The sequence below is a fragment of the Neolamprologus multifasciatus genome, chromosome 2, assembly GCF_963576455.1.
Source record: "Neolamprologus multifasciatus chromosome 2, fNeoMul1.2, whole genome shotgun sequence".
Lineage (NCBI taxonomy): Eukaryota > Metazoa > Chordata > Actinopteri > Cichliformes > Cichlidae > Neolamprologus > Neolamprologus multifasciatus.
This window is the reverse complement of record NC_140440.1, coordinates 29,168,334-29,450,967: the sequence shown is the minus strand read 5'-3', so window position 1 is coordinate 29,450,967 and position 282,634 is coordinate 29,168,334. Positions and strand designations below refer to the sequence as shown.

The following is a 282,634-nucleotide window of genomic DNA, read 5'->3' as shown; positions in this document are numbered from 1 at the left end:
AGAAGTGTTGTTAATTATCTTTATGAATCATAATCAGGTTACCACAAATTGTTTTTTAATTTGGTAGAACTTGAAATGTTTGTCAGTGGGTAAACAATTCTTGTAACTGCAAGGTTGCTGGTTCGATCCCCAGCTCTGTCTGTCTTGGTCGTTGTGTCCTTGGGCAAGACTCTTCACCTACCGCCTACTGATGATGGCGCGATATAGCAGCCTCGCTTCTCTCAGGCTGTCCCAGGTCAGTTGTAGCAACAACTGTGGCTTGCCTCCACCAGTGTGTGAATGTGAGACTGAAGGAATAGTGGAATTGTAAATTGCGTTGGGCAGCTGTCTTTTTAGTTTTAATTGTATCTATTTTTATTTTATACTATTATAATATGAATATCATTACAACATGAACATGATTTTAATCACGTTTTCAAAGGAAAAGAAAAGAGATTGCAGGTCATAACTTCTTACCTGACGATCACTTCACCTGACACTCGGTGGCCGTCTCGGGTCTCTCCTCCTCACCCACCTGCTCTCACCCACCTGCTCTCTGAGGAAGCTCCGCCATAGCTCACAGAAGAGCCAGAGAATATAAGAAACAGCTGTGCTTCACTACCACACGGAGGCATTTGGCAGTCTTTTCCCATCTAAGGGGGCTGAGAGCATTATAGGCAGCTAAGCACTGCAGAGCTCCTCAGGAAAGCTACTCATTTTAGTATTGCCCTTTAGAGAGTGGATTGTGCCATGCTGCTGCTGTCTTGTCTTATGCTGTTTGTTTATGTGATGCTTTTATAAAGAACAGTAACTTGGAGTGTATTTGTTTTATGTAGATCTCTTTTACTAATTTGTTTAACGTTTTATGCTTTGTTTTATTGCTTTAGTGCAGGTGCGGCCGCTTGGGCTAGGCACGTGAGGTGGGCATAGGTAGATTGCACCATTTAGAGTTCAGTGTGGCTGTATCCCAATTCAGGGTCTGCAGCCTTAAAGTACGCAGCCTCAACGGTCCTCAAGGGCCGCGTACTCAAAGACCGCTAAGGCAGGAAGTGAGAGGCTTGTGAAATGGGACGGTCTAGCCTCCGTCGCGCTGCCCAGGTTGCCTAGCAACCACGATAGCTGGAAACGTGTGGTTGACAGAAATGAAGGAGAACATATTTTGTTCATTTGTTTGTTTCTACATAAGCTTTGTTTGATTTAATAAGTATCTGAGGCTGAGACCACAGGACTGTAAAACATGATTGTTGGGCTTCATTTCTGTACTGAACAGTCATATAAGAATAGCTAGTAAATACCAATTAGCTAATGTTGTTCATGAGACTAAAGTCAGTGTAAATATGAAATGGCCAATATTATAGTTATTATACTAATCATTATTAGTTATTACAGCAGTGAGTTTGAATCTCAAATCAAATCACTTCTATTGTCACATCACATGTGCAGGTACACTGGTACAGCACATGTGAGTGAACTCTGTGTCAAATACTGAGCTTCAGTAAAGATTCAAGTTGCAGCTATTTATGTCCCATCACCTTAAATCTTCACTCAAAGACATTCAAGTATCTTTGACAGTATATATATAGATGTATTATATATGAGACAAATGTTCCTTCAGTATGTTGGCATTACTAAATTTGCCTCAGTGCTTACATATGTGTAAAAAGCAAATGTACGAGCTGTGATAACTGTGTCTGATAGAATGAAGAGTAGACTGATATATTAAATATTCCTTTATTGGGTGAGAAAATCACACCATGTCATAACTGCTTTAAGTCATACAGAATAGATATCAGAGCCTTAAACAGGCTGACTTCTGCTAAATGGGTCAAACTGGGCAGAAAGTAACAAACACATAACATCCTTATAGAATATGATGTAACACTATAGATCAACTTACCTCAGAATATATAAAGCATATAAACAATTACAGCAATATGATGCAACAAACACAGCAGTGTTACTAATCCAAAATACTCAAAGCTTCATGAAACTGAAACAAACATTTATTTTTAGCTCCATTCTGCTGCTGATACATTAAGTTTCTGAATATTAAACTTGTTGCTGCCTTTCATAGTGTGTAACTTGAAGGCCCTGAGTACTTTCTCCCACACTGAAAACACTGGGATGATAACATTATTTGAACATTACCTAATAAGACTGATTCAGGACAGACAATTAGTTATTCTAAACTTTTCTAGCAGTCCTTCACAAAACAGGGAACAGTCTGTCTATTCTCTCCATCTGTCAGCTGCTGCTGGCTCTTCCTCCTCCTCTTCCTCACACACTGCTGAGTTTGTCCTGGTGGACCATCAGGGGTGCAAAGCCTCACAGATGATGTGCAGCAGTGGGTCCCTCAGTCTGTCCTCACTCTGGACACTTGCAGTTGTCACACATGGAAATCAAATGTGTAATAAGCTGCAGGATTCAAACACAAGTGTAACTTATAAATACATGTTCATACTTTTATTCCACAATCAGAGAGAAAATAAGAGAGAGAGTGCAGGACAGACAGACAGGTGACAGTCTCAGGTGTATACACTGCTACAAACAGGAGGATTTAGTGTTTGTGTTATTACGAGTGCTAAACAAGAAGAGTTCCCAGATGGTACAGTGGACACATGTGTGACTCCTGTGATTAAAGCATCTTTCTTTCAGCTTAACGAGTGAACCGTCAGCTCGTTCAAACACACGTTAAAGTCCGTTTGGCTCGACACTACCGAACAGAGGCAGCAATATAACATAGCTAACATTAACAGTGCAGTGAATCCTGCTTGTGCCATGATATTCAGGACTGCAAACTGTTACGGATTCAAATATTGAGGATGGATACAAGAGGAAAACCAAAAATAACCACACTGGTCCGGCCGGGTCAAGTCAAACGATGATTTAATGAACACACGCGTGGGAGATGGACACCATACAGCAGACAGCATCAGATCTCAAAATGGTGGAGCCTTGATCAAACTCTTATAGCCTCTAGTGGCCCCCACCTAATCATAAAGCCTAAACATTCACATTCTTTCTCACACACAGCGCCTAAGCTACGACCTTGGCTCCCTGTGTTGTAACTTTATTGCAGTTTATTGTTTGATAACAGCATTTTGGTTATTTTGTAAGTGACTTAAGTGTTAGTCACATGTTTAGTGAGAGCTGTTAATTATAGATTTAAATTTCTGCTAAAGGGGAGCATTTACAGGTATTTTTATTAGAAAACTGCGTTTCCCAGAATCCTTTGCAGTAGACAAAAGTTACTCTGGGTTTTTATTTAGCAAGAAAGTTTTCGGGAAGCCATTATATGTTGCTCCGAATGCCGAGAAGTTTGTTGTACATTTCCCTTTTTGAAGTCTTATATAAAGACTATCATTTCTACAACTGATGTCCGATCCATTTTTTTGCTAAGTGGATTCGCCACAACATTTTTTGGTGCCGAAACCCGGGAGAGATGAGCGAACAGGATTTACGCGGAGCCGCCGCCGAAGCTGCGGGAGTGGCGGATGACGAGCATCAGAGAGAAATGGAAAGAACAAAACGGAAACGTGGGACGATAAGAGGTGCTACCACACGACTTGTACATCAAATTGACTCCGAAATGGCTAAACCAGATCCGGACACTGACCATCTGAGCACATTACCGGAAATGCTGTCGGCGAAGGAGCTCAGCTTGTATGCCTTAGATAGTGAAATAGAACGTAAAACAGCTCTGGATGACCTGGAAATGGAGATCGAAAGCGCAGAGGAATATAAGGAGCGCATCATCCTGTCCAAGAGCCGTGCACGGCGCATAATTAAAAGAAATGAGGATTGCCGCGAACGAGCCGCGCATCAAAGGGTGAGTGACGCTAGCTCTGCTCATTCATTGGCACAGAGAGCATCGGTAAAGCTTCCTAAGCTGATTATTCACAAATATGATGGAGATGCCAGTTTGTGGCAGGAGTTTTGGAGTCAATATGAAGCTGTTATTCACCACAATGATGCACTATGCAAAAGAGAGAAGTTTACCTATTTGAAAACCTATCTCACTGGCCAAGCAGCAAAAGCAGTTGCAGGACTGATGTTGACAGATGAAAATTATGACAACGCAATTGAGTTACTGCAAAACCGATTTGGAAGAAAGGATGTAGTAATTAGTGCGCACATGTCAAAACTGCTGAACCTCACCCCTGTTAAAAAATCCTCTGATGTGCATGCTTTGAGGCAGCTGTATGATGAATGTGAAATTCAGATCAGAAGTTTAGAGTCATTGGGTGTAGTGTCAGAAAGCTACGGAAGCTTGTTATGCTCAATATTGCTAAAGATGATTCCAGATGATATAGCTCTTGAATACAGCCGTCAGAGAAATGGAGATGAAGAGTGGAAAGTGTCAGAAATGGTCACATTCCTACAGAAGGAGGTTCTGAGCAGGGAAAGAGCTCTGCAAATGACAAAGTCGTACAACCCACAGAAAACTGAAAATAAACTGTACAGGCCACCGTTCAGTGATGTGAGGTTTAAAAGGCCTAGCATACAATCTACTGCTGCACTGTACACAGCCAGCCAGAAACAAAACACCTGTATATTCTGTGAGTGTGCCGATCACAAATCGGAAAACTGCCCAAATAATGACACGCTTCAAAGAAAGGACAAGTTAAAGAGAATGGGGAGATGTTTTGTGTGTTTGGGACAGAAACACATTGCAAGATTCTGTAAGACCAAGAATGTGTCCTGTGAGAAATGTGGACGGAGACATCACGTTGCTGTGTGCGGTGGTGAAAGGGTGGATGTACAGGCCCCATCCCAACCAGAAGAAGCAGTGGTCTCCTCCGTGCTCCCTCATTCAGTAAGGGTGAAACCAGGTGAACAGAACACTGTGTTGCTACAGACTGCAAAGGTGTGGATTGAAGGCCCGTCAGGCAGAAGGGTAGCTCGTTGCTTATTAGATGGAGGCAGCCAAAGAAGCTTCATACATGAAACGTTGGTGAAGAGCCTAAATTTACCAGTAATAAGGCAAGAGACATTGACACTACACACATTTGGGTCCTCCTTTCCCACAAGATCACAGCGCAGCATAGTGAAGGTTATGCTACAAAATATCTGGGATCCTAGCCAGAGTATTGTAATAGAAGCTGTGGAGACCCCACAAGTGTGCTCGGCAATAATGAAGGTTCCTGGTGAACAGATCCAGCATGAGCTTAAGAAAAGAGGACTACAACTGGCTGACTTCCCAGGATCCAATGAGGAACCAGAGCTTGCTGTCCTCATAGGAGCTGACTACTATTGGCAGATTGTGACAGGAAGGGTGGAGAGACTTACAGAAACATTGGTGGCACTGGAGAGCACCTTCGGATGGTCTGTTCAGGGTCCAGTCTCTGCATCAACTGTTACAGAGCCAACCTGCATGTTCATTCCGTGTGAGGAAGAGAAACTCCTCTCCAAGCAACTGAAAGCATTCTGGGAAATAGAATCTCTGGGTATTACAACTGAGACAACGAAGAACCCAGAAGATGATGAGGCTCTGCAGATGTTTGAGAGAACGACTATGTTTAAAGATGGACGATATCAGGTGGAGTTGCCATGGAAGCCAGAAAAAGTAGAGCTCTCAGACAACTACAGAGTTGCCAAAAAACGGCTGGAAGGTCTGAGTAAAAGATTTAAGAAGGATGTCACACTCTTCAGCAGGTATAATCAAGTGGTGGAGGACTACTTGGACCAGAACATTGCAGAGGAAGTGACACCAAACTGCAGCACAGACTCTGTAATGTATTATATGCCTCACCATGCAGTGCTGAGAGAGGACAAAGCAACTACAAAATTAAGAGTGGTCTTTGATGCATTGTCCCATGAAGAAGGCTGTCTGTCGCTGAATGACTGCTTATTTACGGGGCCAAATTTGAATCCAGATCTGCTCAGTGTTCTCCTTAGATTTAGGGAACATGAAGTCGCCTTTCTGGCAGACATAAAACAAGCATTCCTGCAAATACGTCTTGCAGAAAGGGACAGAGATGCAGTCAGGTTCCTGTGGTTCTCAGGTGCACCGAATGGAGAAGTGAATGATCACCTGCGCATTCTGAGGATGACGAGAGTGGTGTTTGGAATTACGCCAAGCCCGTTTCTGCTTGCAGCGACAATTCAAAGACATCTAAAACAATATGAAACAAGCCAATCACAAGTGGTGAATACAATAAGGAAGTCACTTTACGTAGATGACTTCATTTCAAGTACACGCTCAGTGGAAGAGGCATATCACATAACGACGAATGCCAAAGAAATACTGGCGGCTGCTGGTATGGAGCTTTGCAAATAGGATGACAAACTCAGCTGAACTGAGGCAGAAATGGGAGAAGAGCTCCACAAACTACATGATGGCACCTGAGACGAATGGAGTAGCATTAAAGGTGCTTGGATTAGTGTGGAGGCCAGAGCCTGATGATTTCACCTTTGACCTTAGTTCACTAGTGAGGCTTCTAACAGAGAAGAAAGGAACCAAACGAAGCGTGCTGCAGTCCTCAGCACGAATTTATGACCCACTTGGGTTTCTGAACCCCTTCACCATTAGGGTCAAGTGCATGTTCCAAGAAATGTGGGAGAGGGGGCTCTCCTGGGATGAAGAATTGCCACCAGATCTGGCACAAGAATGGCAACAGTGGTGTTCAGAGCTTACTCAGTTACACCAGCTCGCCATACCAAGGTGGTACCAAATCAATATGCAACATGAAAGCAAAGATGGCTTGGAATTACATGTGTTTTGTGATGCCAGTGAAAGGGCATACAGTGCTGTGGCCCATCTTCAAGGCAAAACACGAGAAGGAGAAACGACAATGAGCTTGGTCGCATCTAAAGCCAGGGTGGCTCCCCTAAAGAAAATGACGTTGCCACGCCTGGAACTCATGGGAGCCGTGATTGGGGCCAGATTGGCCAACAACTTGATCATCTCGCTGAAGATGGAGCAAGCCCAAATAAAAATGTGGACTGACTCCATGATCACTTTGCAATGGATTTGCAGTTCGGCACAAAGGTGGAAACCGTTTGTTGCAAACCGAGTGACTGAGATCCAGACTCTTACGAGTCCATCTTCATGGTCACACATCCCAGGGAAGGCTAATCCTGCTGACCTGCCCACAAGAGGACAATCAGTGGAGGCCCTACTACAAAACCAGCTATGGTGGAATGGTCCCAGTTTTCTTGTATCAGAAGATCGGATACATGAGTCTGAAGATGAAAACATTTCAGACAAAATGAATGTAGAACTTAAATCCAGTTATCAAATAGCCATGCAGTTTGCTGCTAATGCCACTGACATCTGTGAACCAATACTGAAGCTTGAGAGTTACAGCAAACTGAAGAGAGTGCTCAGAGTGACAGCATGGATTAGGAGATTCATAGCTAATGCAAAAACAACGATGCAACCAAAGATGCAAGGTGAGCTGACAGCAAATGAGCTTCTTGATGCTGAGAAGTACTGGATTAAGGTTGCACAACATCACAGTTTTCACCAGGAGGTCCAGAGACTGAAGGTAGGAAAACCTATGATGAATGACAGTAAGATTCAGGAACTGAAACCATTCCTTGATGAAGATGAGCTGCTTAGTGTTGGAGGCAGGCTGCAGCAGTCGGACTTCACGTTCAGAGAGCAGCATCCTTGGATTCTGCCAAACAAACACAGATTTTCAGAACTGCTGATACAGGACTGTCACAAAAGGGTGATGCATTCAGGAGTGAGGGACACTCTTGTACAAATAAGAGAGAGATATTGGATCATCCGGGCTCGGCAGCTGGTTAAGAGCATTGTGACCAGATGCACTGTGTGTAAGAGGTTTAAGGCAAAGGCTGGGCATCAGCTAACTGCACCTTTGCCTAGAGACAGAATATCCGAGTCACCACCATTTGAAGTTACAGGTGTGGATTTTGCTGGGCCGCTCTATGTGAAAACAGAGGATTCTGTGAAAAGATCCTACATTGCCCTATTTACCTGTGCTGTGACACGAGCGGTCCATTTAGAGCTTGTGTCAGATCAGTCAACTGAGACATTTTTGCTAGCGTTGAAGAGATTCATTGCCAGGAGAGGGCTATGCAGAGTTATCTATTCTGACAATGCCAGAACATTTAAGAGAGCAGACCAAGATTTGAAGGAGCTGTGGAAGACAATTAAAGACCCACATTTGCTGGAGTTTTTCTCGGAAAGAGGAATTACTTGGAAGTTCATTGCAGAAAGAGCAGCCTGGTGGGGTGGATTCTGGGAACGTCTTGTCAGATCAGTGAAAATCTGCCTCAAGAAGGTGTTAGGTAGAGCTTCACTCCACTTTGAAGAAATGTGTACTGTGTTGGCGGAAGTCGAAGCGACTCTGAACTCTAGGCCTCTCACCTTTGTGCACAACGAGGTAAATGAACCGCAACCATTTACTCCAGCCCACTTTTTGGTGGGCAAAAGACTGACATCTCTACCACCCAAGTCAATCCCGAAGGACACACACCATCCAACACCTAAGAAAGAGGACATTACTCGGAGATGGAGATACCGGCAGAAACTCATGACCAACTTCTGGAACACCTGGAGAAGGGACTATCTGTTGGAGCTGAAGTCAGCTCATTGCTGTGACGCTTCAAAGCCTACACCCCTAAAACTAGGGGATGTCGTGCTCATTGGGCATGACAACCTCCCCAGACAAGTGTGGAAACTTGGAAAAATTGAAGAAATGTTTCCTGGTCGAGACGGTCTTGTTAGATCTTGCTTAGTTCGCACGACAACGGGGACTCTGTTAAGAAGACCAATTCAGTTGTTGTATAACCTGGAGCTTTAGATGAACAGATTGTTCATCGGGGGGGAGGATGTTGTAACTTTATTGCAGTTTATTGTTTGATAACAGCATTTTGGTTATTTTGTAAGTGATTTAAGTGTTAGTCACATGTTTAGTGAGAGCTGTTAATTATAGATTTAAATTTCTGCTAAAGGGGAGCATTTACAGGTATTTTTATTAGAAAACTGCGTTTCCCAGAATCCTTTGCAGTAGACAAAAGTTACTCTGGGTTTTTAGTTAGCAAGAAAGTTTTCGGGAAGCCATTATATGTTGCTCCGAATGCCGAGAAGTTTGTTGTACATTTCCCTTTTTGAAGTCTTATATAAAGACTATCATTTCTACAACTGATGTCCGATCCATTTTTTTGCTAAGTGGATTCGCCACAACACCCTGTTTATCTGCTCCTGCTGAGATGGGGCCGTATGCTCTGTTCTCTTCTAACCAGACAAATAAGGCGATGACTTTCTGCGAACAGTATTTTCTTATAACTCAGCAGTATAATGCATCATAAAACAATATCATTCATTCACAATAAATCAGCAGTCTAATATAATGCAAATCAGTTTACCAAATGTAATAGTTATCACCTTCTAATTCAGGAGAATAATGCAAACTAAAACTACATAATAATTCAATCTTTAATTAGGGGTCTAACATGGCATAAAATAATATTATAATCCGACAATGGTACTTGTATCTTTTGAGAACGGTCAACTCAAATATTTGCAGTTAATATGACTTAAAGTTTCAAGTTTACAAATTCAAAGGAATAAGTTCACAGAACTTATAAAAATAAGTACACAATCACAACATTTTTATGTTAACAAAACTCAAATGTTTATTAGTTTGTGTTGTCATTATTTTAAGTACACGTTAGTCAAATATGTTGATTACTTGATACTTAAAAACATGTGACCCAAAACTTAAAATTTTTGAGGCAATTGATTGCCTCAATTACACTGAGTATCGGTAACTTAATATGCAAAAGTCATAAACATCTGCCATTGAACAGTATCTTGCCTGCTCCCTTTTAGCACATTATGTTGAAATTAAATACATTTTTTTTAAAAAAAAATTAAATTAAAAATAATTAACAAAAACATTTATAAATTAAAATAAGTAGACCAAAAATTGTTTAGTCAGGAAAACTGTCAGAGTAATAAAAAATAATGCCAAATAATAATAAACAATATCAAAATGTGCTTTTGGCTCTCTGGCTAATATCTGAATAAGGCAACAGGGCAGCAATTTGAGTGAATTACAATGCTATTTGTTTTACATTAACCAGTATCAAACAGTGAAATTTAGGTCATCTTGCGCAGCCCACAATGTTTTAGAAATAGTATTACGAAAAACATTAAAACATACAAATACAAAACATTAGTGTTGCTTTGCATTATGTTAATGAGAACAAAGGCACGTTGTATAGTTTGGACCTATTGGCTGAACACCTGTAGAGTAATGCAATAATGTTTTGAGGCATTATTTAGATAAAAGGAGAGAACTTTGAACTAGCCTTTTATAATGCTTCACCCTGCATCCTTCTTTCAGATGAGTTCCTACATAACCAAGTCATTCTTGAGGGTCTGTAACCTGGGTGACAGTTTACCACTTTCTAGACCAAGTAAAATCTTTTGAGTAAATTCAAAGTGTTGGTCAGGGCTTTGAGGTAGCTGAGGTGAAGTGCATAGATCAGTCCAAACATTACCAGGAAGGCTTCACCAAATCTGGGGAGGCTGACCACGGCATCACTTTCAATGACGACAGAGATTTTCACAGGTTGGTAGTGAACTGGACTTGTTGTGTCATGGTCACTGATGACAGTGAAGAGGGCCACTTCAACACCATCAAGCTCCAACTCATCAGATTCGTCCTGAATGAATGAAAAAGAGATACTAATCACAATCTAACCCAAGAAATACAACAGACGACATATAATTTCTCATTTTACCAACTCCCGTTGAGATCCAATACCTCTTTTACAAGGGAGACCTGTGTCTCACTGTAAGAGGTGAAAAACAGAAGATCCATGTTCTGCACACATAAATCAGCTAATTTACCAGAGAATCAAGTGGTGTGAGATAGACTGAAACTAAGCTAAAGGAAATACACAGGAAAATGTTTTACTAAACATCTTATCACTTTCAACAAAACACCAATTCAGTTCATTTGTAGTGAGGAGACAGAAAAGACCATACATGGAAACCGTATGGGTAGACTAAATGAAGGTAAGTCCAAACAGTACATCAAAATACATGTTTGTACTTTGATGCACTGTTTATATACACAGTAGTATCTGTTAGATACTTAAGGACACTCACAGTGCAGGTTCTGAAAAATCCAGAGACATCCTCACGCAGATAGACAGGAAGGGCATGGAGAACGGTAGTGCACTTTTGTGGATATCATGGATTTCCTATTGCCAGATAAAAACAGAATTGTATATACTGGTGAGTTTACTGAACAACAACAACAACAGTCAAATCAGAACACATGTCCACAAATAACCTGTTCACATCTTTAATACAGTCAGACAAATAGCAAACACAAAGTGGACTAATAGCAAAATTCAAAAAGCTCATTTAAATCATTGAACCTGTCCAATGTTCCACTGGTTCAACCTATGAAATGTGTAACAATCTATTATTACCTGTTCATCGTGAATTCTTAGAATTTCAGCCAGGGCATCTGCTGTCTTCCCAGTTTTTGATGCCTTCTGTCTGAATAAGGTCATCAGTCGAGGAAGATGGCGGTCAAGTTCAGCGTAGAATGTATTGGGCAGGTTCTGATTTGTAATGAAACTCTGAATACAACTACAGCAGAAGGACAATACAGTTCAATTTGAAGAATCTCGCACACCTTTATAAAGCAGCAAAAAGCTGCCACATGAGTAAGAATTACAATTTTCATTTTAAAGAGCTGATCCATATTACCTCAGACTCCATTTTTAGAGCAGGCCAGAGGTCCAAGAGCTCCTTCACTGGTGGGCAGGACATCACTATGGTTTGTCTGCGCAGGGGAAATGTGGTCTCCATCACCTTTCTAATGAGGGGCAGGTTCTTCTCAGCCTTCTTGACTTCTTCAACAATTGCTTGCCTCAACTGGTCAAGGCTTGATCACATCCCCAGTTCTCTTCCTTGACTCTGTCTTAATTCTTGAAGCTGGAACAGAGAGATCCAAAGGCATAAACTGATGAACAATTAAAAAGCATCCAAACGGTGACAAATTATAAATACTTCCATTTATAATTTTTCCCTGTTAATGATTTTTTTCATTTAATCCCCAAAGTGTGAATGCATCTCTAGTCAAGATACTAAAGCCATCGAGCAAATATTACAATACTGAAGACAAGCAGCAGCACTTGAACTTTAACGGCATGGTTAAATCAACAACAACGCCATTTCTACAAACTAAAGCCTTACTGATGAGAGGTTCCCCCAAACATATGTTATTTGAAATTATTTAATGTGCATACACAGTTAATGTCAAAAATGTCAGGCTCCTCATCACTGCTTCTCTCTCCAAACGATTCTGGTTGTTTTGATTGACAGGTTTGTTTTTTAGGACCTTAGTGATCCAAGAGTGCCAATTGGTTGGCAGAAGTTGATTGACAAGTGATTCCACTAATTAGGCAAAGTGAGAGGAGACGATGCGTGTGCACGTGCTCTTTCATTGGCCCTCTAACTCTGGCTTGTGAACAATGTGTGCTCGTCAGAGCAGGTGTATTAGAAGGATGATTTCCGATCATTCTACTGCGTAAGTGACTGATATATATGTAAAAAAACACCTATCGAGACAGTCGCTCAAACGCCTAATACACCTGCACCACTTATTCGCACATATAGTTTAAAATAGCTATAGTGGCTTGAAAGCACTCTCACTGCAGACAGGTATCTCTGCTGTGTAACTGCAGGGACAACGGGCTTGTTTGGACCCAACTATTCTGAGTCATGAGAGGGGTTTCAAAATTTAGAGAGATTAAAACACTTTGCTTTCATACTAGGCCACCGGGCGCCACCTCTAGAACAAGTAGTATCTAACTTTTTAAACAGCCTGCGACCCTCATTACAACAACTTAATGCTAGCTCTGCAAGCACAAAGTTTCCTTCGGGGAGAGCAGCAAAGCACATAAAAAACACCGACCGGACATTTCTGCTATTCTTTTCGACACGCACCCAAAATACAACTAAATATTTGTATTTTAACAATAAACTAATATCAACATTGAAAACTTACTGTAAGTCCAGTGATGCTAGTTGCTGCCGTTAGGTCCAACTTTCTCCAGTCGTCCGTGTTGCCTCTTTGGTGCTGTTTCCCGCCCATATACCTTTACTACTTCTGTGTTTCGTATTTTTTTCCAAATAGCGGTAAACGATCAGTGTATAATGCTCATTAGCGCCGCCTTCCGCTTCGGAGGGTGAATCAGAGATTAACTCGGAATAAAAATTGATTCCTGCAGCTGCTCAACACTTACGGAAAAAATTAAAAAATATATATAGGATACATTGATAAGACAATGAATATTAAAATAAATACATTTTGTCTTCCACTAATGCATTTAAGACTATTTGATTTTACTTATTTGGTGAAACACTTTGAGATTTTATTGTATTTTAGCATGTGCTACATAAATTAACTTTATTATTAAAATCCTACCTACTTGAAACAACAAAAATAACAGAACTTTACCATTCTTATATGTCCTAACTTAACTGTGTTACATTGTGCTTAAGTTATGATTTTAAGTGATGCTTACTTAATATAGAAATAAGTTCAATTCAATCAAAAATTATTAGTTTCATTTACTCAAAAAGAAGAACATGTTACACGAACTTGACATATTTAAGTTAACAGAACTTTTTAAAGACTTTGAGTATACACTACTTAATCTATTTAATTACTTTGAACATTCGGGTTTACAGTGTACGCACGCACAATTAATTCTGAACCAAGCCAGTTATTCATTAAATGACTGTTCAGTACAGAAGTGAAGCCCAATAATCATGATTTCACAGTCACAAATGAACAAAAGATTTTGTCCTTCATTTCTGTCAAACAAAGCTGTATGGATTGTTGCCTAGCAACCGGGTTGCCTAGCGACCGGGTTGCCTAGCGACCAGGGTTGCCTAGCAACCGGGTTGCCTAGAAACCGGGTTGCCTAGAAACCGGTTGCCTAGAAACGGAGGCTAGACGTCCCATTTCACAAGGCCTCTCACTTCCGGCCCTTAGTGGTCTTTGAGTACGCGGCACTTGTGGACCGTTAAGGCTGCGTACTTTAAGGCTGCAGACCCTGAATTGGGATACAGCCAACATGTCTTGAAGTTCTCCAGAAGCCTGATAATGAACTAATCATTTGTTTCAGGTGTGTTGACCTTGGGTGATATTTAAAACTTGCAGGACACCGGCCCTCAAGGTCTGGAGTTCGACACTCCTGCTCTAGTGTATACTCCTCTCTGTGGTTTAGATATTATTTATTACTATTATTTGTTGTTTAAGGCTGTAGAGATTGGATTTTACTGTTCCCTAATTGTTGTTGTTTTTTTTGTTTGCTTTTCATTTTGTTTTTTTTCACCAGGGGGAATCTTGTCTTCACATACTTTTAAGTGAGTTTCAAGGGGTTCTGCCTAATTATTACCTCTTTTCTAGTTAACATTTAGAGCTGGAAATGTTAGATGCAAAAAAAATTAAAAAAACAAAAAACAAAAAGGAGATTTTAATGACTGCAAACAGGCATCAAAATTAAAACAGGGAGATGAAGATACAGCCACAAGTGACACAAGCTAAAGGGGGAAAAAAAAGCAGAACAAACAACCATCTGAAAGTGACACGTTGAAGGCTGCAATAACGCCACTACAAGATGGTCTACTGGATTAAATGGTTCATAGTTTTAAATAAAAGAAGGAAGGCTGAATGATTCTGGTCAAAGCATGGTTGAGACGTACAACAAGCAAGATGTGCAGAAGACATAACAAGGACATCTGCTGGACAAGTGGGTCTAATGCAAGATTAAAAAGGAAATTCAGCTGTGACTGATGTCTTAATACTGATTATCTTCTGTATGGACGACCATGTCCATCATTGTAAAACACAATAAATTAGAGAGATTAGAAGGCTGAATAATCCTTTAATGTTTGGTTAGATTCTGTATATGCTGCACAAATTATGTCTCTAAAAACAGGAAACATGTGTTTGGACTTTTGGGACTCTGTTAGAGAGTCTTCCCTCACACACACATAAACACAGAGATAATTCAGACAAGAGTACTGTTAACCTTACAGTTATTATAGATGAAGCTCTGGACAAATATTAAAAATCAAAGAAATCATCAGAAGCTGCAATGATGGTAAATGCAATGGTAAAAGTTAATAACTAGCAAGAAATCAACAATCACAATCATTTATTTTTTTGTTACAGAATCCGACTTTTAATGCTTCAAATTATGAACTCCAGTCAGTGCTATATGTCTAGAAATAAAGATTTTTAATGTATTGTAATGTAATGTATTGTACAGTCCAAGTACATATACTGAGTAAGTGACCTGGAAACCTGGAAGGTGACTCTAACGCTTGATAGGAGGAGCAACATGTGAAACGACAGCCCCTAAATGTTTGCTTACAATGTCTTCTTGAAATATACTTGTGTAATTGTGTCTTAAATTATCTGTGTCTTTAAAACAGATAAACCTATGCTTTTATATTAACATTTTTTTAGACGACTAAAAAGGAACAATAACTAAAAGGTGTTTCTCGTAGTCCTGTCAGTCTATAGTCTGTGATAAATGTCTTATAAAAATAATTTATGTGCCACAGCTGTGACTGTCAAAAATTATCTTAAATAAATACAATGAACTTTGCAAATTCTTCTTTAAGCTGACTGTCCACAGATACGCTATCAAACCTGAGATCAATATGCCAGATCTGCAAGTTTTTTTAAGTGAAGTGAAAAAAGTGGGTAACTGAGGAAAACTCACAGTTTTGCAAAAACACCCCAAAAACATGTTTTCAAGAAAATTATAAAAGGAAACTTGAGTCTATTTAACCTGTTTAGAGCAGATGATTTACTTTATTTTTTACAAACATATAAACTTCATAGAAAAAGTAAGATAACTTATATTTGAGCAATCATTTCTTTGCTGTCACACACCTCTCCCCTACTCTGGCTCTAGCCCCTTGCTGCCAGAGCAAAGGTAGCTTAGACGCAGCGGAGCGGAGGTGTAAGTGCCTGGCTTAAAACAGGACATGTTAACTGCATTTAACCTTCAGTTGCTCTTTATATATTTAGTAGGAGTCAGACCATGTTTCCTTTTAGCTGAGAAACATTACACCCAGGTAACCTGCAGTGTTGAAAACCGTGTTTTCCGACGATGTTTGCTACCCTACAATCCGTCCTGCTCTGTAGTAAAATCAGCAACATTTGACCGTCCTGTTGCTCCCATTGAAATTTATGCAGCCTATTTAAAATCTAAAACTTAAAATTGTCCGTAGCCATACTGTTGTTGCCACTGTCCTGTTTGAAATGGAATGAGAGAAGTTGGTTATTTTGTCATATGTGCATGTGCCGATATTAAACCCAGGAACAACATTCAGGTAAAAGTGTAAGAACAAATGATCCGTCAATAAAGGATAATGTTGGATCAGTGTTTCAATATTTATATCTTTTATTAGATGTTCATGTGGTTTGGTTATTTGCCTTTTGGTTGAAAGTAAACTGTAAGAGGACTTTTTTTTATTAGTGATCTTAATAATATATTTTTTTCATATTAATGTAATTTTTTCATCTAATTGAATACAATCTATTTGTGTATGATTGTCAGTCCAAAGAGGGAGAGAGGAGGAAAGAGGGGAACGTGAGGAGAAAGTACAAGGTCAGGAAGAACCAGGTAAGAAACAGACAGGGAATAGTGACAGGCACAACAGAAACTGTTAAAATGCTTGAGATAGTTCACCAAACTGATTTGCCAACCTCAAGGTGAGGCAACATAGGTTAAAATAAAAGAAAAAAATCTGCAGAGCCATAGTAGTATCTGCAGTAAAGATCTTTCATACACTGTGTACATTGTACCATAGTGTCACAATACGGCTGTGTGCAGGCAAGAGTAGGACCCAAACGCAAACTCGCAGAGACAAAAAGTAAACTCCGCTTTATTGCTGGCGTGGAGTGGGGACACGAAAAACAATACAAAACTAAACCAGGAAAACTAAAGCACAAGGCGCCAGAGGGAAAAATCACACAGCTATGAGGGAGGACGCAACACTGACAAAGAGAAACATGGGGCTTAAATACACTGAGGGATAACGAGGGGGAATGAGCCACAGGAGGAGAGCACAGCTGGGAGTAATTAGGCAGGACGAGACAAGGGAAGCAAAACTAGAAACATTAACATAGGACAGACTGTGAAAGTAAAACAGGAAACACACTGACGGAACTCAAGACATGTAAACTTAACAGACTGGGAGACAGAACATAGGGACCTGAAACATGGAACAGAAAGGCACAGTAGACACAACATGACATAACAACGCCACAGGGGAAGAGTAAAAAAAAAATGCAGGAACACATGACCTCTTTCAAAATAAAATGGGAAACATAATGAAACGCAAACATGACAACATAAGAAACACAGACATGAAGCACATGAAGGACAAGGGAGACTTAACAGGGGTTGGACACACAAGGGCAATCTAATAACAAATGAACTTAGATAACCTAATGAACAAAATAAACTCAAACTTAAAACGCTGGGTCAAAAGACCCAGAATCATGACACATAGGCAAAGTTGCCTCCATTTTTATAATTTTTTATCAATATTTTCTAGATTTGTACATTTCAAGGACTCTATTTTTGGAGTGTATTTTTATATATCTGTATTGTATTATACATACACATTAAAAGTGAATCTCTGTCCAAGAAATGCGCTCAGTTTACTTCTTACTCATTTAGCAAGATGGCGGCGCGCTCGGGTGCAGCGGCTCTTAGCTCTCCAGTTTGGTCCTTGTTTTTACTTTTACTGTGTATATTTTGAATGTTTGCAACGCCGCCATCTCTTACAGTCGCCAGAACCTAATTGACCTAGGTTTCAAATATAGTTTGTCTGTCTCTGGCGACTATCAACGAACACACAACATCCTGGGGGAGATAGCGAGACCGCCAGGGTCACCGTGGATGGTCTGCCCGCCCAGCAAGCGTAGGAGGCGACGAAGGGAGAGAAAGCAAAAGAGAGGATGCCGGTCAGGCCCAGATGCTAGGCTACGTAAACAACCATACCGGCCAGCACTTCCGAGCCTCTTCCTATCGAACGCCAGATCCATCACCCACAAATTGGACGAACTGGAGCTACAGATAGCCACCACGAGCTTTGCACGTAACTTGCAGCATTATTCTTATCACGGAGTCGTGGCTTCACGCCGCTGATTCCCGACGCTGCAGTTGAGTTAGCAGGCCGCACGCTACACCGGCATGACAGAAACAGCAACTCAGGTAAAAGCAGAGGAGGGGGGCTATGTGTTTATGTGCATAACGAATGGTGTTGTAATAGCAGGATCATTTACACACACTGTTCTCCTGACTTGGAGGTTCTGGCAGTGTCGTGCAGACCTTTTTATATCCCGAGGGAGTTTTATAGTAGTTATTGTGATAGCTGTTTTATATACCGCCGGATGCTAACGTGGGCACGGCTCTCAGCCTCTTGCTCAACACCATAAATAAACAACAGCTTGCCCACCCCCGATGGGGTTTTTATTGTCGCCGGCGACTTCAACAAAGCGTGCCTAAAGACTGTGCTTCCCAAATTTGTCCAGTTTGTGGACTTTGCTACGAGAGGAGAAAACACTTTGGACCATGTCTATTCAAACATCAGGCACGCCTTCAGAGCGACACCCCTCCCCCATCTGGCTGGATCTGACCACCTCTGCATGTCCCTCACCCCCACCTACACCCCCCTGCTGAGAAAAACAAAGCCCCAGACAAAGATAATAAAAACCTGGCCTGAAGGAGCCCTCTCTCAACTACAGGACTGCTTCTCAACAACTGTATGGGATTTATTCTCCAGCCTCAACCTACAGGAGTACCACGGACACTGTTACTCTCGTACATCAGGAACTGTGTTGACAATGTCACCGTCAACAAAAGGGTCAGGGTGTTTCCAAATCAAAAACCCTGGATGAATAGCGAAGTGCAATCCCTCCTAAAAAGCCGTAACACTGCCTTCAAGTCAGGGGACAGGGCTGCGTATAGGGCGGCCAGGGCAGACCTGAGTAGAGGCATCAAGAAAGCCAAGGCTGCCTATAGGAGGAGGATTGAAGATCACTTTGCTGCCGACAACGACCCCAGAAAAATGTGGCAGGGGATCAATCACATTACCAACTACAGAAGCAATAACCAGGCGATATCTAGGACTGATGCCTTGCTGGCTGAGGATCTAAACCGTTTCTTCGGCCGCTTTGAGACGACCAGGCCCTCAGGTGTTACACCACTTCCACCCGCCTCCAGCACCGGCACACTAACATTTGGAGAGCATCAAGTGAGGTGTGTTCTAAGGTCAGTGAATCCCAGGAAGGCGGCAGGTCCTGATGGAATACATGGAAAGGTTCTCAGAGCATGTGCTGACGAACTGACCGGAGTCTTCACTAAAATCTTCAACCTTTCCTTGTCATTAAACACCGTCCCACCCTGCCTCAAAACCTCAATCATCATCCCCATCGCTAAGAAGACGGCTGTGGACAGCCCAAATGACTACAGGCCTGTTGCACTTACGCCTGTAGTGATGAAGTGCTTTGAGAGACTGGTCTGTCAGCACATCAGGGCCGGTCTGCCTTCCACTCTGGACCCCCACCAATTTGCCTACAGGACAAATCGATCCACCGAGGACGCCATCACCATAGCGCTCCACACTGCGCTGAGTCACCTGGAGCACCGAGGAAACTATGTGAGAATGCTCTTCCTGGACTTCAGCTCAGCATTCAATCACATCATCCCGGAGATCCTGGTCCAGAAACTGTCTCACCTGGGACTCTCCACCTCCATCTGTCTCTGGATCAAAGACTTCCTGACAAATAGACCACAGTCTGTCAGACTCGGCCCCCACCTGTCCAGCACCATCACACTCAGTACCGGGTCTCCACAAGGATGTGTTCTGAGTCCCCTCTTGTTTACGCTCTACACATCCGACTGCTCCCCTACCCATCTCTCAAACACCATCATAAAGTTCGCGGATGACACCACAGTGGTTGGACTCATCTCAAGGGGGGATGAGTCGGACTACAGAGATGAGGTTAACAGACTGACTGAGTGGTGTTCAGTTAATAACCTCCAACTGAACACCACGAAAACTAAAAAACTTATTTTGGACTTCAGGAAGGGCAGAGCAGACCCGGCCCCACTCTACATTCACGGGAACTGTGTGGAGAGGGTACACTCCATGAGGTTTCTGGGCGTGCAGATCTCTGATGAATCTCTCCTGGACTGCAAATACCACGGCGGTGGTAAAAAAGGCCCAGCAGCGTCTCCATTTTTTGAGAGTGCTCAGGAGGAACAACCTGGAGAGAGGCTGCTGGTGACATTCTATAGAGCCACCATAGAGAGCATCCTAACGTACGGCATAACAACATGGTATGCAGGGTGCTCAGTTGCAGACAGGAAAGGACTGCAGAGGGTCATCAACACAGCCCAGAAGATCACTGGCTGCTCTCTGCCCAGTCTGGAGGCCATTGCAAACTCCCGATACCTCAGCAGAGCTGGCAACATCATTAAGGACTACTCTCACCCCAGTAATCAACTGTTTGAACTATTACCGTCAGGCCGACGGTACAGGTCACATAAACCAGGACAAACAGATTCAGGGATAGCTTCTTTCCCAGAGCTATCACCGTAGTAAATGAGCACAAAACAATTAAACCTGCTTAACTGTAATTTCCATTGTCACTATATTATGCTGCTATTCATACTATCATTACATTATGCTGCTATTCATACTATCATACATTATGCTGCTATCCTGTATATATTGTACTTATTATTGTCTGAATACTATGGTTGTTTTATTGTACTTTTTATATTTTACATTTTATATTTATTTGGCATTTTGCCCAAGGGAGTGGCACTCCAATTTCGTTGTACTTTGTACAATGACAATAAAGGCTATTCTATTCTATTCTATTCTATTACTCACTATGATCATCATTCATCATAAATGCACCAAGGAGACAGTCAGAGGGAACTAGGGACAACTGGAGACATTTAAGGATGCAGGGACTGACAGAGACAGGGAAGAAGTCTCATCGTGACGAGTAAAGCCATCTTGCCTGGCTGAGCAGCTCTCTGGGTGCTCAGCCCCCCCAAAGCTCTGATCCTAGAATTGCCCCTGGTACAACACATTATGGAGTATGCTTCTGTTGTGAGGTCCCGCCTCCATGTACTTCAGTTAATCGCCAGAGGGGTATATTTATAAATAATATTATATTAGGGAAATTTTCCTATACATATTTTTGACCTGGGGGTAGAATTGATTGTGAACTGGAAAGGGAAAATGAGATGATGAGATAGCCTTTATTTGTCAGTTGGAGGTCTTTTGCCCACAACCGAGATGACAGACCTTGCCGACTGTACATACAATACACAAACATCCCATTGGGGAGACAGGTCAGGCCTATGCTTGAAAATGCTTATGAACTTGCAAATTACAACATGATGCATTTAAGGTAACCCTTTTAAACCTTTATTTAAGAAGAAAATTTGTTCCACTGTGCGATGGCCGAACCTGTTTCTTTTCATGGAGATAATTTCTCCTGCCTTAAGGAAAATCCCCTCACATGGAACAGAAGAGCCTGGAGTGCAGAAAAACTGGTAGAGATGCAATTATACAGTCTACCTTTGCCTCACAAACTATCAGCTAAAGAGGATGAATAAATTAAATTGCTGCACATTTTGCAGACTAACAGTTTAAGATTATTTAAAAAATAAAAAATATTTTTTTATAACATTAAATGTAAAGAGTCAAATGGGAGTCTTTCTAAAGTTATTTAATTATATTTATATTTTAAAAAGCAGGTTTTTGACATTTTAAGTTTTTCCCATTTTCAGATAAATTAAACACGCACAATACAAAGGCAAACAACAAGAACACAAAGCTGGAAAACCTACCCGATTGACCAAAATCAACTCAAAATACTCCCACATGACAGAAACTCTTCTATTCCTCGCTCGCTCCAAATCTCTCAGTATAAATATCAGTGGTTTGCTATCTGTCACCATCAAAACACTCCACAAATCCCGCAAATGATTCACTTCCTTATAAACCAGTGAATCAGACAACGAAGCAGTTAGGTTCTAAATGAAGCTTCGGACGTCACTGATCACGTGACTCTGGCCAAACGAATCAAGCTTCGACACAGTGCTTCTGAAGCGGTGTGTTGATTTTTTTTGACACACGCACAATTAATTCTGAACCAAGCCAGTTATTCATTAAATGACTGTTCAATACAGAAGTGAAGCCCAATAATCATGATTTCACAGTCACAAATGAACAAAAGATTTTGTCATTCATTTCTGTCAAACAAAGCTGTATGAAACGTTGCCTAGCAACCGGGTTGCCTGGCAACCGCCTAGCCTAGCAACCGCCTAGCAACCAGGTTGCCTAGCAACCGCATAGCAACCAGGTTGCCTAGCAACCGCATAGCAACCGGGTTGCCTAGCAATCGGGTTGCCTAGCAACGGAGGCTAGACGTCCCATTTCACAAGCCTCTCACTTCCGGCCTTAGTGGTCTTTGAGTAATTAAATAGATTAAGTAGTGTATACTCAAAGTCTTTAAAAAGTTCTGTTAACTTAAATATGTCAAGTTCGTGTAACATGTTCTTCTTTTTGAGTAAATGAAACTAATAATTTTTGATTGAATTGAACTATTTCTATATTAAGTAAGCATCACTTAAAATCATAACTTAAGCACAACGTAACATAGTTAAGTTAGGACATAAGAATGGTAAAGTTCTGTTATTTTTGTTGTTTCAAGTAGGTAAGATTTAATAATAAACTTAATTTATGTAGCACATGCTAAAATACAATAAAATCTCAAAGTGTTTCACCAAATAAGTAAAATCAAATTGTCTTAAATGCATTAGTGGAAGACAAAATGTATTTATTTTAATATTCATTGTCTTATCAATGTATCCTATATATATATTTTTTTTAATTTTCCGTAAGTGTTGAGCAGCTGCAGGAATCAATTTTTATTCCGAGTTAATCTCTGATTGACCCTCCGAAGCGGAAGGCGGCGCTAATGAGCATTATACACTGATCGTTTACCGCTATTTGGAAAAAAATACGAAACACAGAAGTAGTAAAGGTATATGGGCGGGAAACAGCACCAAAGAGGCAACACGGACGACTGGAGAAAGTTGGACCTAACGGCAGCAACTAGCATCACTGGACTTACAGTAAGTTTTCAATGTTGATATTAGTTTATTGTTAAAATACGAATATTTAGTTGTATTTTGGGTGCGTGTCGAAAAGAATAGCAGAAATGTCCGGTCGGTGTTTTTTATGTGCTTTGCTGCTCTCCCCGAAGGAAACTTTGCGCTTGCAGAGCTAGCATTAAGTTGTTGTAATGAGGGTCGCAGGCTGTTTAAAAAGTTAGATACTACTTGTTCTAGAGGTGGCGCCCGGTGGCCTAGTATGAAACAAAGTGTTTTAATCTCTCTAAATTTTTAAACCCCCTCTCATGACTCAGAATAGTTGGGTCCAAACAAGCCCGCAGTTACACAGCGGAGATACCTGTCTGCAGTGAGAGTGCTTTCAAGCCACTATATTTTAAACTATATGTGCCACTAATAAGTGGTGCAGGTGTATTAGGCGTTTGAGCGACGGTCTCGATAGGTGTTTTTTTTACATATATATCAGTCACTTTACGCAGTAGAATGATCGGGAAACTCATCCTTCTAATACACCTGCTCTGACGAGCCACATTGTTCACAAGCCAGAGTTAGAGGGCCAATGAAAGAGCACTGCACACGCATTGTCTCCTCTCACTTTGCCTAATTAGTGGAATCACTTGTCAATCAACTTCTGCCAACCAATTGGCACTCTTGGATCACTAAGGTCCTAAAAAACAAACCTGTCAATCAAAACAACCAGAATCGTTTGGAGAGAGAAGCAGTGATGAGGAGCCTGACATTTTTGACATTAACTGTGTATGCACATTAAATAATTTCAAATAACATATGTTTGGGGGAACCTCTCATCAGTAAGGCTTTAGTTTGTAGAAATGGCGTTGTTGTTGATTTAACCATGCCGTTAAAGTTCAAGTGCTGCTGCTTGTCTTCAGTATTGTAATATTTGCTCGATGGCTTTAGTATCGTGACTAGAGATGCATTCACACTTTGGGGATTAAATGAAAAAATCATTAACAGGGAAAAATTATAAATGGAAGTATTTATAATTTGTCACCATTTGGATGCTTTTTAATTGTTCATCAGTTTATGCCTTTGGATCTCTCTGTTCCAGCTTCAAGAATTAAGACAGAGTCAAGGAAGAGAACTGGGGATGTGATCAAGCCTTGACCAGTTGAAGCAAGCAATTGTTGAAGAAGTCAAGAAGGCTGAGAAGAACCTGCCCCTCATTAGAAAGGTGATGGAGACCACATTTCCCCTGCGCAGACAAACCATAGTGATGTCCTGTCCGCCACTGAAGGAGCTCTTTGACCTCTGGCCTGCTCTAAAAATGGAGTCTGAGGTAATATGGATCAGCTCTCTTTAAAATGAAAATTGTAATTCTTACTCATGTGGCAGCTTTTTGCTGCTTTATAAAGGTGTGCGAGATTCTTCAAATTGAACTGTATTGTCCTTCTGCTGTAGTTGTATTCAGAGTTTCATTACAAATCAGAACCTGCCCAATACATTCTACGCTGAACTTGACCGCCATCTTCCTCGACTGATGACCTTATTCAGACAGAATGCATCAAAAACTGGGAAGACAGCAGATGCCCTGGCTGAAATTCTAAGAATTCACGATGAACAGGTAATAATAGATTGTTACACATTTCATAGGTTGAACCAGTGGAACATTGGACAGGTTCAATGATTTAAATGAGCTTTTTGAATTTTGCTATTAGTCCACTTTGTGTTTGCTATTTGTCTGACTGTATTAAAGGTGTGAACAGGTTATTTGTGGACATGTGTTCTGATTTGACTGTTGTTGTTGTTGTTGAGTAAACTCACCAGTATATACAATTCTGTTTTTATCTGGCAATAGGAAATCCATGATATCCACACCAAGCGCACTACCGTTCTCCACGCCCTTCCTGTCTATCTGCGTGAGGATGTCTCTGGATTTTTCAGAACCTGCACTGTGAGTGTCCTTAAGTATCTAACAGATACTACTGTGTATATAAACAGTGCATCAAAGTACAAACATGTATTTGGATGCACTGTTTGGACTTACCTTTGTTTAGTCTACCCATACGGTTTCCATGTATGGTCTTTTCTGTCTCCTCACTACGAATGAACTGAATTGGTGTTTTGTTGAAAGTGCTAAGATGTTTAGTAAAACATTTTCCTGTGTATTTCCTTTAGCTTAGTTTCAGTCTATCTCACACCACTTGATTCTCTGGTGAATTCGCTGATTTATGTGTGCAGAACATGGATCTTCTGTTTTTCACCTCTTACAGTGAGACACAGGTCTCCCTTGTAGAAGAGGTATTGGATCTCAACGGGAGTTGGTAAAATGAGAAATTATATGTCGTTTGTTGTATTTCTTGGGTTAGATTGTGATTAGTATCTCTTTTTCATTCATTCAGGACGAATCTGATGAGTTGGAGCTTGATGGTGTTGAAGTGGCCCTCTTCACTGTCATCAGTGACCATGACACGACAAGTCCAGTTCACTACCAACCTGTGAAAATCTCTGTCGTCATTGAAAGTGATGCCGTGGTCAGTCTCCCCAGATTTGGTGAAGCCTTCCTGGTAATGTTTGGACTGATCTATGCACTTCACCTCAGCTACCTCAAAGCCCTGACCAACACTTTAGAATTTACTCAAAAGATTTTACTTGGTCTAGAAAGTGGTAAACTGTCACCCAGGTTACAGAACCTCAAGAATGACTTGGTTATGTAGGAACTCATCTGAAAGAAGGATGCAGGGTGAAGCATTATAAAAGGCTAGTTCAAAGTTCTCTCCTTTTATCTAAATAATGCCTCAAAACGTTATTGCATTACTCTACAGGTGTTCAGCCAATAGGTCCAAACTATACAACGTGCCTTTGTTCTCATTAACATAATGCAAAGCAACACTAATGTTTTGTATTTGTATTTTTTAATGTTTTTCGTAATACTATTTCTAAAACATTGTGGGCTGCGCAAGATGACCTAAATTTCACTGTTTGATACTGGTTAATGTAAAACAAATAACATTGTAATTCACTCAAATTGCTGCCCTGTTGCCTTATTCAGTTATTAGCCAGAGAGCCAAAAGCACATTTTGATATTATTTATTATTATTTGGCATTATTTTTTATTACTCTGACAGTTTTCCTGACTAAACAATTTTTGGTCTACTTATTTTAATTTATAAATGTTTTTGTTAATTATTTTTAATTTATTTAATATTTTTAAAAAAAATGTATTTAATTTCAACATAATGTGCTAAAAGGGAGCAGGCAAGATACTGTTCAATGGCAGATGTTTATGACTTTTGCATATTAAGTTACCGATACTCAGTGTAATTGAGGCAATCAATTGCCTCAAAAATTTTAAGTTTTGGGTCACATGTTTTTAAGTATCAAGTAATCAACATATTTGACTAACGTGTACTTAAAATAATGACAACACAAACTAATAAACATTTGAGTGTTGTTAACATAAAAAATGTTGTGGTTGTGTACTTATTTTTTATAAGTTCTGTGAACTTATTCCTTTGAATTTGTAAACTTGAAACTTTCAGTCATATTAACTGCAAATATTTGAGTTGACCATTCTCAAAAGATACAAGTACCATGTAATCCAAACTTTTGTGTTCTGGAAAAATTTGACTTTTGAGTTGATCAACTTTAAAAAATTGAGGTAATCGATTGCCTCAATTTTTTTGAGTTCTGGTAACTTATTCGGGTTTACAGTGTACTCAAAGACCACTAAGGCTGAAGTGAGAGGCTTGTGAAATGGGACGTCTAGCCTCCATTGCTAGGCAACCCGGTTGCTAGGCAACCCGGTTGCTATGCGGTTGCTAGGCAACCTGGTTGCTATGCGGTTGCTAGGCAACCTGGTTGCTATGCGGTTGCTAGGCAACCTGGTTGCTAGGCGGTCGCTAGGCAACCCGGTCGCTAGGCAACCCGGTCGCTAGGCAACGTTTCATACAGCTTTGTTTGACAGAAATGAAGGACAAAATCTTTTGTTCATTTGTGACTGTGAAATCATGATTATTGGGCTTCACTTCTGTACTGAACAGTCATTTAATGAATAACTGGCTTGGTTTAGAATTAATTGTGCGTGTGTCAAAAAAAATCAACACACTGCTTCAGAAGCACTGTGTCGAAGCTTGATTCGTTTGGCCAGAGTCACGTGATCAGTGACGTCCGAAGCTTCATTTAGAACCTAACTGCTTCGGTGTCTGATTCACTGGTTTATAAGGAAGTGAATCATTTGCGGGATTTGTGGAGTGTTTTGATGGTGACAGATAGCAAACCACTGATATTTATACTGAGAGATTTGGAGCGAGCGAGGAATAGAAGAGTTTCTGTCATGTGGGAGTATTTTGAGTTGATTTTGGTCAATCGGGTAGGTTTTCCAGCTTTGTGTTCTTGTTGTTTGCCTTTGTATTGTGCGTGTTTAATTTATCTGAAAATGGGAAAAACTTAAAATGTCAAAAATCTGCTTTTTAAAATATAAATATAATTAAATAACTTTAGAAAGACTCCCATTTGACTCTTTACATTTAATGTTATAAAAAATATTTTTTATTTTTTAAATAATCTTAAACTGTTAGTCTGCAAAATGTGCAGCAATTTAATTTATTTATCCTCTTTAGCTGATAGTTTGTGAGGCCCAGGTAGACTGTATAACTGCATCTCTACCAGTTTTTCTGCACTCCAGGCTCTTCTGTTCCATGTGAGGGGATTTTCCTTAAGGCAGGAGAAATTATCTCCATGAAAAGAAACAGGTTCGGCCATCGCACAGTGGAACAAATTTTCTTCTTAAATAAAGGTTTAAAAGGGTTACCTTAAATGCATCATGTTGTAATTTGCAAGTTCATAAGCATTTTCAAGCATAGGCCTGACCTGTCTCCCCAATGGGATGTTTGTGTATTGTATGTACAGTCGGCAAGGTCTGTCATCTCGGTTGTGGGCAAAAGACCTGCAACTGACAAATAAAGGCTATCTCATCATCTCATTTTCCCTTTCCAGTTCACAATCAATTCTACCCCCAGGTCAAAAATATGTATAGGAAAATTTCCCTAATATAATATTATTTATAAATATACCCCTCCGGCGATTAACTGAAGTACATGGAGGCGGGACCTCACAGCAGAAGCATACTCCATAATGTGTTGTACCAGGGGCGATTCTAGGATCAGAGCTTTGGGGGGGCTGAGCACCCAGGGAGCTGCCCAGCCAGGCAAGATGGCTTTACTCGTCACGATGAGACTTCTTCCCTGTCTCTGTCAGTCCCTGCATCCTTAAATGTCTCCAGTTGTCCCTAGTTCCCTCTGACTGTCTCCTTGGTGCATTTATGATGAATGATGATCATAGTGAGTAAGAAGTAAACTGAGCGCATTTCTTGGACAGAGATTCACTTTTAATGTGTATGTATAATACAATACAGATATATAAAAATACACTCCAAAAATAGAGTCCTTGAAATGTACAAATCTAGAAAATATTGATAAAAAATTATAAAAATGGAGGCAACTTTGCCTATGTGTCATGATTCTGGGTCTTTTGACCCAGCGTTTTAAGTTTGAGTTTATTTTGTTCATTAGGTTATCTAAGTTAATTTGTTTATTAGATTGCCCTTGTGTGTCCAACCCCTGTTAAGTCTCCCTTGTCCTTCATGTGCTTCATGTCTGTGTTTCTTATGTTGTCATGTTTGCGTTTCATTATGTTTCCCATTTTATTTTGAAAGAGGTCCTGTGTTCCTGCATTTTTTTTTTTACTCTTCCCCTGTGGCGTTGTTATGTTCATGTTGTGTCTACTGTGCCTTTCTGTTCCATGTTTCAGGTCCCTATGTTCTGTCTCCCCAGTCTGTTAAGTTTACATGTCTTGAGTTCCGTCAGTGTGTTTCCTGTTTTACTTTCACAGTCTGTCCTATGTTAATGTTTCTAGTTTTGCTTCCCTTGTCTCGTCCTGCGTAATTACTCCCAGCTGTGCTCTCCTCCTGTGGCTCATTCCCCCTCGTTATCCCTCAGTGTATTTAAGCCCCGTGTTTCTCTTTGTCAGTGTTGCGTCCTCCCTCATAGCTGTGTGATTTTTCCCTCTGACGCCTTGTGCTTTAGTTTTCCTGGTTTCGTTTTGTATTGTTTTTCGTGTCCCACTCCACGCCAGCAATAAAGCTGAGTTTACTTTTTGTCTCTGCGAGTTTGCGTTTGGGTCCTACTCTTGCCTGCACACAGCCGTATTGTGACACTATGTTACAATGTACACAATGTATGAAAAGATCTTTACTGCAGATACTACTATGGCTCTGCAGATTTTTTTCTTTTATTTTAACCTATGTTGCCTCACCTTGAGGTTGGCAAATCAGTTTTGGTGAACTATCTCAAGCATTTTAACAGTTTCTGTTGTGCCTGTCACTATTCCCTGTCTGTTTTCTTACCTGGTTCTTCCTGACCTTGTACTTTCTCCTCACGTTCCCCTCTTTCCTCCTCTCTCCCTCTTTGGACTGACAATCATACACAAATAGATTGTATTCAATTAGATGAAAAAATTACATTAATATGAAAAAAATATATTATTAAGATCACTAATAAAAAAAAAAAAGTCCTCTTACAGTTTACTTTCAACCAAAAGGCAAATAACCAAACCACATGAACATCTAATAAAAGATATAAACACTGATCCAACATTATCCTTTATTGACGGATCATTTGTTCTTACACTTTTACCTGAATGTTGTTCCTGGGTTTAATATCGGCACATGCACATATGACAAAATAACCAACTTCTCTCATTCCATTTCAAACAGGACAGTGGCAACAACAGTAGGCTACGGACAATTTTAAGTTTTAGATTTTAAATAGGCTGCATAAATTTCAATGGGAGCAACAGGACGGTCAAATGTTGCTGATTTTACTACAGAGCAGGACGGATTGTAGGGTAGCAAACATCGTCGGAAAACACGTTTTCAACACTGCAGGTTACCTGGGTGTAATGTTTCTCAGCTAAAAGGAAACATGGTCTGACTCCTACCTAAATATATAAAGAGCAACTGAAGGTTAAATGCAGTTAACATGTCCTGTTTTAAGCCAGGCACTTACACCTCTGCTCCGCTGCGTCTAAGCTACCTTCGCTCTGGCAGCAAGGGGCTAGAGCCAGAGTAGGGGAGAGGCGTGTGACAGCAAAGAAATGATTGCTCAAATATAAGTTACCTTACTTTTTCTATGAAGTTTATATGTTTGTAAAAAATAAAGTAAATCATCTGCTCTAAACAGGTTTAAATAGACTCAAGTTTCCTTTTATAATTTTCTTGAAAACATGTTTTTGGGGTGTTTTGCAAAACTGTGAGTTTCCTCAGTTACCCACTTTTTCACTTCACTTAAAAAAACTTGCAGATCTGGCATATTGATCTCAGGTTTGATAGCGTATCTGTGGACAGTCAGCTTAAAGAAGAATTTGCAAAGTTCATTGTATTTATTTAAGATAATTTTTGACAGTCACAGCTGTGGCACATAAATTATTTTTATAAGACATTTATCACAGACTATAGACTGACAGGACTACGAGAAACACCTTTTAGTTATTGTTCCTTTTTAGTCATCTAAAAAAATGTTAATATAAAAGCATAGGTTTATCTGTTTTAAAGACACAGATAATTTAAGACACAATTACACAAGTATATTTCAAGAAGACATTGTAAGCAAACATTTAGGGGCTGTTGTTTCACATGTTGCTCCTCCTATCAAGCGTTAGAGTCACCTTCCAGGTTTCCAGGTCACTTACTCAGTATATGTACTTGGACTGTACAATACATTACATTACAATACATTAAAAATCTTTATTTCTAGACATATAGCACTGACTGGAGTTCATAATTTGAAGCATTAAAAGTCGGATTCTGTAACAAAAAAATAAATGATTGTGATTGTTGATTTCTTGCTAGTTATTAACTTTTACCATTGCATTTACCATCATTGCAGCTTCTGATGATTTCTTTGATTTTAATATTTGTCCAGAGCTTCATCTATAATAACTGTAAGGTTAACAGTACTCTTGTCTGAATTATCTCTGTGTTTATGTGTGTGTGAGGGAAGACTCTCTAACAGAGTCCCAAAAGTCCAACACATGTTTCCTGTTTTTAGAGACATAATTTGTGCAGCATATACAGAATCTAACCAAACATTAAAGGATTATTCAGGCTTCTAATCTCTCTAATTTATTGTGTTTTACAATGATGGACATGGTCGTCCATACAGAAGATAATCAGTATTAAGACATCAGTCACAGCTGAATTTCTTTTTAGTCTTGCATTAGTCCCACTTGTCCAGCAGATGTCCTTGTTATGTCTTCTGCACATCTTGCTTGTTTGTACGTCTCAACCATGCTTTGACCAGATCATTCAGCCTTCCTTCTTTTATTTAAAACTATGAACCATTTAATCCAGTAGACCATCTTGTAGTGGCGTTATTGCAGCCTTCAACGTGTCATTTTCAGATGGTTGTTTGTTCTGCTTTTTTTCCCCCTTTAGCTTGTGTCACTTTGTGGCTGTATCTTCATCTCCCTGTTTTAATTTTGATGCTGTTTGCAGTCATTAAAATCTCCTTTTTGTGTTTTTTTTTTTTGTTTTTTGTTTTTTTGCGTCTAACATTTCCAGCTCTAAATGTTAACTAGAAAAGAGTAATAATTAGGCAGAACCCCTTGAAACTCAAAAGTATGTGAAGACAAGATTCCCCCTGGTGAAAAAAAACAAAACAAAAAAACAAACAAAAAAAACAACAACAATTAGGGAACAGTAAAATCCAATCTCTACAGCCTTAAACAACAAATAATAGTAATAAAATAATATCTAAACCACAGAGAGGAGTATACACTAGAGCAGGAGTGTCGAACTCCAGACCTTGAGGGCCGGTGTCCTGCAAGTTTTAAATATCACCCTGGGTCAACACACCTGAAACAAATGATTAGTTCATTATCAGGCTTCTGGAGAACTTCAAGACATGTTGGCTGTATCCCAATTCAGGGTCTGCAGCCTTAAAGTACGCAGCCTTAACGGTCCACAAGTGCCGCGTACTCAAAGACCACTAAGGCCGGAAGTGAGAGGCTTGTGAAATGGGACGTCTAGCCTCCGTTTGCTAGGCAACCCGGTTGCTAGGCAACCTGGTTGCTAGGCGGTTGCTAGGCTAGGCGGTTGCCAGGCAACCCGGTTGCTAGGCAACCCGGTTGCTAGGCAACGTTTCATACAGCTTTGTTTGACAGAAATGAAGGACAAAATCTTTTGTTCATTTGTGACTGTGAAATCATGATTATTGGGCTTCACTTCTGTACTGAACAGTCATTTAATGAATAACTGGCTTGGTTCAGAATTAATTGTGCGCACGCACAATCAGCGTCACCAATATTATACAGAAAGCTCCCGTTTGCAAAAAAAACGAAGTGCAATACAAATAATATGTACAGAACTGAGAGAATGTCCGCGATGTGTCACATGAGCAATATTAGGCCTGAGGATGTTATTCAGATAAATTATAGATTGTGCTGAAAAACGATAACGTTCACACAGAAAATCAACAGGAAATGATAAAATGTCCAAACGTGCTCTAATCACTCTCTCCCGGCGGAGAGCTCTGCGGAGAATTTGGGCTTCAACATCTACTGGCATGTCTGACACTTCCTACAGTCAGGTTTCCGACAAAGAGGCGGAGAAAGTCAGGGTTAGTTGAAGTAAACCTGCTAGGGTGCAGGTTAGCTTCACGGAGTGTGTCGTCATAGTAACTCACTCAGAATTAATCTAAACTTGCTTTGTGAAACCGAAAACCCAGAGTTTTCGTTAACTCAGGGTATACTTACTCAGAGTTTGCACTAAACCGGCTTTCTGAAACAGGGCCCTGGTGGCACTAGTGATGGCCAAATGAAGCTTACTGAAGCTTGTATTGAAAAACGGTTCATTAATTGAAGCTTTTCAACACAGTCCTCTCTGGTGACATCTGGTGGCCAAAAATATGAAGAGCAGCTTGAATCCACAAAATAAAACCAACTGCTTCGTAATGATTGCCCACTCTACAGAGTGGAATTTTGTCTGATATTGGGCCACCGTTGTGTTGCTTTAAACATGTATTTTTTGGGGTGACAGAAATGTTGTTTATTTCTTTAATAAATAATTTTGTCTAGTAAACTTTCCTTGTTTAAACATGCACCATTGTGTGGTCTTTTTTTGCTTGTGACGTCTTGATGTTGGTAAATACAGTAATTGAAAAATACCACGTTACATATAATATACATATGATAATGTACAACACATTATGGAGTATGCTTCTGCTGTGAGGTCCCGCCTCCATGTACCTATGCAGTTAATCGCTAGACGGGTATTTTTATAAATAATATTACATTAAGGAAATTTTCCTATACATATTTTTGACCTGGGGGTAGATTTGATTGTGAACTGGAAAGGGAAAATGATTAGGAACTTGCAAATTAAAAACATGATGCATTTAAGGTAACCCTTTTTCATTTTTATTTAAGAAGAAAATTTGTTCCACTGTGTGATGACCGAACCTGTTCCTTTTATATTTAGATAATTTCTCCTGCCTTAAGGAAAATCCCTTCACATGGCACAGAAGAGGCTGGAGTGCAGAGAAACTGGTAGAGATGCAGTTATACAGTCTACCTGGGCCCCACAAACTATCAGCTAAAGAGAATAAATAAATTAAATTGCTGCACATTTTGCAGACTAACAGTTTAAGATTATTTAAAACATAAAATGTATTTTTTTATAACATTAAATGTAAAGAGTCAAATAGAAGTCTTTCTAAAGTTATTTAATGATATTTATATTATGAAAAGCAGATTTTTGACATTTTCAGTTTTTCCCGTTGTCAGATAAAATAAACATGCACAAAACAAAAGCAAACAACAAGAACACAAAGCTGGAAAACCCACCCGATTGACAAAAATCAACTCAAAATCCTCCCACACAACAGAACCTCCTCTATTGCTCACTGGCTCCAAATCTCTCAGTGGAATGATCAGTGGTTCGCTATCTGTCACCATCAAAACACTCCACAAATCCCGCGAATGATTCACTTCCTTATAAACCATTGAATCAGATACCGAATCAGTTAGGTTCTAAATGAAGCTTCGGACGTCACTGATCACGTGACTCTGGCTAAACGAATCAAGCTTCGACACAGTGCTTTTGAAGCAGTGTGTTGGTTTTTTTGACACACGCACCTGAGCGTCAGCTTCAAGTGGGCCATCACTAGGTGGCACCCTTGGGCACTCCTTCCTGTAGGTTGCCTCCTCAAGTGGCCGGTCTCCACTATTTTGTTTAGTTATTTATTTTTTATCAATCTGTGATTGTTTTAGGGCATCTTGGGAGGGAGTCTGGTCATTTTAATCATCAGTTGTTAGTAAAGTGTTTTAATTAACTATTCTGCCGTCTCAACCCTGCTACCTTAGGTACCTTTCTGATTTTACAATTCTATGCTTTTAGTAGTTCTTCTTAGTAAATTTTGATTTGTAAAATTCCTCTGTCTCACCTCTGCTGTTAATAACGAGTCTGTGGGCTGTGGTAGCCAGTGTAACACTTACATTGGCTAGAGGAATCTTTCCTGGGGTGTAACTTCCTCCCCCAGGTGGCGTTGTCAACATTTTAGTTACGGTTATCCCTCATTCGCGCCACCACACTACCACACAGGCCTAATTGGCAGAGAGCTGCAGAAGTCATTGTCCTTCTTAAAGGTTCTCCATACTCCACACAGCAATGCTGGAGCTTTGTCAGAGTGACCATTGGGTTATTGGTCACCTCCATGACGGATGAAGCTCTTCAGCATCCACACTGTTTATGTGTTAAAATAGAAATGATTTCATTTGTTGAGAAAATGAAGAGGCACATGAGAGTACATGGTCCCGCAATAAATTCTCCAGCTTTTGTGAAGTTGTTGGGCAAATATATGAGAAATGAATTGCTGGGAGACTGGTGACCTTATGATATGAAATTGTGGGTCTTTCTGTGTGGAGTTTGCATGTTCTCCTGTGATTGCGTGGAAACTCTAAATTGTCCATAGGTATGAATGTGAGTGCAACTGGTTGTCTGTGTGTTAGCTGACACCCTGGTGACAGCTGGGATAGACTCCAGCTGATTTTCTTTTATTGTTTATTTATTTGTATACAGTTTTTTATTTATCCTTCATTTCTGTGGTTTTTCTTTCTATTTGTTTTTATGTATTTAATCTTCTGTACAACACATTGTAGATTTATTTATTTATTTATTTTTTAACTTTCAGTACTGTACAGCACTTTGGTCCATTGTGGTTGTTTTGTGATTCAGAGGCTGCCGTTAATAGTTGATCACATCACAGCCAGGCGACAAAGGCTGCTCCAAATGTGACCCACAAATGCCTCCTCCTTTTACCTGGATTTGGAGGATGGTTCGGGTGTATCCTTCATGGCCCACCCTATCCCAGGATTCGTAGCAGTGGATAATTTTTTGATTTAAGCTTGTTCTGCAGCTACAAGAGATAGGCACCTTGCAGTCGACGAAATCCTCTGTATGCCAGAGTTTTCTAGAGTCAAATGTGAGGCCACCTGTCCGACAGCTAAAGCTTCTCCTAAATTAGGCCATGCAACAGGATAATGACCCCAAGCACAGCAGCAAATCTACAGCATGGAAGTCCAGACCTCAACCTGACTGAAATGCTGTGTATAAAGGAATGCTTGCAAATGTCAATGAATTGAAGTTGTAGTGGCAATTCCTTTTGTTTGACAAACCAAACATCCCACAATTAAAAGTCCACAAGCCACTGCTGCACTGAGATAATATTTCGTACGCAGGCAAAAGAAGTCCACTGTCCAAACTTTAAAGTCGCGTTTTTATGGTTTATTTTATCCAGTTTGGCAAGCAATAACAAGATCCATTTTTTTGTTACTTCCTGCTGCTTCTCCTGCTCTGCTAAAAAACCATAGGCCCACCCCAGTGCATGCTGGTCCTATACCAGTCTCTTTATTTATAGAAACAAAATGGCCCTACAGTTTTTACTGACTAATTTAACAAGGCAACATCAAAGAAACAAAACATTGAAACAAATATTAACCTACAAATAAGCTTCTAAATAAACCCCAAAATATAAGTAAACTAACAACAAACTTTAACTAATTTCAAAATAAGAAAAAATAAGAACAAATAGCTCCAACAGAAGTTATTGCTGCTGACTGAAGGTTCTGTAAACTACTCAGTCATAGAATGATTACGATATTGAACTAAAACAAATGCCTGAATCCTAAATTATGGATATCCTATTGTGGTGATCTGAAATCTAACACTAAATGTGATTAAAACACTAAAACTCTGGACTCCGGGGCTGAACGACCGCGGGGATCACCAGCCCGAGGAAAACACAAAATACACATGACTCCATGAGAAAGACAATTCATTCTTGAATGAAGACGTTGATCAGACACATTTAAAATGTTGCCAATTGTGTTTATTATTAAATTATTAAGAAAATAGAAAAGGGGGGAAATAGAAAAGGGGGAGAATAGAAAAGGGGGGGGATAGAAGAGGGGTGGGGAAGAAGAGGGTAAAGGAAAGGGATAGAAAAAGGGAGAAAGGGAGAACCCCAACAATGCCCTCTGAGCAAGCACTGGGTGTGACAGTGGATAGCAAAAACTCCCTTTAAAGGAAGAAACCTATGACAGAATCAGGCTCTAGAGGGCGCAGTCAACTGTCGGGACTGGTTGGGGGGTGAGGGTGAAGGGGAGAGAGGGGGGAGAACCCCAACAATGCCCTCTGAGCAAGCACTGGGTGCGACAGTGGATAGGAAAAACTCCCTTTAAAGGAAGAAACCTATGACAGAACCAGGCTCTAGAGGGCGCAGTCATCTGTCGGGACTGGTTGGGGGGTGAGGGTGAAGGGGAGAGGGGGGGGGGGGGAGAGAACCCCAACAATGCCCTCTGAGCAAGCACTGGGTGCGACAGTGGATAGGAAAAACTCCCTTTAAAGGAAGAAACCTATGACAGAACCAGGCTCTAGAGGGCGCAGTCATCTGTCGGGACTGGTTGGGGGGGTGAGGGTGAAGGGGAGAGGTGGGGGGGGGGAGGGGGGGGAAGAGAACCCCAACAATGCCCTCTGAGCAAGCACTGGGTGCGACAGTGGATAGGAAAAACTCCCTTAAAGGAAGAAACCTATGACAGAACCAGGCTCTAGAGGGCGCAGTCAACTGCCGGGACTGGTTGGGGGGTGAGGGTGAAAGAGGGGGCGGGGGGAGAGAGAGATGGGACGGGTGTTAGGAGTTAAAGGGAAATAGAGGAGGGAGAGGTGTCAGGAGAGAAAGGGAGAGGTGAGGACAGGAGAGGTGAAAATTACGATGCAGCGGTGGAGGAGGAAGACGGGGTCACATCAGAAGAAGAAAAAGTAGAAAAAGTAGAAAAAGCAGGAGTGCTCTTTCTCCAGAAGAAGCGGAAGCGTTTTTTCTTCTTTTCCATGATCTTTTCCACGAGCACTTTTTTCTCTAGGATGAGCGTCCTTAACTCATCAATTGTTTGTGTATTTTCCTTCTCAAGTTTCCTGCATGTTGTCTCCACTTCTTCTAATTTGGCTTGTTTTTCTTCGAGCCTTTCTTTCAGTTCTTTACATTTGGCCTCCTGCATAAGCTTTGCCTCGTGCATCTCTGTATAACTCTGTCGTAATTTGTTGTGTGTGTCTTGTAGCTGCTGACTTCTCTCGACTTCTTGAAGTGTACACTGCAGGTCTTTGTTTGTTTTCTCTAGTTGCTGCTTTAACATCTGCACCTCAGTGTTTTTGCACTTCAACTTGTTGGAAAGTTTCTCCAGTTCTGTGTTTTTTCTCAGCATGTCACTGAGCTTACTCTGCATCTCTGAGCATTGTTTTTGCACTTTTTTCTTTTCCCCCTCCAGCTCAGTTGTTTTGGAGTTCAGTTTGTTATAACGATCTTGCAGCTGTTGGTGTTTCCTCTCAAAGTCCTGGAGAATTTGTTTTTCTTCTTTCTGCTTTATTTCCCGTTGTTCTTTGTCTTGAAGCAGCTCTTGATATTTGTGCAGCGTTTCATCAAGCTTTACCTGCTGCGCTCCGTATTTTTCCTGCATGCCTCTCTGGTTTATGTCCAGTTTTTCTTTCTCTTCAAGGATTTCTTTATTTTTTGCAGAGCTTCATCAAGCATTACTTGCAAACCTTGGTTGTGTTTCTTGATGTTCTGAAGCTCGCAATCCAGATCTTTCTGTTTCGTGTCATGCTGTTCTTTGTCTTGTCGGAAATCCTTATTTCTTTGCACTGTTTTATCAAGCTTTATTTTCAGCGCGGTGTATTTTTCCTCCACGCCTTCAAGCTTGGAGTCCATTTCTTTCTGTTTCATTTCTAGTTGCTTTTTTTCTTGAAGCAACTCTTTATTTTTGTTCAGTGTTTTATCAAGCTTTGCCTGAAGTCCTTTGTATTTTTCCTCCATGCCTTGCTGTTTGCGCTGCTTTATGTCCATTTGTTCTTTTCTTGGAGGAGTTCTTGATTTTTTTGCAGCGCTTCATCAAGCTTTATTTGCAAGGCTTCCTTGTGTTTCTCGCTGTCCTGAAGCTTGCAATCCGTATCTTCCTTTTCATGGTCTTTTGCGCTTTCTTTTGAAGAAACTCAACCCTTCCTTTCAGCACTTTTTCATTTATCTCAGTGCCTTGGAGTTTTATGACCAGTTGTTTCTTCTCTTGGAGGAGTTCTTGATTTTTTTGCAGAGCTTCATCAAGCTTTACACTCAGCTCCTGAATCTTTTTTTCCTTGTCTTTCTCGTTTTTCTTCTGTTGGAGGATTTCTTCTGTTGGTTTTTCTTGTACTTTATTAAGCTTTGCTTGGAGCTCAAAGTTCCTTCCCCGCATGTCTAGGAGTTCCATTTCTTTCTCCTTTTGAATATCTTCCTTTTCAAGAAGCTGGCTGAACAGTCTATCTACTTCAGCGGTCCTTCTCTCATATTGCTCTGTCAGGGAGATAATCTGCGCTCGTTGTTTAAAAAAACTTTCCCAGACGTAACTGGTGTACTCTGGTTGGAGCGGGTGTCGCGTATTGTGATTGTTCATGAGATTTTCCTCACGCATTTCTTCCGAGCACATCTTCTGCAGTTGAGTATCGTCTTCTCGATTGCAAAGAGGAGCGCTGGGCTTTACGTTTTCTCTTTTTTTCTGTTTTCTTGGAGACATGTTTCTAATCTGTTAACAGTGACTCTGAAAAGGATTCAAAAAAGGCTTCTCTGGCGAACGTTCGTTTGAATGCTGCAAACATAAATGCTGCGAATAACGGACTAAAAGTTGTTGCGTCTCACGCCTATTTAAGGGTTTTAGGATCAAAGGATCAAAGGATCGAAGTGGTGGTAAGATTCTAAATGTGTGTGACATCACAATTCTGTAAGCCAATGAGGTTGTCACATGACATTTGTGAGAGGGCATTCTTTACTTGTGTAATTGGGGAGGCTTTAGGACCCAGGGGACACAATGGAGGGTATAAAAGAGGAAGTAGCAGCAGGTGCTCTTCATTCCCACTGACGAGCTGCTGTGAACAATGTTTGTGTGAGTAGGTGAGGAGCCTGAGAAGTTTTAATTCTCTGCCACACAAACGGTTGTTTTAAACCTCTACAGCAGAGGTTCGAGATGCAGGCTGTTTTTCTTTTAGTGCTTTTTAAAAATTTGTTGAAATGTATTTGATGTTTATTGTATTTTATGTTTTTAGTAGTGATTTTAGACGCTAAGCCAAGATAAGCCGGGTGTGCAGCAAACACAGTTGTCTGCTGGAGGTATGTTAACTTAATATATTTGACATTAAAAAAAAAGTATATTTATGCACTGTAATCTAATTTATATTGTATTGCCTCCTGCAGGGCAGGCTGCACATGTGAACTTGTCACTGTTTTTTCCTCCTCCTGTTTTGTTGCGTTTTTGGTTTTAGCAGGGTCACATTTTAAAACTGTTTTTTTTTTTTTTTTTTTATGCTGGGTTTGTTTTTATTTTTATTGGGCTGGTGCAATATTAGTCGGGCAATGTGCAATCCCTGAGCTGGGCTCTTACCTTAGGGGACGTAGGTCTTTTAGAGGTGCTCTGTGTGGATTTGCAGTGAATAAGTTTTATTAAGAGTGATTTTAGTGCCACCGATTATTGCCTGAACTAAAACACTTAGTGCATGCGATAAGTGTTCTGTTGGGCTCGTATTTCTTTGGGGTGGATTTGTTTCTTTTAAAGCAACGAGCATCTGGGACCACCGGGGTGGAGCAAGCCCTCAGGTGATAGTTGCATTGCTGGCAGGTTGCACCAATAACACTATCTTGTGGTCGTTAGTGACCTTTTCCATTTTGATGTTTTAGGCTTTTTTTGCAAACCCTTTGTGTTCTTTTAAAATAATTTAAACATATCTGACTGATATTGACCCTCTTGTCCCGTTTATTCTGGGCTCTTAGCGGTTACTCGGTGGCTTTTACTCGCTACATTTGGACAAATTATCAGTAAGCTTTATATCAGTAACAATGGTGACAGTATATTTGTTTGTGTTGAACAATAAACAATTATGCCAACAATTATGTGTCCAGTATGTTGGCTGATTTTCTTTACTTTTTGCATTTGAAAATAAAAGCTGGGTTGATTTTAACACCATTACAAGAAGTGTTGTTAATTCTTTATGAATCATAATCAGGTTACCACAAATTGTTTTTTAATTTGGTAGAACTTGAAATGTTTGTCAGTGGGTAAACAATTCTTGTAACTGGGAGGTTGCTGGTTCGATCCCCAGCTCTGTCTGTCTTGGTCGTTGTGTCCTTGGGCAAGACTCTTCACCTACCGCCTACTGATGATGGCGCGATATAGCAGCCTCGCTTCTGTCAGTCTGTCCCAGGTCAGTTGTGGCAACAACTGTGGCTTGCCTCCACCAGTGTGTGAATGTGAGACTGAAGGAATAGTGAAATTGTAAATTTGAGCGTTGGGCAGCTGTCTTTTTATTGTTTGAAAATGCATAGTTTAAATTGTATCTATTTTTATTTTATACTATTATAATATGAATATCATTACAACATGAACATGATTTTAATCACGTTTTCAAAGGAAAAGAAAAGATCGATTGCAGGTCATAACTTCTTACCTGACGATCACTTCACCTGACACTCGGTGGCCGTCTCGGGTCTCTCCTCCTCACCCACCCGCTCTCTGAGGAAGCTCCGCCATAGCTCACAGAAGAGCCAGAGAATATAAGAAACAGCTGTGCTTCACTACCACACGGAGGCATTTGGCAGTCTTTTCCCATCTAAGGGGGCTGAGAGCATTATAGGCAGCTAAGCACTGCAGAGCTCCTCAGGAAAGCTACTCATTTTAGTATTGCCCTTTAGAGAGTGGATTGTGCCATGCTGCTGCTGTCTTGTCTTATGCTGTTTGTTTGTTATGTGATGCTTTTATAAAGAACAGTAACTTGGAGTGTATTTGTTTTATGTAGATCTCTTTTACTAATTTGTTTAACGTTTTATTCTTTGTTTTATTGCTTTAGTGCAGGTGCGGCCGCTTGGGCTAGGCACGTGAGGTGGGCATAGGTAGATTGCACCATTTAGAGTTCAGTGTGCCTGTATCCCAATTCAGGGTCTGAAGCCTTAAAGTACGCAGCCTCAACGGTCCTCAAGGGCCGCGTACTCAAAGACCGCTAAGGCCGGAAGTGAGAGGCTTGTGAAATGGGACGGTCTAGCCTCCGTCGCGCTGCCCAGGTTGCCTAGCAACCACGATAGCTGGAAACGTGTGGTTGACAGAAATGAAGGAGAACATATTTTGTTCATTTGTTTGTTTCTACATAAGCTTTGTTTGATTTAATAAGTATCTGAGGCTGAGACCACAGGACTGTAAAACATGATTGTTGGGCTTCATTTCTGTACTGAACAGTCATATAAGAATAGCTAGTAAATACCAATTAGCTAATGTTGTTCATGAGACTAAAGTCAGTGTAAATATGATATGGCCAATATTATAGTTATTATACTAATCATTATTAGTTATTACAGCAGTGAGTTTGAACTCTCAAATCAAATCACTTCTATTGTCACATCACATGTGCAGGTACACTGGTACAGCACATGTGAGTGAACTCTGTGTCAAATACTGAGCTTCAGTAAAGATTCAAGTTGCAGCTATTTATGTCCCATCACCTTAAATCTTCACTCAAAGACATTCAAGTATCTTTGACAGTATATATAGATGTATTATATATGAGACAAATGTTCCTTCAGTATGTTGGCATTACTAAATTTGCCTCAGTGCTTACATATGTGTAAAAAGCAAATGTACGAGCTGTGATAACTGTGTCTGATAGAATGAAGAGTAGACTGATATATTAAATATTCCTTTATTGGGTGAGAAAATCACACCATGTCATAACTGCTTTAAGTCATAAAGAATAGATATCAGAGCCTTAAACAGGCTGACCTCTGCTAAATGGGTCAAACTGGGCAGAAAGTAAACAAACACATAACATCCTTATAGAATATGATGTAACACTATAGATCAACTTACCTCAGAATATATAAAGCATATAAACAATTACAGCAATATCATGCAACAAACACAGCAGTGCTACTAATCCAAAATACTCAAAGCTTCATAAAACTGAAACAAACATTTATTTTTAGCTCCATTCTGCTGCTGATACATTAAGTTTCTGAATATTAAACTTGTTGCTGCCTTTCATAGTGTGTAACTTGAAGGCCCTGAGTACTTTCTCCCACACTGAAAACACTGGGATGATAACATTATTTGAACATTACCTAATAAGACTGATTCAGGACAGACAATTAGTTATTCTAAACTTTTCTAGCAGTCCTTCACAAACAGGGAACAGTCTGTCTATTCTCTCCATCTGTCAGCTGCTGCTGGCTCTTCCTCCTCCTCTTCCTCACACACTGCTGAGTTTGTCCTGGTGGACCATCAGGGGTGCAAAGCCTCACAGATGATGTGCAGCAGTGGGTCCCTCAGTCTGTCCTCACTCTGGACACTTGCAGTTGTCACACATGGAAATCAAATGTGTAATAAGCTGCAGGATTCAAACACAAGTGTAACTTATAAATACATGTTCATACTTTTATTCCACAATCAGAGAGAAAATAAGAGAGAGAGTGCAGGACAGACAGACAGGTGACAGTCTCAGGTGTATACACTGCTACAAACAGGAGGATTTAGTGTTTGTGTTATTACGAGTGCTAAACAAGAAGAGTTCCCAGATGGTACAGTGGACACATGTGTGACTCCTGTGATTAAAGCATCTTTCTTTCAGCTTAACGAGTGAACCGTCAGCTCGTTCAAACACACGTTAAAGTCCGTTTGGCTCGACACTACCGAACAGAGGCAGCAATATAACATAGCTAACATTAACAGTGCAGTGAATCCTGCTTGTGCCGTGATATTCAGGACTGCAAACTGTTACGGATTCAAATATTGAGGATGGATACAAGAGGAAAACCAAAAATAACCACACTGGTCCGGCCGGGTCAAGTCAAACGATGATTTAATGAACACACGCGTGGGAGATGGACACCATACAGCAGACAGCATCAGATCACACCACACCTGTGTTGTAACTTTATTGCAGTTTATTGTTTGATAACAGCATTTTGGTTATTTTGTAAGTGATTTAAGTGTTAGTCACATGTTTAGTGAGAGCTGTTAATTATAGATTTAAATTTCTGCTAAAAGGGAGCATTTACAGGTATTTTTATTAGAAAACTGCATTTCCCAGAATCCTTTGCAGTAGACAAAAGTTACTCTGGGTTTTTAGTTAGCAAGAAAGTTTTCGGGAAGCCATTATATGTTGCTCCGAATGCCGAGAAGTTTGTTGTACATTTCCCTTTTTGAAGTCTTATATAAAGACTATCATTTCTACAACTGATGTCCGATCCATTTTTTTGCTAATTGGATTCGCCACAACATTTTTTGGTGCCGAAACCCGGGAGAGATGAGCAAACAGGATTTACGCCGAGCCGCTGCGGGAGTGGCGGATGACGAGCATCAGAGAGAAATGGAAAGAACAAAACGGAAACGTGGGACGATAACAGGTGCTACCACACGACTTGTACATCAAATTGACTCCGAAATGGCTAAACCAGATCCGGACACTGACCATCTGAGCACATTACTGGAAATGCTGTCGGCGAAGGAGCTCAGCTTGTATGCCTTAGATAGTGAAATAGAACGTAAAACAGCTCTGGATGACCTGGAAATGGAGATCGAAAGCGCAGAGGAATATAAGGAGCGCATCATCCTGTCCAAGAGCCGTGCACGGCGCATAATTAAAAGAAATGAGGATTGCCGCGAACGAGCCGCGCATCAAAGGGTGAGTGACGCTAGCTCTGCTCATTCATTGGCACAGAGAGCATCGGTAAAGCTTCCTAAGCTGATTATTCACAAATATGATGGAGATGCCAGTTTGTGGCAGGAGTTTTGGAGTCAATATGAAGCTGTTATTCACCACAATGATGCACTATGCAAAAGAGAGAAGTTTACCTATTTGAAAACCTATCTCACTGGCCAAGCAGCAAAAGCAGTTGCAGGACTGATGTTGACAGATGAAAATTATGACAACGCAATTGAGTTACTGCAAAACCGATTTGGAAGAAAGGATGTAGTAATTAGTGCGCACATGTCAAAACTGCTGAACCTCACCCCTGTTAAAAAATCCTCTGATGTGCATGCTTTGAGGCAGCTGTATGATGAATGTGAAATTCAGATCAGAAGTTTAGAGTCATTGGGTGTAGTGTCAGAAAGCTACGGAAGCTTGTTATGCCCAATATTGCTAAAGATGATTCCAGATGATATAGCTCTTGAATACAGCCGTCAGAGAAATGGAGATGAAGAGTGGAAAGTGTCAGAAATGGTCACATTCCTACAGAAGGAGGTTCAGAGCAGGGAAAGAGCTCTGCAAATGACAAAGTCGTACAACCCACAGAAAACTGAAAATAAACTGTACAGGCCACCGTTCAGTGATGTGAGGTTTAAAAGGCCTAGCATACAATCTACTGCTGCACTGTACACAGCCAGCCAGAAACAAAACACCTGTATATTCTGTGAGTGTGCCGATCACAAATCGGAAAACTGCCCAAATAATGACACGCTTCAAAGAAAGGACAAGTTAAAGAGAATGGGGAGATGTTTTGTGTGTTTGGGACAGAAACACATTGCAAGATTCTGTAAGACCAAGAATGTGTCCTGTGAGAAATTTTCAATTCAATTCAATTTTATTTATATAGCGCCAAATCACAACAAATGTCGCCTCAAGGCGCTTCATAGATACAGAGAAAAGCCCAACAATCATATGACCCCCTATGAGCAAGCACTTTGGCGACAGTGGGAAGGAAAAACTCCCTTTTAACAGGAAGAAACCTCCGGCAGAACCAGGCTCAGGGAGGGGCGGCCATCTGCTGCGACCGGTTGGGGTGAGAGAAGGAAGACAGGATAAAGACATGCTGTGGAAGAGAGACAGAGATTAATAACAGATACGATTCACGATGTGGACGGAGACATCACGTTGCTGTGTGCGGTGGTGAAAGGGTGGATGTACAGGTCCCATCCCAACCAGAAGAAGCAGTGGTCTCCTCCGTGCTCCCTCATTCAGTAAGGGTGAAACCAGGTGAACAGAACACTGTGTTGCTACAGACTGCAAAGGTGTGGATTGAAGGCCCGTCAGGCAGAAGGGTAGCTCGTTGCTTATTAGATGGAGGCAGCCAAAGAAGCTTCATACATGAAACGTTGGTGAAGAGCCTAAATTTACCAGTAATAAGGCAAGAGACATTGACACTACACACATTTGGGTCCTCCTTTCCCACAAGATCACAGCGCAGCATAGTGAAGGTTATGCTACAAAATATCTGGGATCCTAGCCAGAGTATTGTAATAGAAGCTGTGGAGACCCCACAAGTGTGCTCGGCAATAATGAAGGTTCCTGGTGAACAGATCCAGCATGAGCTTAAGAAAAGAGGACTACAACTGGCTGACTTCCCAGGATCCAATGAGGAACCAGAGCTTGCTGTCCTCATAGGAGCTGACTACTATTGGCAGATTGTGACAGGAAGGGTGGAGAGACTTACAGAAACATTGGTGGCACTGGAGAGCACCTTCGGATGGTCTGTTCAGGGTCCAGTCTCTGCATCAACTGTTACAGAGCCAACCTGCATGTTCATTCCGTGTGAGGAAGAGAAACTCCTCTCCAAGAAACTGAAAGCATTCTGGGAAATAGAGTCTCTGGGTATTACAACTGAGACAACGAAGAACCCAGAAGATGATGAGGCTCTGCAGATGTTTGAGAGAACGACTATGTTTAAAGATGGACGATATCAGGTGGAGTTGCCATGGAAGCCAGAAAAGTAGAGCTCTCAGACAACTACAGAGTTGCCAAAAAAACGGCTGGAAGGTCTGAGTAAAAGATTTAAGAAGGATGTCACACTCTTCAGCAGGTATAATCAAGTGGTGGAGGACTACTTGGACCAGAACATTGCAGAGGAAGTGACACCAAACTGCAGCACAGACTCTGTAATGTATTATATGCCTCACCATGCAGTGCTGAGAGAGGACAAAGCAACTACAAAATTAAGAGTGGTCTTTGATGCATCGTCCCATGAAGAAGGCTGTCTGTCGCTGAATGACTGCTTATTTACGGGGCCAAATTTGAATCCAGATCTGCTCAGTGTTCTCCTTAGATTTAGGGAACACGAAGTCGCCTTTCTGGCAGACATAAAATAAGCATTCCTGCAAATACGTCTTGCAGAAAGGGACAGAGATGCAGTCAGGTTCCTGTGGTTCTCAGGTGCACCGAATGGAGAAGTGAATGATCACCTGCGCATTCTGAGGATGACGAGAGTGGTGTTTGGAATTACGCCAAGCCCGTTTCTGCTTGCAGCGACAATTCAAAGACATCTAAAACAATATGAAACAAGCCAATCACAAGTGGTGAATACAATAAGGAAGTCACTTTACGTAGATGACTTCATTTCAAGTACACGCTCAGTGGAAGAGGCATATCACATAACGACGAATGCCAAAGAAATACTGGCGGCTGCTGGTATGGAGCTTTGCAAATGGATGACAAACTCAGCTGAACTGAGGCAGAAATGGGAGAAGAGCTCCACAAACTACATGATGGCACCTGAGACGAATGGAGTAGCATTAAAGGTGCTTGGATTAGTGTGGAGGCCAGAGCCTGATGATTTCACCTTTGACCTTAGTTCACTAGTGAGGCTTCTAACAGAGAAGAAAGGAACCAAACGAAGCGTGCTGCAGTCCTCAGCACGAATTTATGACCCACTTGGGTTTCTGAACCCCTTCACCATTAGGGTCAAGTGCATGTTCCAAGAAATGTGGGAGAGGGGGCTCTCCTGGGATGAAGAATTGCCACCAGATCTGGCACAAGAATGGCAACAGTGGTGTTCAGAGCTTACTCAGTTACACCAGCTCGCCATACCAAGGTGGTACCAAATCAATATGCAACATGAAAGCAAAGATGGCTTGGAATTACATGTGTTTTGTGATGCCAGTGAAAGGGCATACAGTGCTGTGGCCCATCTTCAAGGCAAAACACGAGAAGGAGAAACGACAATGAGCTTGGTCGCATCTAAAGCCAGGGTGGCTCCCCTAAAGAAAATGACGTTGCCACGCCTGGAACTCATGGGAGCCGTGATTGGGGCCAGATTGGCCAACAACTTGATCATCTCGCTGAAGATGGAGCAAGCCCAAATAAAAATGTGGACTGACTCCATGATCACTTTGCAATGGATTTGCAGTTCAGCACAAAGGTGGAAACCGTTTGTTGCAAACCGAGTGACTGAGATCCAGACTCTTACGAGTCCATCTTCATGGTCACACATCCCAGGGAAGGCTAATCCTGCTGACCTGCCCACAAGAGGACAATCAGTGGAGGCCCTACTACAAAACCAGCTATGGTGGAATGGTCCCAGTTTTCTTGTATCAGAAGATCGGATACATGAGTCTGAAGATGAAAACATTTCAGACAAAATGAATGTAGAACTTAAATCCAGTTATCAAATAGCCATGCAGTTTGCTGCTAATGACACTGACATCTGTGAACCAATACTGAAGCTTGAGAGTTACAGCAAACTGAAGAGAGTGCTCAGAGTGACAGCATGGATTAGGAGATTCATAGCTAATGCAAAAACAACGATGCAACCAAAGATGCAAGGTGAGCTGACAGCAAATGAGCTTCTTGATGCTGAGAAGTACTGGATTAAGGTTGCACAACATCACAGTTTTCACCAGGAGGTCCAAAGACTGAAGGTAGGAAAACCTATGATGAATGACAGTAAGATTCAGGAACTGAAACCATTCCTTGATGAAGATGAGCTGCTTAGTGTTGGAGGCAGGCTGCAGCAGTCGGACTTCACGTTCAGAGAGCAGCATCCTTGGATTCTGCCAAACAAACACAGATTTTCAGAACTGCTGATACAGGACTGTCACAAAAGGGTGATGCATTCAGGAGTGAGGGACACTCTTGTACAAATAAGAGAGAGATATTGGATCATCCGGGCTCGGCAGCTGGTTAAGAGCATTGTGACCAGATGCACTGTGTGTAAGAGGTTTAAGGCAAAGGCTGGGCATCAGCTAACTGCACCTTTGCCTAGAGACAGAATATCCGAGTCACCACCATTTGAAGTTACAGGTGTGGATTTTGCTGGGCCGCTCTATGTGAAAACAGAGGATTCTGTGAAAAGATCCTACATTGCCCTATTTACCTGTGCTGTGACACGAGCGGTCCATTTAGAGCTTGTGTCAGATCAGTCAACTGAGACATTTTTGCTAGCGTTGAAGAGATTCATTGCCAGGAGAGGGCTATGCAGAGTTATCTATTCTGACAATGCCAGAACATTTAAGAGAGCAGACCAAGATTTGAAGGAGCTGTGGAAGACAATTAAAGACCCACATTTGCTGGAGTTTTTCTCGGAAAGAGGAATTACTTGGAAGTTCATTGCAGAAAGAGCAGCCTGGTGGGGTGGATTCTGGGAACGTCTTGTCAGATCAGTGAAAATCTGCCTCAAGAAGGTGTTAGGTAGAGCTTCACTCCACTTTGAAGAAATGTGTACTGTGTTGGCGGAAGTCGAAGCGACTCTGAACTCTAGGCCTCTCACCTTTGTGCACAACGAGGTAAATGAACCGCAACCACTTACTCCAGCCCACTTTTTGGTGGGCAAAAGACTGACATCTCTACCACCCAAGTCAATCCCGAAGGACACACACCATCCAACACCTAAGAAAGAGGACATTACTCGGAGATGGAGATACCGGCAGAAACTCATGACCAACTTCTGGAACACCTGGAGAAGGGACTATCTGTTGGAGCTGAAGTCAGCTCATTGCTGTGACGCTTCAAAGCCTACACCCCTAAAACTAGGGGATGTCGTGCTCATTGGGCATGACAACCTCCCCAGACAAGTGTGGAAACTTGGAAAAATTGAAGAAATGTTTCCTGGTCGAGACGGTCTTGTTAGATCTTGCTTAGTTCGCACGACAACGGGGACTCTGTTAAGAAGACCGATTCAGTTGTTGTATAACCTGGAGCTTTAGATGAACAGATTGTTCATCGGGGGGGAGGATGTTGTAACTTTATTGCAGTTTATTGTTTGATAACAGCATTTTGGTTATTTTGTAAGTGATTTAAGTGTTAGTCACATGTTTAGTGAGAGCTGTTAATTATAGATTTAAATTTCTGCTAAAGGGGAGCATTTACAGGTATTTTTATTAGAAAACTGCGTTTTCCAGAATCCTTTGCAGTAGACAAAAGTTACTCTGGGTTTTTAGTTAGCAAGAAAGTTTTCGGGAAGCCATTATATGTTGCTCCGAATGCCGAGAAGTTTGTTGTACATTTCCCTTTTTGAAGTCTTATATAAAGACTATCATTTCTACAACTGATGTCCGATCCATTTTTTTGCTAAGTGGATTCGCCACAACACCCTGTTTATCTGCTCCTGCTGAGATGGGGCCGTATGCTCTGTTCTCTTCTAACCAGACAAATAAGGCGATGACTTTCTGCGAACAGTATTTTCTTATAACTCAGCAGTATAATGCATCATAAAACAATATCATTCATTCACAATAAATCAGCAGTCTAATATAATGCAAATCAGTTTACCAAATGTAATAGTTATCACCTTCTAATTCAGGAGAATAATGCAAACTAAAACTACATAATAATTCAATCTTTAATTAGGGGTCTAACATGGCATAAAATAATATTATAATCCGACAATGGTACTTGTATCTTTTGAGAACGGTCAACTCAAATATTTGCAGTTAATATGACTTAAAGTTTCAAGTTTACAAATTCAAAGGAATAAGTTCACAGAACTTATAAAAAATAAGTACACAATCACAACATTTTTATGTTAACAAAACTCAAATGTTTATTAGTTTGTGTTGTCATTATTTTAAGTACACGTTAGTCAAATATGTTGATTACTTGATACTTTAAAACATGTGACCCAAAACTTAAAATTTTTGAGGCAATTGATTGCCTCAATTACACTGAGTATCGGTAACTTAATATGCAAAAGTCATAAACATCTGCCATTGAACAGTATCTTGCCTGCTCCCTTTTAGCACATTATGTTGAAATTAAATACTTTTTTTTTTTTAAATTAAATTAAAAATAATTAACAAAAACATAAAATAAGTAGACCAAAAATTGTTTAGTCAGGAAAACTGTCAGAGTAATAAAAAATAATGCCAAATAATAATAAATAATATCAAAATGTGCTTTTGGCTCTCTGGCTAATATCTGAATAAGGCAACAGGGCAGCAATTTGAGTGAATTACAATGCTATTTGTTTTACATTAACCAGTATCAAACAGTGAAATTTAGGTCATCTTGCGCAGCCCACAATGTTTTAGAAATAGTGTTACGAAAAACATTAAAACATACAAATACAAAACATTAGTGTTGCTTTGTATTATGTTAATGAGAACAAAGGCACGTTGTATAGTTTGGACCTATTGGCTGAACACCTGTAGAGTAATGCAATAACGTTTTGAGGCATTATTTAGATAAAAGGAGAGAACTTTGAACTAGCCTTTTATAATGCTTCACCCTGCATCCTTCTTTCAGATGAGTTCCTACATAACCAAGTCATTCTTGAGGGTCTGTAACCTGGGTGACAGTTTACCACTTTCTAGACCAAGTAAAATCTTTTGAGTAAATTCAAAGTGTTGGTCAGGGCTTTGAGGTAGCTGAGGTGAAGTGCATAGATCAGTCCAAACATTACCAGGAAGGCTTCACCAAATCTGGGGAGACTGACCACGGCATCACTTTCAATGACGACAGAGATTTTCACAGGTTGGTAGTGAACTGGACTTGTTGTGTCATGGTCACTGATGACAGTGAAGAGGGCCACTTCAACACCATCAAGCTCCAACTCATCAGATTCGTCCTGAATGAATGAAAAAGAGATACTAATCACAATCTAACCCAAGAAATACAACAGACGACATATAATTTCTCATTTTACCAACTCCCGTTGAGATCCAATACCTATTTTACAAGGGAGACCTGTGTCTCACTGTAAGAGGTGAAAAACAGAAGATCCATGTTCTGCACACATAAATCAGCTAATTTATCAGAGAATCAAGTGGTGTGAGATAGACTGAAACTAAGCTAAAGGAAATACACAGGAAAATGTTTTACTAAACATCTTATCACTTTCAACAAAACACCAATTCAGTTCATTCGTAGTGAGGAGACAGAAAAGACCATACATGGAAACCGTATGGGTAGACTAAATGAAGGTAAGTCCAAACAGTACATCAAAATACATGTTTGTACTTTGATGCACTGTTTATATACACAGTAGTATCTGTTAGATACTTAAGGACACTCACAGTGCAGGTTCTGAAAAATCCAGAGACATCCTCACGCAGATAGACAGGAAGGGCATGGAGAACGGTAGTGCGCTTTTGTGGATATCATGGATTTCCTATTGCCAGATAAAAACAGAATTGTATATACTGGTGAGTTTACTGAACAACAACAACAACAGTCAAATCAGAACACATGTCCACAAATAACCTGTTCACATCTTTAATACAGTCAGACAAATAGCAAACACAAAGTGGACTAATAGCAAAATTCAAAAAGCTCATTTAAATCATTGAACCTGTCCAATGTTCCACTGGTTCAACCTATGAAATGTGTAACAATCTATTATTACCTGTTCATCGTGAATTCTTAGAATTTCAGCCAGGGCATCTGCTGTCTTCCCAGTTTTTGATGCCTTCTGTCTGAATAAGGTCATCAGTCGAGGAAGATGGCGGTCAAGTTCAGCATAGAATGTATTGGGCAGGTTCTGATTTGTAATGAAACTCTGAATACAACTACAGCAGAAGGACAATACAGTTCAATTTGAAGAATCTCGCACACCTTTATAAAGCAGCAAAAAGCTGCCACATGAGTAAGAATTACAATTTTCATTTTAAAGAGCTGATCCATATTACCTCAGACTCCATTTTTAGAGCAGGCCAGAGGTCCAAGAGCTCCTTCACTGGTGGGCAGGACATCACTATGGTTTGTCTGCGCAGGGGAAATGTGGTCTCCATCACCTTTCTAATGAGGGGCAGGTTCTTCTCAGCCTTCTTGACTTCTTCAACAATTGCTTGCCTCAACTGGTCAAGGCTTGATCACATCCCCAGTTCTCTTCCTTGACTCTGTCTTAATTCTTGAAGCTGGAACAGAGAGATCCAAAGGCATAAACTGATGAACAATTAAAAAGCATCCAAACGGTGACAAATTATAAATACTTCCATTTATAATTTTTCCCTGTTAATGATCTTTTCATTTAATCCCCAAAGTGTGAATGCATCTCTAGTCAAGATACTAAAGCCATCGAGCAAATATTACAATACTGAAGACAAGCAGCAGCACTTTGAACTTTAACGGCATGGTTAAATTAACAACAACGCCATTTCTACAAACTAAAGCCTTACTGATGAGAGGTTCCCCCAAACATATGTTATTTGAAATTATTTAATGTGCATACACAGTTAATGTCAAAAATGTCAGGCTCTTCATCACTGCTTCTCTCTGCAAACGATTCTGGTTGTTTTGATTGACAGGTTTGTTTTTTAGGACCTTAGTGATCCAAGAGTGCCAATTGGTTGGCAGAAGTTGATTGACAAGTGATTCCACTAATTAGGCAAAGTGAGAGGAGACGATGCGTGTGCAGTGCTCTTTCATTGGCCCTCTAACTCTGGCTTGTGAACAATGTGGCTCGTCAGAGCAGGTGTATTAGAAGGATGAGTTTCCCGATCATTCTACTGCGTAAAGTGACTGATATATATGTAAAAAAACACCTATCGAGACCGTCGCTCAAACGCCTAATACACCTGCACCACTTATTCGCACATATAGTTTAAAATATAGTGGCTTGAAAGCACTCTCACTGCAGACAGGTATCTCCGCTGTGTAACTGCAGGGACAACGGGCTTGTTTGGACCCAACTATTCTGAGTCATGAGAGGGGGTTTAAAAATTTAGAGAAATTAAAACACTTTGTTTCATACTAGGCCACCGGGCGCCACCTCTAGAACAAGTAGTATCTAACTTTTTAAACAGCCTGCGACCCTCATTACAACAACTTAATGCTAGCTCTGCAAGCGCAAAGTTTCCTTCGGGGAGAGCAGCAAAGCACATAAAAAACACCGACCGGACATTTCTGCTATTCTTTTCGACACGCACCCAAAATACAACTAAATATTCGTATTTTAACAATAAACTAATATCAACATTGAAAACTTACTGTAAGTCCAGTGATGCTAGTTGCTGCCGTTAGGTCCAACTTTCTCCAGTCGTCCGTGTTGCCTCTTTGGTGCTGTTTCCCGCCCATATACCTTTACTACTTCTGTGTTTCGTATTTTTTTCCAAATAGCGGTAAACGATCAGTGTATAATGCTCATTAGCGCCGCCTTCCGCTTCGGAGGGTGAATCAGAGATTAACTCGGAATAAAAATTGATTCCTGCAGCTGCTCAACACTTACGGAAAAAATTAAAAAATTATATATAGGATACATTGATAAGACAATGAATATTAAAATAAATACATTTTGTCTTCCACTAATGCATTTAAGACTATTTGATTTTACTTATTTGGTGAAACACTTTGAGATTTTATTGTATTTTAGCATGTGCTACATAAATTAACTTTATTATTAAATCCTACCTACTTGAAACAACAAAAATAACAGAACTTTACCATTCTTATATGTCCTAACTTAACTGTGTTACGTTGTGCTTAAGTTATGATTTTAAGTGATGCTTACTTAATATAGAAATAGTTCAATTCAATCAAAAATTATTCGTTTCATTTACTCAAAAAGAAGAACATGTTACACGAACTTGACATATTTAAGTTAACAGAACTTTTTAAAGACTTTGAGTATACACTACTTAATCTATTTAATTACTCAAAGACCACTAAGGCCGGAAGTGAGAGGCTTGTGAAATGGGACGTCTAGCCTCCGTTGCTAGGCAACCCGATTGCTAGGCAACCCGGTTGCTATGCGGTTGCTAGGCAACCTGGTTGCTAGGCGGTTGCCAGGCAACCCGGTCGCTAGGCAACCCGGTTGCTAGGCAACGTTTCATACAGCTTTGTTTGACAGAAATGAAGGACAAAATCTTATGTTCATTTGTGACTGTGAAATCATGATTATTGGGCTTCACTTCTGTACTGAACAGTCATTTAATGAATAACTGGCTTGGTTCAGAATTAATTGTGCGTGTGTCAAAAAAAATCAACACACTGCTTCAGAAGCACTGTGTCAAAGCTTGATTCGTTTGGCCAGAGTCACGTGATCAGTGACGTCCGAAGCTTTATTTAGAACCTAACTGCTTCGGTGTCTGATTCACTGGTTTATAAGGAAGTGAATCATTTGCGGGATTTGTGGAGTGTTTTGATGGTGACAGATAGCAAACCACTGATATTTATACTGAGAGATTTGGAGCGAGCGAGGAATAGAAGAGTTTCTGTCATGTGGGAGTATTTTGAGTTGATTTTGGTCAATCGGGTAGGTTTTCCAGCTTTGTGTTCTTGTTGTTTGCCTTTGTATTGTGCGTGTTTAATTTATCTGAAAATGGGAAAAACTTAAAATGTCAAAAATCTGCTTTTTAAAATATAAATATAATTAAATAACTTTAGAAAGACTCCCATTTGACTCTTTACATTTAATGTTATAAAAAAATATTTTTTATTTTTTAAATAAGCTTAAACTGTTAGTCTGCAAAATGTGCAGCAATTTAATTCATTTATCCTCTTTAGCTGATAGTTTGTGAGGACCAGGTAGACTGTATAACTGCATCTCTACCAGTTTTTCTGCACTCCAGGCTCTTCTGTTCCATGTGAGGGGATTTTCCTTAAGGCAGGAGAAATTATCTCCATGAAAAGAAACAGGTTCGGGCATCGCACAGTGGAACAAAATTTCTTCTTAAATAAAGGTTTAAAAGGGTTACCTTAAATGCATCATGTTGTAATTTGCAAGTTCATAAGCATTTTCAAGCATAGGCCTGACCTGTCTCCCCAATGGGATGTTTGTGTATTGTATGTACAGTCGGCAAGGTCTGTCATCTCGGTTGTGGGCAAAAGACCTGCAACTGACAAATAAAGGCTATCTCATCATCTCATTTTCCCTTTCCAGTTCACAATCAATTCTACCCCCAGGTCAAAAATATGTATAGGAAAATTTCCCTAATATAATATTATTTATAAATATACCCCTCCGGCGATTAACTGAAGTACATGGAGGCGGGACCTCACAGCAGAAGCATACTCCATAATGTGTTGTACCAGGGGCAATTTTAGGATCAGAGCTTTGGGGGGGCTGAGCACCCAGAGAGCTGCCCAGTCAGGCAAGATGGCTTTACTCGTCACGATGAGACTTCTTCCCTGTCTCTGTCAGTCCCTGCATCCTTAAATGTCTCCAGTTGTCCCTAGTTCCCTCTGACTGTCTCCTTGGTGCATTTATGATGAATGATGATCATAGTGAGTAAGAAGTAAACTGAGCGCATTTCTTGGACAGAGATTCACTTTTAATGTGTATGTATAATACAATACAGATATATAAAAATACACTCCAAAAATAGAGTCCTTGAAATGTACAAATCTAGAAAATATTGATAAAAAATTATAAAAATGGAGGCAACTTTGCCTATGTGTCATGATTCTGGGTCTTTTGACCCAGCGTTTTAAGTTTGAGTTTATTTTGTTCATTAGGTTATCTAAGTTCATTTGTTTATTAGATTGCCCTTGTGTGTCCAACCCCTGTTAAGTCTCCCTTGTCCTTCATGTGCTTCATGTCTGTGTTTCTTATGTTGTCATGTTTGCGTTTCATTATGTTTCCCATTTTATTTTGAAAGAGGTCCTGTGTTCCTGCATTTTTTTTTTACTCTTCCCCTGTGGCGTTGTTATGTTCATGTTGTGTCTACTGTGCCTTTCTGTTCCATGTTTCAGGTCCCTATGTTCTGTCTCCCCAGTCTGTTAAGTTTACATGTCTTGAGTTCCGTCAGTGTGTTTCCTGTTTTACTTTCACAGTCTGTCCTATGTTAATGTTTCTAGTTTTGCTTCCCTTGTCTCGTCCTGCCTAATTACTCCCAGCTGTGCTCTCCTCCTGTGGCTCATTCCCCCTCATTATCCCTCAGTGTATTTAAGCCCTATGTTTCTCTTTGTCAGTGTTGCGTCCTCCCTCATAGCTGTGTGATTTTTCCCTCTGGCGCCCTGTGCTTTAGTTTTCCTGGTTTAGTTTTGTATTGTTTTTCGTGTCCCACTCCACGCCAGCAATAAAGCTGAGTTTACTTTTTGTCTCTGCGAGTTTGCGTTTGGGTCCTACTCTTGCCTGCACACAGCCGTATTGTGACACTATGGTACAATGTACACAATGTATGAAAAGATCTTTACTGCAGATACTACTATGGCTCTGCAGATTTTTTTCTTTTATTTTAACCTATGTTGCCTCACCTTGAGGTTGGCAAATCAGTTTTGGTGAACTATCTCAAGCATTTTAACAGTTTCTGTTGTGCCTGTCACTATTCCCTGTCTGTTTTCTTACCTGGTTCTTCCTGACCTTGTACTTTCTCCTCACGTTCCCCTCTTTCCTTCTCTCTCCCTCTTTGGACTGACAATCATACACAAATAGATTGTATTCAATTAGATGAAAAAATTACATTAATATGAAAAAAATATATTATTAAGATCACTAATAAAAAAAAGTCCTCTTACAGTTTACTTTCAACCAAAAGGCAAATAACCAAACCACATGAACATCTAATAAAAGATATAAATATTGAAACACTGATCCAACATTATCCTTTATTGACGGAACATTTGTTCTTACACTTTTACCTGAATGTTGTTTCTGGGTTTAATATCGGCACATGCACATATGACAAAATAACCAACTTCTCTCATTCCATTTCAAACAGGACAGTGGCAACAACAGTAGGCTACGGACAATTTTAAGTTTTAGATTTTAAATAGGCTGCATAAATTTCAATGGGAGCAACAGGACGGTCAAATGTTGCTGATTTTACTACAGAGCAGGACGGATTGTAGGGTAGCAAACATCGTCGGAAAACACGTTTTCAACACTGCAGGTTACCTGGGTGTAATGTTTCTCAGCTAAAAGGAAACATGGTCTGACTCCTACCTAAATATATAAAGAGCAACTGAAGGTTAAATGCAGTTAACATGTCCTGTTTTAAGCCAGGCACTTACACCTCCGCTCCGCTGCGTCTAAGCTACCTTCGCTCTGGCAGCAAGGGGCTAGAGCCAGAGTAGGGGAGAGGCGTGTGACAGCAAAGAAATGATTGCTCAAATATAAGTTACCTTACTTTTTCTATGAAGTTTATATGTTTGTAAAAAATAAAGTAAATCATCTGCTCTAAACAGGTTTAAATAGACTCAAGTTTCCTTTTATAATTTTCTTGAAAACATGTTTTTGGGGTGTTTTGCAAAACTGAGTTTCCTCAGTTACCCACTTTTTCACTTCACTTAAAAAAACTTGCAGATCTGGCATATTGATCTCAGGTTTGATAGCGTATCTGTGGACAGTCAGCTTAAAGAAGAATTTGCAAAGTTCATTGTATTTATTTAAGATAATTTTTGACAGTCACAGCTGTGGCACATAAATTATTTTTATAAGACATTTATCACAGACTATAGACTGACAGGACTACGAGAAACACCTTTTAGTTATTGTTCCTTTTTAGTCGTCTAAAAAAATGTTAATATAAAAGCATAGGTTTATCTGTTTTAAAGACACAGATAATTTAAGACACAATTACACAAGTATATTTCAAGAAGACATTGTAAGCAACCATTTAGGGGCTGTCGTTTCACATGTTGCTCCTCCTATCAAGCGTTAGAGTCACCTTCCAGGTTTCCAGGTCACTTACTCAGTATATGTACTTGGACTGTACAATACATTACATTACAATGCATTAAAAATCTTTATTTCTAGACATATAGCACTGACTGGAGTTCATAATTTGAAGCATTAAAAGTCGGATTCTGTAACAAAAAAATAAATGATTGTGATTGTTGATTTCTTGCTAGTTATTAACTTTTACCATTGCATTTACCATCATTGCAGCTTCTGATGATTTCTTTGATTTTAATATTTGTCCAGAGCTTCATCTATAATAACTGTAAGGTTAACAGTACTCTTGTCTGAATTATCTCTGTGTTTATGTGTGTGTGAGGGAAGACTCTCTAACAGAGTCCCAAAAGTCCAACACATGTTATCCTGTTTTTAGAGACATAATTTGTGCAGCATATACAGAATCTAACCAAACATTAAAGGATTATTCAGCCTTCTAATCTCTCTAATTTATTGTGTTTTACAATGATGTACATGGTCGTCCATACAGAAGATAATCAGTATTAAGACATCAGTCACAGCTGAATTTCTTTTTAATCTTGCATTAGTCCCACTTGTCCAGCAGATGTCCTTGTTATGTCTTCTGCACATCTTGCTTGTTTGTACGTCTCAACCATGCTTTGACCAGATCATTCAGCCTTCCTTCTTTTATTTAAAACTATGAACCATTTAATCCAGTAGACCATGTAGTGGCGTTATTGCAGCCTTCAACTTGTCATTTTCAGATGGTTGTTTGTTCTGCTTTTTTTCCCCCTTTAGCTTGTGTCACTTTGTGGCTGTATCTTCATCTCCCTGTTTTAATTTTGATGCTGTTTGCAGTCATTAAAATCTCCTTTTTGTTTTTTTGTTTTTTTTAATTTTTTTTTGAATCTAACATTTCCAGCTCTAAATGTTAACTAGAAAAGATTAATAATTAGGCAGAACCCCTTGAAACTCACTTAAAAGTATGTGAAGACAAGATTCCCCCTGGTGAAAAAAAAAACAAAACGAAAAAACAAACAAAAAACAACAACAATTAGGGAACAGTAAAATCCAATCTCTACAGCCTTAAACAACAAATAATAGTAATAAAATAATATCTAAACCACAGAGAGGAGTATACACTAGAGCAGGAGTGTCGAACTCCAGACCTTGAGGGCCGGTGTCCTCCAAGTTTTAAATATCACCCTGGGTCAACACACCTGAAACAAATGATTAGTTCATTATCAGGCTTCTGGAGAACTTCAAGACATGTTGGCTGTATCCCAATTCAGGGTCTGCAGCCTTAAAGTACGCAGCCTTAACGGTCCACAAGTGCTGCGTACTCAAAGACCACTAAGGCCGGAAGTGAGAGGCTTGTGAAATGGGACGTCTAGCCTCCGTTGCTAGGCAACCCGATTGCTAGGCAACCCGGTTGCTAGGCGGTTGCTAGGCAACCTGGTTGCTAGGCGGTTGCTAGGCTAGGCGGTTGCTAGGCAACCCGGTTGCTAGGCAACGTTTCATACAGCTTTGTTTGACAGAAATGAAGGACAAAATCTTTTGTTCATTTGTGACTGTGAAATCATGATTATTGGGCTTCACTTCTGTACTGAACAGTCATTTAATGAATAACTGGCTTGGTTCAGAATTAATTGTGCGTGCGTACACTGTAAACCCGAATGTTCAAAGTAATTAAATAGATTAAGTAGTGTATACTCAAAGTCTTTAAAAAGTTCTGGTAACTTAAATATGTCAAGTTCGTGTAACATGTTCTTCTTTTTGAGTAAATGAAACGAATAATTTTTGATTGAATTGAACTATTTCTATATTAAGTAAGCATCACTTAAAATCATAACTTAAGCACAACGTAACACAGTTAAGTTAGGACATATAAGAATGGTAAAGTTCTGTTATTTTTGTTGTTTCAAGTAGGTAGGATTTAATAATAAAGTTAATTTATGTAGCACATGCTAAAATACAATAAAATCTCAAAGTGTTTCACCAAATAAGTAAAATCAAATAGTCTTAAATGCATTAGTGGAAGACAAAATGTATTTATTTTAATATTCATTGTCTTATCAATGTATCCTATATATATTTTTTAATTTTTTCCGTAAGTGTTGAGCAGCTGCAGGAATCAATTTTTATTCCGAGTTAATCTCTGATTCACCCTCCGAAGCGGAAGGCGGCGCTAATGAGCATTATACACTGATCGTTTACCGCTATTTGGAAAAAAATACGAAACACAGAAGTAGTAAAGGTATATGGGCGGGAAACAGCACCAAAGAGGCAACACGGACGACTGGAGAAAGTTGGACCTAACGGCAGCAACTAGCATCACTGGACTTACAGTAAGTTTTCAATGTTGATATTAGTTTATTGTTAAAATACAAATATTTAGTTGTATTTTGGGTGCGTGTCGAAAAGAATAGCAGAAATGTCCGGTCGGTGTTTTTTATGTGCTTTGCTGCTCTCCCCGAAGGAAACTTTGCGCTTGCAGAGCTAGCATTAAGTTGTTGTAATGAGGGTCGCAGGCTGTTTAAAAAGTTAGATACTACTTGTTCTAGAGGTGGCGCCCGGTGGCCTAGTATGAAACAAAGTGTTTTAATCTCTCTAAATTTTGAAACCCCCTCTCATGACTCAGAATAGTTGGGTCCAAACAAGCCCGTTGTCCCTGCAGTTACACAGCAGAGATACCTGTCTGCAGTGAGAGTGCTTTCAAGCCACTATATTTTAAACTATATGTGCGAATAAGTGGTGCAGGTGTATTAGGGGTTTGAGCGACGGTCTCGATAGGTGTTTTTTTACATATATATCAGTCACTTTACGCAGTAGAATGATCGGGAAACTCATCCTTCTAATACACCTGCTCTGACGAGCCACATTGTTCACAAGCCAGAGTTAGAGGGCCAATGAAAGAGCACTGCACACGCATCGTCTCCTCTCACTTTGCCTAATTAGTGGAATCACTTGTCAATCAACTTCTGCCAACCAATTGGCACTCTTGGATCACTAAGGTCCTAAAAAACAAACCTGTCAATCAAAACAACCAGAATCGTTTGGAGAGAGAAGCAGTGATGAGGAGCCTGACATTTTTGACATTAACTGTGTATGCACATTAAATAATTTCAAATAACATATGTTTGGGGGAACCTCTCATCAGTAAGGCTTTAGTTTGTAGAAATGGCGTTGTTGTTGATTTAACCATGCCGTTAAAGTTCAAGTGCTGCTGCTTGTCTTCAGTATTGTAATATTTGCTCGATGGCTTTAGTATCTTGACTAGAGATGCATTCACACTTTGGGGATTAAATGAAAAAATCATTAACAGGGAAAAATTATAAATGGAAGTATTTATAATTTGTCACCGTTTGGATGCTTTTTAATTGTTCATCAGTTTATGCCTTTGGATCTCTCTGTTCCAGCTTCAAGAATTAAGACAGAGTCAAGGAAGAGAACTGGGGATGTGATCAAGCCTTGACCAGTTGAGGCAAGCAATTGTTGAAGAAGTCAAGAAGGCTGAGAAGAACCTGCCCCTCATTAGAAAGGTGATGGAGACCACATTTCCCCTGCGCAGACAAACCATAGTGATGTCCTGCCCACCAGTGAAGGAGCTCTTGGACCTCTGGCCTGCTCTAAAAATGGAGTCTGAGGTAATATGGATCAGCTCTTTAAAATGAAAATTGTAATTCTTACTCATGTGGCAGCTTTTTGCTGCTTTATAAAGGTGTGCGAGATTCTTCAAATTGAACTGTATTGTCCTTCTGCTGTAGTTGTATTCAGAGTTTCATTACAAATCAGAACCTGCCCAATACATTCTACGCTGAACTTGACCGCCATCTTCCTCGACTGATGACCTTATTCAGACAGAAGGCATCAAAAACTGGGAAGACAGCAGATGCCCTGGCTGAAATTCTAAGAATTCACGATGAACAGGTAATAATAGATTGTTACACATTTCATAGGTTGAACCAGTGGAACATTGGACAGGTTCAATGATTTAAATGAGCTTTTTGAATTTTGCTATTAGTCCACTTTGTGTTTGCTATTTGTCTGACTGTATTAAAGATGTGAACAGGTTATTTGTGGACATGTGTTCTGATTTGACTGTTGTTGTTGTTGTTCAGTAAACTCACCAGTATATACAATTCTGTTTTTATCTGGCAATAGGAAATCCATGATATCCACAAAAGCGCACTACCGTTCTCCATGCCCTTCCTGTCTATCTGCGTGAGGATGTCTCTGTATTTTTCAGAACCTGCACTGTGAGTGTCCTTAAGTATCTAACAGATACTACTGTGTATATAAACAGTGCATCAAAGTACAAACATGTATTTTGATGTACTGTTTGGACTTACCTTGATTTAGTCTACCCATACGGTTTCCATGTATGGTCTTTTCTGTCTCCTCACTACGAATGAACTGAATTGGTGTTTTGTTGAAAGTGATAAGATGTTTAGTAAAACATTTTCCTGTGTATTTCCTTTAGCTTAGTTTCAGTCTATCTCACACCACTTGATTCTCTGGTGAATTAGCTGATTTATGTGTGCAGAACATGGATCTTCTGTTTTTCACCTCTTACAGTGAGACACAGGTCTCCCTTGTAAAAGAGGTATTGGATCTCAACGGGAGTTGGTAAAATGAGAAATTATATGTCGTCTGTTGTATTTCTTGGGTTAGATTGTGATTAGTATCTCTTTTTCATTCATTCAGGACGAATCTGATGAGTTGGAGCTTGATGGTGTTGAAGTGGCCCTCTTCACTGTCATCAGTGACCATGACACAACAAGTCCAGTTCACTACCAACCTGTGAAAATCTCTGTCGTCATTGAAAGTGATGCCGTGGTCAGCCTCCCCAGATTTGGTGAAGCCTTCCTGGTAATGTTTGGACTGATCTATGCACTTCACCTCAGCTACCTCAAAGCCCTGACCAACACTTTGAATTTACTCAAAAGATTTTACTTGGTCTAGAAAGTGGTAAACTGTCACCCAGGTTACAGACCCTCAAGAATGACTTGGTTATGTAGGAACTCATCTGAAAGAAGGATGCAGGGTGAAGCATTATAAAAGGCTAGTTCAAAGTTCTCTCCTTTTATCTAAATAATGCCTCAAAACGTTATTGCATTACTCTACAGGTGTTCAGCCAATAGGTCCAAACTATACAACGTGCCTTTGTTCTCATTAACATAATGCAAAGCAACACTAATGTTTTGTATTTGTATGTTTTAATGTTTTTCGTAATACTATTTCTAAAACATTGTGGGCTTCGCAAGATGACCTAAATTTCACTGTTTGATACTGGTTAATGTAAAACAAATAGCATTGTAATTCACTCAAATTGCTGCCCTGTTGCCTTATTCAGATATTAGCCAGAGAGCCAAAAGCGCATTTTGATATTATTTATTATTATTTGGCATTATTTTTTATTACTCTGACAGTTTTCCTGACTAAACAATTTTTGGTCTACTTATTTTAATTTATAAATGTTTTTGTTAATTATTTTTAATTTAATTTTTAACAAAAAAAATGTATTTAATTTCAACATAATGTGCTAAAAGGGAGCAGGCAAGATACTGTTCAATGGCAGATGTTTATGACTTTTGCATATTAAGTTACCGATACTCAGTGTAATTGAGGCAATCAATTGCCTCAAAAATTTTAAGTTTTGGGTCACATGTTTTTAAGTATCAAGTAATCAACATATTTGACTAACGTGTACTTAAAATAATGACAACACAAACTAATAAACATTTGAGTTTTGTTAACATAAAAATGTTGTGATTGTGTACTTATTTTTTATAAGTTCTGTGAACTTATTCCTTTGAATTTGTAAACTTGAAACTTTAAGTCATATTAACTGCAAATATTTGAGTTGACCGTTCTCAAAAGATACAAGTACCATTGTTGGATTATAATATTATTTTATGCCATGTTAGACCCCTAATTAAAGATTGAATTATTATGTAGTTTTAGTTTGCATTATTCTCCTGAATTAGAAGGTGATAACTATTACATTTGGTAAACTGATTTGCATTATATTAGACTGCTGATTTATTGTGAATGAATGATATTGTTTTATGATGCATTATACTGCTGAGTTATAAGAAAATACTGTTCGCAGAAAGTCATCGCCTTATTTGTCTGGTTAGAAGAGAACAGAGCATACGGCCCCATCTCAGCAGGAGCAGATAAACAGGGTGTTGTGGCGAATCCACTTAGCAAAAAAATGGATCGGACATCAGTTGTAGAAATGATAGTCTTTATATAAGACTTCAAAAAGGGAAATGTACAACAAACTTCTCGGCATTCGGAGCAACATATAATGGCTTCCCGAAAACTTTCTTGCTAACTAAAAACCCAGAGTAACTTTTGTCTACTGCAAAGGATTCTGGGAAACGCAGTTTTCTAATAAAAATACCTGTAAATGCTCCCCTTTAGCAGAAATTTAAATCTATAATTAACAGCTCTCACTAAACATGTGACTAACACTTAAATCACTTACAAAATAACCAAAATGCTGTTATCAAACAATAAACTGCAATAAAGTTACAACATCCTCCCCCCCGATGAACAATCTGTTCATCTAAAGCTCCAGGTTATACAACAACTGAATCGGTCTTCTTAACAGAGTCCCCGTTGTCGTGCGAACTAAGCAAGATCTAACAAGACCGTCTCGACCAGGAAACATTTCTTCAATTTTTCCAAGTTTCCACACTTGTCTGGGGAGGTTGTCATGCCCAATGAGCACGACATCCCCTAGTTTTAGGGGTGTAGGCTTTGAAGCGTCACAGCAATGAGCTGACTTCAGCTCCAACAGATAGTCCCTTCTCCAGGTGTTCCAGAAGTTGGTCATGAGTTTCTGCCGGTATCTCCATCTCCGAGTAATGTCCTCTTTCTTAGGTGTTGGATGGTGTGTGTCCTTCGGGATTGACTTGGGTGGTAGAGATGTCAGTCTTTTGCCCACCAAAAAGTGGGCTGGAGTAAGTGGTTGCGGTTCATTTACCTCGTTGTGCACAAAGGTGAGAGGCCTAGAGTTCAGAGTCGCTTCGACTTCCGCCAACACAGTACACATTTCTTCAAAGTGGAGTGAAGCTCTACCTAACACCTTCTTGAGGCAGATTTTCACTGATCTGACAAGACGTTCCCAGAATCCACCCCACCAGGCTGCTCTTTCTGCAATGAACTTCCAAGTAATTCCTCTTTCCGAGAAAAACTCCAGCAAATGTGGGTCTTTAATTGTCTTCCACAGCTCCTTCAAATCTTGGTCTGCTCTCTTAAATGTTCTGGCATTGTCAGAATAGATAACTCTGCATAGCCCTCTCCTGGCAATGAATCTCTTCAACGCTAGCAAAAATGTCTCAGTTGACTGATCTGACACAAGCTCTAAATGGACCGCTCGTGTCACAGCACAGGTAAATAGGGCAATGTAGGATCTTTTCACAGAATCCTCTGTTTTCACATAGAGCGGCCCAGCAAAATCCACACCTGTAACTTCAAATGGTGGTGACTCGGATATTCTGTCTCTAGGCAAAGGTGCAGTTAGCTGATGCCCAGCCTTTGCCTTAAACCTCTTACACACAGTGCATCTGGTCACAATGCTCTTAACCAGCTGCCGAGCCCGGATGATCCAATATCTCTCTCTTATTTGTACAAGAGTGTCCCTCACTCCTGAATGCATCACCCTTTTGTGACAGTCCTGTATCAGCAGTTCTGAAAATCTGTGTTTGTTTGGCAGAATCCAAGGATGCTGCTCTCTGAACGTGAAGTCCGACTGCTGCAGCCTGCCTCCAACACTAAGCAGCTCATCTTCATCAAGGAATGGTTTCAGTTCCTGAATCTTACTGTCATTCATCATAGGTTTTCCTACCTTCAGTCTTTGGACCTCCTGGTGAAAACTGTGATGTTGTGCAACCTTAATCCAGTACTTCTCAGCATCAAGAAGCTCATTTGCTGTCAGCTCACCTTGCATCTTTGGTTGCATCGTTGTTTTTGCATTAGCTATGAATCTCCTAATCCATGCTGTCACTCTGAGCACTCTCTTCAGTTTGCTGTAACTCTCAAGCTTCAGTATTGGTTCACAGATGTCAGTGTCATTAGCAGCAAACTGCATGGCTATTTGATAACTGGATTTAAGTTCTACATTCATTTTGTCTGAAATGTTTTCATCTTCAGACTCATGTATCCGATCTTCTGATACAAGAAAACTGGGACCATTCCACCATAGCTGGTTTTGTAGTAGGGCCTCCACTGATTGTCCTCTTGTGGGCAGGTCAGCAGGATTAGCCTTCCCTGGGATGTGTGACCATGAAGATGGACTCGTAAGAGTCTGGATCTCAGTCACTCGGTTTGCAACAAACGGTTTCCACCTTTGTGCCGAACTGCAAATCCATTGCAAAGTGATCATGGAGTCAGTCCACATTTTTATTTGGGCTTGCTCCATCTTCAGCGAGATGATCAAGTTGTTGGCCAATCTGGCCCCAATCACGGCTCCCATGAGTTCCAGGCGTGGCAACGTCATTTTCTTTAGGGGAGCCACCCTGGCTTTAGATGCGACCAAGCTCATTGTCGTTTCTCCTTCTCGTGTTTTGCCTTGAAGATGGGCCACAGCACTGTATGCCCTTTCACTGGCATCACAAAACACATTTGACATGCACTTGACCCTAATGGTGAAGGGGTTCAGAAACCCAAGTGGGTCATAAATTCGTGCTGAGGACTGCAGCACGCTTCGTTTGGTTCCTTTCTTCTCTGTTAGAAGCCTCACTAGTGAACTAAGGTCAAAGGTGAAATCATCAGGCTCTGGCCTCCACACTAATCCAAGCATCTTTAATGCTACTCCATTCGTCTCAGGTGCCATCATGTAGTTTGTGGAGCTCTTCTCCCATTTCTGCCTCAGTTCAGCTGAGTTTGTCATCCATTTGCAAAGCTCCATACCAGCAGCCGCCAGTATTTCTTTGGCATTCGTCGTTATGTGATATGCCTCTTCCACTGAGCGTGTACTTGAAATGAAGTCATCTACGTAAAGTGACTTCCTTATTGTATTCACCACTTGTGATTGGCTTGTTTCATATTGTTTTAGATGTCTTTGAATTGTCGCTGCAAGCAGAAACGGGCTTGGCGTAATTCCAAACACCACTCTCGTCATCCTCAGAATGCGCAGGTGATCATTCACTTCTCCATTCGGTGCACCTGAGAACCACAGGAACCTGACTGCATCTCTGTCCCTTTCTGCAAGACGTATTTGCAGGAATGCTTATTTTATGTCTGCCAGAAAGGCGACTTCGTGTTCCCTAAATCTAAGGAGAACACTGAGCAGATCTGGATTCAAATTTGGCCCCGTAAATAAGCAGTCATTCAGCGACAGACAGCCTTCTTCATGGGACGATGCATCAAAGACCACTCTTAATTTTGTAGTTGCTTTGTCCTCTCTCAGCACTGCATGGTGAGGCATATAATACATTACAGAGTCTGTGCTGCAGTTTGGTGTCACTTCCTCTGCAATGTTCTGGTCCAAGTAGTCCTCCACCACTTGATTATACCTGCTGAAGAGTGTGACATCCTTCTTAAATCTTTTACTCAGACCTTCCAGCCGTTTTTTGGCAACTCTGTAGTTGTCTGAGAGCTCTACTTTTCTGGCTTCCATGGCAACTCCACCTGATATCGTCCATCTTTAAACATAGTCGTTCTCTCAAACATCTGCAGAGCCTCATCATCTTCTGGGTTCTTCGTTGTCTCAGTTGTAATACCCAGAGACTCTATTTCCCAGAATGCTTTCAGTTGCTTGGAGAGGAGTTTCTCTTCCTCACACGGAATGAACATGCAGGTTGGCTCTGTAACAGTTGATGCAGAGACTGGACCCTGAACAGACCATCCGAAGGTGCTCTCCAGTGCCACCAATGTTTCTGTAAGTCTCTCCACCCTTCCTGTCACAATCTGCCAATAGTAGTCAGCTCCTATGAGGACAGCAAGCTCTGGTTCCTCATTGGATCCTGGGAAGTCAGCCAGTTGTAGTCCTCTTTTCTTAAGCTCATGCTGGATCTGTTCACCAGGAACCTTCATTATTGCCGAGCACACTTGTGGGGTCTCCACAGCTTCTATTACAATACTCTGGCTAGGATCCCAGATATTTTGTAGCATAACCTTCACTATGCTGCGCTGTGATCTTGTGGGAAAGGAGGACCCAAATGTGTGTAGTGTCAATGTCTCTTGCCTTATTACTGGTAAATTTAGGCTCTTCACCAACGTTTCATGTATGAAGCTTCTTTGGCTGCCTCCATCTAATAAGCAACGAGCTACCCTTCTGCCTGACGGGCCTTCAATCCACACCTTTGCAGTCTGTAGCAACACAGTGTTCTGTTCACCTGGTTTCACCCTTACTGAATGAGGGAGCACGGAGGAGACCACTGCTTCTTCTGGTTGGGATGGGACCTGTACATCCACCCTTTCACCACCGCACACAGCAACGTGATGTCTCCGTCCACATTTCTCACAGGACACATTCTTGGTCTTACAGAATCTTGCAATGTGTTTCTGTCCCAAACACACAAAACATCTCCCCATTCTCTTTAACTTGTCCTTTCTTTGAAGCGTGTCATTATTTGGGCAGTTTTCCGATTTGTGATCGGCACACTCACAGAATATACAGGTGTTTTGTTTCTGGCTGGCTGTGTACAGTGCAGCAGTAGATTGTATGCTAGGCCTTTTAAACCTCACATCACTGAACGGTGGCCTGTACAGTTTATTTTCAGTTTTCTGTGGGTTGTACGACTTTGTCATTTGCAGAGCTCTTTCCCTGCTCTGAACCTCCTTCTGTAGGAATGTGACCATTTCTGACACTTTCCACTCTTCATCTCCATTTCTCTGACGGCTGTATTCAAGAGCTATATCATCTGGAATCATCTTTAGCAATATTGGGCATAACAAGCTTCCGTAGCTTTCTGACACTACACCCAATGACTCTAAACTTCTGATCTGAATTTCACATTCATCATACAGCTGCCTCAAAGCATGCACATCAGAGGATTTTTTAACAGGGGTGAGGTTCAGCAGTTTTGACATGTGCGCACTAATTACTACATCCTTTCTTCCAAATCGGTTTTGCAGTAACTCAATTGCGTTGTCATAATTTTCATCTGTCAACATCAGTCCTGCAACTGCTTTTGCTGCTTGGCCAGTGAGATAGGTTTTCAAATAGGTAAACTTCTCTCTTTTGCATAGTGCATCATTGTGGTGAATAACAGCTTCATATTGACTCCAAAACTCCTGCCACAAACTGGCATCTCCATCATATTTGTGAATAATCAGCTTAGGAAGCTTTACCGATGCTCTCTGTGCCAATGAATGAGCAGAGCTAGCGTCACTCACCCTTTGATGCGCGGCTCGTTCGCGGCAATCCTCATTTCTTTTAATTATGCGCCGTGCACGGCTCTTGGACAGGATGATGCGCTCCTTATATTCCTCTGCGCTTTCGATCTCCATTTCCAGGTCATCCAGAGCTGTTTTACGTTCTATTTCACTATCTAAGGCATACAAGCTGAGCTCCTTCGCCGACAGCATTTCCAGTAATGTGCTCAGATGGTCAGTGTCCGGATCTGGTTTAGCCATTTCGGAGTCAATTTGATGTACAAGTCGTGTGGTAGCACCTGTTATCGTCCCACGTTTCCGTTTTGTTCTTTCCATTTCTCTCTGATGCTCGTCATCCGCCACTTCCGCAGCTTCGGCGGCGGCTCGGCGTAAATCCTGTTTGCTCATCTCTCCCGGGTTTCGGCACCAAAAAATGTTGTGGCGAATCCAATTAGCAAAAAAATGGATCGGACATCAGTTGTAGAAATGATAGTCTTTATATAAGACTTCAAAAAGGGAAATGTACAACAAACTTCTCGGCATTCGGAGCAACATATAATGGCTTCCCGAAAACTTTCTTGCTAACTAAAAACCCAGAGTAACTTTTGTCTACTGCAAAGGATTCTGGGAAATGCAGTTTTCTAATAAAAATACCTGTAAATGCTCCCCTTTAGCAGAAATTTAAATCTATAATTAACAGCTCTCACTAAACATGTGACTAACACTTAAATCACTTACAAAATAACCAAAATGCTGTTATCAAACAATAAACTGCAATAAAGTTACAACACAGGTGTGGTGTGATCTGATGCTGTCTGCTGTATGGTGTCCATCTCCCACGCGTGTGTTCATTAAATCATCGTTTGACTTGACCCAGCCGGACCAGTGTGGTTATTTTTGGTTTTCCTCTTGTATCCATCCTCAATATTTGAATCCGTAACAGTTTGCAGTCCTGAATATCATGGCACAAGCAGGATTCACTGCACTGTTAATGTTAGCTATGTTATATTGCTGCCTCTGTTCGGTAGTGTCGAGCCAAACGGACTTTAACGTGTGTTTGAACGAGCTGACGGTTCACTCGTTAAGCTGAAAGAAAGATGCTTTAATCACAGGAGTCACACATGTGTCCACTGTACCATCTGGGAACTCTTCTTGTTTAGCACTCGTAATAACACAAACACTAAATCCTCCTGTTTGTAGCAGTGTATACACCTGAGACTGTCACCTGTCTGTCTGTCCTGCACTCTCTCTCTTATTTTCTCTCTGATTGTGGAATAAAAGTATGAACATGTATTTATAAGTTACACTTGTGTTTGAATCCTGCAGCTTATTACACATTTGATTTCCATGTGTGACAACTGCAAGTGTCCAGAGTGAGGACAGACTGAGGGACCCACTGCTGCACATCATCTGTGAGGCTTTGCACCCCTGATGGTCCACCAGGACAAACTCAGCAGTGTGTGAGGAAGAGGAGGAGGAAGAGCCAGCAGCAGCTGACAGATGGAGAGAATAGACAGACTGTTCCCTGTTTGTGAAGGACTGCTAGAAAAGTTTAGAATAACTAATTGTCTGTCCTGAATCAGTCTTATTAGGTAATGTTCAAATAATGTTATCATCCCAGTGTTTTCAGTGTGGGAGAAAGTACTCAGGGCCTTCAAGTTACACACTATGAAAGGCAGCAACAAGTTTAATATTCAGAAACTTAATGTATCAGCAGCAGAATGGAGCTAAAAATAAATGTTTGTTTCAGTTTTATGAAGCTTTGAGTATTTTGGATTAGTAGCACTGCTGTGTTTGTTGCATGATATTGCTGTAATTGTTTATATGCTTTATATATTCTGAGGTAAGTTGATCTATAGTGTTACATCATATTCTATAAGGATGTTATGTGTTTGTTTACTTTCTGCCCAGTTTGACCCATTTAGCAGAGGTCAGCCTGTTTAAGGCTCTGATATCTATTCTGTATGACTTAAAGCAGTTATGACATGGTGTGATTTTCTCACCCAATAAAGGAATATTTAATATATCAGTCTACTCTTCATTCTATCAGACACAGTTATCACAGCTCGTACATTTGCTTTTTACACATATGTAAGCACTGAGGCAAATTTAGTAATGCCAACATACTGAAGGAACATTTGTCTCATATATAATACATCTATATATATACTGTCAAAGATACTTGAATGTCTTTGAGTGAAGATTTAAGGTGATGGGACATAAATAGCTGCAACTTGAATCTTTACTGAAGCTCAGTATTTGACACAGAGTTCACTCACATGTGCTGTACCAGTGTACCTGCACATGTGATGTGACAATAGAAGTGATTTGATTTGAGAGTTCAAACTCACTGCTGTAATAACTAATAATGATTAGTATAATAACTATAATATTGGCCATATCATATTTACACTGACTTTAGTCTCATGAACAACATTAGCTAATTGGTATTTACTAGCTATTCTTATATGACTGTTCAGTACAGAAATGAAGCCCAACAATCATGTTTTACAGTCCTGTGGTCTCAGCCTCAGATACTTATTAAATCAAACAAAGCTTATGTAGAAACAAACAAATGAACAAAATATGTTCTCCTTCATTTCTGTCAACCACACGTTTCCAGCTATCGTGGTTGCTAGGCAACCTGGGCAGCGCGACGGAGGCTAGACCGTCCCATTTCACAAGCCTCTCACTTCCTGCCTTAGCGGTCTTTGAGTACGCGGCCCTTGAGGACCGTTGAGGCTGCGTACTTTAAGGCTGCAGACCCTGAATTGGGATACAGCCACACTGAACTCTAAATGGTGCAATCTACCTATGCCCACCTCACGTGCCTAGCCCAAGCGGCCGCACCTGCACTAAAGCAATAAAACAAAGCATAAAACGTTAAACAAATTAGTAAAAGAGATCTACATAAAACAAATACACTCCAAGTTACTGTTCTTTATAAAAGCATCACATAACAAACAAACAGCATAAGACAAGACAGCAGCAGCATGGCACAATCCACTCTCTAAAGGGCAATACTAAAATGAGTAGCTTTCCTGAGGAGCTCTGCAGTGCTTAGCTGCCTATAATGCTCTCAGCCCCCTTAGATGGGAAAAGACTGCCAAATGCCTCCGTGTGGTAGTGAAGCACAGCTTTTTCTTATATTCTCTGGCTCTTCTGTGAGCTATGGCGGAGCTTCCTCAGAGAGCAGGTGGGTGAGGAGGAGAGACCCGAGACGGCCACCGAGTGTCAGGTGAAGTGATCGTCAGGTAAGAAGTTATGACCTGCAATCGATCTTTTCTTTTCCTTTGAAAACGTGATTAAAATCATGTTCATGTTGTAATGATATTCATATTATAATAGTATAAAATAAAAATAGATACAATTTAAACTATGCATTTTCAAACAATAAAAAGACAGCTGCCCAACGCTCAAATTTACAATTTCACTATTCCTTCAGTCTCACATTCACACACTGGTGGAGGCAAGCCACAGTTGTTGCCACAACTGACCTGGGACAGACTGACAGAAGCGAGGCTGCTATATCGCGCCATCATCAGTAGGCGGTAGGTGAAGAGTCTTGCCCAAGGACACAACGACCAAGACAGACAGAGCTGGGGATCGAACCAGCAACCTCCCAGTTACAAGAATTTTTTACCCACTGACAAACATTTCAAGTTCTACCAAATTAAAAAACAATTTGTGGTAACCTGATTATGATTCATAAAGAATTAACAACACTTCTTGTAATGGTGTTAAAATCAACCCAGCTTTTATTTTCAAATGCAAAAAGTAAAAGAAAATCAGCCAACATACTGGACACATAATTGTTGGCATAATTGTTTATTGTTCAACACAAACAAATATACTGTCACCATTGTTACTGATATAAAGCTTACTGATAATTTGTCCAAATGTAGCGAGTAAAAGCCACCGAGTAACCGCTAAGAGCCCAGAATAAACGGGACAAGAGGGTCAATATCAGTCAGATATGTTTAAATTATTTTAAAAGAACACAAAGGGTTTGCAAAAAAAGCCTAAAACATCAAAATGGAAAAGGTCACTAACGACCACAAGATAGTGTTATTGGTGCAACCTGCCAGCAATGCAACTATCACCTGAGGGCTTGCTCCACCCCGGTGGTCCCAGATGCTCGTTGCTTTAAAAGAAACAAATCCACCCCAAAGAAATACGAGCCCAACAGAACACTTATCGCATGCACTAAGTGTTTTAGTTCAGGCAATAATCGGTGGCACTAAAATCACTCTTAATAAAACGTACTCACTGCAAATCCACACAGAGCACCTCTAAAAGACCTACGTCCCCTAAGGTAAGAGCCCAGCTCACGGATTGCACATTGCCCGACTAATATTGCACCAGCCCAATAAAAATAAGAACAAACCCAGCATAAAAAAAAAAAAAAAAGAGTTTTAAAAGGTGACCCTACTAAAACCAAAAACGCAACAAAACAGGAGGAGAAAAAAACAGTGACAAGTTCACATGTGCAGGAGGCAATACAATATAAATTAGATTATAGTGCATAAATATACTTTTTTTAATGTCAAATATATTAAGTTAACATACCTCCAGCAGACAACTGTGTTTGCTGCACACCCGGCTTATCTTGGCTTAGCGTCTAAAATCACTACTAAAAACATAAAATACAATAAACATCAAATACATTTCAACAAATTTTTAAAAAGCACTAAAAGAAAAACAGCCTGCATCTCGAACCTCTGCTGTAGAGGTTTAAAACAACCGTTTGTGTGGCAGACAATTAAAACTTCTCAGGCTCCTCACCTACTCACACAAACATTGTTCACAGCAGCTCGTCAGTGGGAATGAAGAGCACCTGCTGCTACTTCCTCTTTTATACCCTCCATTGTGTCCCCTGGGTCCTAAAGCCTCCCCAATTACACAAGTAAAGAATGCCCTCTCACAAATGTCATGTGACAACCTCATTGGCTTACAGAATTGTGATGTCACACACATTTAGAATCTTACCACCACTTTGATCCTTTGATCCTAAAACCCTTAAATAGGCGTGAGACGCAACAACTTTTAGTCCGTTATTCGCAGCATTTATGTTTGCAGCATTCAAACGAACGTTCGCCAGAGAAGCCTTTTTTGAATCCTTTTCAGAGTCACTGTTAACAGATTAGAAACATGTCTCCAAGAAAACAGAAAAAAAGAGAAAACGTAAAGCCCAGCGCTCCTCTTTGCAATCGAGAAGACGATACTCAACTGCAGAAGATGTGCTCGGAAGAAATGCGTGAGGAAAATCTCATGAACAATCACAATACGCGACACCCGCTCCAGCCAGAGTACACCAGTTACGTCTGGGAAAGTTTTTTTAAACAACGAGCGCAGATTATCTTCCTGACAGAGCAATATGAGAGAAGGACCGCTGAAGTAGATAGACTGTTCAGCCAGCTTCTTGAAAAGGAAGATATTCAAAAGGAGAAAGAAATGGAACTCCTAGACATGCGGGGAAGGAACTTTGAGCTCCAAGCAAAGCTTAATAAAGTACAAGAAAAACCAACAGAAGAAATCCTCCAACAGAAGAAAAACGAGAAAGACAAGGAAAAAAAGATTCAGGAGCTGAGTGTAAAGCTTGATGAAGCTCTGCAAAAAAATCAAGAACTCCTCCAAGAGAAGAAACAACTGGTCATAAAACTCCAAGGCACTGAGATAAATGAAAAAGTGCTGAAAGGAAGGGTTGAGTTTCTTCAAAAGAAAGCGCAAAAGACCATGAAAAAGGAAGATACGGATTGCAAGCTTCAGGACAGCGGGAAACACAAGGAAGCCTTGCAAATAAAGCTTGATGAAGCGCTGCAAAAAAATCAAGAACTCCTCCAAGAAAAAGAACAAATGGACATAAAGCAGCGCAAACAGCAAGGCATGGAGGAAAAGTACAAAGGACTTCAGGCAAAGCTTGATAAAACACTGAACAAAAATAAAGAGTTGCTTCAAGAAAAAAAGCAACTAGAAATGAAACAGAAAGAAATGGACTCCAAGCTTGAAGGCGTGGAGGAAAAATACACCGCGCTGAAAATAAAGCTTGATAAAACAGTGCAAAGAAATAAGGATTTCCGACAAGACAAAGAACAGCATGACACGAAACAGAAAGATCTGGATTGCGAGCTTCAGAACATCAAGAAACACAACCAAGGTTTGCAAGTAATGCTTGATGAAGCTCTGCAAAAAAATAAAGAGATCCTTGAAGAGAAAGAAAAACTGGACATAAACCAGAGAGGCATGCAGGAAAAATACGGAGCGCAGCAGGTAAAGCTTGATGAAACGCTGCACAAATATCAAGAGCTGCTTCAAGACAAAGAACAACGGGAAATAAAGCAGAAAGAAGAAAAACAAATTCTCCAGGACTTTGAGAGGAAACACCAACAGCTGCAAGACCGTTATAACAAACTGAACTCCAAAACAACTGAGCTGGAGGGGGAAAAGAAAAAAGTGCAAAAACAATGCTCAGAGATGCAGAGTAAGCTCAGTGACATGCTGAGAAAAAACACAGAACTGGAGAAACTTTCCAACAAGTTGAAGTGCAAAAACACTGAGGTGCCGATGTTAAAGCAGCAACTAGAGAAAACAAACAAAGACCTGCAGTGTACACTTCAAGAAGTCGAGAGAAGTCAGCAGCTACAAGACACACACAACAAATTACGACAGAGTTATACAGAGATGCACGAGGCAAAGCTTATGCAGGAGGCCAAATGTAAAGAACTGAAAGAAAGGCTCGAAGAAAAACAAGCCAAATTAGAAGAAGTGGAGACAACATGCAGGAAACTTGAGAAGGAAAATACACAAACAATTGATGAGTTAAGAACGCTCATTCCTAGAGAAAAAAGTGCTCGTGGAAAAGATCATGGAAAAGAAGAAAAAACGCTTCCGCTTCTTCTGGAGAAAGAGCACTCCTGCTTTTTCTACTTTTTCTACTTTTTCTTCTTCTGATGTGACCCCGTCTTCCTCCTCCACCGTTGCATCGTAATTTTCACCTCTCCTGTCCTCACCTCTCCCTTCCTCTCCTGACACCTCTCCCTCCCCTATTTCCCTTTAACTCCTAACACCCGTCCCATCTCTCCCCCCCCCCCCCTCTCTCTCTTTCACCCTCACCCCCAACCAGTCCCGACAGTTGACTGCGCCCTCTAGAGCCTGGTTCTGTCATAGGTTTCTTCCTTTAAAGGGAGTTTTTCCTATCCACTGTCGCACCCAGTGCTTGCTCAGAGGGCATTGTTGGGGTTCTCCCCCCTCTCTCCCCTTCACCCTCACCCCCCAACCAGTCCCGACAGTTGACTGCGCCCTCTAGAGCCTGGTTCTGTCATAGGTTTCTTCCTTTAAAGGGAGTTTTTCCTATCCACTGTCGCACCCAGTGCTTGCTCAGAGGGCATTGTTGGGGTTCTCCCTTTCTCCCTTTTTCTTTCCCTTTCCTTTACCCTCTTCTTCCCCCCCTTTTCTATTCCCCCCTTTTCTATTCCCCCCTTTTCTATTTTCCCCCCTTTTCTATTTCCTTAATAATTTAATAATAAACACAATTGGCTACATTTTAAATGTGTCTGATCAATGTCTTCATTCAAGAATGAATTGTCTTTCTCATGGAGTCATGTGTATTTTGTGTTTTCCTCGGGCTGGTGATCCCCGCGGTCGTTCAGCCCGGAGTCCAGAGTTTTTGTGTTTTAATCACATTTAGTGTTAGATTTCAGATCACCACAATAGGATATCCATAATTTAGGATTCAGGCATTTGTTTTAGTTCAATATCGTAATCATTCTATGACTGAGTAGTTTACAGAACCTTCAGTCAGCAGCAATAACTTCTGTTGGAGCTATTTGTTCTTATTTTTTATTATTTTGAAATTAGTTAAAGTTTGTTGTTAGTTTACTTATATTTTGGGGTTTATTTACAAGTTTATTTGTAGGTTAATATTTGTTTCAATGTTTTGTTTGTTTGATGTTGCCTTGTTAAATTAGTCAGTAAAAGCTGTAGGGCCATTTTGTTTCTATAAATAAAGAGACTGGTATAGGACCAGCATGCACTGGGGTGGGCCTATGGTTTTTTAGCAGAGCAGGAGAAGCAGCAGGAAGTAACAAAAAAATGGATCTTGTTATTGCTTGCCAAACTGGATAAAATAAACCATAAAAACGCAACGTTAAAGTTTGGACAGTGGACTTCTTTTGCCTGCGTACGAAATATTATCTCAGTGCAGCAGTGGCTTGTGGACTTTTAATTGTGGGATGTTTGGTTTGTCAAACAAAAGGAATTGCCACTACAACTTCAATTCATTGACATTTGCAAGCATTTATACACAGCATTTCAGTCAGGTTGAGGTCTGGACTTCCATGCTGTAGATTTGCTGCTGTGCTTGGGGTCATTATCCTGTTGCATGGCCTAATTTAGGAGAAGCTTTAGCTGTCGGACAGGTGGCCTCACATTTGACTCTAGAAAACTCTGGTATACAGAGGATTTCGTCGACTGCAAGGTGCCTATCTCTTGTAGCTGCAGAACAAGCTTAAATCAAAAAATTATCCACTGCTACGAATCCTGGGATAGGGTGGGCCATGAAGGATACACCCGAACCATCCTTCAAATCCAGGTAAAAGGAGGAGGCATTTGTGGGTCACATTTGGAGCAGCCTTTGTCGCCTGGCTGTGATGTAATCGGCTATTAAAGGCAGCCTCTGAATCACAAAACAACCACAATGGACCAAAGTGCTGTACAGTACTGAAAGTTAAAAAAAAAAAATCTACAAAGTGCTGTACAGAAGATTAAATACATAAAAACAAATAGAAAGAAAAACCACAGAAAAGGAAAAATAAAATAAAAAACTGTATACAAATAAATAAACAATAAAAGAAAATCAGCTGGAGTCTATCCCAGCTGTCACCAGGGTGTCAGCTAACACACAGACAACCAGTTGCACTCACATTCATACCTATGGACAATTTAGAGTTTCCACGCAATCACAGGAGAACATGCAAACTCCACACAGAAAGACCCACAATTTCATACCATAAGGTCACCAGTCTCCCAGCAATTCATTTCTCATATATTTGCCCAACAACTTCACAAAAGCTGGAGAATTTATTGCGGGACCATGTACTGTCATGTGCCTCTTCATTTTCTCAACAAATGAAATCATTTCTCTTTTAACACATAAACAGTGTGGATGCTGAAGAGCTTCATCTGTCATGGAGGTGACCAATAACCCAATGGTCACTCTGACAAAGCTCCAGCATTGCTGTGTGGAGTACGGAGAACCTTTAAGAAGGACAATGACTTCTGCAGCTCTCTGCCAATTAGGCTTGTATGGTAGTGTGGTGGCACGAATGAGGGATAACCGGGGACGGTAACTAAGATGTTGACAACGCCACCTGGGGGAGGAAGTTACACCCCAGGAAAGATTCCTCTAGCCAATGTAAGTGTTACTCTGGCTACCAAAGCCCACAGACTCGTTATTAACAGCAGAGGTGAGACAGATGAATTTTACAAATCAAAATTTACTAAGAAGAACTACTAAAAGCATAGAATTGTAAAATCAGAAAGGTACCTAAGGTAGCAGGGTTGAGACGGCAGGATAGTTAATTAAAACACTTTATTAACAACTGATGATTAAAATGACCAAACTCCCTCCCAAGATGCCCTAAAACAATCACAGATTGATAAAAAATAAATAACTGAACAAAATTGTGGCGATCGGCCACTTGAGGAGGCAACCTACAGAGAGGAGTGCCCAAGGGTGCCACCTAGTGATGGCCCGCTTGAAGCTGACCCTCAGGTGCGTGTGTCAAAAAAAAAAAAAACAACACACTGCTTTAGAAGCACTGCGTCGAAGCTTGATTCGTTTAGCCAGAGTCACGTGATCAGTGACGTCCGAAGCTTCATTTAGAACCTAACTGATTCGGTATCTGATTCAATGGTTTATAAGGAAGTGAATCATTCGCGGGATTTGTGGAGTGTTTTGATGGTGACAGATAGCGAACCACTGATCATTCCACTGAGAGATTTGGAGCCAGCGAGGAATAGAGGAGGTTCTGTTGTGTGGGAGAAGTTTGAGTTGATTTTTGTCAATCGGGTGGGTTTTTCAGCTTTGTGTTCTTGTTGTTTGCTTTTGTTTTGTGCATGTTTATTTTATCGGACAAAGGGAAAAACTGAAAACGTCAAAAATCTGCTTTTCATAATATAAATATCATTAAATAACTTTAGAAAGACTTCTATTTGACTCTTTACATTTAATGTTATAAAAAGATACATTTTGTTTTAAATAATCTTAAACTGTTAGTCTGCAAAATGTGCAGCATTTTAATTTATTTATTCTCTTTAGCTGATAGTTTGTGGGGCCCAGGTAGACTGTATAACTGCATCTCTACCATTTTCTCTGCACTCCAGCCTCTTCTGTGCCATGTGAAGGGATTTTCCTTAAGGCAGGAGAAATTATCTAAATATAAAAGGAACAGGTTCGGCCATCACACAGTGGAACAAATTTTCTTCTTAAATAAAAATGAAAAAGGGTTACCTTAAATAAAAATGAAAAAGGGTTACCTTAAATAAAAATGAAAAAGGGTTACCTTAAATGCATCATGTTTTTAATTTGCAAGTTCATAAGCATTTTCCCTTTCCAGTTCACAATCAAATCTACCCCCACGTTAAAAATATGTATAGGAAAATTTCCTTAATGTAATATTATTTATAAAAATACCCGTCTAGCGATTAACTGCATAAGTACATGGAGGCGGGACCTCACAGCAGAAGCATACTTCATAATGTGTTGTATATTATATGTAACGTGTTTTTGTTTTTTTTTCCAATTATTGTATTTACCAACATCAAGACGTCACAAGCAAAGAAAGACCACACAATGGTGCATGTTTAAACAAGGAAAGTTTACTGGTCAAAATTATATTAAAGATATAAACAACATTTTTCTCACCCCAAAAAATACACGTTTAAAGCAACACAACGGTGGCCCAATATCAGACAAAATTCCACTCTGTAGAGTGGGCAATCATTACGAAGCAGTTGGTTTTATTTTGTGGATTCAAGCTGCTCTTCATATTTTTGGCCCCCAGATGTCACCAGAGAGGACTGTGTTGAAAAGCTTCGAGTAATGAACCGTTTTTCAATACAAGCTTCAATGCTTCAGAAAGCTTTATTTGGCCATCACTAGTGCCACCAGTTACTCACCCGTGTAACTCCAATGCAGACCTCACTGTCACTCACACTGAACTCTAAATGGTGCAATCTACCTATGCCCACCTCACGTGCCTAGCCCCTCAACAAGCGGCCGCACCTCCACTAAAGCAATAAAACGTTAAACAAATTAGTAAAAGAGATCTACATAAAACAAATACACCCCAAGTTACTGTTCTTTATAAAAGCATCACATAACAAACAGCATAAGACAAGACAGCAGCAGCATGGCACAATCCACTCTCTAAAGGGCAATACTAAAATGAGTAACTTTCCTGAGGAGCTCTGCAGTGCTTAGCTGCCTAATGCTCTCAGCCCCTTTGGATGGGAAAAGACTGCCAAATGCCTCCGTGTGGTAGTGAAGCACAGCTGTTTCTTATAAGGCCGCTAATTATCAGCTGGGAAGGTGTGGATGGTAGTGCTGCATTTGTGGACATCACGTAAAATCCTACCCCAGAATCTACTTCACTACAGTAGAGTGTCCAGATGGAAGCCACTCTTCATTAAAAGGCACATAACAGTTAACTTGGAGTTTCACAGAATGCACCTGAAAGACTTTCACACCATAAGAAACAAAATTCTCTGGCTCTTCTGTGAGCTATGGCGGAGCTTCCTCAGAGAGCAGGTGGGTGAGGAGGAGAGACCCGAGACGGCCACCGAGTGTCAGGTGAAGTGATCGTCAGGTAAGAAGTTATGACCTGCAATCTCTTTTCCTTTGAAAACGTGATTAAAATCATGTTCATGTTGTAATGATATTCATATTATATTAGTATAAAATAAAAATAGATACAATTAAAACTATGCCTTTTCAAACAAAAAGACAGCTGCCCAACGCTCAAAGCAATTTACAATTCCACTATTCCTTCAGTCTCACATTCACACACTGGAGGCAAGCCACAGTTGTTGCTACAACTGACCTGGGACAGACTGACAGAAGCGAGGCTGCTATATCGCGCCATCATCAGTAGGCGGTAGGTGAAGAGTCTTGCCCAAGGACACAACGACCAAGACAGACAGAGCTGGGGATCGAACCAGCAACCTCCCAGTTACAAGAATTGTTTACCCACTGACAAACATTTCAAGTTCTACCAAATTAAAAAACAATTTGTGGTAACCTTATGATTCAAAAAGAATTAACACTTCTTGTAATGGTGTTAAAATCAACCCAGCTTTTATTTTCAAATGCAAAAAGTAAAAGAAAATCAGCCAACATACTGGACACATAATTGTCAGCATAATTGTTTGTTCAACACAAACAAATATACTGTCACCATTGTTACTGATATTGAAAGCTTATTGATAATTTGTCCAAATGTAGCGAGTAAAAGCCACCGAGTAACCGCTAAGAGCCCAGAATAAACGGGACAAGAGGGTCAATATCAGTCAGATGTGTTTAAATTATTTTAAAAGAACACAAAGGGTTTGCAAAAAAAAGCCTAAAACATCAAAATGGAAAAGGTCACTAACGACCACAAGATAGTGTTATTGGTGCAACCTGCCAGCAATGCAACTATCACCTGAGGGCTTGCTCCACCCCGGTGGTCCCAGATGCTCGTTGCTTTAAAAGAAACAAATCCACCCCAAAGAAATACGGGCCCAACAGAACACTTATCGCATGCACTAAGTGTTTTAGTTCAGGCAATAATCGGTGGCACTAAAATCACTCTTAATAAAACTTACTCACTGCAAATCCACACAGAGCACCTCTAAAAGACCTACGTCCCCTAAGGTAAGAGCCCAGCTCACGGATTGCACATTGCCCGACTAATATTGCACCAGCCCAATAAAAATAAAAACAAACCCAGCATAAAAAAAAAAAAAAAAAAAAAAAAAAGTTTTAAAAGGTGACCCTACTAAAACCAAAAACGCAACAAAACAGGAGGAGGAAAAAACAGTGACAAGTTCACATGTGCAGCCTGCCCTGCAGGAGGCAATACAATATAAATTAGATTATAGTGCATAAATATACTTTTTTTAATGTCAAATATATTAAGTTAACATACCTCCAGCAGACAACTGTGTTTGCTGCACACCTGGCTTATCGTCTAAAATCACTACTAAAAACAAAATACAATAAACATCAAATACATTTCAACAAAATTTTAAAAAGCACTAAAAGAAAAATTGCCTGCACCTCGAACCTCTGCTGTAGAGGTTTAAAACAACCATTTGTGTGGCAGACAACTAAAACTTCTCAGGCTCCTCACCTACTCACACAACCATTGTTCACATCCGCTCGTCAGTGGAAATGAAGAGCACCTGCTGCTACTTCCTCTTTTATACCCTCCATTGTGTCCCCTGGGTCCTAAAGCCTCCCCAATTACACAAGTAAAGAATGCCCTCTCACAAATGTCATGTGACAACCTTGGCAAAATTATTTACACCCACCGCCGCGCTATGAATTGTGGGATATATGGGACCACGAAGCGTGCACCGGACCACGCTTGATATTTGGGGAAATCGATGGCGCATTTGGAGTATGCGTTTGAAGTATACTTCGAATTGGGACAGCCGTCGTCGCGTGGCGGTGACGTAATCGCACTTAAAATGCGTACTTCAAGCGTGCAGACCCTGAAATGGGACACAGCATTCGACTTAAGCTTGAGTCACCTTTCCAGCAGGTGTATTCCATTACTTCTTTAAGCTCTGATTGGTTAAGACTGCTTTCTCGCAGCATTTTTAACCCTTCACCTTTGGCAATTGTTCTACTGGCTGCCTTCAGAATGATGACTGCAAGCCTCTCACTTGGGTATGTGGCAGGTGTAGTTGGCTTTTTTTTTTTACTTTTTACAACTGATTACTTTTTGTAGGCACGTGATTCATATTTTCAAATGGTTTCAGGGGTTCCCTTTTTGTCTTGCTGGTTGTGGATATATGCAGCCTTCCCCTTGAGAAAGGTAGGTGAAACATTCCTAAACATACAAAACTTTGTGATAAATCTTCATTAATTTCAGTTCTTTCTCACCCAGGCTCCAATCCCAGCACTCAATACAGGATAACTAATGTGAAAACTGCAGATAATCTTGCCTCAAACCCAAAGGGAACTTTAGCCAACTTAACTCCTGGACTTGTTCCCTACAGCCCTCAATACAGAGGGGTTCTAGTCCCAGCATATGTCAGCTCCAGTGTTTCTCAACCTACTCAGGCTGGTGGATACACCGCTGGCTCTACATTAACTGGGGGTACTGGTCAGCCTGCAGCTTATAACCAGTGAAATATTTCATGAGTTTAAATGTGCATTGCTCCCATTACAAAAAGGCATTCTGCTTTCTCCTAGGTTCAAATGTTGGTGCTTCCCCCGGTAGCAGTAACACAAACACTGCAGGTAATGTTGCCTTGACTCGGGGAGGACCTTATGCATACCCATCCTCTGTGGTTGTACCTTATAATGCTCAATATGGAGGGGTTGCAGTGCAGCAGCCTGGTGTCTCTCAATATGCTGGTGCTAATGTTGCCCTAAGCCAGGGAGGACCTTATCCATACCCCTCCTCTGTAGCTGTGCCTTATAGTGCTCCCAGTGGAGGTGTGGCAGTGCAGCAGCCTGGTTTCTCACATGCTGCTCAAAGTGTGGCAGCACCGTACACCAGCTCCAGTTACTCCGCTCCTGCTCAGTCAGGAGGAAGCACAGCTGGCTCTGCACAAACTGGGGCAACTTCTAAACCTGCAGCTGGTACCTACTGTGATGATGCAGTATAAATGCAATCATTAGGATCTCCTGACCCGAATCCTTGGTAACCTTGGCTTAAATTTTGCTGTTCTTAGAAATCAACTGGGCTGTCCCACCTCCCAAGCTCGGTGAGGAATCATCACCCAACCCTCAAAGCCTTGCCTCTGGCACAGCTGATGAGCCTGGTGCTCTTCTACCACCAGTACCTGCATACCAACCAGGAGAGTTGTCCCACTATGAGAAGGCTGCTGAGGCTGGGGACTACCAGTCGGAGACAGAAGAACTAGGTCGCAGGACTGTCCCAGCTACGATGGAGGCTTTTGCTGCTGCGGGTGGACTGGCATCCCCAGGCTTTGCCACGGGACAGTTTGGAATGGGTGGACTGTGGGGTAGTCCGTATCCATCTTTTGACTTCTTGTTCCTGACTGGCCAGTACCCTGTGGGCACAGTCAGTCATTTCAGCCAGGACTACGAGCAGGGACGAGACTACGCTCACAGCACTCACTACCTGAAAGACCACTACTACCCCTACCCCGGCTTTGCATGGGGCACTGTTGGAGCAGCTCAGAGCCTTCAGACTCCCAGCTTGTATGTGAGCAGTCCAGTGGTGGGAGGTTATTACCAGGTTGGAGCACAAACAGTACCTGCTCCTTCCTACACAGGTGTTAAGCAGGTATGTTTTCTAAAATTCCTACATGTGACAATCTGCATATTGTAACTGTACTAACTCTTTCCCTCTTTCCTTTCAGATAAAATACTAGCTGAATCTCAAAGGCATGAGCACAAGACTTTAATCAATAAAGTCTTATGAAATACTCCTGGTCACTTTTCTTATTAGTGGTGGTGTGGGAACGACTAAGGTTGGAGAAATTACATGTAATGTAACTACTGGGCTCAATTTATGATCTGTTAAAAGACCGAATGAGCGCCTGAATTTAGACCTGCCCATGTGGGGTTTATGACCTTAAGGGAACTACTTAGGTTTTCTGTTGGCAACCTGTAGTGGGCCAAAAGTGGACACTCCCACTTATGGCCTGGTATAAGCAAGTTTACCCTGCTCAGGCTGTCAAGAAGGACATCCAGTGTGCTAAGTTGTAGGTCTATATGTTAAGGTGGCTCTTACACTGGCAGTAACTTATATAAGCTTTCAAGTATTTAACATAAAAATACTGGAAGGGTTTACAATCCCCAGTGGGGACTGCAAAAAATGTCGACACAAGAGCAGTACAAGGGAACTCACTGGGAAACCTTTCACCTATGCTACAGACAATAATTTGAATCCTCCACATACGTACACATTCTGTAATCTACTAGATTATAGGAGGCTAACTATAAATAGCTGAACTCCCCCCTCCCTTTGCCACATGGCTCCTTTTTTCACAAACATCCAGGTTACATTAGATGAAGAGCTGTGATTTGAGTCATGATGTACAAGAAGGTGTTGACAGGAGAACTGCAGTGAGTTTAGAGCAAAATGATACATGGACCATTTGAGTCCACTCAAGAAAGAAAGCCTACTGTAAAGGAAATGATGTACATTCACTAAGAAAAGACCTTCAAAATTCACATTTGGGTTTCAGGGCTGAAAAATTTATTGTCAAGTACATGTTTTTTAAAAAATAATAATAATAATAAAAGTGTGTAATTTTTAAAAAAAATATTTAGGTGGTTTTTATTGCTTTGAACAGAGCTGAGATAGCCCACTCATGCTGATTTGTTTCATGTTTCCTTTTCTTGACCTTTTGCTATAAGTACATTTCCCAAATGTTGAACTGTTGCATTTAATTTTATTAATTTAAGCATCCCAACAGTACAGTACTCTAAATCACCACACTTTACAGTAAGAGCTTATAAACGGGACAGGTGGTAGCTAAATTGTGTCTATATTTTGCTAAAAGAGAGAAAGCATATTTAATGGTTTCAGTGCTTATGTATATGTGTGTGTGTGTACACAACCATGGTCTCCACAGCAGACGCAGCTGTCCGGCCTGAAGGACTGAGCCTATGTCACTGTAACTCTATTTCGGGAACCTGTGTTGTCCAAAAGGTCAGATAAAGAAGCACAGGAATCCTTACAAAGCAGAGGGCGGGGGTGTCGGGTGAAGGCGGATATTCACAAACCAACACACACACACACACACACACGTGTTAAAACTCAGGGCAGTGTTGCTGAGAAGGGGAGAAAGGCAGACAGGAGTAGTGGGACACAGAGACATTAAGAGGGGCTCCTGTGAAAAGGATTCACCTTTGACTGAATTAAAACGTTAGTGTACCAAAGTCTGATCTGACCCCTAATCCAGCTGATACACACACATTTATGGACACCATGGATGGAGAATCACCCAAACAGGACACATCCGGTTCCACGGAATCAACCAATCACACTGACACCAACAACAACAGCAACCAGGTCTGTATCATTTATTTATTTATTTATTTATTTAACATGTTCATTAACATTTTCACATTCACCCACAATGACTGTCCATCATGTTCTGTACTGGTAAAAAGCAGTGAGAGTGTTCATGGCTGTAGCAGGTGCTGTGTTGGGACAGCAGAGCATGAGAAGGGGTTGTTGGCTGCATTTGCTACACCTGTTCTTACTACTGGCTGAAGAATGACACATACACACGTACATACACACTCACACAAGTTATGCAAAGTAGTGCACATGACACACACTAAGCCACACATACAACGTTGGAGTTTCCTATTCCCACTGATGAGTCACTGCTGTGATGCCTGACCTGGTGTGACTGTTCCTGCAGGAGGTCATTAATCAACAGGGTACATGGGCCTATTTAATCATGATGATAGGAAATAATAATGTACGCATTACATTTTTTTTAATATGAGGATTTTTAACATATGATGTGAGATCATTGGTTTTAAAACTGTAAAAGGCCAATTTTCCCCTTGAAAGTTCCAACTCTGAGGTGTATATTTATAATACTCAACAAATCCCAGAGCTCCAGGTCTCACATTACAAGGACTGTGTTATCCCTCGAGTAACTTGTGGAAAGTCCACTTTATTTATACAGCAGCTTTCATGTAAACAGCTCAAACGTTTCACATAGCAAGACCAAGAACTGAAGAACACAGAAAAATCACAAAGAATAATTTTAAAAATACAAATCAGAGTTAATGAAAGATATACCTAAAAAAAAAAATACAACACACAGCAAATGAACTAATGGCTCGCATTACAAATCTGAAATAAATAAAATAAAAAACACTATAAACTTTTGTTCATTCTTCATACATTTTTTCATGAAAGAAACAGAAATAATCCTCTTTACAAGACTGAAAAGAAGAAGATAGTTATCAGAAATGTAAATAACTGAAAGGAGGAAGACTATCCTCTGAGTCATGCTGAAGAGAAAACATGTGATGTAGTGCCCCCACAGAGAAAGGACTATGAAGAAGCTTCTCCCTTCTTCACAAGGGGTCACCACAGCGGGTAAATCTGGATCTCTGATCTGGCAAAATTCTACATGGGATACCCTTCTTCACCCAAACCCAGGGAAAGGAAATAGCAAAGAAAATTACTGTGTAACCTACACTGTTACTTACACTGAATACTCCACCTTAAACTCCACCTTGTCTTGATGCCTTGGTATAAGGCTAGAATTAAGAAGTGATAGAACTATTGTCACAGACATGTATTACAAGTGTTGGTCACATGTTTATTTTTGCACAGGCCGGCGAGCCAGAGGTGGTGGAGAATAAAGACTTGGGGGAAGGAGCAGAAGGTCAGAGGGTAATGGAGACTGAGGATAAGGCTGAGGAAGATACTGTATCAGAAGAGGCAGAAAAGGAGACGTCAGGAGACACAAAGAAACCTCAGACTGTGTCACAGTCTGGTGAAGGTGATACTGAAGCAGCTGCACAAGATAAGGAGAAAGCATCTACTGGTGATGAGGTGAAGGATTCTGAACGTGAAGGAAAAGATAAAGAGGAGGAGGCAGAAGAAACCGAGAAAGGAGGGCAAGTGGCAGAGATCCAGAGTAGTGAGACTGGAAAAGATGGAGAGGACATGAAAGAGAAAGAGAAAAAGGAAGAAGGTAAAGATGTGAAAGAACAAAAGGCAGAGAAGAAAAAACAAGTGACGGAGGTAGATGCAGAGCCAAAGGACAAAGGAAAGACAAAAGAAGCAGAAAAGCAGGCAAAGCCCAAAAGAAAGAGTGGTCCACCCTCCTCTTCTCTCTCTCGACCAAGACCCTCTGCACGCTCCATAAGAGCGTCTGCTAAAAACGACATCATCGCCAAGTTCCAGAAGGGCGCACCAGAGTGAGTAACTACATGATGCTTAGTACCTCAAATTAGAGTGTGACAGTTAAAAATGTTCCTCAAGAGGTTAAATCAGAAACTGTGTTGCAACACTGCTAGGACACCAATGCCTCGCAACTTCAAGATTCAGAAGTCATCTGCTGCCGTGGCTACAGGAGCTTCAATCAAACAGAAGATACTTCAGTGGTGTCGCAACAAGACACGGAACTACGAGGTGAGCTCAACGTTAAATCTTTATCTAATGCGACACATCCGCATTCTAGATCCAGAGGTAAAAGAAGACCTAATTTAAGATGCTCTTTCCATGTGTCTGTCTCTTGATCTTTTTAGGGCATCAACATAGAAAACTTCTCGTCATCCTGGTGCAATGGGATGGCATTCTGCGCTCTGATTCATCGTTTCTTTCCAGATGCTTTTGAATACAGCTCACTGAAGCCAGAGGAGAGGGAGAAAAACTTCACTTTGGCCTTCAAAACTGCAGAGTATGGATTTCTTCGTTCTTTCTTCTCTCAGTTCAGTTCAGCACATTATCACACATGAAAGATAAAAATGGCTAAGACTGAATAACACAATTACAATATTTAAGAGTCGGAACTTTACATGCAGCACATAATATAACAAGGTCATGGTGAAAAATACAAAAGGAGAACTGCTGTGAAAAGAATGTAACTAAAATAAAATTCTGCATGTTGGCTGTCCAAAAAATAAAGTTTCAGGAAAACAATGTATGGAATAACACTGTTAATGTAAATGCACCTGGTTAGAAATCTCTTATTCATATTACTATGAATGACTGCCACCTTGTCACCTCAACTTTATCCTTTCCCCTCCTTTGTGTATCCCTGACAGGTCCTTGGCTGACTGCTGCCCTCTGCTGGAAGTGAGTGACATGCTCATGATGGGTAACAACCCAGACCCAATGTGTGTGTTCACATATGTCCAGTCCCTGTGCCACAGCCTCTCCAAAATAGAGAAAGAGAGGAAGGACAAAGAGAAGGAGGAGAAGGAGAAGGCTGGTAACGAGGAAGAAGAGAAGGACAAAGGAGACGATGCAGCAGGAGAGGTGTTGCCAGAGAAAGATGAGGAAGAGTCTGCTGAGAACGAGACAATGAGCAGTCAGGAGGATAAACCAGTAGACGGTACAGAGATGGAGGGCACTAATGAGGAGGGGAGTCCATCAAAGAGCTGCGAGGTGGAGGAAGGTCAGAGTTCATCAGTCGAGGCAGAGTCTTAGACAGACACTGGCAAACACAAAGACTGAAAAGACCAAAAAGATTGTTTATGGTACTACAAGGAGCAAGTCTTAGTCTGGCATTGTTGGACTGACTACTGTCGGAGTAATGAGGTACAACAAAAAATCACTCAAAACTAAAATACTGGTGATGATGATGTCTCGTAGTTACAGCGTGTTTGAAAATGTACTTCTGTGTGTGTTTTTTCCATTTACGGATATGCTGTTTTTTATGTTGTTCTGAGCACGAAAAGCAAGAAATTGCTGTGTATCTATGAAAAAATAATAATGAAACAAAGATCGTGAATTAAAAAGCTGCTTGTGAAATAAGAAAACCTTGAGAGAGTGTGTGACGGATTTACTTTCTTCATAATACACATGAAAAGGTTAAACTATTTCTGGCCTCCATTAAATTGAATGTAAACAACACCCCAAAGCAGGTTTCTCTGGGCCAGAGCTTATTTAAGAGGGACTGAGACCAAGTGTAGGTCTATCCAATTGAAATTTAATATTGATTTTGTTAATCGTACATCCCCCACATCCCCCAAACTAAAGCGGAAAGCGAACAGCTATCATTACTCCTGTGATGGTACTGGGGAAATATTAATCTATATAGATGAGGCAACTCCCCCTCACATGTGAAGTCATCATTATGTTTAAATATGTGGAGAGATTCTGGAGGATCATATGCTACCATCCAGATAACATGTTCTTTCCTGGAAGGCCTTTTTAAAATGTAAACCTATTGAAAAAATTCGCTGTATCAAAACAAACTAATACCACAAAGCTAACTGTTGAGCAACTAAAACTATATCAACCAAGAATTGCCTTCAAAACTACAGAAATTGTTTTCTTCAAACAAACATCATCACCAGCCAAGCATCACCCCCCACCTCCCAGTGTCCCTGCTTTCTGGGTATTACGGTAATCAGCATCATGCTACCAGGAAGGCCATTGTGTTGTCTCTTTTGTTAAGCTAACCTACTGACCGTGTTGCGCCCTTTTTTCAACACAAATCTCGGTGGCAGCAAAGTGAAACATGTCCACAAACATGCCACCGGGGAGCCTGAATCTGGAGTCACAGCTTTTGTCCATTATGGACGTGCTGGTGAAAGCGGCGGTGGCAGAAATCAGCCAGCTGTTCTCGGAGAGCTCGGCGTCTCTCCGTCTGCATTTAACCCAGAGCTTGAAGGAAAACGAAAACCTGAGGACGAGGATGAAGGTTATGAGGAGTGAGCTCTTCTCCCTCAGGCTACAAACCAGAACTAATCGACCAGCGAGCCGCTTTTCTCCCATCAGAGGAAACATAACCAAACCACGAGCTAAGCCACAAGGTAACGATACTTTCACTTTAAAAGTACTTCATACTCGAGTAACAAATAACACTCCGCCCCGCCATTTATATAACTACCTATTAAATACCCACCGCTAGTTACTTCAAACTAATAACGTATAAAACAGCTGTTCTAGCTAGTTTAACGAGTTGATTATGAAAATGCAGATGTGCCGAGTAGTATCGCGCATCAGACACGGCTGGCCCTGGTCATGTGACACAGATAACAGAACCAGCGGGTTTTTTTATTGTGATAAAAGTTTATTCGGCTTATTAAATGTGAATTCACTCACTTACTTAAACTTAATAATGGTCAGCTAAACCGAAACATAAATAAATAAACAAATACACAAATAAACAAAGACACATTTCGATAGGCTTATTCAAAGCCTCAGTCTAAAATAATTGTTAAGTGGAATTTCCGCTTAAAGTATGTGATGCTGAATTATAACAAGTCCAACCTCAACTCAGAACATGTGTCTGTCCCTTTAAATACATTTAGTCTTCACCACAATCAAATCAACCCATAAAGAATCAAAGACTCTTACTAGTTCTCTGTGTACACAGGTTATTTATGGACATATTCTATGTTATCATAAATCACTAATATGATTAATTAAAAATCAATGTCTTACATGATCTTTCATATTATATTTTCTTTATAGACATTTTTTTAAAGGAAAAGTAACGTATTGTCACTTCTATTGTGTTCACTGTCAGGTAATTGAGTGGCGTAAACCACAGAGACCGTAAAGAAGTGCCATTAATTCCCCGAGTTTTAAGTTCCATATCATATTTGGTGTCGACATGTCAACTTGTTTTTTTTGCAGAGACAGAACATAAACAGATTTCCCTAACATTTGTTATGTGTTATTAATTGACTGTTTTACACTCTGCATGAATCTGAGGGTTGATTAATAGCATACCAACTTTATATCAAGCTTAAAGTCAGAGCTGTCTGTGTCTCAAAAGTGTCTGGATTGCTTAATTAATAATTTTCTGCAGCATTAATCCCTTTTCTTAGTTTACAGTTTTATCTTTTATGCAATTCAATTCAATTTTGAATTCAGTCTTATTTGCATAGCTCCAAATCACAACAACTGTCAGCTCAAGGGCACTTAATTAATGTCTTTTTTATCACCAGTTTATCATCATCATCTAACATCCTTTGACTGGAGTAGGCGACACTCACATCATCATTTTGATCAGGATCATTTTGTGCGAAGAGGAATCATATGACATGTGAAACACTCGTTTTTCTGTGAGCGCACACAGAGCCCGCTTTTGTGGTGCTTGTTATCTCCGCTGGGGGTATTGGGTGTTATTGAGCCAGCTAATGCAAAGAAAACCTGGCTGTGTTGAACTTCCTTCATTTTATTCCTGTCAGCTCATTTCAGCAAACACATGTGACACCAACAGGGAAGTTGCCTCCCCCCGTCTGTTCTTGATTCTTAAAATCTTTCGTTTTCAGCTCGTATAAATACTGATACCAACAGATGAACAAATAGCTAACTGAAAGTAAATCAGATATTTAATAAAAAATATAGAGGACCTGTCCATATTTGGTATTACAAACTGTGCAGTAAGGCTTTGGTGCAAATATTTGTTGAGACCAGGATGTCTAAATGACTGTGACTCAACTCTTCAAAAGTGCTGTGTTTACATAGCAATAAAAGTTCAGGTTTTGATCAATCTTGAGGTAAAAGTAACACGGAAACTAGTTATAAAAACTAACCATTTTCTGGCCACGCCAGAAATCAAACCAAACTGAACTGAGGGTATAAACTCAAAAAAGAAATAATATTAGAAATATTAAAAAATGATCAGCTGTAATAACTTTGGCCTGCACAATATGAGGAACCTGCATAGTGCTGCAAAATTATTCTGTATTTCAAACACTTTATAAGCTTACAGTTTCTTCTGCTTATCTAGTTCAGGGTTGCAGGGAAAACTTTCACATTTAGACTGTAGGTGTGACAATGAATCTAATCTCTGGACTGTGGGTGAAAGCTAGAGTACCTGTAAAGAACCCACGCAGAAAGAACACACAAACTCCACATAGTCTGAATTCAAAGCAGGATCGTCTTGTTGTGAGATGACAATGCTGACCACTGCACCACCAGGCCTGTCACACTCTATAAGTGTCAGCGAATAAAAATGCTTTGAAGCGTGCATATTCAGTGTGGCTCTGTAGTTTAGTGATTTATACATTTACTAGCATTGCAGGTAACATTGCTTTAAATAAAACTAACCACCACAAGTCTTTCCTGGGTGGTGCAACAGTACAGCTAATAAAACAGTTGTGGGTTTGAGGACAGTAAAAGTATGATTGTTGCTCTTCTGTGACTACATCAACACCATCTGTGGTCACAGTTATTTAAGTTACCCTCAAAGTAGTAGGGTCCTGGGTTCAAATCTGTGGTTTCTCATGCTAATAAAAAGGTTGCTGCTGCTTATCTGGGGACAGGACACTCTCGCAAAAGACATTCTTAATCTAAGGAGTTTCACTTCCTGGTTAAATAAAGATTAATGAATAATAAAAATGTATTTTCCTTTCCTTTCCTTCTTCAGTTCTCATCAAATCACAAGTGGCTCAAAAGGCGGGTGGGGAAGCTGCTTCTATCGTCCTGCAGTCGGAGAAAAAGACCACCTCCTCAGCAGCTCAAGTGCAGGTACATGCAGTCCATAAATGAATAGCAGTAGCTCTGTTTGAAATCTAGTTTGCTCATGCATAGCTGTCCTTAATGTGCTAGTGTGCAGATGTGGAGAGTCCAGATGTCATTCTAATCAAAGATGAGGATGATGTGGGTGGATGTGGGCCAGATGTTGGTGGTGAGTAGGATTTTTAAGTGAGCTTAAAGGGCTGATTAATTATTATTTTTATTTGTGTTTTATGTCTTTACTTGTCGTCACTACAGCACACAGATTCTAAAAGCCTAGATTGTCTATCTTCTATCTTAGGGCTGAAAAACAATTAAACCAGGCAAGCCGAGAATAGGAGGAAGAAAGTAGATCAGACGTCAAGCATCTGATAGAAAGTCTCTCTTTCTAAATTACACACAAGCAGTTCCTCATTGATGAGTGCTGAGTAAGACTGGCCTAAGCGCTTCTGTTTCATAGTGGCCTTTAAAGATGCTATTCTCTGTCTTTTCAGATCAGGTTGACTTTAGAAACCACAGTCTGCAGGGCAGTGTTGCAACAGGAGCTCAGAATTTGGAGCCAGCTGGTTCCTCTTGCTCGACAGGTGATAACGAGGAGCTGAGAATCGTGTGCGTTCACGGCCGAGGCGAAGGGCCTCTACAGGATGAAAGTGACACCCTCTTCTCTGCGTCTGAGCTTCAGGCTTTTAGCTCTCTGTCCGACCACAACGTCGGCCACGACAACCTCCTGAATTTCACCAGCAGCGCAAGTGACAGAGCTCCAATGAGAATCACACAGGATAACAGTGCCGGACTGGTGAGAAACAACCAACTTGAAAGAAATAATTCCACACAAATGGCTCCGACAGCATTGAACCCTGGATTGAAATCGCCACTAGTAGTAACTGAGGGTCAAGTGGGGCACCCCAGCCACATGAGCCAGTTCCCACAGCAGCAGAACGTCTTCCCTCACACCGCCAACAAATCCCTGGACTGCAACTTCTGTGGCGAGCGCTTCCACAGCCGCGAAGACCTCATCGTACATCGCGCGAGTCACACCGGGGAGTCTCCGGTCCCTTGCTCTCTGTGCGGCAAGTCGTTTGTCAACAAGACCACACTTAGCATCCACATGCGCATTCACACGGGCGAGAAGCCGTACGCATGTGCGCAGTGTGGAAAACGCTTCACGCAGAACGGCAGTCTGAAGATCCACCTGCGGACACACTCCGGAGAGAAGCCGTACACCTGCAGTCAGTGCACAGCCAGTTTCAACAACCCCAGCAACCTTCGCAGACACATGATCACACACACCAACGGGGTGCTCTGACCCCAATGGACTAGAAAGACTTGATAGACTTGCAGTTTAGAAGCACTTTTACTGTCATTTGTGCCACAGTGTAAAACTGTTTTGGATCACGCGCACTTGTCAATTCCAGGTACGCTGACACAAACAAGCATGATCACTGTTCAGATTTTTTAACTATAGGAAAACCGGCTTTCTATTCTCGAGCGTGCACAACAGATCCTCAAATCAAGACACTGAAATAAAGAACCACGTCACAGTTAGCAGTGGGTGACTGTGGATTACTTCTGTTTTGGTCTATGTTATTTCAAAATGGGATATCAATTATCATTTAAAGCCTGGACCACAAAATAATTGCCAGAAAATGTTTAATGAAATTATTAAACACTCGGACAAGTTTTTAAAAATAATATTTGAATACTAATTAGCATATATGAGTTTAACTTTGTTTCATATTTGCTCATTTTTTGTGTTAATACCTTAAAAATGTCATGTGTAATTTATTTAGGTTTGTCAGGGGGAAGATTACACTAGAAATCTCAGAAATTGCTCTCAAATATGATACGCTACGCATTAAGGGGTTAAAGTCTATTTTATAGCAGACTTCTGTATTGATAAAGCACCATGACAAGACTGTTTGTGGCCAGATTTGAGCATTTCTGAATTTTAGTTATGCACCACTTAATACAGTGTTATAAAGCATTCCAGCTCAATGGTTTGCCCACTGCAGCAAACTGATATTTATTAAATTTCTGTTTTCTGACCCCAGACTCTGTTCTAGGAAGCACGTTGAGCATACTCAGGTTATTCCCTTTATCTGGATTCACTTATTCTAACACTAGTAATCAGGATAAGCAGTCACATGAAGCTGGCTATCAGCTGGCTAACTTAGGGTTTCCTCTCTGTGTTCATATCAAAGAGGTGGCGTTAGCAGAATCTGACCAATCACAAAGATGGGTAAGTGACAGCAGAGTGGCTGATTTTACACAAGAAGATCAAACTGTAGCATTAGAAAACTATGAAGCAGTTACACACACAATACAAACTGAAAGTAACACAGATTCTGCAGACAAAGCAGCAGTAGGACTGTGTGTATGCTTCAAGTGTTTTTGTTAGTAAGACTGGACTGGACTGTTTTTAATAATATAGCAAGTTGAAGCCAGGAAAGAAAGCTGGCCAAAAATGCAGACTGTAAGTTAACAGATGCATCAATATCACAATTCTGTTTAAAGATCTGATAGCTGATAAGTGGTGATTTTATACCTGTTGATCTCTAATCTCAAATATAACCCTCACTGGTCTGCAGCATGAGTTACCATGGCGATGTCCAACCTGCAAGAAGTGAATAAAGGTTAACCCTGAAGTTACTGGGCTTAGTTCAAATCCACTGATGTAAAGCTGCTTTTAGATACTATAGGGATACTTTTAAGTAACTGCCGAGCTTCCTCAAATAATAAGATTTAATTCAGTCTGAACTTCAAACAAATTGAGAACGAAAAACATGAATCATTACTTATAACAGTTGTTTTTACATGTGTATTATTTCCTTTAAAAACGCACTACCTCTACTGTTGTCATTTTTTGCAGCTTTTTTCCTCTTTTTTGTACTTCCTGGATAGATAGGGCAATAATATGCTAGTCAGTGTGGATATTCTGAATAAATATAGTTGCTTTTTTACTCGATGCCTGAAGAGTTTCATTTCGCACCTCTAGAGTGCAGTGTTGTGCCCCCCCCCCCCCCCCCCCCCCCCCCCCCCACACACACACACCAGCACTTACAATGTCTTAAGGCCTGGTCACACTGAATCACTGTGGGTGGGGGGACTCTCAAGGAAACTGGGGGAAATTCCTCACATTGTTCCTCTTTCCACCCTACCCACACTTAAGTATTGCTTAAGAGTTTTAAGTTTGTTTATTTTTTTTTCTTTGATTTTACCGAAAGCTCTGGAAAGTCAGGCTGTATTAAAAAAGAGACTTGACTCAAAGTGTTAAAAAAGACACTAAAATTCAAAATAGTAAAAATAAAAATTAAAAACAAACCCTTAGAGGTATAGTCATGCATTGAGCCTTAAATCCTTTAAATAGCTGTGGTCAAGCATGATTCATGTAAAGAAGCATGTTTACCAGCAGACCAAGCGCATGCGTAACATGTGCACGATGGCCGTTGTTAGCGGTTTTTAATACCAGTAGTTTTGGCGACTTGGTGAGGAATGCTGTTGTTGTACTTCCCCATGAAAGTGGTGCTTCCTCCCAGACTATTGTTCTTGGGCAATCAATGAAATGACATCAGTGTGTGTGTGTGTGTGTGTGTGTGTGTGTGGCCACTGAGGGGAATGAATGGGAGGAGATAGGAGGCGGTGGGAGGTAGCTTCTATATTCCACAACACAATTTAAATCCCTCACTTCCGTTTTGTTGTAATAGTCTTTCTCATACCAGCCAGTGTTTCATCTGGGAGGGGATACTTTAAATTTTGTCCCTTTTGTAATAGCAGACTACTGAGCGACTGCGCCTACCTCGTAAAAAACACCTGTATGAGAGGAGGAATTTTGTGTGCGCCTGCGTCTTTACGGTAGCCGTTGATCCCGCCCTCTCTTTTGATAGAAAACTCGGTGATGTCGCTCGGTCTTTAACGAGCTTGACCCAGAAGCCGGAGAAGGAGGGGGAAAAAGAGGCCAGAAAACAGTAAAAAAACAAAAAAAACAACCGACCGTCTGGAAGGGGCAGGCTTTTCAAGAGCAGGTGAGTAAATTCGTAAACGTTACCATATGGCTGCGTGTGCTGGGGGTCGCGTTTTTCCCCCCTCCATCAAATTATGGGTGCACTGCAGCGCTGGCAAGGAGTGGTCACAGCATCGACTCTCCACGGCTAGCTAACGATGCTAACTTAAAGTTCAAATCGAGACCCTCTATTGCTCGCCGTGCAGGACTCAAACAAGCCTTAGGTGCCAGGAGATAAAACAAAGAAAGCCATCAGACCTGACTGTGAAGGACGCTTTAACCGAATATTCCCGTGCCTAATCTGTTTTTGCTACCCTAACGCTACCCTGGCTATTTTTTGGCAGCGATCTGGGACGGCTATGTGGGTTATTGTGATGCTAACGCTGCAAGACAGCCAAACGAGGTCATGCGGGTGCTGAGCGAGCATTCACGCCAACTTGGGCTGATTTGATCTCCGGCGTTGTCATTTATTTGTGTTGTAGCGCTAGCGCAACTACAGAGTAAGTCAAATGCGTGGTCTTTGTTCGCCTTTTATTTATGTCTCCTTGTGCCAGCTCACCGCGTCGCTTCTGCCCCACGCTGCTATCTTAACGCTAGCAAATCAATTCCCAACATTGCGTGGGATTTCAGAAGGGGTGCTAGCAGTTAGCTGATCTTGCAAGTGATAGGTTTTGGGGTGTTCAAGCAGATATGGCAGTGTGATGCTCGAGCGTTTTTTTTTTTTTTCTTTTTTGCCTATCTGCACTTAACTGTGGTTTGACCTACTTATCGTTGCAGCTGATGCCTCCTTTCTGCGGGTAGCATACATATTTTTCAGCTGGAGAAGGGAGCAGATTGCACAGGCTTGACGGTAATTACGATTAGAAGCTCTCCCGTGTCCCGGAGCATAATTGGAAACCTGTTTGGTTAGACGTGTATGTATATGTTGCAGAACTCTCTGAGGTTAATGGTCTTCCATTTGCAGCCTGCCACACATCCTGGGATTATTAGCTTGTCAGCTTGTGAACCTGTTGTGTGAGTCCTGTGTGGACTTGTTTTTGTTAGGAAAGTGCCTGGGTGGGGATAACTGTCAGCCTGTTTGTGTGCCTGAACTCACAAACACTGGTTTCATTAAGGCACAAATGCACACAATGTGTTTTACACGGGCTTTCTGTACCTATCACTTTACCTGTAGCTGACTCATGTGCTCCAGGTGCCACCACTAATAAGTCTGTCTGCAAGTCCTTGTTTGATTGTTGATGCGTGCTGCCGACACCGACTACAATTGTGTCTGCTCTCTTGAGGTGTACAGGTTAATCCCCGAAGGGCCTTGTGTGTGTGTGTGTCCATCTACGTGCGTGCATGTTAACTGTGTGTGTGTTAGGATGTAAGTGGATTAGGAGGCTAAAGCTTCAATCCCATTACAAGCCATGCTCATCTTAAACTACCACCAGTGGCATCAAACTGACTTGGGAGCAAATTGCAGTTAGTTACTTTGAGATGTGTGAACAGATGTGCGTTTCAGCAGTGAATATCTTGTTTCAGTGGGAGCTGGTGCAGGTGCCTCTGTTACTGACTAGATTTTAATTAAGTGGACAGAGGCTATATTGTTGCTTACACGTGAGTATGATCAGATATCCCCTGACAGGAGTGAGTGAGTCACGTTGACTGATGGGTGCAGAATCAGATGGAGCTGTCTGACTCGTGGTGTGTCAGTGTTCGATCAGATGTTGTAGTTGACCTCAAGGCACAGTACTTGACATGCTGAACCTCTTTTACTTCTCCTTGTCATGGTCGACTTGGAACAGTGTGGCTCTTTTAAAGACCAAAATAGGAAAACTTGTTTTTGTAGTTACATAGACTTTTTAAAAATGTGTTTAAGTCCATGTTGTGACTCCATACCTGAAGTCCACATGCAGGGTTGCTCCATTTGTTTCCTCTGCCACTTTACCTTTTTTCTTAGGTTGGTCTTTCTGGGCATATGTTTTTGACATCAAACTCCTGGGTTTATTTTTTTTATATATATATTAAATGTCAGACCACAATGTCTGAAACCCAAGAGAAGATTGTGATCTGATTCAGTGGTTAGACCACTCTGCTTCTTGAATCAACAGCCCAAAAATAGACTGATTTTAGATGGAGCCTGCAAACAGTCACCGCAAACATTTAATTTGGTTGCATCAGACATGAACTAGTCTTTTAACCAGTCTGAAGTGCTCAGTTATAAAGTTACGTCTGCTTACTCAGATTTTGGTTAGTGGATTTATTAAACTTTTAAAAAGTAGAAACTTTGAGTTTTCAAGTAATTGCAGGGGGTACTTTTGGGACCAAATAAAGGAAAATGTGCTGAAAGCAAAACAATAATTTTCTTGTTTTAGTATTATTTAAAAGCATAACTGTGATTAAAATGAATGACTTTGTACTTGTAATCTCTAGGAGATTCGAGTGAAAGTAATGTTTGATGTACCTCATGTGAGAACAGAGCACGTAACCGTCCAAAGTTTACGATGTGCGGACACACCACGTGTTTGCTGCCCTGTGCATGATCTGGCCTTACACCTAATGACAGCTAACTCATAAGATCATTTCCAGTAGCTAGAGCAGCCGTGATGCTGATTTCTCACTTTCTTTCTCACATTTAGCATTAGAAAAGGGAACTTGTGATAATGTCAGTGTGTCAGAGTTTTTCTGATGTTATCCCAGATTTCTATTGAAAAAAAAATGCTCTAGTAACTTCTTATTTTAAAATAAATTGCGATGACTTAGCTATGCAGGTTCATAAAAATTGGTTCCCAAAGTTAACAAAAGAAGAACAGAAACCAGTAAATGGAGAACAATATTGGCAGGGTGGGAAGTGCCTTGTGGTCGTGTGATCAACATATTGACCATGGGGGATTTTCGCCGCAGCAAAACACTCTGTTGATGGAAGAAGACAACCATCAGCTGGTGGTTTATGAAAGTGTACTTTAGGTAGGTTTTCAAGGTTTGTGTACAACTGGTTCTATTGCATTAGAGGATTTATAGTGAGCCAAAGATGCCATTGCGGACCTCTCCTCAGCTCTGATGTCGAATTCATAACATCCTGTTTCTCAGGAAGTGGCTATGAGGGGAAAGGGCAGTGGGACGACATTGATTGTTTTCATTGTTCAGCGAAACTGCGCTGACTTTCAAGGCCAAAACTAACAGCTGTGAGAGAGAGAGTCGGATGGAGGACAGAAGCCATGCGCATGTAAAGAGTGACATTATAAACACAGATGCGTGCAGAGTCAAATGTGTCCAATGATCTTTTTCTTGCTCCCAAACCCTTTTCACACTTGCGCCCGTGCTCTCAGTTGCACAAACTTCTCATTGTTCCTCCAGCCTCCCAGGCTGACAGCTGCAAATTCCCTCCTGGCTGTGGTTAAACCACAATAACACACTTGCTCACACACGAGATATATATATATATATATATATATATATATATATATATATATATATATATATATATATATATATATATATATATATATATATATATATATATATATATATATATATATATATATATATATATATATATTACAATTACATATACACACACACATTCTCGCCTGCCAAGAAATATCCATCATGGTTTATAATTCATCTTGTGCAAATGGCATTAGTGCTCATTAGTTCAATGAGATGGCCTACAGACGGGTAATGATAATATTAATGATTTTAACAAGCCAAGAATTGAGACTATGCGGGTTTATCACAAAACTATGGAAACAGAGCAGCTTTAGAGACTTGGTTAGTTTACTTTGCTGTGTTTGGGTCACAGTGACCAGTAAACCTGCCTTGAAGTGCCACAAAAGCACAGTAAACTCTGATCTGAGTGATTATTAGCTAGTGTCCTGCTTAGCCCGTTCCACACTGGATGAGTGGGTGGGCTGCTGTGCTGAATTGGCAGGAGACAATGCTAGGAATGCAAGATTAGCTTTTATCTTTGATTCAGCACTCCTTTCCTTATCACCCCCAACCCCCCCCCAAGCTTCACCCTCTCATTCCCTCATCTTTCCTACAAGTCCATCTGTTTTATTTGTTTCCAGCTCTTAAAAGTCTTTCCATCTCAATCTCTAAAGGATGAAATCAGCCCTGTCTGGGCTGTGACCATATAAAGGCATGTGGGTAACAGGACAGCAGTTTGTGATTTGCTCAGGTAGGAGGTTATGACTCTCTGTGAGTCAATGAGGTGACATCATATCGCTTCCTGGCAGCCAGCCTTATCCCACATGCAAATGCTGGTTTTGGTTCTCGTGGATTCCTTTGTCTTAGGAAACACTTAAGCCACGCCTGGTTTCCTCATCAGGTCATCCCACTTTCCCTCCCTCTTTTCCCATACCGAACACACCCCATTCTGGGATTTTATTTTGTTTGTTTTTTTAAATGTCGTGTGCTTTGTTATTCATTATTTTGAAATTTGTACAGGAACAGACAGGCACTGCAGCCGTCATTTTACTAGGTAAACTGAGAAAATGATCTTACTGTGTGGTAATAGTGTGTGATAATAGTTTTGTTTTTAATAATTTTCTTTATAAACTCATGCTGGGTCATGAAAGTCAAACGATGAGTCATTCATCATCACATCTTGAGCCCCAATGCTTGCTTTGTGCTTTGCTCTACACCTGCTATCTGAAGTGTAAATGCAGGGCCCTGTTTCTTGTTCAAACTTTCAGCTGTGTTGGTGCATGTGCGCTAGACAGTGTGACTGAAATTTAGTCACCCCCCACCTCGTCCAACCGGTCATGCAGGTGTGTAGCAATAGCGGGTTTATTCACCTCATGAAGAGCTGTGCCGCTGCAGAACAGGGTGTATCACCAGATAAGAGGATCTGAGTCTCCACTATCCAGTTGCTTGCCTCTGGTATAACAATGTCTTTTTTATTTTTAAGGTACAATAACAAAGGATATGGAGGGAGGAGATATAAGGCAGTTAGGAGATTTGTGGATTAATGCTCAGAGCTACAGGTAGGGTGAAAACTGATTAGAGAGAAAAGCTTGGATGAAAAAAGGGCAAAAAGAAGAGGTGGTAAGAAGAACACATGTTAAATCTCTAAAACCTGCTTTTGCTTAAGCTCTTTATGCCGAAAATTGATGTTATCCAATCTAGAAATAGCTGCAGGTTGTTCAACTTTCCCCAGCTAGCCTCCGTACTCTGGCCAAATGTTGAGTAAATACAGGGTGTGTCCAAAGGCTGAAACTACTGTATATCTGTCTCCCTGCTGTGCCTTCCTCCTCACAGAGCGAGCAAACAACCCCCGTTGACACGCTTGTACGGTATTCTCACTGCGTTGCTGATTTTCAAGCCAATGCGTCTTCACTAAAACAGTTCTCGCCCTCTTCCCTCCACCTCTTTTCTTTCTCTGCAGTCCATTTCTACCTGGTTCTGGGGCTCGGTGGTTGGGTCACTTTCCACACATGAACAACTAAAGCGCCACTTCTGACCTTGGTGTGATCTCTCACCTCTTCTACCAAAACCCTGCCCACAGGTTAAGGTGTGTATTTTGGATTTTCTGTAAACCCAGCTTAAAGGCAGATGGTGCATTTTTAGTGGTCAACCCATAAGGAGAAGTGTGCAGTTCTCTTTGGGGTTAAAGGTTGTAAGTTGTGGTGTTCAGCTTCCTGTTTTAGTAAAAAAAGCTTCATTCTCTAAGGGTAAAGGCTGTTTATATAAAGGATTTTCTATTTATCACCAGAAATTATTCTACTTGAATATGGGGGGGGGGAGTGACTTATCCAAGGACAGCATTTAGCTTCTCTCTGCTCTTATCTGAAACTTTATCCATGAAATGTCTTGTGATACAAAGATACTACTACATGTATTAAAAACTTTTCTTGGCGTCTTATTTCTGTGTGGTATCGGACAGTGTCAAAATTTAGAGGATATCTTAGTTTATTGAATGATGGTGTATTAAACTGCATGCAGTCATTGATGTAATGTTGTGATAAAATACTACACATCCACATTTTATGATTGAACAAACTTTTATGGTTAAGTGCTATAAACCTCTGCTACCACTTCCTCTCTGCTGCAGTTTACCAGTGAAGTTGGGATTTCAGTTTTTTTTTTTTTTTTTTTTTTTTTTTTTCTTGTTTTAATCCTTTGAACATGGTAAATTTTCCCACGAAGAATTTAAATTGGTTGGCCACGCAAATATGTTTATTTTAGCCAAAAAATACATTTTTTTTTTTTTTTTAAATCAGTTTTCCTCAACTCATCTTTTTGCTTTTTTTTTTTTTTTGTATTTTGCAAAAGTTCTCTGTTACAAAGTTTTCTGCCTGTAGGCTGACCAGTTGCTGGTACTGGTTTTCTAAACAGTCTCTCATTCAGTTGAGCCCCATAGGATGTGACTGACAAGGAAAATGAATCAACTGCTCTGTCTTGTATTTGTCACAAAGTGCTTGGAAATGTGACCGAGTGCAAGAGGAACACCTTATTTTTATTTTTTGCCTGTGTGTGTAGAATCCTTGTCTGTTGCTGTTGATGACGTGTGAATATGTGGGAAATATTGCTTATAGTTGTGACATTGGGGGGGGGGGGGGGGGGTGGATGAATGAAATGGACATGACAGGAAGTCTCCCAATACACTAGAATTTTACAGGAGGAAAGTTCTCTGGTTGACGTTCAGTTGGAGGCGTGTCTTTACGCTAACCGTTGTAATTTCATCACTGAAGCCAAATCATGAAGCGAACTCTTGTGAAATCCCTTAGCTCTCTGAGAAACCTCTGTCTTAGTTACCAAACAAGATCTGAGGATAACCATCTCCCCATTCAAATCATGCATCAGCTGGATCTCGCTGTACTCTGTTTGGAGAGTGTGTTTTTGTTATACACCCTCACCCACTGCTGTAGCCTGTTTTAGGGCTGTATGCATGTGTGTAACGCCCCCTTCTCTCCCCTTGGGGCTGTGTAGTGTGTATGGAGCAGTGCGAGAGCGCAGCGGCTCTGCTGGAGTCGGTCAGGGAGCAGGAGGTGCAGTTTGAACAGCTGACCAGGGCGCTGGAGGAGGAGAGGAGGAGAGTGGGCCTCCCCGCCACTAGCCCCTCAACCTTGGGTCGTCCCCTCCCTCACACACAGGTAACTCCCCAAAGAACCCAAATATTCCCATCTTGAGTCATTTCAACACCTCTACATCTTTGATTGTATGGATCATTATTCCCTCCTTCCAACCCTTGGAGTGAGTTTATGCATCGTTTGTCTTGACATTCATCAGTCCATCACTCATCCCCTATCTCCTTGGAACCACCTCCTCCCATCCACTGCTCAGCAAGGGCGTTTCTGTGCGTCATTCTTGTAACTTTTTTTTTTTTTAGATCTTTCTTTACGGACTCTGATAACATATGTCTGACTCGTTAACTCTCATCTGCAAATTTATCATTACATGCCTTCAAAACCTATCAGCATGCCTACAGTGTCACTCACCGGTCGCACTCTGACTCACATTCATTTTTCATTCTCCCCTGCTGTGGAATTTCAGTCATTTTCTTATCCCTTCACAGCATTGTGCATGTGTTGCATAGTCCTCTAAAAAGGTTTTCTTCCCCAAGTTTTTGTTTTGTTTTTTAAGATCACGAATTCTTTTCTTTTATGATCATGTCGCATCCTCAGCATTCATTTGTTTTAAACTCTACTAGATGAACGACTGTTTAAAAGTCGATATTCATTTCTGCTGTATGCATCAGTCTTAACTGTCTGTGTGTTGGTGCTGCATGTTGTATCTATTAGACTTGCAAATTTGTGTGTTGTACGTTAGAAATTGTTATGGCTACTCCACAGAGCTTCCAGGTTTGGCAGGAAGCTGACAGGTTGGCTTAGGATGGCTTTTCAAAATGACAGTGGATACATTTTGACCATTTGGCCATTAACTGACACATTTTAGCTCTGATGCTGTCAATATGTCATTATATCTGACAACTGAGAGCACTTATGGAGGCAGAATTGCTAAATGACAATAATGGATTTTGTGCAGATGTTATAAGACGTTACATTTTCTTTTTCAAATAAATTAAAAAACAGGGATCATTATGAGTAGGTATATTTATTTTCTTACATTTATTTAAAGCTTTTTAGAGGTTTAGCTGTGACTCCCCCTTGTTTTGTTTTCCAGACTAATAATTTATGTGGTCCCACTGTTATCTTGTGCCATTTTTCTTTACCATAGCGCTTAACTATCACAGTAGCAAGTTTGAGCAGTTAGAAAATAATGGACCTGTTTTTGTTTGTTTGATCAAGTCACACTTTTACATTAGAGGAGAAATGTTGGCACACTCCTGTAAGCAGTTCTTAAATGTTTTCCTTCCTTTTTCAGGGCGTGCTGACATTGATTAGATCTCATGTTTTGTCTTATGAAAATCCTTGAAAGCCTGAAGGCTACAAAAACTTTATCATAAAGCATTGACAGCTATCACAAAGGCACACAGTATCTGTTCTGCCATTATGGGTTCAAATGCATACCAGAGTTGTTTGTAAATCAGATGGTATTAAAGGAAGGACCAGCTCTAGAGGAAGTTTGTGCTTCCTTTACGGTGTATGCACAGTCTGCTCTTCCAATCTTCATATCGCTTCTTAAAAAAACAAAAACACTGCTCTGCTTCCTTGTGGGCACACAATAAAACGCAGTAGCATTGCAACAAAGTGGAAGAATTTGTTAAAGGTCTTTAAATATTTTTCTGGTCAGCAGTATCAGTAATACTGAAACTGAGTGTTGAAACGCTAAACAGCTGCTGAGAAACTCTTCCAAAATAGCTCAGTTGTGCTGCGCTTGCATGTGATTGCCACTAACCGAGGTAGTTGCATTGCTAGAGTGTTACTGTGGTTTAGAAAGAAAGTGTCCCAAGTCGTACACTGTGACAGCCTTTGATTATATAAGAGTTTAGTGCAGGAGGAAACGAGGTGTGAGGATGACTGGCTGCATTCCAAAATGTCCTCCTTCGTGTCTGGCAGTGATTCACAGACCATAAACATGCAGGGACGGTTTGGTCAGCACTGAATGTGCTTCAGCAGCAGTAATATCATCTGAGTGGTTAAAAGCAGACAGCACAGACTACTGGGAACTGTGCCTTTACCCTCAATCTTGTATATTGTTTCAGTGTAATAGTATATTTAATTTTTTTTCCTGTGTATTTCACAGTCATGTTTTCCTCTTTCATCCCAGAACGGGCGTTTAGGGGATGCAGACATAGAACGACTGAAGCTGACAGACACGTATATAAACGGCACACAGGTATGTGATTGTACAAAGTTAAGCACATTTAAAAATGATGTTCTTTTATCTATGCTTAAATATTTACACGTGTGGTGTCTTTGCTACAGTACAGGATGGTGGACCCTGCACATGGCGCTCTAGATGAGAGCTACACGCCAGAGGATGAATCTCAGGAAGTGCATTCAGTCTTTTCCGAAGAAGGAACCACGCGGCGGATGGACAATGGGGTATGTTAATCTAGCGTGTGCTTCATTTTCACCGATGATATCAGACGTTATTAAATTTTAATTTAGCCATGAACATTTTAAAACACTGGACTGATCTCACTATGCCACAGATGAAGAAACCGATATCGCGCACAGTCCTTCCTACTGAGTCATTGTCCATCGATGGGGGCTTGTCAGTGCCTGGTATGGGCATCTACAGCGCCACATTGGACCGTCCTTACAGGCAGCCTGGTGGAATGGACTACCCCACTGCTACAGTACCCAGAAACTACCACTATGGTCCTGTGGGTGGTTACGATGACTATCGCGGAGGTCCACCATCAGAGGCCTACGCTAGTCTGAGCAGGGGTTCACACATGGATGATCGCTACAGGTGATTGATGCTTCTGGACAGTGTCTTGACGTTTAATGGTGACTGCTTTGCCCTACATTCAAGCATACACGTCTTTACAAGCCACAGTGTAACGGAGGTTTCCATCATTGCATACAGGGGAATAACTTCCTGTTTTGCCTCATTAATTTAACTTTTTAGCCCTTGTTAATACTAATAGACATGTTTTTCCACACTCAATAATTCAAAGCTAAATATAATCCCCCCCCCTTTTTTTTTTTTTTTTTTTTTTTAAGCATGCTTTTTGTAGTGCATGTTCTAAATAATCATTCAGTTATGTGTGAAACTGACATGAGCAGAATTTATAGTTGACAGGCCTTGAACTTGACACCATAATAACATGATGGTAACGTATAGCCAGTCTATAAACATCTGTTCCGCATTTGTCCTCAGACCATGAGGTGTCAGGCAGAAGCTGAGATGTGACATCAGATAACACGTGTCGATCTGTTCCACATTATTAGCACCTATCCTGCTATCTCTGCTAATCTAACACTGTCTTTTCTTTGGAAAAGAAAGGATTAAGCTAACCCGACTCATCACTTTCATAATTGCCATCTTTACTCAGGCCAATGGATGGCTACAGGACTCTGGACTCTGGCTACCGGGCTCCGAGCCGCCAGCAGCTCGACCCGTACGCAGCACAGCCCCAGGTGGGTCGGGGAATTAGGGCCATGGGCTCTGCGATGGAGATGCGGTATGGGCACGGTCACTATGGTTTGGAGGATGATCAACGTAGCATGGGATATGATGAATATGGAATGGGGCCTCCACCCATGCACCCTGGAGGCTATGGTACCATGCCACGCCTGGGACCGGGGCCTGGGGGTATTGATAGACGAAGACTGAGGTAAAATAAAAACGTACTGTTCTGCACTAAGTCAATTCACAACATTACATAGTTTATTTGATAAATAAACACTGTTGATAAATGCTTCCGTCCACTTTTACAGGAGCTGCGAGGACACTTTGGACAGTGACATAGGCAGCGTTGAGCCATACGCCTGGGCCGTCCCGATGACGATGGAGAGAGGAAGCATGGCTTCTCTGGACAGCACATTGAGAAAACCTCCTACTTCGTGGAGACAGCCAGAGCTTCCGGAGGTTATCGCCATGTTGAATTACCGCCTGGACCCTGTCAAGACCAACGCTGCTGCCTTTCTCCAGCACCTCACATTCAAAAACGACAAGGTAAAGCAAACTCTGCAATTGTGTGTCTGGTAGTTCTCTCTTTCTTTGTATGCTGAGTTGTAGTGTTTCTTCTGCTAATTTCTTTTTTTAAAGGAAGTATCTAATTATGTTTGTAGGTTAAATCAGAGGTGCGCCGCCTAAAGGGCATCCCAGCTTTGGTGTCGATGCTGGACCATCCTAGTAAGGATGTGCACCACTCAGCCTGCGGGGCTCTGAAGAATATTTCATATGGACGAGACCAAGACAACAAAATCGCCATCAAGAACTGCGATGGCGTACCTGCTCTGGTCAGATTACTGAGGAAAACGCACAACCAGGATCTCACAGACACTATCACAGGTATCACTGTTATTTAAAATACTTGTGGTTTTTGTTCTTTTTAATATATGTAGCTCTTAAATGTTACTACTATTTGGAAGATTTGTGTGGTGGTTATATTTTCTTATTTTAAAGGCTCAACTGTCTCTTTATTTCATTCTAATATTCATTCTAAATTATCCCAGGCACCTTGTGGAACCTTTCATCCCACGATTCGGTTAAGATGGAGATTGTGGACCACGCCCTGCATGCTCTAGTTGACGAGGTGATTGTTCCACACTCAGGCTGGGAGAGAGGGAACAGCGGAGGAGGAGAAGAAAGCTGCAAACCACGCCATATGGAGTGGCAGACCGCCTTGACCAACACTGCTGGCTGCCTTAGGTATGCAAGAGATCAATGGATGCAAAGCAGAGGAAGTTGAAGAAGGAGAAAAGGAAGCTTATTTTAAGGAGAAAACATGCAATTATGTGCTTAACGTCTCTCCCTTTACTTCAGGAATGTGAGTTCAGAACGCAGCGAGGCCAGGCGAAAGCTGAGGGAATGCACGGGGCTGGTGGATTCACTTATGTACATGGTCCAGTCACAGATCAACTGCAAAGACGTGGACAATAAGGTTAAAAATTCACTTATAACTGTCCCTTTTTTCGCAAGACAGTTGTGCGATTTAAAAAAAAAAAAAATTAATAAATAAAAATTGGAGTTTGAGCCTTTTGTCCCCATTCACCCCTTCTTCCTATAGCTGGTGGAGAACTGCGTCTGCCTTCTCAGGAATCTGTCCTATCAGGTTCACCGTGAAATCCCCGGCTCTGAACAATACGCAGAGGCCATACCTGTCAACCAGGGCCCAGCTCCAGCCAGTAAGGGCGGCTGCTTTGGCTCTAGAAAAGGCAAAGGTTGGTGTTTTACAGCTACTCCATTGTGTCAGATTTGTGGTTGAGTGCGTGGCAGTTACTGGTGGGGTTGAGCTTTTTGGTGGCAGAAAGACCCTTTCCCTGTTTTTCACACTCTACTACTGTTTCCCCCTTTCCTTTTCTCCCTCCTTATTTCTTCCCACCCTATTTCACTTCTTCCTTTCTCTGTGCTCTGTTTAGATGAGTGGTTTTCCAAAGGTAAGAGTTTGTGTTTGGTGTTCTCACGAACCTGCGAAGCTGTCCATTCCTCTCATCACATTATTTTACTAATGCATATTGAAACACCTGGAGAAATAACGTTGAATTTACACGCATTCCACAGGCATGATCACACATAGCATTGCATGCTGATGGTGCTTGTTCCACTGGTTGCATGTTGGACCAGATAACAAGACTGAGAATATGAAAATGGTTATACCCCCCCCCCCCCCCCCCCCCCAACATCACTATATCTGTCTTATCTGCTGTTTCTTTTTCTTTTTTTCTGCAGGAAAGAAGGATGTAGATGATGGAAGTGCAGATATGGTTGATATTCCAAAGAGAACGACACCTGCCAGAGGTACTGTTTGTGTGTCTGCTTCTCTTTCAGATTTGATTTATAGTTGATCAGGGAGCTTGTGTTCATATAAAAGCACACAACTCTCTCTCTCTGTGCCAACTTTAGGTTATGAGCTTTTGTTCCAGCCTGAAGTGGTTCGTGTTTACACGTCACTGCTCAAAGAGAGCCAGAACCCATCAGTGCTCGAGGCTGCTGCCGGCGCCATCCAGAACCTGTGTGCTGGCCGGTGGACTGTTAGTATCATTTCTTTTCAGTGATTCAGAGCTGGCTCTCTGCTATAAAAGGCTAATGTTTAATTTAGAACTTTAAAAGTGCATGAACCCTGAATAGTTGGGTCTGTCTTTGTTTTTATGTTATTAGATGACAACTAAAGTTGATCTATTCTTTGTGCTTTTCATACAGTATGGTCGGTATATCAGGGCCAAGGTGCGTCATGAGCAGGGACTCCCCATGATGGCAGAACTGCTGGCTCATGGCAATGATCGTGTGGTTCGTGCAATGTCTGGAGCTTTGAGGAATCTTGCTATTGACAACCGTAACTGTGAACTGCTAGGTAAGATTGTTTCTTCTTAGCTGTTATCTATTATCTTAGCATCTGTGTCATTTTTTTCTAAACATTCATTGCACTTGGGTTAAGAGTAAGAGTTTCTCTTGCAGGTTTGCATGCAGTGCCTCACCTTGTGGCCAACCTGCCTGGAGCCCAGAATCAATCTGGGCGTAATCTATCTGAGGAGACAGTTGTGTCTGTACTGAGCACGCTCAGTGAGGTGCTAGGCAACAGATTGGAGCCAGCAAAGGTCCTTCGAGAGAAACGAGGCATCGAGAGCCTGGTGCTAATCAACAAAGATGGGTAAGTGTTTTCTGAGTGTAGAAAAGGTGCTTTGCGTATGTTTTGGTTTTTTTTTTGTTTTTTTTTTTGTTTTTTTTGTCGTATAAAAGTAGCTGTTTTCTAACCGGTGTAAGCCGTGTGTGTTATATAACAGAAAACTCATCAGAGATGATAACAGCTCCAACCCTTATCTCTGGTTATCTTGCAGCAAGCGCTCTGATCGTGAAGTGCGGGGGGCGAGCCAGGTCCTGCAGCTCGTCTGGGCTCACAAGGAACTGCGCCGACCTCTTGAGAAAGACGGCTGGAAGAAGACGGACTTCATGGTTAACATTAACCCAGGCACCACTACCACAAACGGCCCGAGCACTCGAGCTAACGGCACCTATGAAGACAGCACTACACCCCTCCTGGACAGAGGTGAGCAGAGAAAGTATTTACATTAAATTTCGTAGGAGGGTTATTTATGAAGCGTTTTACAGCTTGACTCATGAATTGTTTTTCTTTGTGTCAGGGGAAAAGAGGGACATGATTCCTCTGAATGACATTGGCCCTGGTTAGTAGATTTCTTTTACATTTCTTTTGTTTTTGGGGGGTTTTGTTCCGCCTCAAGATTAAATCTTTAGCAAATTTTAACCTGTTTTCATCTTCCTTCAGAGGCCTACTCTACACTGGACCAGAAAGAAAGGAGACACACTCTGGATGAGACCACAGACACTTTACCGGTACTTCAAGTCACTGTTAACATGTTGGATTGCTGGCTTAATGACACTAATCCCTAACCCCCTGCACAGCTCTGAATATTTCCTGATTGTAACCTTTTAAAACCTCACGATTACTGACACATATTTTCTCACACTCACTTCCTGTCCGCCTTCTTTCTTTCTCTGTCTTTCTCGGCTCCTCTCTCAGCGAGGGGTGTATGGGGGCAGAAAGGGCTCCCTGCCTCTATTGGACTCCTACGATGGTTAGCCCTCCCCCATCCCCTCTACCCCCCTCTGCATGTAACAGCATGGTATGTCCAACTGACCTCTATTCCTGCATGAACTTTATGAACTCCTTTTTGTCTCTAATAACTGAAAACCTGAGTGAAACCTGGTCCAAGTCTGATTGTGAACTAAAACAGGCAGAGGTGTCGTTGTACTGATGCTTAAATATGAGATACCCTGATGTGTTGTGTATTCATGCTGGTATAGTATGCTGCTAGGTGCTCCTTGTGCATTGTCCTCTGTCATTGTAAATCTGAACCCTGGGCTGATCATTAAATAATAACATTTAGATCCTCAGAATAATAACTGTTTATGCATTAGTGTTGTCACAATACCACAGTTTTAAAAGTTACTCACAGTCCTTTTAATACAAAACCAAAGTTCGGTGTCAGTTTTCTACCCTTTTGCTCTACATGATCTCATGGGACTGGGTACAAATGGCATGAAACTTCAGGCCCATTTCGTGCATTTATGGTGTTAAATGCCATGCAAAAAAGTTACTGGTCACATTTGTTGTTCTTGGCAAGAAATGGCACATGAAAATCAAAACAATTCTGATGAAATTGATGATTCCCAAAGCAGTTTTCCTGTGACAGCTACTCTAATCTTTGTCCCCCTCAAAGTCCTTTACAATCAGCTGCTGGAGTGGATTTAAGAATGTTGGGAAGCGTTAATGCTTTTGTCATGTTGTAAAATATTTGCCTGGTTTTTTGGAGATCCATTCCACCTTTTGTGGGTTGTTATTTGTGTGTGAGAGCACACTCTTGTGGTTGTGTCAGCTACTACAATAACAGACACCCAAGAATAGAAATGGGTTTCATTGATTTCTTTGAGTTTGTGAGGAAAGCAGTGGCAAAAAGTGCTATTTCTTAATGGCTTTGTTTGGATTATTTTGTAAATGTTCCTGACTGCATGACCGGAATGGTGAGGGTTTTAAATAAACATGTTTGACAGTTCAGACACGTAACAAATCAAACACAGAGCAGCCCAGTCACTTGTTTAGTCGTTAATGGATGATTGACTTCAGCACAGACTTCAGTTTATTATGGAATAGTTTTATGTGCAGGGCAGCAGGCCAGGAACTAGAATCTAATTTAACTAAACTAAAACAGTAATGTGATTATAGTAGCCTCCTGTTGAAAGGTCGTTTACTGTGACAACACTAGTGTGTAGATTGCCATACTTATACCACACAAGTCTTTGTGTTGCCTCCTTGTTTGATGTCTAAATCAGCCACACATCTTTTGTACTTATGGTTGTTGGTTTTTTTGGTTTTTTTGTTGTTGTTTTTTTAAATCATTGTATTTTCATCTCTTCCTCCAGAAAAACTGATAGTTTGCATCACCCAGACTGGGCCGTCCCTGCCCTACCACTGCTACTGAGGAGAGAAGATCCAGACTCTCCCTCTCCTCACCCCTTCCTTTCCCCATTTCTCTCTCTTATCACCACACAGATGGGATCAAAACATGGGGGCGGGGGGGTTGGCATCCAAAGAAAGTGGTTGTGTTGCAGGCAAAGACTTTCAAGCAACACACACACGTGCAAATTCAGTTGTAGCAGCAGAAATGTATTCCGTTTATAACTTATAATTATTCTGTAAAGGCAATCACCTTTGTTGACAATCATTTGATTCTGGTGTTGTCCTCTGGCTTGCTTTTTTTTTTCTTTTTTCATGCTGTTAACTTTTTTTTTTTCCTCTTGGCAATTTTATTGTCATGTTACAGCCACCTGACATTGGCCCTGATAAGTTTGTATTTAGACATTTAAGTAGGGTATATACTGTATATAAAAAGAAAAGGGGGGTGACTGCAGTAGTTTTGGCTCATTAATTTAATTAATGGGAGGTTGGGACACACCGACAGCCCGCCCTGTAGATTGAGAATGTTTATATAGGAGTTATTTTCCTGTCTAGAGTTATTTTCTCTCAGTTGGGATGACAAGAAAGGGCAGGTGTGTGTATATTTATCATACAGTAAACCTGTGGGCGTGTGTGCACGTGGAAAATGAATATGGACCTTTTGAATGATTGTGTGTTGATCCAGATGACACCACATTTTTCCATCAGTCATGCTGTCTTTTTTTTTTTTTTTTTTTTTTAAATTGTGTGCTCCTCTTCCTGTGAGGAAGCTGTTCTTGTTTTATTCCCTTTTGTCCCTCCCCACATGGAACATTTAGGAGAATTTCAGCTGCTTTATTTTGGATTTTCCTGTTTGGGTTTAGCCAACTAAACCAGCCAATACTTCAGACCTGGTACTGAGATGAAGCTGTGAACAAACACTACTAAGCCACTAAAATATTTCGACATACAGCTTCAGAAGGCCCTTAACCATTCCTGTACACCTGCCTGTTCAGCTTTTCTTTTTCTTTTTTTCTTCTGGACCAGTTGGAGTGACTTTTTGGAAGAAATTTAAATATAAAATTCTGTAGCTGTTTTTTTTTTTATACATACTTGTCTGTATTAAAACATTTGGGAGGCTTCTGTACTCAGAGGAGACTCGAGTTTTAACAGGTTGGGAGAGATACAGGTGTAATTTAAACTGGGAGGCTGGCAGAAGGCACATTTTGTTTTTGGGTTTGTTTTATTTTTTTGTTGGTTTTTTTGTATTTCTTTGTGCGTCTGTTTCTTTTTATTTTCTGGAGGTTTATATGGATGGTGGTGGATGAGAGCATTATGCAATTTGTTCTACTTTATAATTCCACTTTTACATCAGTTGTTTTAAAGGCAAAAGAGACCAATCATCGTTTGTTTTGTTGTTTTTGTTTGTTTTTTACTCTTCACACACATAGTATATTTGTACTGTTGCCTATCCATGTAAAATTATGATGTACCATTCATTACCTGCCTTGGCTCTGAGAAGTTGCTTTCGTTTTTTCTTTTTTCAGTGACGTATGTAACTGGTTGTTTTTATAAATAAAGATCTTTTCCTAGACAAGCTTTGGTAACGTGTGATTGATGTGTCTGTGTGCGGATGTGAGGAAGGACTCCTGTATCGTGTGGATAAACATCTAATTAAAGAGGGGAAATTCATCTGTGTAATTTCATCCCCTCACTCTTGGCGAATGCTAATAGTTGGTGTGTTTGATATTCACTCCCTCACATCTTTAGCTCGAATTAGTTGTGCTTTCAGTTGGGAAATGCTTTTTATTTAGGAGATTAACGTGTTTGTCTCTTAACTTAAGGCGCGAGCAGTTTGAGGTCTTGTGCTCAAGCCTTATTAAAGCCAGCTAACTTTCAAGCGCCACAGTAAAGCTGAAGGCCGGGCGAGCGTTGACGTTCTCGGCTTTGCTGTTTGTCTCTGGTTACACACAGAGCAGCATGTTGACAGGAGGGTAGTGTCCTGAAGCTTCCAAACATGTCAAAGATACACAGTTGCTTGTCTGTGGATATGAAAGTGCTTAGGTGTTTCAAGTATGCAGCGCATCTGAAATGCATCATGGGCTGGCTGAGAAGCAGCTGCTGGATCACGAGGGCTATGAGCAGATGTCGGTGTGAAAGTTTGATATTAGTTAAGCTATGATGTGCATGCGTCTGCTTGGAATATAAAATTAACCTTAAATTGAATACACAAGGTGCAGGAAGACAGCCAGTGAGGGCATGTTAGTGGTGTTTTAGCACCGTGAGGGAGTTTATTCTATAGTGTGGAGGTTCACATGCTTTTTGTAGTAGCTACTAAACAATTTATTCATTCTTGAATCTCTTTACTTTTAGTTGTAACAGTTTGAAGCACACCAGCATACACATAATACTCCTGCTTTCATCTCTCAATCTTAAGCAGTCATTTTCACTTTTAAAAGCCACAGAGTCCTGTTTACAAGGGAAGCTACAGGTTAATGATTTATGAGAGATGTGCCAAAAACGCCTACATGTATTTTAAGTTTTGAGAACTGGGCCTGATTTGAGTTTTTAAGCGTGTAAAAGGTATAAAGCCCCACAATAGACTGGCAACCTGTTCAGAGTGCATCCTGCCTATTAGCCAAGGGCAGCTGAGCTAGACTCCAATGCCCCCTTATCCTGAAATGTATGAGACAGATTGATGTGCAATTTGAGAATTTTGGTTTAAAAAAAAAAATAAAGCAAAACCTCTTTCACTTCTACTTATCTTCTTTAACAGGTCTTGACATAAGCTAGAAACAGCCATCACTGCTGAAATTGAACAAAAATGAAGCTAAACTGCAGAAGCAGTGTGTGAAAACCTAAGCATGCTCCATGATTCAGTAGCTTGTAGAACCACCTTTAGCAGCAGTAAGTAGTTTTCTGTATGACTTCATCTGTCTCTCACGTCACTGTAACAGAATTTTGGCCCGCTCTTCTTTACAGCATTGCTTCACTTCATTGAGGTTTGCAGGCGTTCGTTTATACGCGGCTCTTTTAAGGTCCCACCACAGCACTTCAGTCATGCTGAGGTTTGGACTTTTACTTTTTTTTTTTCGCAACAACTCGATTCTTTACTTTTCAGCCATTCTGTTGTAGATTTGCTGCTGTGTTTAGTCAACCTGTGCCAAGCTATAGTTGCTGCACAGGCAGACTCACATTTGACTCTAGAATACTTTGGATTGCTTTAACATTTAAAATGCTGAGACCTGTGAAGTTTAAGATGTAGCTCTTGATGAGCTTTATTGCAGTTTCTCAGAGCACTGCAAGGTCTGATCTTGAGTTAAGTCTCGTGGGACGTCCGCTCCTGGGAGGATTGGCAGCTTTCTTTAATGTTTCTCACTTGTGAATAAATTATTAAATTGTTTGGAAATTACCTGATGAGCCTTCCCAGATTGATGGGCAGCAACAGTCATTTCTCTTCAATTATTATATACATATTGATTTATTCTTTTTATTTACTCAAGGAAAGGAGGAATCATGAAAGAAATCTTCTGCTACAAAGGTCTTAGACTTTGTTCACAGCTATAAAGCTACAAGGAAAGAATCACAGTGACAAATGAGTCCTGAAATGTATATGTGGACATGTGAGTGCTGCTTTAAGACATACTTTCGACACGGAGCCCTGTGAAGTTCCCTTGCCAAAATTAGCAGGCTCCTCATTCATGATAGGAAAGGCAATATAACCGGACAGTTTCATGTAAATATCTCAAAGAATTTCCAGTTTATGAAGGTAATCTTATAGCAACATTTATAGCTGAACTCCCTGCTTACAGCTTTAATATTAGAGCTGTAATTAACTGCAGAGCTGTTGCAAGCAGCTATCTGACTCAGATGTGCGCCTGTCTGGGTTACTCACTGCGTGTGTGTAATGCTTGCAACCTGTGCAGCTGGTGCACACACACACACCGCTCTTTAAACCTGAGACCACCAAACGCAGCAGATTCTCCCCCTCTCCTTCATGGTGTCCTATCATTCGGTGTCATTTCTATTTAGGGCTCCTCCGCTGTTCCTCGTTTCCTCTCTAACGCTCAGATAGAAGCACCGGCATTTAACTCCTGCACACCATATCGGAGGGGGAAAAAAACCCGCTGGGAGGACCAAGGGAATACAGTACGTGATCGAGAGAGGAATGTAGAGCTGGATTCATCACAGGGACACAGCACCACTGGGATTTTATGTGTGGCTTTACGCTTCCTTATACTCCCTAGAGGTGATCTGTGGAGGACTATGCGTGACCATACAAACAGATAGAGCAACGGACCGGCTTTGATTTGGCTCATGGATACACTCAGCGTCCCTGGTCCATCCACTTCGAACTCGGATAACGAGTCCCCTGAACATACTCCAGACCCAGATTCCTCCCGCCACACCACCCACACTGGTGGGCAGAGCGGGCTCGGTGGCCTGGGATATGGGATCAGGGTAGCGTGGCACCACCTGAGGCCCTTCATCCCCTTCTTTCTCATCAGTTTCATGGTGGTAGCTCTCGTCTACCTGATGCAAGCCATCATCTACGGGGGGCCCTTCAAAGACCCGCTCTTCTTTGTCAAGTTTAATGAGCGCTGGCCGCGACCGACTCCACCACGAGTGGACACAACGTCCTCTACCGAGCTTTTTGGTATGATCACCCCCTCGTCATTTGAGGATGTCCATGTTGACGTGCACAGAGATAACAGCACAACGTGAACTGGAATGTAGAAAAGAAGGACACCAGGGGGACCACACGCTGCTTTTGGATTAAAAGAGCACATACTAATATTTGAGTGGGAGACATTTCTCTGCCGGTCCTCTGTCCCTCTTAAAATAAAATATAATGGATGAAATTTTTATTTCAGCAACTGAATCAGGTTTCTTTAAAATCCATTTAAATATTCAGTGTGCTCCAGCTTTTGTTTCTCTTATGAAACAAATAAAAGTGAAAAAAATATAACATTTTTAAACTGCAATTATTTTTTACAACTTTTGGAAGATTTTGTTATTTGCACTGAAGGTTCTTGCATGGCGCTCAAAATGTATAAATCACTACCAGTTTTATACATTTTTTTTAAAGCAGAAAATGTGTCTGTGCGATCTGTAGAGTGAAGCTCTTATGATTTTAAATGCTTGGCCTGGTTTTCTCTCTGCACTGAACAGCACATGTGCTTTTCCTGTACGTTAAATAAAGTGTCAGTCGTCCGAGGTGGAAAAGTCAAACAGTGATGTTCCAGCATCGGAGTCCTGTAGTCTCCTTTTTCCTGATTTGTGTTACTATCCCAGCTCTATGCAAACACTGTCCAGGAAGCACTTAGAGGGAATTTATTACTCTAAAGAATGTAACGTTTGAACAAAACCAGCTTGAATTGTCTAACTCAGGCTTCTGAAGCCTCATTTTGACCTCATCTTAACGGCAGAGTTTATTTTTTTAGACAAAGTAAAAGGTGTAAATTTTGTCCCCCGTCACCTTCAGTCTTTCACAGCTGAAAATGCTTTGTAGACTTGAAAAAATATTAATCTATCCTTTAACCTTCCAGTGGAGTTAATGTACTTTTCTACCTCTCACCACTAAAATCCAGCTACTCTGTTCATAAGTAGAAAATATTCATGATTCCCTCCCTGAGTGTTTCCCCTATAAATGCATATCTTGTGCTCATTACTCATTGCTATCACTATATATAAATATATGCTTAGAGAGCAAGAGATGTAGGATTACATCCTACTCCAAAACCTACTGGTGGATAAAAATAATTTTATATTGATATGCATACTAGTCAAGGTCCCTCATAAAAATTGTTTATCTCACATTAGATGGTGAAAAAGTTGAGTGGTAACTTTTAACTGTTATTTATTGTGTGTCTGTGCCATTTTAAAATGTCATGTAATGTAATAACAACTGAACAAATCCATGTTTTAAAGAGTGTAATCAGCTGTGGTTGAACTGTATTATTATTATTATTATTATTATTATTATTATTATTATTATTATTATTATTATTACTGCAAAGAAGTGTGCCAAAAACACAAACAGAATATTACAAAACGCATATTAATATAATAATAATAATAATAATAATAATAATAATAAAGCAGTTAACTCAACGAATTAAACTATAATACAATCTAATTTAACTGTAAAATGAAAAGAAAATACTACCAATACTACTTTCAATTCCTATCCCATCTATCTATCTATCTATCTATCTATCTATCTATCTATCTATCTATCTATCTATCTATCTATCTATCTATCTATCTATCTATCTATCTATCTATCTATCTATCTATCTATCTATCTATCTATCGCTTACTCTTCCACTAGTTTCTGGTGCCATTTGACGAAGACGGAGGTGCCAGCAGTGAATGCTCTCTCTTTGTAATGTGTTTGTGTATCTTTGGCCGGCTCTTTTTTTTTTTTTTTTTCCCTTGGGGGGTGGCCGTGGCGTCTGTGCGGTGACGCTGCCGCCCCCTAGCGGCGAAGCGGAAGACTGCACCGTTTCCTCTGATGACAACGTTGACCTGCGGCTGACCCCACTAAAATCGGACAAAAAAAACAGCCAAATAAAATGCTGTCCGTTAAATATATTTTGTGAAGTATATTTATTTTTTAAAAGAGAAACGCTTTTATTTTGTGCCTCGATAGTGGATCTGTAGAGAGTTTTGAGGCCCGCAGACGGTGAGTAAACCAGGTGTCTGTCACATGCCCGACTTTAACAGCAGCTTTAATTAGCAAGCCGGGAGAGCGTGGTTAAAACAGGCCAGATATGCTGGAAGGTGATGTTAGAACAGACGTTTAGCGGTCTGTACATATTAACTAAGCTAGTACAACCCTTTTCTCTGTCTGTTTGGAGTTCATTGCTAGCTAGTCCTCTGATACTAACCAGCGCGCGGGCTTTGAGCTGGCCCCACATGACTCGAGTTTAAATGTGCCCAAAGACTATTTATTGCTGCAAGAAATATTTAAGATTGCCCATTAATCCACACTATACATAATAATAAACTATAAAGCTGCTGATAAAGGAGAAAGAAAGCTCGACCTCAAAAATCTCTGTTTTAATGTGCAAAAATTTCAAACTCAAAAAGTGTGTTTTTGTCCACAATATCGAAGCATTTATTGTGCTAATGTCCAGGTGAGCAGGGATATTTGCTTCACACTCCACACACATGTCACCTTCAGTTTCCACTCCTCTCTGCTCCCCTTCTGAAGTGGATGGGGAAATGTGGTGCTACCAAAAACCAGGGTTTGATACCCTCCTCCTCACTGAGCTGCAGCGACAACAACAGTGCAGCCAGTTCTGTGACACTCTGCTTAAGGCAGAAGGTATGAGACACACATACACAAAAACCCAAAACAAAATTTTGCATGTGTTAGTTTTGCTTTTAAAGTTTTTGTTTTTGTCATTTCTCCCCGTCTTGCAGGGGTGTCTATACCCGCACACAGCTGTATTCTGTCAGCTATCAGCCCCCACATCTCCTCCGCTCTGTCCTCCACACCGACTCCCGCTGCGGGGCAGAGTCGCCTCTTGGAGTTTCGGGCTCTGGGTGCCTGCACCTTGCTCCACTTGGTCAGGCTTCTATACTCTGGAGAGATGGCTGGGGAGGGTGAGAGGGAGAAGCAACAGGCTATTTCTGCTGCGGCCAACCTGGGCATCCACGGGCTGGTGGAGGTGACGAAAAGGGAGTGTAAAAGCAGGGATGGGGTCGGGCAGTGCGCCGAGATAGGAGTGCAGACGGAGCCTCTGATGTTTGAGAGTGAGGAGAGACCGGGCAGGTGGAGGAGAGAGGTGAGGGATGGGAGCATTTTTTTGTGGAAAGAGATGATGTCAAATGGCGGGAAGGATGTGTGCACTCAAACAGACGAGCTGCAGATAAACACAGCTCCACCTGCTCACCCAGCAGTATCGTTTGAGACCATCGATATGAGTGCTCTCCAGAGTATACAGCACTCAGACCCCCTACTTGTTCCCCCTCAAATTTGCCCTGTGTCTGTCCTCTACCCTCCAAATGAACTAACACCTCAGATATCCTCTGCTCCCTTAGGTTCTATACCTGAAGCTGAAAACACACCTGTTGCTGTTGCGACCCAGCCGTACACATCTGTCCCCCCATCCCTCCCTCATTTTATGAGCCAGGCAACCATCTGTAATGCCGACCCCCAGAGCGGATGGGCTGACCAAGATGTCACAGTGGCGGAAGAATGGGAGGAAGAGCAGTTTCAACAGTTTCAAGGCAACATCCCAGGATTCATCAGCTACTTTCTGAACCCTGACAATGAGGAGGAGCCCCGCGGGGGGAGAGCAGGCCGCAGGCGAAGGTCCGGGGTTGGAGGTGCCAGGAGGGGCGAGGAGAAGCGTGGGAGACCACGAGCAGGAGGGAGAGGGCGCGGTCGGGGAGGATTAACTCAAATGGTGCAGGAGGTGGGGGTGAGCAGGTTGCAGAAGTTGTTCTTGCTCAGGTGGGGCATGAGGACGCCCAGGACGGGTCAGGGAGGCGGAGCTGCTGGGAGGAAGCTGTGCCTGCAGACCAGAGAGGTTGTGAAAAAGGGTGCACGCTGTGAGAGGAGAAGAGGGTGGGGCATAGCGTGGGCATTAAGCCAAGTTGGAGATGTGCTGCGGTCTGGTGAGGTCGGAGGAAGCACCACTCAGCGTGGAAGGAAAAATACGGGGCAACAGTTTGAACAGGTAAGCGAATAAGTGTCCCGTTTGTGGCATCTATAAAGTGTCAAAAGCTGTAATTAAATATTAAATGAAAATAGGGTCTGGGAGCTCAAAACTAAACCTTTGAGGGTTTTTACACCCAAAAATGAGGATTCAGATTTAAAACAGGATGTTACATTTGTTGCTTCTTTCAAACATCGTGACTTGTCCTTGTTTGCAGGGCAGTCTTCCTGTGCGGAGGCCACGAAGGTCCAGAGCCAAAACAGCAATATCGGCTTCCTTTTTTCCCACACCTATGCAGTTTACCAATGCACATACTCTATCTACCTCCAGCCACTCTTTCCAGGCTTCTCCATCTCCCCACCTGCCATCACTTGCAGCCTCCTCTCCACCATCCTGTCTTCCTGTCCCAGCCCCACCACCTCACGAGGAGCAGCCTGAGCAGATCGATCGTCTTCTGGAGGAAGTGATGATGGGACTCGATATTTTACCAAACAACAAAGGCAGCGCTTCACGTGCTCAGCATCCCCTTCCAGCAGGTAGCAACACTGGCGCCTCTGTCTCTTCTGAAATCACCTCATCCCAAAACAAACCGCAGAGCCTTTCTTCTGAGCTCCATGAATCCACTGAGGTTGCAGCTGTTGCAGGAGCAGCTGGTCGCTCCAGTTCTACAAATGGTGTGGTGCCAGTTCTAGAGCAGCCGTGCGAGGGAGAGCTGGGTGACATGCTGGACCACTTCCTGCAGTCGTTTGAGCAGCATGTTGGAAGCTGTCGTGCAAGAGAGGAGATGGAGACGAGTGGTGTGAGCTCCACGGAGTCCTGCCAACCTCACACTCTCATGAACACTTACAAAAAAAACAAAGATCACACTACAACCCCCTACATGCCTCAACTACAAAGGAGCACCCACAGAATTGAGTGCTCTCAAGCACCTGAGCTGCACATTGATGAAAATGAGTCTCAAGAGAGCCGCTCACAGTCACGCAAGGCCCACGCTGGCCGCACCGTTTCCCCCAAACACATAGAGGAAACCAGACCGACTTCAAAACGACAGAACAAAAGAAGGCAAAAGCCTTATCTGTTCTCACTAGAGAAGGTGAAGGTGAGGAAGCCAGACGATGCGGTGAACAGAAACCCTCATGCCAGAAAAGAGAAGCAGCTAAAGCAGATTCCTGTGGTGAACCTGGAGAGGAGAGAACTGCTGCCGGTCAAAGTGACAACGTCGCGACACATCTGTCAGAATCTGAAAGGCAAGGTGGGAAATATTTCAAATAACTAACTGGCAGATCGTTTAATTTTGCCGTCTGTCACCTGCTAAGTAAGTAAATAATAACAGTAATTAAATATGTAAGTAAACTGTATTTTTATAGCACATTTAAAACCAAAAAGGTTGCATTAATATTTCCATTGTCTATATCAGGGAGATTATCCAAATTATTAATCAATGATTATTATTTGGGAGGTTTTTAACCTGTGTTTTAATAAAAGGAGTTAATGAGCCCAGATTATCCTTCAAACTGTCAGTTTATAATGGATGGCCAAATAATATTTCCCCTGGTTTGGATTTGTTTAACTCTAAGAAACTGTGGGACGTGCAAAATGTACTCACCGAGCCTTCTTATTTATTTATTTATTTATTTAGGACAGTGCATGTTAATGAACATAAATGTAAAAAAAAAAATTACATGAATGTAAACATACCAGATTATAGCCAAGGGCTAATTTCCATCTGTTGTCCTTAAGCATAAAAAATAGACATAATAATTCATAAAAATTCATCATTCATTCATAATAAAAACTCCATCACCAAACTTACACATACTTATACTTATTATGTCTTGCTGACCCATACTTATGGGTCAGCAATCTTCCTGATTCCAAGGTAAATCTGCATAGCGATGAAAAGAAATGTGCGGGTGAGTAATATGACCTACACAGAGCATAATAAAGAAAACAAATAGGCCCTTTGATAGATTCCTGTGGAACTCCAAATGTCAAAGCTGCCGATGCAGAGGATTATTTTCCGGTGTAAATCAAAACTATCCTAAATTTAATAGAAGATTCAAACCAGTTAAGACCCAAAGCCTCAACTCCTGCATGATGCTTTGCTTGTTTAAGAATGGCTATACTACTGCATGCTTAAAAAACACAGTACCTTTAGCAGAAGCTAGGTTTGCATTTATAATGAACTAGTAAGTTTAAACTTTAATTGTATACTATTAGGACATAGACCTTAAAAACGCTGTAAAAATCCCCACAGATTCTACCAGATACAACCAAATTGCATCTTTCTTTTTTTTTTCATAGCTTTGCGTTACGTGTAACGTGTTTTTTTTTGTGTGTGTGTTTGTGTGTCACTCTCATGTCTGTAGGTGGGTAGTGATATAATAACAACTAATTCTGAGCCCCTTTCTTTCCCTGAAGTGTTACATATGAAAGTTGCCCCCGTGTAGTCTGTTCTTTTTAACTAATGATGAGCAATGTTTGAAAATTTTATGTTGATCTTTTGAACAAGACGCCAGCACACCGATGACTTTAACATCATATCGATTGACTGAAACTGTAAAAGTTCTGTAAGCATAAATATCCCTTACAGTCTTAATTGAGCTCAAAGTTATCACCCAACCGGTTTTCCACAGGTAATCTCTCTCTTAGTTAAAAATTATATACTAATGTTGATAGAGGCTATTAATGGAGTGCTTTACTGCTAGTGAAAGTATCACCAGGACTTATCTTACCTGTGAGAATCTTCTTGGAGACCACACCGCCAAGTTTTCTGTTAAATCCACGGGATACTTTCTCTCAGCAAAACATGATTAAATCTTTGTGTTAAGATCAGTCAAACCATTTATTCTGTTTGTACTGTATGTTTGTATATAATTTATGTGCATATATTTTTTTCAGGTCCTGAAGAAACAAAAACCTATCATCTACAGGGAAAAATCCCATGGTGGCTTCTTGAAGATCTACCCGATCAGGAGCCGGGTAAGGGAACTACAAATCCCGGTGAGAATGAGGCTTCTTTCTTTCTTTCTTTCTTTCTTTCTTTCTTCTTTCTTTCTTTCTTTTCTTTCTTTCTTCTTTCTTTCTTTCTTTCTTTCTTTCTTTCTTTCTTTCTTTCTTTCTTTCTTTCTTTCTTTCTTTCTTTCTTTCTTTCTTTCTTTCTTTCTTTCTTTCTTCTTTCTTTCTTTCTTTCTTTCTTTCTTTTCTTTCTTTCTTTCTTTCTTCTTTCTTCTTTCTTTCTTTTCTTTCTTTCTTCTTTTTTTCTTTCTTTCTTTCTTTCTTTCTTTCTTTTTTCTTTCTTTCTTTCTTTCTTTCTTTCTTTCTTTCTTTCTTTCTTTCTCTTCTTTCTTTCTTTCTTTCTTTCTTCTTTCTTTCTTCTTTTACTAGATTAAAGAGCTCATCTGTCTTTAGATTTAAAGGAATCAGTGAGGCTCTATGGATGAACCATCAAATGATCAACTTATCCAGAGCGTGTGAGACTCTGTGATTACCAGAGGGTGCATCCCAAATACTGCTACTTTTAGCCAGTTTGTGACAACTGCTACCGTTTGAATGCTGACAGATATTTAAAGTTACCACACGTGGATTTTTTCCCCCACTCAGTCATAAAAGGCTCAGTGGTGTATCTACTAAAAGTCTCGGACGAGTACGGATTTCGTAACCTCGACCTCACAGTCAAGGTCATGGGTCAAGTTTTCTGAAAATCTTGTGAATGCAGTCAGTTAAGAAGGAAAGCTTTATACCATAGGTTGCACGTAATAGGAGGCTGAGGGGTAGCACTGCTTTCAGTGTTTTCCATGTTTAGACTATTGTTTTGTACTTTTATAGTTCATTAAGGTGAATCTGTTTTACAGGATGCTTTACCCTTCCTTGAGGAGCCACTTACAACCAAACGTCTACCCTCAGCAGTTCAATCAGGGCGCAGACGTAGGGGCAGACCCAGGAAAAATGACCCTCTCAGTTCATCTAACAGAGAGTGTTCAAAACCACCCATTCTGGCACAGCCTGCAGATTTCTGTGTTGCGGATGAACAACTTGAGAAAAACCAGGAGAGACGTGAGGAGGAGTTGGCTGCACAGTCACACGAAGAGGTGGGGGGGGCTACGAGGAGGGGACAGAAGAGGGGAGCAGAGTCAGACGAGGATACGAGTGATAACGCCACCGTGGCCAAGAGGGCTTGCTTTGAGACACCGACACAGCCACCCACCTCTGAACCTGCAGACTTTACCTCTAAACTAGTAGCCACAGATCCTGAGGAGACAATCGATGTAGAGACCGTTTCTCTGACCGGAGCCTGTTTACAAGAAGAAAAAGAAAATCTCCCGTGGAGTGAACTCAGACTAGCTGAGGGAAGTCTGACAGATGAGGAAGTACAGAGCAGCGCTGATGAGATCATCGATGTGGATGGAGACGACGAAAACGTTGAGATAAAAGAAGAGATTCAGACTCAGAGCAGAACAGCGCCGACTGTGTTTGCTGACCTGCAGCCTTCTGTTTCACCCTCACAGTCTGCAAATGGAAGCTGGGACGTTGTCAAAGATGAGGTCATCGATGTGATTGGAGGCTCCAGTCCCGTCCCTGAACCGGTGACCATCACGTGGACAGAGTCTTCAGAAGGTGAGGAAGAAGAAGGAGGAGAGCTGGACGTTGATGTAGTCGGAGAACACAAAGACAGCGCTTCATCAGTGATTTTCACCGCTGTGATTAAAGACCTTGTCAAGGGAAACATTCAGACTGAGGTGCACTTTCATTAACACCTCTAATGCCCCGTTCTTTTCTGTTCGTGTGATTGCTTACATTGGTTCATTTAACTGCGTCTATTTCAGGGCTGGTGACAAATGGTCGACGTAGATGTTCATGAATGTTTGTCTTCTCTCTGTATTGTGCTCACGTCCACGTGCAAACATGCTGACAATCACATCGAGGATGTTTGTTTTGCTATTCCACCGGGGTTTAGGATAAACGGAGCAATATGTGTCATTTGTTTCAAGCAGCGAGGAAAGACCTGCATCCTAATGCGTAACATTGTGAGCTTAATCAGAACAAAAGGACGTGTGTTTGTGTGAAGACGTTTAGTTTTAAGCTCTTCAGCTGAGTATATAGAGACAGCTGGGATTGTTCATAATTGAAGAATTTTATGTGTTACAAGTTTAATATTACTCATTTAAGCAGTTAAGCAAAGTTTTTTTTTAAACTGAAGTATTGGAAATACATTTAAAAAATCAGGTTTTTGTATGTAAAGAAAGCGTGTTTTATTAGTTGTACATATGACATTAACCGTGCATTACGCCTTAATCATGCTTCAGCTGAAAATCGACATCACAACTTGATTCCACGGCGATCAGAGTCGACCTGACCTGTAGTTGCATTTTTCCAGAGCTGCACGTCAGGTTACGTTGTAAGTTACGACGTAGATTTCCCGCTGAAGCGTAACTCAGTTAGTTGTAAATATGATTGGTCATAAATATATACATGTATGTCAGCTTCTGTTCTGCCAAAAATTTCCAGAAAACTTTCAGCACTCCTTGTTTTTATGTTTGTTTTCGTTTGCTAATGTTCCCCGTGGCACTTTTGGTTCAAGGATCTGTTTCCTGTAATAAAGATTTTTCTGTGATGCTTGTGACCTTATTACTGCGCAAGTGGATCTGAAACAACAAACAACAACAAAAGCCTCAAAAGTCCAATCCTATTTTTTTAGCTTCCGATCAGCCAGACCTTCTTGTCATTTTTTTTACGTGCTCTTGAGCAATAGTTCTTCAGTCTTTCTGAAGGTCAGGGTTTTTTTTGGATACTTCTTTAGTTAAATCCATTAAAAAATGCCACAAATTGCTAATCCATAAAAAACACAGTTTGACAGACATAAAGTGTTTCCTAGGTTAAAGCTCTTATAATGAAAGCTGTTCTAAGGTCGGTCAACTCTACACTATTTTTTTTAAAACATGCCTCATCCAAGAGAGGAAAAGGAACATACAGCTTGTTATCAGCTCTCAGTTTAAGAGCCTGTGTCATCAGTGCCTATGGAATTGGCAGCTTTGCACATCTGGAAAGGCACCGTCAGTGGTGGAGGGTATATAAAAGTTTTAAAGTAACATATACTCCCATCTGAACATCTTTTCCAAAAAAAAGGAGCTGCATGTTTGAGCAAATCAATGCTAAATCACATACTGCATATATTAAAGCAGCATGGCTTCACAGTCTGGAGCTGAACAGTCCTGCCTGCAGTCACCATCTGAACACATTTGGCATACGATGAAGAAGACGAAGGACTGTCGAGCTGCTAGAGTCCAACAACTGCTCTCCTCAGTTCCCAGATGTTTACAGGTTGTTAAAATATATGTTTTCCATATTCTATTGTGAATAAAATATAGGTTTATGTGATTTTCAAATAATAGCATTCTGGTTTTAGTTATATTTTACATAGTTTCCCAACTTTTTAAAAAAAGATTGGAAAACATAATCTTTTTGTTTTCATTTAGTTTGTTTATTTTCTTAAGATGTACTGTGTTTGACTCTCAGTCACTGAGAGCTTCCACAAATTAAAAAACCCTCAGTATTCATCATTCTCTCCACTTGCCTCTGCTGTGTGTTTTTTAATTAGTCTGGCAGAAACACTTATAAATGCAGCGCAGTATGACTAGCATAAAAAACTTCTAGGAGAACTCCTGTTGCATGTTTTTGTGTCCTATCAAGGTATATGTTATATTTGAACATGATTACTGCTGAGAGAAACTTCAGCCCTGCAGGTGATGTGTTTCATACTAGAAGAGAAGGAAGGGAAGGAAGTGGGCAGCCCACTTTATTCACATATTTTTTTTCTTTAGGCTCAAATTTAATTACATACAGAATTTGAAATAATGAAAAAAAAAAGAATACATGAAGTGAAAATGAGTTTATTAGTTATCAACCTGTGGACCAACCTCCTACACACAACTGCAACAAAACACATCTGAGCTGCACCATATCACAGTCTGCTGCACTCAGTGAGGGACTGCAGCCTGGGAGATTTTCCTGGACATGGCACCATGTTGGAGCTTCGTCTCCCCTCGGTTTGAACTCCTACGCTCATCGCCGAGCTCAGGCGGGAGTACAGCGCAGGTGTGTGCTTGTGTGCGGGTGTGTAGCGACCTCTAAACCAAAGTAAAAAGACACAGTGTGTGTGTCAGTTATGTCGGTGTGTGTATGCGTGTGGAGCATGTGTTTCCCTGTGCTTTTAACAGTGCGATATTGTCTCTTATCACACTCTGGCTGTAAATCAGTAGTAGTGGTGATGTCGGGTTGGGGCAGCTGTCGCGGCTCAAGTCAAGATGAAGGAAAGGATTGAAGAGAGGAAGATAGAGAGGAGGGGGGTATGGGTAAAAGGAGGCGGGAGTTGAGGGAGCTGCTGTCCGTGGGCCGTTGGCCTCAGTCTCAGCCTGTCCTCCTCTCAGTGCTGGATGCGCCTGATGGACTGGATCTGGGGGGTCTGACAGTGGGAGCCCCAGTTCCTCCAGTGCTGGTAGTCTCCACTGTGTCTCTCACACTCCATGATGTACTGCTGGCCTCTGTAGCCAGGGTACTGGTAGCAGACAAAGCTGTGGGACAGATGGAGAGGGCAACAGAGTCAGTTTTCATTAGTTGCTGTCAGAATTAGGATTTAGTAATGGGAATAATGTGTGCTGATTATGGATTTTAATTATTTAAAGAGTACAGTTTTATAGGAAGATGATGTTTAATGGTCACAAAATAGGGACTGCGATGAATATTTGGCTAGGTGTACCATCCCCATGTCAATTTTTAGGGTGAAACTTACGCGCCACACTGCACGTGCATGGAGCCGACTTCAGGCATCATCCATCCCATGGCCTGCAGAGAAGGGTAGTCATCACAGATCTCCACGCTGCGGCTCAAGAAGTTCTCCTTCTCAAAATGAGCATGCGACTGCTCTGGTGGGACTGAACAGGACAGAGAAATCCAAGAGTTAGGTTTGAGATTTCAGGGTTCAAAAGGAGGATGTGGTTGGACCCTGAGAGAGTCGGGGTGTACTCACGGCGCAATAGATGGGGCGCAGAGACATGAGACGCTCCACGTGGTAGGAAATGGAGCCGCTGTAAGCGTCCCAGTGGGGGTACTCTCCTCTCTCCAGGATGAACTGCTGGCCCTGGAAATCATGGTGCTCGAAACCCACCCAGCTTCACAGAAGAGACACAGAGAGGCTGGTTTACATGATGCTCCCTTTAAGATTTGGTCTGTAATGTAGGTTTTTGTACCGCTGATAAAATCTCGGCTCTTCTTTTTGTCTCCAAAGTGAGATTTACAGTAAAGAAACAACTTTGTTTTCAACTGCAGGTGAGCTACAATAAAAAAAAAAAAACCCACATCTTTGTATTCTTTTTACAAGAATGTTTAGTGTTTTTTAGTGTTTGGAATAGATGTGATCAGAAGAGGATTAAGCCTATATATATTTCTTTAACTCTGTGCCGGTCCACTGGGTTTTGTTTTCATCTATTTATTATTAGTAACAAAGAGAGTTTTGAGACTTACGCTCCGCTCTCAACCCTGATGGAGCGGATGTTGTCCAGTCCGCACTCCTGGATGTTGCAGCACTCGGAGGTGAACTCCAGGCACTTGCCCTGGAAGTGCTCCTGCTCAAACACGGTCACCTGTGGAGACAGATCAAAGTGGAGAGGAGTTTAGATACTGCTGCTCCAAAGGCTATAATAAAACATTTCATATACACCTCCTTACGAGCATTTGTTTACCTTGAAGAAAGGAGCCATGCCCATTCCTGAGGTAACCAGCGGCTGGATCATTGGGGACCTTGTAGTTCTGTACATCTTTACTCCTGGATGTGTGGATGTAAAGTAAAGAACAGGAAGTTTTTGGTGAAACAGTGTCAGAGATAGTAATAATTAAAAATAATCATTTAGCTAAAATAATCAGACAAAAACACGCTGGTGTTCGCGCTCACAGTAACTCCACCTCAAACTCCACCTTCTGCATCGTTTATGCTGCACAGCTACGACATTTGAAGGGTGATCTGGCCATGAACAGCTAATTCACACTTTTAAAGCAAATATATATATATATATTTTTTTTTACAATCTGACTGACAGCAACAGAAGTGTTTCACAGGTGTCACAAAGTGCTTTTGGATTTCAGTTTCTGTGTGAAAGCACCGCCTGTCTGTCGGACCCTGAGCTGAGCTGAAAGCAGAGATGCAGCCTTACCTAGAATGGCACTTTATTGGAAGAGCTCGGGAGTGGTACGCGCCTACCGCCTGCCTCGCGTAGAGCTTTCAGAGAACCTGGCGCTTCAGTTTTATATCGACGGTCGGGGAGCGCGCCTACTTCTGCGCGTTCGCGCGTACGCTTCGGACCATGCAAGCTCTCCGTTTTGACACAGTAACCATGCGCGCGCCCCCGGCACTGCTGTGTGGCCTCTGGACGCTGTTGTCCCCCTCCAGCGTCTAGCTCAGCAGATCCTAAACTGCTGCCGAGGCTCGGAAACAAAAGGCTCTCCAGTATGTTCGGACCCCGGTCAGCAGTCCAGCGCGTGCCCCGCGCACAAAGGGTCTGGATCGGGGCGGAAAATGTGGGGATTAACGGCGCGGCAGATAGCCACGCATAAAGTTTTAACTGGGACGGTGTGAACGAGTGTACAGAAATGGAAGTGGAAAAGGTTTACGTTTTCTCTTGTTTAATTAGTGGCATCTAATCTAAGCTGCTTAACCCTAATGATCAGGAAGTTTGACCTAAATTACCAGTCAACAGTGTAACTGGTACCTTCCAGTTACATCCCAGTTTAAACACCTATTCATTCAAAGTCAGGTTAGATTGTGCAGCCTGTTGTTATGTTGCCAGTTGTTGTCTGTGGGACATGAAAAGGTCGCATACATCATACAGTAATGAACCTTTAAAAAAACATAAATACACATCTGACACTTTATTTAAAGGGCTGCTCTGTTTTATAGTTTTCAGTCAGGGTTATAAAACAGCTTACACATTTTTACTCTTCATACATTCTGTTCCTACAGTCTGGGGAACTTGGTTTTATTTTAATTCACGCATTCAAGGGGAGACAGAAGACTAAACTGTCTGAAATCTAAACCTGACTACTTTTTAATTGGCCAGTCTGTGCTCCAGCTGGTGTCTGTCCTCCTCTGTCTCTGCCCATCCCCATCACCCTTGGTCCGTCCCTCTCTGATGATGTGGGGTTTCTTTTGTCTCTTGTCTCTGACCTCAGCGAGTTTGTTTCTCTTCCCATAATCCCTCTCCTATGTGCGCCAGCGTATAAAAGCGAGGGGCGCACTCCGAGCCACACACACTCTGAGTGAGGCTCGGCACAGGCATCGCACACACAGGTAAGGTACACGCTCACACGCCAGCAGGAGGTCCAGCGGCAAGCGGAAAGGGCATAGATTAGGTTTAAGCTTTCCTTTACCTTTAATTTATTTGAGTTCCTCAACAATCTCGTGGCAATACGAAAGGCTGCACTTATCACACGAATAAACAATCTCTCCCTATTTCTCCCGTTTCTCTTTCCACTCAGTAATCATGTCCAGTGGAGATAAATCCAAGACTTCCTCCCAGACTGACGGAAAGGCTGCCCAGAGCAAGAAGTCAGAGATGGGAATGATGTCCTACAAGGTGGGTGGTTCTCTCCTGTTTCAGATACAGATAACAGTGGCTACGCTGAAAAAATTCACATCACAGACCCTTACTGATGTTGTTCTAACGTATTACTTTCCTCCAGATGTACGTGTTCGACCAGGAGAACTTCCAGGGTCGCATGATCGAAATCAGCAATGAGTGCATGAATGTGTGTGAGATGGGCATGGACCGCGTGCGCTCCCTGCGTGTTGAATGTGGACCGTAAGTGTCAAATGAAATACACTTGTGTTTGTGCATCTAAGATTGAGATTGGATGCTTCATGACGCTTCCTCGTCCGCAGCTTCGTGGGCTTTGAGCAGATGAACTTCTGCGGTGAGATGTACATCCTGGAGAAGGGAGAGTATCCTCGCTGGGACTCCTGGAGCAACTGCCAGAAGAACGACTACCTGCTGTCCTTCAGGCCCGTCAGAATGGTAAAAATCTTCTATTTCTTTAAAACGTCACTTTTTTTCCTCTTTAGACTCCCCTCTAAATAAAACCTCTGTCTCCCTCTATTTTCCCGTGTGCCAGGACCCCGAGAAGCACAAGATCTGCCTGTATGAGGTTGGAGAGTACAAGGGCCGCAAGATGGAGATCATGGACGATGACGTCCCCAGCCTGTTCTCCTATGGCTTCACCGACAGAGTGGGCAGCATCATTGTCAGCTGTGGAACGTGAGTGTCAAGCATCAGTGGAGCTTAAACACCAAATTTAAAGGCCATAAAAAACAAATAAATTGACATGTTTCATCTTTTTTTCCCAGCTTTGTGGGATACCAGTTCCCTGGATACCGTGGCAGCCAGTACCTGCTGGAGAAGGGCGAATACAGGCACTTCAATGAATATGGCGCCCGCCATCCTCAGTTCCAGTCTGTGAGGCGTATCCGTGACATGCAGTGGCACCAACAGGGCTGCTACACCATGGCCAGCAAGTGAGGCTCAGGGAAGGAGAGAAAGAGAAAGAGCGGAGGTGAGGGAGAGGGGCGGAGGAAGCGGGAAAGGGGGAGAGACGTCTGAGGCCTTTACCTTAGTGCCTTAAAAAGGTCTTTGATCTAATGCAGTGAGGGGAAGGGTGAGGATCTATGTCTGCCCCTGACTGGAGAAAACACCTCAGTGGAAGGGCCAGCTGGACCACAAAACCATCAGACCACCCTCCACTCCTCTCTGTTTCTACTCTTCTCTTTCTCCCCTATGGGCTGAGCTTTGCTTTCCTCCCTTTTCTTCTTTTATTTTTATTTTTAGTCCCTCGCTTCATTCCCCTCCACAGACCTCTGAGACACAGTAGAGGGAACAGAGTGTCTTTTACTGTTTTACACACACGATTCTCAGCTCAGGGTATGATGCACCATGGGAAACTGAGTCCTTAGAGCCCCCTGCTCCCTCGTCTTCCTGCCCCTGTGCATTGCACACCCTCTCTGCTGTACAGAATCCTGGCCAAGTTTTCAATAAAAAGGAAAATCTTGATTTCAAAGATGTCGTTGTTGTTACTTATTACATAGAAATCACTTAAATTAATATAAATCAATAACACATTATTTTAAAAAATGGATAAAAATGTGGACAGCCGGACACTAAAAATATATATTTTTCTTTATTTTAATAATGCGAGCCAGTGTTTCTTCTGTGCGATCACAGTTTTCAGTGTCAACATATGGTTGTTAAAAATTCATTGAATAAACACTCATGTTGTTTCTGGTTTGGGTTTGTTAAACTTTTGCATACTCAGCTTTAAAAACCTCCCAGTGGCACAATGCTTTGTGTTGCATAGAAAAAGAGTCAGTTGGGCAGCAGAGCAGTTTCAGACATGTGATCATGTGACTGCTGCATTGTGCACAGGCTCTGCATAACAAGAGGTCCCATCGAAATTTCTGTTTTGAACTGAACATAAAACACAAACTTATTTCCTTTAAACTGCTTTTATATATGGTAAACCCCCCCAAACCAAAACATCTTAATAGCGATGAATCTACCAGAGTTATCACAGTTTTTTATTTTCTAGTTTTGTATTTTCTACTTAGTTATTCATTTTATTTCATTTTGAGTTTTTGTTTTTAATTCAGTTTCTAGAGTGGATTTTCTTGTTTTGGTTTAGTTTTTATTGAAAATGCTTAGTTTTATTTGTTTTTTTATTTGTTTATTTAGTATTTTCAGCATTAATTTTAGTCTTTTTAGTTGCAGGGCATGTCAGAGGCAGGATTCAGGAAAATGACCAAAGGTATTACAATAAAAATGCAGAACTTTTTGAAAGCAGTCTCAATAAATGCATCCATCAGTGACTAAGAAATACTGAAACTAAGGATCGTTTCTCTATTTTAACTCAATTTTAGCTTTTCAAGTTAACAAAAATGTTTTAGTTAGTTTTAATTTTTCCCCAAATTTTTATATTTATTCATATTTTAATTTTAAAAAAAGTTTTTTCTACATCTAGTTTTAGTTTTTAGTTAATTCTAACCTCGCCAAGCATAAAATTCAATTAAAAATTTAAATGTTGAAATTAAAATATAATGTTCAACTGCTTTTAGTTCAAATTTCTAACCAGCCAATCACATGGCAGCAACTTAATGTATTTATGCCTGTAGACATGGTCAGGACGATGTGCTGAAGTTTAAATCGAGCATCAGAATGAGGATAAAAGCTGATTTAAGTGACTTTAAATGTGGCACGGTTGTTGGTTGTTGGTGCCAGACGGCTGATCTGAGTGTTTCAGAAACTGCTGATCTGCTGGGATTTTCCCACACAACCGTCTCTAGGGTTTACAGAAAATGCTTCAAAGAACAGGAAAGATTCAGGGAGCAGCAGTTCATTGGGAAAAAATATCTCTTGTTGATGCCAGAGGTCAGAGGAGACTGACCAGAGTGCTTCGGGTTAGAAGGAAAGGCAACAGTAACTCGCTTAACCCTTGTGTTGTCCTCGGGATTCCCATATACTTGTTTGCCATTCGCCTATGGGTCATTTTTGACCTGAGGACAACAGAAGGGCTGTTGTCCTCAGGCTCACATCACAGAATATCTGGGCAATCAGCCATCAGCAACAGAAGACCACACCAGGTGCCACACCTGTCAGCTGTGTGATGAGTCTACTGAAACATTTGAATGATCAGAATTTGGCATAAACAACATGTAATAGCTGCCATCAGCCACAATCCAAATGCTTTACAGCACGGCAGATTTTAGAGCTCAGTGTATCTTTGTTTAATACCTTAATTTCCTTAAAGATTGGTTATGTAGATTACTAATGAATACAAATATAGAAAAGTTGATCATTTTAAAAATATATTATATCCATGTCATCCTCCTTATGTGTAGCAGTTGGTCCTTCTAGTACTTCATTGTCCATCAAACTAGTCTGGGTCTTTAATTATGTATCAGGTCATAATAATTGAACAATTTGTCCATTTTATATATGTTTTATTAATTAAAAACAGGTCTATGATTTTACAAACAAGCGTTTACACTCGAAGAACAAACACTCATATAAAAATACATCTAAAAAACTGAAAATCGTAAATGTGAAGCTGCTGATATGTTTGACATATTTATCTACTGTGCATATTACACCTTTAAATTCGTACATGTGCAGTCTTTGTTAGCTACAACCGTTTTTTTGTTTCATTACTTTTTAATACAAAAATATAATTTGAGATGCACGCTCTTAAGAGCAAATGAAGGATGTCCACTACAGAGTAGTGTGATGCTTAGCCAGCAGTTGCATAATGTCTGTCTGACACGTGGACTGGTCAGCGGGACATCATTCGCACAAACTCTGAAAGAGACGAGAAAAGAAGTGAGAGGGAAACAGAGGACGATAAACACGATCAGTCATCAAGGCCTTCCCACACCTTCAAAGTCCACCAGGCCATCTCCGTTCAGGTCAGCGTCTTTGAGGATCTCGTTGATCTCTCTGTTAGTCACTTGTTCTCCCATCAGCTTCTTCATGGCCTCACGCAGCTCCGTTAAACTGATCTGGCCATCACCATTAGAGTCAAACTGGATACAGACAGAAAGAAACAGTCCTTTTAAGCACAATTATGAATATTCTTCAATTATTTACTTATTATATTTATTGTGTTTTGCTCATGCATTTGTGACTTTAATAACAGAAAATATAAAGGTATTATAATCTGGGAAATCTTCATTTTTAACAGAAATATTCATCATGCATTGTTGTAGGTTTGTCAGCCACTAACATGGTGAGAAAACTGCCCCGAAGGTCAAATGACAACTAAAAACAGTGAAGGTTTCTTTCCTCTCAGACATTTGTTTTGCACTTACTGTGTTTCTTTTTGGATTCATTTGTTGTAACCTAACCTTCATAGCTCTCGTTTCTTTATATGTGAATATATTTTAGTCTTTCGCACCTGTTTGGCCTGCTATAGCAGGAAAAATGAAGGTGTCATTAAACACTGATGTGTATGTTTTTGCTTATTGTTTTATGTTTTATGTGACCTGCCCTGGGACATAAGGTGAAGTTTAATATTTTTGCTATGAACTGACATGCTGACATCTAATGTATCTGGTAAATTGATGCACATTAACATACAGTATACTATTCAAAGGTAAAAAAAAAAAAAAAGTGGCTCTGTTTGCTATTCCACTGTGTGAGCATGCACAATGCCAGGATCCTGAAACAGTCTAACCTGAGTGAATCCAGCCATCATTAAACTATGCATACCTGTGATTTTTCTGCTATGAAATGTCACAATATCTGCTGTGGAAAAAAGCCTACCTCCCACTTATGGTTACAAAGATCGGCCTGCTTACTTGAACCCATAATGAAGGTCTGCAAAGGAGAAATGAGCTTGACTTGTTCCATAAACAAGCTGCACAGTAATAAATTATTATTTTTATCCAAGTTTCATTCCAGAAACTCCCTGCGCGCTTCTATTTCTTCTTTTATATTTGAAGGGTTATGCTTAGTCTTATTTGTTTATCGTTCCCAATGGATTCAGATTTACAGGCCTCCCCCACAACTGATATTTTCATAGCAGCAAAGTCACATGCTACAATCCAATGCTGCTGTTAATAAAGTCAGTACAATTAAATTTATGTTTAGGTCTTTATGTTGTAAATGACAGCACGTGTCTCTTGACCTCTTTGAATGCGTCTCGCAATTCTTTGACTCCGATCATGTCGGCTGTCTCTGCCAGCATCTTGGGTCCCATCAGCTCTACAAAGTCCTCAAAGTCCACTTTACCTCCACCTGAAACACACACACACACACACACACACACACACACACACACACACACACACACACACACACACACACAACACACACACACACAGTTGCCATCTATTTCCACTCTGTTCTGCAGACTCGTGTATTTTAGGCTGTTGCTGCACTCACAGATCTGCTGGCTCAGTTCAATGAGCTCCATCTCTGTGGGCATGTATCCCATAGTCCTCATACACTCGCCCAGGTCTTTGTGACTGATGTAGCCATCTTTATTCTTATCAAACTCCACAAATGCCTCACGGAGCTCTGGTAAGACACACACACACACACACGCAAAACACGTGTTATTACTGGTAAGGCGGGTATCATATCAAATGCATGTACAGCTAAAAAAAGCGGATAAATCACCTCACCTTCAATCTCCTCTGGTCGCAGCTCTCTGTCCTGCCGTGGGGGAAAGTTTTCACATATTAGCTTCATGTTTCACACAGTTATAGATTTCCCCTCACCTTGCAAACATTCATACTAAAAATATTCACAACGTTTGTTTGGAAATAAGACAATAAAAAGTAGACGCAGGCATTAAGAAGCACAATCTAAGCACACAGACATACAGCTTGTGTCACTTAACACGTGATGCTAGACAGAGCACAGATGAAAAACAGAAGCACCAAGCGAAACAAAACAGAAAAGATGAATAATGAGAGGAAATGTTAAATATTTTTTGTTATGTATAATCAGTGTCTTGACGTCTGGCCAATGTTTTTGGACAAAGATTAATTTTTTGAGAACTATGCATCACAATGATATTTATGTTCTTTTAACTCCAGGGTGTTGCACATCAATGAAATGCTGAAAATGATCCCTAAGCTGCATTAGATAGAAAGCTCCAGGGCATCTACATGGATTAAACTGTATATCTGATTATTGTATGCAGGGATTCCTGCACCATAGATTACAGTGAGTACCCAGATTACTTTTTGGAGGATGCCAGGCTGCAAATATCTAGAGACTAGGAGATGTCAGAGGTTTAGTTTTAGGAAGATGTCCACTGGATGTATGTGTCCGTACACTAAATATATGCATACTCAGGCTTGTGTGTGTAACCCGAATTATTATTTGATTGTATTTGTTTTGATCAAATTCTCATTTTCACGCAGTAAAAGAAATCCTGACAATAAAAGTAGAGCAAAGCAACGTTGTGGCTAGCATTCCTTCCAGCAAGAATTCCCAAACGTTCCCAGAAGTGTTGCACTTCCACTTTAATGTGAAGTTTTCTATTCCAGTCTATTATTTCTCCTAATCCAATTAAAAAAAACATCCACTAAAAAGGTTGAGACCATTATTTTATTTTATTTTTGTCTTCACCTATATGAAGTGAAGCAAAGGCCACAGGTCATCAGTGTGATTGTTTCACAGTTCACACAAAGGCCTGCATCCTTTCTTTACCAAGGGCACGAATAAGCTCCACAAGGCCAGTCAATGATTTTCCAATGATCTCTCAGTGATTGACCCCTTTAAGCTTGCCCGTTGCCTGGGGATTTTAACTGTCTGACCCGAGCCACTAATGCAGGGGGGGGGGGGGGATGACACAGCTGGTAAAGAGCAGGAGGGTCAGCCACGATGTGGGGATGAAGATGAATCGACACGAGTGGAAAAAGTTGCACTTTGGCCGTGTTAGGACACAGTGTGCACACTTCTGTGACTTCCTGTTACATACGAGCGTCCTAGCAAAGCCCTGTTTAAGGAAGATGCAGGCCGGGCCGACGATGTTGTGCAGCATGTTGCAGTTCTTCACCAGCGCACCGAGGGACTCCTTGAACGGTTTATCCTCTACATCCAAATCCTCATCTCCCTCCAGCTGCTGGCTCATTGCCCTCACCTTACGATGGAAGCGCCAGTGTATCACCCGCTTTGGAAGCAGATGGTTAAAGCAGGTGTTAAACCACCAAACTTACTGTCCGTCACACCAAATGTGCGACTGATCAAGCAAGTCAATATCTTTTCAGAGGCAAAGTAAGACCCCTGCTTTTCTACAGTCATGCAAACGTTGGAAAGGCAATAAGATAGAACTGTAGGATAGATACAGCTGCTCATTATTGCAGGAGGCACTCATCAGCCTCAGTCCTCACTGTGAGAAACCAGTTTGACTTGAAAATAATCTATAAGTCTCAATCCTGCTGCTGCAGCTTCAAGTTGCTGACACTAGCTGATGTGAGTTTGCTAATTCTCCAGTGTAAAGACTGACAGCTTAACCACACGTCAGTAAGTAACACGGCTACAATAGTAGGAAGCAGTGAGCATTACAAGTAACAGTAAAAAAAAGCTAAATAAATAAATATGGCAATCATGCATCTAAAATCACTATTAAAATAAATGCAAGCATTGATAAGCTCATATATATATATATATTAAAATCCATATATATATATATATATATGGATTTTAATAGATATAAGTTATGTATTTATTTATCCTTTAAAATGCATGAATAATCTCGAAAAAAAGATGATTAAATGGGGGATAATTTAAAAAATAAGGAATAAATGAACAAAAACTTATTTGTTTTTGTTCATAAAGTGTGGACAGTAAATAAAAAGGACAAATAAATACAGATCCAAATACAAAGAATATACATTTTTGTAAAACTAATTTATATGATTTTAAATTTTAATCTACTCTTACTTTAATCTATTATTTTGATCTCTTTAATTACATATTTTTTGCATGTTTCGATTTTCTGCACACAAACAGTGTGTCCTTAAATAGCACTTTAAGTGATGCAGTCTGTATACTAAGCTTTCCTGTAATTACCATAAAAGGAAACAGTTTCACTGGTGGGGGAAAAAAGGAAAGCGTTAGAGTTTCAACAATATATTTTTTTCCTGTTTTCTTTATTTACATGCAATCATTAAAATGATACAGTGAGACAAAATCCAAAGAAAGCTGCGGTTGTCACGGAGGCAAAAAGCTTTAGTCAGCGAGTGCAAGCAAGAGGATTAAGCTGCAGTGAGTTTGAATCTAACAAAGAGGAGATAAAGTACACTTACCTTCTTCATTTTATCATTCAGAGATGGTTTGTTCCCCATTACCAGACCTCCCCTGTCACTTTTCTATGTTCCTATTTCCCTGCGCTCTTCTTCTGTGGACTTCTAAAGTCAAGTTCAAGCTCACAAGCTAAAAAATCCCTCTGAGTTTCCCATTCTGGTTAATAGTCGTCACATTGGATAAAACAGAGATGGAAAAAGAGGAACGGCCCTCATCCATTCATGGTCATCTCCACTGACCCCAACCAAACTGAACACGTTACCAAATGATCTTCCCAAAACAAAAACAAACTGGATGACTGAGCAGAAGTGGAGCGCACTGGACACAGCTCGCTTATGTGTCACTCCACAGAAACAGCATCACTCTCGGCTCTTCACGCGGTGCTTTTAATCCCCCCCTCATTCCTCTCTGTCACTCGGTCTTCCCTCCCCCCTTTCTCTCTCTCTGTCTCATGTCAACATGTTGCACGAGCATTCAAATGACTTCATCTACAGTGTGAAGAGTTTTAAAGGGAGAATTAAGAGGACACGAACGGAGCGGGATTAATCCATGCCCTTTCAGATTAAAGAGGACAGGGTGATAGAGAGAGAAAAAAAGGGAAGAGAATACATCAAAGACATTCAAAGGAAGAAACAGAAACAGACATACCTTTCTCATGTGGATAAACAAGAATCTAAATATTTGATCTTGGCCTGGAAATAGAGCATGCACTATTTGAAACCATAAATATTAAAAACAAGATATAAAACAAATTATTGGCTAAAGATGAATATCAGAGGTGAAGAACACCAGAGGGTTTTATTACTTTAGATGTCTTAAGGCTTGGACTTTTTGTGTATTACATATCACTGCATGTGTGCACTATGTGGTATTAAAGAACACATTATGTAAAATGAATGTAAATATGATGAGGTTTGTCACATCAGGTTGACCTCTTGTTGCCAGTAGGAGCGCTATAGCGGTTACCTAATATCAACAGTGTACGCTCACTGGCCTCTTTATTAGGCACACTGTTTCAGCTTCTCATTAACACAATATCTAATCAGCCAATCACATGGCATCAACTCTAAGGCATGTAGAGATGGTCGAGGCGACCTGATGAAATTCAAACTGAGCATTGGAACGAGGAAGAAAGGTGATGTTAGTGACTTGGAATGCGCATATGGTATTCAACACATGCAATAAATGCAAAAGGTGCTTCTATATGATGTTCTTCTTTTGGCTTCTCCCTTTAGGCATCACCACAGTGGATCATCTGCCTCCATCTCACTCTGTCCCTAGCATCCTCCTCTATCTCACCAACCCTCTGCAAGTCCTCTGCATTTTATTGACAACAATAAAATAATCTTTATTTATTACATTTGTTGTTATTTATTATTATTTTATATTTATGATTTATTTATGATGTTTTAGAGTGTGATCCCCTGCTATCAGTGGTAATTTGTACATGTAGCATGAGGGCTAATGCAAAACATAACATGTACGTTTTCATTGCTTTGTCATATATGTGTAAAACATGTTCAAGCTATTAAGGGTCCCTGTGACACTCAGTTCATGGGCCCAATAAGAGCACGAAAATGGGTACAAAGTGTACAAAGTGTACAAAGTGTACCAAATGTAAAACGTGAAAGTGAAAAAATGAAACCTGCTAAAGTAACAAAAGAAAAATTGAGTGTTTGCGTTTTTGAAAAATATAAGAAGTTGACCCAGCTGTGACTTGTGAAGCATTTTCCAACAAGTATTAGATGTGTTTTTCAATTATGTGGTAATTAAATTAGAAACCAATGGAAAAATACAACAAGTGAGCTGTAATGCTTCACAAAATGACAGCTTATGCAACTCACAGTGAGACCCTGGTGGCGTTCAAGTGCGTCAGCTCACGTCGAACTGAAAAAGCACAATGAACTTCAATTGAACTTCAGCTCTTACATCCATGGACTACTTTGGCTGAGCTGTCAGTTATAATGGCATAAAGTTAAAATCTCAAGTGGAGGTTATGAGAGCAATGCTAAGTGGTCATCTGAGCTTTTACAAAGCATCTGCCGGCAAATCTCTCCAAAAGCAGATTTGGCATGCTGCTTACTACAGTGCATCCATACGGACGGCACAGCTCGTGTGTGTGTGCTTCTGTGTGTGTCACTCATCTTTCTGTTTAGTCACATTGTGGGGACTCTTTTAATTTTAGATTTTAGGGCAAAGACTAAGGATCAGGAAAAAGAGCTTCATAGGGTGTGTGTGTGTGTGTGTGTGTGTGTGTGTGTGTGTGTGTAAAACACTGCGGGAGGTAGATTTGTCAGTTTTGGCTCTTGCTGTTCATTCTCCAAATTTGTCTCTCTTGTACTTTTCCATACTAAATCATACACCCAGTTAGCAGTTTATTATTAGCTATTAGTTACCCTAATTGATACATACAATGTGGGGTGGAGAAAATTATAGAAACAGCAGTGGATACATGTACAAGCGTACAGTTGAATGAACACTACTCTCAGTAAGCTACGGGAAAGCATGAACATAGAGCACTAGAGCACAATGAGTGTGTGCTCATTGTGTTCCTGAACTCACTAGCTAAAACTAATGACAACTCTGCATGCATGCGTTGTCTATTGCAATAAGCTCCAGTGACCACTAGAGGCCACCTTAGGACCGGTCTGACATCAGTATCACCTGCCAGCTGCAGCAGTGGATGTCTGGGAGAGTACCAACTTTTTATTTGTTTATTTATTTTTTAGGAGATACTTTAGGCAGATTGAGCAGCCATACATTAGAAATGAAAATGAAAAGATTTCTAGTTTTTCCTTTTTTTCTGCAATAAGACTCTTATTGTGATTGATAAACACGGAAGGCCACACTGGAATTAACAAGTTTGCAGCTTAAGAAACGCTTTTGTGGCATGAAGATAGATCACTTCTCTCAAAGAGCTTTCATGTGATTTGATAGAAACAGATTATTTTATTTTACAAAGGTACATGCGTGAGTCACTACAGGAGATGTTTGGGATGTAAAGCTTTTCATCAAAGTGGTGGTCACATGAAAACTGTTTAACACAGTTGTGGGTTTTGTACACATTTCTGTGCAGTGGTTCTTATAATATATAATATATCTTAAAAAAACACACCAGTTGTTCTGGGTTCTACAGGGAGAAAACAATAAAAAGTTTTTTTTTTTATAGGTCTTTTCCTTTATAATATAATGCACCTTTAGGTGGTTGTTGTTATGATTTGGCTCCTTAATAAGTCAATATAATAAAATGTGACAAAAATATTAGACGTTGTTTATTTTTAATTGAAAGATCCAGTTTTACACATCTGTGAGGACATGTGGACAGTCGGTATCAGAAGTCTGATAACACATATCATGTTCTTCATTTACTTCATTCAACTGTGCAAAGATCTACTGAGTTTTAATTAAATAAATTATGCAGAAATATTCAACTTTTAAAGGGTTCACTAACTTTCAAGCACTGCTGCAACTCCTCTAACTGGAGCCCAAGCATCACTTTATAGTGCAGATGTGCTGTGATTTTGCTTGCAAAGCTTTCAGTGCAAGACTTTCTGTATTTTTGATTTGTACTTCAGAATTAAATCAAATGAATTTGCAATGAACGACTCAATTAATAATTAACTGTCATTTCTAAGTTTTACATTTTTAGCTGTCTGAGATGGAAAACATATTTCAGAAAGTACCAACCTTGTACAGACTATTAGTATTAGTACAAATTAGTACAAACCTTGAATAGAGTATAAACAATTCAACCTTCAAACTTACATACATACATTTAATAGATAAATATGAGTATTAGCTTTTCAGCACATAATATTAGCAGATTAATCACTTCTTTCTGTGAGCTCCAGCATGATTCACTCTGTTGGCTGCGCATTGAAACAAAACTTAACACCAGTAATTGCAACTGAAGACACCATTAAATCTGATTAACTACCAGGTTGGGTCTCTCTTACTGATGGTTTTAATTAATCACGTAAATGAGATGGTCTTGAGAAGTGGGCGCACACACACACACACACACACACACACACACACACACACACACACACACACACACACACACACACACACACACACACTGTTCCTGGGTCCTGAATACTCTTTAGTTGCTCTTCTCAGGACATCAGCGCTCAGCGACTGTCATGCTTGCAGTCTGTGGTTAATTTGAATGCACACACACTTTTAACTTAACACGCCGTGCATGTGTGCGTGTATGCTGTGTGTGTGATAGAGATGTGCCATACTCAGGTAACGTGACTCTGTCTTTTGTTTTGGACTCAACATACTCTTGATCTCTGATGTGAGTGTGATCTGGTGTCAGGTGTACATCAGCAGGTTTCCAGAAATGAGAGCTGTCGAGACACTGGGAAACACTAGAAGAGACAGAACAGACAGAAAGTGAAGAAAGGAGGGAAGGAAGAATGGATAGAAGGAAGGAAGGGATGAAAAAAGGAAGGAAGGAAGTATATTTGCAGAGCTCCCTTAAGACTTAAGACTGTCTAAAATAGAGGCCAGTGCAGAAGTCTATTAAGCCTGCCTCATTTCTAATGGCCAGCAGAGGGCGACTGCTTTGGTTCCAAAATGAAGTCAACAGTATTGTAAGTCTAGACGATAAAACCTGCAGCTCGCTTGGTCTGTGACCTCAGTGAAAACTTTCTGATGAGTTTATCATTTCACTTGGAAAGTTCAAGTGCATGATGTTTATTATTAGAGCCAAAACATCAATGTCAATAAAGTGGTGTGTGCTCGTTGTCACAGAATGCCGTGTCCCTTCGTTTGTGATTCACCCTTCCCATGTGGCGGCTAGTTTTAAAAAAAGCTGACAGGACGATAATGATGAAGTCAAAGTTTCAAAAAATGTGACTTCACTAACTATTACTATGGTGTAACCATCTTTTATATACAATTCATGCTTCAGAAACATTCGTAGTGCAGGAAATGTTTGGTTTAAAGTGAGGATGCTGCACCGTGTGCACATGGTGCCCACTCGCGCACATGAAATCATTGGACTGTCACCTGCTTTGTTCTCACATGGGCTGGATTACATCACATGAACTTCATACTAGAACGCCGGCAGGTTCAACGTCAGTTAACGTTCAATTTGTGCTGCGGTGCATGCAGAACAAACTTTCTGCAACCATTTGCATATTTTAGGCATGCTTTTATAAGCAGATGCTTTCATGTATTGTTATCAAATTCATGTTGAGCATATCGTCTTGTTGATGGATAGTTGTTATTCGGTTAGTGAGGGGGAAATTACTCTTACTTGGGGTTTGTTCACATAAATCATCTGCTCAGATTCATTTAGAAATTCAGTTTTTGACCAAGATCACATTCATGTGACCAAGGGCCCGAGGGTGCACTCACTCACAGCTCTTAAAGTCGCTCCTTCAACACTGGTGTTAAAATTTCAGGTTATTTTATGTAAGCAAGTGTGATCTGAGGCTATATTACATATTGTTGCACTTGAGTACTCAAGCTTCTCTTCTCTCCGACTTTGCTGGCTGCTTTCTCCCACTCACTTGCTGCTCTCTCTTAATTTGGATCACTTGCATCACCACTGACATCACTTTTTTTTTTTATTTTTACATTGCTTTCCTGTTTCTAACCTCAGCCCCACTCATCCTCGCCCTCCTCAGAGTTTGCTGACGCGATGAGGTGGACATGACTCTTTCTTCATGTCAAGAAAAAAGAAAATACTGACTGACTCACAAGCCATGCTTGAAGTCGGCAGCAGGAAGCGGGTAGGGATTTAACTTCTGTGTAATCCCTTCTGATTTTATTTTCACACACAAACCGCTGTCTCACACCGCGAGCCCACTCGTCTGGCCCTCGGGTTACAGCGCTGTAATGGTGTGGTCTACCGTGCCGTGTCATGTGTCACCTCTTAGCATGTGATTGATGGGATGTGATGCGATATGGAGCTGATAGAATGGCTGCAGCGATAGGGTGTCCATCAGATCTCTGGCTGACTTTACTGGTATCTATTACGGATTACACTTTGGTAATGTTTCCCAAAGTAAAGGAGCTTAAATCCTCTCAAACTCACGCTATCATCCTTCTACTCATTGCGCTTTGCAGCTCTGGCTTTTTCCACCAGGGTTAAACTACAAGGCAAAATGGTTAATGTTCACCTTGCCATTGTGAATTTAGCTTTGTGTCTGTCTGAACTGCCAGATCAAAGAGAGCAGGGCTGCGAGAGAGACCGCTACTTTACAAAAGCTGGACCACAGCCACCCTTTAAATTTGAAGTGAAGGCTTAGGCTTAGGCTTTCTGTGAAGCCAGACATTCAATCAGCCAGAGAACTTGATGCACATGCACACACATTTATTCCCTCACACACACTTTAACACACACACTTTAACACACACACACACACACACACACAGAGTAACAAAAGTGTCAGACATACCCACAAGAACGCACACATACACGTCCACTGCAGAGTATGAAACAGATGAGCTTCACACACACACACTCCTACCTGTCCAAACACCGAGTCCACTATGGGCAGCAGGTCGACGGGCTCCTCTTCCTTCTCCTTCTCCTTCTCTCTCCTCCGCGGTCCCTCCATCAACTCCTCCAGCTGTTCCTCCAGCGCTTCGCTGTCCTCACCCGCCTCTGCTGCCGTCATCGGGGGTAATTTGGATTTTTGATTGCGAGCAGCAGCTTGAGCGTCTCCGCCACCCCCGCCACCCCCGCCACCCCCGCCCTGGTCGTTGGTTCGCTTCTTTTGCTTCTCCACCTTCTTCTTGATAGCAGCCTGCACCTGTGGGAAGGCAGGGGTGGAGGAGAGTAGAACAGTGCACTCAAACTTATATCAATATAAAGCATGACCGATACTACTGAGACTGTAGATGAAATACAGCGCCACAGCGCTCACTGTCTGAAACGTGAGATGTTTAGTTTATAACATTTGCTCTAGGAAGATGTGACATGAACATACTTTGTAAGGGAGATGCCAAAATAAGAACAATACACAACTTGCAGAAGTCAAAATGTTATTGTAATGCATGCATTATAAAATATTTTTAAAATTATTTTTAACCTATTACATAGAAATCCTTTAACCCATTTACAGTAATCCAGTTTGTTTTAAAACTTTAATAAGTTGTCACATATGGGTAACATGTGTTTTCCACAAGAAATCAACAGTTCATCTTTTGTATCAATGACTCTTATCATTCTCTCGGCAAAACAAAACTTCAGCATGCACAATATAAAATGTGATATAGGCACACAGCATGTAAGGACGCACACACACACACAGACAATTATATATATCTATCTGCACCCACTCCCACTCACCTGTTTCGCGCTCCTCTCCGGTGGCACGCTCATCGCTCCAGCGGCTGCCCCGGGTGCCGGCTCTCGAATGATCATGAACATCTCGGTGTCACGGGCTAACACACACACTCTCTCTCTTCGTCGCTCGCCCTCCCCCTCCCTCACCCTCTCGCTTCCCTCTCCCCTGCTCTCCTCTCCTCTCCTCTGCTCTAGCTCTTTATGTCTTAAGTGTAATAAAACTCCCCCTCAAAAAAAAAAGTCAGCTCGGACCGATTTCTTTTCTTAAACTCTGAAAAATGTGTTAAAAATTCAGTCCCATTCACGCAGTGATTGCAGCTGTCTCTTTGTCCCGGGAAACACAAAAGGAGTTAAAATGCTACGGCTCAAATGTTCTCCTGCTTCCTCCTTTCCTTCCAAGTATTTCCTCCAGTTGTTTTCCTCAGAGTTTCATCAAGCTTCTGTCCATCTCTCTCAGGCGAGGAGGTTTTTATCATCAGCTGATGTCTTGGCTCCGGGATTGAGTTCCAGCACCTCTGCCCCCACTTGCTATCTCCAGATAATTTAGGTGACACTCTATACCTCCAGAACTTTAGCTCCCTCGCGTTTTCTACCTGTAGCGCGTTGACGTCTCTCTCTCCTTCTCTTCCTCCCCTTTTTCCACCTTTTCCCCTTCATCACAGGTAGACTTCCCTCCTCTCTGCCGGGTTCTCTACCTCAAACACAGGCTTTATAAAAACCTGCCTTTCCTTCCCCGTAATCTCGTTATTCTCTCGTGTTTTCCTGGTCGTTTACACTCATCTTTTCCCATCTTATCTCAATCTTTTTCCCAGAATCCTTCTTCCCCCCATCTTTTTCTCTTTCTTATCACCATCATTTCCCCCTGACAATAATCCTCATCGCTCACTGTGCTTCTCCTTCTTCTCGTCTCTTTCTCCCAATCTATCTGCCCTCAATCCCCTTGTCACATTTGAAGCCTTTGTTGTAAAACAAATTGGATGTTTTTCTGCAGTGCCCAGGTCAGCTATTCATTTAGAGACAGTGAGAGATAGAAAGAGATGAAGAGCTGCAAAAAAACAAACAAAAAAAACCAACCTCAGCAGCCATACGATGATGAAAGGCTTTCAGTGAGCAATAACACATCACCTCAGGGAAACCTGCACGCATAATCTCATCCACCAAGCATGGCTGAGCCCACACACATGCATGCACAGGTGAACATGTAACCACTGACCCCTATTTTTAGACACGAATGTTCTCATAAGCATGTAATTTTGTGCTTTTCAGCTCGCTAGAAACAACTCCATAGCCTTTTGGTTTTCTAAAGCAACTAATTCCACTAAAAGCATCAGCTTTCTATAAATAAAACCCATCAATCAACCCCGTCCATTTCACTAGCAGCTTTGAGCTGATGATGCATCTCACTCTCCCCCCCCCCCCCCCATTTTGTTCCTAACTGCCTCCCCTGAAAGCTCCCTCCATCGCCGCTCTGCCCCTCGCATCTCCAGTTAACCTCCAATAGTGTGCGTTCTCCAGACGCGCTGATAATGTATAGCTTCACTTCTCTCCAGTTCCTAATGAGGTTTCCATTAATCATCTTAACCCTGTCTTTCGGCTGTCTTTCTTTAGCCCCTCTCCTCATTGATTATTGATAAGATGGAGAGACAAATTCTTGAGTGGAGGCAGAAAAGAGATCCATTACAGAAAAGCCAAGTTACACGACTGAGGGTTAAAAATAGCGGCTCATATTTTGGGAACAGATACGTCATCTGATCGAGGAAAGATGAAGAATGAATGGACGAGATGGAAAGAGAAATTAGAGGTTAGGGAAAAAATGTGTGTGTGTGTCTTTGTTCATTTTCTTTCATCTCAGGCTTATCTGACCTTAAAGAAACTCAAAGATGTGATGAATGGCAGTGGGAGGGTCAGCTGAGCAGTAATGTAGAAGTGAAGGCTTGTGTTACTGCGTGTCGATCAGCCTGTAATAATATCTAATTACAGATCAGAACAGTTAGAGAAGAGAAGGGTTCGACTGAAGGCTGTACGTAGCCCTGACAGGTCAGTCCCGCAGTCTGTGGGTAATGTATGCAGATGACACACAGAGATTAAACAGGCAGAACAGGTACGTTTTATTCAGGCCAGACTAATTCTCATTACTTATTTGGTCGTAATGGTAGTCACAGATTACCGAATTGCTCAACTGGCAGGAGAGGACTCATTAACCTTGCTTAACTGCAGAGTGAAAGAAGAACACAGAGCGTATCTGTGACAGGTAAACACCAAACTCAACCACGGGTAGGATACAGGTAATCAACTGATTAACACAATGTTGTGACTCAAATGTTCAGCTTTTGTTGAGTTTGTGTCAAAAATGACGTTTGAGGGTTGTTGTGTTATATTGTGATACATCAGCAACAAAGAAATAATCACAATAAAGTCCACAAAGGTTTTTATACCAGAAACTATTGTTTGTCTTTTTATTCATTCACTTTTATTTCATTTAGCTTTCTTCTCCAGTGAGTTTTCATCCTTGCTTTAATGTTTTGAAGTTTCAGTGTTCGTTTTTGATCATAATGTAATACTGAAGAATGTAACACTGTGTAAAAGCTTGAATCACTCCCTTAATTTCTTTTTATTTTGGTTCCAAGGAGCCACACCATCTTGTTTAAGCAATAGTCTTAGTCTTACTGATAGTTCTCCAAGCTTTCTGAAGGTCTTTCAATGATCCGTTTTAGCCCAGTCCTTAAAGGCACTTGGTTACAAGCAGATTGTCACAAAAACACACCATGTTGTTCTTGAATTTGCAAAAGAAATCACAGTTTGGCAGGCATAAAATAGTATGATGGCACCAAACTTGCTGCATGCTGTACAGTGTGTCCTTAAATACATTGAGAAAATTGGGCCAAAAAACCATCTACAGCAGTTGAAATGTAGATGCAGATGACACAGGACCAGAGAGATGCTTCTGGACCTTCAAATGATTGTTATCAATATGTACGCAGGAGATCAGGAGAGCAGGGTAACAGTAAATATCTATAGCAGATGTGAACACTTCATTTTACCAAGTGGGTCACATGAGAAACTGTACATAAAGCACATCGTTGGCTCTGTCATGGTTTTCAGGTTTCAGAGATCTTGTGAAAATTGATGGAACGATAAACATGGAAAAGTCAGAAGACGTCAGATTTTGTTCCACCATGCAGTCCCATCTTGACCTGCATATAACTGAAGCAGTGTGGGATCATCCCAACAGAGAACAACACAAAAATCCAGTCAACATCCAAAGAAGAGCTCTGAATGTCCTTCACGAAGCCTGGAGAACTGTTCCTGAATACTACTTAAAGAAATTACAACAAGGCTGGCCTACTACAGTTCAGGCTGTGTTAGAAAATAAAGATTTTTATGACATAAGTTGACTTTCAATCTTGTTAGAACTGTATAAACTTGGTTTTTCCTTCCTTCTTCTTCATTAAATCCCCAAATTCCTAGAAAAATATAAACAATCAAGGGGTGGCTCAAGACTTTTGCACAGCACTGTATTTCAGAGGCAGTGTTTAAAATTACACATTATAATACATCACTTCTTAAAAGCAACGGACTCACATTCATACCGGCACCTTCAGATGACAACCATCTTTCCTATACAGTCTGTGGATAGTTCTTGATATTTAAGTTTATGTTTTACCACTTGAAGCATATTTCTGATTTGTCTGAGCTGACCATTTTTAAAATCTTCATCTAACAGCTTCCAGTGGGTCGCATTTTCATGAGGGTGGCATTCATATGTTGCACAAATGCTTTAAAGTTGCTTCATTCGAAGTTAGCTTTGGCTGCCCTCTGCTGGTACTACATGTGCAATCAAAGTTAATTATACCCTAAAACTCTCATGTCAGCTATCTAGACCAGGGGTCAGCAACCTTTAACACCGAAAGAGCCATTTGGACTCGGTTTCCACGCAAAAGAAAACACTGGGAGCCGCAAATACTTTTTGACATCGAAAATGAAGATAACACTGTATATATTGTTTTTTACCTTTATGCCTTGTTTGAACAACTATGGTGTGTTGCTTATGAAATCCTTGAAGTGCTACATTGTGTTACATTTTATTTATGTAATTAACACATTTTGAACTCTTAAAGAAATAGAACAAAAATTAAAGACGCCCAGCTGAACTAAAATGATCCATGTAGCAAACAAAAACTGTTGTGAGCCGCCACCCTTATATCGCGTTTGTGCTTTTGGAGCCTTGACCTGACTTTTAAAAAGTAATTGGAAAAAAGCACTACGCTGCTAAAAAATGAAAAATAGATATTTGCAAAATTCTCCCTAAATATGTATTTTACCTGGTTAATGTGTGTGGCGGGGCGTGGTCTGCAGCGCCGCTGCAGGGGCGGGGGACGCACCTGAGCGGCACCCGCAATCACGCCTCGCCGCCTTTACGTCTGTGCTGTTGTGTTGGTATGTGTTGGGCTGTGAGCTGAAAAGCTACAGCCGGCTGTATGCGTCAGCAACCGTGTCTGAAAAGTGGTCAATAAAGAGATGCAGAAAAGCATGTTCATGGAAACATCATCGGGTCTGCCGTGATATGTTTACAATGGGACTTCTTCTCCCGAACCTCTGCGCACAGCATCTGCAAATCGGGGCTTTCATCTTTACGCAGGACTGTAAGCTGTCATCTGTGAGGCGTGAGCGGCGTTTGTTTTTAACATAGTTCACGGTGGAGAACAGCTGCTGACATAATCTGGATCCGAAGATCCATAATTGGCCTACCTGGGGTCGAAAGTCTCGATAAATGCACGGCGTTTCGGCGGGTATACCGGCTTCCGTGAGTGTGATGCTTATTTTGAGCGATGAAAAAATAATAGAATATAATTTTATTTTTATATTTTAATATCACAATAATTTTCCAATTTAGAACTACAAGTTAAAAAATTACTAACATAAATAAAATACACTTCAGCTAAATACTTCTAATTTATTTTCCCAAACCATGCGGAGCCGCAGTATAAGGACAAAAGAGCTGCATGCGGCTCCGGAGCCGCAGGTTGCCGACCCCTGATCTAGACATTGGTGACTATCACTTCACATTACATTTGCTTTACAACATTAAACTCTGAGGATACAAACAGACGATTAGTAAACTACATTTCAGATTAGTGTTAGACAAATATGAAGGTGGTGGACGAATCATACTGCAGAACTCATACTGTCATAACATACTACACCCATTATGTTTTCAATGGCACAGAGATAAAACAACTACCTAAAAAAAAAAAATGGTATTGCATTGTTAGATGAAACACAAACAACGTGCTGAATGATAGCAGTAGATGTGCTTTCTGTAAAGTACTTTAAAAAAATACAAAAAGCATTAAAAACTTTGCTAGAAAATCCAGTTAAAAAGCCAAAACAAACCATGTTTTGATATCATAGTTATAAAAACTCGTGTTAAAATACAAAATTTTAAAAATGTTTTCTTTAAATGTCTGTGTTTCAGCAAAAATTACTCAAAAAGAAGACACAGTCATCTGTTTGGAACTAGTTTAGGTGCAGATTAATATGCATTTGGTGCACTGCTGAATATATCCATCAGCAGGAAGATGTGCATTTGACTGACTGAGAATAAAACCAGTGTGTGTGCTCACCATAATAAAAGACTGTGTCAGGTTGTGTTTATAACAGTATTTGTCAAACAGCAACGGAGCTCGGTGGCACACAGAGGAATAATGGATCAAACAGATTAGGTTTTAGCTAAACAGTTCATTGATTATCTTTTCATGTACTTTCTTTGCAGCTAGATTGATTGAAGTGTCGCCTTTCTGGTCCGTCTGATGTTTCATCCACAGCTTGACAACCTTACAAGACCATCGTCATACCCCTAAAAAGTCCTTGTAATAAGACAGATGTGTGAATGCTAATGAGACAAGTCCCTTAAAGTTATTAGCAGCCGAGTCTGCAGTTTGATCCTGAATCCGTTTGATGCGCAGTGTCGGTACTCTGATGGAAAAAAAAAAAAGGCCATCTATCCCCAGTGTGGCGTTACTATGGTGAGCGGCTCCCGGTTGTGTCCGTTGATGATCGGCCAGGGATTGAAGTAGGGGAAAACAGGCTCTTTGAATTTTGCATCATTGAATGTGAAGAGGTGGCTCATGTCTCCAGCATCATAAAACGACACTAGGCCACGACCGTAGTCCAGGTATATCCCCACTCTCTTCGGAGGTTTGGAGGGATATAATAAATTCTCCTCTATGTCAGTGCAAGCTTCATACTCGCTGTTGCCGTTTCCGCTGTCCCTCAGCACCAGCGTCCAGAAACCATCATCCGGGCAAAGGCTGATCTCATCTTTCCTGTTGACGGAAACTGTGGCCACGCCCAGTCCCCACGCCGTCTTAGAGCCTACCTCCACCTCCCAGTAGTGTCTGCCTGAAGAGAAGGCTTCAGAGCCCAGGACAATGTTGTAGCGGGTGAAGCGCTCGGGGTTGTTGGGCAGGTTCGCTTGTAGTTTTCCCACCTGGACGCTGGTGCGACACGGGGAAACCCACAGACAAGGGTAGGCTGTGTCTGGGTCAAGGGTCACAGGTGTCACAGCTGGGAGGACATGAAAAACAGAGACAAACCAATGAAGGTGAAACATGTTTACAAGAACTGACACCACCCGAACTCCTCTGGAGTGACCTTCAGCAAGATACTGAATACCAGCCTGCGCAATTAGTGTAAGACGAGCATCAGCTACATGGACGCATATTAAATATAAATAACGTGGCTCCGATGTATCCAGAGATTAAATAAATTTCTGGAGAGCAGCCTGGTTTTACAGCAGTGATGTTTGAGGTCATCACGGACCCAAGGTAAGCATGTGTACGCTCGACCTGTATCGGTAACAAAGAGGTTAAGTTCAGACAACAAATGGCGTCACGCTTGAAACTCACTGCCAGTCAGAGCAGGCTGAAACGAGACTGAACAATGAGTTGAACCACAAATATGTCTTTTCTAGACGCAGCCAAATCTTTTTAAAGGAGTATTCCAACAAATTTTGATGTCACACCACTGTTTGTCATAAAAAGCATTAGTGAGTCTGTGAAATCAGTTGTATAAGGCCTTCTGTTGGTCTTCGGGGGCTTTGAAGTTGGATTTGTTGTATTGAGGCCTGTGGTTTTGGTTTTTGAAGGATACTAGAGGCCACGAGCGCTGTGTCAGTGTTTTTTCCAGACTAGACAGTTAATGACTAATGAGCACTATTGTTCTCTTGACCTTGGTTTGCATGACGTGTGTTATCTTTATACCTGGCTGAAGAATTGAGCTCATTTTCCTCCAAATCCTGTACTGGAGAGGCCCCAGAAAGTCTCCAGATTGCAGGTCCACAGCCATCTCTGCAGGGCGCTCAAACAAGCTCTCTGCCCTGAGAGGGAGAGGGAAAGAGAGTCGTTTTAAAGATTATGAAACATCCAAAACTATATGGTTGTGAACTTGTGTTTTATAGCATATTCGAAGTATTTAAGTACAAGTAACCTTCATTTAAGAAGAAACTAACAAAACCTTTACTCTCCACATTTAAAATGAAATTTGAACCAGTAATGTGTTTCTAGCTGGAACAATCACCACCTCTCATTCTGTTCGAAAACAACTCAAAACGGACATGATTGCCTTGTGACTTTTGGACAAAACTCATGATGAGATAAATGAGATTTGATTAGCTCTGACAGAACTTCTTGGATAAGATTACAGTAGTACTCACCCTCCAATAAAATCTTTAATCCCCTGAAACAGATAGAAACAGGCCTGTGATTACAAACATGTGACTTTCATTCATTCTTTATTCAGTATTATTTTATATGTGCTCCAGTTATTAGCAAAGTATACTGAAAGATTATGAAAAATATGTGGCTTGTCCATAAATCCTTCTCCTCTGCCCCGCCTCTTCTTCTCTCACCTTGAGTTGCTCAGGATTTTCTTCTTCTCTAAGTTTGAGCCGAAGTTTATCGGCTGTAATCTCCAGTTGGCTGATCTGCTCCGTGGACTGAGTGAGCGCCTCCTCTAGCTGCTGAAGCTTCTCCTCCTTCTGCTTCTGCAGTTTTTCCTTTATGCACTCCTCCTCCTCAACGAGGAACTCCCTCATACGGCTAAACTCTGCAGAGACCAGCTCCTCCAAATCTCCCACTCGCTCCTGAAATGCAGCGAGGAATTTGGTCACAGAGAGCAAGAACTCAGATAACTTTGCCAGTCAGTAGGTAAAGCACAGCTGATTTGTACAACTTTTTTTCTTTTTTAACCTCCTCGGACCTGGCGTCCACATATGTGGACATCCAATTTTGGGTTGTCTAGACCACAATACTATATTTTGCTCTACAAGGGGCTGATGTCTCTTACGAGGACATTATACTACCACTGTTCTATCGAAATTTAAAACAAATGTCCTCATATGTGGATCTCTGGCCCTTGTAGAGCAAAATCAGATAAAAAGATAACTTGTTTTTAAATCACGTCCCCCAAATAACAAAAAATAAAAAAAGCATGCCATGAAAGAGTTCGGGTCTTAGGAGGTTAAAGCAATAGCACAACTCAAAAATGCCCCTTAAAGTTGACAGAAACCAAGTCTGTCTTCAAAATGCTTAACTGCTTTAGAGTTTGTATGATAACGATCTCTGAGTCTTTTTAAGCTCTTCCTGGGGTGGAAAAATACCGAGCTATGCTGTGACAAACGGTGGGGTTCAGTTTTATTTTGTCACATTTGAAATTTCTGTTACATACTGTTGTTTTAATAGGGTTTATTATTAGAGAGTTATTATTATTTAACAAGTAGATTATTATTTTTGTTGCGTGTCAGTGAAAATGAGGACACACTTACTTCTCATTGACTGTAATGGTGTGACACTAAAACCGGAAGTGTCCTATTTTACTGTTATTATTGAATAAAAATACAGGGTTTTTTTCCTTCTCTGAAAATATGACTACAACCTTATGTTCAACAGATTAAATCAACAACTTTACACTGTGGCCATTCAGACCAGAAGTGGTTCATCAAATAGGAAAAATCAGTATTTGTTATGAGGAGACGATACATTTTATGTCATATGTGGCACAAATTATTATATCTTATATCTTACTGAGATATAAAAGTTTTTACTAGATCGATCGATTGATAGATAGATAGATAGAGGTATGTCTGTATTTTTAACACAGAGAAGAAAAATTGACAAACTTCCTCTGCTCAACCACATCCTGTCATACTGACAGAGAAAGGGAGAAGTGAAGAAAAAAAATCTGTGAATCTGCATGTAAACTGGGTCAAACAGACAGACAGGAAAATACACCCGCTGACACATTTAAACACACAGATAGGAAAGGAAACGGTCTGCGATAACCTGGAGCAGAGCTAGACGAAGTTATCTGCCACGGCAGAAATGCTCCGGTGCATTCTCTAACACTGCCCTCATATGTTTGTTTAACACACACAGCGTGCGTTTCAGTGAACTTCTTCCTGTGCCTGTCGAAACTCTATCAGCTGAGTTCCCTCGCAAGCTGTGTGACATGAAGCAGTTAGGGCACATGCACAGCCTGTGAAAGAAGAGCGCATGACGAAGATAAACACAAAATAATGTGTATGAATGTTCATGAACCTCCCTTTTTAGTCCAGGATGAGCTCCTGATCATCATCACGTCTAAAGAAAAGATGAGTAAGAACATGGTGTGTCAGCACCAGTCGTTAGTACCGCCAGTCATCCCTCTGTCTTGACAGGTAAAGGTGGAGGAATGCGTCAGAATGTTGCCTGGCTGCTAGAATTTCTGGTTATATTTAGAGGACAAACACACTGGCGTGTTTTTCTTTCACAGTGCTTCACAAAGAAACAGCCAGCGCACACAGAGACGTGATACCTTAATGAGAAGGATCTTTTCATTGGTCTGTTTTTGGAAGAGTGTGGCCTCCTCTGTCTGCACCTGAACCCTCTCCAGAGCCACAGACAGCTTACCCTGCAGGACAAACAGATAATCACATAAAAACGTTTGTTGAGAAGAGGTTATATAAACCAGATTACGCTTCAATCAACAGTTAATTTGATTCGTGCGTCAGTCCGAACAACGTCCCGTCTTTAATGGGAGTCATACATCCGGCAATCCTCAACTGAGCGCCCTGACCCCAAAAATCTAACAAAGCTGGAATTTAGCACTGCTTAAACATGTTAAGACACACAGAGAGGCCTCTCAGAGCGGGTCGCCAAACAACATGATGAAGGTCAGCTGCCAGGTTTGAAAGGTAGTGAAGCTCACAGAGGCCTGCTGAATTCCTGTAACGCACAAAAATTCCCAAAGGCTCCTGGGGCAGACAGGGAGTGTGCTCTTTAAAGCACAACTGCTACATCTATGAAAAGCCTGCTTGCTACATTAGAGCAGTTGAGTTTTTTAGTAAAAAAGTAGTTTTGACTTGACTTATAGGAATACTTGTGAAACTTACAGTACTATAGTACAATAAGAGGAGTGTCCAATAAGCATTGTAAAGTATGCCACTCCTTGAAACTCTGATTGCTTGTTTTATCTAGAAGCTCCAGCTGTTACACTATAGAGCAAAAAAATACAGTAGAAAAATAAATCAAATTTGGTGATTATGTTGGTCAAATCTCAATACAATGTCTGTATATGCCTGATTTAAGTTTTTGGAAGACCGGGAGCCTTAAAAACAAGCCAATAACAAAACAGTACCCTGTAGCTTTCAAACGCCTCTGTAATGGGGATGACATTGTGGTTCTTGTGGTCTCGAGACATCCCGCACACTAGGCAGATGGGAAGCTGGTCGTCCTCACAGTAGAGCTTCAGCTTCTCCTCGTGCTCCTCGCACATATCCAAACCCATTCCCAGGCGTGGCCAGTGCCCGATGGACGAGGCCACGCTGCTCATGCTGGAACCCCGCTCGCGGTCCTCGGGCATCTCCAGCGTACCTTCGTGGTCCCACACGCACATCCCCGCGGCCGCGTCCATGGCGCGGGCTCTGCGCACACTATCCACGACGTTGCACAGGAGCGAGTTGGGTCGCAGTTTCCGGGCGCACGACTTTCTACACTTCGGGCAACTCGAGAGCTCGTCCGCCTTAGCTTCCCAGCACTGGATGATGCACACCTGGCAGAAGTGGTGCCCGCACTCAAGGATCACGGGATCATGGAAGAGTTCCAAACACACCGGGCAGGTGAGCTCCGACTGTAGCTCTTCAAGCGCGTTGGCCTCCGCCATCGTCTACTGCGCTCATACTTCTCAGAAGACACGTCTGTGGGAAACACTGTGACGGGGAAACAAGACTAAACTGCTCTTCCGTTCACATTCAGAGAGGGAGTGGTCTGACGCTGACAGCAGTACGACTTTTTTCACGGAAGCGACCAAAGGCGTGTAGAAACAGGGTCGGCTGGGCGTGATGAAGGGCTCCGTTAAAGGGCGCAGTGTGTTTACGATTGCCCTGAGCGAAAGAGGGTTTCTTAGAAGGAAGAGAACAGTAACAAGAAAGGTCACGTTATTGGTGCGAGGATTTTTTAAAAGGGGCTTGTACCAGGAACAAATTGGCTGACTTGTTGGTTTTATAAGTTTTTCAATTATTAAACACTTACAGTAAATAAATCAGAAACGTGTGAGCGGAAACTTCTGTGTTGTAGGGTAAAAGACACAAACCAAAAAGTGATTTCCCGTATTTTCCAAAAAACGATTACCCGTATATAAACAGCTCTGAATAAGTTGTTGGCCTATAAACTCATACAAATATATGGCAAACCTATCTCTCTTTGAGCATATCGAGTCATTTTGAGACAGAAACATCATTCCTGTCATAAAGTAAGATCTGCAATTAGTTTTTGCCATAGTTGCTTTTATTTATCCTTTATTTATCCAGCGCAAAAGTTTTATTGACATTAAAAATGTAGGGTTTTTTAAAGATCTCGCCAAGAAGGCAGCATAAATTGCAACAATTATGACATCACAGCTCTATAAAGATGTTTTAAGTGGCCAAAAGGGGCTGGATTCATTACAATGTAGCTACAATAACGCAGAAATACTTTTACTAATTTCTATATTTTATGTATAATCTCTTCTTAAATCCTATTGATCACAGTCTATTTACAAATATAAGTAGAGACATTAAACATGGAAACATACAGAAACATTAGAAATCAGATGATCGCCTTTTGGAACAACACCCATCTCAGACAGAATCAAAAGCATTTAAAGGCTTTTGAAGATTGAAACTAAGTTTTGAAGCGCTGAAATGCATTTGAGTTTCCTTCTTCACATATACATCACAGGTTTTACCCTACATGTTTTCACAGTGTCGGTGTAATCAAGTCCCATTCATGGCATTTATGGATTTGACTGCATTACACTGTAGAGGCGCAGCTACTTAATATAGACAACACTGAATAAATTTGTGTTAATACTCATGTAAGAGAGCATTAGTGTACATGTATAAGGGCTCTTTAATTAGGCCTTTAATTGGGCTTTAAATTAAACTTGCCTCTCCAGGTTATCCCCAAGAACACACACACACACACACACACACACACACACACACACACACACACACACACACACACACACAGCCTTCCAGTCAGCAAAGCATGACTCAGAGCAAGGAAGAAGGGAAGAGAAAGTAGCTGACACCAAGAAAAAAAAACACTCTTGCCAGCATTCTTCAATTAAAATTATATCTCTGCCTGTCCACGGATTACACGCTAATACAAATAAAGCCTTATTAGTCTCAGTCAATTTTATACACTTTGCATGATTAATGTCAGGGTCATGTAGGTCATCCTGCCACTTGCTGTTGTTCCTCTGAGTGCTCAGTAGATGGCCCTGATGATCAGTCTACCAGGTGCATTTTTAAGATAAGGACTGATGCAGTATTTGCTCCTTTTCTCCTGGATTTTTTCCTCCAGACGCTAAATTTGAGACCAGCTTGTTGTAAACTGTATCCATTTCACAAATTAACTATCAGAATATTTTGGGAGGGAGGCGATATATTAAATATTATAACAAGTTTTCCATTCTGGTGGTTTTCTCATGAATATTAAAAACATTTTCTCAACAAATGGTCTCATTCCTAAGATTATTTAGGGGTTTCTCAGAGAGGTGAGATTACGTCTAAACTTTTGTGTGCCCAAAAACTCAAACAGCTTGTGAGTCTTCTTCTTCTTTCCACTTCTCCCTTTAGGGGTCGCTACAGTAGATTATCTCACCCTGTCACTAGCATCCCCATCTGCTACAACAGTCCTCTGCATGCCCTCCTTTCTAATCCAGAGAAAATCTTAACATCTTTAAATCTGCCACCTGTCTTTTTGTTAGTGCCACAGTCTCCAAAGCATACATCATAGCACGTCTTCCTACCTTCTTGTAAATCCTCTCTTTCATTCTTTCTTCTATCATGCCACAAATCACACCTGAAGCCCACTCCACCCCGCCTGCACTCCTTTCTTCACCTCTCTTGTGCACTGTCCACAGCTTTGGATCACTTATCTTTTTTTATCTATGTTTTTGCTGCTTCCCCATTACACCTGTCTCCTTATACACACACCTATTCTGTCTCGCTTTTACTGACTTTCATTCATCTCCTCTCCAGAGCATACCTCCACCTAGGCTCTCTTCCACCTGCTCCCTACACCTGTTGTCAAAGCAGACTCCAGACTTCATCTGTCAGCCTGTCCATCACCATCTTAAGTAGGAAGGTCAGTTCCCTGATGTAATGCCATCCCCACATTTCACTCCTACCTCACACCTCACCGCTGTCTCGCTGTCCTCAGACATGTCCTACACCAGCCTCGCATACTTCTCTGCCACTCCTGACTTCCTCCTGCAGTCCCACATTTCCGCTCTAAGCTCCCTGTCATGTGCTTTCTTTAGATCCACAAAGACACCGGTCCTTGTACTTGTATACTTCTCCATAAACACTGTGAAAGTAAATATGGCATTTATAGTTTTTGTTCTGCATTTGTGTGGGCTCTGTGTAAATTTTTCACTACACCGTAACATCCTGCATTTCTGTAGAAACAGATCAATCATGGCTAGATGTAGAGGCAGTGTGTTTCAACCATTTGAAAAACCTAAATTATAGAAAACTGAAACCAGTAAATATGACATTTTCCTAATGCCCACAAATGCTGTAGATAGTGAGAGAGTAATTCCATGAGGTTTGATGGCTGAATAATACCAAGTAATATGCGGTCAGGCTTACTAAAACCAGAGGTAATATGTATTCAATATGTATAATCTTAAATATGTATACATTTAGTCAGTTTAAGTTATTATGTAAATATATTTTCACCTGTGCAGTACTGTGAAAAATTAAATACGTCCTTACTACTGGAATTAAGTGGGTAAGAAGTAATTTAATTGTTTCAATTTATTTATATAGCACCAAATCACACAAACAGTTGGCGACAGTGGGAAGAATCTATGTATCTTTTCAAAAAGAAAAGTTTTAAGACTAATCTTAAACGTAGAGATGGGTTCTGCCTCCTAAATACAAACTGGGAGCTGGCTCCACAGAAGAGGGCCAGGAAGCTGAAAGTTTTGCCTCCCATTCTACTTTTGAAGTGAAGTTGTCAGGCACTGCTAATCAAATGCAAGTATGACCGGCTCTATAAAAGCAGAGGTTTAGAGCATTCAGATGTTGGTTAACACAATGCCATAATCTTCCCAAGATTGGAAATTCCAGCAAATTCACTCCAAAAATTTGCAACAATGCGAAACTGCTGAAAACCCAAAAGCTCTCAGACTCTACAGGCCTCCGTTAGCATGTTAAATTTTAAAGGTCATGACCATTAGAAGAAGAATAAACAAGTTTGTCTTGTTTGGAAGGACTATCAGGAGAAAGCTTCTTTCCTCTAAAAGAACATGGAAGCACCCATTTTTGTGATGAGTGGGCCGTGCAATAAAACAATGATCCCAAGCACAGCAGCAAATCTACAACAGAATGGCAGAAAAACAAAAGCATCAAGATATTGCAATGTCCCAGACCTTAAATTGATGTCCATGATTAAACAGATGGACACAAGCCGTCTTCTTTGCAACCAACGCTGTAAAGAAGAGTGAACCACAATTCCTCCACAGTGATGTGAGATACTGATAAAGTCATACAGAAAACCATTACTACAACACAGAACCAGTAGCTTGTAGTAAACAAACTTTCCTTTCACACGTAAGTATCAGGATATGTTTCATTTAGATGTGTGAAAAATATCTAATCTGTAGTTTTCTGCTGTGATCGTGGTTTCTTTCATATTTTTTGCTTTTTCTGCATTCTGACAATCCCTAAATGTAGCGAATCATAATTTGTTTGATTAAAAACGGACTAAAATGGAGAATTTCCCCACAAATTGAGCACATAACAAAATAAAGAAGCCACATACTGGTAGTAAACATTTGCTATTTTGGCAATTGAGAAATCGGGGAAGCTCTGCGAGGAGCTTTTTTTGTCTTTCAGAATCCTACTGGTTCTGACATCGAGCGGAGTTTTGATGACAGAAGGAAAAACTGCATTACACCGAAACCAATGAGACAGAAAGAGAAACAGAAACATTTGACAGCATGTGATTACATAAATACATAATTTGTCAAATGACTGTCAATAAACACCTGATGCTGCATTAAACATGTGCTGGAGCTGGTTTAGGACAGTGGTGACAGAAACGAGTGTTTGATTTTCATTATGGAAAGCATCGCATGTCACACCGCTCTGCCTCAAACGAGATACACGTCTCAAAGTTTTCCATGATGCTTCTTTTTTTTAGGTACAAAGTGTAATAAGGGAGATTCTCCTGGCCATTAAAAATTCTGGACTAAGTGTACTCAAGATAAAAAATCAGCTTGTACGAGACAACAAACAGGAAAGGCAATGTCAGTTCCTGTGACTTTACCACACGTTTTTTGCTCTTTTTAAAACTAATATCATCAGTGCATGTTGTGTGTCATCAGACTGACATAGTGTGACAAATAAAATCCCAGGATTTGTAGAACTCAAGGTGTTCCTACGAGTGTGTAGGTCCAAATTTATCCATTTACCTTGACAAAATTTCCAAATGATTAAAATTTGAAAAGAATCCAAGATTTTTTTTAAAATCTGTGACGCAAACTTGATTCTCAGAAGGGAGCCTGACTGGTCATTAGCAGGGGAAGTTTGATTGTAAACGTTGATGTGGGTGGGTAAGAACTGTTACCGCGCTCTTGGTATAAATGAGGAAACCTCAGCGTTAGATTGCAGATGCAGAACTAACAAACAACAACTGTGGATTATTTTACTCCGGGGATTCGTCTGCTTACTAGAATCTGTTTCTGATCTACAGCTGACCTGCTCATCTGTTACAGAAGATGTCTCAAAGGAATTTGCTCAAACCCTCCATCAGAGCTCTGTTTCTACTTCTTCTTTGTAGCCTGGTTGTTGGCGAGATCGGCAACGACTTCTCCCACTGCCCTAATTTCTTCTATAATCAAACTCCCCCACAGGGTGTCAGGGCACAAGGATATCAGCCAATATGCCAGCGCTATAGAAACCAGTACCACTTTGCCAGCCTGTATGATCGTCAGCGTCGAGTGCCTTTGTTCTCTGCGTACAGACTGAGTCCTGCTGATGGCAAACGACCCAAATCCGTTTGGATGTATGAACCGCAGGTAAGAAGGAGCAGACACTTATTTTATAGTGTTGTGTTCATTGTTTTTTTTCCGGTGGAAAATAGAGATTATACGTAAAAAACACATGTATGAAAAACACAGTCACATATATGTTTTCTTTTGTGGACCCATGAAGAAAGAGACATTTGCATTTTCAAATGAGGTCATGTTTAAAGCTATGTGACTGTTTAACTCAAACAGAAGCAGCAAACTCTTTTATAGTTTCTAAACATGGTCATGTCCTTTTTCCTCCGTCTGTCAGTTGGCATTTTCCGGTGCCAGCCCAGAGATGAAGCATTTCGACACCCCTGTCGACCAGAATGTGATTGAAAGCCAGGCGGTGCTTGATGACTACAGGAACTCCAACTTTACCAAGGGTCATCTCAATCCCAGCTTGCACCAGAAGACGCTCGACAACCGGAAAGCCACCTTTACCCTGACAAACATTGTCCCCCAAAAACAGGGCTCCAACTCTGGACCCTGGAGCAAACTCGAGAATGACGTGTTGAGAGATTTCAATATGTCCTGCAACGGGACCATGTACGTGATCACCGGGGCCATGCCATACAAATCTGGGGACCACTGGATTAATAACAGGGTGTCTGTTCCTGAATACATGTGGTCTGCCTACTGCTGCCCATCATTCAAATCTGATCTCCCTAATAATGTGAAGCAGTTTTTCCCCACGTATGCTGCAGTTGGAAGAAACGACCCGAACAGCGGCGAGGAGATTGTGCCAGTTAATAAGAATGCCAAGCCCAGCGTGCGGGGCTATGATGTGAGGAGGATGCCGTTAGAGAACCTGGAGGTTATCCTGGCAGAAAGACTGGCCATGCCCATCAGTCTGTTTGATAACCGCTGTCAGGCATAAAAGCCTTTAGCTTGACCGGACTCTGATAAACTCGCTGCAGTTTTAATTATCGAGCTTCTGCTTGATTATCGAGGACATGATGGACTGAAATAGTTTTTTTCCACCTGATTGACTTTGTAAAAATGTCATTTCCCCCCCCTGCTAATGTCATTTCGCTCACATTTAATAGCATTATCATTTTCCAATTAATCAAGACTGAAGTGTGTGATTTTAATGTTTATTCTCCAATAGATTCAAAAGCCAAACACAGAGAGTAGCAAGCGCTCAGTTCTTTTAAATAAAACTGCACTGGTTTTAACATGAGTCAGTTATTGATTACATATTACAAATGTACATTTGAGCTGGAACACCATCAATAAATACTAAGTCTATACAAATGTCTGATTTCATTTTTTCGTCTTTACAAAAATGACTTAGTGAATTTCAGCATTAAATCATAGAAAACATTTTAGGGGCAGACAAGCTTTCTGGGTCACTTTTTTTCAGAAGTTTGCCACTGACGTTACCCAGTTCAACATTTAAGGATGATTGTGTCAAACTAAAGAAAAATAGTTGAAATGAGAAACTTTCTCATGAATTATTTGACCACATAAAGAAAATAAATAAACCGCAGACTTGCTGTGAACTGACAGTTGCTAAATAAAGGTCGAACTATGGTAAGGTGAGTTTTTATATGTTCAGAAAATTTGGTTCCCACGAGAGAGCGAGTTTCAGTGACACAAAGAACACGGATCTCAGGAAAACCAGTGTTTACTGAGACAAGAAGAAAAACAAAGATCAAAGCAAATGGATATGATTTAAATAGTGGTTACCCATAGATAGCATCACAGCATTTGTGCTTGGTGTGTTATTTCCAATCTTTCACATCTCTCAAGAAGCCCAAATTTTTATAGAAAACTTGATATAAAGCTGGAGACAGACTCTCTGAAGGAAAATGCTGCAACACCACAAGCGCCCCTTGTTTCTTCTGGCAAGCAGGAACTATACTGTCACTTGGTAAAAAGCTACAGGAAGTGAATTTATTATCTAACAACATTTATTTTCTAATAAACGAGGTTGTACTCTGGTTTTGGTCACATAGCAATGGTGAAACTTAAATGTCTGAACCGCAAATAAGATGTGAGACACAACACATCTCACAGCTGTAGGTCTGGGTTCTTTTTTACTTGTTGTCTTTCCTGCTCCTGCAGAAAAGGGCTCGCTGGAGCTGATCTGGTAGTCGTTCCACATTCATGCACCACTCACCCTTACTCTGCAAACAAACTGACCTTCTGACAGATGGACAGCTTTTTTATGTCTTCTTTTTAAAAAAAAAAAAAGACTTTAGATTTTTAATATTAATAGAGACAGTGAAAACATATTTGGATACAGACTCTTTGTAGGAAAATGCTACAACACCGCAACTCCTGCATGGCTCTTCCAGCCATTGAAAACATGGTGCTAAATGGGATGCAAACAAAACAACATCAGCTTCTAGCTATCAGCTATCAGACACCATTCAGTTACTTCCTATAGCATTTTACCAAATGCTAATAATGCAACACATTTCACGTGTTGCATTGTGAACTGTTGCATTGTGCATCACATCTGATAGATGTGGTGCACAGCTATACTCGATGTGCACAATCACGTGGCAAACAGCCAAATGATGAACCACTATTTAAATCATATCCATTTGCTTTGAGCTTTGTTTTTTTTCTTGTCTCAGTAAACACTGGTTTGCCTGAGATCCGTGCAACACATTTCACAGCCTCAACCCTGACTTTTGGGGGTTTCTTTCTTTATCTTTTCCTGATGTTGCAAAAAATGTACTAATGGAGCCGTCCTGGTTAGAGCTGCAGCACAACTGAGCTGTTCTGGGTCAGGAGGCCAGAAATGAATCTTTCCAGGGTTCTCCCTCGTCCAACCTGACTGGCCGAGCTAACAAACACGGCTTGTTAGCTTAGTTTGTAGTTGTTCTACATTCACGCACCGCTCACCCAGAACCTGCAAACAAACCAAACTGCTGAGTGTCATACTGTTTTATGTCTTTTTTAAGTTACTCTAGACTTTAGCCGCTATTTAAAAACTACGAAGACACAGTATCTTATGTCAAATACACAGCGTGCCAGGATATGTCAAAGTGCTGTTTTCATTGCATAGTGCAAGAAAGCCCATCAGTCAATCACAAATATCAGTAAGTGAGACTTATATCTGTATAACTAGTGCACAAAAGAAACTCTCAACAACAGCCCAACACTTGAATATGTCTAATATGGCAATATTTTTTATAATTATAATATGATCATGACTCAGACAACATAAAATAGGTTGACTTTTGTATGAAAGCACTTCTATTCACCAGCCTAATCTATTTTATTACAGTTTAGCTCAGTAAAGTCTCGCCAGTGCACTGTGAATTAGTTTAACCTTAACAGATCTAGTTTTGACTTTTCCTTAAGGTCTGAAAATAGATAAATTCAATAAGACTTCAGATAAAGAGCCGTTTCTTTCTACTTCCGTAAAACGTTTAACTTTCTATTTACTCATAATAACCACAAAGAAGCGATGTAGATAAAAACAGAACAACTCTGGCCATGTAACATGCAACCCTTTCCTTGCATGACTGCAGCCTGCACACAGGCTGTAATAAACAGCTTTATCATGATGAAACTTTTTTTTTTCAGCCAGACTGAATGTGAAGCTCTTCCCAACACACATTTTCTAAAATGTGACAGAAAGCAAAGCAGCGTTTGAGGATAAAAGCAGGTCTATTTAAACTGAGGGCCCTCTCACTCCCATGCTGCACTAGAAAAGCTGCGAGTCCATCGACACCCCGAGAAACATGATTACACTGTGGGTAGAACTCCAGCACTCGGCCCTTGAGTCATCTGGTACGAGGTAAGTTGAAGATCCCGTCAGAACCAGCCTGAAGTGGGCTGGATAGATGACAAGCAGGGCTGTCGTTAGTGAGCACAGATGGTCTACTTTGCTCTTTCTTCAAATATGAACTTCCTGACTTGGATATCTTTTCCCCTCGACACACATCATGCTGCTGTGGGAAGAACAGAAATAATCCTGAGTGGAGAGGACTTTGCGAATTAGGTTCACCACCTTTCTAATATCAGGACTTAGCTGTAGAGTGGGCGATCATGAGAGAAAACATCAATCTACCCTCACCTACCACTTCACCTTGCTAATAGATTGCCTTTTGCCTTAACTCTTCCAGTCATAGAGTCAACAAGGTGCTGGAAAGTGTTGATGCAGGCTCAATCATCTGGGTAAGGAAATCCCAGAAAGTTGATTCTGTTTCTATTCCATGGGAGAAACGCTTCCTCACTTATTCAAGTGGCTTTTTCAGTCTCAGTTGACTAAATAGAAATCATCAGAAACAGAAGTCAGCTGAGACCAAAGATATCTCTTGGATGAGTGATGAAATGTTTCTCTCACAGAAAACGCTACGTCCAGATGAACAGAATCAACTTTGTGGGGAGATGCTGGAAACACTCCTCAGAGGGTTTGGTCCATATTGACAAGATAGTTTGAGATGGTTGTGTGTGGGAAAATCCAAGTAGATAAGCAGCTTCTGAAATACTCAAACAAGCCCACGTGACAACAACAACAACCACCACGCCACGTTCAAAGTCACTTAAATCTTTCTTCCCATTTCTGATGCTTGGTTCAAATTTGTTGTCTTGACATGCATGAATGCAGTGAACGCATGCATCCAGTCAGCTGACTAGACACATGCATTAACAAGTAGCTGAACAGGTGTACCTAATAAAGTGGCTGGCGAGCATCTCCATTTGATAGCCATCATTAACAAGAAGTTCTGAAAAAGCAGCAGCTCTTTGAACAGCAATTTTTTTAGTCTTTGAATGAATGTTTAATGAAAATGTTGCCTAGTGATGGCTGAAAATTCAAATTTATGATGAAGGTAGTCACACAAAAAAGCTTTATAGCGTATTATTCACTAACCCGAAACTTTTCCTCATGAATTAAGATGTTTATTTTCTAGCAATGTGACGAAAACACAAACATACAAAATACCAAACTGTCAATTATGTCATCCAAAAAAGAAAACAAGGCCATCAGCTTTAACGTACTGATAAAGAGGTATAAATGAACGATGTATTCATCATTATAAATAAGTCCTGGCTGTGCACGTACATACAAATAATAATACTTCCAGTTAAAATGGCTAGATGGCAGAGACTGACTTTATTTCTCTTTCAACACAAAAACACCGACCAGTCCTTCCTGCCAGCTTTTTAAAATGTGCCTTCATTGTTTACTCGACCAAAGTCTGCCATGTATGTGCTTTGTTATCTTAAAGATAATCACAGGGAAAGACATGAGATTGTAACAGTCACATTCATCAGCTAAATTCTACCACAACCATAAAAAAAACACTGTTCTTTCCCTAAACTGAGTTTATTGTGAAGCCTCTAAAAACACTGATGGTTCTTCAGTTGCTCCACATCACTAAAGCCCCTTCCACAGTTGGAGCACTGGAGTGTTGCCTTTTCGCTGTTGTGTATGAGTTGGTGTCTCTTTAGGTACTCCACACGGCTGAAGCGCTTGCCGCATGCTTCACAGCCGTATGGACGTTCACCTGTATGAATCCGCTGGTGCCGTTCCAAATTACCAAGGCGACTAAAGCTGCGTCCGCAGTGCTGGCAACGGTGCGGCCTCTCACCCGTGTGCACCAGATGATGGCGCTCCAGCGACCGTGAGTGTGTAAAACGCTTCCCACAGATCTCGCAGCAGTGCGGCCGCTCGGCGGCGCAGGCGCACTCGTGGTTCTTCAGAGCCCAAGCGTGGCTGAACGTGTTGCCGCAGTGAGCGCAAGGGAAAAGACTGTCCTCTGCTCCGCTGCTCTGTAAATGGGCGCCACCTAGTGGACACGGGTGCTCCTCCAGCTCGGCTTCCGAAGTGAAGCCTCCTCCACATTGTGGGCAGAAGTGGAGCAGGTCCCCGCCGCCCTCCTCTTCCCCGGCGCTCTCCCAGACGCTCCCCGGAGCAGATAGGTGGGGCGGAGGCTCCGACTCTCCGTGCTCCACCACATCCTCTACAGGCATGACCGCAGCTGAGTCGCTCTCTCTTAACTTCTTTGACCAGCCTAACCTCAGCTCCACATCCCCAGCCACTCCCAACCTCTCGCCCTCCTTCACCCTGCCTTGTCCTATCTGGTCCTCTTTGTGCAGAGTGGGTGGCTGAGGCTCCAGCTCTCCATCCTGCTCCATTCCATCGAGACCAATGTACTTAGGGGCCAAGCTGATCTCGGACCCACACACCACTTCTGAGTCACGTTGAGAAGCCTGCTCGCGGCCTCTTTCGGCCCTTAACGCAGACTCCAGGCCCCTCAGCTCATCCACGGTCATTCCCCCCTCTGATGGTTCTGCAGAGCCCACCTTCCAGTTCTCCTCTTCACTCTCCCCTGGATGAAGAGTCGGGGGACGGTCTGACAGATCTCCTGAGCAGAAACAGAAGGAGGAGGAGAGAGTGAACGAGCTGGTGTGGGCAATCATTTCCGTTTTCCTTCAACTACTGGTCTCTGAACATTTTCTCTAACTTGCCCTCCCTCACTCAGTGAGTCCTGGGCTCATTACCTTCACTCGGGGTTCTGGAGCCAGCGTGGAGGTTCTGGTTGGGCGGATGCATCTTCAAAGCCTCCTTGATTAGTCGGAGAGAGGCAGGCTGATAACCCTCTGTTTGGGCCGACTGCATAGAGAAGCAGAAAGAGAGCTACTGTACTGGGTAATCGACTGAGTCCAGGTACAATGAGACATTCACTATTAAATTTACTCTTGTTCTAAAAAAGCTTGTTAAATTTCCACATGATATGTTTACAATGCACCTGAAATAAAGATATACAGCTAGGCGAAGGACTCCTTTCAAGCGGTGAAAGACTTCACAGAGCAGGGAGGCAAATTTATGCACATTATGCATGGTTTGAATATTCAAATCCAGAAGAGAAATGAAGAGTGGATCAGCGTCCTGCCACTTGGTGATGTGGTGGAAAGCTTTTCTAACAGTAGTGTTTCTCCCTAAAAGCTTGCTGTGCTTGAGATATGAAGAGCCCCACTCCTGGCTCCTCTGGAAGCTAAATATCAAATCAATAAGCTTCACTTTATCCACTATATCTCTGCAGTGATCTGATAGAAGAATTTGAGCAAAACTCTTTCTGTATTATTATCGTCTGTCTGTGTCTACATGCTCTCTCAGTGTTTATGAAGCTGCAGAGCAGAGCAGAGATGCTGTGCCACTTTCTCCTCCTACTCCTCCTCTGAGAAAGCCTGTCTCCCTCACCTCCTCTTTGATGTTGGCCTTCTCCTCCCCCTCACCGCTGAGGCTGCCCTCCCTTTCCTCTTCCTCCACCATCCCTCCCTCGTCTTCTTCATCCCGGGGGAACTGGATGAGGTACATATCTTTGGCCTCCTTCCCCCCTCTTCCTCCCGCTCCTGCTACCATGCCCACAGTTGCTCCACTTCCTCCTCCTCCTCCTCCTCCACCACCACCAGCACCGCCACCACCTCCTCCTCCTTCCTCCCACACACCTCCAGGCCACGCTTTGCCATAGGCTGCTGCTGGGCCTTTTTTTGACTTGCCTCCTGTGGAGAAGGGAGGGTGGTGAAGGAGGTGAGAGGAAGGAGAAAGTGAAGGGGAGGGGGAGAAGCAGGAAGAACGGCAAATGAAATATGAGGGGGAGAGAGATAGGTGGGAGGATGTGATTGGAAGGCCAGGGGAGGGAGAGATGAAGGAGAGAAGGGAGTGGAGAAGTGGGAGACGAGGAAGAGGAGGAGGATGAGGGGATTGGAGATGCAGACGGGAACAGGAGTGAGAGCAATGGGAGCAGGCGGCGGAGGAGGAGTGAGCATGATGAACGAGTTGAGGAGAGGGGGCGTGGAAGGACAGACAAGAGAGCGGAAAGGAGAGAAAAACATGTGACAGCGAGGAGTGAGAGAGAGGCGGAGAGGAGAGGAAGAAGTGGAGTTGGTGGGGGTCAAAAGAGGGGCAGGAGGAAGAGGAGGAAAGAAGGAGGGCACGGTGAAGGAGAAAAAGATAAAAGTAGGATGGAGAGTTGAAAAAGATGAGATAGGAAGAGAGAGAGAGGAGAAGTGGAGAGGGAGTGTGTAATTATGGAGGGTGGTGGAGGTGGTGAGAAGCAGGAGAGGAGAGGGGGAGTGTGTGTGTGTTCAACGTGATGAAGTAGAGAGAGAGCAGAGCAGAAGGAGGTGGGGGCAGGGAGAATAGGAAAAGGAGGAGAGGGCGTGAGGAGAAGAGGAGCGGGAAGGGGAAGAGGTAGAGTTGGAGGGAGAGGGAGAGAAGTGAAGGAGGTGGGGGGGAGTGGAACCAGGCAGGAAGAGAGGAAAGGAGGGAGTGAGCAAACGCACAGAAAGAGCGAAAGGAGTAGGAGGGACAGAATGCAGCGGAGAGAGGAGAGGGGGAGGTGAAGGACAGAGGGAGAGTAATCATGAAGAGGAGGCGGAGGAGGAAGGGGGGGTGAGGAAGGAGGAGGGAGGGAGAGATCAGCTCTTGCCAGATGGTTTTCCAACAAAACAAGTGCGTCTTCACATAAACTGCACATAGACTGCATAGCATTCACATTGTTATTCACGTTAAAGCCACAATCATAGGGAAATACTGCAGGATGTGCTGATAAGCTGCCATTGAACTGTATACATCATGCAAACTAAAGGTAAACGGGAAGAAAAGCTCCAAGTCACCACACACAGCAAATACTTACGAGTCACGTCAAGTTTTCTCTTCTGCCGGCCTCCAGCTTCCTCCTCCGGTGCTGCTGCCGCCACCAGCCCGGCGTTGCGGCGGTTGGCAGCCCAGCCCATGCCGTACTTGCGCTCGGTTCTCAGTTTGCTCTCGGTGAGCCTCAGCCGCAGTTTGAGAGCCTCGTTCTCCTTCCTGTTGAGGGACAGCTCCACCAGGTAGTCGTTCACCGTCTCCTGGAAGAGTTTGGTGATCTCGCACACCGAGGCACGGATCAGGCTGTCCATGACGGCGGTCAGATGCGTCTCAAATGTGGTCACCGATTCTTCCATCATCCTGTCCGCGGGGCTGCAGATCTGATGACGGTTTCACACACAGTTCGTGATCAGTTGTAACACAGCTTTCCTGCTATTATCGCAAAAGTTTTCAATCGTGTGATCAACTCTGCCCCATAGCCGCTGTTGGTTAACTTTACTGGCTAACCTGCCGCTAAAAAATAAACCTAAATGATTACGGCAGTGAAATGAGACAGGGCTCCGTGAATAACATCACGGTCATTCCGCCTCTATTACAACTTAATTAAAGACTATACCTGCCCGGTTAATCTGTGCAGTGCCAGCGGCGATGCTGGTTAATCGACACCAAAAGCACAACCCCCGTCAGCCCGGCTTGTTAGTAAACTTATAATGCTTCTCGGCGTGCATTAATGTTAAAGTACAGCTGGAGCAGCAGCCTCTCCGTAACGTTGGAAAGTGCTAGCAGACTGGCTAGTTTAGCTTTGTATACGCACCGTTTGTCGGATGACACCGAGGAGCCACCACGGCGTGAAACGGCGGCAAAGGTGTAATTTCACGGATCACGGAGACGCTCGGCAGCTGTTTGTGTGCCGAAATACGGCGACAAAGGATAGCGCCATCCAACTTCTGCCCTCTCTCTCTCCCTGCCAGTTCCCTTCTCGCCTCATCCAGCACTGCTTTTAATACTTGAGAACACTACGCATGCCCGGTACCGTAATTACCCTACACTCAAGAGCAGCCGCACCCTGGAAATACCAAGCACTCAGGTTTCACACGCCACTTTTTATATAATAATTTCAGCAGTGGTGATGATTTTTTAAAAGACATGAGGATACAGAAGAGCTTCCGCTTGATATTATTGTTTTTAGCACGACCCACCGACTGCCTTCCAGGATGGATGGAGGCGCTGTGATCAATTTGTCACATGGTTGCACACGTTTTCTTCTCAATTTCATAGTCAGTCTTCTCAATTTTCATAGTTTACTTAAGCAGAAGTTGAGATATCTAGGTTAAAAAATACTCCAGTAAAAGTTGAAGTACTGAAGCAACTTGTTGCTTATAAAGTTGAAATTCAGCGAATGAGCCTAAACAGCTTAAATGCAAATTCATCTCTGCAACTTGATGCAACCTAAGCCTGACCATGAGCACCACAGGCACTGTGCACCAATCCAACGCAGAGCTTTGCTGTGGATTCACCACATTAATGCAAACGAACCCGTTTATCGTGGACAAAACTACCCAGTATTTTCATGCAACATTTGAATAACACAAAGTTAGTACAGCTTAGCTTGTTTTGCAGGACAAAACAAAATATACATAATTTATTACAGCATATTATATACAAATCCAATGCGTGATTGAAAATGATGACATCATATGTAAGATTTAAATCTTCAGTTTATCAGTCCTTACCCTTACACATAACCTCTCTTCTTCCCCTTCTGTCTATCTTTCTGCATCTTTCTATATCAAAGAGAGAGCTAACTTGTAGAAAGTTAGCTCTCTCTTTTCTCTCTCTGTGAAATACATCCGCTGGTACTTTAACTAGCAACAGACTGTGCTGCAAAATGCACACAGCTGACAGAAAAGTTGGATTTAAAATTACTACTTAATAAAAACGTCACTCCCTTCATGCTGTCTCCTCTTCTGTAGCGCTAGACAGTTTCTGAAGTATCGCAAACAAAAACACATGCACTCCTTCCACCGACTTTAACTCCCGAGTATAAACGCTATAGATGAACCAAATGTAAGAAAATGTAAGTAGTAGAAGTATTAGTAGCAGAAGTGCGGATATTTCTTTAAAAACGTAGGGAGTGTACAGTAACGAAGTATTTGTACTTAGTTACTTCCCACCTCTGTTCATAGTTTAGTAGTTTTAAGACAGAAGTGCGTATACAATTGCATTACCAGTTGCAGAAAGAAACGACAAAGTTAGCATAGTAGAATACTAAAGTTTTTCATGTTCTTTTACTTTAAAGGGTTTTAATTGTTTCATTGTTTGATAATACATTTGCAAATCCGTTTGCCTAAATTTAAAAATAAGACAAACATAATAATAATAATAATAATAATAATAATAATAATAATAATAATAATAATAATGCAGAAATAAGGATTTTTGGAAAATAATCTTAAATCATATCCTTTGACAGAGGGATAAGAGTCTGTCATCACTTAGCAGCACTGAAACTGGAGATCAAATTTTTGTGGAAACAAACACAGATAATGTTCTTAACAAGAAAGAAAGCACATCAATTTGATGCTCACCTGGAGTGCATGGTGACATGGAAAGTTGCTATATACATACAGAGTGATGCAGTAAAAACGTTATAAACATTATGTATTTTCGGAGCAGAATGGAGTGCAGATATTGCTGCCCTAATTAGATCTTGAGTATGAGAGTGTGGTTTATGGATCTGCATCAAAAGCACTTCTTGTAGGATTGGATATTGTCCAGGCTTGGGATCTCATATCTCTCAGGGCTGTACGATCATTAGTAGTGTGTGTGTGTGTGTGTGTGTGTGCAGTGTTGGAGAGTAACGGAATACATGTACCGCCGTTACGTATTTAAAATACAAAATATGAGTAACTGTATTCCGTTACAGTTACCGTTTAAAAAGGTGGTATTTAGAATACAGTTACTTTGTTGAAATAAATGGATTACACGGCGGTACTTCCCTGTTTCATATTGTCGCGGGTCAGGATTGTTTGGGTTTTGTTTGACAGCTACGTTCTGTTGTTCCAGGCGGCAGCGTTACGGTTGCCATGGTTACAGGGCGACGCTCTCTCTCTGCGTGTGTCCTGGGTGAGAGAGGCCTTTTTGTTGTTGTTGTGCTAAGCTAATAGGCAGAATGCTACAGGTATAGCTCTAAAGAATGTAGCATCATAGGCAGTGTAGTCCGTGCTGCAGGGAGAATGGACTGCCATACACGTTATGTGTCTGTGAGCGAGGGAGGGAGAAAAAGAAAAAGTACAAGGAAAAGGAAAAAACGGGAGCTGGAAGCATGTAAATATAATAATAACCACTGCAGCCAAGAAGAGAGCCTGACGAGCCCAGTTGTAAGTAAGCTATTAAGACTGGACTGTACACCGTGTTCGTGTTTTCCTCCAAAAACAATAAGTTCCGTTGGAGCAGCCTTTCAACGCCTCTCTCTGTCTCTCGCTAGCAAAGTTGACCCAGACAACAAAGTAAAGCTAGTTTTCGGCTACGAGCCCGACACAGAACCCACCTTATTAGCTAGAGGTCCCTTTACTACGGTTCGGAGCCGCGGACCTTCAGTAACAGTAATAAATCACATTCATGTAGTTGTAAACAGCATGATAATATATTAAGTAATCCAAAGTATTCAGAATACGTTACTCTCATTGAGTAACGTAACGGAATACGTTACAGAATACATTTTGGGACATGTATTCTGTAATCTGTAATGGAATACATTTTAAAAGTAACCTTCCCAACACTGTGTGTGTGTGTGTGTGTGCGCGCGTGCTTCAAGCTGAAAAAGGAGAGATGCCACTGTGTGGAGGAAACAGCTGTTAGGACATTACTTGTTGAAGTTCAGAGGTCATGGAGACAAAGACTCATCAAAACCAACCTTAAAGATACCGTGGAAATGAGAAGGAAGAAAGAAGTCAAGTGTTAGGAGGGGATCGAGTGGCAAAAACCATGGGAACGTGTGACAACTGGCTATTTTCATACAGCTTTGTTATGGCCTTCAGTCACAATGTGGACACTTTAGACACTTAAGACAATGAAAATAGAAATTGACTGACTTCAGCTCAGGTAAAGAAATAATAAAGCGTTCATTTAGTACTTGAGTTTTATCGATGTGGAAAGAGGAGACATGCAAGATATTTTTAAATCGATACTGACAGATCTGTGGAGAAGGATAAGGGTGCCCATTTTTTTGAGAATTTCACTGGTGTCTGATGTGACTAAAATCAGAACATGACAGTAATGAAGTGCCACACAGAAGGACCGAATCTAAGACACATACAGAAGAAAACCCATCGACAAATTTTAACATAGAGCAAATAAGTGGAATTCTGTGTTTGTAGACATGCAAGTGATACGTTCTTCTAGATTTCATGGAGCAATATTCTTGAAAGTAAATACTTAAGTAGGTCAATTTGATTAGATTATTTCTTTATGAAAACCTGAGATATAGACATAAAATTTCTTAAGCTGCCTACAAGCCTGAAACTGCAGGAAAGAACCCTTAAAATAACTACGATTCCCCACTGGAAAGATGGTGCAAAATTTCAGAGGAGAAGGAGTAAGTTCGATGAAGCATTAGAAAGTGTTCCACAGGATGGAGAGAGCAGACTTCAGCGGAAGCAGAGGTGATGAGGAGGGTTGGGGTAGGTATGGTGATAAGAAGAGAAATGCAAAAGGACAGATGCTAGTGGGGGTTTTTCTGAAAAGGATGGAAATGCCTGTGGTGAATACTTCCTTTAAGGAGAGCAAGGAACATTAGCTGATGTATAAGATTGGAGGAAGCTAAGCACATCCAAAAGGTGCAATCTCAATTAAATCAGGAGACTGTAAGGTGGTGGCAGGGGAGAATGTAGCTAGACACCATTCAATAGTAGTCTGTAAAATGGCTTTGGATACGAGTGAAGGCAGAGCCATGGATTAACTGGTGGGAGCGGAAGAAGGAAGACTGTTGCACAGAGTTCAGGAAAAAGTTGAGCCAGGCTCTGAGTATTAAGGAAGCGTTAAGACACTTAAGATGACTGTAAAAGTACAGCTATAGTGCTGAGGGAAACGTCGAAGAAGGCGTTTGATCTATCCTCTGGACAGAGAAAAGAGGATAAAGAGGCTTGGTGGTGGAATGAGGAAATACAGGAAAGTATTCAAAGGAAAAGGTTAGCAAGGAAAAAGTGGGATAGTCACAAAGATTTAGAAGAACTGGGAGACAAGGCCTATAGCCTATTCATTTGAAGAGTTTCAGTCAGGTTTCAGAGTTCATCACAGTACAGGAACAGTTTTAATGAAGGTTACAAATGATCTGCTTATGGCCTCTGACAGTGGACAAATCTGTGCTTGTCCTACTAGACCTCAGTGCAGCAGTGATCATATATTTTATTATAGCGATTTGAGCTTGCTGTAGGTATTATAGGTACTGCACGGCAGTGATTTCAATCATATATATCTAATAGACTCCAGTTTGTTCATGTAAATGGGGAGTCCTCTTCACACAGTAAGTTTAATTATGGAGTTCCACAGGGTTCTAGGGTGCTAGGACCAATTCCAATTTCATCACACATGCTCAAGACCACCTAAACCAAGACAATACCAAGACCAGAGGGTATCGAGACCAAGACAAGACAAGACCAAGACCGAGACCGAGTCAAGACTAAGACAAAGTCGGGAGGAGACCAAGACCGAGACAAAAAAAGTCTTTAACCTGCAGCCAGACGGCTGTAACTCAGGAGGTAGAGCAGGTTACCTACTGATTGGAAGGTTGGTGGTTCGATCCCTGGCTCCTCCAGTCCTCCGAACATCCAACTCTACCCTTGGGCAATATTATTAGAAGGCATAGCATAGATTTTCACCTTTTTCTTTTAAGCACATCTGATAATAATGTATTACAATAGTCCAGTCGAGAAATAATAAATGCATGAACTAGTTTTTCTGACTCTCTTCCACATCGTGTCTTCGTCTTGTCTTCCTCCTCCCACCCCATTCCTCCTTCCTCCTTCCTGAGCCGGGTTTTGTCGTAGAGTTCTTCCTGTTAAAAGGGAGATTTTCCTTCCCACTGTCTCCAAAGTATTTGCTCAAAGCGGTTCATATGATTTTTGGGGTTGTCTCTGTTTTCTCTATACCGTACAATATAAAGTGCCTTAAGGCAACTTTTATAATGTGGCACTATGTAAATAAAATTGAATTAAATCTCAAAGAGAGAGGTGGCAAAGGAAAAGGCCCATAGTGAGTTGTAAGAGGCCGAAGTTGTTTAAATATGTGTTGGTATTAATGCAGGGCCATTAGCGACTTTTGTAATTGTGAAACACTTAAGTCTGGTAGGTGGCGGTAATGCGTCTACAAGCTAGTTGCCAACCCTACAACTAGAAGAAGAAGAAGAAGAAGAAGCAGGAAGGCGAAGAATACCAGCGACTGCACCTTGAGGGAGAGAAGCGTTGCAATAATGCCGATGTTTGTAGTGAACACCAATGTTGCCAGAGGTGATGTACCGGCAGCTCTCCTCTCCGAGGCTACAGAGGAGCTGGCCAAAGCTATGGGAAAACCTGCACAGGTAGGCCGGCACGCGCTCATTCTTCCACCTACCCTCACGCGATTGTACGTCATAACTATCAATCAATGGCTGTCCCCTTTAATTCCGCATGTTTAGATTTAACTTCTCTGATGAAAGCATATTATATAGAGCTCTGGCTCTGTCGTGTGTAATTATGCGGACAGTGTGTAGACTGCCAGCGCTGGGAGATCATTGATCGGTGGAGTTGGATCACTCACCCGCTTCAAATGCAAGCCTGGCTATAAGAATATCTGGATGGCGCTTCATTACGTCACATTAATACTCCTATAATTAAGTAATCTACTCATAAATAGTCAACATTAAAGGAGACAGACATTTTATTCTCATCAATGATGACAATAAAATAAAATAATATATATATATATATATATATATATATATATATATATATATATATATATAATTCAATAACATGATGAGTCATCATGTTATTGAATTATAATCAGACGATTCTATGGTTTCTTTATTAGACTGTAATTAATTAAGTGCTACATAGGCTACAATGTTAAAATATATTATAGAGATTCTCTACTTGTGTACAGAAACGGAAAATAAATGAAGATATTAGTAACTTTTCAAAAATCCATAGCCTTCACTGGTTAATTGTTTTAAAATTTGTTTGCACCGTTTTGTGCTTCTGTCTTGTACACACCAGTACGTATCTGTGCACATCAACCCTGACCAAATGATGATGTTTGGAGGGAAGGGAGACCCCTGCGCACTCTGCTTCCTCTACAGCATTGGCAAGATCAGTGGTGCTGCCAACAGACAATACTCTAAACTGCTGTGTGGACTGCTCAACAAACACCTGGGCATCTCTCCTGAAAGGTACCAAAGACACACTTTAACCAGCACATTTTTAATAATTTGATGAGTGAAAGTAACATGGTTACAGAAGCAATCCCCACCCCCTTCTGGCTGTCAGTGTCTACTCTCATTGACCTATTTTTCCTTCTCTCTTGTGTATTTCAGGATGTATATTAACTTTATGGACATGGAAGCAGCCAATGTGGCCTGGAACAGCACAACCTTTGGCTGAAATGGAGGTCAACAAAAAGATCATTCCAGAATTTTCCTACAGGAACTTACAACTGACTAAATGATGAGTTGAAGACAATTGGTCATCCACTTGTAGAAATACTGACTACCTTAAAAGCACTTATTCAGACTCTTTAGCATTGCACTATAACTTTCCCATTTAAATGCAATAAAGCAAATCCTATAAACCATAAATGATTTTCTGTTTTCCTTTGTTTTCAATGAAAAAGGATCCTGACAGGTATGTGTTAGAGCAGTCAGGGAGCTGTGATGGAATCTTACTTTGACTGGAACACTATGTGGATGGCACAGGGGAAATATTACAATTGCATGATAGTGAAAGACAAGCCATCTGTTAATTGTTGTTTATCCCATTTGAAACTATCACTGTAAACTAAGTGCTACTGAGTGTTAATGCTCTGAAAATGTTGTCCATTAATGAGCTAAGCAAGTTGTCTTTGTCATTGTGCCTGGTCAAGTATCAGGTATATTGTCAGGATACATATTAAGTATTATTGAAATACACGGATTCATACAAAACTCACTTTGAAGTGTTCATCATCAGGCCATAGGAGCCAAGCCATTAACTATATATATCCATGTACCCAAGCATGACAGGCTGTGCATACAAGTGTAGATTGTTCAGTCTGCTGTAGCTCTACAAAAATCTATGCAACGTTTTGGCTGGGCAAGATTTGCTTTAATTTTCCGTAGCATAAATTCAACACTGTGCCAGAAACAACAGAGATTTTGGCCCATGTTGACGTATCATCACACGGTACATATTTGTGAGATTTCCATTCATGACGAGAATCTCTAACTGTCACTGTTAGTGAACTAACTGTCACAATCAAGAAACTAGTTTGAGATGATTGTGACATGGCACATAATCCTGCTGGAAGCAGACATCAGAAGATGGGTATACTGTGGTCATAAATGGATAGACTTTGTCATCAACAATACTCAGTCGTACAAAGAGTTTGTGAAGTAAATATTTCATCAGTGATGACACTGTAAACCTGCACATTCTGCTTCCTTTTCTGTATTTCAAACTGAATATTGCAGAAAGAGAAAATAAATCATTAATTTGGGGATCAGGCATTCATGAAACGGTTTCATTTTCCCAGGTTTTGGATTGTATTTAACTTTGTCTAGCGGTTATTTTGGGGCTTATCTGTGAATTCTTCAAGCATGGTTAAAATATCTCAAAACAGCTTGATGCTTTGCCTTCTCATAATAATAATAATAATAATATTAATAATAATAATTCAGTTTATATATCGCCTCTTAAAAACTGTCAAAAGCGCGGAATGCTAGGTTAAAATTAAAAGCCAAATGTTAGTCAAAAAAACACTTTTTGAAATGGATACGAAACACAAAACTATTAAAAATAAATAAATGTACAAATAATAAATGTCACGAACTCCTACCGGAAATTCGTGACGGGAGGAAACGTCATATCACTGCGCGGCGGGAAAAGTTCAGTCAGGAAATATCAGGTTAAGCTGTGGCCTTGTATTTTTCAGTGTCTTTACTGTTCCTAATTGGTTCAATTCAGTTCAGGTACAGAAAAACATCTTCTCTCGCATGCAGGTAAAAAAAGAAGCAGGTTAGTGTTGTATGTAGCAGACGAATAGACCGGCTCGTGCTGTATTAGATGGTTGCCATGGTAGCCGCTACGTTTGACACCAAAGATGACGAGCAAATATAAATATTGCGAACGGAAAATATCTGTCTATTATTAACTGTATATTTATGTATTTAATTTTCACTTGCTTCAAAAATATTGAGCGTTTTAATAAATCCATGATTACTTTGGGGGTTTTTTTCTACTTTAAACCGACGTAGCAGTGACGTACCCGTTTCCTTCTTCTTCTCTTGAGCGAAATGGCGGCTGAATATGTTAGGTTTATGTACATTAGCTAACGGAAAACCAATTTAAGACGCAATTTTGGTATCTAGGCGCCATAATCAGGTTCCTTCTTTAGTTCTAGTCTAGCAAATTTCTGGGTTGAAGGCTAAGTTCGGAAAGTCAAGCCTCGAAGGAGTTTCCCTGTGCCGCACTGTAGGTATTTGGATAGATAAGGAAATAACCCGCCATGTGTTAACAGTAGCCTCTCTGAAGTGGTTATATTTAAGATAAAATGACGCATGCAAGTTATAATAGTGATTACTCGTCTGTTCGACGTTAATTTTGAACCGGGGTTTTAGTCTATCACCATGGCTTATAGTAAAAATGAAGTGGTTTACGAATAGCTGTTTATGAATGGTGATCAAATGTAGTTAACCGTCTGGGTTAGGTTGTTACTGCTGTTTTTGTTCAGTTTTCTTTCCTTAAGGAAATACGGGAGAGTGAACTACTTTTGTCTTACCAGGTAACTACTACTACTTGCATGCTAAAAAAAATGCAGTTTAAACCTTTCTGTTGCAACATGTGACGGTTTCCATACAGATTGATGGAATAAATGTAAACATGAATAAAATAAACAACCTGAAAATACATCCACCAGTGATATTAAAAAAAAGTATTTTTTAACTAAATCAGGTTATGAATGATAGTTGCTCTACCAGATGGGAATATGGGAATAAAACGTGTATATTTGCTGTTTGTAAGTCCTGTTCTAAGTCCATACCTACTTATCATTTCCACCTAAATACTCTTTTATGTATTTAGCGCCATAACATTAGGTGGAAAGTTATGGGGCAGAGAGGAGACTTTATCAGCAAATATACACTTTAAATTGCTGTCATAATTAATGTAAAGCTTGTAAGAATACCTAACTTCATCTCTAATCCCTTTGTTTAGGAGTGAAGCCACCACCACACCCAAATTTATGATACTAGGATATCTGCAAGTCGCTTTCAAAGATGTCTGACATTCTAACAAGAGGGTTCAAGGCCCAGCTGACCACAGCTATGGAATCTATTTCGAGGAGAGCCGTGTTTGAGATAATGAAGATTTTTGAAAACACATTGTATGACAATCAAATGGAGCTGGCACAGAAAGGACAAGAGGTCGCCCAACTTAAAATAAAGCTACAGACAGCAGAGCTAAAGCTGAAAGAACTTGAGCATGCAAGAGGAAGACAGGTAAAGACGAATAAAGTCCAGACGAATCCGTCGCAAACAGAGGTTGAAGTTGTCACAGAAACTCCAGGACAGTCTTCTGAGGTCCCTGAGATTGATTTTGAAGGTATAATTTTAAATGTAGTTACTTCTTTGACTACATTATGACTAAATGACATTTATGAACAAATAGGTGTTACTGTTTATAACCTCCAGGGCAGTGGTGTAGTGCGTGTGCAGAGTTGATCATAATTGATTATTTGATTTAATCTTGGTAGACTGTCGCAAGATTATTGTTACTCAGTAAAACAGTTGCCTGGCTTAACTTTAAGCATGTTTGCAATTTTCGTGCATTGGTTTGTGCAGTACCCGATGACTGGTGTTCTCCTCTGGGCTACGAGACTGTGACCAAACCAGATGAAGTTGTGTGTCCCAGTGTACGACTACGGCCGTTATCCATACCTCTGTGTCATATTACAATCCCCAAGGATGAGGTATGTAGTTGAAGGTAGAACTGTGGATGTAGTATCCTTAACCACCAGAGAAATCTGCAACTTGACTTTTATGTTTTCAGAAGAGGAAAAAAAACGTCTTAGTTTTGTGACGACTTGAGGCTCGCTTACAACGTTTCACAGAAAATTGAAATTTAGGAGTGCAATGATGTGTATACAGCTACATAGTTTGTAAGATGAGAATTTACAAATTTGTTGGGTTATCAAATGTTATTGATTGACTAATTGTATTTAATAATCATATGAGGTGGCATGCAATGCACACTGGTGCATTATTATTACTTTCACTAAGTGGTGAAAACACATTTTTAAAAATGAAACTAATAAAAACAATAGCTAAACCTTTAAATCAAACCGAAATTTACAAATGCATGCTGAAATTGTGCAAGTTCATCTAAGATGTTGTGGCTCCTAATGACTTAATAAAAAATTAAAATGTTTACTGCATTTTAATTTTTTATTAAGTCATTACTTTAGCTTTATTAAGTCATTACTTTAGCTGAAAACTAAAAGAAACAAATTTTTCATATGATGTTTGTCTCTTTATGCAAACACAGCTCTATGAGCATTTCGTTTACTTGTAAATTGCCCTGTTAGTCTTTTGGAGATTATCATCTATATCTATATTTTAGGCAGTTCGCTGTGACATTGACTTGAACCAGAGAAGAAAGGGTGCCAGGAGATCCAGTAGAAGTGAGTCTTAATTCTTTCATTTACTATTTCATGCCAGAAGTGATGGCGCGCCTCTGTTTTCCATGTGATAATATTGTTGGTGGGTGTTGTGAGCAAAAGTTTCAGTGAATCATCAGATCTGTTTATAGTTTTCTACTCAGCAGATATTTAGTTTTGTGTAATTACTTGTGCCAATTAATGGAGCAGTATGATTAGCTGTCTCTTCAGTGAATCTGTCATCCTGAGGTTGAACTGGAACTCCCCCATGCTTGAAATACTATTATTTTTCTGATCTGCACCCTCACTGAGCTCAGGGTAGCAGCATGTGAACCGGTTCCCCATCTATTGTTGGATCTGGTTGGAGTGGCCCTACAACTTGGTGCAACTCTCAAGAGCAGAGACGATATAGAGACGTGTCACAACAGTGAACTGGGGTCTGCAATACAAAGAAAATCCAATGTGCCCAACCTGGGCAATCAAGCTAAGCAGTCACATGAAGGCGCTCGTCAACTAAAGAAGTTGGCACAATCTAGCTATCAGCGTGTTCACATGAAAGGGTGGATGTTGACAGAATGTGACCAGTAAGAAATGCAAACCAGTCTACTGACATCAGGGCAACTGATTTTACAGATAAAAGGTGAAGATGTTAAGTACATAATACAAGCTGAAAGTAACACATCTCCTAAAGACAAAGCAGCAATTTGAGTTTGCGTGGGTTTAAAGATGTTTGGTCATTAAGACTTAAAAAGAGCTGCTGTGTTGTTATAAAGTTCAACCTATTTGAAGTAAGGATGGAAAATAGGCAAAAATGTTGTCTGTAAGTTAGCTGGGTATCACAGCTCTGTCATTAAGACTGATTAGAATTTGATGGATTCAAATTGTTATTCATTAATTTGATATGTAGATGTGCATAAGAGAGTTTTAGATTTTACTGTCTCAGATGCAGCCCTGTGGGGTTAAATGGTCTGAGAGAAAAGAATTTATATAAAAACAGAATTCAAATTTAGGTTTACTTGCATGTGCTTTTGATTTAAGATCAAAAAGTACAAGAAGGTTCCATGTTTTAGGATCCTGTATTAATGCTTGTAAAACAATGGGATTGTTGTTTACACTAAATAGAACCAATTGTATGCTAAAATAAACGATACTTTAAGCTGCTTTCTTAAAAAAAAAAAAAGCTAAAATAAGTCTCCAAATATACTTGAGTGTGTACTAATAAATCACAAAGCTTTCCCAAGTAAAGTTTCTGTGTATCCTATTAAGTATAGCTTATATAATTTAAGCTGCAGCTCTTCATATGGATGTGTATTACCAGTCTGCAATCTGGCTGATCTAGGAATAAGAAAGTGTAAGAAATATCACCATTTTCCCCTTCATATTTGCTTATGCAGTGCTCAGCTTTGTGATATCAGTTAAATGTTTGCATTAGTTTATTTCAAAATGCAAATGCACAGTTTGGCATATAACATTCATGTTATGTTAAATATTTTTTCCATGTTTTTCTTCACAGTTTCAAATTTAAAAGAGAGCAAAAATACAGGTAAGGACAAAAGATTTCCAGCACATGATCATCGGTTTCAGAACATTAAAAATGATGTGAAACTTTTACTCCATGACATCAAAGAGGAATATCCGGACCTAATTGCTTTGGGACATCATAGACGAAGGAGGAGAAAATTAACAGGACAAAAGCAAGAAAATGAAGTGAAGAGCAGAAGAGAGCAAAGAAAAACTGCATCAACTGAGTCCACGTCCAAAGAACATGAAACAATGGAAAGTGGCAGCAAAAATGCCTACTCCTGCAAGATTTGCAAAAAAGTTTTCGATACAGAATTTGGCCGAGATGTGCACGTACGATCACACAAGACGTGTCGAGGCTGCAAGAAAATCTTCCCATTTCCGAGCACACTGAGACATCATAAACGTAATTGTGCAAAACTCAAGAAATTGTTGGCAGCCAGCTCTGAAGGCAAACCAGCTGATAAAAGAGAAAACCGTACGGCAAGCAAAAAACAGGCCATCAGTGAAGAGAGCACACATTCCTCAAGCAGCAACAACAATAAGGAGGGAAATAAAAACGCGGGAAGGTACCCCTGTACGCACTGCAGCAAGTCATTTGATTTTCGGTTCAAGTTAATAGAGCACATGCGGATTCATACCGGTGAAAAGCCGTATTCATGCAGCATTTGTCAAAAGACGTTCCGCATTGCTCAGTCACTCAGATTGCACATGGTGAAAAGACACAACAACCAAAACACGGAAATAAATGGAGACCTATATTGGACCAAACCTTTAGAAGAGATCGAAGAGAACACAGGGGGTTCAGTTTCTCCCCGCAAACACACGAGTGAGGAAATTGTGCAAAACAAAGAAGGGCGTCAGTCAAAGAAAAGCTCCAGATGGCAAACAATGGGCGTGCGGCACAATCATGGCTTCATGTGCTTATCCTGTCACAAGGTGTTGAGGAGCAAAATAATCTTGATTGAACACTATCGCATCCACACAGGAGAGAAACCCCTAAAATGCGACAGGTGTCCTGCAATGTTTCGTACTAATGCGCAGCTGTACGTGCACAAAAAGAAGTGCCGCTGTCCACCGGCAGCTATGCAGTGCAAGAAGTGTGGGAAACAATTACCCTCACAAGAAGTTTATGACAAGCATGTGTCTAAATGTAAAAATTAGAGCTCGTCTAAAGGACTAAACCAAAGGACTCCTCTAGTACCATATCACGCGCTAACATCAGTATTATAACATCAATTACTTTGAGTAAAGGTGTCATTACCTGACTGTGGACATTGAAACACTGGATTTTGTCTCTGGTGGCTTTAAGTTAAACTGTACTCTTTGTTTGTTTGTTTGTTTGTTTTTGTTTAATACAATTACTTGATTGTCTTTCATCTCTGGCATATTTTAAAACAATACATGAAACATAATAATCCACAATCAGGTGACGTCTGCTATCGACAAATTGGTATGAAGAAATGTCTCTAAACTAAGAGTTACAGTTTTTTGATCCACCTAAAACTTTTTTTCACTAATATCATGAAAATACATTTTGGGGTTTAAGCAATGGTTCAGGCTAGTGCAGATGTATACTAACCCTCAGGAATTTCAGTCTAAATACTTCTAAAGATGTTTTTGGTTTTGTTTGGGTTTGTTTTAAATATATTAAATACCTCATAAATTGGGATAGTTCTGAACTTCAAAAGTTCTGTAAAACCAACATTGCCTTAAAGCAGACCTGCACTTTGACCATAATAGTGACTGCAGTGGTTGTGGTAATGGATACTGAAAGATACATAGACCCCTGCTTGCTAAACTCTGTTTTAAAGGCTTACCCTCTTGTTCTTGTTTATAACTTGAGCTAAATGCCATTCTTGCTGTCTCTCTGTTTTGTGTTTAGCTTGTCCTGTCTTGGTCAACAGGAATTTGAGAAATCGCATGACTTGACCTTTCACATCATCCCAAATTGCCTGATGGGCTTGAGTGCTTGAGCTTTTCATGTTGACTGTATTTACTGGAAAAAATCAGTTATTCTAAAGGTTCAACTTGTTTCATATCTGAAAACATTTAATTGTTCTGTGGTTTTGATACCTTTGCAATTTTTTATACAGTTTTAAATATATTTTGTACGTTTGTTCAGTTTTTTGTTTTTTTTTGTCCAAGTTTACAAATTTCAAAATGTGTTTATGTGTGCATTAAATATTGATTTCTGAAACAGTCAGAACAATATGAATGTGTTTTATTTTTTTTATCTGCTCCAAACAAATATGTTTTTATTTTTGTCATGTGGGTTTTTCTTTTTAACCTATATGTAATAGGTGATCTTACAAGCCTGTTATACTTTTTCTTTGTAACCGGACTGTAATTGCTAGATTGAATTGTTGTCACTTTGAAATAAAACCCCTATTTTATACCTTTTGTCATTTATGTATTTAATATGAATTTAGAGAAGATTCAAATTGCAGCAATAGGGATTTTCGATGAATACAAATGAATGTGCTCTGAACCGTTTAGCCTTCTTATCGCGAGACTTGCGGCGGTGATCACGTCGCAGGTACCAACCTGCTAGCTCAAGAAAAACTACATTGAGTGTTGTTTTAATGCTCAGTGAAGATATTTTCCCACCGACTACTGTCGGCCATTACGGTCCTGTGCTTTTGGTAATTTCTTCTTCAGTTGTGCTGTGAGCTTCAGGGCTGAATAGTAAAGGCTACGCTTGGTTGGTTCCCGTGTTTACACGTTAACCGGAGGTAACGTTAGCTAGCTCGGCGTAACGGCACTGAACGCCTTGCCTGATCACAGCCAGTTTCTCAACGCTAGACTGAAGTTAACTATGTTTATACTCTTCTTCCATACAAACTGGCTTTTTGCATTACAGCATATTGCTTGCCATCATCGTGTGTAACACGAACACTAGCAGTAGCTTAAGTGATAAACCATGTAGGAGTTTTTGTGATTATTATAACATTACTATAAAGCAGCACACATTGTAGATATCGAGTTATAAATGCTAGCTGCTGTTATAAATGTCTGATGGCGTAATGCTGTAAATTGGCTGTTTAGTATGGCAGCTCATGGCAGTTCATAGATGCCACGGCAGAGGAGTGTATAGAGGTAGCCACGTCGTCCGTCTACTCCCTCTGGAGGCAAACCACAGAAGAAAACAGCAGTGGCAACCAGCTGTTGTCATTAAAACAGCATCCACAAAACAAAGGACAATGGAGTCTGTGAGGAGCGCTTTCCATGCTCAGCTGGCCACCGTCATGGACTCACTGCTGGCAGCAGCTGTGTGCGAGATAGCCAAGATCTTTGAGAGCAGTCTATGTGAACAGCAGGCGGAGCTGGCGCAGAAAACCGAGGAGCTCTCCATCCTCCGGTGTAAGCTGGAGAAAGTGGAGAGGAGGCAGAAGGCAAAGGGTGGAGGGAGCGAGGAAGGAGAGATGTCCTCAGGAGACAGAGAGGGCAGCTTGAGGCAACAGACCCTGACAGGATCAGGTATTACAGCTGACTTTGTCTGATTCAAGCTGGTTCATGAACAACTCAATTTGGTCATCGTCAGGTCATCATCATCATATCTATACCTGCTCATCCCGTTATCAGCTCCATTGAACCTGTTGTGTTCATCATTATGTAGACCTATTACCTACTGAATTAGTGCCAGAGATGGTTACAAATTACAGTTCTCTCGCACAGGACTGAATATGGGAAAAGATGTCTCTTCTCATTCTGACCCAGTAGAAGGAGTCAGCCAGAGCCTTGGTAAACTGAAGGAGGAGGTCAAAGGTCAGGATGGAGCTTCAGTAAAGCACGAGGTCAGACCCTCCCCTGCCTCTGTGTCATTCAGAAGTTGCCTGTTTTATTAAACTGCAGCAAATTAGTCTTTATGACTTCTTAACATTCACCTGCTAAACTTTCCCTGCCTTTTCTAAGTCTTATAGCTACATTTTACTTTTTCAATTCAGCGTGCTGGGTCACGGCCTGGCCTGGGGTCTTTCACAGCTCAAGCGCCAGAGAGAAGCCTCGCAGCTGGGGACGAGATGCAGATTGATGCCCTGACTGCTACACAAGCTAAGACAAAATGTAACTAAGTCACAATCTATTGCTAAAACAAGAGAAGCTATGAGAATAAGTAATCAAAGCGAGAATAATAGTGAGAAGGTTGAAGGTTGAAAGTGGCTAAATTGTGGGTGTTTTTTTTCTTCCATATTTCTTTGCAGTATCTCACTGGGATCAGAACAGTCGTGGTGCAGACCACAGACCCCTTCAGGATCAAGCCTCTGCCCCATTTCTCTCCATCTCCCAGAGTGGACGCTGCTCCCCTAGACCTGACCCTAGCCTGGCTCAACCAGGTGAGTGGTTACCTGGGTTGGACACCCCCCGAGGTGGGGTGTCCAGTCTGGAGAACCTGCAGGCAGACAGAACCAGCTGCACTGGTGCAGCTAGCAGCAGCTCTGGCACAGATGCGCCCTGCTTCAGGCCTGGTTTTGGCTCAGATGAGACCAGTAACGAAGACGATGACAACTCTTTCCCATTTCTGGACCAGGAGCCTGAGAACCAGAACTCCAACCAGAATGCAGAGAGGGGGGCCCAGCAGGATCAATCCCAAGCCCCACCTGGTGAGTCACTATGGAGACCAAGAGACGAGAGGGGTGGGAGAGCCTCCATGAATAACACCCGGCGTGTCACAAATTTTGGAAACAGAGACCCTCTCCGACCCCAGTCTAATACACAGCTGCTCACTTTACGACACACAAACGCTCTTAGCCACAATCCAGCTTCAAGTGGAGGGAACGGCCGACCTTACACCTGCCCATACTGCACAAAGTGTTTTACGTACCCCTCCCACCAGCGCAGACACCTTTTACGCCACACAGGAGTCAGACTGCATCCCTGTCAGTTTTGTGAAAAGAGCTTCCTCACTCCCTCTGAGCTCACTGTGCACACTCGCACACATACAGGGGAGCGGCCTTTTGGCTGTGCTCAGTGTGGTAAACGTTTCGCCCGCAGCGGGAACTTGAGAGCGCACCAACGGGACGTTCACATGGGGAAGAGGCCCTTTGCTTGCACAGAGTGCGGAAAGAGATTTGCCCACAGGGGAAACCTTAGGGTGCACAATCACAGAGTCCACCAAGGAGATCCCTACTATATGGATAACCAGCAGGAGCCTGACATAGTCCCAAATCCCATTTAAAAAGATTTTTTTAAATTAAAAAAATGGATCTGCACTTTGAATTTCATTTGCACAATAAAACCTAAAAACTTTTTTGAAGGTTGCCTGTATTAGTGAGCACTTAAAATAGTTTAAAATACTTCAGATTTTTCTTTTATTTGTTTCTGTTTTGAGACAAGTGTTAAATTAATTATCCAAAGTTCAAGCTGCATTTATTGACCCACAGAATCAAAGTTAGTTTCTAAAAGTTTTTTTCAGTTTTGACTTATAATTTTGGGTCCCGCAAAAAGAAAGAGCTTCTTATTTTGCTGTATTGTAAATGAGTAGATGTGATTTTCCAAGAATAAGAAACATTGGCTGCTGATGTGAAAAATGTAATAATAATGATTCTCCAGGCTGACTTTATCTTCCAGTGATGTTCTTCCCTGAATGTGGACAGTTCGCAAATGAGTCCAAGCACCTTTTCATTATTTAATGTGACAAAACTCCAAAATAATAATAATAATATTTTTTGTAAAGCGAATAAAGAAAGACTAGTTGGTATTAGCTTAGGACATGTGGCATGCAGAGTTAGGATAGCACATCTGTTTCTTCACATTTATCCTGTACTGCCTATCTCCTCAAACCATTAAGTTGAATGTATTGTGAAAAAAATGGAAATGTGTTCCTGCAACAAGTCCATAATCATGATGTTAAAAAACTGTACTTTCCTTTCATCCTGTTTTTGCAAAGTGAAATTAAACACCATAGGCATGCATTAACTCCTTATATTTCTCCTAAGCCTGAAAAATCACTTCACTTCAGAGTTTGGTTTTAGTTCCGCTGCACAAGTCTTTGTCAGACACTAGGGGGCAGTGCCAACACACAAAAGAGTTGTAGAAACAGCTTTGGACAGCTTTGCACATTTTGGTAGTGTTGCCCTATATTTCAGATCTTTTTCCATGATGTACGCACTTGTGTCATCGTGCCATCTCTCAAGCTGTGCTTGTTAGGCAAAATCTAAATGAGAGTACCTCGGTTACTGGGTTTAGGTGCTCAAGACCCAATTTCTCTTGAGCCGTTTGGCTTTAAAAGTGTGCAAAAATAGCAGTTTAATTATTGTCAGAGGGGCCATTCTATTTTTACTCCAGTCCATATCTTCAAAAGATGTGCTGAAAGATTTTGAGCCTTTCATAAAACTATATTTGCATATGCTTTTATGAACAACACCATAATAAGTCCCCGTGTGTGTTTTCTTCTCTCCATATAGTTCTTGAAAAAGTTACTTCCTAATTGTGGAAGTGAGTGGATACAGAACCCAGATGTCTCATTCTATGTAAAATGTTAAAAAGTATTTTTCACTCTTAATTATTCAAGTTAAATCAGAATCCATTAAAACTCGAAGTTGGTATGAAATATTCTCTGAGTTACTGCCTCTTTCATGTAGCTTAGGGCTGCAAAAAAGACAATTTAGTTCTAATAACACAAACTTAAATAACTTTAACCTCAAGCATGTCTTCTTACGCACAAGCCTAAAAATGCCTCAAGTGTGTAGGTTATGTGGAGGTTGATGGGATATTTGTTCGTGTCTCATCTCAGGAGCTGAGTGATGCCTGGCTGACCTCTGTGTATATATGTATTCCCCAGGCAGCTGAGTCCTTGCTTTGCTCATGGAAAGATTACATTCATTGACCTCCCATCCCCCAAAAGGTCACCTGTGTCCGTGTCTCCCTCTGGGTTTTGTGCTCACAGTTGTGAAACAAAAAAAAAAAAAAAAAACCCTGACATTTGTAACAAGTGAACAACCAATTCTGAAGTGGAGCTTATAAAGGACAAAGAGAAAAGCAAGCATAAGGAGTTTTGTGTTTTACTTTATTTGTATTTTTAATTTGTAAGTCAGATAACGGCCAGTGCGCCTGTGTGAGTGAACTGCTGTTAATGTGAGCCAATTGAACCCCCCTACTGTGTAAAGCTGCAAGCTCTTACGGTCCTTTTCGGGGCATGCAGTGTTTAAGTACTGTATTTATGACTGCAATGTCAAATGGTAAGCCAAATCTATACATAGACTCAATAAAGGGTTGTGTATATGTGCTTGCATCAACAGGCAGTCAGTCACACAGGCTTTGCAGTGTTTTCTGTTTGTATATTTAGTTATGTGTAATCCCCTTTCTGGTATAAGCAGCTTTGCCCCAGTGGGTAAAAGCAACAAATGAACAGCTGAGTAGTCTGGAAAGACTATACAGCATTACTGCTTAATAACAATGCGATAAAAGGTTTGCATAAACGCAAAATATATATGCAGATATGCTCTAGACTATAGTGCTTTCTGGCATTTCAGCCCAAGTCTTAATAGCTCCATAGTCCATTTGCCCAGTGATCTGATTGGGTAGAAATTTAATTGCTCTCACAGTTGGCACAGAATAATAACTATATAGTGTCATTATGATTATAGTGTTGCCATTCTATATTTCAGCAGGGGTCAGGCCATAATGTGCTCACCATCTTTCAGATTATTTGTCTTTAAACTGCTGTACCTCCAGCCACCTCCCTGCCTTAGGTCCAAAGAGTCATCCCATCATCATCCCATAATCCACCAGGAGTTTAAACGATCCCCCTGACACCCAGTGAATGCGCCCCCCTCCCCAAACATGTCATGCAGATGGAAAAATGAAAAGAATAATTTCCCCCCATTGACATATCAGTCAAATGCAACTGTGGAGGATGTCTATTTTTATAGATGTACTCCTCTCTTTTTCATTTTCAAACATTTTCTTGTTATTCTTATGGTTGTATTTATGTGTTACCAGTTTCTTTTAATGTGTTTCTGTCTGTGTGTACGCGTTTTGAAGCCATGAGGGATTTAGCACTGCCCCAAGGCTGCTCGTAATCTACCCAGTCCCACCACTCCCCAGGGGCTGTGGTTTCATGCGGGTTGCCATTACTGTAGTGAAACCCCCCCTTTAGGGGATTGCAATGCTGTCTCCAGCTCAAGGCACTGAGTTGATCCATCGTCTGCGGACTGTGTTTAAGCACTCACTTAATGTGCTAATAGCGTTAGACTGGGGAGATGCTGAAGAGCTTTTACCTTTCATCAGCTAAAGCTTTGTCTGTTAGAAATGCTGATTTCATGGCTGCTGAGTCGAAATTGTGGAATATTACGTGAGGTTCTGGTTTTTGATAGCAAGAGCTTTTTATCAAAGAGGCTGATGGGATTGTTTCCATAGATAAAGATGATGCCTACATGGAACCTGAACCAGGGTGGGGGACTCAGAGGGTCACAGGTAGTGGACGGAATCTCCTTCGGGCGCTGGGTTTCACTGAGCCTCTTCACATGCTGGGGAGGTCACAGAGCGTGATGGAGGGGTGGAGTGGGACTACATTATCTTTCCCTTTTTGGAGTTCCTGTGTGTGTGTATGTGTGCGTGAGAGTCTGCACGATTGAGTGTGTTCTCCATAGGCTGCTCTTGGGTTGCTAAGCAACTCTGTGTCTGCACGGTGAAGTGGGGGTGGGAAGGAAGAGAAGCACCAGGTCAACAGAGGCAGACATAAGCGTCGCTGCTTCTGATTGGATCTACCAGTGCTCCTGATGAGTGATGCTGATTGTTATCATATTGGCTGGGTGTAGGTCTGAATCATGTTGGGATATCAAGGTCCATCACCTCCCTTCTTCAGTCATTATCTCTATCAGTAGCTGATTCAGATACAGTCTGTTCACCTGTGAGTTTGTGTGTATAAAAAGTGTGTTTTTACTTGAATTAACACAGGTACAACCACACTACACAGTTTAATCTAATACATAGGTCTTAATTCCTCTAATGTCACATTTAGATACAAGTGTTTCACGTTTGCAAAAGCAAAAACAGGAGAAGAGAGGAGAGAGTTTAGCGATGTAGTTGTTTTTGATCTATACAGGAAATGTTAGGAAAGGATGGACACAGGGACTATTTTATAGTTTCCTTTCCATACTAACAGATAACTAACCAATTTTGAGTTAAACAAAAATCAGATATTCAGGCAATTCCCCTAAATGAAAATACCAAACTAAATAATGAACCTATGTGGGAAAATTTTGGGTGTTTTGCTTGAACAGAGACTGACTTTTAAAAGCAATGTGGTCATTAACATTACTCTGATGTAACCTTTGTAATTAGGGGTTTTGTTGTTTATTGGATGGCTTCTGCAAGTAAGGTGTCCCACTTTATATGGGGCTACAAAGCATTTCTGTCATTTGTCCCAGATCAAACATGTCTCACGAGAAACGTGTTGCTCCTAAGGAAACATGCATCCAAACTGAGACCTCAGGAAAAAGTACCTGAGAAAACAGTTACCAGTTTTAACACGTATTGCAACAGAAGAAGGGACTACATGCGTGTGTAAGAAGATTTTCACATAAGATCATAATAACAAATGTGCATTTGTGCATATTTAACCTGCTTATATGAGACATATCACATATATCCCATCCATATTTAGCTTCTTGAGGTCTAGCAGTCTGTTAGCGGGTGTCCTGTGCAATGAATATTGCATCATGTGTGATTCAGCAAATCAGATCTAAACTGTTTACTTCATTTCAGCTAATTCTGTTGTCTCCCACTCACAATCTAATATCCAGGTTGTGATCACTTCAGTCTTTCCTCAGAACAATGTTATATCTTGTCCTTGTCTTACTCACTAGAAATGGCACTAATAATTTTTCATGCCTCCTTTCATGCCTTGGATGTTTTGAATAATATTAACAGAGTCTGCAGGGGTGTCCCCACCGTTTCTATTGAAAGAGATAGTGAGAGGACACAAAACAGCTCAGATTCTCTGTGTAGGGCAACGAGTCCAATTAAGGGAGGGAATGATGGGTGGTCACGCTCTTTTGTTACCAAGGTTACAGGATGGGTCCAAAGCCAAGCCTTGACAAAAGGCACCGTCTCTACAGACAGAAGAGAGACCCAAGGCCACACAGCCAGGTCCAGGGTCAGGCAGAGCATGGAAACAAGGAAAAGCTGGCTTTAAATTTACTGCAGCTAAACAAAACTGCTGTAAGTAAGGTGATAATGATCATTACTGTGTGCGTGTTTACTCGTGTTTCCACCTGTTGTAATGATTTGTTTTAAAAAGTAAACAAGAGGACACTGTAAAAAGTGTTTTAAGCTCTATTATACCTGTTCTTTTATTTTTCATTAATTTACTAAAAGTTCTGACTTTAATCTCAGAATCCTGAGACAAAAGTTTTCTGAGAGAAAAAGTCAGTATACTGACTTTTTTTTTTTTTTATCAGAATTTGGAGATTAAAGCCTCAGAATTCTGAGATTAAAGTCAGAATTCTGACCTTAATCTCAGAATTAATCTCAGAAGTCAGAAGCATGTCTTTTTTTATATTCTTTTCTGGAATTCTGACTTTAATCTCAGAATTCTGAGATAAAAGTCAGAATTCCGGAAAAGAAGAAAAAAAGACATGCCCACTTTCTTTCCCCGGTGGCCTGAATCTTCTTTTGTAATTTTGAGCTAGATAAATTCCTAAATTTACTTAATGCTTAAATGTACTCTTTACCATTATAGGGAAAATTGCACTGTTGAGGCACAAACAGTTACCTTACATTGGTTGAAAACAGAAGGACTTTGTCACATTTACAAGAATAAAGGTGATTAGTAGTAGTGCCAAAGCTTAGTTTTGCAGTTCGATGCTTTTCATTTGCAGCTTTATAATTTCTCACATCAATTCCTCTTTTGGTCTTGTCATAAGTGCTTTGGCAGGGTATTACTGAAGGTTAATACTTATCCTACTTTTGGATGAGGTCTGTGTAAGCACAGTAGTCCCGCCAACCTGTTGTAAGGACAGCCAATCAGAAGGAATTTGGAATAAAGGTAGGGAGGCTTTAAGGGGAGAGGATCTAACGTGTCTCCTTTTAGACAGCGAATAAACCGAAGGGCTGGAAATTCCCAGTTTCAGGTACTCTAGCAGAGTCATGATCTAAAAATGCCCTTAGTCCACTATAATATGTACAGGTAGCTAGCTATACCTATGCATGGGGGAAAAAGGGGTTTGTGGTATATTTTATGTTGGCAGGGGGCACAGAGAAGGTCAGATATGGCAGCAATGTGTGGCGCATTGCTCATCATTGGTAAGTGGTGGGTGGGGGAGGGCAATGCTGGCAGTCTTGGAGTAAGTCAGATAAACAGCTCTTCTTGTTCACTGGGAAGGGGGGAAGGTTAAATCCTGGTGGCAGACAGCCAGCACCAGTGATGACACCAACTGTCACTGGCAGCCCCTCACTCCCTGCTGCTGTGCTAACTCCACTGTCTCTCTGTGTGTGTGTCCACTCGAGCATTGGTGTGTGAACTGAAGTGCTATTTCCTTTAGCGTGTGGTCATTTTTGATCCCCTGGAGTAAGGATGGGCAATATGGTTGATAAGCGCAAGTGGAACATCTGTTTAATGAATCCCCACAACTCTATAGAACAGCTCATCTGACGCATTTCATTCATGCTTCATATTTATTTATTTATTTGGTACTTTTCTTACTGGGCATTACTGTGCTTTGCTGTATGGCTACTGTGTTAGTAGTGTGTCACATCATCTGTCCAGCACATTTGCTCAGACAACTCTGTTTACACTGTCTGCAGCTTATAGTAGAATACACATCATATGAGGATATAGTGGTGTGAAGTGATGTCTTCTCCTCGAGACTCTGGCATACTGCTGAAAAGGTAATAAACAATAAACAGTGTTGGCTGGCTGTTATTTGTTGTAGATAATCTTTTAGGCCTTCTTTTGTCCTTTTCTCTCAAATTCTTTAAGGATACACTGCACACTGTGCCAAAATATGCCAGGTTTTCAGCTAATAACTCATTGGGAATCACTTTGTTGGTTCAAAACTATTATTTTCATCCTGCCAAACTGTGTTGTCTTTGATATTTATTTATTTTATTAATTTTTTTGTAGATTTAACTAAAGAAATGGGAACAATATATGTGCTTTTATGACAGGCTGCTGTCAAAAAATAGTAGCAATTTTAAAAAGATACAATTTAAAATAGGTTCCTTGCGAATCTGTCTTATGTGTTCATCCCTTGAGTCCAATTTATGCTTGAATGGCTCTTAGGTGGATTAACATGTAAAAACCAAAACATTCCTTTTAAAAAGGTCAAGTATGCAGACTGGACTGAAAATGAGCTTTAAACCATACACCAGAAATATTTGCTTTTAGTATAGATAAATAAGAAATGTGTCGCATGTTCATTTATGAGCTTAAAAAGTCTTTTAAGGTAAAATGTGGATGGATAGAGCTAGGATAGTACGATGTGGAACACTTTGTAGAATGGTAACTTGATAAAGTTATTTTTAGACACAGCTCAAACTTGTTAAAACAAACTAACTAAATTATTGCCTGTCCCTGCTTTTTAGTGTGTATTAACTGACTGTATTAGTCTGTCTGCTACTTCAGTTTTGTCTCCAGGTAAAGGCTATAGTCGTCACTCTTCTGATGTTCATACTGAGCACATAGTCAGGCGAAACACTCTCCTGCTCTCTCTGCTTTCTCTCCCATTAATCACAACCTTATTAGATGCTGTACCACTTCCGTTCTGCCACCCACTCCTCTATCCTCAGCTTCTTTATCATTATTAATCACCTGCATTCAGTGGTCAAGCAGATCTCTAGTCTGTGATGATTGGCTGTGCTAGACAGTGGGCGGGGCCCTCGCTGATGCATCATACACAGTACCAGCACAGCAGAAAAGCTCCTCTCTTGCCCTCCCCCTTCCTCTACCTCTCACTCTGCCTTTCATACATACGCCAGAGCACAGACTGCAGCAGAACGCAGGACCAGAAGGATTTTCCTTCTCATACTGGAACAGTCGAGAAACCAGTGGGACAGAGGTACAGTTAGCCAGTGAGGAAGAAAAAGACATTATTCATAGAGGATCCACTGAGGAGTACCTGGCTTTTAAGCTGCCAAAGTGAGTGGTTGTCCCTTTGCGTTTATCCCCACCGTATATGTGTGTCCATGCGTGTGAGTTTACTGCAGAAGCAGCAGCAGCACTGCAGATGCCACGATCAGGGACTCTGCTCATCCCTCTTTCCCCTCCCCCCATTCTCCTCCTCCTCATCTCCTCTTCTTCTGTTAGAGCATCCATTAACAAGCAGGGACTTTTCCCATTTCTGAGTGCGCATTGATTGTGTATGTTGCATGTGTTTGTGAGAGAGCAGAATCGGTCCGGCCACACCTGGACGCAGCAACTGCAGGGGGGACTCGGAGTGCGCTTGATTTTCCTTGCCTCATGACTAATGTGTGCTCTTGTGAGGTACAAATCAAGCTCACCACTGGTAGTCTTTGAACTGTTTCCAAATGATCCCCTTTCTGCAGGTTTGCATCTGGCTCCCAGAAGCACTTCTGTGGACTCCCTGGTGCATCCATCCCTGTTTTGGGGCTGCCCCACTCCCTCCCTCTCAGCCTTACTTAAGTATAGGATGACAAGCTGTGCGCCCCTGTGCTGAGGAGGCGGGCAGCAGTATGGGCACTGTGCTGAACGGCATCCCCACCACCATCCCCTTCGCCACCAATCTGCCACCATCACGCTGCCCCACCAAGACGGGCACTCCCCCAGGCCCCGCTGATGGGCGAAGACACTGACTCCACCCCAGCTCTCAACCACCACGGCTTCCTCCCCGACCACAACTATGTGACTGAAGGTAAGAAGATGACACAGGAAGCTGTATGTGTCTGTTCTTTGTATTGAAGTATTTCCTTCAGGCAAGTGTGTATCTATGTATTGAACTTTTGGAGTGTGAGTAAGACAGAGTGCGTGACAAAACTAGCTCAGGGCAGCTTCCTAAGCTTCTATAAGCTCTGTGTTAATTATTGTTCAGACAGGAGCTGCCCTAGTCACCAAAACATTCTTCGTCGCAAAATTATATCATCTAAGGCAACTTAAACCCCTCCTCTCACACTATTTCCTTTTTCCCACCTGGCACTTTTCATTCATTATTTTGTTTATGCTACTTTGTGTTACACAGCTATTTTGTCACACTGCAGGGAGGAATTGATCTGGCCCATGCCAGTGTCTTCACTTTTGTCTCCAGCTGTGTTTGTGTGTCAGAGAAAAACAAGGCATAAAAATTCCACCACACTGTTTTTGTACTTGCATTGCATGTCGGCTCTTGTATGATAACAGCGTCACGTGCGTGTTCTCCCTGTTTGCTCCCCCACTCTTCTATATAATTGGCTCAGGTGTCAGATTGAATACATGATCTAAGGCAGGGCGTATATTGACAAACCCAGCAGCCTACAAAACTGTACAAACCACTGAATTTCTTTGGTTTCTTTATAAAGCATAAAGGAGATGGATTATAACCGTGGATAACCACGTTCTACTTATCTTATTACCACCACTAATCTTACCTGCATGCTGGCTTTACCTGTCTGCTTTCCTGCCTCGTCTGTCTGTTTCTTACACTCGGCTCATTGTTCGCTACGCGCCTCAGACCTGAACAGCGGATTATCATTTTGGGGTCATGAACGTGTTGCGAGCTTATTTGTGATCCTCCTATCACTGTAGAAAGGGAATTATGCTTCCTCTGTGTGTGCTGTGGCATAATTTCCCCTTGCACAGAAGCACATGCTGTAGTCAGGGGAGACTGTAGTGCTGCCTGTTGATTGTGCAAATACTCTTGTGCGTATTCAACACACCACTGAAGATTATATTTGTGCATGTCTTTGTCTGTATGTGAAGGTGTGCTTTTCTGTTTCTTCTTACATATACTGTGTTTCCATTAGTAAATTGTATCCATTTCAGGAAAAAGGTTTTTAGTATGTGACTGGTAAAAGAAAAAGAAAAATTAGCCTTAATACCCCTTAATACCCCTCGACACCCATCCATTATTGCTATAGTAACAGCCAGCAATGCTAAACATGCTGCTTTTCATGCTTGGCCAGAGTGATTGGCAGATCATCTCCACCCACCAATAATGGCAGTATTAATTATTCCACACACACAGGAATTATTCAGGACTGAATTGCTGATGAGCTCACACCAAGGTGGACACTGCTCAACACTGTTGGTGTGACGGGCCGTGCGGCGCATTGTGAGCTTTAATGGAGAGGGCATTCAGGAGTTCCCCAGATGACCAGCAAATATTTCTTCTATCTCAAAAAAACAAAACAAAACAAAAAAAAATCTGTGAATCCACTCCAAACCCCTCCACCTTTCGTCCATGTTCGCCCCATCCCCCTTCCGCCTCCCCATTTCCACCTGCCCCTTTTTTCCCTGTCTGGTCTCTAATGCAGCACACAGCATTGTCGGGTGCTGAAGTGGCACAACTGCCTAACAATTATCCAACAGTGCTCTAAAGACTGCTCAAACACAGTACGCGTGTCTGAGGGAAAACCGAGCTCGGTATAGACACACAGAAGGAGATGGTACTTGTGATTTTTATTCGTGGGTTTATTTTTGCTGTCTCCTGTGTGTGTGCCTGTATGTGTGTGTGTGTGTTTCCATCTTTCTTTTCTTTTCTTTTTCCTGTGTTTACATTTATATTCGTGTGTGCGCATCTTTTTGTTAGTTCAGGTTTGAATTTGTGTGGATGTGTGTCTGCAAGTGTTGTGTCTATGTGTGTAAATGTGTGTCAGTAGATCTTCCAGTGGGGATTCCCCTCCCCTGTAACTCCTACAGGGGAGGGATGCTTAAACTCCCTCTTCCTTGCAGTCCCTCCTCTCTTGAATTACGTACATTGCTTACTCCCCATCGTTCACAAACTTCCCTTGCCTTCAAAAGTATCTCATTTGGTTCAATGAATCGAGTAACAAATTCTAATTTTTGTCATTTTTTAAATAACCCCATTATTATCCTATGCCTCTATATATAAGAGTGCCCATTATTAATTATTATTATTCACTCGAGCAGAAATTGAAAATAGACAAATCACTAAATGGTCATATAACAATTCCACATGTATCTCTAAAAATGAAAACTGTGTTACACTGAATATCTTTGGATGTTTGCCCTGTTTAGTAACTTGTAATGGGGAGATTTGATTATGTTCCACATTATATGTCATTAAAGACTATTCTAAGGCAAGTTCTGAGTAATTAAAATAATTGGTCACGAGGGAAAATGTGACCGAGTAGCCTTTCCCGGGGCCATGCACACTAATGATTACCTGGAAAGCTAAATGAAAGTGAATAAACAATACATGCTTAAGACTTTGTCCCATTAGCTTCCTGTGTTCATCCTTCATGTGTTGCTAGCTTTTCCCACCAAACCCAATATGTTATTCTGTGATCATGAATACACCACCAGCTGATTTTCTTTGGTGAGTACTCATGACCAAGTGTGGTAATGTAGTAACTCAGTCCCTACCCATAACCCTGCCTTCAACCTCCTTTGCTGCCCTGGTCCTTTTTCCTTCTTATTTTCCTTCCTTCCTCACCCTCTGCTTCCCTGTTGCCCTCCTCCCTTCCTTCCCCCCCTCCGTCCATCCTTGCTCCTCTTGCAGGGCTGCTCCTGGCTATAGCCTGAAGAGCTCCGCCCCATCCTGTCCACCCCTCTCCACCCTGGAGTCCTCCCCCAGGATGTTGAGCCCCATCCAGGTCCTGTGCTCCGACATCACTACCCTTTCTCTGGAGCCTGAGCCTTTTGCTTCTTACACTGAAGGTGTGTGCTCTATCCTCTTCTATCCCGAAGGTCATATCTATGTCACACAAATGTGCCACATGACCCCAGTGTGAGATGTGAGCGTTGTATGTGTACACATCTGTGTGCTAATGGCTCCATGTGAGAGTGTGCGAGTGTTTGACAGAAGTGTGTGCGTGTGTGCGTGAAGGAGTAGTTTGAGTCAAGTGCATTTCCATGTGAGTCTGACTGTTATAAATATCTTAAACATCACTTTGTCTCTGTCTGTCTGCCTCATCCTTTTTTGTGTGCCACTATTTTTATATCCAGCTCTTTATTTTTATCTCAGTCTGCCTGCTCGGATTGTGTGTATGATTGATTTCTTTAAATAGTTTGACCAGATGACACCCCACCTCCTTCAAAGCATTGCTATCTTTCTTCTATTTTATATAGAAAACACACGGGCACTTCACATCCATGAAAACGAGCACACACGGAATAAAATCAAATCTGTGTAGATTCACACAAAGGCCTGGAAATACATTTTTTTCCCATTCTCATTTCACTCCATCACCTTTATTAATGTGTCGTCTGTAAAATGTCTGAAAGTTGTGAAAAAAGCTTTGAATTTCCTGGAGAATTGCTTGGTTTACTTGACAAGCAGTCCATATAATTGCTTTGCTTTGTGAAACACTACAGACAACAGTTACATTTAATTTCCAAGAAGATACAATGAGTGAATTTTCTGCATTTTGTGCAAAAGAAAATCAGGATTGACTGATCTATTAATGCAAATAAATGTAGAAGGCCAGAGGAAAGCATTAAAAAGGCAATGCTGTTTGTTTTTAAAAAAAAATGAAGGATTAATTTTTCAACATTTATGAGCTGTCGGAACATATTCTGAGTTTTCAATATTACTGGGGTCAGACTGGGTGTAAACAAACTAAGCCTCTCATCGTTTTTTCATGCTAGTCTCACAAATCTGCCGAAAAATAGATTTTTTTTTTACAATCAAAAATGAATCACAAGCAGCTTTGAGAACACGTGTAGTCAGAAGAAGCTCCTGCAGCTTGGTAAAACTGGATTACAAGTGTATAGTCTACAGGCGCAGCAGCTCGCTTGTTTTGTAATTCTAATTGTTTATATCTATAACCATTAGGCTCACACCAGCTCCTCCATTCTGCTGATATTTGTGCAGAGAAATGGCAGACTCCCTGCTGTGCTGGGCTTAAATCACTCCTCTCCACACACGTGCACTTCTAACAAACACATGCGCCAGTTCTTTTTCCCAGATAACTCCAAAACTGCAGGACAGGGATCAATTTGCCATCTCCCTCCGGCAGGCTCTCCCCTCCTCCTCCCTCACTCCCTCCAACCTGTCTATTTCTCTACAGGGTAATTGAGTACACACACTTGTGCACACGTATGCAGGAAATGCGTGGTGCTTGAGCTACAGCTTACACACACACACACACACATACACACACACACACACACACACACACACACACACACACACACACACAGATGCATCTCCTGCTGAGTGGTGGCTTGTCCCTGCTTTTAAGGAGCGTATGTTTTTGGCTTGGCTCTAATGGTCCGTGTTTACCCAGACCTAAGATATCTATGATTGGATCTGTAGGATGTCTGCTTCCCTTTCTGCCCCCCACCCCCCAAAACAGGAATTCTGCCTCCCTGTGTTTTTACCTCCACCCTGATCTGCATCTTCGGACTGACAATTAGATTAACTGACTGATCACTTCAGCTCTATCTGTCAGCTATTTTCACCGCTAATGTCGTGAGAAAACTGTGACATCTAAAAGATATTTGCTTTGTTCAACCAGCATCCCCAAAATTCAAGCCATACAATTAATAACAGTTAATTTTGTATTTACTATGCTGTGATTTTTAAGGCACTCCTGTCCGTAAACACCGCAGTGTTTGTGTATTTGGTGTTCATACCCTGTGCCTGTTTGATATTTTTCTGTATCATTGGGTTCATTCATGTTTGTGTGTTGTTTTGTGCTGTATGTGTGAGCGCATGCACTTGCAGTCACAGTGTGTTCCTTCAGCTTCTGCAGTGTGGCAGTGAGTCAGACTGCTGATGCTAATGGACAGTCTGTGGAAGAGACAGACTGAGGAAGCTTGCTGTACTGTAGCACACTTATCCACAAGACAAAAACCTACAGCTTCACAATGGCACACACATTGCCTTTACACACAAGTGAAACGGACAGCAATACTTCTTGGGAGAGAACCACAGTGATCATGATGGTAGTTATCTCTGCAGTTGTTGCTTAGATTCTTATAAGGTGTTTTTCTCCTCTATTAAAAAGAGAAAGACACAGATGGGTGTGTGTTTTGTGTGTGTGCACAAAAAGGAAACAGAGGAACAAAAAGACCAGGAGAGGATCCAGGTTGAGAACAGACTGAGGCTGAGCCAGGAGAGAGTGTGTGCTCCATATTTTATTCAGCTATACTGTGTGCCGCTCCTGTGGTTTTGCTTAGCTTAGCTCTTTCTGACTGTGACCTGACTGGAGACACAGTCGTCTGTATGCGTCCGGCCTCTCACTCACGCGCGGGGCATTAAGCTCACACATTTTCTTTGCATTATTTTATGCACATGTGCACGTAAAGCCCCTCTGGTGCACATATGCTCGTTTGTGAATTGGAGTGCATACACAGGGGTCTGCATGTCTGTGTGCATCCCTTAATTATCTGCCTATCCTCAATTAGGATCACAACGTCTGCTTCATCTCCTGGTATTAATTTAGCAACATTTGTTAGTGGGCAGAACTAGAGCAGCATAATTATTTTACCACGCTCCTTCTTCCTGTGAGGGTTGGATTGCTGAATCCCACTTCCTCCTTCACCAGATTCCATATATGGCTAACCTTTACCAGCACCGTCTCCACTGGTTGGCTCTGCTTGTTACTATGGCAACCGCTACACACTGGAGGAGCCCCACCACCACCACTATCACCACCGCTGCCTCAGCTTCCTAGTCCTTTCCCTTTACCATCCTTTCCATTTTACCACCACCAGCATCACCACTTCTTGTGCACACTAGGCAGCAGAGTGCTGTGGGGGAGGGATGAGAGAGGGAGAGAGGAAGAGAGGTGAATGTGCAGAGACAACCAAGAAGAAACTGAGACAGAGAAATGGGGCAAAGAGAGAGATTGGCGAACAGGAGATTAGAGATGACAAAAGAACATGGGGGTTGAAAGGGAATGAGAGAGAGCCTAACATTGAGGGGGAAATTGTCACCGAATAATAAGAAAGGTGCTGCAGCACCTGAGAGATCAAGAAAGTGTGTGTAATAAAGAAAGATGGCTGAAGTAAAGAAAGAGGTAGTGATACACAGAATGTATGAGGGTGAATGAGGTTGTGTTGCCGTGAAGATTGAAGAGCAGTCCCCACCTTTCCTCATCATAAAATCTCGCTTTCTCAAGGCCACAACAAAATAGGCAAGGCTACAGCTTTGAATCACTCCGACTCAATAAATACACTCTCCAAGCTCTATTTTTATTACAGCAAAGCTTAGTAAGAGCCATGTTCTTTTCCACCAACACCATGTGCTGTATAGAGAAATCCAGTAGACGCTGCAATGCCTTGTTGTTATTTTTGTGGTCAGCAGTGAGTTTTCAGTTGCAGTTTCAGGGTTTTTATCATGATTATTTCCGTACTCGGTCACTGTGTATGTTTAGGTCAGCAGCCCAGTGCGATGCACAAGTTAAACAGTGTTATGTGGGACAGAAACAGAGATTATTGTTGAGATAACTGGAGAAGTGTTTGTTAATGCATTAAATGTCTGGCTGTTGTCAGCAGTCTAAATCATCATCTACCTCTTCATCATCTTCTGTGGGGTCATCACAGTGCTTCATCTGCTTCCGTCTCGCCCTAGCCCTAGCAGCACCATCTATCACAACAAGCTTCTGCATGTCCTTCTTGATTGCATCCATGACTCTTCTCTTGTTTACTTCTGCCTGGCCTCTTGCTTTGTTGCCAAGCTGCTAACCTGAGCTATCCCTCTGATATATTCATTTCTATTATTGTCGGCTACTCCAAATGAAACTGAGAATGTTTTCTACTCTGCCACCGCTTGGGCTCCTGTATTTTTGTCAGTGCCAAACCACACATCGTTGCAGGTCTCACTACCGTCTTGTAAACCTTCTGTTTCTCTCTCACTGCTATATTTCTGTCACAAATCACCACATGTCTCCACCCACTCCACCCTACCTGCAAAAAATGTTCTTTACCTCTATTGTGCTCTATTCATTGCTTCCGATGGTTTTTAAACTTTACTACCTCTGCCTCTTGCAATATCTCTCTCTCTAATTCACACCCATGTATTCTGTCTCACTTCTACTGACTTCCATCCATCTTTTCTCCAGTACATATCTCCACCTCTTTTGGTTCTCTTCCACCTGCTCCCTACTCTTAGCAAAGGGCTAACGCCTGCAGTAAGATTAATTTAGTAAAAAGAAAAACTATGATGGCAAATGTAAAAACAAATGAAAACAACCCACACCAGCACATCTAGCACTCCATAGTCATTTGTTACTTATTTTTTGTTCTTTACATTAAAAAGAAAACAATTTGTGGGTTTGTGAGAGGTAATATGCTGGAACTGTTTCTCGTTCAGCTGCAGTAAGTTTGTTGATTTGCTATTTGTTGAACTTCACACTAACCCAAGTGAGGTTTATGTTACTTCCCGAATAAAGGACTATAACAAAACAAATGATAATAGAGGGGTAAAATACTTTTTTTTAAAAATGGCATTCGTGATCTTGGAGGAATAGCACTATAACTTAGCCAAGCTTCATGCCGGGTCAGTTACATACCTTCTCATCACTCATCATTTTTACCGAACCTTACAGTTTAATCTATCCGAAAGAGGTTTAAGCACAGATACTTTCAAGCAGCTTTGTCTCTAAATCTATTGTATGTTTACAACTAAATCTTCAATCTGCTGCACAAAGGCAGAGGTGAAAGGAGGACAAGTAAACGGAGGAACAGGGAGCAGATTACATGCGAAGCTGAACCACACACAGGCCCCAGTTGTCCCGCTCACATGCTCTTCTTTTGACGACACAACTGTGCGCTTTTCCGTTTCACGTGTTGTGTATTGTGTCGTGCAGAATGGACCACGTAAAGCACCGAGTCACTGCACTAAATGCTAAGTGGATAATAATGTGCCGATATTTCAGAGCTGTAAATGAGCCATTGTGTTACTGTTTAGGGAGCGATGGGAGCTGTGAGGTAAATACACAAACTAACGTTATATGAAATTAGCGATTAAAACTCACTGTGTCGTGACTTTAAACACGCAGTTGTTTATGCCCTCAATAGAGACCAAGGAGTACGCATTCACCCCAGCATAAAAACATGAACCCGAGTGACTCTGTAGTCTTGTACGTCATTGTGTATGTATCATAGTGGAACACAGAAAGCACCTGTGTCTACTGTGAAACAGCTGTGTGTGTGGTTGATTCCCTTTGTTTTCATGTACTTGCATGTTCTTTATAAAGCTCATTCTTAAATTTCAAGCACAGTTATGCAACAGTTATCAAATATTGTCTCATCCCAAACATGAATTTGCATATTTTAATCCACTTACATGTTAATCCACTGACTGTTGATTTGGTTTAGTAATTTAGTGTGAGTTGAACATTATACAGATGAATGATGATGTGCGGCTAATGGCTACTCCTTCTCTCTCTTTCACTGTCATTTCCACTCTCATGCTACACATCTCCTTCTCTTCTTCTCTCTCTTTCTGCATTCATCTTTGTCTTTATACTTCCAGCTGATATCATCTCCACTGTTGAGTTTAACCACACTGGAGAGCTCCTGGCCACGGGAGACAAAGGGGGCCGTGTGGTCATCTTTCAGAGGGAACCTGAGGTACTTACACATGCGCACCACACCAACACTGGCACACTTGCACTCATGCAGCACGTTCAGATATAACATTTTTCATTTGAGCTGTAAGGGCAGCAATGAATGCACTTGGTTCCCCTCCAGCTACACTCTATATTGGTTGATAAATACTTGATGTCCCCGCTGTGTCAGAGAGTGTGTCATTATAGCTGTGCGGAGTCCATGCCAAGCAGTTTCTGATTAACATCGAGGTGATGGAACATGCACATTTTTCACTTTCACCTACCTTTTTTTTCCTCTTTCATTTCCTTTTCTTTTCATAGAGCAAGACTGAGCCCTTCTCCCAGGGAGAGTACAATGTCTACAGCACCTTTCAGAGCCATGAGCCCGAATTCGACTATCTTAAGAGTCTGGAGATTGAGGAGAAGATCAATAAGATTCGGTGGCTGCCTCAGCAGAACGCTGCACACTTCTTGCTTTCCACCAATGGTGAGAGCCTCCTGCATACACACCCTGGAGAAAACTGGAAGCTGATGTGATTGATTGATATTTTCTACATTTGCTGTGAACCACTTTAAATGATTGCTTTTTCTGAAGGCATTATCTAAGAGCATGTTTCTGAGATACTGTTGCTTTTCCACCTGAGCACTGCCAGACCGTATCTTATTAAAATAGTACTTGTCTTCTTAAAAAAATGAGTGTGACCCACTTTAAAGCTCCAAACAGCTTTAATGGCAAGGCCTCCTAAAACTACTATGTTGCGTGTCACTTCTTTTTAATTTGCCATTGGAGGTATTCCATTTCCACGGCTCTCCTGTATTGTTGTAAAGATGCTATGCTCTCTCAAGTTCAAAAGTTTGACCACTTGAAGATAAATTTGAATTTTCCCCAATGTTCCTTACCCAATGAGGTTTTTAGGATTGTGGCGCTGTTACTGATTGAACTGAAAAAAAAAAAGCCTTTGGCTTAAGGAGTTAACATGTTTGTGTGGGTGAGGAACGTCTCGTAATTAAGCTCTTAAGTCAGAAGCAGATTTTCCCTTGCCTAATCGCAGACGAGTTTCTGTTTGTGTTGCAACTCTTCTCTGTAGTACATTAGGATGTGAGGTTACACTCTCATTTTATGGCTGGAATACTTATTTTAGTTTATATTTACCCTGAGAACCTGAGTATTGATTTTTTTAAAGTACTTTATTATTTATAATTGAAGGCATGAAATATGTAGGACCTGCCTCAGCAGCTGAGTAGCAAACATGCTGACATGTTTGCTACTTTCAACAAGCACCTTTATCTGATTATTGAATGGCCCTGTTATCTGTTTTCCAGATAAGACCATTAAATTGTGGAAGGTGAGTGAAAGAGACAAACGGCCAGAAGGATACAACCTGAAGGATGAAGAGGGTCGAATCAAGGATATCTCCACCGTCACCTCTCTACAGGTATCTATCTATCTATCTATCTATCTATCTATCTATCTATCTATCTATCTATCTATCTATCTATCTATCTATCTATCTATCTATCTATCTATCTATCTATCTATCTATCTATCTATCTATCTATCTATCTATCTATCTATCTATCTATCTATCTAAGGTTAGGAAATAAAACTGGGTCAGTGAGTACAGATGTGTTTGCATGTGTAAAAATGGGTCACTGGCACAAGGAACATGCGAGTATGTGTGAGCCTGTGGGGGTGGTGAAATCCTCTTTTTGTATCCTTCACTACAGCGCCGGGAGAAAACGTCTACACTGGATCTTAATTAGTTAAAAGCTTCAGTGTTTCTATCAGCAGTAAACTCTTAATAAGAGTAACTCACCGTCCCTCCATATGTCTGGTTATAATGCACCTCTGTCCTTTTGGAGGAGAACCAACGTTAGTGATTCTAACACTGTGCAGTATGCAGAAAAAGAAGACATAAATTTAAAACTAACCATGCAATATTGTGCAGTTTACTGAATTTGTTAAATGTAAGCATGTGTCGACAAACAGTTTTTTAAAATGAAGCCAAATGAGTGAAGGACCGAATGAGCACTTGGACTTGCTAAAGTTTCACTCCTGAGAGTTGCTCCTTTATTATTGATGTCAAAGGAAGTAATGTATTAAATATTAACTATGATACAATTAAATTATTTCACTTTATTCCACTCTGTATATCTTCTACTTCTTTCATTTCATTCAGAATAAATGTTAAACTGTTCTTTCTTTGGGGCTTTCCAGGTGCCGGTGTTGAAGCCCATGGACCTGATGGTGGAGGTAACTCCTCGGCGAGTCTTTGCCAATGCCCACACCTACCACATCAACTCCATCTCTGTCAACTCTGACTACGAGACCTACATGTCAGCGGATGACCTTAGAATCAACCTTTGGCATCTGGACATCACCGACCGTAGCTTCAGTATCCTTCATGGTTCGAAGCACTCGTGCACAAAGACTGGAGGAGATGAAGACAAACACTTATGTGTGTACGCACATAAAGCAGGCATATATTTGTCAAAACCCAGGGACTGCGATAATGAATGCATACATTAATGCATGCATACTCAACAATCAATTCCTGCCCACACAAAGCAACAAGCTCTGCAAATCCCACTTTGTTGTATGAAGATATGCACAAAGACACACACAGTGCTGGGGGAGGGGAGTATTATTCTTGAGGAGTGAAAATGTATCTTAATGAATAATTCAGCGGCTGCATAAATATTTCAGCCCTTTTCTGAGTTCTAATCCAGCTCAATAGGACACAGTACAGTCGCATCCCTGACCCAGACAGGATTTATAATATTACAATTTATGTGAATATGGAATTAGTTTTCTCCCAACGATCCCCTCTAGATATATTTATATTGGTTTGCTTTATTCCTGCTGTGAATTATTGATATAGTGTTGGCTATGTATACATTTATATAAACTTTTGTTTATATTTTGTTTGTAGATTATTGGCCTGTGTGTGTTTCCATATTATTTTAATCAGTTTAATTATTTTCTCATTGAGTCAGTTAGGAAGTTAAATTAATAAAAGGATGAATGAATGCATAAATAAACGAATTAATTATGTGCAGTCTATAAAGCGCAGGCCTGAAGAAGCTGTCTCTTTGAGAGTTTTCCTCAGCTGTGGCGCTCTCTATCAGACATTGTGGACATCAAGCCAGCCAACATGGAGGATCTGACAGAGGTGATCACAGCGGCTGAGTTTCATCCCCACCACTGTAACTTGTTTGTCTATAGCAGCAGCAAAGGCACGCTGCGCCTCTGTGACATGAGAGAAGCAGCACTGTGTGACAAGCACTCTAAATGTGAGTAAAACGTGCTGAGAGAAATGATGGACACGCGCATGTTGCATGTTTATAGTTTTTACAGCAAAGATTAGAAAAGATCTAAGGTTTTAGATAAGTATGCTAACCCTTCAAGACAGCCTAAAATTCAACAACATCTGTATTTGTTTCTTAAATGGAATGGACCAGTACTCAGAGTTTGTCTACTCTATTTGAGCGCTTTCTTACAAGCCTCATTTATGGATTCACACACATTCAAGCACAAACACTTCTTTTTCTGTGCACTGATGGATCACAGGCACCTTGGGGTTCAGTATATTGCCCAAGGATGCTTCGACAAGCAGACTAGAGTAAACCACCATTTCGCTGCTCTAACTCCTGAGCAGCAGGTGCTCCAAACTAGCAGCCAGGAATGGCAGTGCTTTTTTCTGTAAGCTGGGTTTATCTCTATCCTCTGATTTTTCTTCTAAATTTTTAAAATTCAGGTTTGTATTTGTGGTATTGAGTGGAATTCCTTGATAAATCTTGTGTTCCCCTCTCAGGGCAATTTTTATTGCTTTGGTATTCCCAGACTTTTACTTTACCACAAATTGTTAAAGTTTTTAGGCATTTTGAGCATGTTAGTTCAAAGTGCTGCTGTGCCCAATTTTAAGCTTTACTCATCTACAGCCGGCAAAACTTAAGGTACAATAATACTAAACGAATGGCCTAAAAGATAAATTGTAAGAATTATGATTTCCCCACAGTGTAGAAGTATGATTTATCACTTCTGGACCTTTTCTACTCTGTGTAATAATTTTTAGTCCTACCTCAGAACAGGGCTAGTTGCTCCATAAATCTGTCGTCCTTAAGGGGCAACAATTCAAGTCATGGCACTATATGTCTTGTGTTTACGTTTTTTCTCAATCACTTTGGTTCATTTCTCAGAACATCGAGTCATTTGTGCATTATAAAAGCAATATCATTATTTTAAATAATTCTTTGACGCGTCTTGATGCATTCTCAATCATCCAGGAAAATAAATCTCCAAAAGTTGATTCTGTTCATCTGGACGAAGCGTTTTCTGGGAGAAACGTTTCGTCACTCATCCAAGTGACTTCTTCAGTCTCAGCTGACTGCAGGTTTCCCCAATCTTATAAACAGTACATTTGCATAATGACTGAAACCAGCCCACTGAAGGAACAATGGGCTGTGAGGTCAGTTCCTTAATCATAATTATGCAAATTCTCATGACCATTGATCAACAACCACTGATCAATGGCCATGAGTACCATTCACAGAGAGTTGGGGAATGGCTGCAATCACAGCATTGTAAGATGGCGAAAGATGTACCCTTAGGCCCCCTCCTCGATTCAGAGATGGTCTTTCCCTTTTCACGTAAATGGCCTCCTTGACTCCACGCTCAAACCAGCGTTCTTCCCTGTCCAGGATGTGTACATCCTCATCCTTGAAAGAGTGTCCACTAGCCTGTAGGTGTAAATAGACCGCAGAGTCCTGGCCTGACAAGGTAGCTCTTCTGTGTTGTGCCATCCGCTTCGCCAGAGGTTGTTTGGTTTCCCCGATGACGCATTAATCGTGTAAAAGGTTACGTACTATTTCTTTCTGTCTCACTTCCCAAAACATCCCGGCAGTAGTTCACTGTGCAAGTCACCACATGGAAGACGGTTGCAGCATCTGTCACAATATGTGATGTGGATGAGAATTTTTCAGGCCACAAATTCTTCACATCACAGCAGATGTCATGCAAACGACTGTACACAGCCTCTGCAGGCGTCTGCTCTGATGTTTTATTGTATTTTTGGCTTTGAGCTATAAAACAATCTCATCTTTTTCTTTTCTGTTGGTAACGTCGACAAAACCATTTTAGTTCATACACCAAAAATGTAAATGTTAATCCCGACTAGTCTCATACATGCAGTATTGTGTCAGCTTGTTGTTTGGAAACTGATGTATGCCTTACAAAAATCCCTGTCACTGAATCTTAGCCATGCTTTCCTCTACTGCTTGCGGTACTTTAGTGGACTCATATATTGACAACATGGCTGCAAAATTTGACTAAAAGAGTGAAATGTTCATTGACATATTGGTCATAAATAATACTTATGGAACTGTGAGCCAAGCTTTCCTGCCTGTCTTTTCTTTGTTTCCCACTTTTTGTTCCCGTTGTAATGCTTCGTTCATCCAGTTTACAGCTTTGATCATGAGTCACTGCTGCAGTGTTCCTGCACAAGCTGTGCTCAGCAAGCAGCTAGATCTTTCATTTTATTTTTCATATTCAGTCTTTAGAGGAACTTTAATAGAGCTCTTTGACATTTGCTAATGTTTATACACCGATGTATTCAGACAGCAACACCTCTACAGAAAGATGCAGAAGCCGTGTCCGTGGTCTCTGTCTCATAAATGACACTTAACATAATGAGTCATCTGAGAGATTTATCTCTGTACATGAGATAAAAGCACACACATCCAACTGTGTTTCTGCCTTTCATCTTGCTTAACGGCACTCGCTGACCTCTCCTTCTCTCGCCTTTTTGTCTCCCTCCCACTCGCCAGTGTTTGAGGAGCCCGAGGACCCCAGCGCCCGCTCTTTCTTCTCCGAGATTATCTCCTCTGTGTCGGACGTCACGTTCAGCCACAGCGGTCGATACCTGCTCACCAGAGACTACCTGACTGCCAAAGTCTGGGATCTCAACATGGAGAGCAAGCCCCTAGAGACATACCAGGTGTGTGACTGGCGATGTGTGGAAAAACATGAGGCAGTGTCACAATAAATGACAAGAAACACCAGGATGAATATAATATACTGTATTCTGTCTTACTCAGCTACCATGATGAGAAATGGATAGCTCAAGGTTAAGGAGCTCCCAGGGGTCAGGGATCCTTGCAGGTCACAAATAATACAATTGACAATTGGTGTTCTATAACTGTAAGCTCTTTTATTTTATTTGTAGGAGATTTAAAGAACACACTGAACAAAGGAGAAACATTACATATGCACAGCGGGTTCCTTGATTAGCTTTAAGGCTATGAAAACGATCTGCTATGGACTTTGCACAGTTGCAAGAGAGAGGAGGGGGAAGACATGCAGCCAGACATGGCACCCCATTTTTTTTGCACATCTTTACCTTAATCTGTACTGATATGTGCAAAACTCTCTAAACTCTCATCGAGGCATCAAATGGGGAAAATTCCTTTCTTTTTCTTCATTACTTAGGTAATATTTTAAAAAAAAGAAGGAAAAAAAAGGCCTGAACCTGTTACTGTAGTGCAGGGGTGTCAAACTCAAATACACAGTGGGCCAAAATTCAAAACTGGAACAAAGTCGCGGGCTAACATTAATATTTATTGAAAAAAAAATCTTCCTCCAGATATAAGAATGAATCTTTTCTTATGGACTCAAATAAGTTTTGCTGGAAAACCGAATATGGAACAAGCAAAGCTTAATACTAAACAATATATATATTAGCTGTATAATACCAGTAGGCCAGCTCTAATAATAATCTGGTATGGCTTCGTGGGCCAAATGTAATGAGACTGCGGGCCAAATTTGGCCCACGGGCCAGAGTTTGACACCTATGCTGTAGTGGGTGGTGTTACTAAGAAACCCAGCACCAAACTATCAACTGTCATCATTACCACTGACCAAAATCCCAGTTGTGTTGTCCAAATGGCGAGGTGACTAACGGTTTACTGAAAGAGGGCATTGTCGTTATGGAAGAAATACAAGATCGGAGAACAAAATGAGTCATGAGCGTAAGATTGTCTCTTACAATCACAGTGCTTACAGATGATTCGATTTTTTCCCAAACCTTTTAAGGATAATTGAGTTGATTTTCAAGCCAGAAAATGCACTTCCCCTCACTGATGCAGAATCCTCACGACGTTTTTTAATGTAAGATCGTAATCTCTTCGTATGTCAAAGAAATGAATAAACCCAAATTAAAACCGTAAATTATCAGTATGTTGTGTATGTGGGAGTTAATTTACAGGGGCTTAAAATGCTGTGTTGATATACACATGAAATAATAAGCTTTTTAATATTTACGCGTGCTATTATTTACACATACATGCTCAATTTTTCTCCTGTGTCACTTCTAAGTGGCCACGCTAGCTTCTGGTTATGCATTTATAGGCACTAAAACTATTTATCAGCTCCTTTGTTTTTCCAGTATGTGTTTAGTATTCCTGCCTCAGGCCTGTGGGTGAACATGCGTGTTTGTGTATGTGTTCCTGCCTGACGTGTGAGGGCCTGTGAGGCGGCCAGGAGTGGGAGGCTGAGACGCACTGGAGCTATTTATAGGATCCCGAGCCTCCACTCATAAAGTAAAGCGCGAAGGAGGGATACCTTCCACAGTGGCTGACACCTAGATCTGCAATGCAGCAGAGAAAGGGGGGAAGGAGGGACAAAAGGGGTGAGGAATTGGGAGGGAGTATGAAGATGGTGTGATGTGAGGAGGAGAGATGAATAAAAGAGAGTAAATGGTAGGATTAGAGAGGAGGATTGCAGAGGATTGCAGAGGATGCAGCGTACGGTGGCCTCTGAAAATATCTGCATTCAGGTATAAATATGTATAAAAACATGGTCAGGTCTTCATCTAAGTCACAGATATGGACTCTATTTTAACTAGAATAATAATCCTGCTCTTGTTTTTGTTCAATACTTTATTTAAACACTCGGTGTTGTTTGGAAAAAGTATTCCACCTGCTATACTAACAGAAGAGTTGATTGGAGTCAGGAGTTAACAGCAGCATCAGCTGATGGAAATCATGCCTTTTAGAAAAGACATGTTCGAATTTATTGAGGTTAATTTAGTTCCATAGTAAGCTGGGCAGACCCAGACAGCTCAAGGCTGAAAGGAATCGGTGAAGCTGGTCTGTTTTATGATGCTATGGAGAACTGAGCCCACAGAAGGAAATCAAAGGAAAACCTCCAGAAAGACACCTCTTTCTTTGTATTTGAAATTTATTAAAGGGCAACTTGAAACTGTATGGAACTGCTGGGAAAGTGGTGTTTGGATTGATCACACCATTTGGTAAGAACACACAGCACAAAGGGGCATTGTATAACGATCACAAAAACATGAGCCCAAAGTGTGTAGAGTAGAAAAAGCATTGCGATTCGAACCTGCTTCGACATCTTCCAGTCGAAATCTGTCAGGGAAGACTATTGTCAGAGCGTGGTGTCTTTGCTTTGAGCCTATCACTCCACACAAATAATGATACACATGAAAAGTGAATACATATTCCTCTGGAGCCTAAAGGTAGATGCAGGGATTGTGGAGGGGTTGAAATGGCAAGCACAGATGCAGGCCAATAGTGGGATGGGCCTGTCAAGGGAGAAATTTATAACTTAAATAGACCATCAAACCAGGAGGGTATCTTTGCTTTGTTATGTGAGGAGAGTGATGCATGTTAGGTGTGCGTGACGAGGCACGCCTGGAATTGTCTGCCTGAGCTTGCAGGCTTCACCTCATTTTATCTTTCAGTTTTCCTTTTCTTTGAGGTTCTATTATTTTATTGCTCCAGCACTAGCATTAGCAATTTCACGTTTGTGTATATTTTGTTATATAGAAAAAGATCAGATTGTATTTCATGACAAATTAATGCAAGAAACGGAGTAATTCCAAATCCATTGTATGTGGGCAGAAAGTGGGTGCTGGGGTGGGTGGTGGGGGTGGGGGTTTAAAGGCTAAGCTACCTTATTATTTATTTATCTATGGATCTATTTTGTAAATTTACACCTGTACCCCCCTGGATCATGAAAAATGTGCACAAATTCATGAGGAATGAGGCGCCATGCTCTAAATCAGAAATCATGTGGACTTGGGGGGGTGGAAAGAGGACTGTATATTCAGCTCAAGCTGACACGGTATCATTTTCCCCTGTGCAGAAAGACCCAAAGGGAAAAACAAAATTGTCACTGGTTTTGATGTACAACCGTGAGACGACCTCACTTTGGTTTGACTGTTTATTGATTGCAAGGTGGCTGCTGGCTGCTGACTTTATGCAAAATGTGGAAAGCAAGGTTGGGGGGGGGGGGGGGGGGGGCTCAATGGAGAGAACAGGACCTGGAGGAAGAGGAGGTGTAGATTTCATCTCCTTGCATCACTGGGCAGACACAGTGCTGACACAGGCAGGTCGAGTAAAAGCACAAGGAAAAGCAGTTATAAGTCAGTGTATGTGTGCGTGTAAGAATATATGTGTGTCTCTATTATCGCACCCTTGGTAGGTGCGACTGTAGAGAGCTGGATATTAATGGATTTAGTGATATGGAAAGGAGGGTAGATTAAAATGTACTCCTGGCCCTTGTATTGCTGAAGGTTGGTGTTGTGTCTTATTAGCGTTTCCTTCAGGGAGGATTGTGTTACAGCGTGCCCATATTTAATGTGTTTTGATTGTGCTGAGCTTGGTATGTGTGTTCATGTGTCTTCTGCTTCTATTTATAGTTTACGCTGACAGTCGATACCTGGGAGTAATGCAGCTGTGAGATGGGCTCGATTGTAATCATATCTGTTTGTGTGTGTTCCTACAGGTTCATGATTATCTCCGCAGCAAGTTGTGCTCGCTCTACGAGAACGACTGCATCTTTGACAAGTTTGAGTGTGCCTGGAACGGCTCCGACAGGTACCTGATGTTTGATGACGGATGTGTGTTTCCAGCTTACAGCCATCCGTTAGCCATACCTGCTTACCTTAGAAATGATGTGATGAAAGCATGAAAACTGCCTTTAGAGTAACTGGATCTCTCCTATCCTCGTGCTCTGTACAGCGTTATCATGACCGGAGCCTACAACAACTTCTTCCGCATGTTCGACCGCAAAACCAAGCGCGACGTCACCCTGGAGGCGTCACGGGAGAGCAGCAAACCCAGGGCCGTGCTGAAGCCGCGGAGGGTCTGCGCCGCGGGAGGAAAACGCCGGAAGGATGATATCAGTGTGGACAGCCTGGACTTCACCAAGAAGATCCTCCATACGGCTTGGCACCCGAACGAGAACATCATTGCCATCGCTGCCACTAACAATCTCTACATCTTCCAGGACAAACTCAACTCCGAGATGCATTAGTGAATGGATGTCAGCGGCAAAAACAAATGAGTTTACACCCAATAACACACAACTATGCCAGAATGTACACACTATCAGACATGCACACACACTGTCACACAACCAAGAGATGCCTAAAACGCATACCTACACACACACAATCAGAACTCATACACAGCGTTTCACGTCCCTCCTTCACCTCCTCCTCAGCCTTCCAGAACTGCAAGGCCCTCGGCAGGGCTAGGAAGGGAACAGGCTGGATTACACAACGGATTATGGATTGCAAAATTGTCCGAACAGTGGATTTCCTGATTGTTAGCCTCTGGATGGATGGTTTGTTCGTTGCTGCAGCTCGGCTTCCTGAGGGGAGGGATCACACCCTCGGCCCCAGAGTGGAGAGACGTTTACATGTTCGTCTTCTTCTTTTTTTTTTTAAATTCTTCATACTCTTTTACTTTTTTTCCACCTCCTCCTCCACCTCCTCTGCTCTCTGTATTTGTGTGCTCAAGCAAATCCTATTCTTATCCCTTGCCCACTGTTTTGTGTAACAAAAACCCTTTGTGGTTGTCTACCAGCGGCACTGATGAGAAATGGGGCATTTATATAACTGGCTGGTTGTTTTAAGATCAGATCATCATTTCAGATCAGCTTTCCCTCTTCTGTTTTATGTAACTTCTTTTTAAATGATGTTGATGGTAATTAAAGAGGATGAGGTAAAGTGATTTGCGTGATGTACGAGGATGAACTTGGGACCCCACCCCCCCTTCTCCCTAAGCCCACCAGACGCCTCTGAGCTCTCCCTGAATCAGGAGAGACGACCAAAACCTGGGCTGCGTTCAGCGACGTGAAACATTTACAGTCCTGCAGATAGAAGCAGAAGTTAACAGATGATACTATACCACCATGGCCTAACATGAGGACACGCGCTCATATATGGTCCACAGTGCGTTTCAGTAATTCTTGTTTTCCCTGTTCAAACGGACCCGAACGTCTCTGATTTCTGCTTCGGGTCTGAGGCTGCTTTGTGTGCTACTCTGACGTTAAACATGTTAATCTCAGATCAAGCAAAAATATTACTAAAAAGAAAAAAAATCTATAAAAGAAATGATTTCAGCAATCAAATGATAAATGCTGCATGTCAAACAGATTTAGCCTAGGTGTTTATAAATTGACTCACTGACTGGCTTGGCTGACTTCGTAACCATTTTAGATCCAGCTTGTACAAAGGCTTCAGGGGCCCCTCAGGGGGCCCCTTGCAGCACGAGTAACCATAGATGACCGAGCTCCCTTACATTTATTTGTGTCTTCGGACGCTGAAGCATGTTTACCGGTGTTCGGTTCATACACTTAACACGTACTTTTCGAATGAAGCCGTCCACAAAATCAGTTTCTGCTCAGTGAAACTGCAAACTGAGAAGAATGGGGAATGTTTGTGATTAACATTAAAAGAAAAAAGACAAAAAAATCTAAGGGCCTAAATGGTGTCTGTATATATCAGCTCGGTTTTTGACATGTATGAGGTTTTGTTGTTTTTAAACAACCATAAACGGACTGCAGACTTGATCATCGGTACCGATGACTGCCTCCAAAGCTACAGCAAAGAGATGGTACTTTAATCTCTTCGGCCTTCCTCACTGATAACTTTGCTGATGTGTTTATTTTTTAGAAAACAGCAAATTCTTTTATCTGTCCTTTTTTGTTCCTTTTGCTTTTTTCTGTCGGTTGTAGCCTACTCCAGGTCCTTACCACACTAAGCCACATATTTTTGTGTTAATGTATGTTGATGACAAAATTGTCAAACGAACAGTTATAAATAATGTTAATATGTTTTTTTTCTGAATAAAGATTTCAACGAAATTGCATCCAATGGGCGTATCATTGTGATTTTCATTACTGTTTAGTTAGGAAGCTCTTAACATTGCTTAACTGTTAATATGCACCCTTTATATGGCTTTTCAAGTTATGTAGTGTAAGGCGCCACCTTGTGTTATGATGCACTTATTACATTAAAATTGCTAAAGGATTTAATAATGAATTAATTTAATTGAAATAATAGTAGTTAATAATAGTTTCATGATTCTGCACAATTTTTCTGTGTGGTTATCTTTGTTCTTCTCTCTGCCTAAACTTGAGTTTAAAACCCCCACAATCATCTATTTTATGCTTTAATGACAGTTAATCTAAGCAAAATACATTTCCTCATAATTTAAAAATAACTCTTCATAAATATTAATATTAATATTATTAACGCTTCATAAATATCAGAAGTTTTTCTTTCAATCTCTGCTGAAAATCGAATCATTTTGCGTGTTGTTCACTGTCTTCATTGTTCCAGTGTGAATCAAACTGTTCTTAAATTGGACACATTAACTTGTAGCAGGAAAGGCGCTTGCGCTAAATAATAATTTTAAATGGTTCTGCTCCGGTCACAACATTGTTTTACATAGAAAACATAGGCTCACCAAAACTGGACACCAGCACTGGAAATCCTTAACTGACCTGTAGAGTCTTGATTTCATTCAGAAGGTCGTGTCAGAATTTGGCGTAATTAACATGAAAACATGGATCATGAACACTTTTGCCGGGTCATGGGAGTGTAATCATGTGGGGGATATTTCCTTGGAGTACTTTGGGCCCTTTACTACAAAATTAATAGCATTTTATTTACAGAGTATTGTTGCTGACCACGTCTATCCCTTTATGCTCACCGTGTACCCGTCTTCTGTTGGCTTCTTCCAGCAGGATATCACACCATGTTCACTTCCATGAACATGACAAACTTCAAATCATCTCAAACTTAGCACCTTTGAGATGTGGCAGAACAGGAGATTCACATTATGGAGGTGCAGCCGGCAAATCTGCAGCATCTGTATGATGCTGTCATGTCAACATGAATCAAACTCTCCGAGGAATGTTCCCTGAATCTTGCTGAATATGTGCCATGAAAAATTAAAGCAGTGCTGAAGGCAAAAGGGAGGTCCAGGGTACTAGCAAGATATGATTAATAAAGTGGCCAGTGAGTGTTTAATGCAAGAAAAATCCAATAAATTACATAAGAAGGGCTAGGATCTTGTTGGAATTTTGTGTCTAAAGATCAGTAAAATATAAATGATTTTTTAATAAAACTGCAACACACACACACACACACACTCGATTTCTTAAAATATTTATAGGACACAGTACAGAAAAAAGTAGTGACAACCTAACTTAAACCACATCATCACTCTGGGATCGCAAATGTTCAATATATTAAATCCCTGCACAGCAGAGATGACGACAAATACAGAGAAGAAAGACATGAAGGTAAAGAAAGCCAAACCTGGTTAACTGTTCTGTAATAAATAAAAGCTCTGATGAAGCAGAGCTCTTAGAGACTTAATTTAGTCTAATCGCTCCCAAATAATATGCTTCAGAAGGCACTTGAAATCTGTATGGACAAACTGTACGTTAAATAATTATAGGCAAAACATATCTATATGACAAGCTTGCCTTCAACAGCGGTAGCTACAAAACGATGCAAGTGCAGAAGATCAACACTGATGGTTTTGGCCACAAAAAGTCACGACATACAGAAAGATTTGCAGATTTAGTGTTTGCATAGCATCCAGTAACAAATCAAAATTATGTCATTACTATACTTAAGAGGATTCGATTAAACCGGATGAAATGTTTAAAACTAGCTGAACACAGCGAGGTTTACATGACGTTTTTCCTTATGTGGCGTTTGGCAGTAAAGTACTTAAAAACCACATTGTTGTGTGCTTCTTGTTTTTTAGCATTAACTGTTTCTTCGTTATATGTAATCACACATTTTGGCTCAAAAGCTATAAGAATGCAAACACACACACACACACTCACTCAGTAGATAGATCACATATCTGAATGTCCATCTACTTTTCTACAGTGAGACACTCAAAAATATTGCTGTCCGATTCTTTTAAGATCAGTGGGTAAAAATCATTAGTGTTCTTCACTGATGACAGTGTTATCCCCCAACCATCTCGTCTATCCTCCCTGCTTTGTCACAACCTCTGCTTCGGTCTCCGTCTCTGAGTGTTGTCCGAGCTGTGCAGTCAGGAAGGGGTTGAAGAAGAAGTCAAAACCGAACTGGAGGGCATTCTGAGCCGTACGCCTCCAGTCATGTTCAATCTTGTACTGTCTGCGGCTGGGAAGGCGGGCGTCGCCGCATGACATGCAGTGAATGGCTTTCAGTTCAAACACAGGCCATTTGGAGCCTAAATGCCCCTCCAGTATGGTACTGAACTCCACCAGGCTGCCAGCGTTTAAGTGTAAAAGCACAGACTTGAACTCGTTACTAGCCCGCAGTACTATGTCCTTAGTGGCGTCTTCATCCTCGATGATCGTCCCGTTCTTGGTCTTCCTCTCGAGCGGCATGCCCATTGTAACTTCAAACTTGTATCGGTCAAACCGTTTGATGTGGCATTCGTGCTTTGCCAGTTTTTTAAGTTTACACAGGGGATCTTCAGGAGGAGGAGCTGGGGCGGGCAGAGGCTGGGGCTCAGCGCTCGCATTCTTCAAGTCATCACACAGAGGATATGGCTCACCGTACAGGCACCGCATCCAGTTCCCTACAAATACAGGCAGCAGGTTGATAATCGACTGCGGCCCGTTCTCAATGTCGGTCACACGGACATATTTGAATCGTCCCGTCCAAGTGACACGATGTCCTTCCAGATGAGAGCAGAGAATCTGGGTTTGGGCCATGTTGGACTCCTTCCAGGCCAGAGGGCCGCAGAGGGTGCTGTACTCAGGCCACGTCAGGGTGGAGTTGTACACCTTCATGCCCTCAGACCTGTAGACGTACATCCAGCAGAAGAGCACCACAGCACTGAGCCAAACCAGGATGAGCTTGACAACACTGCTCCGCGACAAAGACCGAAACACCTTGATGGGGTTGAGGCTGAAGCGAGTCCAAAGCCTCAGCACCACCGGCACAAAGCAAACAGTCAGTGTGACCACCATCTTGGTGACCTCCAGGGTGAGAAACCACTGCACTAACTGGATGATGAGCATCGCAGCCATACCCAATGAAAGTATAGGAAGGGCAAACAGGAAGAGGAAGTAGCCCACACATGTGCGGATGAGTCCTATTGCTGAGGCATTATTAAGGAACACCAAGCAAAGCTCGCACCAAGTGAAGCAAACCAAATAGGGCACCAAGCACAGATAGGTGCCCTTAAAGCCTCTCAGCTGGGCCATACGGAAGAGGAGATAGACAAGGTGTCCATACAGCAGACATGGCATCCCCAGGTTTAATGCCACAATATCTCCAAGAGGCACAGTGATGAAAGTCTTCCCGAACATTCGGAGGAACCACAGGGACTCCGGGAAGAATTGAGTGAGGGAGCATGCTCCAGACAGGACCTCTGTGACGAGGGCTTTACGAGCGAAGAGCTGAGCTGAGGCATGAAGGCTGAGGAAGGCGGTAATGGTGAAGAAAAGAGCAACAGCAGCCAGTTCTGAGCAGGGGATCCAGGATTTATCAGCTACAGGGAAGGAGAAAACCACAAAGACCACCGAGAGCAGGAAGTACCTGATAAAGCAAAAAAAAAAAGTAATTGTTCTGCTGCAGAAACAGTTCAATTCTTCTTTATGGTAATATTAAAGGAAGAAAAGATCAAATTGAAGCTAATCTTTACATTATTAAACTACTGGCAATTGAGTGATGTGGACTTACAGATAAGGCTCCAAGTGCGTCCATCCAAAGTTGGTCTCAGCCTGCTCCAGGTCGAGACCAGGTTCAAACTGAGCAAGCAGGTCTGTCAGAGCCTGGAAATGTTCCCACGCTTTAGAATTCTGTAGAAAAAAAAATGTTTTGTTTTAATAAAACAAAGGGACTATATTATCAGAAATCACTAAATACGTCTAGTACATCGTGACAAACCTGAAATACACGCAGTGTGCAGATGATCATGGAGAAGAATGAGAGGTAGAAAACCAGCAGGGGGATGATGAAGATGAAGAACTCGATTGTAAGGTTGGAGATGATAAAGAAGAATATAAGTGCGTTAACGTGGTGGGTGGGGATCAGGGCGCTGAGCCACTGCATGCCCGCTCGTGACGCCCAGTCGATAAGATGCTCTTTTATCTCGAGAAGGGCGTACAGAGGAAACTTCAGCAGCTGGGAAAACAAGGAAGACAGAATCAGTACGTCGCAGAGATGGAATCAGACAAACAAATTTTTTTAAAAATTGAATGACTAAAAAAATTTTTCTTTTCTCACAGGGACTTGAAGGCTATTTAATGTGTTTCTTTGGGGAATTTTTTTTTTTTTTTAGAAATACGGTGGAATAGCTTTTTGATGAAGCTATTAATTATTATTATTCATTATCTGGTCCAAAAGAAGCCAAGAATACTCAAAAAAAAAAAGAAAAAAAAAAGAAAAGAAAAAGAAGTTCACCAGAAGTCTGAAGTCCCAAAAAACATTATCATTTGTGACTGGTTAAAATTTTCAGTTCACTGCAACTTTTAATGTTCATTCAGTGAGCGTATTTGAATTATTTTTGGCTGTTAAATTAAGCATCATATCAACTGACAACAACACAGGTGAAGCTTTGGCTGCACACCTGGTCGTGCTTCAGGTGAATTTATGTCAGGTGAACATTCACGTCCTGACTGATGAAGCTTCGCTTGAGCTGTTATTATGTGTAATAAACCAGCTTCCAACTGAATATTAACACATAAAGGAATGGAAAATGATTTAGAAATATAATTAGATGGTTGATTTTCTTCCACAAAGGCTAATATGGTGAAAGAATGAAAACAAAGCAGGACCAAAACTGATTAAGTTATTCTAATTTCTTTCACTTTTTCACAGATTTACTAAACTCAAGACAAGCAGAGCGTGAAAAGAAGATGACAAAGGCAGACCACTACCCCCCAAACCACCTTTTGATGCAGGGGCAGTTCATCTGGATTTTTCACTACTATTTCATAATCGTCATCATCATCCCCTCCTGCAGCAGCCATAACGGGTGAGGGTGCAATACCCTGGGCGTACTTCTTGGTCATCTCAACAAAGTCATCAAGACCCACATGGGAACTGGCTGCAAAGAAGTACAGAAGTAATATTACTACTTTTATTTTACTCTGACAGGTCTGTAGGAGACTTTGGGCTTGGGGAAATGACAAATTGTGCATGTTTAATCCCATTAGAAGACACATTTCAGACCACACATACCCTCACTGGTGACCATAGTCTCCAAGACTCTCCTTTGTTTCTTAGCAGACCTGTTTAGGGGACCAGGGGAAACTGGTGTGTCTGCAGAGGGTAGAAAGTATAATTTAAAAAATGAATGCCTTCAAAATGTAAATGATTTGAAATACAGTATTATTCCTCTCGGACCCGGCTCTGTGTTAACATGTTCAACGTTCTCTAGCATCTCAGAAACGGGCACCGACTTCTTCCTCTCTGGGTTTAACTTCCAGTACATGAGCAGAGCTGCCTTCCTCACTCCTCTCTCAAAACGAGTCTCTGTACACAACTTCTTCACCTCCTCAAAGTTTTCCAGTGTGATGCCTGAAGAACAAATGAGGATGAATGCACAGACGAACATTAGCTTAATCATGCTCCAGTTTCACACTGGTTCCATTCTTCTAAAAGCTGTGCACTAAGAGTAGCAGTCATACCTTTCCTGGAGGCCAAACACTGCTGCAGCAGTCTGACCGCATCCTTGCGGCCCTGTTTAGCAGCCTGGACGAGCCAAGTGACCGCTGTGCAGTTGTTCAGTTCTTCATCGCTTTCTTCTGCCAATGCCAGGAAGTAGCGGCCCATCTGTGCAGACACACACAGACTTTTAGACTTGCAACACAAGCATTAAGGTGACTTAGTGACCTGTCCGTCCTATCAGCATGTCACTCTAAAATAAAATGTATAATTACTTAGCTCATATGCTCTGTCATCACCATATGGCGACTAAAGTCCACAGTGTCTGCAGTATGATCATTGCCACTAACCTTAGTCTGTGCTTTGGCATCACCTGACTTTGCTCTCTCCTCCAAATCCTCAAAATTGACCTCCTCCTCTGGCTCCTCTGAAACACAAAATACATTTTCAAAATCCATCCAGTAGATTTTAGGGCTCTTTCAAATCTTTCCACCTTGGACACCTACTAAGGTAACCCTTGTTTTTCTTTTTTTTGAAATCATTGTTTTCTGTGGTATTTCAGGCCTGCTTCCAGAGCACTGGGTGTGCATCAGAGGCCAGTTAGGGTGATATCTGCTTATACAGCTTACTGGGGCTAGCTTTGGAAAAACTAAGAACCTATTTAGTTTTAAATATCTTTATTAGTAAGCATATACAATACAAGTTATAACTGTTAGGCTGAAATTAATGCTTCAGTTTTTAACCAGTTAGTTTCGTAATTCCTAATAGAAAGCTCTGGAAGCTGGCATGATAATGACAGAAACTAAGGGTTACCCCTAGTAGGTGTCTGAGGGGCAAAGAGTTCATTGAGACCTGCTGGATTTGGAAGGGACCTTTGGTTTGAGTCAATGGGTGATTTGAATAGGGTTTTGGTTAGATCCTTTAAATAAGATGTGTATTTAACACGAGCTTTAGACATTTTCAAATGTGTTGTTTTACCATATAATATACATACAAATATCACATTTGTAAATTTTGAAGGTTTTACATGTCAGATTGAATGACATTTCAGTGGAGCCTATCTCAGCTGTAATAGAGTGCCAGTCCATTTACAGGGCTAACACAGAGAGACAGAAAGCTAAGCAATCATGCTCACTCCACGCCAACTGAAGCCTAACACTAGCCCTTTACTTCTGCCAGCAGCAATTATGATTGAACCACCGCTGAAGTTCTGTTAGTTGTGTTAATAAGGCTGAGCAAAACATGCCAGTGACTTTAACACGACTTCAGTGGTTTTATTTTCCTAAAGTTTTTTTTTTTTTTTTTTTTTTAACTCAAAATCATATAGAAAAATGCCATTCTGCCACACCAACTTCCAGTTTGTCTTACAAAAAACCTCCCTGCTGTACTCTATGTGATCATTTCAGGGACACAGCTTTGAAAGTGAGCACAGCTGCCCCACACAGGGTGCTGTTTAAACCTTCTGTTAGAGAGCAACAGCCAATCAGAGGATGGTGGCTTTAAAGGTAAGAGAGATAAAATAATTTGGTTCAGGCAGTGGATGAACGACGTTGTATAAGAAAAATATGAATTACTTTGAACTCTAATTCACGCAGAGCTAACCAAGAAAAGTCCAAGAATAAACATATGGAGCTTGATATTATGCCCACTTAAAAAAAAAAAAAGCAGCTATTTAATATATTAGGTTTTCTTCGGGTTTTTCAAAGGAGCAACTACTCCTTATTACTCTACATTTTTAAATACTCTGAAGACGTTCCCAACAAACAAAAATAGAAACAAGAGACCAGCTCAGTGTGGCAATCTGTGGCATCAGTGATCCCAGAACATGAGCATGAGTCACATCCTTCCAGAAACAGCTTTGGCCTTGACAAGACCTGATAATACCACAGAGCCCTCTTGGTTTAATTATCATCTTCCTTTGGCTAACGATTTCTGCTACTCTTAAATCCCAGTGCTCCAAAGGAACAGGATCTCACACCGAAAATGTGTCTGCTTCCCGTAAAGTAAGCGGTCATATTTGTTCTGTTTAAAACAAACAGCAGGAAAAACAGATGTGGAAACACTTTTCCGTGATTCACAATGTTCATGCAGGCTGTAAGTGATACTGGTGAGTGAAGGTGTGGTCTGCCTGTGCCTGCGGATCTCAAGAAGCAGAAGAAAATGTGAAGCATCCAGTAACTTACACTGGTAAAGCCACATACACTTTAACCATCTGCCTGAGCCCTAAAATAACTGTTTATTTAGCACAGCAAACAGCTGCTGCTCATTGTCCTGGTGTGCAAACACTTCCACAGTGGTGCAGTCCATCTCCCTGTTTTACTTTCAGTACATTCAGAACTTTAAGACACTTAATTATATTATTTTAGACAGCTAAAGAAACTGGAAAGTGTTCACTTATGAAATGACTGAGCAAGTAAGCTAAATATATAAATCACTGCAAAGGCCTTAAAAAGATAAAAAGTGCTATTCCCCTTCAACCAAAAGACGTCTTACTTGCATACCGTATTTGTTTAGTTTAAAAAACACATGTGAAACCATCTTTTCTCTTCAGGTCAGCAAAAAGGGAGAGGCTGCTTTACATGCTGAGGTAAATGTCTGTGGTCATGGAAACACTGCACTGCACACACACAGTAACCTGGGAGTGTTGGCTGCACTGATTCCTGAAGAAGTGCAAAGTGAAGGTCGAAGGTCAGTTTTGATTCTCACCTTGCTCTGGTGTGGGAGGAGTCTGTGGAACTGTTGCAGGACCTCCAGCAGCTGATGATCCAGTCATGGGATTCCCCGTAGACGCGGCATTTAGCTGAGATCTGCCCCCCTGGGAGAGGCTCCTGATTGGTTGCCGAAGAGACGAGGTTGTTGGTGTGGAAAGGGAGGAAGCGCGGTAAAGAGGATTTGGAGAAGTCCGAGGGGAGGCCGTAGAGGGAGAAGATGAGGGTGTTGCTGGAGGTGTTGGCATTGTGAGTTTAGGATTTGGCCAGTTTGAATTTGTCGTAGTTGAGTTAACAGATGAGCTGAGAGAGGAAGGTCCGGGTCTCAGGGTGGTAGGAGACGAAGGGTCCAGTTTGGAGGCGGATGAACTGGCAGTTAGCGAAGGATCCATGGCTGAAATTACACCAAATTTTTAAATCAATTAGAAATGTTTTGGGGAACAAACACAATCCCAGTGATTTATGAAAAATTATGAACAAAACATTACTGTGGTAATACTAGTAATGTGTGGAAGTGTGTGTGTGTAGTAGTGTGTGGAAAAACAGCAATGCATATACAGTATGAAGCACATGTTCAAGGACAAGCAGCTAACAGAGTGCACCTGTTGCAAAGTAACAGGTGTTTTGAAAGGTTGTGTTCCCTCATCATCACATGAGTTTTCTCCAAAGTGAGATTTTACTGGGGGGAAAAAAACAATCAAACAACCAGTCACAGCCGATGGCTGTCTTCCTTGAGCCTGGTTTTTGCCACTGTCACCAAGTGCTTACTCATAGGGGGCCATGTGATTGTTGTGGTTTCTTCCCATTTTCAATATTCTAGTGTCTTTACAATATAATATAAAGTGTCTTGGCATGACTGTTGTTGTGAATTAGTGCTATATAAATAAAAATGAATTGAATGCAGAATGTACCAAATATTCATGAGAAATTTTTTAATTAGATTTTTAATGTGTTTGGGTTTTTTTTTTTTTTTTTTAAGTGTGGAGGGGTGTGCTTGATCTCCCAAAGTTTTTAGGAAGGTGGCATGTCAACCACATGAATACCACTACCAAAACTTCTCAGAATTTATAACAAGACTTTCAATTGTCTTCATTAAACCTCTCATAGGTTTTAATATTGTGCATAACTGATGTAAAATGTGTCATTTGATTACTATAAAAGAAAAGCTGCTTTCATACTACAGACGAAACCAACGGATCTCAGCCACGTAGCTCAGACTCAGGCAGATTTCCAAAACAAATGTAATATTTACCTCTGTTATCCTAGAAAGCTCCTTTCCTTTTACTAATTAAGGCCAAATAATCCCACACACAATTTTGTTCAGATGTGTGCTACGAGGTCTATAGTCTATTTTAGATATTATTAACCGAGCCCTGGGTAGCTATATTGAGAAGATGACATCCTAAAAGTGCAATGACTGCAAATCAAGTGTCCTGGTGCCCCTCTTGGATAAGCAGGACAGGGCTCCGATGACAATAACTTTGCCGATAAAGGGGACTTCCAAACTAAATTTAGCACTCTTAATAAAAGTTAGCGGCAAAAAGAACGCTATATACACACACAATGCCATTTCTATATATAGGGCTACTGCATTTGATATTAAAAAGACAGCAGCAATTGGATGTGGCAGGAGGCGTTAGCTGAAATAACCGGTGCTTTAGGAGCTAACGCTATCGACCGCTGACATTCAACACTTCTAATGTCGGCTTACCTTTCCAGTGACAACACCAGTTTAATTAAACCCTCCAGATTAAATTGCTTCTGGGAATATCTCGATTTGTTCACTATTTAGAGTCCCAGCTCATTCTTCCATCCCCCCATGAAATCCGCACGTCCTCTGTTTTTTGTGGTCAAACTCCAAACACACATGACGCGCCGGAAAGTCTGTCAGCTGCTCCACTCCACGTCCACGCCCACTTTTCATTCTGCGCAATTTGATTGGAAAGCGCCGAAAGCTCGTTTTTATTGATTAGGATTTGATTGGCTGCAGTGGCAGGAAGTTCAAATAACCCTAAAGTCAAGAGAAATCAACTGTCGAACGACTAATATATCGAGAACATTTGTTAGAATTCGTTTAGCATGAGGACATAAAAAAATGAGTTCAACGGACTACGTCTAACAACGAGTTACTATTTTGGAGCTCGAGGTTCCTTTAAATTCTCCTATTTGTTTTTATGAGTCGTTTATCGATGTATATTTTTTATGCTCGCAAAAACGCAATATTGATTTTGTACCAACAGATGGCAGCACAAAACTAAACTAAACTTAGCTATAGTCATAATTAAATGTATAGGTTTTGATAATTGAAGTGGATTTGTTTTGTCGAAAAATTATTAGAAAAGAAATGTGCTTTTCTTTAGTATTTATTTAAATACTTTTACTCTAAGTAGAAACATAATCCTTCCCCCGCTCTTTCTCCATATAGCAAAGATTAAATCCTTTGTTTATTATGTATCACTATTATGATATGATAAAGATATGATAAAGAATGATGCTGTAATGAGGGAAAGATGCAAAACTAGGACTGTCAAATTGATTGTGGAAATTTACAAAAATAGTGTAATTTACTGTAAGTCAAATTTAAGAAATACCAGTGTAAGGTGTTACGCCAAACAATTAAGCAATCAGGTTTACTTTAGAGTCTTTCTCCCACAAGCATGTGTAATCATTTTATCCAGACTCCACGATTAAGATCCACACATAGAGTGCAGACAAGTTGAAGCTATTTACAAGGTAACACAATTTTTTAAAAAAGTGTGACAGCATGCCACTAAATATATGAATGGAATGGAATAAACATCTTGCAGGTTTCATTCTGTGAAAATAATGTGTTGATTGAGATCAGACTATAAGATCTGCAAGAGTCTCAGTAACAGACAAGAAAAGGAAAACATTCAGTTCAGACTATGCTCGGAGGAAGGGCACTTAGTAAAAAAAAAAAGGAAGGAAGGAAGGAGTGCAGACAATTAAAGGAGTTTAAAGACATTGGGACTCGGGGGGAAAGAGTGAGATTAAAGTTCAAGTGTAGAAAGTTCAAGAGTAGGTAGCACACTGTTGGAAAAGATGGAAATGAGGGCAGTAATTGCTTAACTGCAGTTGCACTAAAGCAGTTATGTAAATGGTTCTCGATTAGTAGATTAACACAATCCAGTTGAGAGGATAATCAGGACCCTTACAGTGCTTTTGGTCTCCCACATGCACACCTGCAATCTGCATACATCAGGAAATCTGTCTTTTAAATGGGCTTAGACACACATGCACTCAGAGATGTGTCTCTCCTAAACTAAGCAAATCAGCTCTGGATAGTTATTTGTATTATTTAGCTTGTTATGAGTCCAGATCTTTTGATTATGCAAATCCCCTTTGCAGATTTGTCAGGACTGCACTGCCCGCGCCTGAGACGGTCACAGTCAACAGTTGTGGGTTTTTAAAATGTGGTAATTACTGAGGTAATTGAACACTGAAACAGGCTGTTCTTAATAACTCCAGTCTGCTTGCTGTCTCTCTCACTTTCAGTGTATACCCTCCAGGAAGTAATGACTCAAGACTCAAGCAATGGAGACTCCCCATCATGTTTTCTGTCTGGTAAACTTTCTCATGCAGCTGCAGTGATTGGAAATGGTTACATGACACAACATGGCACTGAGAGATTTTGTCCAGGATGCACTTGAATCGCCTCCTCTGTCTCTAGGTAACAGGTCTCTGTATGTAAAATAGAAGCTTCGCCTACAGAGTTCCTCTGTAAACCCAATATCTCTCACAGGAAGAGAGATCTGAGGAGAAGGAGGAGGAGGAGTAGGAGATGAGGTATGGTCTGTAACCATAGCAACCAGAAGGGTTATATGAGAATGGACACTGACTGGAGTGAAGGTGAGTATTTCTAACTCAAATGCAGCCCAGTCACTGTTTTGACCTTTGAAGTTGCTCTCTGTAGAGAAATGGGCTGCTGTACTGGGTGCACTGCATCCAGCTGATATTTTGGTCAAATACAAGACCCAAGGAACATTTTTGTAAAACACATAGTCTTTACGTAGCATTTGTTGATAAGAAATATATACGACATCACAGGCAAGCAACATGTTGTCCTGCAATCCGCTTTACATTGAGGATTAAAAGGAAGTAATCTAACTCTCATACAGGGCCACTGTCTAAATATCTTGAAACACGAACCACTTGGATTAATCTAACTCCAAAAAGTCTCAACGTGCTTAAATCACTGGAAATTCCAACAGGCTTTTTAAATGTGGAAAACTCAACTCCTTCCCATGGATTAATTCTCAGCTTCAGGCAGAACTCACATATTGATCTGGCAGTTTTGAGCCTTGAGAGAAACAAGGGTGGAGGAAAACACAGCACTTACACAATGACAGCAGAAATAATTGCATGGAAACAAGCTTTAGTTGTAACTGTTTAGAACTTGGTTGTTGATCTTGATATTACGTGCTTTGTCTCAATAGATGAAAACGCCACAATACTGGTGCAGAATTTAATGTGATTTTAGATGCAGTAATTCACAGTGCATAGCATAAATACAAGCTCTAAAGTAAGATTTCTATCTTAATATCAGAGGTTCAATTACAAACTGAAAAGTTATGCAACACATTGTTTAAACTTTTTTCCACCCCAAAAACAATGCTAATACAACACAATAACTGCTGTGGCTGACTCACACTCCCCGTAATGTGGCTATAATGGCACACTGTATTTCTTGAGCTTTTAAATAGAGCTTTCTAGTGGAACATCTGAGTGCTTTTGAAAGCAGTTTTTCCATTAAACATATCGTATTTTGGCTAAATGGTCAATGTAGAGAAAAATCTCCTTTACTTTCTTCGAAAGTGCTTTAACAGGTGAAAACGCCTTAAAGACCGATGAAGTCATTCATTCATAATCTGAATGAAGGTTTTGGAAATAGACATGGAACATCAGGCTCTGATTTTTAGTGACTAACAGCAGTGAGTCATGCCTGGGAATCCTAATTACCTTCATATGAAAGTGTTACGTCAGCATGAGCACTGGAGGCTCGAGTTTACATTGTGTTAAATAGGTCAGTTTAGTGGATGGCTGCAGACATGGACTAAAAGGTGAATGTTTCACCAGTCATGTGACTGCCTGTGTGTTTCCATAAAATCCTGCATAAACAACTAAGTAGTTTGATATATTCCTCATCTGATTCTCAGGGCTCCCCTGAATACTAAGAGCCATCTCTAAAAGTTTAATCTGCACACAGTCATGAATATGTTAAGCTTATTATGGACAGCTCTCAGGGATATGCCGAGAACCTAAGATGATTATGTTAAGTTAATAAAAGCGGTGACTCCCCACTTTACCATGTTTCTCATAACCAGACAAAAGAAATGTAAGTAAGCTGATTTAACATTTAGTTAGTTTACAAACTAACTAGAGAAAACCTTTACATCTGTGGCAGTGCAGTTTGTCTTCTAGTCAAGGCACAAGACCAGCTTACAGTGTGTTTTTAACCTTAATCTACCATCACTTTGACACTTTAATTATCACCAATTATATCACCCAAATATAACAACACCTCAAATTGGTCCTTTATCTGAGGATGAGAACTCACAAGACCTAATCACAAGGTTAGATTGACGTCAAAAGGAAAAGTTTCCTTTATCCTGTTTCTGTGAACTCTACTCCTGTTGTTTTTTCAGAGTGGGCACTGTACAAAAACAGACTAAAAAAATATAATGCTGGCTAAAAAAAAAAAAAAAAGTACCTCAGGCAAATCAATTCACAGAAACAATCGTTACAGTTCTCTCACATGCATTTGCACAATGCTTCACCAAAATAAAACCAAACACACAATTATTTCAATATTTTTTGTTGCTGTTTCTTTTGATTTTAATCACTCCATCTGTGTGTCTGCTGGCCTGAGCAGGAGCATGACAGCAGTGCAGCCTAATACCCCAAACTCACCCTATCTGCTTTGCATGCATTATCTCACTCTAAAATGTCCTGTACATGCAAATATGATCCGTGACAGCTCGGAATAGGTCACGACACAGGCAAAGACTAATGTACACAATTAAAACTCCTTACAGACTGTGTGTTTTGCCTCTTCCACTTCCTGTGCCTTGAAATAATGGGCCGCATATGTTGCTGCCACAGAAAACTGTGAGCATGCATGTATGTGGCCCTGCTGGTGAATGGCTGACAGGCAGACACAGTGTGGAGAGGCAGAGACAGGCAGCTGTGCATAAGTAATGCAGTCTCTAGAAACTGGGTCACACTCACGTCACTGTCATAATATCAGAGTATTTCACCTACTTTTGTGATCCGACAAGTCATATTGTCCTAGAATAAAAGAAATATACCCATACACATATGTATTTACTTCATTTAGAGCACCACACTAACACTATTGAACACACTGAGGTTGTATGATAAGGTTATTTAGTTCATACAATGAAGCACGGTAAGAAGCACAGTAGGTTTTAAATGAAATATACTGAAAATTATCAACACCATCAAATTTACAATTGATAATTAACACATAATACAAAACAAGCACAAAGGACGATTCAGAGGCATCAATAAAACACTTAAACTGATTGCAAAAGGATTTTGGGGGTCATAAGGTGAAATGATGAAAGGATATTAATCAGAAACAGTGTGTTAAAAAGTAAGAAAATAAACTTGGAAACACGTAAGAAGACAGTAATATTCAACTTTGGCCTTATAAAGATGTAAATGATAATGAATCTGAAAATATTATTCATTTTTCTATTTTTTAAGTGTATTCCTTATTATCTGGCGTAGACTAATGTCCCAATAAGCAAATATTTGAAATGAATTCATTCTGATAACTAATGAAGGGAAAATATCACACACACTCCCGTTGAAAGCTCTTGATAATCCTGTCGTTCACAATACAAAACACAAACACAGGCTCCAAGTAAAAACTTTGATATTTGTCTTGGCAGAATTTCAATTTACAAATTAAAAAGTATAAATTAAATTGAGCCTCTGGCTCAACCATTAATGCGATACTATAACTTTACTAACATGTTGAAACGTTAAAGAAATGCACGTTGAGTCTGTGTGTGGTATTAAGCTCAGATGTTTGGGCTGTGCAATGGAAACTTTGAATAGAGTCACGTCAGTAAGTCAAGATGTGATTGAAGAGTGGACTGTTTTCTTTTTATAAATCCACAACTCATGAGGTTGTCATCAACTTTAGTTGGATTTTTGGGGTTTTGTTGAGCTTAACAAAGCATTCTTTCTTTAAAAAAAAAAAAAAATCAAAAATGTCAAATAGATCTTTTTTCCCCTCCCACTGCATTCACACATGCATCTACACCTCTTTGGTCCATGAAAGTCCCCATTTACCAGCAACCACTTTAATATTTAACACTTGGAACCAACTCTTGAGCTCTTATCACCCTAATTTGTCATGAAATACCAAAGAAACAGGCAACCCATTGTTGTAAAAATGTCTGTTGGTCAATGGTTCTCATCAATTGTGCTTTTGAGCTGGTGAAATGGAAAAAAAATGTCAGTACTGGCAGCTAAAGTATTTTTTTTTGTTAAGGCTCTAATTAAAGGTTAAAAAACATCTTGATTACTTGATTTCAAACACTAGTGGTATGAAAATTATAAAAAATATGAACATTGTATCACTGTCCATGTTTGTATTTTCATTAAACACCTGGTCAAATCATAAGAAATAGTGAAAAAATAATCTTTATCTGAAAAGCTTTAATAACTCAAACAAGTACAAATTTTATTTATATATATTTATATATATCAGTAAAATAACAGGGGACTTTAAAAAGAGGTCAGATAAAGACTAAATTCAAGTTGTAATGACAACACAGGGTAATTATGTAACAGACTAACTGCTCAAACTGACCACAATCTTACCAAACAGAGAGCAAAGGGGAACTTTGGTGCAGGCTGATCAGACCAACTTTGAAACAGAGGAGAAACAAACACCAATAATCTATCGAGCTTATTTTCAATATTTCAATAGTCACCTTAACTGAACAGTAGTTTAATAAAGGAAATAAATTCGCTAACTCAACAATCAAATATAAATAACAATATTTTTTAAATAATTAATTAAGGTCCCCCCCCCTCCAAGATGCATCACTTAGCACATTCCAATTAAACCTTCCTGTATTTAGAAGTGCTGGTTGCACATGTGGCTGGATCTCACGTGCTACGTGGACCGGCCCGCAAGTAATTTAGCAGAATGAGATGTTTTAAACGTGGCTAATGTGCTTTCAGCAAATGTGAAAGGAACATGAGTACATAAAATCAAAGGTTAGGCGTTGCCATTAATGTGTTGAGTGTGGTAATTGCGATTGTTATAAGATCACAGATCTTATAGCTGAACCACATCCTGTTCAAAAAGTGCAGGAGTCATGTTATTATTATTTCTTGGAGCATACAGGCACATAAATGATCGTGATCCCGGGTGGAGTAGCATTAAAAAAAATCACAGAATAATATTTGGAAGTGATAGGGAACAGATATCTTTCTTGAGAAGGACCTTTTCAAAACCAGTTATGCAAAGATAGGGGCTTGTTTCAGCACGACACATTGCTATGGTAAATAGAGAATATGTTTGTTAAATACTTGTGTTTGTAAATCAGTTCCCAGGATTAAAGCGCACGAGTCACATCCGCCTTATAAAGACAAAGTAGAGCCAGTTTGTACAGGACACTGCACGTTCCCGACACCACCCTGCGTCTGGCTCCTGAACACCGGCTGCGCATGGACGTACAAGTCCACGCAATTACCGCGCGCGGTGTCATTCTTGAACACGCAGTCAGGTGTCGCGCTACTATCACGCTACCGGCGACGCCGCCCTCCTCCCAAACACACACACGCATATGTTCACGGCACTGGAATCGTTTCATTTATTTATTTAATAATTCAGTCATGTGGATGAAATGCACAGGAGCGGATGACGTAGCGCGCGCGTTCTAACGTGTGTGTATGTGTGTGTGGGCGTGGAGGAAAATGTCAACGTGCAGCGCAAGAGGAGGAGAAGGCTGGAGCTGATGAGGGTCATGTTATTACGAAGCTTCAGCCTTTGCGTTAGCTGCTCTAAAATATCTGATATCCGGGGAGGAAAGTTTCTAAAGGGGTCGGCTGTCGGCAGTTAGCGGAGCCCGGGGTGTTGAGGAGGCGGGAGAGGTGAGTTCATTGAGCCCTCCACAGCGAAGCGAAGCCCAGCCTCCCTTCCTGCATGTGAAGCAGATTGGGCAGAGACGTTCACAAGCCTCGGGCCACTTGTGACCGCCGTTGACCTCCTATTTCAGGTGAGTTTGTTCGCTTTGTAAAGCCGGGGAACTTCTAGCGTGTGGTTTGTTGACTGACAGGCGGCTAGCTCCTGTGACACATCCGCTAACGGTGCAGCAGTAACGGATAGACAGGCACCGTCTGGACCTCATCATTTCTGGCTTTCGATGTGAGTTCAGCCTGCCGACAGTAACTGCCAAGCTTCTTGTGGAGATGTGAATATTGTGTTTGTGGTTGAATGCTGAACCGATATGACACCGCTGTCCCACTCTGCCAGCTAGCCAAAGAGGAAGCGTGAACCTCGATGATAACGGGCGATTAACATTCAACTGTTTTTGCTGCCCCCCCCCCCCCCCCCCCCCCCTTTCATATCATCAGAGCTGTTACATTATCTTCCCGGAACAAGAGAGGCCTCTGGTGAAATATTTAGACCAGATTAGTTTGTGGTCACACCAGCACAAGAGCACCGTGGCCGTGTTTGCTGAAAAAACATCAACACATAACACCGTGCAGCTCTGAGTGCAAGGACAGCCGTCCTGGCCGAAGGAGGATGATGATGATGCTGCAGCAGCAGCAGCAGCCTCTCGCCGTGGGGTGTGGTTGGCTAGCCGGACAAACAGGTTTTCAGCAGTGTAAAAACCCTCCCACCCGGCGGTAGTCTACCCTTTAATCTGCTATTTGACAGCTCATTAGAGGGCCGGTGACATCGCATTAGACCATGATCTCCGGCATATTCCTATGCCCAGGCAGCCCACTACCATGCATGTTGTGTTTCTCAGGCTCTGTCTGTCATAACAGTTTTGCTGCTGCTGCTGTAGCAGGCGGCCCCAGAGGCTCATAAATTTGCCCGAGTGGACACCCAGCATGTGTTGCACACTCACTTGTGTTTGATCAAAAGCAGGGATCTACATTGTGATGCCTCCCTTATGAGCTGGTTAACTCAGCCCAGAAAAGTGGAATTAAAGTATCATCATATTGCAAAATACAGATCTGTCTACTGATATTTTGGTCTGCTCTGTTAGATTTAGCAATTACATTTCCTGGGACCCCAGTGTGCGTCACTGTTTCCCCCTCTCTTTCCTTCCCTTTCTATAACTTAATTTGTACACTAATACTTCATTCATAATCCTATTGCTTTCTCCATATCTCTGCCTTCCTCAGTGTAATGTGCTGAGTGACAGCCTGCTACCAGAATAATCCCAGTGCTCTGTTATTCTCATGTGTATAACGCTCTCTTTCCTTATCTGCTGCACTTTTCTCATTCTTATTGTGTTGCAATGCCGGTCTGGAGCGGGATGAGGGTATCACTGCTAAAGCGCAACCATGCATGCAAAAGCATACATACTCATAGAGGTACACAGAGAGGCTGAAAGCTGTCAGCAATGATAATTACGACTATGTTAACACATTAATAGACACCAAAGACCAGAGCCTGTGCAATAAACCAGCAGTACAAGGTATGTGTATGTGACACAGTGAGAGAGAGACTATTGCTTGTGTGTTTGGGTTGACTAGTCATTGGGGTCAGTAACTTGTAGTCATTCTCCTGTCATAGTAGCTTTTAGGTCATATGCTCCACTAGTGTTGCTCTTGGCTGGGTTACTCGGCCTCTCGATGGGATCTTTACAGTGTATCTTAAGTGAATCTCTAGACAGCAGAGTGTGTGTGTGTGTGCAGACTGTGGAGGGGTGTCTGGATCATGGCCAGCCTTGTTCTGACAGTCTACACTCTGCTGATGACTGCAGTGAGGAGGCTTGTTTCTGTGTGTGTGTCTGTGTATAGGCCTAGGTGTTGTAACCAATATGCAGTGTAAATAAGATACAGCATATTAGCCTGTCCACACCCTCAGTGTTGATTTTTTTTTTTTGAACTTGGAAAGAGGAACAAGGAGTCAGTGTTTGAGCTCCTATTTGCTTATGTATTTATTGGGCCTTTATCTTGCTGTAAAGTGTACTTAATGTTTAACCCTCGGTAAGCATGGGTGATCTGTCCGGCTTTGAGTAGATTCATCTGTTAGTGTGTAATAAGCTTGTGTCCACTCAGAATGTCTGCTCAAGTAAAAATGTTAACTATTAAAGTGCATTACTGTTACACATTCATGCATACAGCACTTCACTATAAGTGCTTTTTATCTGTCAGATGCACACTGACACTAGAAAGGATGAATTGGGGTTTCGTATCTTGGCAAAGGACACTTTGACACCTGGGATTGAGATTGAACCACTGATATTATGATTGGCTCCCGAGCTGTAATTGCAACAAATTCAAAGATTAATACAAAAGCGACAGTTGTGAAGTCATTAGTATGTTAAAACAATTGTATATGTCTGCAACCTTAGTTTTTCGTATGGCAGTTGAGAACAGCTTTATTGCAAGTACTTTCCGCTCCTCTCTTATTTCCCCTGGGGTCACCACAGCGGATGGAGCCACATTGATTTGGCACAGATTTTACACCAGACATAACCTGACTGAGTTTATGTTTTGCCCAGATCTCAGACCAAAGCAATCTTACATGTGTAAGGCAAATATGCACCAAGGAATCCAAACACTTCTTTTAAACCTGTGGTTCTCAAACTTTTTCTGGCATGCCTGACCTCAGAAGTTGAAAAGAGTTAAGGCCATGGATGGTATAAAACGCGGGCGTAGCTTTCTGCTAAAAAAAAAAAAAAGACGCTATTGCGGACGTGCTTCAAACCTGCATTCTATCTGAAGGCCACCAGATGGTGTTAGCTGGGGTTGCAAAAAGAACTTCTTGTTGTATACAAGTCTATGGGAAAACTAAAGAATCAGTTACTCATTTGGGGTAATGTTTAATTAAAAATTATGTCTGTTTGTAAATCTTGCTCATACTGTTTGAAAAAAGAGCATTATCCATGGTTCATTGGCTGACGACTTGCTGACCAGTCAACGATTGAGCAGTTTTCAGTCAGAACTGCTCCCTCTCATCCATTTAAAAAAAAAAGCCAATATGGCAACAATGAAAACTCTGCCACTCTCAGTTCAACAGTTAATTCCATATTTTTTTCTCGTAATCATCCTCACCTTACCTGGAGTGGCTCCACATCCCATCAAGGGGGCCCACCCCACAGTTTGAGAACCACTGCTTTAAATGGACGGGTTAATTCAAATGTAACTCTTAACAAAGTCACTAGGAGCTATAAAGCAGGTAATTAGAGAGAAGAAGATAATAAGGGTAATCCCTTCCCCCAAAAGATGATGCTGCAAAGTTTTGGCATGTCACACAGTTTTAATTTTATTTTAATAATAATAAATTGCATTTATATTTTTCAGGACCCTCAAAGCGCTTTACAATACCACTATTCATTCACTCTCACATTCATACACTGGTGAAGGCAAGCTACAGTTGTAGCCACAGCTGCCCTCTGGCAGACTGACAGAAGCAAGGCTGCCATATCACACCATCGGCCTCTCTGGCCATCACCAGTAGGCGGTAGGTGAAGTGTCTTGCCCAAGGACACAACGACGAGACTGTCCAAACCCGGGATCGAACCGGCAACCTTCCGATTACAAGACGAACACCCAACTCTTGAGCCACAATAGTTATTATCTTACAGTCTAAAACATTTCCTCATTTTGAATTCTTTTCTTTTTGCAGTTATAGTATAGTGATTTAGCTCAAGATGATGATATCAGAGCTACATTCACTGCACTTAAAAAGGCCTTGAAGGTAGTTTTTTGTTGATTTATTGTTCAGTTTATATAACGTGTTGCAAAATATGACTTATGATTGAAGTCATGAGTCATAGTGACATTTTTATTCAGAATGAATGTGGGTTTATATTAGCTAAATATAGATGTTGAAGACAAATCTGTTAATTTTGTCTGGTGAATTCTCTTGTTGAAGGGTTTTGCTTCCTTTTCCATCACAGTGTAAGCTACACAAACAGTTTACACTTAGAGTGGACGAGGTAATTTAAGGTCTACGATCTTTGCTGGTTTTTGTTTGCTCCTGGGAACATTAAAGGTGGTTCTTAGCTTCTCGGTGCCCCTATAAAATTTTCCAGTTTCACATATAACATTCCTGGCTTTCAATGATCTATAAAACTTTGAGATTTAGCGCCTGGCTGCCAGCTCGGGAACATGATGTGGCTCCAGATGGCTTTGTGGCAACTGTGGGTGGCAGATGTCTTGTAGTTGCTGCACAAATATTTTAGACTCAGGTGAAATCTTGGCTTAGTATTTGTAAGATACATACTCAACTTATTAGGTACACTTTATGGTTTATTATTACATCAACCATGTTCATCAGACCTTTGAAAATTCTGAGGAGAGATGCCTGTTTTTTTTCCTGCATTTCCTGAGTTGTGTGAGTCACAAAAACAATATAAAATACCATATCTGTGGTCACAAACTTTTAATTATTCCATGTGTGGGTAATTCAGTATTTCAGAAACTGCTAATCTACTGGGATTTTCCCAGACAGCGTTTACAAAGAATGGCTCAGAAAATATCCAGTGAGCAGCAGTCCTCTGGGCAAAAAATGGCTTGTTATTGTCAAACGTCAGAGGAGAATAGTCAGACTGCTTTAAAGCTGATAGCTGATAGAAGTCAAATAACTCCTTGTTACAAGCAAGGTGTGATGAAGAGCATCTCTGAATGCAGAACACATTTAATTTTGAAGCATATGTACTACAGAAGAAGAAGACCAAACCATGTAGTCTTTACATAATTTCCTCTGGGATTGGCTGGTGCTCCTTAAGATCAAGAGGTTACAGTTTTTACTGGCTCACCAAAGGTGGACATTAGAAGATTAGAAAAACATTGCCTGTTCTTATGAACCTTGATTTCCGCTGCAACATTCAGGTTACCATAAACAACATGAAAGCATGGCTCTATCGTCCCTTGTATGAAAGATTCAACGATGGTTGTATAATGGTGTGAGGGATATTTTCTTGGCACACTTTGGGCCCCTTACTACCAGCGGAGTACTGTTTTAATCCAACAGGCTATCTGAATATTGTTGCTGACCATGTCAATCCCTTTATGACCACAGTGCACCCATTTTCTGATGGCTTCCTCCAGCATAACAACAGGATGGCACACTAAAAACACGGCATGTCACATAGCTCTAATCAAACATTATTGTGTTTCTTGAACAGTTAGTTCACTGTATTCATATGGCCTCCGCAGTCACCAGATTTCAATCTAATACGGCACCTTCGGGATGTCCTGGAACATGAGATTCACATCATGGATGTTTAGCTACCAAATCTACAGCAACTGTGTGATCTATCATGCCAATATGGACCAAATTCTCTGAGGAATGTTTCTGGCAGCTTGTTGAATCTATACCACAAAAAATGTATGCATTTCTGAAGCCACAAGGGGTACAGTGCAGTACTAGCAAAATGTACCTAATAAAGCGGCAGATAAGTAGATCTGTGTTTTCTGCTGCTATGACGTTACGCAATCTCATCTCATCATTGATCGAGGCAAAGAAATCTCTGATCTCGCTTTATGTCGTGTGCTTCTTCCTCTGTAGTATTTTTGACAAGCAACGAACCCTTGACTTCCTGTTTACACTAACTCAGTGTACACGAACAGTCAAGTGTGATATGTGCTTATGGGTCTATCTGTGCTTCCTTAGAATAAGAAGAAAAAAAACCAGGGAAACCATATGTCATGCCTCTCAGCCATTTCAGCTGTGGCACACCTGGTTTTTGATAACAACACTGACATGCATAAACATGCTGAAAACAGTAGAAAGTGTGCTGAAGCCATTTATTGTTGTTTGCACATAAACTGCACATAAATTATATGTGCATGTTTCCACCTCACTTGCCTGTGTGTCAGTTGTCTGTTGCGCTACTGCAAATAAATCCACGTTTGTTACTATTGTGAATGGGGTAGAGGACTTTTGGTGGCTGTGTGAATATGTGTCAGCTGTATCTGTCCCTAATTGTTCAGTTTAAGACTGTCTGTGAATGACCTCCCTCTATTGCTTTCTCTGTCTGTGTGAATAAGTGTGAGATCAGTAACATCGCCATGCCCTTATGTAAGGCTGGATAGATGAAGAGGGGGTGGGGAGTTTAAGGGGACAGAGGGGAGTTGGGTAAGAGCTAGTTTTCTTTTGTAGAAGTATGCAATTTCCTTCCTGTTTTACTGCTTTACCTCTACTGTAGGTTTAATCTTCCACCTTTTCTCTGTTATTCCGTTTCCCTTCCCTCCCTGCCCCCACTGGTTCCCAGCATTCAACTGTGCACACTGTGTAAAAATTCATGTGGAAGAAAGCTTCCTCGCCCTCCAGCATCGACGCATTTCTGTCTCTCAGTCAACCTCGTCTCAAAGATGCAACCAGATAACAAAACCATTTATGCACTTACATATTCTTTTTTTTTCTTTTTCTTTTTTTAAATCTGAAGCTTCTATACAAATAATGAACTGTATGCTTTTCACATCCACCGTGAGGCTCCTTCTTCCCATCATCCTTTGCTATGAGAGGCGTTTTTGAGAGCAAGTGTTGCCTTGGTAACTATTTCTGCCATCTGTGTATGTTGTATGAATGCGTGGCAATGTGTATGTAGAGAAAGATGGAGGCACCTGCGGTCTTAATGCTCCAGCTTCCTTATTGTTGCATTATTTATTTAATAGTTAGCAGAATGACTGGAAGGTTACTGGGTTACAATCCACTCTGAGAAGAGATTAGAGGAGTCCGCTTTCAGCTCAGAGGATGTGTGCCACTGTAACACATCTGTAACAAAATATGCAAATAAAATAGCTGCTATCGTAACCTGGCCTTGGTTAATGAGTAGGAGTATAAGAGATATTCAGTCGTTAATTAAAATTCGTTGGTGTTTATTTCTGTATGCCTCGCGTTTTTTTGCAGTTTAGCCAAAGGTGATATTTGATTTGAAAATCTAATTTGATTATTTAATAATCACATTTTCAATCAAGATGTGACATTGTGGCTCCTGTAATCAGAAAATAATGTTAGTGACTGCCCTATTCTAATATATCCTGTATGTTTAGGGAGTAAAAGGAGACTTTGAGGCAAATGTTGCTCTTATATTGTGCTGTGAATATAGCGGAGGAATCAAATGACAGTAATGCAAGCAGCTTCTGCCTATATTTGGCAAGACAACATGAAGAAGATATCTGCTTAAAACAATAATCTATTCAATAATGGGAAGACAAGAAGAAAGTAATAGAAAGGCAGGCAGACATGGACGAGGTGAAATTAGTGAATTGTAACGCCATTAGAGCACTGTGTGAGTATTTTGCTAATAGTCATCTTAGTGATAAAAAAGTAGTGATATGTCATTAGTTTAGAACAGGTAGGAAAGATTTATGGGAGCTGCAGCCTGAAGACTTGTGAAAGCAAAGAGGAAATTTCTTAATCTACAGAAAGGAAGAAGGCTACTGTGAGATGCTAAAACTTTGATAGCCAGACACTTTTTCATGCACTGTGGAGCTGCTAAGTACAACCCAGGGACTGCAGCCCAGGATGGTGATAAATGGCCCATGTGTATATGTTGGAGAGAAAAGGGTGGCAGACGAGAGTGCAAATGTTATTCCCCAAAATAGTCTGTGTTCCCCAGGCTATATTACGTCATTATTTGGTTGCTTAGCCCCGGAGTATTGTACTGAGTAGTTCTGTGTAACCCAGATTTTAACCCTGACTCAACCTTTTTTTTCCACTTTTTCTTTTTTTCCTCTCTGCTTGTCTGTCTGTCTGTCTCTCAGGTAGAAACTGTGTGCAACCTTTAGCAACAATGTAGACTTTTCAACGTCCTGATGATGATGATGATGATGATGCAGGGCCTTGTAGGGAGGAGGAGCAGCGACTGATTTTCTCCTCAATTTTATCACACCCTGCACTCTATGTCCGTCCCGACTGGGCGGCTAGAGTGCTATGTCATCAACCACACCCCCATCGGCTCAACCGTCTAAGAAGGGACGGAAGCCGGAGAAATCGGAGGTGATGGCTGATTCGGTGCCGGCCACCAATGAGGAACTGAGGAGCAAGATCATGGACCTTCAGATAGAGCTACAGCAGGAGCGCGGGAAGGTGAGGGTGAGGAAGAAGAGGAGGTGGAAGAAGCTGAGAACATGCGTTTAAAGTTAATAAATGTGGTTGAGAAGTCGTCCCCTATTTCATCAATTCAGCAGAAACAGAGGATAGAAATGGTTGCCAGTTTTATTTATAAATTATTTGCAACCAATGTTTAAAAGCATGTAAGCACACTTATAAAGAAGCAATATCTCTAATAGGACAGTAGGGTAACCTAGCGTGCAGTTTGGCTATTCTGTTGCTGTGAGGGGAAGGCCTCGCAGCAACAGAATACATATACTTCTTTTTTTTCTTTTTCTTAAAAAAGGTCTCCAGGCAGTTTATTACTCCAGTCTGCTCACTGACACACAAACCTCCTCTGTGCTTATCTCTCCATCCCTCGTGGCTAGTTTGTTTTAGTCTGCCAGGACTTAGAGTAAAAATATGGAGATATGCACAATAGAGTCAGGACAAACTTTATACTGATGGCTGCTTGTCAGGGGTACTCTAATTTATATTCGGCATTATGTCCTTCTATCAGGTATGCAAACTCCGCGAGCGGCTCCAGGAGCAGCGGCAGGCTCGCGAACTTGAGCAACACAAGCATGCCGTAGCACTCACTGACCTGCGTGCCAAACTCCATGAAGAAAAGCTACGTGAAATCGCTGCCATACGGGAGACTCTGGCACGGCAGCATGAAGCCGAGCTGGCCAGAACAATCAAGATCCGGGATACTGAGGTTCAGAGGCTGCAGGGTCTTGTGAATGCACTGAGAGATGGAGCTGCTGATAAGCTCAAAAATGCCCTTCTTGCAGAGGCTAGGGAGGAAGCCAGGAGAGCCTTTGATGGGGAGAGAATTAAGCTCCAGCAGGAGGTAGGTTTTAGTAGGTACAGGGGTGACAAGTATAACTTTTTCACATGTCAGATCGTGGAAAGTAGAACATGTATAGAGTATATGATGATCTAACAAAGTTGTAAAATGAGTATTGCAGACTTGATTTTCGAGTGCACTTTGTGTTTAAACACCCTTTTTGTGTATGTATGTATGTGTGTGTGTGTGTGTGTGTCTGTGTTTTTGTGGGACTATGCACACTTTTGTAATTTGGTCCTGAAAAACAGGAAGCAGGGTGGAAAAGCCTGTTGCCAACCTATTGTTTCACTGTAGCCTACCTAGATGCCTAGATCTGTCATTAAACGTATTAATAGGACAAGGGCAAGTATTTACAAATGCACAGCTGATGTTCTTTTTGTTGTTTTTGTGTATATAAATCTTAAAATGTGTGCATCGGGCCATTTCAGATTCAGGAGCAGAAAATGGCTCGGAAGCAAGCCGAAGAGGCTCATGCAAACGCTCTTCAGGCTGATAAAGCCAAAGCAGCTGATCTCCGCACAGCCTACCAACAGCACCAGGACGAGGTGCACCGCATTAAACGCGACTGTGAGAAAGACATCCGCCGGCTGGTGAGAACACGTAAATAATAAGCCTGGTGAAGGTATATTTGCTGGTGACAAAAAGTATTTTCTAAAAGTAATTTATCAGAATCCACTTAACTGTCAAGCCAAGATGAATTAAGTTTAACTTTAAATTGAATTTCAATTGGCAACATCATAATCACAAAGCCCAGTATTAATCAAATAACTCCATTATTCCTGATTAAATAAGCAATAAATAATCACCCTTAAGTATTAAATACTAAAAAAACCACAGCAGATCGGCCTCACAACTTTCCTCATTGTTTTTAAATCCTGTTGGTTTAAAGACACACAGGCACAAAAATCTACCTTTACATAAGCTTTAACGTTTTTTTCAGGTAAATAGAGGTTTATGTTGTGCTCTGTTGCTAAGAAGCTGATTAAGAAAGTGTTATTGGGGCATTAAAAGTGTAATAGTCCTCCCTGTTATCACTGATTTTATAGTTGGAGATTAAACGTGCCTCTTTATGTGCATCACAAGGAGCTAATTATTAGTGAAGTGCAAAAACAGGGAGGTGTACTGTGTGCAATAAGCAGACACATCTTACACTGCATCATAAACTAAGCATGTTATGCATGTGATAGATTAGCTTCACGAACCCAGCAGCTGTTAACTCTGTAGTCCCCGTCTGTCCAGATCACATTTGAATAACACACACATTCACACACCCACCCACACACACACAGACACAGATTACACAGATTGGTTTCCTTCTACTAAAGTTCACTTCCAGCTCGGGGCTTATCTCACTGATGTAGCATGAAGGTTAGGAGCTAATTGCCGCAATGTCTGTCTTGACCATGTGGTGCTATCTGCAAGTATAAATGTCTGTGTACCTGCAGCAGTTACTGATTTACCCTATTACATACAGGAGGGCTACAGTAACAGGCGTTGTTGTTAGTAAAGGAATGCTTGAGTGAGGAAACTCAAAGAGTAAAGCACGGCTTATTGATGGGGAGCAGGCGGTGCGGGAAATACCGGCGTTAAAGAACAAAATACGGAGGGAAGTAGAGGTGGTAACAACTGTCAGGAGGGGTTGCATGAATGCAGAGCAAGAACAGAGGCTTATAAATTAATCAAACCTAAAGCAGAGTGTTATAAAAGCAAAAACACTGTTAGTCGCCATCTTACACTGAAGCAGTGCACAATGTACATACATAAATTATAAAGAAGAACATTGTACATATGAACTAATATTCACATATTGGAGGTGAAACGAGTGAAATGATTAGATTTAATCGAAGCTGAGTTTTCTGCTGCTTCTCAGAACTCTCTGCACTTTTGTAGACAATAAGAACAATATTTTCAGTGCTTTATTTTGAAAAATAAGACCAGACAGAATAAGACTAGAGATGGACTCCAGCTGCTTAGATAAAGATGATAAATGAGAGTTGAGAGGTGGTTTACATGTGAGTTTGTGATGTGTGGTGAGTGAGAGGGTTCCCCTTTTGATTCATTCTGGTATAACCGCAGTGGAGGGACAATAAAGTGTAAACAGAAAAAAAACCATTAATAAACTAGTAAAATAAAAATAAATAACATGAGTAATAGAAAAAAAAAGACTGGAAAAGGTCTTAAAAATATTAAGGACTTCAGTTAGACGTAAAACCTATTTACTAACTCCTTATAACGACTATAATCTAGTTCTGTTTCACTCCTTTAGATGGATGAGTTGAAGGCAAAGGACCGGGTGGTGTGCGCTCTGGAGAGGGAGCTGGGGTTACAGGCTGGCTATGCCCAGAAGCTTCAGCTCCAAAAGGAAGCCCTGGATGAGCAGCTAGGTCAGGTACGAGAGGCCGAGAGACACAACCATGGCAGCCCGAAGAGAGAAGTGGTGCCTGGACTAGGAGAAAACCCAGACTTGCTCAACAACCAGGTATACAAGTGTCAGTATTTTATGCTTAAGATATTTTTATATGTTCCGAAAATTTCCCATATTTACAAATATTTTATATTATATTTGATATTACAAATTTTATACAAAGTAAGCACAATGTGAGGTATTTCTGGTGAGGAGCTTTTAAAGAAAAAGAAGTGATAAAAAAATCACAGTGGAATTGTGATATTGATATTAATAACAGATGCCATAGAGTTAAAAAGTGAAATTGGCACATCTGTGAATCCGTGAGCCGTACATGGAAAATTTAATATACGTTGTTGTTTATGCAGCTTTTTCCTGATTCCAGCCAACGCCACAAAATCAATTTTGAAGGAATACTTAAGTTGCCTTTACAAACAAACATTATATATAAATAGCACTGTATAAATGTGTGACTGGGTGCATGAGAGATGCAGTAGATAGTGCTTTGAGTGCTCATCTGACTAGAAAGGCATTACTTAAGTACCAGTCAATTTACCAGTTCATAAATCACATGGTTACTGTACTTAACATACACATTCACTCTGTGAACAGCCAAATCATCTTTCTTGCCATCACCTCCTTTTTACTGTCCGTCTCCATTACCTGCATGCCTGCCCGCATGTACTCCCTTTTTCAGTTGTTGTCTTCCTCCTCCTCTTCTCCTCTCCCCACGGCTTCACAGGAGTTGGAGGAGCGTGACATGAGGAGGTTCCAGTTGAAGATTGCAGAGCTCCACTCAGTCATCAGGAAACTGGAGGACAGAAATGCACTACTGGCCGATGAGAGGAATGAACTAGTAAGAAACACACGTGTGCAGTCATTATAAACATACAATTATACATCCAGACATTTTTTAAATTATAATTCGCATAAGTTTAGACACCATGAAGAGTATGGATGTCGAAGAAACTTGAATCCGAATATTTCCTAACTTCCTCACTGTTGATGTTGACTGTCCTAGTCAAGCTGGAAATTCTGTGGCGACACTTAAGATTACAATGTCCCCCTCCCCGTTTCCTTCCTCTGTTCAGTTGAAACGGGTGCGAGAGGCAGAGAGCCAAATGAAGCCCATGTTTGAGAAGAATAAGCGGCTGTCCAAGAAAAATGATGACCTCCTGCAAACGCTGCAGCGCATGGAGGAGAAACTCAAGAACCTGAGCCGTGAGAATGCTGAGATGGTAAGTGCAACTAACATGTCTTCCTAAACATCTGCTGGTGACTCTTAACTCCCTCTTTTTTTAATACCCGAAGATAAAATCAAAAAGTAGTAATGGGATGTAGTAGATATTATAGTTTTATCTAGTCTATTCAAGACGTTTTATGGTTTTTAGGGCTCTCTGAAGGAAAGAGGACCTCTGCTGGTCATTTGATGAATAGCATGAAAAATAATTAGTCTTGTCTCCGTCTGTTTTCCTCCTACAGAAGGAAAAAGCTTCCTCCTCTCGGCCACCATCACAGCAGCAGTCCGTTCAGGCCCAGATGAAGCGACCAAGCTCCCTGACCGACCTGACCCACGCCCATGAGGAACAGGAAGTAGAGTTCCTCAAGCTGCAAGTTGCTGAGCAACGCGGCATCATTGATGAGCTCACGCAGGTCAGGACAGGGTTACATGCCTGTTAACACATAAGGTCATACAACAGTATATACTCAGATAACATTACTCTGTCAGCTCGTCTGTTAGATGTTTTTAGATAGCTCTCACTATAATATCTCTTAATGTATTGGCAATACATTATGGCACAAGATTATTATTGTAGCTATAATATTAGACCCCGACAAATGCAGGAGTATTAAGAGAAGTAACGATATTGATATTCAGTGATTTAAAATCGTATATTCCATTATATCAGCTGAAAATCTTTTTTTTTTCTTTTTCTTTCAGACACATGAAACATGAACAGATTTACATAATATTTCTTATGTGTAGTTATTTATTTACTCATTTAAGCTCTGCTTGTTCTGTTTGGATCAGCTGGTTGCTATGTTAAACCTGTTCCAAGCATTTTTATTTCCCACAGCCAACTTGCCCTCTGGTGTACAAACTTTGCAACATCAGCACTCCACATTGCTCTTCTGTCCCGTCTTTACTTTTTAAATTAATCGGCCTATATTGAGTGCTGATGCCAACAAATCAGCAAACAGTTCTGGCTCTCCAAATGATAATATGATTTTTCATGTGTGTACTTCACTGGAAGCGTATAGAGGTTTCTGTCTTGATATTTTATCTATAATATGTCAGTGGATTTTTTAAGTGTGCCAATAACAATATACAAATACATAATAAAATCATCTGCATTGCCATGGCTAGAAGGGGGACGTTTATTGTGACAGTACTAACCCTGAAGTTGTGCTTCTCTCTGTGTTTTTGACCCCTCTGGATCAGGGGAGCCACTTATACATGTCAGAAGGATCAATGATTATATTTAAAAAAAAAAAAAAAACCTTGAGAAGAATGGCCTAGTCTTTAGTTTTTGCCTATGTTTCCCCTCTTATCTTCTTTACATTCACTGACACTGTCAGTCTGACAGCTTGAGTTATTAGAAGCTGCTAAATTCTCGAATTTACAGTTTAATGCTGTGACTTTATTTAATTTGAAATATAGAAAAGAAATGTAACTAAATTAGACTCTGCTGAACAAAACATTTTATGCTGATGGCAGGTAACGTTTTGATTGAGCAATGTGAATCCCGTGCCGCCACAGATGCCTCCGATTGCTCTCTTAAGGGTCAGAATTTAAAAATGTTCATCTGTTGTGTCTTTAGGAACGTGATCGATTGGTGATGAGCAAAAAGAACAGGAAGAAACCGTTCAAGCTGCCGAAAGTGAGTTTTCATCAGTGTTTTTACACATCTGGTAATCCAGCGGTGTGTAACTAAGCATCTGTGGTTGACTGATCCTTGAGCATTGTTTTCACTTGTGTGCTTGTGTTTAATTGGGCTCAGGGGACAATTATGACACCATCCCTCACTGCTGGGACCATCACAGTGAGCACACACGCAGCTAGTTGAGAATTATTTGTTTTGGGTTTTTTTTATTATAGATTTTTTTTATGTGAGTATATTTTTGGCCTTTATTAGATAGTGTTACTAGAAACTGCAAGCTGTGTGCAGCATTTCATGCTTTTATCTGTGCAAAAGGGCTTAAAGGGATGACGATATCTAATTGGCTGAGGTGACAGAGTTTGAAAGAAATAATTGCTAAGTACTTGTGCGTGCATGTTTGGGCTAATACATCAGGGGACATTTTAGAGTCTGCGATGTTGCTAGGAGGAGGAGTTTGTAGATGCATGACATTTATTTTCTTCCTCCTCTCCTCCTGGAACCAGTTTGTTAGCTTGGCAGGTTCAGCACTGAATTGGGGCACAGCAGCTTGGCTTTTGGACTTGCACCTGGAAATTTGGCTTTCCTTTTTAGGACAAACCCAGACGCTGACCATTTTTTTTCGTAGGAGTTTGATTGTAACCAGAGGCTTTGTTGTCGGCTTTTTAGATTTTGTTTAGGAGTGACAAAAAAAAGCTGTTGTACTTTATAGGCTGCACTTCAGTTTTTCGATCTACTGGTGTTTTTGAAGATATGATAGATGTATATTTAAGATATTATTTGTAGTTTACTGTTTGGTCTGGCAGCAACATGACAGAGTACATCCTCTTTATCCTCTATTTCTCTTCTTTCATTTGCCTGTGTGCCCTGGTCTGCCTTTATTTCTCTGGTTGCCAGGAAATGACTTATAAACATGATGGTAAGCACTTTGGAGTCTGGAAAAGTTAAAAGCAAAAAAAAAAAGTAAACAGTCAGTGCAGTCATTCAGTCTAAGTTGTTTAAAATGAGATTACTGACTGAATGACAGGGTCTAGATTTTGAAAGTTTGAACTTTTAGTCATTTTTCCTCTTACTTTGCAAAAGTAATTGGATTTCTTTTGGGTTTGATGACATCAATATTTGGTTTAAAAGTTTTCTAAGCTGAAATCAGATGCAGTATAGTTCTGGATAATAATTGTTTTTGTTTCCAACTGCTGATACGCAGAATAAGATATGTGTAGAGCTGAGGTTGATTTAACCCTTTTCCCCCCTCCACTGCTCTCTGCAGAGGCATGTTGTGGAGACATATTTTGGATTTGATGAGGAGTCGATAGACTCTGAAACCTCCTCACTGACCTCTTATAACACTGACCTCACTGACCGCACGCCTGCAACTCCAGAGGAGGACTTGGAAGAGGTAGGAAAGTCCTTTTGTGTCCACTGAAAGAAATATCTTAACATCTTAAACAGCTGCAAGATGTGGAAAATAATTCCTGAGTTAATAAATCAGAAGAAAGTGAGATGGAAAGTTAACAGTAATTTACAGATTAATATATGTGATTGTGAAAAAGTAAAGGGTGAAGCTTTATGTGTTAATTTGACACATTCGCTCTTTGATATCGCAGAGCGTTTCCCGTGAGGAGTCAGAGCTTCGTTTTCGTCAGCTCACTAGAGAGTACCAGGCTCTTCAGCGGGCCTACGCTCTCCTGCAGGAGCAGACTGGGGGGTCTCTGGATGCAGAAAGGGAGGCCAGGGTTCGTATCTGCTGCCACCTTCCAAATGTGCTACGTACAAGTCTAACTTCCAATTCAAGAAAATATTTAGAGCATAGATCCTCATTATGGTTTTCTCAGTCTGCTCTGTTCATTCCTTTTGTACTTGGATTTAAGTCTCTGATGGCTCATTTTCCCGCCCACAGACCCGTGAGCAGCTGCAGGTGGAGCTCAGCAGCTGCCAGGCAAAGATCGTGGATCTGGAGAAGGCCCTGGCTGAGCGGGGGCAGGTAATAAAGAGAGTGGATGGGGACAGAAGCTCACTGGTCCTGCTCTCACTGGGCCTCCTGCATGTCTGTCTGGCTGCTGTGCTCCTTGGCTGGCGCTTTGCTGACCAGGTCTGCCGCAGATTCCTGTGATGTCACTTCCTGCATGTGTGATGTCAGTGCTGTGCCTGCATTCTCTCCTTCACCCTCTGCCCTTACAGATGATGGTGTTTTATTTTAAATACTTGTGTCTGAGGTACTCATCACAGATTAAACACTTCAACCACCTTGATTCATTTTAGCTTTGTATAGATTAACACATAAGATCTTCATGTGGTAGTATATAACTTTCTGTTAAAACATGAAAATACTCACTTAATACAACTTGATTTTGGTTATTTGATGTGTACGAAAGGCATCTTGGTCTGAGAAGTAAGCCAAACCACTGGATGTGTAGTGGGAAAGCCTCTGGCCTTTTTTTGCTTAAAGAAAGTAGTGAGAGGATCACTGAATTTATCATGCCGAGTTCATATCAGGACACTTTGTTTACTTTTTTGTGAAGCATTTCATTGAGTTACTGCACGTTGCCTGTTCCACTGTGGCTTGATCCAGCTGGTATTCTGACTCGCTTTGCTGCTGTTTTTCATCTCAGATTGCCATTTGGTCCTCATGTTGCTGTGAACTCTTGTTGCCTGTGATTGCAGCTCTTTTGCTTTGGTTATCTGATTGGGCTTCATTTGTCTGCATCAATAAACTTGTGCTCCTGCCACCCTGTGCTATCTTTTTTGTGTCTGTGTTGCAGTTGCTTGTGTCTTTTAAGCTGCAAGTTTGAGGGATGGGAGTTTTGTTCATCACACTGTTATTGCAGATCCTTTAAATCCTCTTCTGTTCCTGCCAGTGTCATTTCTCGCTCATGTTGTGTTTGGTTGTTATGGCAGGATTCAAAGTGGGTAGAGGAGAAGCAGTACTTGCTCAGGACCAACCAGGAACTGCGTGAGAAGGTACATTAGATTAGAACTTTTCCAAGTAGAAAACTTTTACTGATAAAATAGTGACAGAGTTAGTTAATGTACCTGTTTAAAAGATAATTATCTATGTAACTCTCAGTTGATTCAAAAATTGATAACATTTATACGATAACTAAAAGTAAATACACAATTTAAAATGTATGCATGCGAATAACAGCTGTAAAGATGTGCTGTAAAGGTTGTAGTTATAGACACAGAAAGCAAAGTCAATGCAGTGCCTTAAGTCTGCATTCTGTCTAATGGCCAGGAGGGGGCAGATCCTTTGGCTCAAAAAATAAGTCAAGTTTTATAGAAGTCGATTGGAAATAACCCTCAGCTCCCTTGATCAGTGATCTAAGTTAACAATTTCCAGATGATGTTATGGACTTAATCACTAGGTAATTATTTTAATATAAAATTATGTTCTTTTGCAAAACTTTGGCCCACATTAAAATAAGAAAAGAAGCCTGAAACATATTATTTGTAAGAGTGGGCCTATTTGATTGATGCCAGTACAAGTGTGCAGTGCCTCTCAGTTTCACAGTCAGATTCACTCACAATTATTATATATGGTTTCAAAATTGCTAGAAACTGACGAAGCATTGCAGCTAGAGTGGCTTTGTCCATCTTCTTTATACAGTCTATTACATATTGTGCACGGTGAACAGACTTTTGCCATCCTGGACACTGTCCTCAATATTTACTTACAAGACTTTGAAACATTTCATAGTGTTTAGTATGTGTAACGAATCTGTTGTGTTTGCAGATGAGTGCGCTGCAGCAGGCGGAGTCCCGGCTGCAGGCTGAGGTTCAAGATGCTCGGGACCAAAATGAGCTGCTGGAATTCAGAGTCCTTGAACTGGAAGTAAGAGACTGTGCCAACATCATACTGTCACCAGGAGGTGACAACAACAATCTCAGCTCCAGACGCAAGACCTATATACAGTGACTCATCAGACAGACAGACATAGCCTTAAACACACTGCTCAGTTCGTCACTGTATGCATCTGTGTTTCCTTGTTTTGCATGGCAGCTGTGTACCTTACCCTTTACTGAAATTGAATATTTTTGTCAATGAAGAAATGTTTTGTCAAGAATATAATTTTTAAGTAAATAAAAATATATTTAAATTCACCATCCACTCCCATTTTTCCTCATTTTGTCTCATTTTTGCATGCATATCCCAATTTTCTGTTGTTGTATTTTTCACAATTTGAAAGTTGATGTATATGAACAAAATGAGGACGGATCCCATGGAATTATGCTTTTGTTTCCTTTTTTAAAAAAAATAAGAATTTGCATACCATACTATTAAGATGATATTTTTTATTTCTAAAGTCCCATCACCCTGATGGAGTCCACTCTCCATCAGTTTAAATAGCAGTTGTATCTTAATGTTGGGAAATGACACGTCACTGGCTTAATTTAGAGTTTCAGCATGTTATTCTGTTGGCTTGGTTTCTTTGATCCCTTTTCCATCGGTTTTCACCGCCCTCATTTGGCAGATCCTGATCATGTTGTCATTGTCATGTAAGTAAATCCCTCATTCCCTGCCATTTTGCATAGTGTCATTGACTTACACCACCATTTATTTTTCCTTTTGTTGATCAGAACTGCCCGTGGTACAATGAATAATTGCATAGCTGACATTATGTGTGAATATTAACACATTGTTTGCATACATAGGAAAGGGAGCGCAGATCACCTGCCCTCAATCTCCACATGTCTGCGTTCCCTGAGAACAGTAGCAGTGCCCTGCAAGTCTACTGCCACCAGGAGGGAGTCAAGGTGAATGCACTAGTAAAAAACAAACAAACTAGAACCTTTCTTCTATATGCTTTCTTGAATACCTGCACAGTTAATATAACAGCCTTGATGATTTGGTTTTGGGGGTTTGTGCAGGATGTAATCATTCCTGAACTGATGAAGAAGTTGGATATTCTGGGAGATAATGGGGTGAGTTCGAACCCACTGTTAGTTTAACTTTAGCTCCAAAAGCCACTATAAAAAAAATCACTTTAGTCTTATAATTTCTAATGAGTCTTTGTCGATGTTGTATTTTCTAAAGAATCTCAGAAATGAAGAGCAGGTGGCTGTGATCCAAGCGGGGACTGTGATCTCACTCTGTGAAAAGGTGAGTGGAAAGTTTCTCTTTACTGACACACAGTGGACAAACATTGCTATAACACCCTGTTACCACAGCAAAGCCATTTCATTCAAGCCTGCATATTTAATATAGCAAGGATTTTATGCTGGATGCCCTCACTGATGCAGCCCTCCCCATTTATCCAGGCATGGGGCTGGCACTAAGAGTACATTGGTTTGTGCCACACCCCTTGGTTGGGTTAAACATCCCGAGCAATGGACAGTGCACAAGGTGAAGGTGAGAGTGCAGATAGAGTGTTGTGGGTGGAGTTGAGTGTCAGGGGGGATTTGTGAGAGAAGAATAGCAGCAAGAGTAAAACAGATTGTTGTGAGTTGTTGGAAGACACCGTAAGAGTGGCAAACTTGAGATGGTTTGGACATGTGCAGATTGATATATTGGACTGTAGGATGATAAAGATCAAGCTGCCAGGCAGGAAATAAATGAGAATGACCACATAGAAGAGTCATGGAGGTGGTGAAGGAGGATATGCAGAAGGTCAGTGCAACAGAAGAAGATGCTAGAGAAGGGGTGAGATAGAGGCAAAAGAAGAAGATAAAGACGGACATTTCATTTAACTCATTTTTGTTTCATTTATAATAATAATAATATTAATGGATTGGATTTATGTAGCGCTTTTCAAGGCACCCAAAGCACTTTACAATGCCACTATTCATTCACTCTCGCATTCACACACTGGTGGAGGCAAGCTACGGTTACGATTTAGATGAATCTTATAGAAGCAAAATGTGAATCCCACACCTTTCTGTGTCTTCATCTGCAGTGGTTGAAGCAGATAGACAGCACTGAGGCTGCCCTCACGCAGAAGATGATCGACTTGGAAAATGACAAGGTGAGAAAGTTATCTACAAATGCATAAAATTCCGCTTTCTACAACATATTCAAAGCAGCGTGTTAATATTATAGTCTCCTGTTGTTATTATGTCAAAGAACTTATCAAGACTAATACGTAATTATAACTATACTACTATGTACAACATGCTACCTTCTACCAAGCCCTGCATTATAGATTCTAACATCTTATTGCAGGAGCTGTTTAGTAAGCAGAAAGGATTCCTTGAGGAGGAGTTGGACTACAGGAAGCAGGCCTTGGACCAAGCCTACATGGTACGAAGCTTGGAGCAATAATACGCAGCGTGCTTTTACCTGCATATAAACACAGACATATCTACTGCTTACCATTGTGTATATTTTTTACTTATAATGGCTGATGATAAAGTAATTCAGGAATGCAGGGGTGCAGCATTATCATTTCAGCATGAGATAAACATCTAGGACCCTGTTAACCATCACAAATGCAACATGCTCCATCAAGGTAAAATTTGCTACATTGCGTTGGGATACTGCATCTTTTACCACTGAAGTCTAAATTATTTTAATAATCTTAGCCACTCAGTTGGCCGGGATACGCGGCCACTTGTTTATGACCTAAACCTCGATCAGATTTACTCTCTCTTGATTTGAGAAAGTATGATATGATTCCTTTATGAATATCCTATTTAAAGTTGCTCAGGAGAAAGTTAAAAGAGTGAGTTTAATAATAAGGTTTTAATTATATATTTTTAAAGCATGAATCTTAAAGCATTCTCCACTTCCACTGATTTAACTAGACTGTAGCCAGATAACAGAAGTTAACACTTAGATCATTCGCCATATAATTCTAACCATTTTACTTGGTCAGTTTTGGTGTTGGTTTGTGTTTATAGTCCCACTTGATATTGTGTTGGGCTGATCTTGGTTCTTACTTGGAATTTGTTGTTTGAACAATGTGTAAGGAAAAGCACAGTTTGTGTTGTTAACCAAATCAAGTGACCATGTAAAAACCAAGGTTGAATAGCCCTCAATGTAAAGTGGAAAAGTGTTCCCCATATCTGCCATGGTCACAGTGTTGTGTGTATGTGTCTGTGTGTTTGTGTGCATATGTGTATTCCCTTGTTTGTGCTTGTGCATGCCTGTGTGTGTTCCTGCATGTGCATGTGCACGTCCGTGTGTGTATGTGTGGGTGTATACATGTATGTGTGTATATGTGGCTGGCTGTGCAGAGGATCGAGGAGTTGGAGGCCACGCTGTATAGCGCTCTGCAGCAGGAGCAGCCGGCATGCCAGGCGGTGGCTGAGTCGCTGACAGACAGGCAGAGGGAGGAGCTGAGGCTAGCCGTGGACAAGCTGCGGCGTCAGATTCTCCGGCAGAGCCGGCAGTATGACAGTCAAATCTTACAGGAGCGCATGGAGCTCCTACAGCAGGCCCAGCAGGTAAGGCTCAAAACAAACCCAGTCAGGTTGTTGAGTCCTGCCCTCCCTGAATCTGACCCCTGGTACCTGTCTGGAACTTCTAACCCCACCAGATCTCTGGTGCTTTGAAAAAGATGCAGTATCCCTGTACGTGCTACCTGTAACTCTATCTGTAAGTGCATATGTAAAAGTGGGTGAGTGGAAAGATGAGACAGAATGACCTTGGATTTGTGTGAGTGTTTGTGTGTTTCATTGTGATCTGAATACCCCGACTCCTTCAGTATCCCTCCACTCAGCAGCCCTTTCGATACTTTACACCCATGGCTTTTGGCATTGTGTTATCCATTGACTACATGACACTACATGTAACTCACTAACAAAATATCCTCTAACCGTACTTACTGCACATTTTTTAATGTATTTACTAATTAATATGCTCAAACTACTGAACCGATTGAAATCAACATGTTTGCAGGTCCGAGAAATGCATCTGATTTAATTTATGATATATTTTATAATAATAACTCTGAGAATTATGCTCACTTAAAAAGTCCCCACAGTGAGGCTTTTATTAACACTCGTTCCAATTTCTCTGTAGTTAAGAAGTGATATTTAACTGGAGCATTCACCTCAACCTCAAATTGATTTGCTGCGCAGGATATTAACTTCAAAATGTCATGTATTTGTTTTAAAATATGCCTGCCTGCCTCAGTTGTATTTATGTACTGTATAGTGAGCACTCACAGTGGAAAGCTATTTAAACTAATATGTTAGGAACAAAGAACCGAGTCACTGATGAAACCACTCAGCTTTTAAGTCTCAAACAGTGTCACTGTTAAATCTGCTCTTCAGTTGCCATGACAGCTCTTTCCAACAGCTGCCATGGAGACAGTATGGCGTGATGGGAAAGTCAGAAGACTATTTGGAGTGTCTGCAGGAATAGATTGATAGCAGTTTAACTTAACTGTTGAACCATGTGTGAAACAAATAAAGAAATGAAATGAAATGTTGTTGCACCTGAGGAAATGATTGTGTCAGAATCAATCAGATGTGTTTCGCGTGGCCACGAGCTAACCACTTGTGTCTTTTTGTTGCAGAGAATAAGAGAGCTGGAGGACAGGATTGACTTGCAAAAGAGACAAATAAAGGAAATAGAGGAAAAGGTACACACTCAAATTTGACTTGTTTTTTATTAGTGCAAGGTATCAATGACATCTTCTGTGCGGTGGTGTTTTCTAAACTCTTTGTCACTTTTTTCTTCTCTCTCTTTCCTCACCTGTTGATTAAACCTCTTGTGTTCCTTTAGTTTTTGTTCCTCTTTTTATTTTTCTCTTTAGCATTTATTCTTTGGCCTTAATGAAAATGCCCATGGACCCACATCAGGTAGAAGTAACTGTATAATCCTAGAATTTGGCACAGTTTTGATGCCTGCCAATAATTCTTAGGAAAGAGTTCAAATTTTCTTTTCTTTTTCTTAGGTGTTAAGGTGCTGTGGTGGCAAGTGAAGATGAGACAAAACCTAATTGTTTTTTATGCATTTGTAGACAGTTCAACTAAACCTTATGGCCTTTTTGATAAATGTGCACTTTTGCAGAAGACTGGAATGCAAACATATTTGAAAATTTAATAAATAACCAGATATACATGAGAAGAAAGTGAGATTTATTTATAAGTAACATCTGTTATAGTGATCCTTGGACCTGGAACATAAAACCCCAACTCCTCTGTAAAGCAAACACTTTGATTTAACGAGGGAAAAATCTGAATCAGACGATTTACAAACGCAAGAATAGCCACAACCTCAGCTGCAGGAATGCCAAGCAGGACAATGGAAGGGGAGAAATGGAGAGAGGAGAGGAAGAATGAAAGCACAAGGCTGACTGACAGGGTGAACAAGCTGAGCGCCAACTGGATATGGAGGATTTTGGCAAAGTCCAACGTCTGTGCCGTTTCTAAGGAAACGGCAGTGCGTCTAAGTTCACTGAGCAGGAGCTGAACTATTTGGAGGTTTCTTGACGCACTGAAAAGGAACGAACGGTGAAAACGCAAAAACAGGTTTGTTGTTTCACTTCACCTTTCAGAAATACTCCTTTGCAAATTTGTCACCAAGGATGGCTTCGATTTAGGTTTTGTGACTTTGTTTAGTGTCTATTTTTAGATTACAAGAAGTTTGTAAATGATTGAATTTCTAATAACACTACCACTGATTTAAGTAATTGCACTGTTACACATTTGCCACACTTGATTGCCAGAAATCTCAAAAACCTTTTCGTGAATAGTTTCAAGTAGGAACTCTTTTTTCAGCTAAACTAATACACTGCCAGGTGGAAGTGGCATGCAAATAGCTACCATAACGGTTCAGCTGAGTGGGACACCGTTAATGTTTACATCCTGTCACGGTGCTATAAGCAGAAACCTCGTGTCACGGGTAGTTGCATGCCACTTTCTGCACCTCATTTTTGGTATTAAGGACTTTCAATATGAATCTGGTTTGTGGATGTCTTTTTAGCATTGCAATCATGATTTCTGCAAAAGAGATATTTAGCAAATGTACTTTTTTACCACGAAACCTCTGTTTCCATCATATTTAAGAGGTGCCACGAATTTCCATAGCTGATACTTCCAAGCCAGGATAACTCAGAGCAAAACAATAGATAAATAAAAAAAACACTACAGGCAAAAGAGAAAAATTGGTGCTTGTTTAATTTTTGGAGTGGACCGTCCCTCGAAATGTTTAGGTTCACGTTTTTTCATATATATCTTCAAACAATATTCAATCAACGATATTACTCAACGCACACTATGTCCAGGAGCAATCATCAGTGCAGACACAAACTGTTGAACTGAAGTGATTGCATGACATAAAACTTTTGTATGTTTGTCCAGTGTGGTACAGTAGGAGGTGCAGGATGGGAGTGGATGATTAGAAGGAGGCGTAACCTGATAGATTATTGTGTGTCCAACAACGTGCTTCCAGGCTGTTGACAGTGTGAATAATACATGACTGTATTTTAAGTGCATGTATCTTTATTGTGTGTGTCTGTGTTTGTCTTAGTTATAGTCTGTACAAATGCGACAGAGTTGTTAACTGGAAACATACAAGCTGCCCAAATGAATGTATGAAAACGTGTATGAGTTTTCGTTTTTTTAAGAATTGAGTTTGACACCGGCAGTTCTTGTGCTGCAGGTGAAATTAACTTAGTGGGAATAAGCTGACTCAATGGAGGATCACATGACCTCGTCAGACTCAGCAGGTACCGGATGCACTTCAGTTGCCATGGTAAAGGACTCTGTAGGAGCTGATGTGGACCTGCGTGTGCTGTGTGATCGAGTGGAGGACCTGGAGCAGAGAGCGGTTTCAGCCATCCAGCCTGAGAGCTACCTGAGGAACAGGTGAGAGACTGGGTGAGAGGGGATCCAGTGACACACACATCTGCTACTGTACGCTCACTTTTGGCCGACATAATATCACGTATCACACACACCTGACTGCACTGCATGCAAGCTTGAGAGTACACCTCTGAAAACTACTCACTGCATCTACTGCCATGTTAGGAGATAAAACTGAATGAATTTATTTTTAATCAGAGACAGTTTAACGTTTAAAAGCTCATTTATATGATATTATACGGTGTTAAGATGACGTAATGCGATCTTGTTTTGTTATTTGATAAGGATCAGAGAGTTGGAGACGTCAGAGAGGAGCCTCCTGCTGCAGCTATATCAGCTAGCATCTGCCTCTCAGTTCCCCAACATGCATCACTCCCAGAGGCTGGACCAGAGACTCCACATGCTCAGGGGAGAGGTCAGGACCATGGTGAGTGCTGTCTGAGAGATTCAGTGGGTCACTGATGTAGAAAATATAAAATACATTTACAGCTTTGAATATGCAAGTTTTAGAAGATGGGAGTAATATGTACTTCAGATATGAATGAGAGGCTTGTGCAGTTTACTGGGGATAGACAAAATAATATCTGATTTTACCTATGAAAACAATGAATTCCCATTAAATGCAAAGTTTTAAAGGCTGGGTTGTTAATAGTTTAACACTTTTACTGCTATAATATATTTTGCAAGTAGCACACTTTATATACTTTATACATACCTTGAGTAGTCACATAAATTCACTTACAGGCCATTTTTATGCTAAACCTAAAAATATTTTTAGGTTTTAGCTTCTGTGAAGCACTTTGTGATTTTTATCTTGAAAGGTGCTTTATAAATAAAGTTTTACTTACTTACTTATGCATTTATTTGGTCAAAACAGATACATACTACATGACTCAGCCACTGTTATATACTGTTTTTTTACCTACAGATTCAAAAAAGTCAAAAAAGTGTAGAGGTTATCGTCTTAGGTCCCAAGATTCATTCCTTTTGTCTATACTAAACATTTGCACTGAATTTGGAAAAAGAGCATTCAAATTTGCAGCTCCTATTAGACGGTTACTATCACTAAGGTATTCATTTTTATTGACACTGACGTTTATAATTTTTGGTTGCTCCTGTGTTTTATTTTTATTGCCTGTCTGGTGTATGAAGTGTATGATTGTACTGCTCTCTTTTGTGGCCAGGACACTCTTGTAAACAAGATTTTTATTCTTAGTCTTATTTTTTCCTGGTTAATAAAGGTTAAATTAAAAAAGCAACAACAACAACATGCTAGTGTGATAGTGAGCATAGAGTTTTTTTATCATCTTTGTTGAGATTACATCACTTTATCTTTTAGGTATCTTTAGATAGAAGTTTGAATGATGGAAACTTATTTAAAGTTGTTAGTTTGCCACTGTACAGTAAAACAAATACAGCTGATGATATATGTCTTATAAATATCATATACAGCTAAGACTGTTACTACTACAAATACTAGCACACAAACTAGTTCAGCTCAGGCATGTAGAACATGTTATCAAGCAAGATTCTGTTCTCTGTCTCTCTCAGACTCAGGAGAAGGAGCGAGAGGAGCGAGTGTGGAGGGAGCGACTGCAGCGCTGTCAGAGGCAACTGAAGGCCAAAGAGGAAGAGATGAGTCGACAGGCCCAGTATTTTGAAAACTTTAAAACCCAACTCCAACACAAGCTCAGCCTGGCCTGGGAGAGAGAGGAGAGCCTGCAGAATCGCATCTACACTTTAGAAAAGCAGCTACTTGACATGACTGTGAGTGCCGCCACTGGTATGTCAACTATCAGAGCAGTCCGAATCACTGGTGGTACTGTGCAGTGCTTGGAAGAACAAGACGGGCTATCTTCCATGAGGGGAGAGGGCGAAGGAGAAGAGGAGACCAAGGAAGAGAGGCGAAAGAAATGGCAGCCAAGTGTTGGAACTGAGAGAGAAGAAAGGCGAAAGGGCGATGAGGGAAAAGCAGAGAACAGCATAGGAGGAGGAAGAAACAGTGACACAAAACAGTCCTCAAATGAGGCAAGGTTACAAGGATTCATTGTCAGCCTGCAGGAGGATCTCAGAGTACTGCTGGAGAGAGAGGAGGAGAGGATGACTGAGAGGAAGAGACTAATGGAGCAGCTCCAGGAGGCCCAGGAGAGCAACCACTTCCTCAGCTGCAGCGTGGATGAGATGAAGTCAGAGATCCAACAGCTGAAACTATCTGAGAACTCGCAATTGGAGGAGCTTGAACACCTGAGAGAGGAGAACCTAAGGCTGCAGCAGGTCCTCAGGGATTCGGCTAACCACATACCAAGCCAATCATCCGCATGCCTGAGTCCTGAGACCAGCACACCCAACTCCAGTCTGGCTGTTAATTCTGGGACTGCCAACATTTTCTCATATTCCACTGCCACGGGACAGCCATCAGTGGCTTGCTCAGGAGAGGTTTGTAGAATCCAATTAGTATTAATATTTAATATTATTAATATTATATTAACGGTCTGTCTGTCTGTCTGTTTATCTATAATATACTACTATAATAATAACTTAATTAGGTAGTCTGACTGTGCTAAATATCAGAACATATACGACTTACTGATGCTGGTTTGGAGACAAACTGCTGTTTTTAATGTATTCACTTATTATCACCTATTTGTGAACTTAGACAGGCTACCAGTGTTAATTGTTAATTAATTAAAATGTTTTGCAGTGTGAAAATTATCAGTATTTCCCATAGTTGAAGGAAGCATAGGAACTTTACAATTCTTTGTTATAAGAATTGTTGTTATTCTATCGACTTTGTCTCGTCAAATATCTTAAAATTGTGATTTTTGTGCAGGTGCAGCCTTATTCATCAGAGGTTCCACTTGTTCACCACCAGGCGACAGCAGAGAGCACACAGAGCAGCACAGAGCATTATTCCTCAGCAGTTAAATCAAAAATGCCAACTAAAAGTAATCCTCTAAACCTGTTTCACTACGGGTCTGAATCCAGTGCCAACTTAAAGTCACTTTCCTTGACTACAGAATCAATAGATGAGTTTAAACTTGGAAGCTGGTGCTCTGACGGGATCTTAAACTTAGAAGAGAGCCCCAGTGAGGAATCTGATGCCCTGAGGGAAGCTTACAGGAGCTTGGGGTTAGATAGAGATCTTAAAGCTCTTCAGGAGCAACGTGACAACCTGAAGGTTGTTCTGCAGCACACACAGACTCAGCTAAAGGAGATAGCTGAGGAAAATGCTCAGCTGAAGTTACAACTCAGGAAGCAAGCAGAGGAACTAGAGGCAGAGACTGAGCAGAGGCCTTCAGCAGAAAAGGTATTTTACACATGGTTTAGTATTCTTATCATTTTTATTTTCCACCAAAGACATCCAGTATATCACTGATCAAACTCTGTATCTCTGTACAGATTAACACACCCTCTACTTATGGTGGGAATGATCAACCCAGGTCATCTCCTACCCAAGATGGCAACATTCTTGCTCTTGCCCAGGATGATCTTATCCAAAGCCTGAATCAGGAAAACAGGGCATTGGCAGAGAGGATCCAGGAGCTTTTGGCTCACATTGAGCGCAAAGAGGATGACATCACAAAGCAGCAAACCCAACTGATGGAGCGTATCTCCCAGCTAGAAGAGGATCAGGTCAGGCTGGAGCAGGAGAACCGGGAACAGGGGTGTTTGATCTCAGAACTCACCAAGAAGACTGAGGATGATCTGAACACCATCATGGATCTGCAGCAGAAGTTAGTCCAAGGAGAAGAAGCTTCACATTTGATGTTGAATCAAGAAACTGACTCTACGAAAACAGGATCAGTATCTGGTAGTCAGCATAATAATCTGTGTGACTTACTAAAAAGCAGCTCACAAAAAAATCATCTTCATCTTGATTCACAAAAAGATGAAGCAGCCCAGCTGACCAATTCAGTCCAGAGCCTCAAAACAGAAGAAGAAGAATTGACTAAATCCATAAATTTACTCAGAGAACAGCAAAGAGAAGTAGCTCTGTCAGTCCAAGTACAGACAGAAGAGAAACAGCAATTAACTCGGACAGTATGGGGACTGAAGGAGGAAAAAGACCACATCTCTAAAGCTCTGGCTGACCTTAAACAAGAGAAAGAGCAGCTGAGCAGGGCAGTCTGTGGGCTGAGAGATGAAAGAGAACACTTTAAAATGTCCATAAGCGGCCAAAAAGAGGAGAAAGAGCAGCTAACCAAGTCTTTATCTGCACTTGAAAGAGATAAAGGGGCAATATTAGAATCTCTCTCAAGTGGAAAAGAAGAGCGAGATGAAATAATGAAGTCACTGCAGAGTTTACAGACAGAAAGCGACCAGTTAAGCCAGACAGTGCTGTATCTGAAACAAGAGAGAGACAAACTAACCGATTCTCTTAAGTGTCTGAAGGAAAAGAGAGACCAGGAGCAAATATCTCCCAGTTTAAAGGAAGAACACGACAGGTTGATGAAGTCAGTAAGCAGCTTGGAGGAAGAAAAAAGAAGAACCGAACATTCAGTCAGTTGTTTGAAACAAGCAGAAGAGCAGATAATGCAGGTAATTCAAGACCTTAGGGAAGAAAGAGACAGCCTACAAAGTCTCAGCATCCAAAAACAAACAGAGGAGAGGAATCAAAAGCGGCAGATGCTGAACTCAAGCAGCGCTGGTTTGACGAAGAAGAGTGAGATTCCTGCTGAGACTGCAGATTGTGCTACACAAAGATGCCAGACTAATAACCATGGTGGAAACTTAATACAGGTATCGAGAATGGAGTGCATTTGTGCATGATGTCAGGGCTTGTTGTGTCAGTTTACAGAATATCCTTTCAGCATCATGGTTTTTCAGCGTGATTTTTGAGGCATCAAATTTTTTTATTTATAGCAGGAAGAAAATGATCTGATGAGAGAGATTGAAACTTTGGGAGCAGAGCTAAAGAGGTCACGGGAGGAAATGGACAAGAGCCGTGCGGAGGTGGGTTTAAGCGAGTTTGTTATTAGTTTAGAAAAATTGTATTTTGCAGATTTTCTCATCCTTCTTGTCATTATTTTCTTAGAGAGCCATAATATATGTTTCAAAACCACACTTTCCTCATTTTGTATATATCTTCAGATCAAGAGGCTTCAGGGTGAACTGCGTCATTCAGAAACGAGGAGGGAGGAGGTGGAGAGAAAGGCGAGCCAAGCAGCTGAAAACGCGATGAAGCTTACAGATGTTGAAAATCAGATGGAAGAAATCAAGAAGGAAAATTACAACCTCACAACCCAGGTATTCAACTAGATTTACAGATACAGTCAAAATGATACCAGCCCCTAAATCTGCAACATGTTCTACATGTTAAAAAAGTGCGAAACTTATATAATTAGTGTAAGAAGATTTGATTTTCGAACAAAACTGGTTGAGTCTCCAAGGACATTTCAAGATTGGTTGACTGGATTGTTGGAAAACGTATTGATCACAGGGCTTTAATTTTACACACTTCAATAGAAAAACAAAATGCCAGTAACAGTGAAGTTTAGTTCCTGCAGCCACAAAGCATCTCCACAACAGGAGCGGCTTACTTTATACTTCTTAAAACAGGCACACTGGACTTAATTTTTAAGAAATACCAGAAAGAATTTTTAAGAAAAACCACCAGAGCTTTAAAGTCCTATTTACATTTTGTCTTGCACATTCGAGTCGACTTTTATGTTCTTTTTGGTTTAGATTGGAGTGTGCTGAAGTTTCCAAAGTTTACACCTTTGCCTTTCAAGTCTACTCATTTATAGTCTTTGATGATACTTTTATTCTCGCCTCCTTCTAGCCCTTCTTCTAAGTCCTTCACAGAAATAGTCGTTTTTCTCACCTGCTGTTTTCAAACATCCCTTCAAAGAAAAGCTGTTCTTTCTTTTGCACCTTTTTCCAAGTGTGTGTCTTTACCTCGAACTCTGTCCCTCCTCTTTGTTACTCATCTTAAACCCACACATGCAACAATTATATTTGCTTCACAGTTGAATCAAATATAGTTGTATTAGAGTTCCCAGAAGCTTAATTGGGTTTCACCATCAATTGGTGAAATGATTAAAAAGCAGAAGTCAGGTACTGCAGGTGTTGAATAATTTAGACGTGGCTGTACTACATGATAATCCATCAAGAATTTTAATCATTCAGTGTGTTTTTTGTCTCTGAGGCCTTTCAGCTAATTTTGTACACAAAGTTTAAGCGTTAGACCTAAAGAGCAGCTGTCTCTGCTGCAGGTGAAGGAGCTGCAGAACAAACTGACAGGCCTGCTCTGGGAGAAGACTGACATGCTGTCACTCAAGACTCAAGCAGAGGAGCGATATAACATCCTCACAGCTCAGCTCAAAGCCAAGGTAAGAATGCCAAAATGCCTTTGTTATTTGGATTCTTATACATCATAAAATACTTCTAAGTGGCCGTATGTGTTGAACAAATTAGCTTTAAACTTAAATCATTATCATGATGCTGATATGTTGTACTAGACTGTAATACACTGACACATTCTAATTCTTGGCTGGAGACAGTTTTACTCATAAGTCGTCTGTGTGTGTGTTGATGTGATGTGTGTGTGTGTGTGTGTGTAAAACCCCACAGACTGTTGCTCTAGAGGAGCTGAACTCGGAGTATATAGCTCTGAAAAGAGGACAAGGCAGCAGGGATGACGTTAATACTGTTCTTGTCTCACTCAGGGCACGTTACAATGACATCAGAGCTAAGGTGGGTCAGCTGTGGTTTTGCAGCTAAGTTTAAGTAATAAACTGTTCTCTCTTTATACTTAATGAACAATTCTCATGTTTAAAATTTTACTTGTTTGTAGTATGATGCGCTGCTGAAAAGGAAAAGCCAGACAGACTTGGATATACCGCCTTTAAAGGTGAGGAAATAAAGACTAGATTTATGTTCAGGTTCCGCTCAACAGATTTTAGTGGTTCGTTCTGACTGTCAGGTATTTTGTCCAATAACAGGCCAAGCTGTCTTGCCTAGTGGTGAAGTGTCAGGAGAGGAACAGCCTATTAGATCAGATGATGAAGATCTTGCAGAGACAAGGCTGTATGAACCCCTACCTCACACAGCAGGTCGAGCATCTGCTCAGCGATGCCGCTCTGCAGGAGTACACTGCAGCATTCACATTGGAAAATAACACAAAGACCTGGGATTACGCTAGTGGGTTTACTCCTGAATTTAGTTCAAAATATAAAAGCTGCACCAGTAAATTCATAACTGATCGGACCTGCCCGGTTGTATCCACCTCTGTAAAAAAGCATCAACAAACTGGAGTCACACCTGAAGCTGGAGTAGAGGGCAGAGGGAAAGAAATTTCCATAGTTTCCACTGAATCTTCAGGAAATCATCAAGACTGCGGTAGTGAATTCACACCTGTACTCACAGGATCGCTAAAGAAAGACGCCAACTCATCTGTGCCATCCTCACCAGTGCAAGAGCAAGCCATCGTCCAGGCGTCAGCGTCACCTGCTCTTCCACCAAATGAGCAAGAAATCACTGATACAGTGCCGGTGAGGCAATGCAAATAAATATAATTAATCAAAGCTTATTTTAAAACCTTAATTTGTAATATTTTTTATAAAAAAATAACATAACCTCAGTTCCAGATTTCTGTGTTATGTTATTTATTGTATGTTTTCTGCCAGGCCTGCATTTATTCTCACTGTCTTTCACTTCTTTACAGAAAAGTGTGTCTGTCTTATGTTTTTACAGTGAAAGCAAGAGCAAAAACTCTCTGAAATATTCTTTGTTAGGGAACGCTAACATGACCTCAGTGTGCCAGTGCTTAAATTATCAAACAAAGACTGTACTTTACATTAGAAATTTTACTCAGTGAAAGTCTAAGACAGTCTATTCTCGATCCAGCCACAGCTGTCTCCTTCTGCTGGTGGACCGCCACAAGCAGCCAGTCAACCAGAGAAATTAGTGTTTCATCATCCGGAGATAAAGAAAGAGAAGTCCTCCCTCTGTGCCTCCAGTGTGACTGGATACTTGTTGAGTCCTACCATTCCCTCCTCTGTCTCCTTTGCCAGTCCAAAGAGGAGGTTGAGTAGTCCTGAGAAGATCCTTAACCTCCACGAACAGTTACAGAAGACCCTGAGGAGCAGCTTTGAGGTACACTTAGGAGTTTTCTAACATAGAGTAACAAAAATATAGGTTAGTGCTGAATTATACAGAAAGGTTGATATAGATTTTTGCTTTTTTCTGATATGAAATAAAAGCCTCTCTAATCTACAATTTGTCCTTTGAAGTTTCACTGACTTAGAAGTTATTTCCACGTAAAGTAAGGTAGGTCAAATCCAATCAGATCTTATATATCTAATGAATTCTAATATCTATCTCCATCCCAAGGCTCCACAGAGCAGAGGAAGAGGGCAGGACCCCAGGAGGAGTCCATCGCTGTCAGCTCCTGCAGACCTAAACAAAGCCTCTCAGACTAAGAAGCTGAGCTTGAGTTTCAATAATGCACAGATCAACTCTCTCACAGTCACCACAGCTATGAGCCAAGCTCCACACACTCCAGTAGTAACAACTAAACCAGTTGCCCCTAACAAGTCACCAACACTTTTTGAAGCAGTTGCATCTAGATCAGTTAATGCAACCTTCAGTCCCAGCATCTTTACTAACCATCACCTTAAAGGGGACACATCTGCTCTTTCTAGCTCTTCTAACTTTACTCTTTTCACCCCGGCTGCAAACAATGTCAAATCTATTTTAAGTAATGGCACTAATGAAACATTATCCTCAGAAATTACAAAGAAAATCACCGCAATCCCTGATGTATCCTATGGCGCACATAAAGCTTCTCTACAGAGGGTTGCTACTTTTGACTCTGCTGTTACTAATCCAAAAGCCACTTCCTCAGATGCAACTGCCCCTCAAGTATCAACTGCCCCTGAAGTTACAACTTTCAACATGACTTCTAAAATGGATGGTGCTATCCCTGAAGTTTCTCAGTCCAGTCAGCTGTCTCACTGCTCTCCTGAGAGATCGAACAAGTTTGCCACAACATTCACCGCTCGTTTAGGAAAAAGACCAAAGCCAGGTACTGTTCATACCACTTGGTTTAGTAAACTAATAGTAAATTCTGGATATATTAAGTCCTGCTATCTTTGTTTGTTTTGGTGTGGTTTAGTAATAACTAATAATAAAAGCAGCAGAGAGCATAACTGTACTTGACATTTCTGTGTCCAATCCCCTCCAGAAGCTCCAGCCGAGGTTCGTTCGGTTGAGGTCATCAAAACAGTGGGTCAGAGCAACCTTATGATTGGCTGGGAGAGACCACCACTCGATGAGCTGGGATGCAGTAATGGCACGTTTGTGTATGGCTACAGGGTAGGTAAACAATACATAGGATTATCTTCGTTTGTATGTGTTTTTCTTGTACTCATTATGTCTCGTTATCTCTCAGGTGTATGTTGATGGGGACTTTCACAAATCTGTCATGAGCTCAGCGTGCACCAAGGTATCCACAGCTGTACAAAATCCATCCTGTCATGATAAATAAGTAAATCAAAGTATGAATTAAAGCAGGGCAAACAAAGTAAGTCTTGTTTCTGTCTGTGCAGTGTATTCTTGAAAATATCGACCTGAGTGTCCCTGTCCACATCAGTGTGCAGACACTGGGATCTAATGGACTTAGTTCAGATAGTGTACACGCCGTGTTTCGGACCTCAGTTAGAACTGAGCCACAGTGAAGCCACCAAGACGCTCAGATCAGCAGGTTGGTCCAAAGATTATTATAGCAGTTTTCACCAGGTTTACATATTAATATGTTTAGTGGGTTTTTTTAATTATTTTTTTGAATCTCTGTAGAAATACTGCAGATTCTCAGTGAGTTTGTGCCATTAGTGATTGTTTTATGCACTATAGCTGCATTTGTAACATAATTATGTACAAAAATGAAAGCAAATCAGTTTGAAAAACACATTAAATCCTAATGATCTGGACCACGTCCGGTGTTCTACTGGATGTTGGTCAGGTGAGCATGGGAAAGTCAGTGGTATCAGTTCCTTCATCCTCTAGGAACTGCTCGTATACTTCCACCACATGAGACATGATTGTGCACCAGGGGAACCCAGGACCGACTGCACAAGCGTAGGATATGACAATAGGTCCAAAGATTTCATCCTGATATGGACTCACAGTCAGGATGCTGTTGCTTAGCCTTTAGATGTGTGTGCGTCCCTCCCCAAATATGGCTCCCCAGACCATCGCTGACCACAGCTTAATGCAATGCTCAAAAACAGTCAGAAAAGATGAGGAGGGAAAAACGTCAGTGACCTCAACCTATAAAACCATTCCTGTTTTGGATGCTGTCTCATTGTTGTGCCTCTAGTGCACCAGCTGAAACTGATTAACAGCTCCCTGACTAGAAGTTTAATTTGACTTGATGATACACCCTAATAAAAAAGTGTTCCTTTAAATTTTTTTGAGCAGTATATACATATTTTCATTTTATTGTGTTACAGCGTTCACATTTGAAGAACAACAAAATTCAATTAAAAGTATTTTCTCCTGTGTCCTGCGTGTTGCCGCAATATACCACTAAAAAGACTGTACTGTGATAATCTAATTTCTTTCTGTCCTGCGTGTCCTGTGTGTGTGTGTGTGTGTGTCCGTCCTTCAGCACAGAAACATCTATATCTGCAGGCCTCTGAGGGAGCGCCCTCACCTCCGCCTCGACTGAGACACAGTCACACTGCTGGATAACCGCTCCACGTCAGGCTCAGGTCAACCAGTCAGAAAAAACTCCTCTCACACGGTTATTGCCAGCCTATGATCATGCGGTGACCTGTGGTCGGCCACTAAACCTCGAAATGATGAACTAAAGATGTCATACAAAATACTGTGTAAGATCCTTGCCTCGGCTCTGTTAATGTGCATGTAAAAGCAGGTCGATCCTCGTTGGAGGACCTTTCTGTTTTACAGTCTCATCTGCTGGACTTCTTAAACGAGCGAGACGTTGTGCTCGCCGGTCCACGCGATTGCCAGTTTTCTCATGAAAAACTGCTAAGTACAAATGTTTATGAAGCCAAGCTGAATCATACTGTAAAATGCTGCCTGTGACACCAACATTTACTAACACTGGTCAAACAAGACATAAAAATGACAAAGGGATGTCTGCTTCTGCTGCACTTTTACACTGTGTTAAACACAGGGAGATAATGTGTCACACTGCTTGTCATATTACTGTCTCTGTGGACTGTAGACCTGAGCAGCTGCCTAAAGGGACATGAAGTATTTGAAAAGCCTTTTTGACAGCAACACACGCTGTAAAATGTGCTGACACAACCTTGTACACAAAGTTCACAGTACTTGATTTTTACACACGAAGCCAAATATTTGAAAAGATGTTTCACTCCAAAGACTTCTCTGTTTCCTTCTCCTCATAGGTCTACAGGACTTCTTTAATCACAGATGGCAGATGTTGTTTAAGTTTGAAAAATTTGCACACAATCAGTATTGAAATCTAGAAGAAGAAATTTTAAAGAAGAGATTATCACTGATATTTTTTTGTAGAGATTATAAAAAAATATGCCAATATACCACACACTGTATGTCTTTTTGTATGGGTGACACTTTCATACCTAATAGATGTCATGTTTGCACGCTTGCATTATTTTATTTTTTTTTAAATTATAACACACATACTATGTTCTTTTTCCTATTAACTGTATGTACGGGTGCAGAGTGATCATGGTGCAGCAAAGGTATTTTTCTATCAGTAATTGATAATATTGTTTTCCCATTGATTCCTTACAGCTGTGCAGAGAATAAATGTTTATATGCAGTCTATCTTTACTGTCTCTCTGTCTGTGCATGTGCAGTTTTGGTTTTAGAATTCGAAAGGTATGACACATCTCTGAATTAAGCGATTTCCAGTTTCTCTGTGGTAAATTGAAGTCTTTAACGCTCCCTTAGTGGCTGGCAGTTAAATTAAATAAGCCATTAAAAAACCTACTGGATTATTACAAGAGATATTGTGGAGCTATGTGATTATTCCAGAACAGCAAGCTTCACTGATCGGGTGTGTAGTAATCTTTCCCCGCAGTCAACACTAGATGGCAGGCACTGAAACCATCATTGTGTTGGCTAAGGTGCTCCTACTCTGATTGTGTGTATAAATCTGACAGTTTTCAGCAGAGGTTTAATGGAGTGGATGATGCTGATGTGCACACAGAAAAAGGCTGAAGTTGCCTAACACATCTCACCGCTTTCCTTGTTCATTACAATCCAGGCACAACACCAAAAAGCGAAGAAGCATTTAGGGGCAGCAAGGTTCACCTGCTGTAGTCGGCAGATTTGGAAGCTCCTCTGAGAATGTCATCGCTCGTGCTCAGCAGAAATGGTGCTAGGTGAAGGGAGGTGGGGGGGACTGTGTCTTTGTTTGCACTGAGTGAATAGAGCAGTGACTTAATAAACATTTCTACCTAGGGTAAGTTTAAAACTTGTGTTTTTATATTTATTTCACCTTTTAGGTCATACTTCTTTTTATTAATTTCACACGCTCATTTTTAATTTCCCTGTTGTCAGGGGTTTGGAAAATGGGTCTATCCTTACTTTGAGGTAAATCACATAATTTCAGGCCCAGTAGAGTTTTTTTGGGCAGACTATGATCAGCTGGCTTTCATTGTTGATTAAGCCAACTGCATTTTATATCATCCTCATCCTAGAAACCAAAGAGCATATTTAACCAGTGTTGGGGAGTAACGGAATACATGTACCACCGTTACGTATTTAAAATACAAAATATGAGTAACTGTATTCCATTACAGTTACCGTTTAAAAGGGTGGTATTTAGAATACAGTTACTTTGTTGAAATAAATGGATTACACGGCGGTACTTTCCTGTTTCATATTGTGGCGGGTCAGGACTGTTTGTGTTTTGTATGACAGCTACGTTCTGTTGTTCCAGGCGGCAGCGTTACGGTTGCCATGGTTACAGGGTGACGCTCTCTCTCTGCGTGTTTCCTGGGTGAGAGAGGCCTTTTTGTTGTTGTTGTGCTAAGCTAATAGGCAGAATGCTACAGGTATAGCTCTAAAGAATGTAGCATCATGGGCAGTGTAGTCCGTGCTGCAGGGAGAATGGACTGCCATACACGTTATGTGTCTGTGAGCGAGGGAGGGAGAAAAAGGAAAAGTAGAGCTGTCATCGAGCAAAACGGGAGCTGGAAGCATGTAAATATAATAATAACCACTGCAGCCAAGAAGAGTCCCTGAGGAGCCCAGTTGTAAGTAAGCTATTAAGACTCGACTGTACACCGTGTTCGTGTTTTCCTCCAAAAACAATAAGTTCCGTTGGAGCAGCCTTTCAACGCCTCTCTCTGTCTCTCGCTAGCAAAGTTGACCCAGACAACAAAGTAAAGCTATTTTTCAGCTATGAGCCCGACACAGAACCCACCTTATTAGCCAGAGGTCCCTTTACTACGGTTCGGAGCCGCGGACCTTCAGTAACAGTAATAAATCACAGCAATAGTGCATTCATGTAGTTGTAAACAGCATGATAATATATTAAGTAATCCAAAGTATTCGGAATACGTTACTCTCATTGAGTAACGTAACGGAATACGTTACAGAATACATTTTGGGACATGTATTCTGTATTCTGTATTCTGTAACGGAATACATTTTAAAAGTAACCTTCCCAACACTGTATTTAACTTACAGTCTTTAAGTTACAGTCTTTAACCTAACATTACAGCAAGCATTACAGCAAGCATGGACAACACAGTCTGCTCCGTGCCAGTCTAAATTAGTACAACACTGAAATTCTTTACCATAATACTGCAAGCTATTCCTGCATTAATAAAGCCTTTGAATAACTCGATATCATTCACTGAAGAAGGCATTTCTAGACATCGTTGAATGTTCTTCTCCATGTACTCCAGCTTCCTCCCAAAGACGTGCTTTTTAGATTAACTGGTGCTTTTGAATTGGCTGTAGGTGTGAATGGTTGTCCGTTTCTCGCCGTTAGCCCTGTAATTGAATGTTGACCTGTCCAGAGAGTCCTTCCACCCACCCTGAGTTAAATAAGCAGTTAGGAAGATGAATGGAAAGCACATTTTAGGAATTTCTTGAAATTTGATAACCTTGTTGAGGCAGTTTTCAGTTTTCTTTAAGAAGTAGGAATGTTAGTTACAGACCTAAATGTTTTAGATATTGATATGTTTTGTATGAAACCTAATTATTTTTAACTGCTTATCAAACTTGGGAGGGTGTGAATGGTTTTGGGGGATGGTTGCTTCCTGCCCAAGCTATCACAGAGTGCCTGGCCAGGTACACAGGTGTGGTGTATGAACAATATAACAATAATGAGTAATTATAGCACAATAAAACTTAGATAATTTGAAAGTGGTGAGTGGAAATGCAATTGGGGCTTGTGTACAGTTTAGGTTTGCAGAACGCAAGAAGGTTTTGTTTCCATGCATAAAAACAGAATTCATATCATTCAGCTGATATCATTTTTCTTCAGAGAATACTAGGGGGCATATTTTCTGTATTGCATGTTAGTCCCATTGCAGTTGCCTCCTAGATGGCTGGTTTTGACTCAACTCCTAGACAAATGTGGTCTCCTGAAGTCCTGCAGTGCACCAACTAAAGGAGCTTAAATGGAAACTGCATTGCAGATACTTTTACAGAACTTGCCTTTAAATTAAAGAGCTGGGCTGGACCCACAGGGCTGCCCATACCCTCTCCAGGGAGACTCACCTTCATTATTAATACACTCTCCAACATGCATGATGCAAAGGCTCAGAGTAGTGGCGTGGGCCTATGGTCGTATTTACGTGAGATCTCTGTTGATCCATTCTTAACGAAGCCCACCTCAGCACTGACTCTTCCCATGGAGGCCAACATGGGGTTTACAGAGATGGAATGGTGGAGAGAGATGGATGAAGAAAGAGGAACTGCAGATTAAAAAGTGTGAATGCACAACTTGTCTCAGGGGTGTCAATATAAGAGACAGCTGGGCTCAGGAATATTCTGTAGTGATGCTTAAAGACACATCTGGAGCTTTCTCTGTGTATTTGTGTGTGTGTGTGTGTGTGTGTGTGTGTGTGTGTCAGAGTGTGAGAGAGAGAGAGCTCTGCAGGGGATATTTCCTTTTTGCAGAACTGTGTGTGTACATAAGTGTGTCCTAAGCTGTGCATGTGTATGTGCTGTGATCCTGACAAGCAGTTGTCATCAGCAGAATGTCTTGAGGGGGGTTTCTTGGAAATGGAGCCAAAGAAAAGAAAGAGGAGAGGAGGGATGGTGTGTTGAGGTTGTAATTTCACCCAGAGGGGACATTGTCACTCCATAACTGCCACTGACACCCTGAGTGTCCGGGGCAAAGTGTGGGGTGGTGGTTTGGAGTCGACTTCCAGACCTTCAGGGCAGCATTTGCTGCTCACACCCAAAGACGAGCTCTAAAAGCAGGGTTTCTTCTGTTGCTGTGTCAGGGCAGATGGGTCTTGACGCTTAAGGTTGTTTAGTCGAGTTGCCATGCGGCAGCAAACATGGATGCGATATCAACCCTGTTAAATGGGTATGCCAATGCAGGCATGTGGGTTGGCAACACTGGAACTTGCATGGATATTGTCATATTATGCAAACACACTTACGTATTCTAAAACTGTCATCACACAAAATCGCACACTGCTAAGAAGTAATTCTTTGCGGACACACGTACGTGGCGTTTTGCATCCCATTTCTCTTCAGTCATGGGTTGAAAACCCTGCTTTATTTTCTGTTGTGTCTGTTGTTGTTGCCCTATCAGTCCATCTCACAGCCCGGTATATTTAGAGGCAAAGCACTATCAGAGCTTACAGCTGGCCGCCTCTGATTCAATTCTGACAGATCTACAGCGTTCAAAGCAATCTCCTCTCTTTTTGTCTCACTCATTTTTCAGCCCATCTCCACCTCCTCTTGCTGTCTCATCGCCCTCATATTCCCATGTTTTTCCTCCTTTCTTTTCACTTCACTGCTTCCATCTCTTATATTTCTTCTCTTTCTTTTAGCTTTTACTATTGTGTCATTTGCATACCTGTGGGCACTCTCAGATCTGTTTACTGATTTTCTTTATGCATCTCTATTTCTTCCCAGCTGCTTGCAAACCATTTTCATTTTCTAGTCACATCTTCACCATTTTCTCAAATAAGCAGTATATTACTACCCTGGTGTCTTTTCTTCAGCATTTGGTCCCTTTCTGAGTTCATTTTGAGGTGCTTTATTGCCACCGTGGATCATGAAACTCTGTCTTCAAGCCAGATTTTTCTCTTCTCGCCTCTCTCTCTCTACTTCCCTTTCAATTTTCTCCATTTCTTTATCATCCACAGTGCCTATCAGGTATGTTTTCTCTCCTAGGCAAAGAAATGAGAGCTCCATCACTTTGAGTGAATCCATGTTGAAACAAACATCAAACAAGGCAACTTCTAATTTGGGAAGAGACAAGCAATTAGCTGCTATTACATCCTTGAATCTGTGCGCAAAGGCAACCCTAATCTTATTAATCATGAACAATGGGGGCGGTAATGGAGAAGCATGTTTATGCAAATTCTCCAACACAGTAATCTCCTTCATGCTTAATAACCGAAACAGTGGTGATGCCTGAGAAAACAATCCCCCCACCTCCTCCTCCTTCTCTGCTTAGCCTTTTTACCTTCTTTTATTCCTTCCACCCCTCCTCTTTCTTCCTTCTTTTTCTTTCTCTCTGCTCTCATGTCAGTTTTTCCATCCCACCCTCCACTGCTTTCAGAAAGTGTAAGCCAGAACATTTCAAAACTGAAGATAAGCATCGATCCCAGTCCTCTCAGACCCTTTCAGTTTGATAGCAAATAACCCTGAGATGGTACGGGACATTGAGTTTTACATCCCGCCTCCTGCTAACACCTCCCCTCTTCCATCTCTTGGCAAAGTCCCCAGCTCATTCCACGTCGCCTTCATCAATTCTCCCTATTTCTTCTGTTTTTATTCCTTTCATTAGCATTTTTATTGTTTCATTGCTTGCCTTCTCCCCCCATAGGTGTCTGTTTGTATCTATTTCTTCATTTCTCCTCTCTTCACCCCCCCATCCTTTTGCTGTTATTGTTGTTTGTTCAGTATTTTACATTCCAGTCATTGATCCAGTAGCCATACACGATTTGGAGTCAAATATAGCCCAGAAAGACATTACAAGATTATCTCCCTGCCTCCTCTGTCTCTCCCATGTGCTCCTCTTTTTCCATCTTTTCCTCTCTGTTTTAGTCTTTCATCTCTCTTGAGTTATGTGCCACATTCAGATAATGACGATGACAATGATAGCGCGATGAAAAGTGTAGTAAGGATGAATCAGGGGCCATGGTAATGGTCAAAAGTATGTGATCCGTAACAATTATTATTAAGTACAAATGGATCGATTGATTAGCATGCTCGCTGTCTGGCTGAAAACCTATTGATGAGCTGTGATTGAGGTCAAAGGAATCAATAGAGTAAAAGCTTGTGTAAAGGTTGAGACATAAAACATCAAGATTAAACTTGCTTACATTTTAAATGAGGTGGATTTATATATACACACACCCACACACATATGTTTTGTTTTTAAATTCAGGAATTTTATTTGCAGAGTATTTTTAGATACTGACGTTACTACTTTTTAGGCAGGTCAGAGTAGGACATCATTCTTTTGACTTTTTGCCAGATACTTCTGTTTCCTCCTCCA

The 282,634-nt window shown here is 41.1% G+C and overlaps 18 protein-coding genes, 3 long non-coding RNA genes and 1 pseudogene across 51 annotated transcripts; 15 read left to right on the top strand and 7 right to left on the bottom strand.

The window, feature by feature from the left end:
* Positions 1–9,555: 9,555 nt before the first annotated feature.
* On the bottom strand, positions 9,556–13,258 carry LOC146524716 (uncharacterized). 2 transcript variants are annotated; one of them, XR_014875657.1, is made up of 5 exons: positions 12,987–13,257; positions 11,684–11,911; positions 11,401–11,563; positions 11,072–11,166; positions 9,556–10,623 (listed from the first exon to the last, which is right to left on the bottom strand). It is a non-coding gene; the product is annotated as an uncharacterized LOC146524716 (long non-coding RNA). The 2 variants fall into 2 exon arrangements; XR_014875656.1 differs by having other exon boundaries at positions 11,072–11,563; positions 12,987–13,258.
* A 9,719-nt stretch (positions 13,259–22,977) lies between these two features.
* Positions 22,978–26,823, top strand: LOC146524715 (uncharacterized). 2 transcript variants are annotated; one of them, XM_085169764.1, is made up of 4 exons: positions 22,978–23,178; positions 24,245–24,472; positions 24,992–25,087; positions 25,536–26,823. In XM_085169764.1, exons 2-4 carry the CDS (start codon positions 24,371–24,373, stop codon positions 25,848–25,850), a joined length of 513 nt encoding a protein of 170 aa, XP_085025890.1. In that variant the 5' UTR covers positions 22,978–23,178; positions 24,245–24,370; the 3' UTR covers positions 25,851–26,823. The 2 variants fall into 2 exon arrangements, with proteins under 2 accessions (XP_085025890.1, XP_085025898.1); XM_085169772.1 differs by lacking the exons at positions 22,978–23,178; positions 24,245–24,472 and adding an exon at positions 24,479–24,757 and having other exon boundaries at positions 25,536–26,817.
* Positions 26,824–52,417: 25,594 nt separating this feature from the next.
* On the bottom strand, positions 52,418–54,448 carry LOC146524714 (uncharacterized). Its single transcript, XR_014875658.1, has 3 exons — positions 53,885–54,448; positions 52,585–52,812; positions 52,418–52,464 (listed from the first exon to the last, which is right to left on the bottom strand). It is a non-coding gene; the product is annotated as an uncharacterized LOC146524714 (long non-coding RNA).
* Positions 54,449–60,545: 6,097 nt separating this feature from the next.
* On the top strand, positions 60,546–64,361 carry LOC146524713 (uncharacterized). The gene is made up of 5 exons (XR_014875655.1): positions 60,546–60,820; positions 61,892–62,119; positions 62,240–62,402; positions 62,637–62,731; positions 63,180–64,361. It is a non-coding gene; the product is annotated as an uncharacterized LOC146524713 (long non-coding RNA).
* Positions 64,362–83,661: 19,300 nt separating this feature from the next.
* On the top strand, positions 83,662–85,472 carry LOC146524712 (uncharacterized). 2 transcript variants are annotated; one of them, XM_085169730.1, is made up of 7 exons: positions 83,662–83,739; positions 83,832–83,887; positions 83,960–84,172; positions 84,268–84,315; positions 84,487–84,660; positions 84,753–85,330; positions 85,407–85,472. In XM_085169730.1, the coding sequence occupies exons 1-7, from the start codon at positions 83,714–83,716 to the stop codon at positions 85,416–85,418; spliced, it is 1,107 nt and encodes a 368-aa protein (XP_085025856.1). In that variant the 5' UTR covers positions 83,662–83,713; the 3' UTR covers positions 85,419–85,472. The 2 variants fall into 2 exon arrangements, with proteins under 2 accessions (XP_085025856.1, XP_085025847.1); XM_085169721.1 differs by having other exon boundaries at positions 83,699–83,739; positions 83,945–84,172.
* A 1,205-nt stretch (positions 85,473–86,677) lies between these two features.
* On the top strand, positions 86,678–90,519 carry smtnl1 (smoothelin-like 1). The gene is made up of 5 exons (XM_085181645.1): positions 86,678–87,067; positions 88,358–88,947; positions 89,047–89,161; positions 89,278–89,429; positions 89,797–90,519. Exons 1-5 carry the CDS (start codon positions 86,975–86,977, stop codon positions 90,179–90,181), a joined length of 1,335 nt encoding a protein of 444 aa, XP_085037771.1. The 5' UTR covers positions 86,678–86,974; the 3' UTR covers positions 90,182–90,519.
* Positions 90,520–90,610: 91 nt separating this feature from the next.
* On the top strand, positions 90,611–98,193 carry LOC146524710 (uncharacterized). Its single transcript, XM_085181646.1, has 4 exons — positions 90,611–91,512; positions 94,083–94,183; positions 94,265–94,343; positions 94,666–98,193. The coding sequence occupies exons 1-4, from the start codon at positions 91,218–91,220 to the stop codon at positions 95,475–95,477; spliced, it is 1,287 nt and encodes a 428-aa protein (XP_085037772.1). The 5' UTR covers positions 90,611–91,217; the 3' UTR covers positions 95,478–98,193.
* On the top strand, positions 97,961–119,358 carry LOC146524709 (catenin delta-1-like). 8 transcript variants are annotated; one of them, XM_085181586.1, is made up of 22 exons: positions 97,961–98,193; positions 103,543–103,668; positions 105,087–105,250; positions 107,328–107,396; positions 107,486–107,605; positions 107,716–107,978; positions 108,565–108,846; positions 108,950–109,187; positions 109,304–109,526; positions 109,691–109,886; positions 110,001–110,118; positions 110,245–110,398; positions 110,597–110,614; positions 110,907–110,975; positions 111,081–111,208; positions 111,378–111,528; positions 111,633–111,825; positions 112,013–112,221; positions 112,316–112,357; positions 112,459–112,526; positions 112,714–112,768; positions 114,114–119,358. In XM_085181586.1, exons 3-22 carry the CDS (start codon positions 105,092–105,094, stop codon positions 114,170–114,172), a joined length of 2,814 nt encoding a protein of 937 aa, XP_085037712.1. In that variant the 5' UTR covers positions 97,961–98,193; positions 103,543–103,668; positions 105,087–105,091; the 3' UTR covers positions 114,173–119,358. The 8 variants fall into 8 exon arrangements, with proteins under 8 accessions (XP_085037712.1, XP_085037737.1, XP_085037719.1 ...); XM_085181611.1 differs by having other exon boundaries at positions 112,714–112,816; XM_085181593.1 differs by lacking the exon at positions 103,543–103,668.
* Positions 119,359–120,331: 973 nt separating this feature from the next.
* On the top strand, positions 120,332–129,106 carry LOC146524708 (uncharacterized). Its single transcript, XM_085134728.1, has 6 exons — positions 120,332–120,814; positions 121,269–121,459; positions 121,558–122,819; positions 123,016–124,050; positions 125,700–125,801; positions 126,653–129,106. The coding sequence occupies exons 2-6, from the start codon at positions 121,303–121,305 to the stop codon at positions 127,550–127,552; spliced, it is 3,456 nt and encodes a 1,151-aa protein (XP_084990854.1). The 5' UTR covers positions 120,332–120,814; positions 121,269–121,302; the 3' UTR covers positions 127,553–129,106.
* Positions 129,107–129,672: 566 nt separating this feature from the next.
* On the bottom strand, positions 129,673–132,124 carry LOC146524707 (beta-crystallin A1-like; annotated as a pseudogene). The gene is made up of 6 exons (XR_014869713.1): positions 132,005–132,124; positions 131,537–131,619; positions 131,319–131,437; positions 130,825–130,966; positions 130,588–130,729; positions 129,673–130,369 (listed from the first exon to the last, which is right to left on the bottom strand). The product of XR_014869713.1 is annotated as a beta-crystallin A1-like (transcript).
* A 932-nt stretch (positions 132,125–133,056) lies between these two features.
* On the top strand, positions 133,057–134,897 carry crybb1l1 (crystallin, beta B1, like 1). Its single transcript, XM_085134671.1, has 6 exons — positions 133,057–133,137; positions 133,326–133,423; positions 133,530–133,648; positions 133,729–133,861; positions 133,959–134,101; positions 134,191–134,897. The coding sequence occupies exons 2-6, from the start codon at positions 133,331–133,333 to the stop codon at positions 134,360–134,362; spliced, it is 660 nt and encodes a 219-aa protein (XP_084990797.1). The 5' UTR covers positions 133,057–133,137; positions 133,326–133,330; the 3' UTR covers positions 134,363–134,897.
* Positions 134,898–136,418: 1,521 nt separating this feature from the next.
* Positions 136,419–149,884, bottom strand: cabp2b (calcium binding protein 2b). 4 transcript variants are annotated; one of them, XM_085134638.1, is made up of 8 exons: positions 148,962–149,884; positions 148,138–148,422; positions 140,322–140,513; positions 139,015–139,045; positions 138,773–138,907; positions 138,516–138,625; positions 137,265–137,412; positions 136,419–137,188 (listed from the first exon to the last, which is right to left on the bottom strand). In XM_085134638.1, exons 1-8 carry the CDS (start codon positions 149,040–149,042, stop codon positions 137,163–137,165), a joined length of 1,008 nt encoding a protein of 335 aa, XP_084990764.1. In that variant the 5' UTR covers positions 149,043–149,884; the 3' UTR covers positions 136,419–137,162. The 4 variants fall into 4 exon arrangements, with proteins under 4 accessions (XP_084990764.1, XP_084990744.1, XP_084990751.1 ...); XM_085134618.1 differs by lacking the exon at positions 140,322–140,513 and having other exon boundaries at positions 136,420–137,188; positions 148,962–149,877; XM_085134625.1 differs by lacking the exons at positions 148,138–148,422; positions 148,962–149,884 and adding an exon at positions 141,652–142,803 and having other exon boundaries at positions 136,423–137,188.
* A 1,513-nt stretch (positions 149,885–151,397) lies between these two features.
* On the bottom strand, positions 151,398–160,363 carry LOC146524704 (zinc-binding protein A33-like). Its single transcript, XM_085134566.1, has 6 exons — positions 159,633–160,363; positions 158,811–158,906; positions 156,868–157,101; positions 156,673–156,695; positions 156,221–156,336; positions 151,398–155,525 (listed from the first exon to the last, which is right to left on the bottom strand). Exons 1-6 carry the CDS (start codon positions 160,155–160,157, stop codon positions 154,960–154,962), a joined length of 1,560 nt encoding a protein of 519 aa, XP_084990692.1. The 5' UTR covers positions 160,158–160,363; the 3' UTR covers positions 151,398–154,959.
* A 4,690-nt stretch (positions 160,364–165,053) lies between these two features.
* On the top strand, positions 165,054–167,711 carry LOC146524703 (endonuclease domain-containing 1 protein-like). Its single transcript, XM_085134595.1, has 2 exons — positions 165,054–165,569; positions 165,832–167,711. Exons 1-2 carry the CDS (start codon positions 165,270–165,272, stop codon positions 166,438–166,440), a joined length of 909 nt encoding a protein of 302 aa, XP_084990721.1. The 5' UTR covers positions 165,054–165,269; the 3' UTR covers positions 166,441–167,711.
* A 3,111-nt stretch (positions 167,712–170,822) lies between these two features.
* On the bottom strand, positions 170,823–183,375 carry LOC146524701 (uncharacterized). Of its 3 annotated transcripts, none has more exons than XM_085134550.1 (5): positions 183,190–183,375; positions 174,170–174,503; positions 172,732–173,033; positions 172,032–172,143; positions 170,823–171,895 (listed from the first exon to the last, which is right to left on the bottom strand). In XM_085134550.1, the coding sequence occupies exons 2-5, from the start codon at positions 174,480–174,482 to the stop codon at positions 170,868–170,870; spliced, it is 1,755 nt and encodes a 584-aa protein (XP_084990676.1). In that variant the 5' UTR covers positions 174,483–174,503; positions 183,190–183,375; the 3' UTR covers positions 170,823–170,867. The 3 variants fall into 3 exon arrangements, with proteins under 3 accessions (XP_084990676.1, XP_084990685.1, XP_084990671.1); XM_085134559.1 differs by lacking the exon at positions 183,190–183,375 and adding an exon at positions 174,938–175,370 and having other exon boundaries at positions 172,732–173,030; XM_085134545.1 differs by lacking the exon at positions 183,190–183,375 and adding an exon at positions 174,938–175,368.
* On the top strand, positions 180,510–181,954 carry mif (macrophage migration inhibitory factor). Its single transcript, XM_085134692.1, has 3 exons — positions 180,510–180,700; positions 181,377–181,549; positions 181,694–181,954. Exons 1-3 carry the CDS (start codon positions 180,593–180,595, stop codon positions 181,758–181,760), a joined length of 348 nt encoding a protein of 115 aa, XP_084990818.1. The 5' UTR covers positions 180,510–180,592; the 3' UTR covers positions 181,761–181,954.
* Positions 183,220–197,869, top strand: LOC146524700 (uncharacterized). 10 transcript variants are annotated; one of them, XM_085134471.1, is made up of 9 exons: positions 183,334–183,352; positions 184,084–184,134; positions 184,566–184,952; positions 185,192–185,319; positions 185,970–186,030; positions 187,520–187,549; positions 191,206–191,324; positions 191,475–191,592; positions 191,730–197,840. In XM_085134471.1, exons 3-9 carry the CDS (start codon positions 184,628–184,630, stop codon positions 192,701–192,703), a joined length of 1,755 nt encoding a protein of 584 aa, XP_084990597.1. In that variant the 5' UTR covers positions 183,334–183,352; positions 184,084–184,134; positions 184,566–184,627; the 3' UTR covers positions 192,704–197,840. The 10 variants fall into 10 exon arrangements, with proteins under 10 accessions (XP_084990626.1, XP_084990606.1, XP_084990615.1 ...); XM_085134457.1 differs by lacking the exon at positions 183,334–183,352 and adding an exon at positions 183,610–183,824; XM_085134500.1 differs by lacking the exons at positions 183,334–183,352; positions 184,084–184,134 and adding an exon at positions 183,220–183,258.
* Positions 197,870–200,329: 2,460 nt separating this feature from the next.
* LOC146524699 (serine/threonine-protein phosphatase 2A 55 kDa regulatory subunit B gamma isoform) lies at positions 200,330–220,635 on the top strand. Of its 2 annotated transcripts, XM_085134574.1 has the most exons (11): positions 200,330–200,608; positions 201,016–201,341; positions 204,144–204,301; positions 210,069–210,166; positions 210,466–210,631; positions 211,468–211,580; positions 212,363–212,540; positions 213,274–213,438; positions 215,971–216,140; positions 219,950–220,041; positions 220,186–220,635. In XM_085134574.1, exons 3-11 carry the CDS (start codon positions 204,220–204,222, stop codon positions 220,478–220,480), a joined length of 1,359 nt encoding a protein of 452 aa, XP_084990700.1. In that variant the 5' UTR covers positions 200,330–200,608; positions 201,016–201,341; positions 204,144–204,219; the 3' UTR covers positions 220,481–220,635. The 2 variants fall into 2 exon arrangements, with proteins under 2 accessions (XP_084990700.1, XP_084990709.1); XM_085134583.1 differs by lacking the exon at positions 204,144–204,301 and having other exon boundaries at positions 200,367–200,608.
* A 2,978-nt stretch (positions 220,636–223,613) lies between these two features.
* wfs1b (Wolfram syndrome 1b (wolframin)) lies at positions 223,614–232,660 on the bottom strand. The gene is made up of 10 exons (XM_085134409.1): positions 232,506–232,660; positions 230,793–231,188; positions 228,437–228,513; positions 228,110–228,254; positions 227,826–227,999; positions 227,661–227,741; positions 227,369–227,526; positions 226,365–226,601; positions 226,158–226,276; positions 223,614–226,013 (listed from the first exon to the last, which is right to left on the bottom strand). The coding sequence occupies exons 2-10, from the start codon at positions 231,184–231,186 to the stop codon at positions 224,465–224,467; spliced, it is 2,934 nt and encodes a 977-aa protein (XP_084990535.1). The 5' UTR covers positions 231,187–231,188; positions 232,506–232,660; the 3' UTR covers positions 223,614–224,464.
* A 6,843-nt stretch (positions 232,661–239,503) lies between these two features.
* jakmip1 (janus kinase and microtubule interacting protein 1) lies at positions 239,504–263,619 on the top strand. Of its 4 annotated transcripts, none has more exons than XM_085134411.1 (23): positions 239,504–240,078; positions 247,763–248,087; positions 248,611–248,943; positions 249,369–249,530; positions 251,207–251,419; positions 252,042–252,200; positions 252,436–252,582; positions 252,827–252,997; positions 254,167–254,226; positions 255,491–255,619; positions 255,828–255,956; positions 256,121–256,312; positions 257,119–257,181; positions 257,954–258,052; positions 258,874–258,975; positions 259,090–259,143; positions 259,256–259,321; positions 260,115–260,183; positions 260,381–260,458; positions 261,394–261,603; positions 262,680–262,745; positions 262,889–262,965; positions 263,061–263,619. In XM_085134411.1, exons 2-22 carry the CDS (start codon positions 247,932–247,934, stop codon positions 262,937–262,939), a joined length of 2,709 nt encoding a protein of 902 aa, XP_084990537.1. In that variant the 5' UTR covers positions 239,504–240,078; positions 247,763–247,931; the 3' UTR covers positions 262,940–262,965; positions 263,061–263,619. The 4 variants fall into 4 exon arrangements, with proteins under 4 accessions (XP_084990537.1, XP_084990538.1, XP_084990539.1 ...); XM_085134412.1 differs by having other exon boundaries at positions 239,504–240,227; XM_085134413.1 differs by having other exon boundaries at positions 239,509–240,078; positions 256,121–256,204.
* Positions 254,233–255,484, top strand: LOC146524697 (uncharacterized). The gene has a single exon (XM_085134716.1). The coding sequence runs from the start codon at positions 255,034–255,036 to the stop codon at positions 255,169–255,171; it is 138 nt and encodes a 45-aa protein (XP_084990842.1). The 5' UTR covers positions 254,233–255,033; the 3' UTR covers positions 255,172–255,484.
* On the top strand, positions 263,505–276,831 carry LOC146524695 (uncharacterized). Of its 2 annotated transcripts, XM_085134406.1 has the most exons (18): positions 263,505–263,637; positions 264,770–264,975; positions 265,258–265,399; positions 266,524–267,408; positions 267,803–268,279; positions 268,372–269,712; positions 269,836–269,925; positions 270,064–270,219; positions 271,188–271,304; positions 271,546–271,668; positions 271,769–271,825; positions 271,917–272,465; positions 272,821–273,069; positions 273,307–274,000; positions 274,160–274,290; positions 274,367–274,420; positions 274,524–274,678; positions 275,585–276,831. In XM_085134406.1, exons 2-17 carry the CDS (start codon positions 264,803–264,805, stop codon positions 274,650–274,652), a joined length of 5,367 nt encoding a protein of 1,788 aa, XP_084990532.1. In that variant the 5' UTR covers positions 263,505–263,637; positions 264,770–264,802; the 3' UTR covers positions 274,653–274,678; positions 275,585–276,831. The 2 variants fall into 2 exon arrangements, with proteins under 2 accessions (XP_084990532.1, XP_084990531.1); XM_085134405.1 differs by lacking the exon at positions 263,505–263,637 and having other exon boundaries at positions 263,741–264,975.
* The last annotated feature ends 5,803 nt before the right edge of the window (positions 276,832–282,634 follow it).

Coding starts and splice junctions, on each gene's coding strand:
- LOC146524708 (XM_085134728.1), top strand. CDS start 121,303: ATGTCACCTTCAGTTTCCACTCCTCTCTGCTCCCCTTCTGAAGTGGAT. Junction 121,460..121,557: donor CACTCTGCTTAAGGCAGAAG/GTATGAGACACA, acceptor CCCGTCTTGCAG/GGGTGTCTATACCCGCACAC. Junction 122,820..123,015: donor CGGGGCAACAGTTTGAACAG/GTAAGCGAATAA, acceptor CCTTGTTTGCAG/GGCAGTCTTCCTGTGCGGAG.
- LOC146524709 (XM_085181593.1), top strand. CDS start 105,092: ATGGAGCAGTGCGAGAGCGCAGCGGCTCTGCTGGAGTCGGTCAGGGAG. Junction 112,358..112,458: donor TCTGAATGACATTGGCCCTG/GTTAGTAGATTT, acceptor ATCTTCCTTCAG/AGGCCTACTCTACACTGGAC. Junction 112,527..112,713: donor AGACCACAGACACTTTACCG/GTACTTCAAGTC, acceptor CTCCTCTCTCAG/CGAGGGGTGTATGGGGGCAG.
- LOC146524712 (XM_085169721.1), top strand. CDS start 83,714: ATGATGACTGCAAGCCTCTCACTTGG. Junction 84,173..84,267: donor TGGCTCTACATTAACTGGGG/GTACTGGTCAGC, acceptor GCTTTCTCCTAG/GTTCAAATGTTGGTGCTTCC. Junction 84,316..84,486: donor CAGTAACACAAACACTGCAG/GTAATGTTGCCT, acceptor CCTCCTCTGTAG/CTGTGCCTTATAGTGCTCCC.
- LOC146524699 (XM_085134574.1), top strand. CDS start 204,220: ATGTTGAGCCCCATCCAGGTCCTGTGCTCCGACATCACTACCCTTTCT. Junction 210,632..211,467: donor CTTCTTGCTTTCCACCAATG/GTGAGAGCCTCC, acceptor TCTGTTTTCCAG/ATAAGACCATTAAATTGTGG. Junction 213,439..215,970: donor GTGTGACAAGCACTCTAAAT/GTGAGTAAAACG, acceptor CCCACTCGCCAG/TGTTTGAGGAGCCCGAGGAC.
- crybb1l1 (XM_085134671.1), top strand. CDS start 133,331: ATGTCCAGTGGAGATAAATCCAAGACTTCCTCCCAGACTGACGGAAAG. Junction 133,649..133,728: donor CTGCGTGTTGAATGTGGACC/GTAAGTGTCAAA, acceptor CCTCGTCCGCAG/CTTCGTGGGCTTTGAGCAGA. Junction 133,862..133,958: donor CCTTCAGGCCCGTCAGAATG/GTAAAAATCTTC, acceptor CCCGTGTGCCAG/GACCCCGAGAAGCACAAGAT.
- mif (XM_085134692.1), top strand. CDS start 180,593: ATGCCGATGTTTGTAGTGAACACCAATGTTGCCAGAGGTGATGTACCG. Junction 180,701..181,376: donor CTATGGGAAAACCTGCACAG/GTAGGCCGGCAC, acceptor TGTACACACCAG/TACGTATCTGTGCACATCAA. Junction 181,550..181,693: donor CTGGGCATCTCTCCTGAAAG/GTACCAAAGACA, acceptor TGTGTATTTCAG/GATGTATATTAACTTTATGG.
- wfs1b (XM_085134409.1), bottom strand. CDS start 231,186: ATGGATCCTTCGCTAACTGCCAGTTCATCCGCCTCCAAACTGGACCCT. Junction 226,277..226,364: donor GCACACTGCGTGTATTTCAG/GTTTGTCACGAT, acceptor TTTTTTCTACAG/AATTCTAAAGCGTGGGAACA. Junction 226,014..226,157: donor ACGCACTTGGAGCCTTATCT/GTAAGTCCACAT, acceptor TTGCTTTATCAG/GTACTTCCTGCTCTCGGTGG.
- LOC146524695 (XM_085134406.1), top strand. CDS start 264,803: ATGGAGGATCACATGACCTCGTCAGACTCAGCAGGTACCGGATGCACT. Junction 269,713..269,835: donor ATGGTGGAAACTTAATACAG/GTATCGAGAATG, acceptor TTTTATTTATAG/CAGGAAGAAAATGATCTGAT. Junction 271,826..271,916: donor TGGATATACCGCCTTTAAAG/GTGAGGAAATAA, acceptor GTCCAATAACAG/GCCAAGCTGTCTTGCCTAGT.
- LOC146524704 (XM_085134566.1), bottom strand. CDS start 160,157: ATGGCGGAGGCCAACGCGCTTGAAGAGCTACAGTCGGAGCTCACCTGC. Junction 156,337..156,672: donor ATTAAAGATTTTATTGGAGG/GTGAGTACTACT, acceptor TCTCCCTCTCAG/GGCAGAGAGCTTGTTTGAGC. Junction 155,526..156,220: donor GAGCTCAATTCTTCAGCCAG/GTATAAAGATAA, acceptor ATGTCCTCCCAG/CTGTGACACCTGTGACCCTT.
- LOC146524703 (XM_085134595.1), top strand. CDS start 165,270: ATGTCTCAAAGGAATTTGCTCAAACCCTCCATCAGAGCTCTGTTTCTA. Junction 165,570..165,831: donor TTTGGATGTATGAACCGCAG/GTAAGAAGGAGC, acceptor TCCGTCTGTCAG/TTGGCATTTTCCGGTGCCAG.
- LOC146524700 (XM_085134500.1), top strand. CDS start 184,628: ATGTCTGACATTCTAACAAGAGGGTTCAAGGCCCAGCTGACCACAGCT. Junction 186,031..187,519: donor TGCCAGGAGATCCAGTAGAA/GTGAGTCTTAAT, acceptor TTTTCTTCACAG/TTTCAAATTTAAAAGAGAGC. Junction 191,325..191,474: donor GAGCTTCAGTAAAGCACGAG/GTCAGACCCTCC, acceptor TTTTCAATTCAG/CGTGCTGGGTCACGGCCTGG.
- LOC146524701 (XM_085134550.1), bottom strand. CDS start 174,482: ATGATGGAAGAATCGGTGACCACATTTGAGACGCATCTGACCGCCGTC. Junction 173,034..174,169: donor GAGAAAACTTGACGTGACTC/GTAAGTATTTGC, acceptor CCTTCTCCACAG/GAGGCAAGTCAAAAAAAGGC. Junction 171,896..172,031: donor CTCCAGAACCCCGAGTGAAG/GTAATGAGCCCA, acceptor GTTTCTGCTCAG/GAGATCTGTCAGACCGTCCC.
- LOC146524715 (XM_085169764.1), top strand. CDS start 24,371: ATGGAGACCACATTTCCCCTGCGCAGACAAACCATAGTGATGTCCTGT. Junction 24,473..24,991: donor CTCTAAAAATGGAGTCTGAG/GTAATATGGATC, acceptor ATCTGGCAATAG/GAAATCCATGATATCCACAC. Junction 25,088..25,535: donor GATTTTTCAGAACCTGCACT/GTGAGTGTCCTT, acceptor TCATTCATTCAG/GACGAATCTGATGAGTTGGA.
- LOC146524710 (XM_085181646.1), top strand. CDS start 91,218: ATGTCCACAAACATGCCACCGGGGAGCCTGAATCTGGAGTCACAGCTT. Junction 91,513..94,082: donor ACCACGAGCTAAGCCACAAG/GTAACGATACTT, acceptor TTCCTTCTTCAG/TTCTCATCAAATCACAAGTG. Junction 94,344..94,665: donor ATGTGGGCCAGATGTTGGTG/GTGAGTAGGATT, acceptor CTGTCTTTTCAG/ATCAGGTTGACTTTAGAAAC.
- LOC146524697 (XM_085134716.1), top strand. CDS start 255,034: ATGACAGAGTACATCCTCTTTATCCTCTATTTCTCTTCTTTCATTTGC.
- cabp2b (XM_085134638.1), bottom strand. CDS start 149,042: ATGTTCATGATCATTCGAGAGCCGGCACCCGGGGCAGCCGCTGGAGCG. Junction 140,514..148,137: donor TGGACTCGGTGTTTGGACAG/GTAGGAGTGTGT, acceptor CTGCTTCCAAAG/CGGGTGATACACTGGCGCTT. Junction 138,908..139,014: donor GCGACCAGAGGAGATTGAAG/GTGAGGTGATTT, acceptor GTGTCTTACCAG/AGCTCCGTGAGGCATTTGTG.
- smtnl1 (XM_085181645.1), top strand. CDS start 86,975: ATGGACACCATGGATGGAGAATCACCCAAACAGGACACATCCGGTTCC. Junction 88,948..89,046: donor TTCCAGAAGGGCGCACCAGA/GTGAGTAACTAC, acceptor CAACACTGCTAG/GACACCAATGCCTCGCAACT. Junction 89,162..89,277: donor ACAAGACACGGAACTACGAG/GTGAGCTCAACG, acceptor TGATCTTTTTAG/GGCATCAACATAGAAAACTT.
- jakmip1 (XM_085134411.1), top strand. CDS start 247,932: ATGTCATCAACCACACCCCCATCGGCTCAACCGTCTAAGAAGGGACGG. Junction 251,420..252,041: donor CAGACTTGCTCAACAACCAG/GTATACAAGTGT, acceptor TCCCTTTTTCAG/TTGTTGTCTTCCTCCTCCTC. Junction 252,998..254,166: donor TCATTGATGAGCTCACGCAG/GTCAGGACAGGG, acceptor TTGTGTCTTTAG/GAACGTGATCGATTGGTGAT.